Source organism: Aplidium turbinatum, chromosome 3 (genome assembly GCF_918807975.1).
Source record: "Aplidium turbinatum chromosome 3, kaAplTurb1.1, whole genome shotgun sequence".
NCBI classification, from domain to species: domain Eukaryota; kingdom Metazoa; phylum Chordata; class Ascidiacea; order Aplousobranchia; family Polyclinidae; genus Aplidium; species Aplidium turbinatum.
The window spans coordinates 12027967-12296956 of record NC_137474.1 but is presented as its reverse complement, the minus strand read 5'-3'; the positions used below and the strand labels follow the sequence as shown (position 1 = coordinate 12296956).

Below are 268990 nucleotides of genomic sequence, written 5' to 3'. Positions count from 1 at the left end.
TTCATACCGTGTTCGCGTACCACCTACAGTCCTACAGTATATCCAAAAAATCCAAAAATACACAATGAAAAGACAAGAACGTTCAACGACTATCAGCACAGGACTCTAAGACAAAACAGTTGTTAAAATTAGACTAAATATAATTAAGCTGTCTAGCTGTCACATAAGTACAAGTCCAATAAATAGGTTGCACTACATAGGCCTACTGCTACCATAGGCGAAGCCAGGGGGAGGCGAAAGGGGCCATGGCCCCCCTCAAATTTTTAACTTTGGATTCCGAAGTTGAGGCCTTTGTTGAAAATATAATAAAAATTGTAGAAATTTATAACGTTTTCCAAGACATCTGGCTATTAACATCCCCAAGGACTTGTTTTAGACACACAGAAAGACACCAATAAATTTTGCAAATCGTAAATCGCGCAAAATTTACGCGATTTAGGTTTCTTTTAACTAATTTGTGGAAGCAATTTCAGAATGGCTTACTCTGTTGGGTTTTTGTGTAGTTAATGAGTTTTTGTGTAGCTGAGTTTTTGGTGTTCTCTAATTTTAGCTGCAGTTTTTGCCCGTTCGTGTGTAAAAGCTACCTTTAATAAGTTAATATAGCTGTTTATCTGCTAATAAACTTCATACAAATATTATCCTAAAAGTGTTTCCAGAAAGCGCTATAATCCATTATTTAAGTGTAATTTTGCAAAAATATTTCCCGGGGAGCATGCCCCCGGATCCCCTAGAATACGCGTGCCTTCGGCACGCTCTACCTCCACACCCACCACTTTCGTTGCTTCCCTTGCTCAACCCACCAGGATACGCCACTGCACATCAGATGGCGATGGCTTAAATCAAACACTTTCTCGTTCTCTTCAATTCATTAAATATTTGCCCCCCCCTTTTTTTTTCTGGCTACGCCACTGACTGCTACCATCAGTAGCAATATTAAAAGCTGAAAAGATTTGACGTTTCTGTTGGACAACCTAGGTGAGAGTTCTCAAACTGTGTGTCGCGATGTGCGATGTTTTAGTCTTTCAAAGGCGTCGCACAATGATTCTTTTTTAATCTAAAATCAATTGTGGTAATAAAACTCCTACAGATATCATTATTCTCTGGCATGTGCAATTGTGCATATTGCATAAGAACTCATTATCACGAAACTGTAGCAATTGATTGTGGTATCACATAGTGCAATTCTAATTCATTTCACCGAGAGACAAATGAAGGATCTCTCCGTCCGCCCCGATAGCTCAGTGGTTACGCGTCCGGCTCAAGATCACATGGCGCTGGTTCGACTCTCGGGGTGTGCGTTTGAGCAACGCATTATAAGGACTGCTCTTCATTCAGCGGCACCCAGTGAATGGAATAATTCCCGGCAACAACACTTCAACAATCGGAAAACTTCACTCTGCCAATCTCGATAACCGGCCCTGCGTCAAGAGCCTCTACCTACATGTCTACAAGTATGCGAAACTACCAGGAATAACCTATCTAGGCTTTGTCAGTCCGAGGATAAAGATTCAAAACCAACCAACCAAGGATGAAAACACAAACAAATAAAAATGACTGAAATTCCTATATCTCGGTGCGTCGCAAATCCAACAAACTTTTTCAAAACCGTCGCAACGAAAAAGCTTTGAGAATCACTGACCTTTGTGATGCGTCATATGCTCTTCAATTCCTTCAAGAATAAAATTAATTATGACACAATAATGCACATTGTGCAGGCTAATCTGAAAGTTCGCGCTAATTCTATTATTTTACTTTAACAATTGCCAACTGACATGAGTTTCTGGCTAACACCGAGAAGATTTTCGAGTACCACTAGTGGTACATGCACCACAGTTTGGGAACCACTGATGTAGACGGCTTGTGCAAGATACATTTATGCATCGTGATACAAGAAGGTTTAAACTAAAGCATGGATATCTCAGAACAGCGGCTTTGTCACAAAACCATGCATGCATGCATGCATAACTGCACATACGGTACCTGAATCAAGTTATCAGTTGAATTAATCTATCAAGGTCAAAATAAAGATATCAGGTGAAGGGTGTTTATTGGGGAAAGGAGTAAATTTTAATTTCAACTTCAGCTCTGATTTCAGGATACAATAGTACATTCTAAGCCGTCTAAAAAATGCGGAAAATTCCGTCTAAAACCGTCTACCTTAAATTGAAAATTAGTTTTTGCGTAAAATTTCCTTGTATTGTATTGATGTTACTTTTTGTTTAAGGCATTCAAAGTTCAACTGGCGTTAAACTGTGGATCAAGCAAAATCTGTGTTTTACAAACTGACTGCCTGCCATTTGGATTAAAAGAAGATGGTGCCTAATGAGCATAACAAGCCACTGTGGAAATTGAAAACTCAAACCGTACATCGTGTAATTGAAGCCAGAAGAAGAAGAAATGAGGAACGCGCAAAATGATGTCGTGAGCTGTATGCCGCAGCAAAGTCCACATTTTGACAAAGCTGAGGTATTTCATTCTCCAGTTGTGTGAATCATCAAGTCAAACAAATTGGCTGCAAACTTCTTTGCAGGCATTATATTAATCAAGAACACGGAATATTGCTGATTACATTTCACGAGATGACAGCTTTGCATGTTTATTAATCATATTTTGCAAACTGTTCATATCAACATCTTATCGATAAAAGATGAGAAACGTTGAAGTAATCATTGTTTCGTCAGCACTCCATCCTTCACCAATGGCGCTACCTTCGTGGACCAATCCAGCAAAATCTCCACAATATACATTTGATTCTGTTTGTCCAGCTGATCCAAGGCATGACTGTGATGGAGAGTTGAAAGTAGGCTTGTTTCTTATCCCAGGACAGAGCGCGAAGGCGTCTTTGTGTACGCTAATTGCACGGAACTAAAAATATCACATTACAATTAAAGATTTAGCATCGACTAATGCTTTTGAACAATATCGCAATTTCGCTTCGAAGCACAGTTTTTGTCTTCTTTGTTTCCTTTTGACTTAAGTTTTTTATAGGAAAAATTTTGTTAGTTTTTTATTTTGAATCATCTTACTTACGATATAAATTTGTTTTGTTTCAATCAAAAAAATAGCTTCAAGCAAAACCTCGTTTTGATCACATGACACCTTTCAAAAACTTTCGCTCCCACTATTTTTCTCAAACTTTGCCATATTATAGCAGCAGTTTTTATGGTTGTGAAACGTGATGGGCAAAAGTAATAATTGCATTTTTGTTTACTATTTTAATATTAATGATTTGCATCACAGTAAAAAAACAAATCTCAATTAATGCAATAAGAGCTGTGCGTTGGCGTTGTGATTTGCATTCAAAGTATCTCTGAATGACATTATGAATTTTTTTTTGTTTGTCGTATCCAGGCTTACACCCGGTGGTTGAAGATTTAGATTAAGTGGACAGGAAGGCAAGGAAGCCAATCTTCGTGTCCACCTTCAGGCATGCCTTTAAGTGTCCTGCAGTTATGAATTTAATTTAAATATATAAGACTAGACTAAAACTAAGACTAGACTACATTTGTAACCAACACAAATGATCAAACGTTGGGTCAGAGTGACTTTTCCCATAAATCAAAACTTTTCGAATATTTCCCAGCCCGATACTACACTTGTGTATAAAGTAGATTTTGCTCAATCGAGTACTTTCTTAACAAATACCTCTTTAGTTTAATGAATGTTGGACTGCTGGCTCAATTATCGCAAAAAAAAACAACTTTGCATTGCTGGCAACACGCTAAGACAAATTATGATGAGACGATGTGCAAGCAATATGTCTTGAAACTTTCCAGTAGCATACTATAGATCATGCATGTCACAATCAATATGCGAAGCCTTACGACAGGCTACATTATGTCTTGACCGAGCGTACTGTTTTAATTGTAACATTCTTATACGATGTGTTACTGTATTATCGGTTACTGTCCTATAATGACCTCTGATTGCGAAATCCTCACATGTGACGTATTTCTAGAAGTTTTTGCGTGTGTGCAAGTCTGGAAGCTTCTCCAGTTTGCTTCTCACAATTTGCCAGATGTAGGTTGTTGTGACGTCACAAAGATGTTTACGTGTAGTAAAACTTGGCCAAAACAATGAGTTCTTATGATGTAACTTTCCACCTTCTCGAAGTTACTAGACCAAACAAACCTGCTATAAATAGTGGCGTAATTTGCATAAATTATTGTAGTTGGTAATTGATGTGAAGAAGTGAGATGATTGTTGAGAGTTGAATTGAGGTTGCAGTTATTAAATACGTGTAGATGAGATTTGGTGCTTATAAATTGTGATCGAGATTAGAGTTATATGAGAAGCTGTGAGTGAATTACGTTAAAGTCGATTATAAAAGTTACAAGCGTTGGAATCTATTGCTGTTCACTGTTACTTTGATTATTTATTAGAAGTGTTGAGCCATTCGTTAAAGTCCTTCAAGAATTTTTATTTATCATCTCAATAGTAGAACTATTCGACCATTTAATTGTCTGCTTTTCCTTGATATCCCATTAAACTACGTCATTAATCTTTTCCAAGTCTCTTTCCAGGTAAAAGATAGAAAGAATCGTGACAATGCTTTTCAGCTGGGACATTGCAAAAAAGGTATTCAAAGATAAGATGGTCGGTAGTTAGTTCTCTGGTCTTTACTTATATGTTTTTCACTCTTCGCTCTTGAGGTTTTTATTTACCCTGTAGGCTACTGTTTACCCTGTAGGCTACTGGCAAAGTAGAGGACGCTAAAAACGTCAACTTTATCGTAAACTTAATGATCTCAAGTAAATTATTACATGCATGCAACACGCGATTAAAGCTAATTGGTTTTGACTTTAAACAAACACTGTTTTTAAAACATCGCATACCTGAATGTATCCAGGTTCGATTTGTGGTTTGGCATTAGGAGGGAAATGCTGGAGAAGTGTTCCACTGTCTCCTCGATCAAACACAACAGGGATAGCGGGACCATTATCATCAGGGAAGTTGTAAACGTTAGATTTTATTGGATAATGATCATTATAAAGATGAAACAAATTTCCTCCGTATTGGGGGAGGAATCCATTGGTCGTACGATATTTCAGATATGAAGATGTATTGAAATGTCGAAGTGGCGTGTCGTTTGGAACTTGCCAGATCATGACATCTCTTGCTTCCATTTCGAAATAAGCAGGATTTTTGTAATCATCACTTGTGGCGGCTGTGACAATTCCAAAAATGTTTAGGTTTTGCCAATTTCCATCTCCGTTCAACCTTGCTGCAATGTTACCTTGCTCACTTGACCATTTATCTCCAGTTGTGCATTTTCCTTGGCTTCCTTGTCCAATGTTATTTTCATGGATAGATGCGACCAAAGTCCATCCTCCTGCATCTGTTGTCATGTCACAATAAGCGTTGTAATCGTTCCCATTCAGATCTCGAATCTTGTACAAACCATCACCACTGTTTGGAGAATCTTGTTTGATTTGTGAACAGCTTTGGCTTGCTTTGTTTGCATTGATAGAATCTGTAAAAAAACGGGACCAAAATTTTATACAATAAACTGTGTTCGAAACCTACTTAAAATCACCACAATACTTGTCAAAACAAATCGATTTTTTTTCAGCATTACATTTTATTAACAAATTGCTTGATACAGAGCAGGGCGGGATCGGGGGGCACCCGTACAAAAAAATATTTCACGCCGCCGACCTTTACATCTACCCAGCACTGCACAGCATTTTGCAGAAACTTCAAAGGATGAAAAAAAAACACAAAATCAATTTTTTTCCACGTTGGGGGCCCTTTAAAAGGGAGACCGGGGCACCTGCACCCTCTGCCCCTCCCCCTTAAATCTGGATCTGATACAAAGATAACTAAATAAAATGTGATCACATGCATATTAGTTACAGATTAGTGCATATACCAGAATAACTCAAATTTTAATTGTTTATTAATTGAATTTATTCAGTTTCAATGCAGTACACGAGTTACCTATTTGGGCTTGTAGTTGACAAATCTTGTCGCAAACTGATCCACTAGAAACGCTGCAATCACAATGATGAGGTGAGCATGGCTCACCCTTAGCCCCTCGCTTCCCAGGAGGACCTGGATTCCCTTTAAGGGGGTTAGATACAGAAGGTAGTTCCCTTCCACAAAACTTGTTGCATGGGTCTAACTGCGAAGCACAATGTTCCACAGCAGCGCAAACCAAGAGACATACCAAAGCGAAATTCAGCATTACTTTTGCTAGACTTTTCTATTGGCCTGGCACAAGTCACAACACTTTGATTAGTACTAGTGTGCTTTTGCCTAAGTAAAGCCTACTGGGTGAAATATATTTCTGCTTTTCTAAGATTTGAAAAGAACCAATTACCAACAGATCATCAACTAATGCAATCTGACTCTTCATTTTAAAATAACTTGCGTAGGAGTTGAGTTCTCACTTAACGCTAACAAGGTCTTAGTTTTAACACTTTTAACGTTATTTAATATCACACTAACATCAAAAATGATAGATCTAACAGCACTGTCTTGAATGATTGTAGAACTATCCTGTGTTATTGCGAGTTTCCAGTGATGAAAACAAGTAAAAGAAGCAACCCCACACTTCCGTATTATAGTTACGCATTACCACCAGGAAGCCTAGCAAATAGATATTGCAATATACGGTAATTGGCAAAAGTTTAGTCGTTTTTCAAACGTTAGTTTTTATATAAAATATAACGACTTTTATAACTGAATGTTTAGCAGTTAAACTAAGAGTGGGCAACCTGCGGCCCAAGATAACAGTCAAAACTGCTTCTTATATCCTACCCGTGACCGCATTAAAAATTTGTGTTTTTTTCTAATCTGCCAGATGCAATTCATGCTATAGATAGAGATGGGCATGATGGGCACTTAAAAATTGAAGTTTACTTTCTAGACAGAAACATAGTAATAAGAGGTAATTACTAAGATAAAGTTACTGTTAACATGATACGTGTCCAAGAAAAGTCGATTTGAAGTTTCAATCTTGGTCGCCATGTTTCAATCTAATTCGGTCAGTGTTGCCATTTCAAAATTGAAAAAGTTTACTGTGTTAGTCATAATGACTAATTTATAATAAATAAGTCAACTTCCGTATATACTGTATGTTGACGCAGTCCTATGATAAAAAATGATTCAACTTTGTTCACAATTCTGTTTTGTGAATTTTAAAAACACATTTGCATTTTTATGCAATTTTGGATGTTAAAAAAGTTTAGACTGGCGGTGCTAAAAAACTGGACTCTATAACCGACTTTGGTCATGTAAAGTAGTTTATTGCAGCAAATCAACCAGCAAGCAGTGCACAACATGCAGCCGTTATTTAAAAAATGTGCGGCCTTCCACAAGTCGTTTGAAATATAGGATTTGGCGGCCATGCTAGCCTAAATTGAAGCAAAATGAGAGGAACGCAAAAGACAAGAGTCACAATGCTTAACAATCTGAATAAAAGTCTGCAAGAAAAAGTTACAACAGTTTGACTCATGTACAAAACAGTACTGGATTTTCGTGCAGTACTGATCTCCAGCAGCGTATTTTTTTTCCATTTTGAACAACTGACGGCTCTAATTGGCAGCAATGAAATTCAAGCTGACACTATTTCTATTGAACTCTTAAGTTTTTGATGCGGTGTTGCAAGATTTTATCAATCCCTTTCAAGACTTTGAAAAGATTTCAAAAACATTAACACCCGTTGCTTTTCAACATTTGGTGGAAATCGAGAGTTGTCAATTTCATCTCCAGATGGAGCTGTTGGAGTTAAAAAATAACGAGCAGTTATTGAAGCGGGTTCAAATACGAAGAAGATTTGCTTGGCACATGGAAATATCCCATGCTAAGAGAACTGGCAAGAAAAACTCTCGTTCCTTTTGGAAGCAGTTACGTCTGCGAAGCAGCGTTTTCAAAAGGAGTCTCAAATAAGATTAATGGTATTAGCGGAGATATTTGACTTTGCAGTTTTTTCTGCCCACATGCAAGACCAAGGGAGTCATTAGTTGAATAACTCCTTTTCCTATACTATCGAAAACTTATAAAAATACGTAAAACTCACTGGCCGACGTATTTTAAAAAAACACACACTACGGCCGACAATACCTAAAAGGTTGTATTCACCTGAACCAGACCAAGAATTGTTTACTGTCTGTGTATAAACAAACATATTAAATGTAAAAATATATGCTGCCTCTTTTTTGTATAGCTTTGTATTTTCGCTTGGAGCTGTTTATCTGAACCGCTAACTTCTAAACGTTTTTGATAGCAGACAACATTATCAAGGTTGCCAGATGGGTAAATGGTGCAATCAACATTGATATAACTCAAAGAAAGTTTATAATACTTAGTTACACAAATAAAAGCGTTCCATATCAGACAAAAATTTGGTGAAAAATAATGCAGTTCAAAGGTGTTATTTTTTTTTCAAATAAAAAGCATAAAACTAATTGCACATTTTGTGATTTTATCAGAACTGTAATTATCCTCGGCTTTGAGTGTGACGTTGCGATTCTAAGCAAACTGCGACAACGATTGATAGGCCTATTAGCAACAGTCACTAACTTATTGTAGTCGGCTGCATAGCCGAGTGGTGAGAGCTCTGGAAAGGCAATTTTTTTGCGACATCATTGATCAAAAACTTCATTTTCAAGTGTAGAAAAAATGATCATGAAGTGATCTTGATGAGTAATTTTTTGCTGGTCGGATGTCCGCTAATTTTTTGCTGGTCGGATGTCCGCTTTTTTGCTGGATGTCCGCCGCAAGAGACCTCTCCCTCTCCCAACTGTTGGAGCCGACCAGCCGCTTTACTGGAAACAGAGGAACTGCTAGCTCTCTCGCCTTGCGGGGGGATCAGACCCCGCTTTCTATTAGTCGTGTTCACCGTTTTGCACCGTTTCAACTCAGTACTGTCGTATCGTTGTACTGTAATTAGTAATAGTACGCACATCTCATCAACAGTCAAACGGCTCGCACCGTTTTCCTTCTTACGGGGTGTCTGTAGCTCCTGCAAGCTCTGCTCACGTCATTTTTTACTTTCACATTTGTCGCTTCTCATGCTCATTGCTGTTGTGAAGCCTGCACAGTGCACAGCCTCTAAGTTTGCTGCAAGTCATTTTCGTTTCCTTACAACGTTCTTGTTGTTTCCTATCACTGTTAGAATTTGAAATCCTGGCGCACAATAATTAATCGTATTCTTGCAATCAGAATCTCGATACACATATGTACGTAATTTTGCGTTCTTTTTGTGTAATGAGATGGCGCAGCGCTCGCTTTCCAATCATGCAATCCTTATTCGACTCCGACTTATGATGGTTGTTGACAAACACCGCTCACCTCTAGAGGCGCCCGAGAGAAACGAACTGACCAACCAATTCTCGTTAGTGCGAAGGCTTAGTACAATGAGAACCTTATCTTTTCATCTCCCAGATGCTTGGATCAAGCATGGGACTTGCCTTAACCTACCGCTTTGTAATCTGTGTATCTTGATTAGAAATGCTTTGAGCGATCCACCTATGATTAAAACAGGGTTCTTAAGCAGGTGCAACCACTTGTGCATTAATTAGTATTGCTAGCTTCTGGCTTTAGTATTGTTAGTTTTAGTCCTGGTGTTGTTAGTTAGTGGTTTCATTTTGTGGCCGGTTGAAAACGATCATGGCTTAACTTCGATGTTGGATCGGTCGACCTTTGCTTATTTCTGTTTTGTATTCCTTTCACTGAGTTCAGTTCTGCTTGCTAACATTGTGGATATGGCGATGCATTTCGTCTTCGCACCTGGAATTCGAAATAAACTATAGAACGTGGAGCATTGAAGACTGTGTATCCTGATCACTCCTTGCCATCATTGTACCCAGGGGTCAAGGGGTGTTGTCGTCGCACGTCTGCCAATACTAATACCTGTAGGGCTTGTAGGCGGCAGTAGTTGACGCAACTCATTGATGTAAACCAGCGATTTCAAAACTTTTTCTATGCACGTACCATTAAGCAGTTTCATACCGTGTTCGCGTACCACCTACAGTCCTACAGTATATCCAGAAAATCCAAAAATACACAATGAAAAGACAAGAACGTTCAACGACTATCAGCACAGGACTCTAAGACAAAACAGTTGTTAAAATTAGACTAAATATGTAATTAAGCTGTCTAGCTGTCACATAAGTACAAGTCCAATAAATAGGTTGCACTACATAGGCCTACTGCTACCATAGGCGAAGCCAGGGGGAGGCGAAAGGGGCCATGGCCCCCCCCTCAAATTTTTAACTTTGGATTTCGAAGTTGAGCCCTTTGTTGAAAATATAATAAAAATTGTAGAAATTTATAACGTTTTCCAAGACATCTGGCTATTAACATCCCCAAGGACTTGTTTTAGACACACAGAAAGACACCAATAAATTTTGCAAATTGTAAATCGCGCAAAATTTACGCGATTTACGTTTCTTTTAACTAATTCAGATAATATGAAGCAATTTGTGGAAGCAATTTCAGAATGGCTTACTCTGTTGGGTTTTTGTGTAGTTAATGAGTTTTTGTGTAGCTGAGTTTTTGGTGTTCTCTAATTTTAGCTGCAGTTTTTGCCCGTTCGTGTGTAAAAGCTACCTTTAATAAGTTAATATAGCTGTTTATCTGCTAATAAATTTCATAGAAATATTACCCTAAAAGTGTTTCCAGAAAGCGCTATAATCCATTATTTAAATGTAATTTTGCAAAAATATTTCCGGGGGAGCATGCCCCCGGACCTCCCTAGAATACGCGTGCCTTCGGCACGCTCTACCTCCACACCCACCACTTTCGTTGCTTCCTTGCTCAACCCACCAGGATACGCCACTGCACATCAGATGGCGATGGCTTAAATCAAACACTTTCTCGTTCTCTTCAATTCATTAAATATTTGTCCCCCCCCCTTTTTTTTTTCTGGCTACGCCACTGACTGCTACCATCAGTAGCAATATTAAAGGGGTATTAAAGGAAAAACCTGACTTGGCGATTTTCCACGTTCTTTGTGTTTAACATGCTACCATAAAACGATTTTCAATAAAATTTTGCCCCATTGCGGTCTGACCACCATTGTGCGCGTGCTTTTGTCAGAGCTTTCAAAACGAGATTGGCCTGAGCAACGAAGCGTGCGACTGTAAAGAACGTCATAAAGTCTACGTCATAAAGTCTAGCAATCAACCGATCACGCAATAATTGTTACTGCGGGCGATTTGACTGTAGGCTATGTATGTATGTACATCAAAACAGCACATTTCAACATCAAAACAGCAGACAGTTTGCTCAAAACATCAGATGTGGTAACGTGGCTTTTGTTATTGCTGGACTTTATGACGTATTCTTGAGCTGTGTTTGCACGTTTTGGTCATTTTGAAAAAAATGAAAATAAATGAAACACTGGACTTTGGGCCTTGCCAGCGCCATTGAAAACAAATTTTTTTGGGTAATTGTTTTTGAAATGTATTCTTGAATGTTCAGTTTACTCATTTTAATGCTTAATTCCGGTTTGAAATTTTCCTTTAGTATGCCTTTAAAAGCTGAAAAGATTTGACGTTTCTGTTAGACAACCTAGGTCAGAAGTTCTCAAACTGTGTGTCGCGATGTGCGATGTTTTAGTCTTTCAAAGGCGTCGCACAATGATTCTTTTTTAATCTAAAATCAATTGTGGTAATAAAACTCCTACAGATATCATTATTCTCTGGCATGTGCAATTGTGCATATTGCATACGAACTCATTATCACGAAACTGTAGCAATTGATTGTGGTATCACATAGTGCAATTCTAATTCATTTCACCGAGAGACAAATGAAGGATCTCTCCGTCCGCCCCGTTAGCTCAGTGGTTACGCGTCCGGCTCAAGATCATATGGCGCTGGTTCGACTCTCGGGGTGTGCGTTCGAGCAACGCATTCTAAGGACTGCTCTTCATTCAGCGGCACCCAGTGAATGGAATAATTCCCGGCAACAACACTTCAACAATCGGAAAACTTCACTCTGCCAATCTCGATAACCGGCCCTGCGTCAAGAGCCTCTACCTACATGTCTACAAGTATGCGAAACTACCAGGAATAACCTATCTAGGCTTTGTCAGTCCGAGGATAAAGATTCAAAACCAACCAACCAAGGATGAAAACACAAACAAATAAAAATGACTGAAATTCCTATATCTCGGTGCGTCGCAAATCCAACAAACTTTTTCGAAACCGTCGCAACGAAAAAGCTTTGAGAATCACTAACCTTTGTGATGCGTCATATGCTCTTCAATTCCTTCAAGAATAAAATTAATTATGACACAATAATGCACATTGTGCAGGCTAATTTGAAAATTTGTGCTAATTCTATTATTTTACTTTAAATATTGCCAACTGACATGAGTTTCTGGCTAACACTGAGAAGACTTTCGAGTACCACTAGTGGCACATGCACCACAGTTTGGGAACCACTGATGTAGACGGTTTGTGCAAGATACATTTATGCATCGTGATACAAGAAGGTTTAAACTAAAGCATGGATATCTCAGAACAGCCGCTTTGTCACAAAACCATGCATGCATGCATATCTGCACATACGGTACCTGAATCAAGTTATCAGTTGAATTAATCTATCAAGGTCAAAATAAAGATATCAGGTGAAAAGTGCTTATTGGGGAAAGGAGTAAATTTTAATTTCAACTTCAGCTTTGATTTCAGGATACAATAGTACATTCTAAGCCGTCTAAAAAATGCGGAAAATTCCGTCTAAAACCGTCTACCTTACCTTGAAAATTAGTTTTTGCGTAAAATTTCCTTGTATTGTATTGATGTTACTTTTTGTTTAAGGCATTCAAAGTTCATCTGGCGTTAAATTGTGAATCAAGCAAAATCTGTGTTTTACAAACTGACTGCCTGCCATTTGGATTAAAAGAAGATGGTGCCTAATGAGCATAACAAGCCACTGTGGAAATTGAAAATTCATACCGTACATTGTGCAATTGAAGCCAGAAGAAGAAGAAATGAGGAACGTGAAAAATGATGTCGTGAGCTTTATGCCGTAGCAAAGAAAGTCCACATTTTGACAAAGCTGAGGTATTTCATTCTCCAGTTGTGTGAATCATCAAGTCAAACAAATTGGCTGCAAACTTCTTTGCAGGCATTATATTAATCAAGAACACGGAATATTGCTGATTACATTTCACGAGATGACAGCTTTGCATGTTTATTAATCATATTTTGCAAACTGTTCATATCAACATCTTATCGATAAAAGATGAGAAACGTTGAAGTAATCATTGTTTCGTCAGCACTCCATCCTTCACCAATGGCATAACCGTTGTGAACGAATCCAGCAAAATCTCCACAATATACATTTGATTCTGTTTGTCCAGCAGAACCAAGGCATGACTGTGATGGATGTTTGAAAGTAGGCTTGTTTCTTATTCCAGGACAGAGCGCGAAGGCATCTTTGTATTGGTTTATTGCACGGAACTAAAAATAGCGCATTAAAATTAAAGATTTAGCATCAACTAATGATTTTGAACAATAATGCAACTTCGTTTCGAAGCACAGTTTTTCTTGCTTTAATTTGTTTCCTTTCGACTTAAGTTTTTTTATTGGAAAAATTTTGTTAGTTTTCCGTTTTGGATCATCTTACTTACGATATAAATTTGTTTTGTTTCAATCAAAAAAATAGTTTCAAACAAAACTTCGTTTTGATCACATGTCACCTTTCGAAAATTTTCGCTCCCACTATTTTTCTTAAACTCTGCTATATTAATTATTATAGCAGCAGTATTTATGGTTGTGAAACGTGATGGGCAAAAGTAATGATTGCATTTTTGTTTACTATTTTGAATGACATTATGAATTTAATTTAAATTTATAAGACTAAACTACATTTGTAACCAACACAAATGATCAAACGTTGACTCAGAGTGACTTTTCCCATAAATCAAAACTTTTCGAAAATTTCCCAGCCCGATGCCACACTTGTGTACTATAGAGTAGATTTTGCTCAATCGAGTACTTTCTTAACAAATACCTCTTTAGTTTAATAAATATTGGACTGCTGGCTCAATTATCGGAAAAATTTTTTTTGCATTGCTGGCAACACGCTAAGACAAATTATGATGAGACGATGTGCTAGCAATATGTCTTGAAACTTTCCAGTAGCATACTAGATCATGCATGTCACAATCAGTGCCGGTCTTTGGGGTGTGCAAACCGTGCGATTGCACAGGGCTCGCAAATTAGGGGGCCCGCAATTTACTCAGAAAATGCAGTAATTTTGTCATTTCCAATGGAAAAATTTAACAAGTGAATTCAACAAAGAAATTAGCAACAAGAAAACATAGAGACTCAACGGATGCAACCTATTTCGTCCCCTGAACATTTCGTACCCTAAAAAGATCGAGAAAAAAAACAACAGAGCCGAAGTCGCTGATCGGAATTGTCGCAAACATTTCAAAATTCTCTCGATCTTTTCAGGGGACGAAATAGGTCGAAATTTGATTTTGTTACTCCGATTTCAGGGTATGAAATGCGTTGCATTAAAATTCAACATAAAGACATAGCCTTATTTCTGAAAAATACCAAAGAAAGCATGATCTTATCCTTTTGCTATAGCCTACCACCGGACAGCACCATTTTACAGTAATATTCATACCCAAATTTTTGTTGAACATGTTCTCAAAATGCCCCAAATTCAAAGTAATTTTTAAAAAAATTTTTGGGGAGCCCCACAAACCCCCCGCCTTTGGGTGTCGCCTTCGGCGATTACGCCGTCAGGCTTTGCCCGCCGACCGTCAAACCACCTCACTCCCCTTTCAAAATACCTAGCTACGCTACTGAATTGGATCATTGTCATTGGGGCCCGCAAAGCATATTCCGCACAAGGCCCGAAATACCCTAAGACCGGCACTGGTCACAATCAATATGCGAAGCCTTACGACAGGCTACATTATGTCTTGACCGAGCGTACTGTGTATTATCGGTTACTGTTCTATAGTGACCTTTGATTGCGAAATCCTCATATGTGACGTGTTTCTAGAAGTTTCTGCGTGTGTGCAAGTCTGGAAGCTTTTCCAGTTTGCTTCTCACAATTTGCCAGATGTAGGTTGTTGTGACGTCACAAAAATGTTTACGTGTAGTAAAACTTGGCCAAAACAATGAGTTCTTGATGTAACATTGTACCTTCTCGAAGTTACTAGACCAAACAAACCTGCTATAAATAGTGGCGTAATTTGCATAAATTATTGTAGTTGGTAATTGATGTAAAGATTATCGTGAGATCATTGTTGAGAGTTGAATTGAAGTTGCAGTTATTAAATACGTGTAGATGAGACTTGGTGCTTATTAATTGTGATCGAGATTAGAGTTATATGAGAAGCTGTGAGTGAATTAAGTTGAAGTCGATTATAAGAGTTACAAGCATTGGAATCTATTGCTGTTCATTGTTACTTTGATTACTTGTTGGAAGTGTTGAGCCATTCGTTAAAGTCCTTCAAGAATTTTTATTTATCATCTCAATAGTAGAACTATTCGACCATTTAATTGACTGTTTTTCCTTGATATTCCATTAAACTACGTCATTAATCCTTTCCAAGTCTCTTTCCAGGTAAAAGATATAAAGTATCGTGACAATGCTTTTCAGCTGGGACATTGCAAAAAAGGTATTCAAACATAAGATGGTCTGTAGTTAGTTCTCTGGTCTTTACTTATAAGTTTTTCACTCTTCGCTCTTGAGGTTTTTATTTTCCCTATAGGCTATACTGGCAAAGTAGAGGACGCTAAAAACGTCAATTTTTATCGTAAACTTAATGATCTCAAGTAAAATTACTACATGCATGCAACACGCGATTAAAGCTAATTGGTTTTGACTTTAAACAAATAAGGTTCTCTTCCCAAATAAGGCCCGTGCCTAAATAAGGCCCACCCTTTCATTTCTGGAAAACCAAAGCAAGCGAGGAACAGCTGTAGTAATCTAATTGGCTGCGATAATCATGTGAATAAACAGAAAAGTAATTTGGTTTCTTAGAAGAAACCACATGCCAGCAGAGTTAGTTGTAAATTTCTGAAAGCTATCTTGCAGGAGTAAAATTTTGTTCAGTACTTAATCTATCGGCGTGTTTCCGCAAGTGTTGTTTGTTTTCTACCTTTGTTAGAGTTTCAGGATATGCTAAAGGGTCTAAAGTTTCAACATGTATTGACATATTGACCTTTCTTGGATAGTGTATTTAGGTAGTTTACGTTAAACTGATTGTGAAGCAGTAGCGTAGCCAGGAATTTTGAAAGGGGGGGGGTTTTGAGCACCCAACGGCGGGGGGTCTGGGGGGCCTCCCCCAGAAATTTTGAAAAATTACTTTGAATTTGGTGCATTCTGAGAGCATTTTCAACAAAAATGTGGGTACGAATATTCCTGTAAAATGGTGCTGTCCGGTAGCATAGCAAAAGGATAAGATCATGTTTTCTTCGGCATTTTTCGGAAAAAAAAGCTAAGTCTCTGTGTTTTCTTGTTGCTAATTCCTGGCTGAGATGTTTGAATGTTTGGTATTGGCAAAACTCGCTCTTTTAATGCAATTTTGTTTAAAATTAGGCATTTTTTTTAGACTGAAAGCATCATTCTCAATATCGTGACGTCACACGCGTGCCAAAGGGGGGGGGTTGTAACCCCCAAAACCCCCCCCTTGGCTACGCCACTGTTGTGAAGAGTTGCCCTAACAAGGCCCATCAAAATCAGCCATGGGCCTTATTAGGGCAGGTATCCTTGGCATTCAATTGTAGGCTTGTAAGGGCTGTTAGGAGAAAGACAGTGCAGTTGATACTCCCTAACTGGCAGCTAACAAGCACAACCTCAGATCAAAACACCACCACCATGTGGTTAGGGCACAAAATAACTTACCTGTTTCGCAAAAATTGGGTTTCGCTTTCATTAGGATTTGGAATTTTTCCATTTGATAACAAGACTACTGCTGACCATGTCTTTGCTCCAAGTGACGTCACCAACATAGACCATACAGTCGGTGACCAATCTCAGCTGCCATCACCGAGTCATGACATGTTTTCACAGCACCCAACAAGTTGTGGGATGTCTCCACAACCGTCAACAAGTCATGATTGTCTCCACAAATATCAACAAGTTATAAGATGTCTCAATAACCGTTAACAAGTCATGAGATGTCTCTACAAATATAAACAAGTCATGGGATCTCTCCTCAACCATCAACAAGTTATGGGATTTCAACGCAGCCTCCCATATCAACACCATGTCATAGCAATATGGCTACACCGTCAGCAAATAGCCTAAGCAAGAAGCGGGGGCAAAGAAAAAGGAGCATTAATTATCGAGCAACAACTGTATCGATGTCTCTGTTTGACACGTATGGAAAAGGGAGAGAAAAGGCAAAACGAAAGGGGAAAACAGTAAATATGTAAAAACGTCCAAGTGTAGGAGATTGGTGTTGCTCGGTATGTTTAGAAAATACAGTCTCCGACATGAGGCAACGTGAAAGTTGTAAAATATGGTAGGCAACCATCAAGACTGTGTTGGTTTAACAAAAGATGATGAGGAATTTATATGCCCTGATTGTGATATGTAAATGTTTTACTTTTGAAAAAGAATTTCTTTGAAGAAATTTATTTGAACTTGTGATTGAAAAAAAACCTTGTTTGCACGAACTTACGATTGATTGGAAAAGAACTTACATGAACTCACTACGTGAAGTCTAACATTTCTTTCTGTGATAAACTATGGTAACTAAATTGTTTTTGGGATTTTTCACTGTTTTGATGTTGTGTATTGTTTTCCCCCCCGCAATTTATGGTTCAAAAATTGAGTTTAGAAGGCTGGCCTTATTAAGGCAATGGTGCCCTTTTAGGCCCACTCAGAAGTAATTAGCAAATCAACTATAATTTTAAAACTGTGGTCAATATGTTATTAAAATCATTCTAAAGAAGTGCTTTAATGATGCTAAAACACAATAAAACACACATTGGTACCCGATTTTTTCATGATCAATTTGCGACAAAATCAAAAAGGCGGGCCTTATTAGGGAAGGGTACCTTACTGTTTTTGAAACATCGCATACCTGAATGTATCCAGGTTCGATTTCTGGTTTGGCATTAGGAGGGAAGTGCTGGAGAAGTATTCCACTGTCTCCTCGATCAAACACAACAGGGATAGCGGGACCATTATCATCAGGGAAGTTGTAAACGTTAGATTTTATTGGATAATAATCATTATAAAGATGAAACAAATTTCCTCCGTATTGAGGGAGGAATCCATTGGTCGTACGATATTTCAGATATGAAGATGTATTGAAATGTCGAAGTGGCGTGTTGTTTGGAACTTGCCAGATCATGACATCTCTTGCTTCCATTTCGAATTAAGCAGGATTTTTGTAATCATCACTTGTGGCGGCTGTGACAATTCCAAAAATGTTTAGGTTTTGCCAATTTCCATCTCCGTTCAACCTTGCTGCACTGTTACCCTGCTCACTGGACCATCTATCTCCAGTAGTGCATTTTCCTTGGCTTCCTTGTCCAATGTTATTTTCATGGATAGATGCGACCAAAGTCCATCCTCCTGCATCTGTTGTCATGTCACAGTAAGCATTGTAGTCGTTTTCATCCAGATCTCGAATCTTGTACAAACCATCACCACTGTTTGGGTAATCTTGCTTGATTTGTGAACAGCTTTGGCTGGAACCTAGGAAAAACACATTGTTTTCTTAATGAAAAAACATGCCTCCTCAAATCCGTGGTAAACAGTAGAGGCCTGTTAATGTTGATAGACATTTTAGCTTTTTAAGAACATGTTTGAGTTGATTTATGGAGAAAATAACTATTAGGCCTACAGTATTTTTTTAAAGTAAAATATCGCTTTTCTGCGGTTAGACCACGTTTTGAGTAAACTTAGGTTTCTTATTTCTTTCTGAGTGTGACGCTGAGAAAAAAACACACCATAACTGAGAAAAAAACATACAATGACTGATCATCCGACGTCCAACAAATAAACCAGAAGATTTGTGGGTTGTTTAAAACGAGACTAAAGACTATAAATATTCTACAGTGACTTGTCAGTAAAGTCAAGAAATAAAAAATCGCCAACATTGGGGAGTAAAAGAATAAGTTAGATCCTTTGTCCTATAGACTCATAAAACGATGTCAAGCTCTCCCAAGAATACGCGTTGCTTTTTTCAAGTTCTTTTGCCGTTGAAAGATTTTGAGACACAACTAAATTAAGCTGATTTTCATAAATAAGTATCAATAAATTTATGAAAGTCTTTTCTTTCAAATCTCTTCCTTATCAATAGCAGATTCAGGGGGACACTTGGTCACATGCCTCTGACACCCCTCAAAAAAAAAACATTTAAATTTTATCGGATTTTGCAAAACTTTCTCGCTTGCACGCTGTATTAACGCATTGGATTAACATATGAAGCAATGCGTTTTTAACTGCGCTTTTGTTTGTTAAATTTGTAAAGGTGACAATGTTTCAATCAATCAATCTAAAGTCATCTCCAGAGACAGATCTAAATATCAGACAAAATCATGGAAACCTTGAGTGTAAAACATAATAATCGGTAGGCACTTTAACATTACCCACTAGTCGAAAAGGTACGCAATCATGCGTGACATGTTCATTCGCGATTCAGCTGATTTCAGTCATGTGACTCGACACGTGATATTCTGATATGAAGTAAATTGAGTCAACGTTTCGTTCCACACTCAAAAATGAAAAAAAAAACATATTTTAAACCATAATTAATCAGATTACAAATTACATACGGCATTTGGCATCTCGCATTTACTTAAAAGTCTACTTTTTTCGTCCCCAAAGTTAACAAGGTTTGGTAAATTGTTGACCAGTGTTATGGTTGAGTTTCGTTTATCAAGGATCTACAATTCTACATGATATAACATCAACAAATGCTTCATCACATAATTAAACACCCTACTTTAACCTAAGTTTTACAGGCTTTGTACACAGCGTTTGCGACTGCACAGACTTACGTCAAACGCAATAGGTGTGTTCGATAGAGAAGTATAAAATCAGACATTATAATATTGTCAAAAGTTTGAACATTTCTGCTTTGAATTTTTATTTCTTTTGCATATGCCTACATTTTTCAAAAATAACCAGCCATCAGTTGAATTATTATTTCTTTTTATCTATCCTATACCCACGGACAAGCCAACATGTCGACTGTGCACCGAGCAACGCAAGATCAATCAACCGCAAACAACCAGAAGAGAGTATCAAAAGTTTTACAACACCCATTGGTTTTTTGTGACATAAACTGCAAACTTAGCCTTAGGTTGATTATAGCCTACTGTAGCTGGGTACGCACGTTTGTGTACGGGAGCCGGTTCCAAGCAGACTGAAGCCAAATTTTAGCCTCCTTCAAACAGAATAATCTATTGTAGGCCTACAATAAAACTATAAAGTTTAATTTCAATATTAATTTACCAAGTTGACTTTGCAACTGACGAATTCTGTTGCAAACTGCCCCATCAATGACGCTGCAGTCGACACCTGGCTCACCCTTAGCCCCACGTTTCCCGGGGGGTCCGGAGTGTCCTTTAAGGGTGTTCGGCACAGAAACTGCTGCTCTTCCGCAAAACGTATTGCACGGATCTGACTGTGAAACAATATGTTCCACCAAACAACAAATCAGAACAAAAACTAAAATAATTTTGAACATTGCAAGGCTTTCGTGCAATGCAGACGAAGTCACTACTGTAGCCTATAGCCCAGGGGCGGGCAACATACGGCCCGCGGGCCGGACCCGGCCCGCGACGGGATTTTGAGCGGCCCGCAGACAGTTTCCGGTCTTTACATTATAATATGGCCCGCGGCCACACTCTGCCGCAATCCCCCACTACTTGCTTACTATGTCAAATAATAGGGACTGTTAGTTATTCTTTAGTTCTTTGTTTTCGGTTTTTGGCCAAGTGACAAGCATGTTATGTTCCGACCTGAAAACGGAAATATTACGGTTTTTGGAGATAAAGAAAAGAATACAGCAGAACATCCTCAACTCAGAAATTCCGAATTGCTATCAAATCTGGCGTTTTTAGTTGTTCTGTTTGAAAATAAGAATGAATTGAACACCAGACTTCAAGGGAAGGGCGCTATTGCTCACAAAATGTACTCAACAGTGAAGGCATTCAGGGGGAAGCTAAAACTGTGTTCTTGCCAGCTCAATCTGAATATCACAACACACTTTCCAACACTCGAAAATATAGCACCCCAGATGATGACAATTGAGAAGTAGCCTACACCAATATGATATCTGCACTAGACTAGACAATGAATTTGATCGTCGTTTTGCGGTCTTCCGGAAACTTTCTGCTGAGTTTGATATCTTGTCATCACCCATTACAACTGACATTGAAAAGATGCCGGATGCTCTGCAGCTGAAATTGATTGATTTGTAGTGTGACTCTACCCTGAAAGAGATAGGCTATTCCAATCTAAAAACATTGACAAATTTCATGCGTCACTGAATGAATCCAAGGTTGCCAACCTGAGAAAGATGGCCATGAAACTACTTGTTCTGTTCGGTTCTACATACAATTTCAAGCAAACATATTCGACCATGAACATTAACAAGATAAAGCTGCGATCCAATCTCACCAGTGGCGTATATTCAGGGTGTTCAAGGTGTGCACTGCACACCCCAAGAAATCCAGAAAAAAAGAAAATTTCCATCGGTTGTCGATGTTCGTTACTTTCATGATATTCTAACATCTTGCTGCATGCTGATTGCTTTCTTTTCAATTGCAAAACTTGTCCCCTTCTAATTTTAATACTCCAACGTTTGAGGTCATTGCCTTTAATTTTTTTCGGTCATTATCTTTAAGCTGGGTGTGCACTGACAGCTTGGCGAGTGCTATTTAAAATAAACAATTAAGAAAAATGACGTCACAAGGCAGCGAAAACAGCAATGGTTTTAGGTCAGCCAGGCTGTGCACTCGCTGATCTGCACACCTTGGCGCGTCATTGGGGGAATCCCAGGCAATAGCAAGTTTTAGCTTGTTGGATTAGAGTTTGAGGTGATCAGCGTTGGAAACAACTTTTGCTAGAACTGAAGCAAAAGCAAGCTTTCTACGACAATGTAATTCAAAAATTTATTAAGAAGAATCGAATTATCATTATGCTATAGATGAATTTTCCTTCTGTAGTCGAGGTGTTAAACATTTTCGTTTTTACTAAGTAGTACGGCGGATAAAAGTACAGCCGACCAACATAGCAATCGACTATCTTTTCTTGTTTATTATCGAGTTGCTTTGCTATTGTTTTTTGTTTTAACTTTCACCTGTTTGTTTTTAATTCGCTTGTACATTTCTCAAGGTGTTGCGACCGTGCCTAATCCTTGCATGAAGTAAATCATTTCCATCTCGAGCACGCTTTAACTTTCGCGTTTTTTCAGACTCCTGCTGTGTTATGGCAAGTAATATTGTTCGTTTTGATGGTCGGAAATAAAAAGTGAACTGAAGTATGTGACTTTAGAAATGCAACTTAATGTTTGATATTATTAAGTCTTTCATTCAATGCGCTGTCAAATAAATATCTATTTTGTATTCTTCTCCATTCCGACAACATTGTTTTTGTTAGTTCTGTTCATGTTCAGAATTTGTGCTGAAAATGCTCTCAGAACGCACCAAATTTAATGGTAATTTTAAAAATTTTCTGGGGGAGGCCCCCCAGACCCCCCCGCTGTTGCTTTGACGTCACTGAACACCCTGTCAAAGTGGTCACGGTACGCCACTGAATCTCACTGATGTTGACGTGCAGTCTTTACTGAGGGTTTCTACATCGACATGCAGCCAGAGTTCAAAGAACTTGTTGACAACTTTAATCCACCACAGATGTCTCATTGACTTCAGCAGCTATTGAAGTACATTACGTTAATTGTTGATAAACTTATTAAATACTGTTTTTGGTCTCTATGCTTTAAACTTAAAGCTTACATTACATTAAATACGATTTATTCCTTGTCTAGGTAGACAATTTTCTCAATTAATGTAGCGATTCATGAATCCGGCCCGCCAAGTAGGTTACTTCATTTTCCCATATCAGGTCCGCCGACTGGAGAAGTTGCCCGCCCCTGCGTATAGCCTATTAATTGAAGTTAAACGTGCAGTGCCTTAAACGTCGGTTGGATTGGATTGTTTGTACTCATTCGATAAATCAAACTTTCGAATTAATGGCATCGTGCAGCACATTTAAAACTGGTCTTTTCTGATTGCAAATATAAATTTACTGCATTGGCAACGTTGTCATACATTGAAATATACGTGAAGAGAAGGAATTGCAGGATAACGAACTTTGAATAGCCTATACACTGTTAGTGATGTTTTGGAAAGCGCTGTGGGAAATGATTAGCCTAAGTGCTTCCGCTGAAAATCGGTCAAGTAAACTATTGGATAAAATACAATTCATGAGCTGAATCAATGTCTAGCATAGGCATTAGGCCTAGCTTACATGATCCTGATTGCAAAATGGGTTTGAAACCCCAAGAAACTGCATTTTTGAATCCCACGATTGCAATCAGTTGTTCTAATCTCGATAAAATAATATCTGTTATGTAATTTTTGGATAACAATGGTGACAGTTTCAAAAACATTGTTTGAGGCATTAAAAATTATTGCAAAAAACCTGTTTTCAGAGGTTTTAGATGTCAATTTCAGGCTGCAGGAAATATACACGCTTTATTTAATTCACATGTATCCTACATTTTTCTTGTTTATTCCAGATAGGCTACGTCCGAAATTGTATGCCACAACAATAATCCAATGCGCAGCTGAACAATTAATTATTCCCTTAAAGGCCTACTAAATGAATTTTTTCAAACGGGAATTAAGCATTAAAATGCGTAAACTGAACATTCAAGAATAGCCTACATTTCAAAAAAAATTACCGAATAAAATTTGTTTTCAATGGCACCGGCAAGGCCCAAAGTCCAATATTTCATTTATTTTTCATTTTTTTCAAAATGACCAAAAAGTAGAAAACTGCTCGAGAATACGTCACTATCGACAGCAATAATAAAAGCCACGTTACCACATCTGATGTTTTAACATCAGATCTGATGTTTTGAGCAAAGTGTATGATGTTTTGATGTTGAAATCTGATGTTTTGATGTACATACATACATTGCCTACAGTTAAATCGCCCGCAGTAACAATTATTGCTGGATCAGCTGATTGCTAGTCTATAGTGACGTAAACTGTACAGTCGCACGCTTCGCTGCTCACGCCCATTCCCGTTTTGAAAGCTCTGTCAAAAGCACGCGCGGAATGCTGATCAGACCGCAATGGGGCAAAATTTTATTCAAAATCGTTTTATGGTAGCATGTTAAACACAAAGAACATGGAAAATCGCCAAGTCAGGTTTTTCCTTTAGTAGGCCTATCCTTTTAATGGGTGTTTTTAAATGTTGTTTTCTTCGAAAGTCAATTTTTGATTGATGTTTTTCAACACTCAATTTAGGCTACAAGCCTACAACTACTATTTATTTCTTGTCAGATTGGCATAAAATTTTGTAGGCATAATTAATATACTGGAGAAGTGATCTACGAGAGGATTTTTGCTATTTGTGGGTAGTTTCACTTAAAAAAAACACATTGCAATTTATATCAAGTTTTTCTAGTAGGGTACATAGGCTAAATTCAAAATGCATTTATTTTTTAAATATAAGTAACACCTGTGGAAGAAAATCTCTCATCATTAGGCTATATGGGTAAAGGGATGGCGACAATGTCAGCAAAGAGTTAGGAATGATATAAGTTCTCTCTTGAGACATTAATTTTTTACCGGTAGTAAAATTTAAAAAAAAATGAAAAAACTTTTGCATTTCTTTGACATTTTTTTTTTCACAGAAACGTTTTTCATCTATTTAAGTGCCATATCTTGATTGAAATTTTCTTACTGTTTTCAAAGATATGTAATATGTAGGATTGTAGGGTTTTCTACAAGTTAAGCACATTTTTCGACTAATTATTAAGGGCGGTGCTGAAATCGATATTCCATCAAGAGTATCCCCTTAAAATTAAATGCACTACATTAAAGAACCTCGCTCTTGAATGCTTCTATTTCTGTGAACACTTGAACAATTAATCAAAGAGTGAAAAACAACGACATTATGAGGCAGCATGCATAGCGCTTTGCACATTAAAACGCAAACTGTGATACGGTAATGTAAATAAATCAATTAATCATGTTATTTCAGTAGGCTATAGCTCCACATACCGGTGTGGTACATGGTAGAAAATTAACACATCAAACACATAACTTTTATCCATACGGAAGCTACACCGTAGAGTCACCGACATAAAGCATAAGATTAAAGTCAAAGTTTCCCCCCAACTTTAAATAAAACTTAAGCGGCAGAAGAGTGAGTAGAGCTAGCCCGGGAGCTAGCTAGCATAACACCCACCGAACAGTAATCACCGCGAAAAGACAAAAAAGCAGCCACTTCTACGCTACCTCAACCCGTAAAAACTTGTTGACGACACACCTGCAAGCATAGAAAAAAACAAACAATTCTTTACGTGATACCTTTTCCCTGGTGTTTCACATAATTTGACAGAGCACGAATAACAGCCACTCCAACGCATTCCACCTCGCTATGCTCCCCACACAACAAGTGTTGAAGTTGCGTCGAAACAAGACCATACATTCTTCCAAAGATGTGCAGTCGGATTCGTAAAGTCGGCGGTATTTTGGCGTGTCCAGAGTCGGCCAGCTATAAACCGAGAAATCGGAGTCGTATATTTTTTGCCCGACTCCACAACCCTGAATTTTTCTTGTTGCAGTTGCAAACTAACTTCTAACTGTAAACGGAACGTAATCCTCAGAAAAATATTGTAAAATTTTTAGCTGAAATTTAGCTACAAAATTGGCAGATGAAATGGAAGATGGAAGAAATTTTTGAGATGGAGTGGAAAATAGAATGAAACATTTCTATGATGAAATGAAGATGGAATAAAAGAAAATCTCAGGATGGAAGATGGAAAAAAACGTCTTCCATTCCATACCCTGGATCAGTGGTGCCGAAGTAGGGGGGGATGAGGAGGATATATCCCCCCAATATTTTGGCAGCATCCCCCCCAATAATTAAGAAAAAATATTTGCTATGAAGTTGTACTTCGATTTAGTTGTTTGCAAGCATCTTGCATTGCTGTTGTTTTTCTTTTATTGATGTTTGATCACAGTTCTAAATTGTCTTGGATTTGACGCTAGACAATGAAGGACCTTCATTGAAGGGATTAAGGACAAGTTGGACCAGGCCACCGGCCACGGCACTGTAGTAATGCTTATGAGGGGAATCATTGTTTTAATCTCCTGTGCAGGCCTTGTGTCTCTGGTATGCAATGGATTAATCTCCTGCGTTTAATCGCAGCTCCTAACTATAGTGTCTGCTGTTCTAATCTAAAAGAGCTTACCAGGCATTGTCCGAGTTGGTAAAACCTCTCTATTCTCAACTACTTCAGCTGACTAAAATCCTCTTAGTTTGCCCGATAAGCTCTGCTGCTTGTAAGAGGTCATTTTCCAATCTTCGTAGATTGAAAACCTTTCTAAGAACTACTTTGGGACAGGAGAGGTTGAATGCTAGTATTATTTGCAACATTCACTAAAATATTCTTAATGACATCAGCATAAATGACATTGCTAATGAGTTTTCAATGTGCACTACCGTAAGACGCAATATGTTCGGTTGTAACAAGTTCTTGCGTTTGAAAGTTATTATTTTTGTCATAAATTTGCAGATGTTCTTCTGTAGCTTCGATTGTTTTCAGTATCCTGATTAGTGACTTTGTCCTATTGTGTACTAAGTGTAGTGATTCCAGTGAAGGAGAGGACAAGAAGAAATGTATAACTTCTGTTTGTTTTTTTTGAAAAACTAAGTATTCATTGGAAGGTCATAAGTTCGAATCCTGCTGGAGGTACCAATTTTTCTTTGACTGCTGCAAGAATAAGAAACAAGCATTCACAAGCGCACTGGTAGCACTTTTATTATCTCCATGATTTCTTATCTGTATATTATGCTTTTAGCAGCTAATTTACCGAGGTCCGGTGATTGTTTAATAAACTTAATACGGGTACCACTAAAATTGTGTACAAAAATTTACATGCCCTCCAATGTTCAAAAATCGTCTAAAATTTAATAAATTGTTGAATTATCCCCCCCCAATCCTCAACTAACTTCGGCACCACTGCCCTGGATGTCGGTCGCTCAGACAGTCCAAGTGCAACCATATTGAGCAGCCGAAGGTATCATTATCTCAAAGTCTATCTCCTGCACTGAGTGCAAACACCGCACGCGGCTTAGTGATGTTTACAAAGAGTCTGCTACTATTCGGTGAGTCTGATTCGGTGAGTTCTTAACCTCTAACCCCTAACCCTAACTCCTAACCCCTAACCCTAAAACGGCAATGATAATTAGGCCACGGTACCCGATAATTAAAAAAAAAAATTGAAAAAATCCCCCGTTAAGGGATCGGACTCACCGAATCGGACTCACTGAAACGGGCCATTCCGGTTTACAAAGGTCTTTAGTGTGACTCGAAAACTAGCGAATAGACTGACGTTCTAACTATATCAGTAACCAACCTAGCATATGCGTCTCAACGTCACCAGAACCACTACTAAGCAGCCCTGAGAACATGTGTGTACAGTAACATACTGCTGTACACTACAGTGTACAAATGATGTCGAATGCAATTGAAATAATGTGTAGGCTATTGCATATTGCAGTTGAATTAAACTGAATACTAGTATGTACTGTACATTGTACAACTGTACGTGTACAACTGTACATGCTAGTACCTACAGTATTTGGACCGTGGCTATAAAAAAATCATTAACATAATGGGATACGATTCTTCAACAATTCTTTTATTGAAATATCAAGCGACACAAAACACTACTTGCTGTGACGTACATGTTTCTTTAAACAGGGGTGTGTAACATCCAAGCCACGGGCCACCTGGAGAGATCATTGTGGTATAGTAGTCAAGATAGATGCAAAAACGCTTTTATATCAGAAAGTTTACTTGAAATTTATATCTGCTGGTCAAGAAATACAGCTACACACTCCTGTTATTATATTTAAAAAGCCTAATCCAAAAACAACTTCTTCGTTGAAATGTCAAAGTTTTTTAAAGAAACCTAAGAAGCAGCAATGTTGTTGGAAAATTGCGTTGATTTTCGTTACTTGGAGGTTCAACAACGAGAAATCTAGGTATTTTTCCAAGAAAAGCTAGCTTCAGTATAAAGTCTAATCGGTGTACTCGAATGGCTCTGGAGGCTCAGGTTCATCCGCCTCCTCTGTATCTTCCTTCTTCGGTCCTCCAGCTGAAGATGAGAAAACAGTTGAATCCAATTAACAAAAATTATAAAAGTCAAATTTTTAAAGTAATTACGATGTAAATATCAACATTTAAGGCAAATGTGTCGTGACATTTTTAGTTCTGCCTTATAACAGCAAAAAGAACGATTTGTATCTACGGGAGGAGCATACTATAGCCGCAACTTTGAACAGTTGCAACACTAATTTTTGATCTTACCTAACACTGGCTCCAGGAGATCCTCTGGCTCGCTGGCCTTTTTATCTTTAAGGAGAATGATTCCTCCTCTGGATAACTGCACAGCAAAAAGCAACACGTGTTAAGGATCAAGAAAAAATAAAATCTATTAACTAAAGCTCTGATCAAGCGCGTTTTTAATAAATCATTTTTCATCGATTCAACGTCTGTCAAAATCAGTGTAAAAAACCCTTTTTAAAAACACCAGATTTGAACTAATCAACTTAACGGCACACTGCAGCAATTTCGACGCGGTTTTCAAATTACTCTCCATGAACTAAATACCTACGGAAAGAAGTCATTTTACATGATTTTAATCATCCTATAATCACTTGATGCTAGCAGCAACAAAATCTGTGTTTAAAGCTACCCCAACCAGCAAATCATTTCTTTTTTAGATTGACTGATTTGGTGGATGGGAAGTTAATAATTTAATGCTAAACTCCCGTATTGTGTCAAAAATGCTCTTCTTACCGGTTTCAGAGGCTCATATCTGCTCTCTTCTGGCATGGAAACCGCCTTCAACTGAGGAGGTATGGCCCTGCATGGATTGTTAATCATCTCAAAGGATGGTTCTTCTTTTTCCTTTGCCTCTTTCTTATCTTTTGCATCCTTTGAATCCTTTGCATCTGCGGTATCTTTGACATCTTTTAAGTCACCAGACTTTTCTTTCGTAGCGGTGGGCTGTGATTTCAAGACAAGATTGAATGTACAAAAAAAAAAAAAAATCCAACAAAATCGCTGATCAAACAAGATGGCAAATGACTCGGTACTAGTGGAATCTGCATTGAATCTCGCACAAAATCGCTTTGCCACAAAGCTTTTCATTCTTCAGAAAGTTAATTAATTACTGTAAACACCAATTTTACGTGATTGAATAACATTCAAACAATACAATAAACTAACATACATGATATAGGTACATATTTTAATAAACTGAAACGTTTTCGGCAACACTGTACGGCTCATTAGCAAACTAACGTAAAAAATCTCAATAAAGATAACTATGAAATAACTATATATGAGAGATATCATATTTAAACACGAACAAGCTGGGTACAACAAGTTCAAACAAGATCTGGAGAAATCTTTGGAAACAAATCTTTTGAAAACTGGATGCATAGCATTAGAATTTGGATTATTGAATATTGATGTATGTTAGTTTATTGTATTGTTTGAATAATGTTATTCAATTTCATTAATTAATTGTTTATCTGTTCATGGTATTGTAAAACACTTCTCGCCCAAAATTAATCTCTTCATTTTTACAACATAAAAAAAAACTTTCGATGATCAAAATATCGTAACAAATTCGACATCACATTATCAGAACTACAGGAGTTGTTCATCGCATAAGATGTTTTTTTTAAATTATCACGTGTTGTCTTTCGTAAACATAACTTTCGGAATTTACAACATCCCAACCTGATTGGTTTCCATAGCTTCCGGTTGACTTGTTTTCTTTTCCGCTTTCTTATCCGCATCCTCCTGAATTTTGGAACAATAGTTGTTGGTTAAACATAAAAAGTGAATTGTATTTTGGACAGATCAAACTTATGAGTTTCTACTTCTCTTACCGGGATTGTTGGAATCACGGTGTTTTGAAGAAAAAATAATATGGAAAGATTCGAACCAGATCCTTAACAAAGGAGACCTGAGCCCTAACTGCAGAGCCGAGTGGTGAGAGCCTTGGTACGGCACTCGAAGAGCGCCGGATCGACACCGCTCAAGAGCATACGGCTGTCTTTGGTAAGACACAAAGCATGCGTAAATGTTGGCACGAAGATTGGCTTCCTGGCCCTCCCGTCCTCTTAATATAACTCTATCGGATGTAAGCCTTGGCACCACAAAACAACTACCAGGACGGTATCAAAACTTACCACTTCCATCTTCTCCTCCCCTGTGCTCCCACGTGACGCCGAAGTGGAGGCTTTTCTTTTCTCTTTTTTTATTTCTTTCGCTTTTGCCTTGGCTGTTGTGGAAAGCACAGCAGTTTCCACCTTCTCGGTTTCTCTCCCTTTCTTCTCCTCGAGAGGAGCAGGGTAGGCGTAGGTGCTCGGCTTCGCATTGGAGCGAAACTTCATCTTTGGCAACTGTAACAGAAACGTCATCGGAAGACGTTAAAAAACATAACAAGTTGACGTAGTAACAATAACACAAATTTTACAATCAATAAAACAACTCGTGTAGCACATACAGAAAAGAGCATTAAAAACGCTTTTTTCACACGACCAATCTACTAAATTGGATGTCTTGATTCTAAACTCTTCGTCGTTTGAGCTCATGAAGAGGGCATCAACCCTTTTACCACTCAAGATTGACGATGCTTCCTGTGCTACACTGGAAGACTACTACAGTACTACAGAGCACCTAACTTTCGGTCTCAACATCAAGACAAATAAACCTTCTGCTCCAATTGGTGTAAGTGGCACAACCGTTGATGGCATAGTCTGCAGTCTGTTTCTCAGAACCACATACGTAAAAAAAACAATGTCATTCCCATTGGTGGATGGGCCCATGCGAAGACGGTTGAAACGCATCCGCAATTGTCATGGTAGGGTCAAACCGATCTGACGGATGTCATTGCCGGTGTCGACAGAACGGAGCCTTGTTGAACTCCACTTCGATTTCTATTTATGGTCCTACCAACTAGCAGCTGATAAGTTGAACGGCGGGCACAGATGGGAGTCGTCTGTCTCTAGTGATGCACCGGAGGCAGAATGTTCCGGCCAGAGAATGTCAACTCCAGTCGGAGGATGGAGCTTCCGGCATTTGTTAATATCTACCTCATATAATCAATGTTTTAAACAACCGGTTGTTGGCAGTAGCGTTGACAGAGTGGTCTAGAAGGTATTTTTGGACCTGGGATGATTTTAGGAGCTGTAATCATTCCAAGGAGGCCGAGAACTTGAAGAAACATCCTCGTATTTGTTGGATATTGTTTTTCTTAGAAGTGTCTGAACTTGGGGCCTGAGAGTCTCATTGATACTGGGCCCAATTATCCTTTCAACTGCCCTGGTTGTTAGTACACCACTCTTATCAAGCAGTGAAGCGATAACTAGGTACTCTAAAAGAAATTGCTTTATGGCGATGCTTACGGTCCTTTAAACGGGTTCATTTAAGAGTAAAGATTTAAGTAGATTATAAATTTGGCTGTGTTTTCTGTCCACCTGATGTAGTATTGTTTTTAAGATGTTGAAGATGTTTACTGACTTCCTTAAACCCATTTTCAAACTGACATGTACATTTAAGAGCAATGTTACAGCCAACGTGTGTAATTGTGTATTCTTGCATTACTACAATATCACAATGAAACATAAAACTACATTTATCCAAGGTCATAAACTTGACCACAGCCATACACACAGTTGGCACACACATTTTCGGCTCCGGGCCCTCGGCCGGAGGTGAAAAAAGTGGCCGGAGATTGGCCGGAGCCGGAGGTTATTCCATTACTACCTGTCTCGTAATTGAACATCATATAAAATTATACCACGAGATGGCGTAAAAGAGTAAATGTTTAGAAATCAACAGTAAATAATGTCTTCATATGCCGCTGCTTAAAGTCCTATTTCTAACCGCGTCTGAATTCCACCTAAAACCCACATAAAGCAAATATTTAAATCGTAGTTTTTAATTAGGTTTGCGAGTTAGCAAAACGGTGAAATGCTAAAACTTGAATATCAAATCTTTCCACCGGGTCTTGTGTTACCTTGAGATCCGCGTTGAGGCCAATGATAGCAGACGGGGTAAAGGTGAGGGACAGGAAATGGGACATCGGGAACCAAAACCAAAACTGGCAAAATACCAACATGCCAACAACTGACGCCATGTTCACGTGACCTGTGCGTGACTGAAGAGACAACGTAACGTTCCGGCCGCCTGCAACGTCAAAACAACGTAATATGGCGTTTTTGAATTTTCATGTGTCCCAGCAGGCAATAATCTTCATTTTTACATTGATTCAACGCAAAATGGCGAATTTTGCTAGCTGGGAAACTCAAGTTTTTTGGCGTCAAAAGCAATTAAAACAAAAACTGCAGTTTTGCATCCTAAACAAATTGACATGACAGCGAAGTGGATAACAGATTCTCAGCAACACTTTTGCTTTGTTTGTTGAAAAGATTAAATCTTTACAGGAGAAAAAGATCGTGTGATTAACTGTTGCCGCTTTTTTCGCAATGAATATTTAATTCGAAAACAAGCAAAGCAGTAAAGTTGCATTAGCGGCAAAGGCAATAAATAAAAAAGAAAAACGCCGCTGCCGTTCGACGCAAAACACACAAAACCATGATCGAGCGGAAAACAAAGAACATTCCAAGCGAGATTCGAACCTGAGATGGAATCGAGAACTGTTTGACTATTGCTCGGGTTCGACGATGAGATAACCTAATCTACAAATTAGGCCTGTTATACGCTGATTCAACGTTCAACGAATTCAATCAATGTAAAAAAAGACTGATTTGCTGGCTAAGAATTTATGTCAATGCAAAAGACACATGACCGACCTGCGTCAATGATTCCTTGGGCTAGAATGGCTCCAAACTTGGCCATGACGTCCTCGTGCTTATCATTAATTACCTTTCGGTACAGCTCTTTGAAGGTTTTGACCTGTTACAAATAGATGCTGGAATAGAAGTGGTTGTAGTAGCGTTTAACAACGAAAAACGGACGTTAGTTAAAACATTATTATCATTGCTTGCATTATTCATAAAAAAAAAATATTTTCATTCAAGGAGTAATTGGAAATTTATTTTTGTTCGTTTCAGGCAAAGTGACTTTTAAATGTTGAGTAGAATTGTGTAAATATCAAACGGTATCTTGGTTTAAGTTGCAGAAGGGTTATTAATGTCTTATGATCAAAATGCATTGATGGTAGACTGGAATAGACTTGTTCTACTGAATAAAAAGCGAAAAAAAAAGTTTACGGCGCTGTGGTTCAGCTGCAAATCAAGTGCGGCTCACACAAGAAATGGGACTCGACACGCAGATTGGTGGTTTTAAAAATACAGCACAGCAAAGGGTCGCAGGAGCATCACAATGACAAAGACATTGTGATGATGAACTGAACGAAGTTAAAAAACCAGACAAAAAGTAAAAAAACGCCATCGGAATGGACTTGAACGTGGCTGTGATGGCACAAGGCCAGCGCGATAAGTCAAGCAGCCACATTCATTCATTATGAATGAACGACTCAAACTTGAACCACGCTCATTAAACCAAGGACATGGTCAAGCCTGCAGTGAATAGAATTGCTTGTTTATACAAGATCTGCTCAAATTTTGTTGACGTTTGACGCTATCTCTTTATTTTTTTCTTAAAGGAGCCTTGTCATCTCGAAATAATAGGGTCGACCACTGACGACCATTTATCTGCAGCAACTCTTCGATTTCTATTCATCTGTCAGTGTCGCTTTTAAAGTTTTCTTCAATCTTCCTTTTGTCACTTTTACCACTCTCACTATATTCCAGTGAAAAATGCATCATATGCATAGGCCGTAGCAACAAGTTGGTGGTATGGAATGTAAGCTGGCCAAATGAGCATGGAACTTAAAGTGACGGAATGTGTTGTCACCAAAAAGTACACCTCCACCTTGTCTTAGACGATCCTTACTGATACTGATCATTGAAATGACTAGAAGGTGGTAAATGCGTCCTAGTCCCGTTGATATAATACTGGTGTTCTTCGTTCAACGTCCAAAAAATCTAGTGCCTGAAGAGATGCTCGATTTACGAATATTTTAGATTCGTAGTGACTCAGCAAATATCACTTCTCATACGACTACGTCAAAAGTCTATTTTTGAGATGGCAAGTCCTAAAAAAAGTGTAAATTTATCTTTTGAAAAATTCAGCGCAAGTGTTTCGTGAATGCACTCTCAACCACACTGTTTTCAAAACACAGAAACAATCGTTTAAAAACGACGTTTATATCTTCGCACGCTGTAAGGTTTCGCTGAAAAAATGCAGAGAAATCGTCATACTGCATTAACATTGGTTGTTTAGACGTATAGTCCATGCAAGAAGTATTTGACACAAAATTCACAGCAAAAGTTTCGTCAATGCTGAAAGTGGTCCTCTATCATACCGGCAATCAAAGTATCACAAGACTAAAAAATGACACACTAGCCCACTGTACATTGATTTCAACATCTCACGTCTGCAGACGTTAAATCAATGTAAAAAGACAGATTTTGCTTGCTGATGACTGAGTAGAAGCTTTCGTCCTTTGTTATTTCTTGTTTTCCAATTGCAAACAGCAACAAGAGTCACCTGTTTGCTTCCAGAACTTGTTTGCGACCGATCTCGCGCTGTGAAGGATGCAATAACCTTTTTGCGTTGATTTCTACGCCGGATGACATTCTCTAAGCAAATTTGCCAGCTGTGTTGCAACTTACTTCATGTTTCGTCATCAGTCACGTGTGGAAAACCCGACACGTGTCGAGTGCACGCAGACCAAGTGTGGGTTGCCTCGCCGGTGCACGGGGGTGCATTAGTTTGACGTGGCTTGTTGTTTTTAATGAAACACCACTCCGACGTTTTGCTGACGTCCAATGTACTGAGATCAAAGAATACTTTCCATATTGACGGAAAATCGTGTTTTCGGTGTCCCTCGCAAACTTTTTTTAAAGTCTGTCATACAATTTTACTTTGATCTTTTACCACAAGGCAAAATGTCTCACAAACGAACCCTATCTTGGAAGTTTATGTGTTTCTTTTTCTTAATCTTCATAACCCATCCACTGTTTGTGTTACTTCCCTCCATTGGACGATGCAACATTCTGTGACCTGGACGTGATGAGGCTGATGACGTTTCAATAAGAAAAAAATTCAAACTTCAGTTCAACCGCGACAAATCCTCTTGCAGGTATGCAAACTCAAATAATGGAAGGTTTAAGTTGAAAACAAAAAACAATCTGTAAACTTTGTTTGAAAAAAATTTGCAACTGTCCGTTGATATTTGATCAACGCTACATTTTCAACGCGAGGGCTATCAGAATATTCAACTATGACGCCATATATTTTGAAGTGACGTAGGCAGAATTGTAGCAGTGTCAGGCAAACGACGTAGGTTGCATGCTTTTATAATATTTACAAAAGTCAGAAAGTATACGGTGTGAAGCTGTTTTTTTTCACAGCATTTCATCGTCTTTAAACGTTTAGCCAGCCAATACAAATACTGCAATGTATGTGCAAAGGTGGGTTTCACAAAAAAACGAGTAACAATGCCCAGTGTGTTTGCTTGATGAATGACGCACCGAAAACACGTCACAACTGAAAAATTAATGAATTAAGCGGCTAGCAATGTTTCCAAGCTCAAAGTGAGTTGTTTGAGTACAACATTTTTAAGTTAGCAATGATAAAATGTAGCATTCACGAATAAAGCGAAACGCCATTTTCAAAGAACTGGAACAAAATAAATAAAGTTTCAAGAAAACGTTTAAAAAATGAAAAGGAACGTCAGATACATTGCATAGTTGTTGCAAAACAAACTGTGAGCTGCAATCTAAAATGGGCTTGGCATCAAAAAGAATTGAAGAAAGCATTTTATTGTGAGTGAAAGTATATAAATCTGCTTCAAACCCTTTGATCTGAACAGACACGGGTTGCAGTAAAGACATGCAATGGGAAACGATCCCAGTGTGAAGAAATGGGACCTTTTGTTATTCAGAGCAAGTTGTCACAACAACTTTTGGTGCCGTGAGATGAGATCTGATAGTTCCACTTTACAAGATATCTTCAGATACTGATTGTGGTTGGATTGCTATTTTGTTCTTATCGAATCAAATCTTTGATGGATGAAAGACAAAGATTTAAAAAACGTAAAATGGTTTCAAAGAGTGCAGTTTAAGTTAGCTGATTCATCGTGGTCAAAAGCGGCTTTGCAAAAGTGAAATTCAGCATCATAGGAAAAAATTCACTTTTTTGTAAAAAAACATACCCAGTAAACCACACAAAGCCACAAAGCAAAACAATGTTACACTTACATCCGTTGCAATAAAACGTCGTTACTTTAACAGCAAACAGTAAATTTTGCGCGAATTGTTTTTACTGGTAAATTTGTTTATCTTACCTTGGGGCAAGTAGCCTTGTTGTGTTGAATGCTGATCATGGCCGACGCTATGAGAGCCCCCTGTCTCACATAGTTTACTGAGTCGCTAGCAAGGGGTTCCAAAAGACTGAGTGCGTCCTATTTTAAATTAAACGTTTAAAAATCAAATGCATCACTACAAACAACCTAATGTTGAATTCTTTTGCGTTTCACTTTTTCCTCAATAATTTTAAGGATTACTTTCACGTTACAACCACAACGGTTTATAATACAGTTAAATACATGGATAAACGAAAAGAACTATGCATAAACGCCTAAGCCTGCAACAGGCATGGTACACCAAGAAGATGAACGTTGAATTAACATTGCTTAGACGCTAATGTAGAAACGTAAGGATAAAGATGTTTTTTGTTTAGAACACGAGTGTATTTTTGAAAAGTTATCTAAAAATTTTCCATTAGTGTTTGGCAACACGTCTAGTAAACAACACAATTGGCAATTGAATACTTCCTTTGGTTATCCAACATCTCATGGTACCTTGTTATGTTGCATAGAAAAGCATAATCGAACCCCAAAGGGAAACATAGACATAAAATCAATTTGAGCAAAATAAAACCGTATTAAATACGTCAAAACTGACACCGATTGCAACGGTGGCGTGGGCTTTATAGTGCGTATGGAATGTTTACTTTTACGCAATAGGTCTGAAAACATAAACAGTCTTCATAATAACGTAATGGTTGAAACAAAAATCTTTTACGTGCACCTGTGAAATTCAGTATGACGTTGAGGAACAATCGCCTACGACTCTTCAACATAAAGAAAACTTTCTATGGTGTAACACAAAAACAACTCAACTTGTGTGGAGATTAACATCAATTAGACACTTTATTACGTTAACACAACATAAAATTATGATCAGTGAAAACGTCACCTTGTTTCCTGTCCCAGCGCAAGATATTCCAAGTGCCATGGCGGAGCCATACCTGACGTGAGGATTGTAGCTTTCAGATAGGAGAGAAACGACACTCGGACATTGTTCTGGAGTTCTAAGAAAACAAATTTGAGTTTTGTAGAGTTTAAAAATAAAATAGTTGGAGCGCCAAGTCAACTTCAAGAGAATGGTGACCCAAATGCAGAAACTCTAGGTGCAAGTTAGCAGACGTTTTGAAAACTCATATACATCGACCTTCACTGCGAAAACCTGACTGTGACAAAGAATAAAAAATTGCAAGATAGTAACAGCTGGGTTTGAACTTCAGCATTATTTAGACATTGGTTTCTGGGCATTAGAGTAGGTCCGTATAGTAAGAATTAATTGCGCAGACACTAATATTATTTCTTTACAAGATATATAAATATTTGCAAATGTAGGCTATATAAATGCCGAGGGTTTGAAAATGGAAAGCAAGTTTTCGAGATAAAGAAGAGTAACCTAAAGCTTGGTAAATCTATAGCAAACCTCGTATTAAACTTTAAACGGCATTGCAGCCGTTGGCACAACAAAATATATCATTCTTCGAAGAAACTTTGACACCGGAAGATAATAATTTGTCCATTAAACTACACAACTTCAATATTAACTAAAAACATTAACATTGTGAAATAGGTTGGTCCATGGCCATCTAAAGATATGGCCTGATTTGTCACATTTTGCAGAAATTTCCAGGTTTATCTAACTTTGGACAAACGTTTAAATAAATTTTTCTGAAAATTAGATTTTTACGCTTTCTTTATTCTTTTCCCCAGATGACACAATAGGTTTTAACATTCTCACATGTTGATAAACAAAGAAAATTTGATTTCGAAGATTTTAGTCAGACTGTTAATTTTCAATAACAGTCTGATTTTGCGTTTTTTAACTTACTTTTTCTCATTTGCTACTGCTTCCCCAAGGCAACAAAAAAGTTTTATGTCATTAGGAAACCACAAAAAATAAAAACATCTCAAAAAATGTCAGTCAAGCACTAGCAGTAGCTGTAATCAAAATCTGCAAAATGTGACAAATCAGGCCGCATCTCCAGGTGGCCATGGTTGGTCTTAAAACACAAGTCTTCCTTTTTGCACTGTAGTAGAAAGCCGAGCCCCTTAGGTAAAGTGCATTAAACAAGACCAAGTTGAAACGCCCACTTTACTTCAGCAAAAATCGATATTCGTGCGAGGGCAAAGAAATTAGCAATTAACAAACTATATTTTTTGGTAGGAACTCAGACCAACAATGTTTCCAGGAATAGCAAAAAAATTGTGTGAATCAGAATGCAGACCGCTACCCAAACTGCTGGTGTGTCCCTGTGCAGCAAATTGGGTTAATCTGTCTATTTAATATAGATATCCGCTTTTTGATCTTACCGTTTGCTCAGGTAAAGAAACAAAATTGCTCTCGTTTCGAAATTAAACCAAGCATGTTGCATTGATATCAAATACTTTTGTTTTTAACTGTCTTGCAACAATTGCGCAGGCATAACTATGGTTTAGTTTTTGCTATTGCACGCCCACTAACACGTACGGTAAGAGGCAATTCGTTGCTTTAGGATTCACGTAAAAAAATGCAAAACTATCTCATAATAACGTAAATTGAAGGTGTTCGAATATATGATAAAGTTTGTCGAAGTTTTAATAATAAAAATATGAAAAACAAACATATTAATCTGATTTTTAAGTTTTTTCCAAAACTTTTTGCCGGTACGGTACAGTTTTAGTTAACAAAAAATGCAAAACTATCTCAACAAGCCTGCAGCAAGATAAATTGAGTTGAAATGGACCAGTTTCTTTAAAAGTTTTCGCGCAAGGTTTAAAACACTTGATTGAGCGCATGTGCGACGGTTGACCCTGTGGCCTAATGGATAAGGCGTCAGCCTCCGGAGCTGAAGATTGTGGGTTCGAGTCCCGTCAGGGTCGTTTTCGATTTTTTATTTTCTTTTCTTTTTGTTCCCGAAAAGATTTGCTGATTCACACAAGCAGCTATTTAAAGATAATTACCACATTTGCTACAAAGCGATCCCAGAAAGACAACGTCTTTGTGTCAGTAACAATTAAAAGCATATTGCGATAACATCGTGCAGGAATACAAGGCTGGCAGAAGAAAATTATTCTGTGGTCAACACAAAGCAAGCAGAAATCTAAAGGATAGTAAAATGAGCTGAAGATTAAATTAAGATTCTACCTCGTTATAAACAAGCTTCAAACTTCGGTAGTAAATTGATATTTATGTTGTTTTGTTTTTTTATTTCACCAGAACCAAATCTGGTTTGTGAGAAAACTGTTTCTGGCTTCATTTGCCCATTGCTTCAACAGAAAATCTATAATATCATTAAAGCAAAAAATAAAATCCCTCCAAGACTTGATTGGAAAACAACACAAAAAAACTATAGCATCCTTCAGCTAAACATTTTACTTCACATTTTTCAATTGCAGTCATTGTTCAAACTTTACTGAAATATGCTTCGTAATACATGGTTTTTGTTTTTGAGAAACAGTGACAATTGCAAAGAACTTGAAAATCGGGGTGTATTGGTTGGATTTGCAAATGAACTCCAGTAAAACGCTGCAGCACAGAAAACAGATCAATTCCATCGATTGAACTGAGAAACTGATTGAAAAGATAACAAGCCAAAACTTATCGCTCATAAAAAAAAAAACTAGAAATAACAGAACGACGAAAAACAGTCATACAACATCGTTTGCATTTCAGTGTTTGCTTCTAGTATAATATAAAATTATTGCATCATTTCTATGTTTTTTGTCAACTAATTTGGGTTACTACATGTCTAAATAAGCAATGTAGAAATCAAAAATAGACAATCAAGGCAAAACAATAATTAAGATCTTTCACCATAAAGATATCAAACTAAAAACGACTTGTCTTTCTAACTTTCAAGAGTATTTAAGCAAAAATTTAGAAAATTTTTTCTTCAATGCATAAACTTTTTTGAAAATCAGCGCATTCTAGCATCACTGGTCTACGGTTTCTGCGACGAGTGGAATCAGTGCGGTATTGAGCCTCAAAAACAGTCTCAGTGTGGACACAGTCTTTTTTAGAATGGCAGCAGCAAAAGATTTTTTTTTAAGTAAAAACAAAACGGTTTAACATTATACAAAAATTACACGAAATGATACACAGAATTATGAAGCATTTGAAGAATCTTCAGCAGTTTTGATTCATTCAAATCGTATCACGGTAGACACTGAAATTCTACACAGTGATTTGATCGCATAATGGTTACGTAACACTATCGTGTAATAAAGCCCACTTTATAGGTGAGATAAATAATCTATTGAACGAACATTCTTTTATTTCCAAAGTATGGGTTCTTTTGCCTCCTGTCATTTTTTCCACAGCTGACTGCTCTTGTACAATTTTTTTATTTGTTATGTGTAGCCAATATAATTTTGATGGGAAGTCTGTAATTTTTGGAGTATTATTGTTCACACAAGTTTAGGTAGGAACGTCAAACAGGAGAAGAAAATAGATCTTTTCGAAAAGTCAGAAAAGCAACGGGCAACAAAATCAGTTCCATTTACATCGCTTCAACGTTTGCAAGGGTTGAACCAATATAAATTTAACAGGTTTTGTTTGATTGAGAACCGTTTTAGGCGAATTGCTTTTTTCCTTTAACCTACTGAGGATATATATATATAAAAAAAGACGGCACTGACGAGAAGTCAGACAATGACGAGCTTCCTACGAGATAGGTCAGGACATAAGCAGTTGAACTTTACAAATAACACAGATTTTTATTTGCAGAACGACATTGCTGCTGGTGTTGTTTAACGTTTATTACAAATGGTGAGACTTTAAGGCAGACACAATCTGTATTGGTGCACACCAGCCCAGGATAGAGATTGACAACAAACAACATATATACAGTATATACGTCGTCAGTACCAACACACCAAACCGTTCTGATGTCAAGAATGGACTTTGGAGAAGCAAATGTAGCGACTGGAAAAAACATTTTGGACAATAATTTCACAACTGTTGATCCAAAAGTAGCAAATGTAACCTTGGTACTAGGCACGCCAGGTAAGAGGTTTGGTTCAAATACGGCTAGATGAAAGAGAATACCCGGGTACGTATAGGTGCTTTAGTGGCATTTACGATAAATGAAAAAGAAGCTTGCTCAAAAATTTTTCGATAGAGTGTACTTGTAGCAAATTAACATTTTCGAAAGACAGATAACACTACACTTTACTTTGAGTAAAGCTGAGACATGCACAATTGCACAATGCCATGGATACGTTTATCTTTCAAACGTTCACCTTGTCGATAAAAGTTTTAAATCTAACAAAAACATTGAGATGGCGTCTGCCATGTCGTTGGATGTGTTTCTAACGAAGACAATGTTTGCTTTCACAGGGAACTCTACACTAAACTACGCCGCCTTGGGTACCATTCCTATCATAATATTTGTTGCTATGGGAAACATACTGGTCATAATAGCGGTCTGGTTGGACACAAAACTACGTAGTGCCACAAACTGCTTCCTAAGTTCTTTGGCTGTAGCTGATCTACTCGTGGCTTTGACAGTCATGATACCAAGCCTGGCGATGATTGTTAACAGTAAGTAATCGTAAAGATTTTTTTGCAACGGTACTTAATATTAGTGAGACGTGGTAAAAGTTAAGAACTAAGAACTTTTTATCTTTCTCCTAATTTGTAGATGGATCGACCAGAGAGGTTGATATAAGATAAAGATAAGTGTTATATTAGAACGATTAGAGTATGCCCTAGATTTTTTATCAATGATTCACTATGAACGTGATTCACTTTGGCGCAATAGACCAAGTATCATTTCTAAGTTGGTAGACATGCGGTAATCGCGGGCTTACATTGGACTTGGAGACCAAGTTTTCAGACAGTAACAAATCCGAATAATTCCCGACAGTACCTTGACATTTTCCTTGACCTTTCCATCAAAATTTTTTATCCCTTTGTAACCAGCATGGTAGTCAGTAAGGCGTACACATTTCGGTAAACGTATTTCTTGTAACGCAATGTCATATTTCTACTTATAAACTATCAAACTTAAATTTATTCAAAATACAATGCAAGTATAATGATAAAAAAAAAATTAAACTAATGTGAAAAGGTCTCTTGCAAGAAGGTATTCTTGTGTAAGCAAAATAAATTATCGCGCGATTAGCTTGGCTTAATGCAATTCGGAAATCAAGTTTACACAGCAGTTACTGAAAATCATCGTAAATCACATTAAACCCCTACGCAAGTCAACTACCTACATACATAGGGACTCAGTCCATGTTACGATGAACATTAGTTTTACATAACAAGCCAAGTTCTACCACTAAAAACCCTTCAAAGTGACACATACCCAAGCCACAAAAACTAGTAATTTAATATGAAAAACAAACATATTATGTATCTCCTTCACAAAGTTCGTTTCATCTGTTTCCAGCTGCCCAGTGAAATTGGCAGAAGCAGAGACCACTCTTTCGCCTTTAAGTTGTAAAGTTGGGAAAATAGTGAGAAATGTTTTTCTTTTGACGTTGTTTACTTGTTAATGCGGCGGCTCGTGCAAAGTCAGTGAAAGGCATCTGACAAGTGTTCCGCAAAGTTATCCATTGTGCAAGAAGCATCTGTCAAATTGTTATGTAAAGCAGTGTTTCCGCGTTTCATAGAAAAGCAACATTCTTTTAAAAAGCACACACTGACAGTTTATATAGTAACAAGTGCAACAACTGTATACAAGTGAAGACGTAAAAACTTGTCGTGTGTTGTGCATCACAACAGAAGAAATGCCAACTAGGTGAAACTAATAACCCAAAAGCGAGCTATAAACGGAACTTCCGAGCATCGATAAGTTTGGTCGACAGAAATCTTTGTGTACATATTAAACAAAGGCATTAATATCATATAATGAGAGCAAGCTTATCATGACACGCATGCGTGACACGCATGAAACTCAGTGGCTGGGGGAGGGTAGTTCTTGTCTGATCGCAAAAAAGAGATAGACTTACGTGAACAATGAAAACGTTCTACTTTAGTTCTGTACAGTGTACACTGTACACGATGTGAGGCGCTATGTTATGCTTCATGTACAAGTTTGAGGTTCAACCAAAATAATTGTGACTCATCGTTTATTATCAATACACTTTGATCTCGATGAGGATTCTGAGGAATGGATGATAATTATTATCGCAGAACAGAATTTTTGCTGAAACATCTTGAGAACATTACAGGCACAAATTTGCACGACAGAATGAAAGACACTCAATCGGTAGGCTATATGAAAAAAAAATTTGTCACCTCAACACGAACAGAAAGAGATATATGCTGTAATCCTAAATAGAAGCACCAAATAGACTTCTTATGCATAAAGCGCTCAATTTCGGCTGCCAATCTTGGTGTCGAGTAGGGGCCCTTAAAAGCTAAAATAACGTTTGTTGCATGAACCGTTCTTGTTTTTTGTCTCCAGTTCCTCACAGACAAATTCTTTTAGATTACGAATGGCCGTTCAGCGACGTGATGTGTGGAATATGGGTGATGCTGGACGTTTTCTTCAGCACTTCTTCAATTTTTCATTTATGCATGGTCTCTTTCGACCGCTACGTGGCGCTCGCACGGCCGTTCCACTACAGAAATACATCTGGAGGCGGTAATGCTCGCATGGGGAAGTTGCAATATTTAGTACAAAGAAAGGCGAGGACGTTAAGACGTGTCGCAGTACGAATCCTTCTTGTCTGGGCCGTAGCCCTTAGTAAGTACTGTCTGATCATACTTTAAAATAAACAAACAAGAAAACAGTTTTGATGTTGTTAGCAATGATAGAAATAAGTGTTGTTGCTTGGTAGTGGTCTTCTGAATACATTTCAATGGCTTTATGATGTAACATTAAAGTAAACTCTTTTTATTGTTTAGGTGTTGCTATTCCGATACCAATCTTGGGCATGATAAATCGAGAAAACTTGTTCAATGGAAAGATGTGCTCCATCAACATACCAAACTTTCAAATCTTTGGCTCCTTGGTGGCTTTCTTCTTGCCTCTAGTTATTATGTTTGTAATGTACACTCTCACAATACGAACACTGCGTCAGCAAGCAAAACTGGTGTCGGGCATGCTGGTGCATAACTGTAAAAAGTCGTCACTCTACCTAAGCCACAAGTCGTCACACAGGCGACATGCGCATCAGCCCGCCAGCACGGACAATCTTGGCTGTCGCAAGTGCGCATCGACGTCGAGTCAGTACCAGCAACGCGACCAGGGTCAGTCGAGTCAACAAGAAGAGGAATCTCCCACCGATAGCCGAGAGTCAGAGGTGGTATGCCGACAATTGCCAAATGGTCAATACATGTGTAAAAGCTGCGATTCAAGTCAAGAGAATGGTGCTAATACGTCTTCCTTATCGACTGGATTGAAACGAGTGACAAAGGCGCTTCGGCAAATACAATCAATTCTAAGAAGCGGGAGCTTTCGGACTCGCCAAGCGGAAATTTCATCACAGCATGTAAAAGATGCAGATGCTCAACAGTGAGTAACAACTAACAACATAGTTGGTCGGATACAATCTGAGATGTATAAACGAAGGTAAAACCAAATCAAACTGAAGAGGAAGTAAAATAACATAAAATAAAAAAGTTGTTGGATTCTTTTTTGTGTGACTTTTAGTTTAAAACGAAGTTAATACTATATACACACAAGAAATGTAATCATTTTATCAAATCATGTGGACAAATTTACTTAAAACATTCCAAAATGAAATTGTGGCTTTTGTCTCAGATCCTTATCTCCGGAACAAAATACCTCAGATCGCGAACGGACTCTTCTTGCTCGGAAGCAAAGATCGTCAGTGAGACAGGTTTCAAGTTCGTTTAAAAAGAAAGCAATGGCAAGCATTACCAATGAACAAAGAGCTTCGAAGGTAAAATGCTGCAATCATTTCAAAACAGAAACCTAGCATGGGATTCTGTGCTTGCTATCATGTACTACTACAATACTACATTGATACTATATTTCCGCACGCACTGTATTATATAAACGATATTTTTGGTGCTGGTTTGATTGCAAGCCATTAATTGATCATTTGTATGCTTTTCAGGTTCTTGGATTGATTTTCGTTTTGTTTTGTTTGTTCTGGTGTCCTTTCTTCGTAACCAATGTCTTAAGCCGGCTTTGCTCCACTTGCAATCAAGAACTAATGGGCCAACTTATGAACTGGTAAGCCATCAGAAATTCAAGATTTCGAAAAGTTTTAAAAACTGTGAAGTTGATTCAAAACTAATGTTTAATCACCGTGAAAGATAGCACTTTTTGCTGCTGCAAAAACATGAAGATTTCTAACTAGTCTAGAAACTTTTACATTACTGACCTTCATTTGTCAAGGGGTGTTCCTACCAACCTAGCTTACAACAGGTGCTGATCATAATACTGCAACACCATCAAACGTTGAAACAATAAAACGGGAAATTTTGTTGACTGGAAAGTGCTTAATTCTGTAGACATGTTAGCCAGTCCACTCAAGTGTGAAGCGGAAATAAACCATATTGAGAAATTTTGAAGGAAAAAGGCAAAATCAAATCATTGGTGCTAATGTTTGGTACGCCATAGGTATACGTCCCATGACAAGCTTTTTTTTTTCAACTTCACCCGACAGGTCAATGCCAGTTGGGTTAAGGTATAAATTAAGTCAACGGGAAGACAGGAGGCCAGGAGGCCAATCTTCTTATTCAAGGATGCCATTGAGTATCTTGCCAAACCACACTCACGAGGTGTCGACAGATGACAGGCAGTTAAATGAAGACAAACACTTACTTGCCAATCTTTTGTGTTGCAGGTTTGTTTGGGTGGGATATGTCTCTTCCGGGGTTAACCCGATCGTGTATACCATGTTCAGTCGACGATTTCGCGACACCTTCCACCTGCTACTCAGATGCAGAATCAGGGAGATATACCAAAATAAGTTCGCTCGAAATGTCTCAAGCCAGGAAAACTCGGGATCCTCCGTGCGTAGCGCACGAACGACGGCAGGCTCAGGCCAGAGACGATCTTCGAGAACTTCTTTGCGGTTGACAGCGTCACATTGGGGGAAAAAACCATCCTCACGACATAACAGTGGAGAAGATGTGCGGCTGAATAATACTAGAATCCCTATAAGTGAGAAGATAGCTTCTTGGAAAGAACAAATTCAACAAAACAAAAAAGACCGAAGTGAATCGGAAAACACAAGTTTGTGGCGCTCGTCAATGAGCGCTCGTGACGACATCGAGCGTCACACAACGACCACGGCCAATGGGGAAGGATTAAACGGAACCAGTTCGTATTCCATACACTCAGCTTCAAAGAAAGCCGACAAAGAACTCAGAAGACTGTCTTCCGAAAACGATGCTGTCTCTTCAGTAAGCAGAAAAGATAGCCACCCTCAATTCGAGCTACAAACCATAACAGCAGGTACAACATTTCGTAAAGTTGTGTAGCTTCCATAAAATTTGATGAAATGGTTGATTGTTAACACGCAAAAAAAATTTTGCTTGCATTTCCAATACCTCAAATGGTGTTTGAAGTTTTTCAGAATGATTTTAAAACAACTCAACATTTAGACTAAAGTATCTTCATCAGGATATGATTTTTTCGATGCCCAACATATAATACAGCTAAATGTGCTTCAGAAAAAATCGTACGGTTGGCAAGTCTACCTCGCGACAAGACGTGGTTGAATGACAAGGACAACTATTCGTCAAGTGATGATGCCTGTTCATCATTGGACAGCGTGTGGTCAAATAACTTCGGTGGTACGTCACCGTCACGTGACCTCCAGAGGAAAGGTGCGTTCCAGGCAAGCAGGAAAAACAACAACACAAACTTCGTGTGCAAAAGAACAAGTTCAACTTTAGAGAAAGACGAAGAGGATGCTTCGGTCGCGAATAAAAAATGTGTGCTGCCAGAATGCGGTGTCTGCTTCAAAAGTAGTCAAGAACTTAAAATGCACAAATTGGGTGGCGGAACACAAAGTGAAAGCGAAAGCTTCTTTTCAAATAGAAAAACTAAATTCATTAAGTCCGGCAAGGAGAAAGCGTTGCCACGAAACGATATTTTTACGTTTGTCACGTGATTCTTGGGACGATTAGCTATAACTTATGCGAGAAAAGTCGATAGGCATACGCAGAATTTGTGAAGCATTGTCGATGAGTTCAGAAAAGTAAATCCCTTTTAGTGCAATTTATTTGCCAAATGGCGTCACAGTGCATTTTTACGTAAACACTAATTGACAACTTTTTTGCAGCATTTTATTTACGCATTGATTTTCGATAATCGAGCCTTTGTTGGCGCGTTTTGTGCACAAGGTGTGTGTATCTCACAATATGAACAACTGCATATTTTGCTATGTCGAAACATGGTTTTTGTTTTCTTCCATTAAGTTGCTTACAATGAGTAGGATAAGGTTATTATGGAAACCTGACAGAGCAGTCAGCCCATCCTAAAAATTTGAGTGAGAATTTAGATGTATGTATGTACAATTCATATTAATGCATTTTCCTACTTTAACCTCAGCTTGTAATATTTTGCGAAAGTTCCGCATCGAAAAGCAGAACTAAGAGTATGAAGCATCTGGAGAGTGCAACATATTTTTTCATGTGAAAAGCTATTTCATTTACTGTTCACTGTACTTCCGAGAGTTCGTTACGTTTTTGTTGAAAACGATAAAATAAAGTGACATAGGTGAAAAACATGCTTCCTAATTGCTTTGTCGTGTGCTGCAAAGACACTGCGTTATTTTCACAGTATTGTCACAAAATTGCTAAAAGCCATATCCAAATTAACACCAGTCGGTCGACAGCGTTTCAATGCTCACCAGTCATGCTACTTGACTACTGGCTTTGGCATAACAGAATTTTGTCATCCATTCGCGGTTTGTTTCCACTAGTGATTTTTTCCATCAATTGTCTTCATCCCTTTTCTCTATGACATCACATCCTGTCCATCACATCCTCCTACTCCAACCAGACCTTGCAACCTCAACCATTCTTATCATTTCCGCGTTCTGCGTTTAAGTCCCTCTTTCCTCTTCCTATTCCTCTTTGTCGCATGTTCATCTCCCATACAAGTCGGTCTATCTATGTTCTTCTTCTCTAGGCATGACCAAAAATAACTAGTAGTCGGACAACGCGGCATGCGACAACTCGGCAAGTGCTCGGCAATTACATTTCAGCTCCTGCCAAGTCAGCAAATGAAATTTACATGCTTACGTCAGACTTGCTTGCTCAATTGTTACTTGCTCTGTTTCATGATTTACCAACTTCAGCCACTTGTTGAAATGTTGCTAGCTCAGTTGTCACTTGCTCAGTTCACAACTGCTGACTTGTAGAGACTCGAAATAACCAAGCATGCTCTTGGTTTTAGAATACAACGTTTTTGGATACAACTTTTGACAGACTCAGATAATTGCGATGTGAGAAAGTCTTAAGTTGAAAGATGGAAAAGCTTACAAGAGCAGAAAGCGACCCCTGACAACAAGAAAACCACTACCGTATGCAACGTTTCTTGCAATCACATTAGTTAAACATAAAATAAGCATCTTACCCAAGCCTGTATTGTAAAAGTGGCTAGTTCGCTTAATACTAAACCTAGAAGACGCTCACTTACTGTAATCGACCGCAATCTCTGACCACCGCTGCCGTATGCCTGATCACAACATGGGGACAAGCAATTATTAACAACAATCTAACTAAGCCACTAAAATAACAAAGAGACACGAAGTGTAAAACGAAAAAGGTTTGCACACCACAAACATACGTGTGCGTGGAAAAACGTGTACTACTGCCCTACACAAAATAGTATATACTGACATAAACAGTACATTAGGCGAAAGAAACGATCTTTTGTTTCCACTAATAGTAACAACAGCCGCTATCGGAATGCTGCTGTCAGCAACAGTTGGAAAAAGAAAAACATGAAGTGCGTCACCATAAAAAAAAGCTGTGACATTATAAAGTCAAGTTGACATAATGCACAAGCAGACTTTAGAACCAAAACCTGAATGGAAGAAATTTTCACAAATGCCAGGTTGCTGTATTGAACGTAGTTAAGTCTACTTACAGCAATCAAGTCGCATGAAGTTTTTATTAAAACTACTATAGAGAGATTGCCAATTGTGAACGAAATCTACGCGAAACGACAGCGAGTCAGCTAATGACACCTATTGTGCATCGCCCCCGGAAGCAACCAAATCGGTTCCACGGTTTAGTCAATTCAAAAAAGAAATTGAGTAATACGGCGTGTGAATATTTTTCGTCTGGTTGGGAATGATGCATCTTACAATTTATTTCGATCACTTTCATTACAATAAAATTGGGCTTCTTGGTTTTCGTGATGTCTATTCTGTGTGCGAAAAGCTAAAACTATACCAGCATACCATTGCATTTTGATTCCGACATAACCTGATTTTGTATGCAAACAAAGAAAAATCATATATGAGTTCAGATTGTCAGGGTTCAAAAAAACTGAAGCAAGCGTTTACTTCTTTACTTCACAAAACAAACATCATTTCTTTTTGCATTAACTTTGGGGCCCTGATTTACACAAGGGCCATAAAAAAGCAACAGTCCTTAACATAGAACAAAAAGAAAGAACAAGCCGGGAAGCATAGAAGTGCACGAAAGAGCAGACAATGCATTAGTTTGAAGAAAAGTAAGCTACGAACGCAGTGCAAGCGATGTGGGAGTGCCATGTTTGCGAACGGCATTAAAGAAGTTGGCATAATGCGAAGAACACAGGTAAACATTATCTCGATGACATAAAGCGTACACACAATGAATGACGTTACAAACAGACAAGAAAGCATAAAGGTAAAGATGAAAAGATCGCCGTAGTTATCGCAAAGTACAATCTTCCGCTTGAAAAAAAACGGAATTGAACTAGGTCCAATACTTTATGTAAGTGAGAATGAATGGAAGAAACAGCATGACGGCGTCAAGAAAATTTTGGTCAGGGATTAGGTTTTCCAGTGTCGAAACCGTCAGCTTACCACATTCTTAACCCTGACAAGAAAAGCATTGATTTCAACACTTGCATGTCGAAAAACGCGATGGACACAGACAACACAGAAATAAATACAAATCGCTGTTGTGGCTAAATCTGGTTGACAGTTCAGGTGATTTACAAGGCGGTTTTATTATAGCAATACCTTGCTCTAACAATTGACTAGAAGTTTTCTGTTGAAATTCCTGCCTGTACACTCGCAATATCAAAAGTTTAAAGCAAAACTTGCGGCTCCTAAAAAATCAACCAAGTGCACTGTTGTAAATAAGTAGTTAATTGTAAAAATCGAACTTCTACAGTTGACCAATAGTGCACTTTTAACACTGGGCGACTTAACATAGTTAACACACTTATAATACCAAACAAAAATTAGTGCTCAATCATACATTTAGTCCAACGTTTAGATAGCTTCGTTTAAACAATGTAATGTCTACTGTCATTTCACTTCAGGGAACAGCTAAATTTGTACTTCTCTTCACAAATTACGTATAATACGCACGCGTGTACTGTATACAGTCGGAATGGCCCGTTTCGGTGAGTCCGATTCGGTGAGTCCGATCCCTATTCGGTGATTTTTTCATTTTTTTTTTAATTATCGGGTACCGTAGCCTAATTATCATTGCCGTTTTAGGGTTAGGGTTAGGGGTTAGAGGTTAGGAACTCACCGAATCGGACTCACCGAATAGTGGCAGACCCTGATTTCTCTTAACTTAAAGTTTTTTACATATTCGTTTTGTTTATAAATATGAAAAACCTATAAAAGCATTAGCATTTACGTAAGTACCTGCTGAAGTCCGTTTGATGGTGTTTTCTAAAGGCAATGTACTTTGCATGCATAAGTATGCCTTTAGAAAACACCATCAAACAGACTTCAGCAGGTACTTACGTAAATGCTAATGATTTTATAGGTTTTTCATATTTATAAACAAAACAAATATGTAAAAAACTTCAAGTTAAGAGAAATCAATTGTCCTCGTTGTAACCTTGTAATAGTAGAGTATTATGACCAAAATAGAACCCATTAAAAGTGAAGCATTTGACAAAGTACCATCTAAATAAGGTGACTGATCTCATCACCCCAACTTGGACAAAAACAACGTTGCGAAGGAAAATAAGCTTGGCAACACACAACCAAAAAGATCAAGTAAAAAATGATCAAAATACCTGATAACTTTGCCGCGACAACCAGCCCAATATTCCGGCTAAAAAAAGCTGCCATTTTTGTATGGTTACCAGACGTAGGAACGATGTAAAAATGGTAACTTTTCTGTTGGGTATATGACCTTATTGAAGAAGTGGAGAAAAAAACTATGTTGATCACGTCCGCAAGCTCAGTTTCAACGCAGAGTATTAAATTCTAAGATAACAATAACCGATTCTTCAATGCATGTTGTCATACGACACTGAAACGCTATTAAAGGAGATTTTTTCTAAAAAGGCAAAATTTACGTCAACAAACTAGTATAGAAAGTCCTTGCATTTCGCTTCAACGTTCATATATATTTAAAAAAAAATCGGGGTTTTTTAAAACCCGATAGACTGTGAAAAACAAAATTCCGCCCAGGTTACGTTGGTTCAAATTTGTACTTTGACAGCAAACAACAAAGCTCGTATCGCTGCATGCCGGTGACGCCATGGCTGGTACAGAAGGAATGGCAGCGATGTAAACGCTTTTTTTTCACACACTGCTTCGAGCTGTGTGCGATCAAAACACACTCTCGCTGTAAAAGTGATTTCAGCGCTTAAGAGATACAAGAATGTGATGATATAATTTTTTTGTGTTTTTTAAGGATAAAAGAACCAAACAAATACTATCTGTATCAACAAGAACGCGAAAGTCCATTGCTGAATGCAGCATTAAACCTCTACTTCAAAGCATGCATGATAATTTATATTATTCTATTAAGCGACGCTCAAGTGTCTCAAAAACCACAAGTGGTGCGGCTCACTTGTTGTAATTTGATGAAGCGAGCATGACCTTGTCAAAACCAATGCAGTAATGTGATTCGTCAAAGGGACGGGCACATTCAAAAATAATGATTCTATTTATAGGAACTGATGTGTGAGGCTGTTAAAAATAAAGTGAGACTAGTTGTTAGAAATTTGATTAGGGTCAACGGCCAATCAGATCACGATCGATTAAATTCACTTCACATGGCATCTTTAAAGCAAAAAGATTGTAAGTAGGCTGAGACTGTAAAAATATATTTTTTTTTAAAACACCCAATAACAGCCACTTATCAGGCAAATATCATAGACCTTTCCCGGCTATAGCCAAGTTTCACACAAAGTTACGACTCGACAAAAGCAATTGATAATATTGACACTTTGCAACAGGAAAGATCTTCAAAATTGACGACCCTCAAAAAAAAAACTCGATTAGTTTGCCTTGCACCAAGTGACGAACTTTTCGTTTGACACTCGAAGTACTCAAAAGTGCTGTATCATGGAATGCAACTACAAAAACTCGGCTTGTTGTGACAGAGGTTAAAACAGATCACCAATTACCATTCTGTATTACAGCAATTGTTACACTGCACTATTTTAATTCACATTGTCACCTACCTGAACAGTATGAAGCCGAGAGATTCAACAGCAGCGCGGCGCACATCATTGTTGACATCTGACACCTAACGGGAAAAAAATATTTTGAATATAGTCACAAAGCGGATAATTTATTTTCCCTGCGATTATGCTATAAATTCACAGTTATTATAATTAATCAAGTTAACTGATTTAAGACTCAGTAAAATCTCAAAAGTTTCTCCACATCTGTTATAATACTTTGTAAAAGATGTGAAACCGCGTATTAACTGAGTTATAAAAATCATTACAAATAACAAGAGGCGATATTGTTCACGGCAGCCAATTATAGCAAGAATTGACAGCAATAGACACCGTGTTTCGCCCATGAGGCTGGACTCGTCAGTATCGCACCAGTAATCACGCCACAATAGGCGAAACACGGTGTATATCGCTGTCAATTCTAGCTACAATCGGCTGCCGAGAAACATATAATTTATATATTTTAAAACAAAAACGTCGGCTGCGTAGCCGAGTGGTGAGAACGTCTGCGCAACGTTCGAAAGGACGTGGGTTCGACACCGCTCCAGAGCAAGCAGCTGTGTCTCGGCGAAAGACACTTAAAGGCATGCCAAAATAAGGGGAGCAGCTGACTCGAAGACTATATGTCACTTCGCTGCTTCCTGTCGTCTGTTGTATCGCATCTGTGATCGCAGTGTACTGTATGTTATCGCAATGGGCGCAAATAAAAGCATGATTATTGACTATTATTTATTACATAGTTGATTGGATGGTCTAAATGGCTAGCGTGAAAGCTACACCGTTATTATTGGTGCATCGCAATTGCTCGCTGTACTAGTGAGTGCTCAGCCTTGTGCTGATAGCCAGAAAGAACGTTCCCTTTTTCACAAGAGTATGCAACGTTGAAATGATGCAGCTCACGTCAAATATAAAATAAATAGAAATCCCGTTGCTATTCAAAAATGTTGAAGAAAAACTTAATGGACTTACTGCGACATGCAATAACTTTCTATTAGCCTTGTTGCTACCCGAGCCAACATAGGCCATAGCAATGGTGTACATGGCGCATCTGCGCAGGATGGGATCCTTGTCTCGCATCAGGTTGTCAATCAGTGCGTCTGCTTCTTCCATGCGGGCATACATGACCTGATAAAAAGAAACCAGTTGTAACCAGTGCTAACCAGGATCTTCCCACTTGCGAGGCAACCAAGACAGCTGGAAACACGTGGTGTGACACCGTTTAGTTACCCCCAGCCGGTATCTCAGTGCTGGGGTAAGATTTACATCCTAGTGATTCCAAGGGAGAAAGATGGTGATAATATGCTCCTTCAGATTCACCACAGGAGAAGACTTGTGAACAGTGACCTAGTTGTTTAAAACATAACAAATCGTAAATGAAATTATTTCCAAACACATACGTTATAAAAAAGGAACAATTTTGGCACACTTCCACAATACATGCACTTAAATAACCACAGCGTACTGACCAGTGCGATGCCAACAGCCAGACCACGAATAATTTTCTCGTGCTGTGTGTCTTGGGCGTAGGACAGCATGTCATCCAGGGCTTGTTCAGAATTGGAACCTGGGAAAAAATGTATTCTTGGGACTTTTTCGCTCAAAACCAAAACCAAACTATGCATTTTCAACACAAGCGCTTTATCGAAATGAACACTTCAACTTTAGGTGAACTGCAACGACTTGTGCCGTAAGACTTGGTCATAATTCAATATGGCTACAATGAGATTAACTACACTTCTTTTTACACTGATTAATTACACTGATATCATAATATAACACAGCGATCTACTACACAGCCAAGCCAACATACAAGCTTCAAATTTGACAAGGTTGATCTGCTACGCTTGATAGCACTCAGAATCGCTGGTATAAGTTGATAGTCAGAATAGTTAGTCAATACATTCTTTATTAGGGTGGGTCGCGAAATGGACTTTTTCACCAATTCGAAAACCTCAAATGGATATGTGAAAATAGGCCCGAAAAAACACTCCATGCCAAATCTGAGCTGATTTGGACCAGAAATAGCTTGCGAAAATGCATTTGAAATTTCCAAAAATATAGACTTTTGGGCGAAAATGGCATTTATTATTTTTTTATCCAAAACTTAAAAACGATTATTCTGTGATCCAATATTGGTGAAATGCATCTCCTTATATATTTTAGATACCACTATACCCTTTTCAGGGTCACAATTCACCTCATGATTATGTTAAAAACTACTTTAAAATGTGAAAAAATTGCCAAATTATGCAATATTGCATCATTCACAAAATTATACTGTAAGAGAGAGGTAGTGTTAATGTAGACTGATTACAATGCTGTCAAATTTGAAAATAACCAGAAAAAATGCATGCCCGATCGTTGGTCCTTCTAGAGAGCTACCTAGGGATTGTAGATCATAGGGATGCGAAACTTCATCCGCTTTTGGCTTATCCGCAACACTAGAAGGGTTACGTTTTTTTGTAATTTACAAAATATTTTACTTTTTATGGGTCTTCTTCTTCTTTCGTTTGAGACTAGATCAAATTTCAGGGCAGGTGGTGGAGAGCCAGGTGAGTGTAGCTTCGTCCAGCGTTGCTATACCATGCGTTCCATTTGGTGCCTTGTAGATGGGACATTCGAGAACGACATGGCCAGCAGTTTGTTCCTCCGCGCCGCATTCGCAGGCCGATGAGGGAGCCAGACCCCACTTGTGCATGTTGGAATGGAAGCGACCGACTCCGGTTCGGATTCTGTTGAGCTTGACCCAAGTCGGCCGAGGAAGGTCCATACCAGGGAGGCGCGCCACCGGGTGGGGCATAAAACCATGTAGTTTGGTGTCGGTGGCGCACCATGCTGCATTCCAAGTGTCTTCCATGAAGTGTGCTGCGCTGATGGCACGATCGCTGAATGGTTGTAGTAATTCAACAGCAGCTGGCACAAAGGGGTGTCTTGACTTTAGTTGCCGGGGAGATTCCTGAGGTGGGATGTTGAGTTTTGCATGGAGCAAGTGGTCAGGATCCCCCGCCCGGCGAGCCAGGTGTATAATGGCTCCCTTTCGGCGAAGCTCAGCAGGTTGGATGCCTGCAAGGATTGGTAAATACTCTGTTGGAGTTGGGCGCAGGCATCCAGTCACAATTCGCAATGCGTCGTTGATTGGGCTGTCGATGAGGCGGGTGTGGGCACTGCGGCACCAGGCAGGGGCGCAGTATTCAGCAGTGGAGTGAACCAAAGCCAGGGTTGCAGTGCGCAAGGTGTCAGCACCTGCGCCCCAAGTTGTGCCTGCCAAACGTCTCAGCAGGGCGACGCGAGATGTCAGCTTTTTGCGTAGTGACTGTAAATGGTGACGGTATGTGAGTGACCTGTCAAGTGTAACCCCAAGGTATGTTGGTTCTGGGCAGGGCGGCAGAATTTTGTCGTTAACGGTCACTTTCAGATCACGTTTTGCCTCCCTGTTGTTGAGATGGAAGGCTGCCGTCACAGTTTTACTTTCGCTGAGCTTCAGTTTCCATTGATGGAGGTATCCAGATATGGTCGTCATGTCTTGGCTCAACGTCGTTTGAAATGATTGCCAGTCTTTCGCAGCGTTGGGACTCATGTTGTCAACCTCCTCGCGGTGAGTCCTGGTAACTGCACAAAACAGGCTAATGACAACAAACAGAGACACATCAGGGCGTCTCTGGGGGTGGTAAAAGGATAAACCCTCAGCCCCAGAGAACGAAGAAAGAAGCCAGAAAAAGTCCCAACTTTTTATGGGTTATATAAGAAGAGTGAAGTTGGTTTTAAAGTAATTTAAGGTTTTTAGTTGAAAACAAGCCAGCAGTAAAGCGTAAAAAAATGTCAAATTGGCAATTGACCCTTCTAATGTTGAAGGAACAACGGAGTTGCGCGTCCCGTAATGTACCGTCCCTAGAGCTTCCCTAGGCACAACTTCCAATATCTAAGGATATTTTGAAGAAAGTGAATCTCCTCAGGGAAAGATGCCTGGGGGATAGGAACGAAGAAGCTGTCTTTTCACAAATAATGTCAGATGTGAAATCAATTAACCTCAAAATCTGTACCAATATTCCACTAATTCCAGACAAGACTATGAAAACCAAATTGGTTAGGCTCCTTAAAGAATATGAAGATCTCAAAAGAAACCATCTCACCAAGAAAAAACGGACTAACTTTACTTCAAAAGGACACAATTGTGGATGTGATATGAAAGCTCATATCAAACACCATTGATTGATCTGCATTTTGTGTGGGATCAGCGGTTAAGGGATAGTGATCGCTCAAGTTCTCAAATTCAAAGTGTCGATCCAACTGGAACTGCAGCACTAAGAGAGCAAGTACGGAAACAAGCAAAGAAAGGATCTAGATCCGCAGCTGCACATTGCAGCACATTTGCCAGTGACATTCAGGGAGACTCTACTAATACTGATGATACCGATGACTCGTCGTCAATTGTTTCCTCTGTTACGTCTTCATTTAGGGATGTTGTTGCTGATACGCCAGAACTGTCAATGTCGAAAACGTATCAAGTTCTCGATTGGCTTCACTAAAGAAGATTTTTGAAAATACTGTATGCGAAAGTGAAAGATAATGGTGTGTCCATTCGAGCAACAGCAGTGATATGTAGGCTACCGCTCTCTTAGTTGATATTGGCATCGTTACGGAAGATGATACTTCACAAATAATTGATAAGAGTAAATTCCAAAGAGATAAGGAATATCTTAGAAATGAAAATGTGGATTGCAATTCCATTGCAGTGTGCCCGGCTTTGGTCCAGGATGTGTATTTTGATGGCCGTAAAGATCAAACACTTGTTCCACGACCAGGAAGCAGCGGCAAGCACGTGGCCAAAGAAGAACATTATTCTGTAGTGAAACAGCCTGGAGGCAGGTACCTAACTCACTTCACTCCTCAAAGCGGACAGAGTAAGGACATTCAGCAATTCTTATCGGCTGCCCTAAAAGAAAAAAATTGGCTGACCAGTTTGAAGTTCATCGGGTGTGACTCAACAAATGTTAACGTTGGAATGCATGGCAGGGTTATGGCATTATAAGAAAAGCATTTGGACCATCGGCTTGTCTGGCTGATATGTATGCTGCACATGAATGAGTTGCCATTCCGGCATCTTTTTATCAACCTTGATGGAGAAACTACCGGTGATAGGTCAATAGGTCATTCAAAGGATCTATTGGGCAGCTTTGTAAGTCTGCTGAATACCTTCCTATCGATATCAATTTCCAACCGATCGAGAATGCCCCACCTATCCGAGAACTACCCCAAGAGATTGTCTATGATTTATCGGATGATTAACGGTATCTGTATGATGTTTGTGCAGCTATTCGAAATTGATCTGTACCAGCCCGACTAGAGAGCATCAATATCTGCCCCTTAAACCATGCTCGATGGTTGACTTTGGCCTCCAGAGTTTGCCGGTTGTACGTTAGTGAACATGGTCGTGTTGGTAATGTGAAGGCCAACCTTGAGGCACTAGGGAAAGACAAATTCTGTCGAAGCTTAATTCAAGAGCCATTCATCCAATATCTGATTCGAAGAAGGATTTCATTTCATTTTATGTGTTCACCAAAGTGGCAGTTATGATGGAGCAACCATTGATGAATGAATTGACTGACTGCAGCCGAACTGCTTTCATAGATGCTTTTGCATAATATGTTTCTATGTAATTCAGCTTGAATGGTACAAAACTTCGAACAATTGAGAAAATGCTTTAAATGTGTGCTGCAATAAAGCATTTAATTAATTACTTTTTGATTACATTTAATCAAATTTCAATTGTATTCGTCATTATGTATATTTGGCGTTTTTTTTGACATTTTCAAACAAGTAGTTTTGAGACATAATCCTAGCTGAATTGGCCTTTAAAGGAATACAATGACATCTAAATTGTATAAGGGCATGCATTTTATCAATATAGTGTGACAGAATTTTTTTTTCAAGTTCTGGAGAAAAAATGGTAAATGGCATTTTTCCCAAAAAATCAGGATTTTGGGGAAATTTCAAATGCATTTTCGCAAGCCATTTCTTGACCAAATGAGCTCAGATTTGGCATGGAGTGTTTTTTTGGGCCTATTTTCAAATAACCATTTGAGGTTTTCGATTTGGTGAAAAAGTCCATTTCGCGATCCACCCTATTCTTTATGTATGTTTTTTTAGTGATTTGTGATGTGGTGATTTTTGGCTACTCTTGTTCTTGTGTTATCATGCAAATATAAACTAGTTTTGGCACTTGTGATGGAAATTCAAATACCATCTGGCAGTACTGTTAACAAAGACAGAATTGCTTTTTTGTTTTTTAAAGAATACCAGGGGTTTTGCATAAATTTGACTTCCAATACTTTGGCAATTTCAAAGAGACATAAAGTACATTTGGCCTATAACATGAAATCGAAGTTACACTGGCCTTCAGTCACTACCATTCGCACGTTTGTAAGACCAGAGCACATAAGTCACCATGATAATACACTAACAAGTTATCTATCACAACTGGACAAGCTATGAAGTTACCAAGCATAACCAATCCCATCGCCAAGCCGGCAGCTTCTCCAGTGATGGCGTCGTCTTGGTATAGATTACTCTTCAGTAATTCATAAACATCTGCAAATGCACAAAAATGATAAAGGATTTTTAGTAGGCTCTTAAAAGCGAATCTTGGTTTCGAAAATTTCGGGGATTTAGCGACAGCGATTCATTTTTTACAGCGTGTGCTCTTTTTATGGTTACATGTAAATGTTTTCTCAAACACGTTCTATCTTGCGTGGATGGCTAGTGTTTTTACTTAAACTAAATATCTGCAAAGGTAATTTGCCTCGTTAGGGTAGAAAATTCACAAGATTGCTTAACTCGACATTTCGCCTAACTCGACGGTTTTTCAAATTCCCCGTCGCGTGTCGAGTTGAGCAGATTCTACTGTATTTTCAAATAGTACTTCAGACAGATTAGATTCCACACACAATCAATGCAACACATTATCATATGACAATAGACTCGAAAAATAATTAAGACATGAGATTGCTAGAAGCGTTTCACAACATCACTTGATGCAGAAAAATGACAAATCTGTGATGCTTTGAGTTTTCTACACAGTCACTACATGAAAAATGAATACGTGAGCTTAGAGTAGGTACTAGGTAGTGTGCTTACAGTAAGTAGGTTATGCTCGAGCACTCTCTTTTGATACTGCGATACTGGTTAAGTGTGATTAGATATATTTTTGCTTTGTTATTTTTACCTTTATCAACTCTATATCAGATTTTGTCAGTTTTCCTGGTTTTATAAAAATTCGAAAAATCGAAAACACGACTTTTTATTATAATTAACGTGTGTGAAAAATGGGTGTTGTACCGAAGAAGATGCAAGACTTATCACCAAGTGTGACGTGCGTTGGATACTCACTTTGATCAGCTGTTCCCATTGCGGCGAGTCCCAAGCCCAAGCAACCACCATGTCTGATGATCTGCAGAAACGAAACATATTAAATCGTGGCTCCATGTCTGAGGTCTTTCAATGTTACATCTGGTGCCATACTTAATGCTTTGACTACATTTAAACCTTAAACAATTTTTCGGTATTGCTTAAAGTTTTAATGAATAGACGTTGGCTCAATTCAATAACATGATACGCTCTTCGGGTGTAAACTAAGTTAAACCATCACAAGATATTTCAATAATCAAAAGTCTGGTAAACAATCTGATTCAATTTTAATTTCTGTTAAATATTGCAGAAAAGGTAGCAAACAAACTTTGGTTTATGTTTGATGAAGATAATGAATGAAAATTTTAGCTGACTTCACCGGCCACTACATATGGTTTGTGCTTTTATGAACTAAATCCTAAATTCGGAACTCCGACCAGAGCTCTGGTTGTCACGCAGTAGTGTGGGTTGTTTCATCTCTTTATCTCGGAAGATTTTATTGGCCAATTGGGAATGGATGGGGTGAGCACTTTGAGGTTTTGAAAATGTAATTAAAACGGAAATAAATTTCTTCTTTTTACATGGAAAAACTTTAGGCTACCTCATTCGTGGCATTGCTGAGCTGGTCGCGGAGGTACTCCAAGATCTTCCCTCTTCCGTGGTTGGCGTGAATCAAGCCAAGAGCATACAGGCCTCCTCCTTCCTGGTAGGCACTTCCGCCGGAGGAGTCCTTTGGAAGATATGTGGACATCAGATTGAGGGAGTCCTGAAAAAAGTTATTTGAAAATTAGCGACGTTTATTTTCGATCAACTTAACGTCGAAAACAAGAAATGTTCCGTTGACTTACGTTTTCGTGGCCTTTGTGAATGACTCCCAGACTTGCGGTGGCGGAAAATTTCGCCCAGTTGGTGGCACGAGAGAGCCAATCCAAATTATCTCTGTTAAAAAAAACATATCCAGAGACGAGACACAAAACATAAAAGAAATCTACGATAAGACATGCTAAATGTAAAAAGTATCGAAAATTCTTGGTCATATCAAACGTTTTCTGATTGTTTCGAATATCAAAGCCTGTTGTTGCAAACCGCGCAGTTTAACACCTCAAAAACACCAAATATCATCGAAGTTGGAATTTAATGATTGAAAATTATCACCTGAGAAACTGGTCAATAGTGGTCCCACAATGCATGAAGCTATTTGCAATAACGCAGGCGTTGTGACATACAGAGTTTCTGACCTACACAGAAAAAAGAACACATATGTTAAAATGGGGGAGCAAGCAAATTTTTAGAAAATGTTTTGTTTTAGGTTTTATACCTGGTCTTTAGTGTTTTTAAGAGTAAGCAGGTCCGAATGGTTGTTGCGGATCAAGAATTGCAGATAGAACTCGATGGTCTTCTCTCCGTCCAAGATCGTACTTAGGCAGGAAATCCTCTGCTTTGTCTCTTTGTCGGCATCCGATTCCACCTAGTTGCGGAAACGTTTTTGTTTAAAAGTGATTGCGTAAAACGAAATTTTTGTATTTCTGAACTGAAGTTACTGCACAATTCGTTGGGACGCTATATAAACGTCGGTATTATCATAAACTTCACCGAGCTAGTTACCAAAGTTTTCAGCAAGCGATTAATCATCTAACAATAACTAGAGGCATTGGCTTGGTCTCCTCTAGCTTGACACAAGAGCTTGAGAATGTCGAACTCAGGCAGTGCGTTGGAAGGAATTAGCAACAATGACAACACTAAAGTTGTTGTTTTACAACAAACAGTCAATACAAACCTCTTTCTTCAGTGGTTCATAACAAAGCGATTTGTCGGTGTATTTCAACGTTTTTTCACTTGTAATTCAATTTTCAATGTATTTCAATTTCATTTCACAGTATTTTTCAATGTTTTAAAAGTTGCATTTTAAGATAACATTAAAAACAAGAACAAATCGTCCTTGGTACCGATGAGCCGGATGCGACTTGTCAGCAAAATGAAATTTTACAAAAAATAAATAAACAGGGGTCTTTATAAATGTGCAAGATTTGTGTGCTTCCTAAATAAAGCTCTGCTTAAAAAGGGGTTACCCTTTATTAGGAACATCAGAAGGTTCTTACTCAAATAAAATGAATATGAAATATTGAATGTAATGTGAAAAATAAACATGACATAGAATAAATGGTTGTATCTTTTTCCCATTCGACCTCTTTATCGTTTTTCTTCTCTTCTTCACCATCTTCCTCCTTCTGCTCTGAAGAGCCTGTAGCAACAGGAGCAGAACCGGCTTGGAGGGCTTGAACCACGTTGGACAAAAAATTTTGAGAGGCGCTGTCGTAGAGGTCAAAAGCTATTTGATACGCCAAGGATATCTGATCCTGAAAGACAAGATTGGCAGCAATAATATATTAAATATTTTCAGGATATATTGTAATTTTAAACAAGTGTTCTTTTAATAAGAATGATTTCGCCAACGCTCACTTCACTAATCCATTCGGGTCTGCTACTATTCGGCGAGTCCGATTCGGCGAGTCCGATTCGGCGAGTCCGATTCGACTAGTCCGATTCGGCGAGTTCCCTATTCGGCGAGAGCCCTTTTCGGCGAGTGCCCTTTTCGGCGAGTGCCCTTTTCGGCGAGTGCCCTATTCGGCGAAGTTTTGAAATTTTTGAAAGGAAATTATCGGGTACCGTAGCCTAATTATAATTGCCGTTTTTACATCGTTTTAACGTCGCTAAACGTTGAAATCGTGCAGAAAGGAATAAAAATAAAATGTTTGAACTATTAAATTAAAATTCGTCATGTCAGTTCAGTTTTTTTATTTCTGACCATCATATGAAAAACAATACACGTCAACATAGCAAAGGTAGAAGCGACAAAACGCGAACGTTAAAACGTGCTTGAATTCGTCATGTCAGTTCAGTTGTTTTTCTTTCTGATCATGATATCAAAAACAATACGTCAACATAGCAAAGGTGTAGAAAAAGGTAGAAGCGACAAAACGCGAACGTTAAAACGTGCTTGTAACCGAAGTAAGTTATTGAGTTGAAAGAAATTTGGCACGGTCGCAACACTTTCAGAAAAATTTAAGATATGAAGGAAAAATAAAACAAAGAAAATGTTACAAAAAAAAAATAAAATAGATCATGTTTATGTCTATAAGTTAGTACTTTTGAATAGTTAAAATGATTAGTTTGGACCAACAAATGTGTGGCCTACAGCTTGGATTGAAAGGAAATTATCGGGTACCGTAGCCTAGTTATCCCGACCAGCAAAAAATTGTTCCAAGAACACAGTTCATTTTTACATTGTAGTAACAGAATGAAAAGGCTAAACAAATGTGTGGCCTATCGTGTTAACGTCGCTAAACGTTGAAATCGTGTAGAAAAGGGAGCTTTTGCTGACTAGGATACTTTGAAACTGAGAAACATTCACAGAAGCCCTACGATTTGTTCCAAGAACCCATTTAGCATAACATTTCATTTGTACATTGATTCAACGTCTGAATACATTATATTAAAAATGCAACGTATCGTAGGGCTTCTGTAAATGACTGATTTTGCTGCCTGTGACATAGCAAAAATCTACCATTTTGCGTCGATTCAATGTCATCAGATGTTGAATGCACCCAAAAACAACATAATTTGCTACGTTGACGCAGCGTGCGTTTAACTTAATGCGCTTGCAAACAGACTCGATGTCGCTTTCGAAAGTCGAAACCTCTGCAGAGAATTGTCGCGGCAGTGAATCGGTTGCTGTGAAAATGAACTTGAAGTCTCGGCCCGAGGTTACTACTAACCAACGTAACAAGGGCTGGTACAAACCGCACTGCCCACAGTCGCACAAGCGGCATAATCAACACAACAACGGACTCGCGCAAACTGCATGGCGCACACACGTCCGTTGCCATGGAAACCCCATCAAAGGCGGGGAATATGCGCATCTTTTGTTTCATCTGCAACACGAAAACGGGCGTATCACAGCGAATTGGAACTTGAAAGCTGGTCAGCCATAAGTTGCGATATTGTAGTGAAAAGGGAGCAATGTCAAGTCGAAAACTTAATCAAACGTCTCTCTGTAACTATTTTTCAAGGGCTGTTTACGGATGTCAGCAACTTTTAAATTTATTAAAGGTGACGTGCTGTTGAATTGATATAAACATGAATGATTTTGCTTTCAACAGGTATATTTTCAAGCATATGATCAAGTTAGTATTTTCATTCCATTTACTGTATACCTTTTAGTAAACCTCTTCGTCTCTTGTTTCATGCTAATAAATCTAGTTCGTTGCTAAACTTTATGTTGCGCTTAGCTTAAAGAGTCGCAGTCCATCAACCGCTAGCCAACGCAGACGCATAGCATGTGTTTTGGTCGAGCTTTGTTTATAATAATTAACGGTAGGTCGAACGTAGCGATAACTCCGAGTGTGGCAATAAAAGCAATCCTAGTGTGACGACATAATTACGTCATCCATCTGCGTGACATTTCGCTGAATTTACGTTGCTGCTGATGAAACACGCTTTCGCCCCCACGGCCAAAAAAATAGTTAGGCGCCTATGATTTTAACTATTCAAAAGTACTAACTTATAGACATAAACATTATTTTTTTTGTAACATTTTCTTTGTTTTATTTTTCCTTCATATCTTAAATTTTTTTGAAGGTGATGCAACCTTGCCAAATTTCTTTCAACTCAATAACTTACTTCGGTCACAAGCACGTTTTAACGTTCGCGTTTTGTCGCTTCTATTTTTTTCTACACCTTTGCTATGTTGACGTGTATTGTTTTTCATATGATGGTCAGAAATAAAAACAACTGAACTGACATGACGAATTTTAATTTAATAGTTCAAACATTTTATTTTTATTCCTTTCTGCACGATTTCAACGTTTAGCGACGTTAAAACGATGTAAAAACGGCATTTGCAATAGGCTACGGTACCCGATAATTTCCTTTTAAAAATTTCAAAAACTCGCCGAATAGGGCACTCGCCGAAAAGGGCTCTCGCCGAATAGGGAACTCGCCGAATCGGACTAGTCGAATCGGACTCGCCGAATCGGACTCGCCGAAACGGGCCATTCCGAATCCATTCAGCCTTACACTAAAACTAAACTAATCTTTTTACAAAGAATTTTTCTCACGAGTTTAAAAATTTTTGCGGCAGCAAACCAAAGTTCACTCACTTTATCTCCGCTAATCAGCTTTCTTAGTATTTCTGATACAGAGGTGGCATCATTCAAATAAATGAGGCACTGACAAATGTTGATGTAATCAGGCTGGGAGACGACCATGGAAGTATCAGGGTCAAGATGAGAATGAAGGCGTACAAGAAGGCGAAGAATGTCCTCTCTCAAACCTTTGTGTTGCAGCAAGCGAGTGCATATGTTGGTGCAATAGGACAATATCTCGCTAAGGTTTGGCTGTGAAGGACAAGAAAACAATGAAACTTTACGTTGAACAAAAACATATACAATATCTCTGAAAACGTTTCCATATTTCTGCTGCAAGTTAATACTGCTGTCGGCAAAGATAGACGGATTCACCCATCTTTAAAATTAATAAAGCATCTCTTAAGAAAACAATACCTCTAACTACAAACATCACAGAATCTTATATGATTGATTGATTGATTGAATCTTTATCCTCGGACTGGGAAAGCTTCTTGGAGAGCTTAATCCTGGCAGTTTCGCATACTTGTAGAGGCTTTGAATCACTGACGCAGGCCCGGTCACCGAGATTGACAGAGTGAAGTTTCCGATTGTTGAAGGCTTGTTGTCGGGGAATTATTCCATCCATTAGATGCCGCTGAATGGAGAGCAGCCCTTAACGTGCGTTGCTCAAGCGCACACCCCGAGAGTCGAACCAGCGCCGCTATTGATCTTGAAGTTTCTTCGTTCCAGAAGTGACGTGCTAACCAATTGAGCTATCGGGGCGGACTCAGTCAAGGCACGTTACTTTTCCTAGCACGATAGCTGCAAAACAACTTGAGGGGAGGCAGGTAAAGGAATGGCTGACGAGTTACAACCGAACAGTGGGCATCATAACATAGCTACAAGCCTTTTTGTGGTACATGTAATGTACCGTATCATATATTTCGAGAGATTAGTAAGTTAATTGCACACGCAGATTCTTCATGTAAAGTTATGTTTGAGCAAAACATCTGCAACAACGCACCAACACTTACAAGTACGTCACAATCACAAGACATCAAAATCTGTAATAGCCATCTAACACATAAACTTACAGTCAGCCTTATTGCTTTTTCCAGCACATCCATTCTTCTGGTTTCTATCGCAATTCCAATAGCTTGTTTGTATTGGCCATTCTCGAGGCAGTTATCAAACATTCGATTAACGATGGCTTCTAGTCGACCATCAATTTCAGGTTTCATTTCACCATTCGTCTTCGCATCATGTTCTTCTTGTCTCATCTTGGTGTAGTAATCAATACACTTGCCTGGATAAAATATCTTCTTCATGCCAAGCACTTTCACAGCATAAGATCCATATTTTTGCTAGGCTTATTCAATGATGTGAAAAAACTTTTGACAAAAAAATAAAGTCATCGTCATATGTATCATAGCCACCATAGCCTTTGATAATTTGGATGCTGAGCTCTTAAATTTTGTCAGTATTTTTTCATGCAGTGTCCCAAAGTACTCTTGATTAGCTGATTTATTTTGTTGGAAGTTTGATAAATATGTTATTTGCTGTCTGATACAGACAAACCTCCCAAGGGCTGTTCTAGTGTAAAATTATAAAAACGAAAATAGCAATTTTATGAATCTATAACATTAATACATCAAATAGATACGTATTACAAAAAATATTACCACTGAGTCTGCCAAATGCTGTTTGTTTTCAAATCAATTTTCTATAAATACTAACATATTGTTGTCACAACATATTCCGAGCTCTCCTTGACATTGAACGCTGTGCCGGCACACAGCGCATAATTGAGTGAGTCTTCATACGAGCCTAGGTAGTAGTAAAGCTTTGATGCAAGTAAAGCTGACATCTCCCGATGAACGAACGCTTCATTTTCATACAGAACTTCTCTACAAAGAAAAGCTTAGACTTTACATTTTAGTACTAGATTACCGGTATAAACATATCCCAGCACAGTCTAATATTCCGATAACTAGCAACTTTACATACATAGCTACAAGCTACATCTATTAAGCAATAAAACAATAGTTGCTTTCTTTATGCATTTAAAGCTGATAGTAATGAATTTCACAGATTGTAATGAAAATCTGAATTTCTTACATTTTTTCAACATGGTCAGAAATCTCTGGCCAAAACTCTGGCACGATGTCATTGAGTCTGTTCAGTGCATAAACCTTGAGTTCATCTTCCGGTTCATCGAGCAAGGATATAACACCAGCTGGATATAAAGACAAAGTATATACAAGACAACAAAGTGGATCCATAGTATTGAACAATTACCACAAAAATGTTTCAGGAAAGACCATGCAAAAAATAACATAGCTATGTTCTAAAATGAGGTATTTTTATATGTAAGGTTTAACTCAAGTCTTCCGATTTATTGCCAATCATCTTAACAGCCCATAAAGCTACTGAAATAGGTAGCGTATGACTTAGCCAGTTTAGATTTTCTATAATAATAACATAATGTATCACAATCTTATATTATAACAATTTCAACCTTGCATTAAAAATTACAAGGATTTACATCAAGTTTTAAATACCAAACTAAATTAACAAAGAAATTGTAGTGTTAACAAACAAAACATTATATATCATAACATGATGAAAACCAACCGATTAATGTTTGCAAGAGAATTATATATTATCTATATATATAAGCACTGCATGACAACAAGCATTTGCAATGATAAAGGTCCAATAAAGTATATATTATTCATTCACTGTGCATAGAGTTATAAAATCAAATTAAGCTTTAAATTCTGACCTGCTGAGGTAATGTGCATTTCAACTATGGATCAACACAACCTACAATATGCTTAGAATCTAATCAATATAATTTGAAAATTACTATGGAGCCCTGTTATAAAGTTTTAATACAAGGTAAAACCTAATGTAACAAAAATTACAGGCAAATAGCCTACAAATTCAAAAGCTACCGGTAATAGGCTACACAATGGGTTTTCACTATCACATGTGTTTTTAATGACATTAAAAACACTACTGGTATTCTTATCACACTGTGAATCATACCACAAGTTTTTGTACCACATACCACGGGTTTCCGCAAACATTCTAAAAGGGTTAGGGTTGATCGGAGTTTCCCCAAACATGTTAAAATTTTACATGATCCTACGAGTTTTTGTTTGTTTGCGGAAAATTTTAAAATGCTTGCGGAAACTGCAATCAGCAACTTTGGCTTTTTTAATTTTTTCTCTTGATCTTTTCAAGGTGCGAACTGACAGTACGAATTGTTCATTATACGAATTAGGTTGCATCCAAACAAACCTACTTTTAAAGTTACAGTCAAAATTCAGAAGAAAAATAGCCTGGCAGCTGGAATAAGTGGAACCTAACAAAAAAACAAAATTAGGTGCTTTTAGGTTTTAGCCACTCACGCCCGATGGTCAGCAATGTCTCTTGTGTATTTCTCTCTCAACTAATCGCGGGCAGCTTAAAACCTACAAGCACACAAAATTGCAAGAAAAACTTTAATTTTTTGTCAAACATTGTGTAAAAAACTGCCAAAAAATACTTTAAGATGCTTCACAAAACAAAGGATATACCTAATACCTTTTAAAATAGACTACTTAATCTGTCCACAAATACAGCTTTAAGCTAACAAACTTAGACGCATTGTCTGCAGTTTCTATAAAAACAAAGAAAACCATTAACAAAAACTGTCAAAATATGTCAAGTCATTTTATTTGTTTTAATAGTGTCATATCATAAAAAAGCAAAGTGAATGAAATCTTCAAAACAACGCATTGTAATCTGCATTATAGCACAATCAAGATAGTATTAAAAGACCATAAGTGGTCATCTGGGCTATGAATAAGGGCTCACTTATGATCAATTCAAAAAGACTATTACCGGTATTGTAAAAGTGTTTTCATTCATTCAATTTATTGCTTTTGAAATATAGTCTCAAACCTACAAACACCTTTCAATTGAATTTTTAGAAACTACCCGTCAACCGAGGTAAATACAACCAGATTTCTCGAAATGAAAGAATAAACAAATTCCAAACCAACAACATTGATTTGAAAACTACTGTAGTCGACTCTCGACTAGTCGGTAGTCGGTACGGTACTCGCCACTCGGTAGCCTACGCTCAAAATCTCAAATGATTGAGTGGATATTTTCACAGCAATTCATGTAATCTCCGAAAATGACAAGTCATGTTTTGGTTTTCCTTTTTCTGACAAAAAAAGGCTACGGAGCGTTCACTGTTATTTTGCATTAATCAAATGCTGACATTTGCACATTGGCATACGGAGTGTTCAATTTAATAGTTGTCGTATGAGCATCTAGGGCCGAGGGTGTATCCTTTTACCACTTTAGATTCTCAATGTTTCCGGACTACACTGGAAGGCTGCTAGAGAGCAGCCAGTCTTTTATTTCATCATCCAAGATAGCCTACACAAAACTTTCACTCCATTAGGCAGGCTGAAGATGTTGAAGTCGTTGATGGTGTGGTCTGCGGTTTGTTCCTTAGCACCACACTCACAAGAGGAAAATGAGGCCATATTCTATTGGTGCATGGTTTAGCGGAAAAAATCGACGCCTGTAGGTACGAGAAGACGGCCGGTGGGATGGGTGTCGGCGTCGGGTATAATCGGGTACTGGTGCTTGATTTCCATTCAGAATTTTATATATTGTTTTTTCAATTAGCCGCAGATATATCTTGTTCGTCAGCTTTGTTAAGCAGAAGTTGAGAGGCTGGCACGAATGGTTGTCTTGATTTTCGTCGACGGAGGTGCTTGTCATAGGCGTAGGAGCCAGGGGTGCAGAAGTTGCAACCGCAGTCCAGAGATGTAGCCTAAGTGTAGGTAGACTTTTTGTTTACGCTAACGCTTGCGGCCACATTTTTTTGGATGGTTCAATTCAGTTTATTTTTTGTTTTGTTGGCGAAAAAGAAAGACACAAAAAGCAAAAACATAATAAACACAAATAATTCGCACAACAAGGATGGCAGCGAAAGACCAAAAGGCAGTGTTGTACGCGTCATTAAAATAATTTGACGGCGTCAGCGTCAGCGCGAATTGCCTAAAAACTTTACGGCGTAAAGTACTGCGTAAGCTCTTAAAGAAATTGACGGCGTCAGCGTCAGAGCTAATTTCTAGCGCTATTTTTTGCCAGCGTCTCATAAAAAGGAAATATTTCAACCAAGTTTAGGCTAACAATAGCTATAAATAAAGAGCAGGTAGCCTATTATGTTTTGAGACTGTATTAGCTGCTTAGCCTATTAGTTATTTCCTTGCAGAAAAACAAGCATTTCAAAACGTTTGTCTGACAATCTGCTGCGTTTGGGACACATATTGTATTTTCCAAGTGAAAACATGCGTTCCACAGCAGCGCTGGTTGGTATTGGAGTGTTGTATTTCAAAAACAAGTTGAAAACCTTTACTCGGAAAGGTATCACTGTTCCAAGCGTGCTGTGATAGTTTAGCATGTAGCCTAACTTATAAATCTTTTAACGAGGTCCACTGCACCAACATCGCTCTTTTCAGAGGCATAGAGCTCTTGAAATAAAGTATCTTCAACGTCCGCGTTGCCATTGATGGATTTTTCGCTTTCTGTCTTTGATCCGTGGTTCTCAATACGTGGGTGATCACCATTTGGCGAACTTCTTCCGCTTGTATTCCAGGGAACCATTCCAACCAACGCAAAAGCCGGTAATTCGGATGAGTCGCGCTGGCCAGAATACATTGTGAAACTTTTATTGTGAAACGAGATTTTCCATGAAAATAAAAAATGACGCAAAGCGCTTGACGCTTAAATCGGCAAAATAGTTGACGGCGCCATCACTTCCGTCAACTGAAAAATAAATTGACGGCACTAGCCTCAGCGTCAACAAAAATTGACGCCGTCAAATGACGCCGTCAAATTGACGGCGTCAACGTACAACACTGCCAAAAGGTCACCAAAGTCAGCTGCCACCCAAACATTTAAACAAAAGACCCAAAATAAAAACATTAACACATATATAATATATAGCACAATACCAGCACTCAATGGAATAACACAGAGCAACATAAAAAACTGTGTAGAGAAATAAGCGGATGATACGTTTCAGGAGTAATCATTGTACAAATTCTTTAATAAATATTTATATTTAAATTTAAAAACATTACGGTATAAGACTTTTCTTTTATTTTTTTTGGTACTTGATTCCATAGTTTTACTCCATTAAAACATAGCATCTTCTTACCAGAGTTTGACGTTGTAGAGGGCAAATATAAATCATTTTTTTGGTTCTGACGGGTTTTATGATGGTGAATTTCGTTTACAAAAATAAAGCAGCCAGCAAAGGCCCGGGGCAGCATTTTGTGCACATATTTGTACATAGTTTGGATAGTTTGCGCTTGAAGCTACGCCGTAAAGTTTTCGCGGTTTTTAGCGCATAGCGTCAACGCATACTTTTTAATGTATTTTTTTCTCTACAACAACCCAATACCTTCCAGCGCTGCAGCTGAAAGAATGTTTTCAATGGGCAAAGACAAATTGGAACCAAAACACAGCAAAATGTCAGATGAACACTTTCAGATGCTTGTGTTTTTCGTGGAAATTTAAAATAAAACTTGTTTGTTTCGATTGGTTTATACCGTGTGAATGTTTGGCACCTAGCAAACACAATTAGTTAATGCTAGTGTATGCGCTGACGCCGCCAACTTTTTTTACAAGTTACGTTGACGCATACGGCGTATGGTTTTTCGAACGTTTGCGTTTACGCTGACGGCGTCAATATTTTTTGTATGCGCGTACATCACTGCGGCGCAGTCCCACATTTTTCACTTAGCCTAGTCGAAAATTTGGGCAGAAATGTCATTAATGTTGAATTTTTGTTTTGTTTGTTGTTTTTCATATATTTTAAATATTTGGTACCTCTTTTCCAATTTTGATGTTGATAATTCATGTTATGGTAGAATAAATATTAGTTGTGTATTATTTATCATTTTGGAAAATCTGACAGTATACCCTGTGCTTTTTTTTACAAATACAGCGCTGCTAATACAGTATTTGAAATCTCATTATCACTTGGCTATAGAGCAACGTGAAATGTTTGCCCACTGTTCAGCCAAAAGTCCTAGTTAAAAAGAACAGGTGCCTTCAGGTAGACCCAAATATTACGTTGTTCGACGTAGAGTAAATCGAAAAAGCAAAAAAACTTATCTCTTCAATTGTTACGGGCTCTTTAAAGACCCCAAGCCTTAAAAAATACAAACTATATGAAATCATAATAACTGTAATTTTTGTTTGCCAAAATGCATTGGTCTTACTTTTTTAGAAAGTACACTATTGATCACTATTGATCTACACTATTGATCACCAAATTTTCTTAAACAAGCTTTTTACGGTATCAGGGGTGCAGCCCATGACTGGTTCAGCAGTTACCTACTAAACCGATTTCAAGTAGTAGAAATATCTCAATCAATGTCTACTAAACGCAAAGTTTGTTTCGGAGTCCCGCAGAGTTCAATACTAGGACCTTAACTGTTTTTAATATATATAAATGATTTCTGTAGCAGCTTACAACACTCTGAATCTGTAATGTTTGCTGATGACTCCAATTTGTTTTTATGTGGTAACAATATTAGCAAGCTTTATAGACTTGCCAATATGGAAATGTTAAAGGTAACCAACTGGCTAGCAGCAAATAGGCTGTCGTTAAATGTAAATAAAACTAAGCACATTTTATTTAGCAATAATAATAATATAAAGTGTTTTAACTTCACCCATACATTATCTGTTTATAATCAACCCATTGAACGTCTTAACACTGTTAGTTTTCTAGGCATTTTACTGAATGAAAATTTGTCATGAAAATCTCATATGATTCACTTGCTACAAAAAGTGCGACGAAATTTCGGAATAATCTGCAAGATTAAACCTTACTTAAACACTACGAACTTCATTTCTCTCTATCATTCACTCATTGAAAGCAATCTAAGATATTGCATTAGTGCTTGGAAGCATGGTATTGGTCATGTTACCATTGTAAATAAACTGCAAAAAATTTGAAACAAATTCATAAAAAAGATCACTAAGCATGAACCACAATACAATGTTAACAGTTTTTGCACAATTGATAACCTTTACACTATCGAAACTGGCAAATTCATGTTTAAACTGAAACATCATCAACTGCCAAAAAACTTTAACTCACTATTTCAACTTAACAGCAACTTGCATCACATATCAACCAGAAACAGCAATCGATTTTTTCTTCCCTGTACTGTACTCCAAAAAGTTAACCCAACAATCCATCCAATTCAGTGCAGTTAAAGTCTGGAAAGATCTCCCAAAAACATTACTGAAATCGAAACCTTTTCATTATTCTGCAGAAAACTGAAAACCCATCTGCGAACTGAAATTCAAGCTGATTAGCATATACGTCCAACTTTTGTATATTTAATCTTTGAAGCACTGCTGTTTGACACCAAGTATCTGCTTAGCTTATTTCGGCAGTCACTGGCGTTCGTCTGCCACCACCACCTAAAATTATTCTATTTCAATGGGCTGCTATTCGATGCTAATATGTTACAAACGCAATACACCTTTAATTAGCTGAACTACGTATATTGTACTTGTTCAAAGAACCTTTTGACTCTCTGTTACTTTGTTGTGTAGATTTGTTTGTCAAGAGCACGGTAGGCTACTACAACAATGAAGCTGCATCACTCTCCAGCAGTTTGATTGGAAATTCATTTGAAAAACGCCAAGAAACTCCATCCCTCTCCGATACCGAAGTCACCCGCTTGCCATCAAGACCATTTCCATATCTTCTTCACTACATTTTTCATTGATCATCACCAGAGGTGGGCAATAGTGCGCTACTTTTGTAGCGGCGCTACTTTTTTGGTAAAAGTAGCGGTAGCGGCGCTACTTTTTAGTTGGAGTAGCGGCTGCAGTAGCGGCGCTATTTTTTTCCAAAGTAGCAGTAGCGGGAGAGGCGCTACTTTTTTTCAGTCGCACTCCCGCTACCCGCTACTTTTTAATTTAAATTGAAAAAAATACTTGTTTTTTTGCGATACTGGCGTGGTCAAGCAGCTATATAATCGGTTTGGTTGCAAAGTTTCGGTCTTTTCTAGCTGACGTCAACTTCTTCGGCGAATATCTCCGTGTGATGAAGCCTATCTGTCAGGCTTTAGACATTCTCCAGGGCAAGTCCAAGGCGTATTACGGAGTCTTGCTTCCAACCATCACAATTTGCGGAAAGAAGTTGACCGAGATCAGTGATCTTGTGACCTGTGAGGAGGTGAAATCCTTGAAGGGATGAAAAAACGATTCAACAAGTGCTTCATCGACATGAAATGCGTAATGGCATCATGTCTTCATCCCTCCTTCAAGACGTCGTGGCTTCAATTTCTGCACTACGTTTCCACGGATGATGCTGACGCACTGCGAGAAAAAGTCAAGACAGGTGTAATTCGACTGTTGCGGGACACATCAAGCCAGGTTGATACCGAGAAGAGTGACACCAACACCAGTCATGACTCCGAGGATGTATTTTTGGAGTGTTTGCGCCATCCCGTGAAACGTCGATGCAGAAGGAAGCAGAAATTGTGGACGCCTTTTTTTCGGACAAGAGCAAGTCCTTGAGCTTTTCGAATACCGAGTTAAAACATCTGTTCATTAAATACAACACCCAGTGGCGCCGCCAGACCTTCAACAATGGGGGGGGCAAAATATTAACAGTGCAAGACAGTAGCGTAGTCAGGAATTTTGAAAGGGGGGTGTTGACGGCCAACGGGCGAAGCCCGAAGGCGACACTTAGCGGCGGGGGGTCTGGGGGGCTTCTCCCAGAAAATTTTGAAAAATTGTTTCCAGTTTGGTGCATTCTGAAAGCATTTTCAACAAAATTGTGGGTATGAATATTCCTGTAAAATGGTGGTGTCCGGTGGCATAGCAAAAGGATAAGATCATGTTTTTTTCGGCATTTTTCGGAAATAAAGCTAAGTCTCTATGTTTTCTTGTTGCTATTTCCAGGCTGAGATATTTGAACGTTTGGTATTGGCAAAACTCGCTCTTTTAATGCAGTTTCGTTTAAAATTAGGCAAACTTTGTTTTAGAGACATAGGTTGATTGCTTTTTTTTGCGAGATTATTACAGTTTTATTATTTATCAGTTTTTTCCTTGGTTGATCCAAAAAGCGATCTTATTCCGGTAAGTCACTAACTTGTATGCTTTAAAATCAACCCAAAGTTTAGAAAATGTAACGTCATAGACGTCATACATCTTGATGAGTATCAAACAAAAAGCTTTTTGAGACAATGAAGTTGCTTTATTTCTGATATATTCAAGTTTTGTATAACGAATAGCTGTTTAGACGTTAATCTAGATCAGTGGTTCTCAACCAGTGGGCCATGGCTCACTGGTGGGCCATAGAAGCATTTTGAGGTGGGCCACAGACATATTTGAAAAATGGAAACATTTCGTTTCATTTTTGCCACGATATAATCAATTTTACACTTGTGTAGTTGTGTGTTTGTTTAGTTACAATGAATGATGCTGCTGTTTTTAGCTACAAAGTGGCAATCATCGTTCTAATTATCGCAACATGCAGTTTTACATCAACTCAGTTTTTACAACACTTATGATGTAATAGACTAGTTTGTGGTTACAATTAAGCCATCTTTACAGGCTAAGCGGTAGCTTTGTTGAACTTCTGCAGATCCGCTTTTTAGCACGTGCAGCATTTTATTTTGTGGATTATTTGGGGAGGAATTGACGTTTAGTTTGATGAAGATTACATTCAGTATGTATGTACCGTACATCAATTGTTGATAACAGAGAAGAAAAGGGACAATGTGTATTATGTTGTAAAGTTCTTAGTCATCATTCATTGGGGCCATCAAAACTCAAACTTCACCTGGAAAAAGTTCATCCTCATTACAAGGATGAAGATATTATTTTTTTTAACAAAAAGAGGGTAGTGTGAAGCGTCAGCGCCTGGATTCAACAGGGGGATTCCAGCAACATTCCAAAGGCAATGTTCTGCTGCTTTTTGTTTATGAACCGTTTTGTAATTTTTTTCTTACAGAAAAACTGAATGGGCCACAGAACTTTCATGCAAACAAAAATGAGCCACGATAGAAAAAAGGTTGAGAACCACTGATCTAGATCGAACAAGCGATCTCAGCAGTTACAGATGGCTTGCATCCTTGTACAGTTTGACGTGAAATTACATCATAGACTAAAGCTTTTCTTGCAAACAATGTATTAAAATCCGTAAATTCAATTTGAAAGGTTGAAACCCCCAAACCCCTCTCACTTGGCTACGCCACTGGTGCAAGACAGTGATATATTATTTAATTTCTCTTGTTTTCTACTGCTATTGTCTACTGCAATACAGCTTACCAAAAGTCCCACATTTCTGACATGTCTGATCTGTTGAAAACTGAAACGCTGTGAAAACGTTTTTCCATGCTTGGAAAATACAGATGTCAAAACATAGTAGATGTATCAAACGTAGAGGCGGTCACATGCGTATTGCGTAGCCTATGACATTGTAAGAATTGAGGCTAATAAAAGTTAATGGAATAAATCTACTGTGACGGCCACCGGGCGTAGTTCAACTGCAATAAATACTCAGCCGGTGTTAAGTGATTTTTTATTCTGAATATTTCTTCTTCCTATCCAAGAAGATTTCATCAGGAAAATGCACAATATCAAATGATAAGTTTAAAACACAACATTAGAGAACAATTTTTATATTTCTTATTAAGATGCCAATAATGCAGTGTGACGGAACAATACAGTTAAAGTCAACATGTTTCTCCGTTTATCAGACGTAAAAACAAACTTCACTGAAAGTAGGAATAATCAATTAAAACGCTAACTCCAGCCAGCTAAATCTGCTGATTTTACATCGGTTTAACGTTTTAGGGCTTTCATTGCACGTGGGGACGCAAGTCGTCCAATTTAAAGGCAATAAGCAACGCAATATTCTCAGAAATAAAAGAATGAGAAAAGAATTTTACTACAAGAGAAACGTATTTTAACGTCTAATAAACGTAGGAACATGTTGACTTTAGTTGCATTATTTCGTCATACTGCATTTTTTGCATCTTAATACGTATATAATATAATTGTTCGCTCATTTTGTGTTTTAAACTTTATCGTCATTATATTGCGCATGAAATCTTCGTGGATAGGAAGAAGAAACATTAAGAATAAAAAATCAGTTAACACCGGTGGAGCATAATTGCAGTTTAACAGAATAAACTTTAACTAATATTAACAGGACTATAACATACCAAGCTGTTGAAAACTCGACAGGGAAAGCAAAATGTGGCATCCTTAGCTTGTGAATACTACAGCCAGAGATAGTCATCAAACCACTGGTTACTTACTGTATTACTTTAGTAGACTTCGTTGAGTTAAAATTAAATCTACATTATATCCTTGAAACATTGAATGACCCACTGCTGTATGCACTGCTACCACTCAAGAGCCAATCTGCTGAACAGCCGGTAACAATTGTTCCGTGACAGGCAGCAGTCGAAGTACGTAAATAGAATTACAAAATCGCAATAATCACAGCAGCAAGAAGAGCAAGTTTAAAATAAAAAAGAAAGCTTTTTAAGCGAAAGCGGGCAGGACTTAGTGACTCTCATTTTGAAATGCTCGTGTTTTTGAAAGATGCGTAACAATAAATTTCCCTTAGAATCAGTGGCGTATTTAGAAAGTTTGTTAGGGGGAGGCCAAGACATTGTGTCAGTCAGCCGCTACGCGGCTGGAGGCCAATGGGGGTCTGGGGGTAGTACACACGGGGTAGTCTCAACGGTAGCACACAGAAAGCTCAAACTTGGTAAAAATGTTAAAATTAGACTTGTTTGACCCTTTAAATAAGGGGGTAGGGGGTATACCAAAATGTCATATGACGCGTCAGAACGGGGGGAGGGGACTAGCTTAATCCGTCAGAATACCGTCAGATAGAGAGGAAAAGGTCCAGAATCAAGAGCAAATCCGCAGAAGTAAATTACTGTTCCAATCAATGAACCAACAAAAGATATCAAACACTTCATAACATAAACAATAAGTTAGTCCTTCCGACCTCGAATACCTTTTGAACATTCTCGGCGATTCGCAATGACAATTTACAGTTTAATGCGATGGCTGCGCCTGGCAAATATATCAATGACTGCATCATACTCAAGTACAATATCCTTGTTTAAATACATCTGAGCTAGACCATCCTAACGTGGCTCAGTCATGGTCGTGCGGTAATAATTTTTCAGATACTTTAGTGAACTGAAAACTTGCTCATTGGAGGCAGTTGTAACTGGAAGCGTAGCAAAGATTCGAAGTAAGTTATGGATAATCGGATAAGTGCCGAGCAGCTTGACGCGCATCCACAAGAGTCGCAGGTCGTTTATCAACAGAAACTGCAAGCCAATTCGCTCTCCATCTTTGCAATTCAATAGTAGCTGCAAAGCAATTGCTTGGCTCAACATCCAGCATTTCATGGTAGAAGTCGAAAATCTCGTCGATCGGGCAGTCCTCATCTTCATGAATCAATGAAGGCAGAAATGTGCTGACTTTAAAAGCTAGCGAGCAGTGCTCATTGAATCTCTCGTGAATTTGTGCCATGCAATTATCAAGAGAAGGAAGAAAAAGTGTTCGTTTGAAATAGATCTCCGCAGTTTCAGCTGGAATGTTAGGTCGATGTTGTTGGCTAGGTGGAAACTCAGAATATAATTGACAAATTACATTGCAAAAAGTATACCTCCCCCCTGCGCTAGGATGAATCATCCAAGCAATTATGTCTTGTGCTACAACATGGCCACCTAAAGATACGGCCTGATTTGTCACATTTTGCAGAAATTTCCAAGTTTTTCTAACTTTGGGCAAACGTTTAAATAAATTTTTCTAAAAATTAGATTTTTACGCTTTCTTTTTTCTTTTCCCCAGATGACACAATAGGTTTTAACATTCTCACATGTTGAAAAACAAAGAAAATTTGATTTCGAAGATTTTAGTCAGACTGTTAATTTTCAATAACAGTCTGATTTTGCGTTTTTCAACTTACTTTTTCTCATTTGCTTCTGCTTCCCCAAGGCAACAAAAAAGTTTTATGTCATTAGGAAACCGCAAAAAGTAAAAGCATCTCAAAAAATGTCAGTCAAGCACTAGCAGTAGCTGTAACCAAAATCTGCAAAATGTGACAAATCAGGCCGCATCTCCAGGTGGCCATGGCTACAATTTTATTTTTTTTTGCAAAATTTATATTTTTTTACCTGATCATTAGGGGGGGGGCCATCGCCCTTTATCCTCCCCCCTAAATACGTTACTGCTTAGAATGTGTTTTCTATAACGACGTTAAAATGACAGCGTAAACAAATGATAACATTCGTTTTCAAGGTCATTTTTGCGTCACTAGGGACTTGAGTGTTTCCTAGTGTCATTTTAGACAAAAGTAGCGAAAGAAGTAGCGGTACTTTGGTCAGAGTAGCGGTAGCGAGTAGCACGCTACTTTTGTAAATTGGTAGCGGGTAGCAGTAGCGCGCGCTACTTTGGCCCAAGTAGCGGTAGCGGGTAGCGCGCTACTTTAAATGTAGCGGGTGCCCACCTCTGATCATCACTATAATATCATGTTCAAATAATAATTAGTGTATATTCCTGAACCGATCAGTTATCGATTGCTGTTTTAAAACTGCACCACTGTCGTTGCTGCGAGCACTTCACTTTATTTAAAAACGAAACAGTGTACATAGTTTTTTTGTGTAATAAGCTCATCGTACGTTTATTCTTAGTGCTCGTGTTTTTTTCTTTTTCTTTTTTTGTATTGGTTGTAGCCTAAGGTTCAGTTGTCCCCGCATGGCTTCATCAACTGTCAGACCTCCAGTTGCTTTGGGTATGTGGAGCCAACTGATTCTTTCAACTAATTCATCTATTTTAAACTGTTAGGTTTGGTGGCTGTGCTTAAATTTACTTTCATCGACGTATCCTTTAAATTTACATCGCATGCACGTTTTAAACTTCTTTGGTTTTGCCGCCGTTTCCTTTTGTTGGTTTTGTTCCTGTGAATTGGTAACTTTATCATTGCTGTTGTTTTCCGACAAAGAAAAATAAATTGAATTGAATTGAAATTAAATTGAATTGAATTGAAATAGAAGACTTCTATTTTCTAAAAATTGAAGAATATTACTAGGTTTATAGGCAAACATTTTCTACAATTGTCAATCTTTGCGGAGATTACGTTTTTTTGCAAAGTAAAGTTTATTCGGTTCTTTCTTACCACAACAAAGCCAATAACACCACTGTCACAGCGTTTGTGTGGAAAGCCTGACACTTGCTTGACATGTAGCGGTCAAGTTTAAAGTAGTTTGAAGGTTTTTTTTAGATGTACAAGTGTAAACAAAAAAGATAAAATAGATGTCAAACTTTTGTAGTTTGTCAGAAGTTTTAGTTGTTTAAAGCGTTTACAAGGAAAATACACCAACTTTGAAATATATTCGAAAAGACCATTAAAAATACACAGCTTTCATGTTTTGATTTTTGTCTGACAGTTACCGTTCTCAAAGTACAGCGGCTCAAAATCAAAGCCTTGCTCAAGCAAAATTTTGAAAAATTCATCAAAAAAAGTGTGGCACTAATAGGGTTTTAGTTTGAACAAAACATCATTGCAAACCTTTTTGCTTGATAATGCGAAAAAACTGAAGCAGTGTAATTAAGATAAATGAGAATAAATACCGTAGCAATGCCATCGTTGTCGAGCTATAAAACTATGGCTACATAACAATGCTACGCAACTGGAGCAAGTAATTTTCCTAGAGTAAAAAGGCCATAAAATGAAACTTTTTTTTAAGGCAAATTAAAGAAACTTAAGAGGAAAAGTGGATTCTTTTATTATGACGTCAAGCTTTTCCAGCTTGCTGCGAGTGAAGGCCTTTGGGATTTGGGAAACAGAATGAATATAGAACCACGAAATGTAGATAGGCTTCCTGTATTTCTGAGCACTAAAATTACATCTAAGTAGTTGTAGACTTGGCTGCAGTCATTTCTTCCTGTATCATGCAATGGATTCTTTATATGATTTAGTTAGACACTGATCGTCAGTCTCAGTATATGCATTGTCATTTCATGCTCAAACGCTACAACAAAATGAATTTCAGCACAGTTGAGTTTGTGTTCATTCATGAGTCTGTAACTGTCACTTTCAGGAGACACAAACCAGCACTCACAAACTCGAGCGGCAGACGGCAGTGCAGTGAAAAAGCAAGGCCTCTGTTCATTTGCTTGAAAGAATTGGACATGAATAATTAACTAAAGAACACCATTGGATAGAAACCTTATAAATTATTTAGTTACGTGAGATGCATTCGATTTTTTTGTCTATTATTTCCAAGGCAATGATGCACATTGCCCACTTTGCTGTTGGGCTGGGATACCCCAGGACGGTAGACGCCTAAAAATGCTACGAGTAGCCTAGTCTAGATAAAGGCAAGAGCTAAAAGAAATTTCACTTTGATGAAAGAAATTACAGTAGGCCTATCATTGTGAATTCTAATATTTTTTTCATAGTTCAGAATAAATAGAAGAACTCTCCTATTTACATTCAAGATGAAGTTGCTGTATCTAAAATAGGAGTTATAATCACATTCGAACTTTGCTCGCAGATTCAAGCAATAAGAAAGTGATCCTAAAGTACAGTAAGTTAAACTGTTTTGAAAATATTGCCATGGGAAGCTTTATGGGCCACATTCTGCCGGGAATGCTTTTCTTGATTGCTGGATTTTGGTTTGCGTTTAAGTATCCATACAGGTAGGGGAGACTGGGGTAAAGTGTGCAATGGGGTAAGATGATCAACCCCTGTTTTTGGAAAAACGAGTCGGCGGAATTTATTTTTTTTTATTCTGGATATATCACTCATAATACCACTTCATTCAATGTATTTGTTATGTCCACTGCGAGTTGCATTTTACAATGGCATGCAATTATATTGTTTATGTCGAAAAATCGAAATTTTTATTTTTTTGCCAAAAACTGAATAACTTTATTGTTACACTATGTAAATCAAATCTGTTTTTTTGTATTAGTAAGTATAAAGTGTGAGGATATTCAATAAAACGTTTAGGTTGGTTAGTCTTGTAGTCTTTTAAATATTTGTAATTTTGTCAGAAAAATCCGGGTGGGGTAAAATGTGCAATGCTAGTTGACGTATCTTGGAGCAGTTGCTCAACTTACCCCAAAAGAAATAGCCTTAGCTTATTTAATGTTTGAACTGCTGAATTTGTGTCTTTTTAGGTTCGTATTGGATAAAAAAAACAGTGTTGTTGTGAAGCATAATGCCTCGCAATTATACAAACAAACTGGCAGGGGAATGCTTCAACTTAATCGAATTGCTCAACTTACCCCAGGTCATTGCTCAATTTACCCCATACAATTTATGCCGGGGTAAGTTGAGCAACACGCAAATAAGTATCAATATAAAAAAATTTAAAAATCGCAAGGTGATAAAACTCAATCTAAAATGTAGCTGATTCATTAGTGCTTTAAGTTCACCTTATTAAAATTTTCCAAAACAAACCGCTCTTTTGAAAAAGCGACTTAAGCAAAAAGCTGCTCATCTTACCCCACCCTCCCCTAATACCTTATGCATAACTTACCCCAAGTTAAGTTTCACAGTTTACTCCATCTTCAGTTTTATGATGGACCTTAAAATATTTAGAAAACACTAAAACTAACCAATTTTAAACTTGAACATCCTCAGCTCATACCAACCAAAATCAAAAACAGATTTTCTTTAGCTACGTTACCGCAACTAAAAAACTATTCAAATTTTTATGACAAAAAAGGTCAATCTTACGACAAAAACACAATATTGGCACGCCCAGTAGCGTTGACAAGAGGGTCCAGAAGGTATTTTTAGATCCTAGCCCGGGATGATTTTATGGAGCCTGTAACATTTCCAAAGGTTTGAGAATGAGAAGAGACTAACAGATTTAGAAAAAAAATTGGCGAAGCATTGGAGTATAAACGAAGTAAAATCTGTAAAAGAAAATGGACAATTTAAAAGTTGAGCTCTAAAGAAGCAAACAGCTTTGCAGGCGGTCTGGAGAAAATCTTGACAAATCTTTCCTTGCTTTTGTCACTTTTTATTCATTTTAAGGCTTAAGCCCAATAATGGCCTTTTGTCCGCAGGACGTTTATTTGGTGCACGGTCGTTTGGTCGACAGACATTTGGTCGACAGGACGTTTGGTCGACAGGACGTTTGGTCGACAGGACGTTAGGTCGACAGAACGATTCATTTTCGGGTTAGGGTTAGAGTCAGGGTTAGATTAGGGTTAGGGTTAGTTAACTAACCCTAACCCTAAAATAAATCGTTCTGTCGACCTAACGTCCTGTCGACCAAACGTCCTGTCGACCAAATGTCTGTCGACCAAACGTCCTGTCGACCAAATGACCGGGTACCGTTTATTTTGTGTTTGACGAAACTCATCAAATTAACATTGGATTACTGTAAAGTTTGAATTTGGTATAAAATAGAAGTCAAGGTTTGGTTTGAAATTAAATGTAAGTATCATTTGTCATGACCACAAAAGAGCTTCAATAATTTACTCATTGAAAAAAGTTTGTGTAACCTTTTAATGGCATTTCTAAAGTCCATCTGAGGTGTCCCCATTTTCCATTAAAGTAAGACTAGCTTATACAAGGCACATTTTACTTCGTATGCTACCTCCATTAACAGTGGAGTAAGTTAATTTAATTGTTAACCAGTTGCGTCATTTTATCTCACTTTTTTCTCGATTTCTTTTGGTAAAAAAATTATTTGTAGAGGTGGGCAGTGAGGTAGAAAGGTTCAGAAGTACTAACTAAAAATTCTTGACAACACAATCATTTCCTGGAATTCCTGCATTAAACAAAAATGTTTTGTTTTATAGTTATTTCATCAAAACAAAGAAAAGGAAGAAACTGTGTGGCTGTAGGTGCAACCTCGACGTCATTGAAGGATGCGCCAAGATAATTCTGTCTTCCATCGGTTAGCAAGAAATAAAATATGAAAAAAATTGTCTGAAACTATGTAGATAGATTATAACCACAACATTGTGGAAAGTTTTAATGCACACGAAATGGTCTAACTTAAGTGCACCTCATAACGTGATTATGCGGAGACATGTGCGGAGAAGATCGGAAAAAATTATCTTTATTGTTAAACTAAAAAGTAAATGGAAACACAAATGAAGGAATAATGCGCCGAAAAAAAAATATATATATATTGATCACCCTTACCCAAGAGTACAAGAATTATTGATAGGCCTAAAGGTGAGACTGAGAGTCTACTCCAAAGACTAGTTTACAACAAACATTTATTCGTATTAAGACACCGGTATGTTTAACAAACGGTGTAAAAATTATAATCAATAGAATAATTATTATTAATGTGCCTTTAGGTATTCTTGCCGAGCAATTTGCGAATGATGGTCCAGAATTTCGTCTGACAGATCCAAGTAACAAATATCAGGATGGCAATGTTTGGTCACACTGCACTATGTATCTATTTTTCCTATTAGCCGGATGCGTGGACTGTCTGACTCTGAAGTTTCTGCGTTGGATACCAAGAGGTAAAGTAAGCATATTGGACTTGGACGCTTTTGCTTCTTGCTAGAATGCATTATGGACATTTCTTCCATTACTTTATAGCACAATTTCCTGGTGTTGGTTTAGTTTTGGATCTTTAACATCGGACTGACAAAGCCTCTGGTAGGCTATTCCTGGCACTTGGCAGCTTAGCATAGCCGTAGTGGCTTTGAATCACTGACGCAGAGCCGGTTACCGATATCAATAAAGTGAAGTTTCCAATTTCTATTGAACTGTTATTGCAAGGAAATAATTCCATCCACTAGGTGCCGCTGAATGGAGAGCAGTCTTGAAATGCGTTGCTCAAGCGCACACCCCGAAAGCCAAACCAGCGCCGCTTGATCTAAAGTCGAGCGCTTAACCCAAGGGTTTCAAACTCAAATTGCTCGGAGGGCCAAATGAATATCTGTAAATTAATCCGAGGGCTGCAATACACACAATCAATTTAATAAACAGATTAGCACCTTGAGAACGCAATAAAAGAGGTTGTAAGAACGTGTCTAAACAGTGACATCGCAATAAAAGAAGCAGTATTAATTAAGTACAAAGAGATGGGAAAACACTGTACGAACGCAAAAAAAGCAAACATTAAGAAAAACAAAAAAGAACGCAAACGAAACAACTTGGACCTGGAAAACAAAAATCTTGCAACAGACATTCAAAAAGCGTTGAAATTAAAACTAAATTCTTGAAGATCTGACTGCCAGCAATGCCAAGGTGACTATTGTGATAACGTCACAAGAAATGAGTAGACAATGTGATTGTGATGTAACAATAAGAGTTTCTTGTTCCTTGCAAGCAATAAAATGGCGCCGCAGTAGCGATAAAAAAGGCTTGTGAAGTTTGAAGGGCATTTTTTTAATTTTTGAGTGAATTTTACCTTTTCAAACCTATAGAAATATGTGTAGCTTACTATAATTATCAACTATTTAAAAGTTCAAAAATTGCACCGCGGGCCTCACCAAAACGCCTCGCGGGCCGCGTGTTTGAGACCCTTGGCTTAACCACGGAGGTAGACTAATGGGGCGTGACAGAAGGATACGGTTTTGCACATTGCACAACTCCGGCTGCTGGGATAGTCTACAATCAAAATATAACTAGGTCCACATAGCAGCCTACAACAACTAATTACTTGTTGCATCCAAATGTGTTGTGACCAAATTTTTCCTTTGAATTAGGCAAGGTAAAATCCAGATTATTGTATTCACTCACTTTAGCGGGTTAAACCCGCTAAAGTTACTGTGTTTTATTTCTTTATGGTTCAACAAAGCAAACTCTCTACCAAAGCTTTATCACTCATTTTTTTGAAAAACAAGTGACTAAACCCTCTTTTCTCTTCTAAGGTCATCATCTCACAAGACAGGCCTCCTTAAAACAGTCGGAATAGATTAAATTGAATAAACCAATTTTTGTTTTAATTAAATAAATTACACTTTTTTCTTGATTTAACAAAATCCGTGAAGGTCTATAGGCCTACCCCTTAATCTTCTTTCTTGGTTGCCTTGCCGGTAGGTAGCCTATCTAAGCTAATTTATATCTCTATTCCATGGCGACCTAGGTCGCCATGCTCCATGTAGGTAAATAATATATATAATTTATTGTAATCAGAGATTTTATAATAAGGACCAGCTCCCCTACGCACATGTTCTTACAATACAACTCTGCGTAGGCTATGTGAGCTATAGTTTAGAAAAAGTTTAAAAATCTCTAAGGCTTGAAATATTTTGTCACTCAAATTGCAGGAGCTCATTATTTGGCAATGGGGCTTGCTGGTTTCATAGAAGGTTATCTGTTTTACTTTCACACCCACGGAAGAGAAGAACTAGATGTGAGAATCCATGTTTTGCTTTTGTTGGCCATCTGGGGAGGCACAATTGCATCAATGATGCTTGGCATTTTACAAGCAATCTATGCAGAAGGCAAGTGAATTTTGATTACAATAACGGGTAGCCTAGTCAACAAGCTTGACATTGTAGCCTGCTGCGGAGATGATTCCAAAGCACAGATTCAGCTGTTGGCTGCAAGAATACGAATTCGCTTACCCTTACCTGTTAGTTTTAGTTGCTATCAGTAGCGTATTTAGGGGGGAGGATAAAGGGCGATGCCCCCCTAATGATCAGGTAAAAAATACAAATTTCGCAAAAAAATAAAATTGTAGCGCAAGACATAATTGCTTGGATGATTCATCCTAGCGCGGGGGGAGGGGTACACTTTTTGCAATGTAATTTGTCAATAATATTCTGAGTTTCCACCTAGACAACAACATCGACCTAACATTCCAGCTGAACCTGCAGACAGTGCCGGATTAACCATTAGGCAAAGTAGGCACGTGCTTACAGGCCAGTCAAAAATCCAGGCCACTTTAAAATCAGTAGAAATTTAGTCATGTTTTCAAAATAATTATTTTCTAAACTAATAAGCATTTATCTTAATAGCTCTGTTTTTCCAGATGAATTAAAGGTTGCAAAAATCGTTAAACTGATGTTTATAATGCATTTCCGAACACTGAAGTAGCACTTAGAATGTACTTGTCTCTAATGGCTACGAAATGCTCAGGGGAACGCTCGTTTTCACAACTGAAACGAATTAAAGACGTTAAACGATCAACAATGTGTCAACAACGTCTTGGTACACTGGCACTTTTGTGTATTGAAAGCGATCTACTCCGTAAGATTGACCTCCAAAAACCAAGATATCACCTTTCAAAGTGAATTCCTTATTCCGAAGTTTTCAGTAGAAACACTATAGTTCCATAGGTCCCACATAGCCATGATGTTTAGATAACTGGTTGTAAGTTTGAAATGATGCACTTCACTGTGCTGCATTCTTGTCTATATACTGTTTAAATAAATGGTTTCATCGGAGATTCTGCGCTAAGAGTCCTGCTTGCCCTAAACTCCTGAAGAATTCTTACAAAGTTAGACCTCAAAGGTACATTTTCAAGCTCAAAAACATAAACAAGCGTTTGCGTCTTTCAAAACAGCCTTTTCCAGAATTTTTGAAGTTGATTTCTGCTTACATGTCAAAACGGTGTTTCCAAATATAAATATTTTTTAAAATCTACTTTTGGTTTGGGAGCAAATCTGGTGTTCCATAGGTCCCGGCGTTCCATAGGTCCCACACTTCCCCTACATCCCTGGTAAATATACTCAATAAGACAAATTCATGCTTATTTTTTAGCTAGATGTTCTGAATAGCACTGCTCATGAATTGAAGTAATAATGGTTTCTAGTTTATCTGCTACTACAGTAATTTTTCATTAATCAAATTATGCAAACGAACCGGTCGTTATGCTCTGACAGTGCTAAATTATTATCTGTCATATTTGATCGTAAAATGGCATTTTCAAAAAATTATTTCAATTAAGTTGTTAGCGTTTATTTAGCCTTAGAAGTAAATAAAAAATTTGGCCTTTTTTATAATGGATTTGGCCTTACTATAGCTTGAGTATCTGGCAACCCTGGTCATTGATATCTTTGCCAAGCGCAGCCATCGCCTTAAATTGTAAATTGTCATTGCGAATCGCTGAGAATGTTCAAAAGGTATTCGTGTTTATGTTCTAAAGTGTTTGATATCTTTTTTTGGTTCATTGATTGGAACAGTTACAACTTACTTCTGCAGATTCGATCTTGATTTTGGACCCCTCCTCCCCTACCTGACGGTATTCTGACGGTTTCAGCTAACCCCCCCTATTCTGACGCGTCACATGACATTTTTGTATACCTCCCTCCCTATTTAAACGGTCAAACAAGTCTAATTTTAACCCAAGTAGAGAAATTTGAACCAACTAAAACAGCCAGTTTCACCAAGTTTGAGCTTTCTGTGTACCCCGTGTGTACTAGGCCTACTTCCATTGGCCTCCAGCCGCCGAGTCAGCCGCTACGCGGCTGACTGACACAATGTCTTGGCCTCCCCTTAATAAACTTTGTAAATACGCCACTGGTTGTTATGTAAGTTGATTTGTTTGAATATTGATTTAGATTGTTGTTAAGTTCGTTCATGCAAGTTCATTAAGTTCGTTCATGCAAGTTCAAGTTCAAAATTAAAACTACTTCTATCTCAAAATGATACCTACCCTAATAATCGTTTTTTTATTTGCGCCCATCGCGATAACATACAGTAACACTGTGATCACAGATGCGATACAACAGACGACAGGAAGCAGCGAAGTGACATGTAGTCTTCGAGTCAGCTGCTCCCCTTAGTTTGGCAGTCAACGGACAGCTGCTGCTCTTCGCAATGTTTTTGCTCGCATAAACATGTCAATAAATTTAAAAATAGCCTCCTTGTAATAGGCCGAGGTTATCTTTCATTTTATGGTCTATGTATCTCCAAAAACAAAAACAAAATATAAATCAAACTTTGCACTGTTTTGGTTCAACAGGCGTAAAAGAAAGAGTAAATCTGAACGACGCTAGGACTGAATATGTGGAGCTTTTAAGCAATGACGTGGACGTCGAAACAACGACATTAGATGAAAACAACCTACCTGACAATGATGCTCAGCACAAAGATAAAAGCGATTCTAACAATGTTCTGACACCAGAACTGCAGGTGTTATTTGAAAGTCTACAAACGAACATTGTTCGGTCTAGCTTTTTTGACGGATCACAGTTGAGAATAATCTTGCAGCTGGTTTTTACAGCTACAATACTTCTGCAAGGAACATGGTTTTGCCAGGTAAGCGGTCTATTGAAGTAGGTTATTTGAAGTGGCGTCTGCTACACTTTTGGGTGTGACTCAAAATAAAGTTACGCAACACATATACGAGGTTTTTCGTAGCCTATAGCACTTTTCAATACACACAGTAGCCCGTATAAGCTACAACTAACAACTCATCCTGTGTTTTCTACTGTAGCCCACAATCTCTTTCACATATGTAATTAGGGATGGTTAAAAACGTTTTAGTCGTTGTTCTTTTAATTAAATCGCCTTTTTTATACTATTTCCAATCGTTTTCATACATTTTTTCACGTAACAACTGCTTTCATTTATCATAATTCATAACAAAGAACTGCAAAAGAAAGTTTTAAATTATAGTTGCTGAATAACAAAGAATATAATGTAAAATCTTGACTAATTAGTTTTATTCAAAAAATGTTTCATTGTTTTTAGATTGCAACAATACTGTATCCTCCAGGAAAGTCAGGCTGGGACAGGTCCGCACACGAAAACATCCAATTTGCTACGATATTTTTCGCCTGGCATCTCGCTTTTGTTGTAGTAATCGTATCTGTCATCTATTTTTTTGTTGGCTTTATTACTGTGAGACAAAGAGAAATGCAAAAAACATAATCAACAAAATGTCCGTTTGTCTTTCGATACACTGTAAAAATTAAATGCTCCATAGGCTGTTCCAAGCAAGACGATTTTATTTCGATCCAAATTGCATACCATCAGATTCTCTCACAATTGGTAAACTTACTGTGTATTGTGAGGATTTATCAAATGCCGTGTGATACCGAAAATTGGTTCGTGTTCCGGCTTCTCACAAATTTTATTTGTTCGCATTGGTCTACTAAGCATTATTTCTTACCTGCATTCTAGGATCTGCATATTGCGGATAGTCTTTATAACTGAACCTGATGGTTGCGGAAAAACCAGGGTTATGGGAAAACCTTGACACTCTTTTTGAAGTGCGTTTTCTTTCAACTATAGTTACATTTGAACTTGTATTTTTTCTATCTTTCAACCTCTTTTTTACGACAAATACAGTATCTTTTGACTGTACAGTTAGTTTATTGGGACTCCATTACGCAACAGAAAACCTTTTTATCTAGCGCACTAATCCGCTCGTTGAAATCCAATGGAGTCATTTCAATTAGGAGGAAAATACACTTGAAAAGATTTTGCGACGAAAGTCTCTGCATTATCAGGGTTGCCAGGTGGCCTAAAATTTGGACAAAAAAAACACACAATAAATTGGCTTCACTTGATATACTGTGTCCAACAGCTAGCAATTTGTTCGAATATTTATTTGTGTTAACGTTGAATTTCCTGCGACATCAGTGAAGTGCTGTACCATAAATAAAACAATTTTTACTATTTGTCCTAAAATTTCCGAAATCCTTCAAGAATAGCTGGTAATCCTGTGTATTATGTAGTCAGAAGAACTTCGTCTTTCTACTCTTTCACATTTCTATTACGCTTCGAAGCAAACATCGAAACTTTGGAAAACCGAGATGCGACTTTATAGGTTCAAGACAGGGATGGCGTAAGAAACGGTGTTTAGAGACGAGACACGCTTCGTAACGTTGTAAATGAATAATTCATTTGTCAGTTATTGTGATTTTATTATTGTCAATATTACGTCAATTGTTCTCACACTGGGCTGACTTTTAAGGAAAGCAAATGTAGCATCTGGTTTCGAAAATCGTCTTTTGCTGTGTCATCCAGCGCAGGAACACAGCGGTTCGTTCTGTTCGTAGATGTATTTTAACAATAAAAACGATGACGAAAATAAAAAGTATGTTTGTAAAACATTGTCTTTCTTATGTGAAACAAACAATGCAAAAGCAACAATTTCACATTAGTTTCTGGCCTCTCAGAGACACAGTTTCCACGTTGTGCACCCCTGTACCGTGGAATCGTTTCCCTTATCACAAACTGGGTTACACTGCTATGATACTACCCTCCATTTCAGACAGATTTCCATGGAAATAAAATCAACCAGAAAAAAAAAACACGAAAGGGTACTATTAACTGTTCTCAGTGAATTCTCAATATTTAGTCAGAATAAAAATCACTCTGAGACAGTGGCGGCTCGTGGTCTCAAAATATGGGGGGGGGGGGGCTGCATCAACCAGTAGGCTAACCTAATATAAATAATTATAAACCTGTACCGGACTGAGTTATAAATGCACTGAGTTAGGGTTAGTAACACAGTAACATGTTCTTTTAATTGACTGTCGTTTAATGTTTTTATCATTTAAAGTACGGTAAACTTTTGATAATGGCTTGAATTTGGTCAAGTTTAGGTGGTCACCAGATGGAGCTAGTACTATTTTGGGACTTGGTATTAACTTAGTTGGTTAGATCTATGCTTGTGCTTTCCAACGATAGCAAATTTGTTAAAATTGAACAACAAATGAATAAATGGGAGACAATTTCCTTCAGGTGTTTTCAGTGCATTTCCACCCCGTACTTCCTCCTTTATAATGGTCCATTCCAACCTGTGTGACGTATCAGGACGTCATCATCCCAAAAGGACGAATTGTGAAAGAGCACCAATAATTACAGTAATTGGCTTTACTTCACATCAAAACTAGTCTGTCTCAGTGACTTCTCAAAACACAGATCAAGTAAAGTAACCTACGATCCCTTCACCTAATCACCGATAGCTTCCACACGCTTACCCTAAAGATTTACGAGAACCAAAGTTGGAATCCCTGACCAGGGTCTGTTCTATTTGCAGTCCCAACAGCGCTTGTTCAGTGACGCTAGAAAACTTTTTTCTGAAAAACCTACGTCATAATAAAAAGAACAAGAAACACCGGACCTGCAGAATTTGCAGACCCAGAGTTGCCAATTAATTTTTGTAACACAATTTTTTTTTTAATACAAAAAAAAATTAATATTAAGAGTTTTTTTTAATTCTTGAAGCGAAATAAATTAAAAAACATGGTAAACTATCTATATGTAATATAATTCACATATGCACAAAAATGTTGGGGGGGGCTGCAGTCCCGCAGTCCCTTATGACGAGCCGCCACTGCTCTGAGATATCATTGTGATACAATCATAGTAGCCGAAGTAAAAATAAAAGACCAAAATATCCCAACAATCAAAACTTAAAAGTGCACAATTCAAGAAGTAGACTTCTATTGCAGAAAATGAACATGCATTATGAGTTCCCAACGATCCAAATTCGAGCAGCGCAATTTTACACAAGATTAGTTAATTGCATTCAAAACAATCCTTTTCGTTGCCGGCTGTCTGGTGAGCGTTTGCACAAGCTCGAAAGAACGTCTGTTCGGTTTTACGAGGATGCGTCCTAGCAAGACGCAATCAAGTGCTTGAACGTACTCACGAAATTGGCTTCCTTGCCCTACTGTCAACTTCATCTAAAATCTTCAATCACCGGGTGTATGCCTGGATACGAAAAAAAAAAGTTTATATGAAAGATATCATAAGGCCGCTTATGTCATGGTGAAAACTTAATTTCTTCTCAGAAATACTCTTTCTCCGTGTACGCCAACCACGTCACGAAGAAGCGTTTCACTGATCGTCTCATTTTGCTTCAGTGATTGGAATCTGCAACATGAACAACGTCCAATAACATCAGAGGAACGTTCCCGACGTCTCGCCGTGAGAAAACCTCGAAGCTAATCCTTCGGATTTTTTAAGCATTCTTTTCTTCGCAGCTTCATCAAACCGACCAGCCTGCCAATAAAGAGACACATGTTATTTAGGATAGTTTAATTAATATTATTTATCGTATTATGATGCTTGAAAATCCGACGTTGCAAACCCAAAAAATAAAATAAAACGGTATGAAATACTGATATCTGGTATTTGGATAAAAAAACATTTGAAAAACTTTGAAGTTGAATTCCCAGTATATACGAACCTTGTCAAAATGACATCCCTTTCTTTTTGTTGGAATCAATTTTTGCAGCATGAAAAAAGTGTAACAAATATTTTATACACTTCACCAAGCTTAAAACGATTCATCAGCGAAAGTGAAAAACTTTGGACTGTGTAGGTATAATAGTTTTTCCTTCATTATTTTGCCTTAAATCAATTTGTGTGAGCTTTTCTAACCTGAAGATCAAGCTCTCTGTCAAACGGTCGTCGGATGTTAGCGGCTCCGCTTTCTTCGTCTTCTTTAAATTTTCTTTTCCTCTTTTTTTCATGCATGGACATAAGAGACTCTTGTTTCGTGGATTCCTGGATAGAAAACATAAACAAGTGTTTACAAAAACCTGGTGCCTTACACAGGCAAAATTTATTTTAATAGTAGATTCGCATTTCCAGCTCAGCAAGTCGTTCAGCTAAGGATTTGATCTCGCAAATGCAATTTACATAGCAAGCGACTCTTTACTCATTAGAAAATGTATATTAGACTGGAATGGCATAGCCAAACCAACCATTAAAGGACGACAAAAACGAAATATTTTGGCAACAAGCAAAATTAAAGAACTGAAAAGCATGCAGTGCAGGAATTATCACTGAAAATAAAACACAGATCGAAATGAAGGGAGGTCACAGCTGATCAATCTGTTGAAGAAGGATCAAAGAGTCAGAATATGTCTTTCTCTTCTCCCCAATCACAATCAGTGCTTCCACTTTTACAAAGCTAGATTACCACTTGTATTACCACATTTGTCCTCAGATTACCACATTTTTTACTGTGAATTTCTTCCCGATTTTAACTGTATTTCGACTTACTTTTACATTAACAAAGTGGCTTTTTTTACCCACTTGTTGCCATGGTTACAATCAGGTGTTGCCATAGTTAGGATTAAAGTTAGGAAGGGTTAAGGTAAGGGTTTAACTTAGGAATAAGGTTAGGGTTTTGATCTTTACCAAGAACTAAAAAAAATTCCAAAATGAAAGTTTTTATTTTCAACAGCTTTAAACTTTTCTCAAATAAGGACAGAATTTTTTGTCTGGCAACACTATTATTTGGCTATATTTACACTATATAGACGGATAGTGTAAAATAAGGTCTAAAACAACTACTAAGTTTATTAACAGTACCGGTTATTAACAGTTATTAAAACGTCCAAAATTAGTAAGCGAAGTACTGTACTTGACACCGCAGTTGAAATCTGAAAGACATCTTGACTATGAATATGATCACATGGTCACCCTACGTTCACAGTCAAAAGTCAGGATGCATTCCAAAATCAAACCGAAAACAGCGGAACATGCTAGTCGCATGCTATTATAAGTAATTTTTTGCATATATGTTCAATTTCGGAAGGTTCAGTTTAAATGCTCTTATTTATTGATAGTATTTTAGGTCAAATTTTAAAAATGTATAATTTCCACACAAAATTTCCATATTACCACTAAATTACCACAAATTTTTCATTACCACATTTTTACCACAAGCATGATGAAAATTCCACAATTGTGGTAATTACCACCAAAGTGGAAGCGCTGATCACAATCAGTGCTTCCACTTTTGACAATTGATAAATCCTCTTCAATTTCCTTTTTTATCCTGAAAAATCCCTTTTTTTCTCAGTCGGAAATCCTTCAAAATTTCCTTCATAGGCGAGGTTATTTTTCACGTTATTTAAGTTTAAAAAAGAGCCAATATAACTTTAAAGTTATTTTAATCTCACCTAAGTTACGTTTTAACCTGAAAGAACAGAAAATCAGTGATTTGAAGAAGTGGTACAGTAGCCTATTCAAATCGCTACAAAAAACAAAACCTTGCAGGCAGTAGCATGGCTGATTTAGTTGACAAACCCAATCTGATACCATAAAGTTGCTGAATAAATTACAAAGGTTAGCTTGATTTTTTTCAGTAGCAACGGTATGTCGAAGCAACGTTGTTTTATTAGAACAGTAGGCTACACAAAAGCAGCACATATTTTACAATAACATGGTTTACTTCCTTTGTTCACTGTCCAGCCAAAAAACCGCTTGTCAGTTGGTTGGTTCTGGGATATTCCGGTTTACCACCTGGAGTCCTGGACATCATTTACCAATTACCACTCTCATCTTTCCCACACGGACTCTTTAACCTATCCCTAACACCGAAAATATACAGGTGGTAAATGTGCAGTAACGAATTATCCATCGATTAACAAATTTGTTTTTGTGTTTAGTTCGATTTTCCTTGATGCGCTACCGTAACTTGTTCAACTCTATAAGGCGAGGCTACTCTGTTTTCTCCTTGTCAGTAACGTCTTCACAATCATCTGAGACTGATGAAAAACTTTAGGATACTAGGCCTATTCATGATACTGACTCAGTCTGACTGTGTACAGTATACGGTATATACAATTATACATGTCGTATACACAGCATAGCTAGCTCTATTATAGGTGCAACCTAATTCGTACCCTGAACACTTGGTACCCTCATTTCGTACCCTGAAAACTAACTCACTCACTGCACTCACGTCCAATTCCCAAAATGGCGAGAATAGAAATCAAGTGACGGAAAGGCGAGAATGGGAAAGAGAGTGAGAGGGGGTTTCGGATGGCGAGTGGCGACGGAAACCAGCTGATCATCGTTATTCCAGTCGTTTTTAGAACTTTTGAATGAAAATATTAATAAAATTTTCTTTAATATTGCTAAAAACAACAATTCCCTTTTTAAGACAAAATTTCCTTGTAAAATTGTTAAAAATCCCTAAAAAATCCTTCCGATCTTCATTTCCCTTTTTTATCCTTGGAAGCGTTGAAAAATCCCTTTTTCGGGATAAAATCCTTTAAAGTGGAAGCACTGATCACAATACGATGTATATTCTGACCTGATAATCTTTCATTTGCATGGCGAGTTTGGCGTCACGTTCTACAACATACGTATCAATCTTCTTCACTTTCCGTTCTTCTGGTTTGTCGTCACCCTTGAAGAAAGAATTGAAATCACGTGACTAATGCAATAATTGCCAACGTGATCAGTTGTTAAATAAAAGGTTTCAAAATTTGTAAATAAAATGTAATGCATCATCTTGAAGCATCTTTTCTTGATCAGCACAAAATGAAACAATTACCATTTCTCTCATTTTTTAACATTGATTCTTGCGACACAGCAGGGAACTGAATTATGAAACCTAGCAAAAGTAAGCAGATTATAAGCGAATTGCAAAAACTTTTGATTTCTTGTGACAAACGCATTTTACATTAGAACCTGAACCTTCTGAAAAGTTGTTCAACTTTTAGAATGACCAGTAATGAATTTGTCCGATGCACACGAGCAGCTCTCCGTTAAACGGCACTTGGTGGGTGGGATAACTTACAGAGACCAATACGTGTCATTCTTCACTGACAACCTCAGTAAAACCGGGCCTGTGTCAGCACTTCAAATCTTCTGCAAGTACGTGAAACTGGCAGGATTAGGCTTCCAAAGAAGTTTTTTAGTCCGTCACCCAGGGCTTAAGATTTCTATAAGAAAACAACCTAAAAATACAGTATAATCATAGAAAACCATTGGCTTTACCTGGGCCTTCTTGAGCTTATCAGCTGGCGTGTCCGTCCAACCAGACCTGTCCCCAACTTCGACAGCTCGGGCCCTAAACTGTCTTGGGCCCATTCCAAAGTTTCCCTGATAACGAGACATGAAGCGTACAAACCAAATGAAAAAGTTCTTTTAATACAGACACAACTTCTTGATAAGTTGCTTGAGTTCTTGTAGTTTTAAAATTGCAGTGTTGATTTTTTATTATGTAATACAAAACTTTTTTCGGCACTACTCAACACATATATAATCATGGAATGATAAGTTTTTATCAGATATCAATCGTATGACACAAACAACTTCCATACAAACTACCAACCGATAATCATTGATCACCTACCTGCAATACAGGAGGTAGCTCCGTCATCCATTCTTCTCTCTCCAACTTTTCCGGTTCATCCTTGCCTTCTAACTTATTTTTCATTTTCCGGGCCCTGGATAGTCGGTTAGCGGCGTCAGAAACAAAATAAAGATGTGCGCCAGCGTATCTAACAACCGCATCGAAGTCGTAACCGATTAGCACAAAATGCAGTTAAAGGTTTTTGTAGTGAGATTGAACATTAGAACAATGAGAAAGCATGAAAAAAGAACTGATAGCGCTCATGTTTGTCGATTTCACGACTGATGATGTTTCTCAAGAGTTAAAATTCCAAAGCAGCATGTGCGTTTTATCAAACACTTTGTTAAAGTTTTAACTGCTCGATTTCGAATATTTGCATTCACTTTTCGAAGCCATGAAATTGCATCCAACTTAGTCAGCTGCAGGCTGCAGCCATCCATGCCTGTATTCAAATATCGAATCACTACCGTAAATTAGACTTTCGATACAGCAGATTTGTTTAGTTTGATGTGAACTGAACCAAATTTTCATTTGGGTAAGTTATACAAAACAAATTACAAGAGCAAGAGACGTTTGTTTAAAATGATTGTTTCGTGAGACAGCTTATTCGTGTGATCTATCAATTCTCACCTCATCTCAAACTCTCTTGCAATACTCCTCTTATTTTCCTCTTCAGTGTCATGAGAAGGAGGAAGAGGACCAATCACTGAATCTTCATCATTATCATCATCTTCCTCATCTAAATCCTGGCTGAAAGTAAGCACTAAGCAGCATTGACAAAAGCAATGAAAAAATATATCGCCAACCAGTAGAAGCGAGATTAAGTCCTACACTGAGATAAATGACAAACAGATCATATAGGTTGCTAAATTACAGCTGCGCAACTATGCCAGGGCTTCGATTCGCAATCTTTCAGGTATTGTAGCCATGCAAGCTACAGACACGTTTTACTCCCCAACTTACGTTACCAACAACTGCTCATGCTCGTTAAAAACCTTTCAAGACGTTGTTGGCCCTTTTCAAGATTTAGCCGTGTTAACTACTGACGCTGTTGCAAATGGTATTGTGTTTTTCGTGTTAGGCAAGTGAAGGGAAAAAAGCGCTGCAATACACGCTTTAGAAGCGAATCAAGCCAATTTTATTCTGTTTCCAACTTTGATGGCAACAACCAATGGAAATGGATGTACGGCAGTGGGACGACGAGATAATGAAATTAACAATACAGCATGCAGGAATGCGAATTGCAGCAAGTTGTACGACAAATGCTGTCAAGTTATGCAAAATTGTAGAGTAGACACAAAGCTCATAAACAGAACTGTGCTAAAATTACTATTTGAAGATAAGTAATGCTGCAATTCAACAATTATAAGCAACGAAACTAACCGTTTAAACCCGGGAGGTAACTGTGGGCCCAAGACCCTGTCGTCCAATTCAGAAGATTGTTTCCTTTGTGGAGGCAAAGCTGGACCAAAAATTGCATCATCATCATCTTTTGTGTTCTGGACTTCTATCAGGTGAGGTGGGAGTCTGGGACCGATATCAACTTCTTCTGGTTTAGAAAGGGAACCAGAGGGTGGTATTCTTGGCAAACTTGGGCCCATAAAACCTTCACTTTCCTTGTGAGCAGCATCCGGTAATTTTGGACCAAAGGCAGTTTCTTCTTTGTTCACATTTTTGTGCTTATTGTTAAGTAGACTTGGACCAATAATGTCATCCATCACTTAACTGTTAACAAAAAAGCTAAAATCACAAATACACAATTATATGCACTTCAATGATATTCATAAATATAATCACACAACTGTAATGAATAAAATACATATGTGAGAAAAAAAAATCCTAATGCAAGGCATTGAACTGGAATTTATAAATTGGCGACCTTTATCGTGTGAAATGCATCCACTTCATGTATTCGCAGGTTGGTTAATTGTAACAAATAAGATTTGGTGGTTAGCACTACAGGTTCTCACACAGGTTAAAAAAGGAACATTTTGTTAAATCTTAATGCAGAAAAGTTGCAGCCGAACGATCATGCAAAAGAGGCCATATGAAGTATTCCGCATCAGTGTTCCAGTGTACGATGCCAATACAATGATACAGCATGACTCCTGATTGGGGTACTGATTCATAATGGAGAATTAAAACATAAACATACCACTATACAGAGAATAGTTCGACAACATCACATTGCACAAATCAATAGAAACATCGGCAATAGGTACACTTTCAATAGACTACACAATACACAGACTACTGTAAAGTCTAAAACATATTCTGTTAGCAGGGAAGTTACTCGTCAGTAGCCTACCGCATGTTCTGCAAGGAAATACAAACGACTGAACCGACGGTAAATGACTAATTTCTTAATAAGTGTATCAACATGTATCTAACCAAGTTTGCAAAGGGAAATAAAAGTCATCGTATGAATACACTGCCAGGCTACTAAACATGTTTTTGTAACACAAATTCAAAAATTAGTTTCAAACATTTAATATTACAAATAAAGATGGAACCAGTGTGGTATATGACTTTTTAGAACCTTTGAAGAACATGCAATTAGTTTTGCATTTCGGGACAGGTGCTTTGTATTGAGACGTTTTGCAATCGAAACGACAAAAATTAACAAATATAGAAACGCAACTTCCAAAAAACCAAGCGCATTCTTTAACGAAGATATTAAAAGCTTTAAACTTTGACCGATCGACTAAGCTCCGTTGCTCAAAACAGTGTTGATAATAATGAACATAGTGTCTTCATGATATGAAGTTCTTGTGCAATTCAGCAGCCAGTGATCTAAGTCCCCTTGCTGTGATAACAAACTACAACGGTTTTACTGCGGTCGCCATGAATCAAGGCAAGATACATCATATAATTATATAGCTGATCCTGTTTTTTCTGTTGATTCTATTGCTGTTATAACGTGTGCATCAAATAGTTCAGTTCTTATTGGCATTTCAAGGGAATAAAATGGGTTTTTTAGCGCAAAGTCTGAATAAATCGTGTATAGTCTCAGCAACAAGGAATCTATTCCACCCTGAACAAGAAAAACATGCATGTTAATCAGAATAATAGAAAATCAAATAAATCTAAGACGCTATTTTACAAGAAAATTTCATAAAGTGTATGCTGCACAGCACACAGCTTTTGTTTTTGAGCTAATGGGTGCTGGTTCGGCACTCAGCAAAGGAAATGGATTCCACGTAACAACGAATTCAGAGAAGCATGGCGAAAAGGCTGCAGAAACTGGCGGATCCCTGCTAGCGGGGATAAATGCCAGGTCTCATCTACTCAAGGTGGGACAAACCGATGATGACGAACGAACTCAGCTGCGTTTCCCACGGCTGTACTGACACTGTTTGCTTTGTAAAGCATTATAAGCAACGTATCTCTACGATGTATGTAGCGCTATACAAAAACACATTAGCATTAATGTATAATGTATAAGTATAACTTGACACTTCATTTCACCTGTTTTGGGTCAGAGATGACTATGAACTTGACACCTGTCACAGTTTGGTGACAATGCAAAGTAAACGTATCAGCTTCAAGTTTCTGAATACCGGAACTCCCAGATTCAGGTGATAGCTGCACACTGATTGCATATAGCGAGTGGAACATACTCGCCATCATAATTTTTTGGTTTGACGTCAATTTAGGCTTTCCAAACTTGATGTTGATTGGGTAATTCTTCTTTTGTTCAATCAACTGCAACATTAAAAACGATTGCCTTGGTTGTATGCAGTTTTACAATCATCAAAAAACCATAATAAAAATTTTAACGCTTAAATTGTACTTGGCAATCACACACTGTCAAACATACTTTGGTACGCCCTTTTTTGTTTAAGAAAGCAAAAAATGTATCAGCTGTTACAAATTACCACATGATACCGTCACTGGTATAATTTATAAAGCAACTCACTTTTTAACCTTTTTTAGTCCTTTTTAACAATAAAAAATATAATGCCAAAAATTATAAATACACGCAGAATTTGTTTAGTTTTAAGATGGCACTACATTGTGTTCTAGCTAAGCACTTAGTAATTACAGTATAGGCCTACTGCATATCTAAGAATCAACACAGCCAAATGTCTACTATTTAAAACAATGAAAGTAAAGTATATCTGCAATAACACAAAGACTACTGTCACTGGTGCTATCACTGCTACCTCCATCGCATCTGTTCCATCTTGAAACTTTCTTCCATTGACCGGCCTTCCATTCACAGATAACACAACATGGCCAACTCGGATACGATCCCTTTGTCCGAACACAACACAGATTTGGTCGGACTGAGCTTCCAGTTTCAAGTCCAGTGGATAACTGCCAACAAAAAATAATTCAACAAAAAAATAAATGAAATATTATGTCTGTAATGCACAACATCACAAGTTTTTAAAACTACCAATAACTATTTTAATAATTTATAAATTGTTTAAATATGTGAATTTGACGTATAGTGGAGCTATTTTTTCGCAGTACCGGTAGATTTTGAGCTTTTTCAAAACTTTAAGCTGATATCTTTCATGTACAGCATATGCACTCTGATTGCACTATTATAATCTAGCTAATTGTTGGTAAATGTATTGTTATTAAAATTTTAGGCACTCTCTTTGCTTATTGTCTGTTTGGGAAATGGCTCCTAACCTTGAGTCAACAGAAAAGTCAGTAAAACTATTAATCTTAGGAAAGTACTAAACTTTAAAATTAATAAGCTATATATCTGATGGTAATTTTTTGAAATTTTCACCAAGGATCACTCATGAAGTTTTGAGTTCAGCAAGCACAGTATATAATTATTTAAATAGATAATGTATGCTTACAACTTCAAGTACCGAAGTCGTAGATATTTACCAAATGAAAAAGGTGTACCTGCTGTTGCCACAAATAAAACAGTGACTCTATCTGATTAAGTATTAAGAGAGACGGTTGATAACAGTATCAGCTGAAACTTTGCACGGTCGCTTACCTAAATGTTTCTTCCATTTCAATGCTTGGTTTTTGGTGATCATATTGAAAGATTAAACCGCCAGCTTTGTTTACAATATATACAGAAAATACAGTCATTTTGTTTACTTTCGCATTCATAAGCAAAAATCCTTGGGAAGGAAGAAGAGTTTACTTGAGTTCATTATGACAATATCAAGTAGAAGAACTACACGTAACACAATTGCAGTCCAACCATCAAATTAAGCAATGTTTGGCAGATATGACAGGCCTCAAAATTCACGGCGGACATGTCCGCCGTCACAGCATGTGATGTCCGCGGGAAGTACCATCCAGATCGGTCATATTTGTCCGCCGAGTAACACAGGAACTAGCGATACAAATCGTCGTTGCATAGCACAAGCAATTGTTGCAAGAATATAATTTTCCGCGCACTCTAGCGCGCATCTAGAAAATGTGAATACGGTATCCCTTAGATTTAATTCAAGCAGAAAAACTTTTGATTTTTATGTTGCTTTAACGATTGATGACATTGAATCAGCGTAACAAAGGTGAATTCTTCGCTAAGAATCGATGGGAGCATGCGCAACTTAGTTCAAGTTTTACGTCACAATGTCTGGCTTTGATCTGCGAGTAATATTGATACGGCAAGGTTGGTTACAAAATTAGATCATAATACGAGTAGGCTATTACAGCAAAATGAAACAAAATTTGTTAAGTTTTGGTGTTACAGTAAGAAAGAAAAGGCCCATGGAAAATTTACTTTCGCTCACATAACACGCAAAAATATACCTAAAGAAAAATGCCTGGTGAAACTTTGCATGGCAGAAAATAGTAGCGGTAGTGTAGAAGTTTTCCGACTGGTGCCCAGAGCATTGTGACGCAAAAATCTACACGACCTCGTTCGGTGGAAGTTAATCAGTTATGCGGCGTATTGCAGCTACACGGCGCTTAGACTCTCCAAGCGCAGGTCGTTGGTCTGATGAAAGCCTTTCAGAGTGACTTTGCGGAAATTTTAAAAAGCCTTCTAAACCAAAGATACAGTTCTTAAATGGCAAAGAATTATCAAGATAAAGTGATTAAGCATGACGATCGACGCTAAAACTGGTGTGTCCGCCGTGAAACTTAATTTGTCCGCCGAGATAGCTGCTCAGACCGGACACGTTTGTCCGATATCAACAAAACGAATTTCGAGGCCTGTATGAAAATTTGTTATCATGGCATGGTGGCTGATGAGATGGCTGCTTATAGGCTTTTGCTGCCATCCAGATTGTGCCTACTACTATTGATCACATTGCCTAGCCTAGAGAGGTACTACTCACTCTTTTTATTCATTGGGTAAATTAAAGCAAATAAATTAGCTTGACTTAATACAAACAGTATGATATGAAAATGCAATGTCAAATGGAAAGATTCTATGGTATTCATGAGTGATCACATTTTTGCCGAAAATAGTTTTATAAGCCTAACATCAGAATTACTCTGACAAAGCCAGTTTTGTAGGGACATCAAAATTTGGTAGCCATACTTCACCCAAAATTGTTAAAACAATTGAATACAAGCCCAACTCTTGTGGCATGTCATATGGGGTCCATGTCTTTTAGGCGCAGACAGTTAGGCGCCGGTCAAATAGGCGCGCACACTGTGGCGTCAGGGTATTTAGGTGCGGAGAACTGTGGCGCCCGTTCATTTAGGTGCTATTCCTAGTAAAATCTGCAGATTGTATGAGCTCAGCTTTGGCAAAACCTAGTCGGGGTTTTGACGGAAAACTAAGTTACTCTTCACTCAAGCCAAGTACTGTACTACCCGCTTGAATATAGGCTACGGTATATTTTTTACTGATGTTTAGTGTAGTTATTATTTGACTTATATAACTGAAAGTGAACTCAGTTATGTTCAGAAACTTGAATATAATTTATTAATAAAGCTTTCGCCGACGCAAACCTGGACTAACAACAAATAAATGCCGAACACGCCTATTAAAAAAACAATATATTTTTCTGTTCAACATAACAGTTTGTGTGAAAAGCATTGCCGGTTTAAGCAGCTTCACTCACCGAAGCTATGATATATTTTTCTGTTAAATACAACATTTTGTGTGAAAAGCATTGTCGGATAAAGCAGCTTCGCTTACTGAAGCCATGACTAACAACAAATAAATGCACGCGCATTAACAAAACAACATCTTTTTCTGTTCAATATAACATTTTGTGTGATAAGCATTGCCCTACCTGCCAAGCTGATACAATCTGCAGACTTTGCTAGGAATAGCACCTAAATGAACAGGCGCCACAGTACTCCGCACCTAAATATCCAGACGCCACAGTGTGCGTGCCTATCTGACCGGCGCCTGTCTGCGCCTAAAAGACTTGCTCCCGTCATATGGGACTGAAATCTATAGTATAAGCCAGTGGTTCTCAACAGGGGCGGTAGCGCCCCCTGGGGGGGCGGTATGATTACCTCGGCTTAAGGGGGTGTTTTGATTATTAGGGAGCATTTTGATTCAACCCATCTACCGCCCAGGGTAACGATATCGTCAAAGAGCTCGTATCTTTGTGGTAGCATTTCTTACCTCATACCTTGTGGAAAAGGAATTCAGCTGTGTTGTTAACTTGTTATTCTACATACCAAACAGTGAAACCCACTTGACATATCCATAAAAGGTGATCTTCGAATGTTTCTCACTGGCTTTACACTGGATGCAAAGAAGCTGGCACTTTCTCACCAAGCCCAAGGTTCACACTGACTACCAGTAGGCCTATACTGTTTTCATGCATCAAATATAGTTACTAGTCTCTAAAACCCTTACAGCCTGTTTCACCTAAAAGGGGGATCATCAAAAGGTCTTAATTCTAATAGAAATATAATTTTATTTGAATAAAGACTTTCGGATAATCCCCCTTTTAGGATAAAACAGGCTGTAAGGGTTTTAGAGACGGGTAACTAACCTATATTTGATGTAATTCACTCTGCTTGGCTTTTTGCTTGGCATTGAGCACTTTTTGTAGTAGGCTATTAATGGTACGGTATTTATTGTTTTATATTCGCTTTTCGTAATTTATCGTTTTTGTTAGGGGGCGGTAACATTTTGCCAGTTCATAAAGGGGGCGTTCGCCAAAAAAGGTTGAGAAACACTGATATAAGCTGATCTCTGACCACTCCTTTGACTTAATTCCCTGCAGAATATCTCATCATCATATCATAATCCATCGTCGGTTTGTTCCCCACTAGTGGGGGTGGCCGATTGTTTCCGCGCAGCAATTGTTTTAATCCCTTTTCTCCATTTCCCCCTGTCCCTTGCATCTTCCTCCTTCAGTCCAACTTTTTTAAATTCATCCTTCACTTGTTGTTTCCACGTTCTACTTGGACGACCGCGTTTCCTCTTCCCATCCACCTTTAGATCTAGTGCCTTTCTAAGAAAACTTTCTTCCTCCCTCCTTATCACATGTCCATACCATCTTACTCCATTTGCCCTTGCCATTTGGTATATGGTCTCTCTGATCTCTAGCATATCCAACAATTCTTCAGTCCTTTTTTCCCTTCTCGTTTTCACCCCACACATTGCTCTCACCATTGACCTTTCCGTTCTTCTCAGGATTGCCAGTTCACTTTCTGGTCTATCTGGTCTTGATAAAAAAATGGCTTAAAAACATACCACTATACAGCACAGCTCACACATTGCAACTTTTCCATAAACTACAGCTGTTAAATATACAAGAAATTTACAAACTAGAGATAGCAAAATACATGCACAGAGTCCATTTAAATTTATTACCAGAAACAGAATGTGATATCTTCCGCAGACTATCGGAATGCCACTCACACACACAATACTCGCCAATTATCCAGTAGTAACTATTTTGTATCAAGGGTGCGTACTGAATTGGGTAAAAAGCAGATGTTAATCAGGGGTCCTAAAATATGGCATGAGGTTCCAGGTGATCTCAAAGGTCTTTCTCCAACTTCTTTTAAAAGAAAATTTAAACGCTACCTTCTTGATTTAAACGACACTGTATAAATAATAACTGTTTTGTCTATATATAATTACATTATTCTATTTGCTCAATGCTCACCTCTTTGGTATACGTTACTTTTGATTTTTTACTGATTAAAATTGTCAATTGATATCTCTTAAACTCCACAATTAATTCATGCAGTAGCCTAGCACGGTTTAGTAAACCTGCTTAGGTTTTTAGTTTTCTTTTTTTTTTTGCCTAATAAAAACATGTGTATCTATATCAGCAAATGCTTGATTTTTGTATGATTGTTTGTGTATATATGTTATTTAGACCTACATCCCCTAGCTTGAGATGGCTGCTGACTAGATGACCGCTTGGTCTTTTCGCAGTCTCCTCGTCATATGACACACAACAGATTATTGCATATTTTGTATTCTTTTCATGTTTGTGTTTGTGACAAATAAATAAACTGACTGACTGCCCTGTGAGGTTTTGCACTTCTGCTGAGATAAAATATTTCTGTCTTATTGCAATGGCAATGACTAGACTACGCTGTTGACTCAAGCAAAAGATATAAGCCAGTGAATAAAACTACAACAATGGAACATGCTTGGGATCATTTCAATTTAGTTTCTTTGTTGGAATACCAAAGAAAAAACAATGCTGTTAAACTTAAATATCTACAAGAATAAAACCAACAAAAGGTAAATGTGGCAAAACCACACCAGGCTAATGTGTACTACTGTACTCGTGTAGGCAATGTGTAAATTAAAACAAATTTAATATGGCAGGTAACCAAATAGAGAATTAGGTACCTAAATCTATTAGTTCAAAATGAACTTGGGGAGATGATGTAAAACAGTGGGCGGACTTGTCAAGCATCAGAGAAACAAAAAGAGTAGCGGAAGAACGTGACGTGTCAAAGCAATTAACAGCCGACCTTTGGCTCGAAGATGATGATGAAATGTTCAAGAAAATACATGAATTAGTTGAGACATGTCCACGTCTATAAAATAACCAAGGAAGTATGCCAATTGTTAAAGTAATGCGAAAATGACTGAGCCTAACCACCATCACAAAACAAACTACAACTCTTGCATTTGATATTTAGCTGTAGCCTGTATGGGCATCCTATCAATTACCAGTAGATGAACCAGGAACGGTATTTGCAGATTATGCAATGACGGCCTGTAGGATGACATGAGAGGATAAATACATAACATTGCACTTGATTACTAAGAGTAAACAATTTTAAAACTAATTGTGTTACAGTACTGTATGCTTGGCTGTCTAAACATATAGGAAATGCAAAAATAACCAATATAAAATCAATTCATTAACACTTCCAATCTTGGATTCTTGCTTGCTTATTGCTTACACTCAGTGATGAACTGTTTTATTTACCCATCTTCAAAGGTGATTCCAGGAAAACTTGTTGCAATTACAGGCCAATATAGCTCAATTACTTACAGGCCCATATAGTCCGCCCCGATAGCTCAATTGGTTAGCGCGTGACTTCTGGAACGAAGAAGCTTCAAGATCAAGCGGCGCTGGTTCGACTCTCGGGGTGTACGCTTGAGCAACGCACGTTAAGGACTGCTCTCCATTCAGCGGCACCTAATGGATGGAATAGTTCCCCGGCAACAAGACTTCAACAATCGGAAACTTCACTCTGTCAATCTCGGTGACCGGGCCTGCGTCAGTGATTCAAAGCCTCTACAAGTATGCGAAACTGCCAGGATTAAGCTCTGCAAGAAGCTTTCCCAGTCCAAGGATAAAGATTCAATCAATATCACTTTTTTTATAGGCCCCAAAGTCAGGCCTTCAAATAATGCATGAAGCAAATTGAAACCTTTTTCGTCATATCAAGCAGTTCTCTGACAACTTTTTGATTTGCATTTGTGAATTCCTTGGGTCTTAAACTGTCTGTCTAGCAATTTTCAGCTATTTTGTATGATCATTGACTAAGAAATTGGAATTATGAATTTATGATAAGGAATTGAGCATAATCGCTGAAGCGAAAAATTCAAAAATAGCAATTTTTCAAATAACCATAACTTCACTAAAATTAAAAAAACTTAAAGTTTTTCTTTGCATTCTTCACATCGCTATGGCATCTACAAGTATGCCTACAAGTACACATGGTCGTGGTGTAGGCTTAGGCTAACTCATTTCATTTGGTAGAGAATGACCCAGACCCACCCATGTATTTAACCCAGTGACAACTAACAATGCTGCCAAATTCTCAAACCATGAATACTAAACTTGTAGAAGAAAATTTTTTCAAGAAGCCAAATTATTTGTAAGCTTTTGAAATGTGACTGGCCACCAGCTGGTTTTCGCTACAAGAATGACTTTCTTTCATTAAACAAATCTCAAAACAAAACTACTTCAAACAACGCTTCAATGAATCGAGACACAACTCATCAAAAACATGGAAATCTATCAATGAACTTCTTCAAAAAAAGAAAGCTAAAACGAATACTCTTCCCAATGAACTTATTGCAGAAAACATTTCATACAAAAAACAAGAACAAATATGCAACCAACTTAACTACCACTTTACACATATTGGCGAAAAATTAACCTCACACTTAAAGCAAAAGTCAAACTTTGATTCATTCATGGGGCCTGCTTTAAAACAAACATGTGCGGTATATGAAACTGATGAAAATGAAGTCGAATGCCTAATAAACAAACTAGATGTTAAAAAATCGGATGGACCAGATGACATCTCTTCTCGAATGTTAAAGTTATCAAAAAGTATTATTGCACCTCATTTAACTAAACTTTTTAATGCATGCTTGAAACAAGGAATATTTCCTGACGCTCTAAAAATTGCAAAAGTTATTCCTATTTTCAAGAAAAAGGCAAAAGCAGATCCAACTAATTACCGTCCTATTTCCTTGCTTTCAAATATCAGCAAACTTTTAGAAAAAATTATTTACAAACGCTTGATGAGCTTTCTTGACAAATTCAACGTGATTAATGATCAACAATTTGGATTTAGGGAAGGTCATTCTACAACGTTAGCATTAAGTAATCTTCATGAAAGACTAATTGAACTCAAAGAAAAAAATCATTACGTTTACCTGTTATTTCTTGATTTAGCAAAAGCGTTTGACACCGTTAACCACCAAATACTTCTAAAAAAGCTGGAGTTTTATGGCCTGAGAGGTTTAATGGGAGGCCTTATAAAATCTTACTTACACAACCGCCAACAATATGTTTCTGCTGATGGCTTCAAATCAAAGCATGAAAATATCACATGTGGTGTTCCTCAAGGATCTATACTTGGACCATTGCTTTTTCTGCTTTACATAAATGATTTGCCTCTTATAACAACTTTCGATTCTCAGCTATTTGCTGATGACACTGTTTTTTTTACTTCAGCAACATCTATTTTGCAATTGCAGCAAAACACTGAAATTGAGATGCAGCGTATCACTGATTGGTTCAATGCAAACAAATTATGTATCAACTACTCCAAGACATTTTACATGTTACTTGAACGAAAAGGAGGGTCAACTTCAAAACTAAATGTAGTCTTAAACAACACAAAAATTCAAAAAACAAACAACATCAAATATCTTGGCATATTTCTTGATGACAAACTGAGTTGGAATTATCACATTGAAGATCTATCTGGGAGATTGGCAAAAATATCTGGAATATTTTATAAAATTAGAAACTACACAAACAAACAAAGCATGTTAACACTGTACTATGCTCTTGCACGATCAATAATACAATATGGCATTTTATGTTGGGGTTCAAGCACACAAAAACTGCTCAAGAAAATTTCGACAATGCAAAATCGAATCATTCGCACAATAACCTTTAGCAACAGAAGAGCAAAACTTTCACTACTTTACCAAGATCTCGACATACTTCCCATCACTAACTTGCATCAATTAGAAATTTCTAAATTTGTCTTTAAATTTAAAAATATGCTATTGCCAAGCTATTTTGAACCTTACTTTAAGGAAATTACTGAAGTACATTGCCATGGCACTAGAGCTTCTCAAAAAAATAACTTTCACTTACGTAGTGTCAGCTCAAGAAAAGGCCAAGGCAGTTTGAAATTCTTAGGCCCAAAAATATGGAATGATTTACCTTCTGAAGTAGTAGGGGCTACGAGTGTAAAAACTTTCACAAAAAAATGTAAAATTTATTATATGAAAAAACTTTGTCTGTGACTGTTTTTATTGCCACAACATTGACGAGTGTTATCGCAAATTTTTCGGATTGAACATTGTTGATACTACGTAGACCTAGGTCTACTACTCACGAACTAGTGCTAAGTACTATTTATTAATGGCTGTCATCTTATGAACTGTATTCAAGTCGGCCTATAAACTGACTGATTTTGTTAAGGTTTAAAGTTATATACTATGATTAGGCCTACTTTTAGTGTTTCTGTTTCGTCTTTTATGCTAGCAGTTAGAAGTTGTTGTTTATGCATAGTTTTTTGTTTGTTTTTTTTCTCATAACTTACTACTTTTGTAGGGCATGATATTTTTTGATATTTGAATAAAATCACAGCAATTCACTTGACTGTCGCAGCAGTAAACAACTTTTTGTTTTCATTTTTTACGGAACTTAAGCTTATCCTATTTTAACGCATATCTTGGTTTCAACGTAATGCCGATGTTTGACATTTGTCACATTAAAAACACGGGAAGCAGCTGACTCGATGACTAATATAGTCTTTCGCTGCTTCCTGTCTGTTGTAGATTCTAGTTATGGTGCTATTTTATTTGCATTGTCTATATTTTGTACCGTATACTTTTCTCGCAACAGACAAAATAAAAGGTTTCTCTCTCTCTCTCTCTCTCTCTCTTTCTTCAACCATGTTTAGATACGTGGAGAAGATGTAAGTGCAGAGATAAGCACAATTCCCAAGTTTTCGTCGAGCCCAATTTCAATCGGTTGCACTTTCACAAATAGATATGATTTCAATCAAAAAGTTAATTAATCAACAAAAACGCAGTTTAAAATCTGTGACGAATGAAGACATCATTTTTGATTGACTAACACTTTCAACAGACAAAAAAGTGTTTTTTTCTCTCTCACTGATCGTGAAATTGCAACACCTTATTTACAATGCAATGGATTGATGATGATGATGGCGTATGAAATGTTTTGTGGCCAGATACTCGATGATGCTGAGCTTGCTGGCCGTAAGGGAACGTTCAAATATTACGTAACGCCTTCGAGGGGGAGGGGGAGGTTTATGCAAAGCGTTACGTTAGCGTCACATCGGGGGGAGGGGGTTCAAGCAAAACGTTACGTAACGCTTTCGAGTACGGAATGGTAGTTTTTTGTGCTGAATTCGTAGTGAAAAAGCGTTACATGGGGGAGGGGGGGATTGAAAAAAGCGTTACGTTGGCGTTACATGGGGGAGGGGGGGTCAAAAATTCGGAAAAAAAGCGTTACGTAATATTTGAACGTTCCCTAATGCCCTCGGTGTTCAGCTGCAGTACGGTGGGTCGCCGGTACTTTTCGACAGAGGAGCTGTCGCGCCCTGAGAAGGGCGTTTCCCTATCCACCCTGCGCTGAACCTGGGCCTGGTTTGCTCGAGTGTGACAAGCTTCGCTTCGCATATCTTTTTTCCTTGAAGATATGGTACTGACGGGAGGGACCACGAGAAAGTGCTTGTTCTTGATGATACAAGCGTTTGGCAACTTTGATATCAAAGATCAAGAAAACGCGAAATTCGAAGTTGCCAGTTCTTCAATTTTTTTTCTCGAAATTTGGCTTGTTTTGTTATGTAGGTGAGTGTTGTTTTAAAAGTTGTTAGGTAACAAAGTAGTTTATTTTATAAAAAATGTTTAGACCAAATCAAGGTAAGGAAAAAAAGCCGTTTTAAACTTCAACAATATGCATATTATTCTTAAAGTTTAGTATTCTAACATTGGTGTGTAAAATTAACAACGCCCTCAAGTGTAAAAGCGCCTTTGTGTAATTAAAACAAAGGCCAGTTTGAAAATACTGCTCTTGTTATATGCAATTCACAATTAAGATAATTGTATGATTGCATCATGTATCATCCTTCAAATTAAGCAAACTGTCAGTTCATTGATATCACGTTTTTCAACTAATTTGTGGACTTTTTCTTACCAATCTATCACCTTGTGTTTTCTTAAATCTGCGTTATTTGACTTTAAATGAAAACAAAAACTTATTGCTTAAACAAACTTTGTTTAGAGTAAAATAGAGTAAAAATACCACATGCAATATATTTGTGCCATTATCTTTGCTTTACTGTGACTGTTTTGCAATTTGATTAACTTAGATCTACTTTGGTTAAACTTTATAATTTTTGACAAGATTGGGTTTAAATTTTTTTAAGAAACTGGCAACATAAGAGTGTGTGCTACTGCGAAATCAGTTATCAGCAAGACTGAAAAAAGTTGTCACAGAATTTTTGTTCCAGTAGCCTATGTACGGTACTATGCCTACTTCATTTTCACTGTATTCTATCTCATGAAGCATTTTTACTCAATTTAGCGCATCAGATGTTTTTTAACTAATGCCAGCTTGAGTTTCAACATTGCAATTTTGTTAAAAGTTTAAAAGAGTCCCTTTACAATTGCTTGCTTAGCCTAGGTCTACATCATTGTTCCAAAGGCTACTTCAGTGATTAAGGCTAATTGATTCTATTGACTTAATTAGAAAAACAAGTAGAATCAAAGTTTATAAAAAATGTCTACAGAAGATAATAATGAAGAAATGACTGATGAACTTACAGCAAAGTTGATTCATTTTCATGTAAGTTTTATTTGCTTTTGTTTGAATTTTCTGGTTATGATCTATTTTATCACATCTGCATAGGCTAGGCTATCAACATAAGCCCCTGTGAATTAATATTTAAACGATCAATCTTCAAATGTTGGCATTAAAATATAGGCAGTGGCTATTTGACCGGCGCCAGTCTTTGAATCGGAAACACTATTTGAGCAGTCATGACGTTACTATATAGGCATTTTTTTCTTTTTCTCTTTCAACGAAAAAGACGAGAAGAGTGCCTATATAAGTTCTAAATTCAACACCTAAGTTTAGGGGTGTTCAATTTTGATTTTCGATTTGATTTCGATTAGCCTAACGTGATATTCGAAATTCGTTTTCGTATCGGACATATTCGAAATTATAGCCGCCCTTTCGGCTGAACGCGGTTGAAAGTAACGCGAGTGACGCGAAATCTGTCTTGTCGCATTTTGCAAGCAAAAAAAGACTTCGACGCATGCGCATCGTCGATCACGTGACTATCACACGTTCTCGCGGATCCAACGGCCAGTCCTGCACACGTGCGTTGAGGAAAGTTGTGCGCAACGTCGTTGTCTTCCACGCGTGTGCAGCCAACGGGAGGTGTCAGTTCTTCCGATTCCGATAGCCCCGACGTTGAGCCAACACAGGCGACGCCATCAGGCGATGAGCGAAGACGCCAGACCACTCTGACGGAACTCTTCTCCATGGGCAGGGTCCAGACGGAAGACTCCAACAACAGTGATGATGATGAAATCAGCTCAATCTCAAACAAGATTTCCTATTTTATGAAGCAGAAGCTTGCTTCTGGGCAAGCTGATCCGCTTTCCTCGTGGAAAGCAAACGAAGGCGAGCTACCGCTGCCAGTGGCGTAGCTAACGGGAGAGGGGCGGACCGCCCCGGGCGGCACTTCTGGGGGATTATAATCTGATAAAAAACGCATTTCATTTTCACACAGGGCCGGATTTAGCTAATGGGGGGCCCGGGGCACTTTTAGATCGGGGGGTCCCGTGCAAAAAATTTTTTTGCGCCTTTTATGACGCGCCACGGTCACATCCTCTTATGACGAACGGAAAATTACCGTACTCAGAGAAAATCTCAAATTCCAGCAAATTAAAAAAACTCTAACTTTATTACTCACATTTGAAAAGACATAAAAAATAGGGCTGTAGGCAACTCAAATTAAAAATTGACTAAAAAAATGCACTTCGGGTCAAAATTTAGTTAAAAAAAAGGAGCGCTTCTGGGTAGTATCGAACTCATTCCCTCTGGAATAGCAAATGGAGAAATATCATACGCGCCACAGATCGAGTTGAATAAAGTTGTCGAATTTATAACTTATATAGGCGCTTCTCGTCTTTTGCTTTGAAAGAGAAAAAGAAAAAAATGCCTATATAGTGACGTCATGACCGCTTAAATAGTGTTTCAGATTCAAAAACCGGCGCCGGTCAAATAGCCACTGCCTATTTCTAACTCTAACCCTTAATAAGCATTCAACTTATTTTGTCTCCTGAACACTTCGTCCCCCGATTTTGGGAGACAAAGTGTTCAGGGGACGAAATACGTTGCATCCAGGCTACCCACTATAGGCTACACAAGAAATTAACCTTGTAATTTATGCTGTAAGTGAATATGGAACAAATAGAAGTGTGAGACTAATGACAAACCAAAACCAACCTTACTGCCATTGCTCTCAAATGGTAGATGTAGAAAAACATTTTTCAAAATATGTGTGCATACGGTAGTCTTTAATATTATTGCATCAAAAATTAACATACTTGCAAGAAATAAACAGTGATTCATTTTTAACATTACACCGGTAGTGATCACGAAAGTGTACGGTATGTTGGCATATTTGAAATCGAGTTGCCTTTTCAGTCAAAATATTAAACCATTTCAGGATGTGACACAAATCGAGGATTTAGAAAGATGCAAAACTATTTTGCGACAACATGAATGGAATATGGAACGGGCAGTGCAATCAACATTCAGTGATCCTTCTATAAATACCAGGGAACCTCTCCCGACGCGCCAATTACCAGATACCTCTGTAAGTTGTGATACCGGTAGTTAAAAAGCTCACAACATTTTCCATTTGCTTTGATATAAAGCTTTTAATACAGCAACAGATTTATGGGTTGATATTATTTTGACGGAACTCCATTTGGCAACTCTGGACGAGCTAGTTCAAAACCTTGACTTATGGAAACTGATAACCCATGTTGATATGTAATCTGCTACAAATAAACATGGCGACTGAAAAATAATTATTTTAGATTGTAAAATTATTAAATGGACGGATGGACCACTAATAATAATAACAACATTTACATAGCGCCACATCACAGGAAATGACTTCTCAAGTATAGTAATATTACTGATACAGATGAAATCGGTTGAGCACATACTGCTTAAATGTATATATAAATCGTTTTATTGTATCACAATCTGAAATCCCAAACCAAATTTCTTGAGCAAATCGGTGAAACGTATCAATCTTAATTGAAATTGTAAGATAATTGTATCAAAACGTCTGGCAAATGGCTGATATGATTAACCGATTCAGTCTGTTCTGTATACTTTACTTTGTGTGTTTCTATGATTACGGTACGTTTAAAAGAATGCAATATTGTATGCAAACTCAGTAACCCACTGTTTTGTAAACAGCAAAGAGTGTATATATTTATTGTGTTTAAAACCTCAATAGAACAGTGAAGATCATTCTAATGTTGATATTACTTTTACGATTTTATATTAACAATGCAATCTAACAATCAGGTATTCTTGTTTGTTATTGAACATTCCAAATTTAATTTCAGTAAACTCTGTGTGAATTATAAGTACATGATTTACTTTTTTAGGCAATAAAATAGAAATGTACCGATATATCGGTATCGGTGATATCGGCCATTTTTTGAGTATCGGTATCGGCAAAATTTGGCCGATACTAAACACGTAAAAAAGGCGTTTGCTGCGGATTTTCTACAGAAGCAAAGATATAATTTTTTTAAAGTAGTAACTTCTTCTCTCGTATTGTCGCTATATGTCAGGGCATCTGTTGGTTAGCCACTGCCTGGTGTCATCATCGATGGAAATTAGGCCTTCCATACCATGGGGTGGTCTATATAGCCGGCAATCCTTGATATGTGGGCTGCCGTCTGCATTTTGCCACACTCACAAGCAGCACTCTCTGCCAAGCCCCAGCGCAACATGTCTGCACCATAGCGTCCAACACCAGTGAGCAAACGGTTACGCCTTGATGAGGCAAGTCTAGAGAGGCCATGTCCCAGCTGGTTTTCGAACGGGGATCTGAATACTTGGCGAAGTGGGGACGTGCTGCTTAACCATTGTTCACACCACGCCGCGTGGCACCACTGTTTGCTAGGGCTTCCACCAGAGGCTGCCAGAAGGTCTTGTGCAGCGCGTACAAATGGCTTTCTTGATTTTAGCCGCTGCTTTGGTGGATATCTCAGCGTGGTTGTGTGTAGCGGATGGCCTAAGTGTAGCGGATGTGTGTAGCGGAGTAGTAACTAACGTCACATTGATGTAGAAAAATAACAACCTGTTCAAATTTTTGATACGTCACACTCCCATGACTTCTTGCGGGCAAGTTTTAACATTGGTTGCTTAGAGCAGGGCTTCCCAAAGTTTTTTGCTCGCGACCCCTTTTAATCTCCTAAAATTTTCCGCGGCCCTTTATGGTTAAAAGGACAAACAATGCGAAACACTGGCGTAGAGTAAGGGGGTGCAGGGGTGCGGCGCACCCCTTGCTCTTATCGGTATTGACATACGTTGAGGAAATTTCAAAGTAGAGCGTAGAGTAACTTAATCCAAACGCGCTATTTTCAACGAGGTCTTCCCGCTGTGAGATCAAGTATAATTTAACAGAACGCATTGTTTTGTTATCAGAAACACAAGAATCGAAATCTTCTCATTAACACATGAACATTCAACACTGGCAGACATTAAATCAATGTAAAAATAAGCTAATGTCCGCCAGCGCCAGCAATTATTTATCTCAGGCGAAAAAGATTCACTAGTCAAACTAGTGCAAAGGAAAAACTGTTACTTCTGACTTGAGTGGTTGCCCAGACAGCAAAATCCACCATTTTTACATTGATTCAACGTCTGCAGACGGATTTTGCTGTCAGGGTGAACTCAAACAAAACTAGGCCAGCAAAATGTGCTATTATGACTCCCCACGATGTTCTTGAAGCAAAGATAGTTCGCAATGTGTGAGAATTAAATCGAAAACCGATAAAAGAAAAGGTGTTTAATGGTCTTGGTCGCAGATATTGCTTGCATTAACGACGTCTCTTACCGCCATTATCACCTAGCCGACCTAACGCCATTGTTTTATGCAGCCGCTAAGCTTTGACATCGACTTCAATGATCATGGAATGTTACGTAATAAGAACGATTATATCCTGCACGCAAAGATAAAAAATTGATCGGTTAACAAGTGTATAAAGTGTAACAGGTGTATAAAATTTAGAATTGACAAGAAATCATTAAGTTTGAATCAATGCAAATAAACGTATTCAAAACTTTTACTTCGGCCGACGCCATTTCACAATCCGTAATCTACGTCGGCAAGGATTTTGCCGCAGCAAAAATGCGTTAATTTTGAAAACTGCCGAGCTGGAGACAACAGATTGTCTCGTGTATAAGTCGAACCTGTTTTTTTAAGGTGAAAATCACTTGTGAAAATCTCGACCTATACTCGAGTATATATATACCGTATTTGATGTTTATGCATGTGATATTCTGACATAACTGCACCCCCGGTAGTTTCTAATACACCTATGATGCGAAATATACGTTTGTGATATTTATGGAGACTTTATTTAAACTAAAACTAAAAACAAGCTATCTGTAATCGAAGTCTACTACTGTACTACTTGTAGCCTGCTGGAAACAAAACCAAAAAGTAAACACATTTATTCAGTGTGATGGGTGCGACTGCTCTCTGCTACAGTGCAAGTCTAGCCGTCGCTCGATGCTTGTCAATGCTGGTCTCAAGGCGGTTTCAATGTTACTTTCGCTGGAACGGCATTTTATCAACATTGAAAACACTGACAGACATGCACATATACGTGGAGACAAACGGCAGGAGTGCGGTTACTGTTAAAGCTATATGTAATGGTGAATATTCCGCTCTAACGTTAGGCTAAGCCAAAAAGTGTGAAACTTTTTTCCAGAAAATTCAAGCCACTGGCCTAATTAGAGTCAAAAGATAGATCTGCAAATTTTTCCTGAGATTTGCAAGAGAGGTGCTCGGTACTTTATTTTTGCATTGCAACTGGGTTTTGGATCCGATCTAAATTGGTATTGTCCAATTCTAGATAAAAATACTTTTTAAACTCTTTCAACAGCCTTGACAAGTGTCGATAAACAGAGGCTTAATAACGTTTAAATCGACGCTATTGTTAGCCAAAAACTTCTCAGTAAATGAGAATATTTCAAATAAATCTTTTTCAATCTTTTGTTTCTAGATGTTCAATTTTTTGATGAACGCTCCAAATTTTGATTTCAATGTAAAAACATAGATGTTTTCTCCTTGTATTTGTAAGGACAAATTAAATTCGTATCTTTTTTCAAGCAAACCTGACAAATAACATGATTTGAAAAGGCTTTCCAAAAACGTCTTTACAAAAACGGCAAACCAAGACTAAACTTTTTTCGATGGAAAAAATCACGACTTAATTTTTTAACACTAATAACTTTTTAAAGCATTGGCTTTAGTTATGAAATCCACGTTTACAATGCAGCAAAGAGGGTTTTAAACTCCTATTTCATATTTTAGCCTACTATATAAATTTACAAAATACGGGTAGCCTATTGAGTGCACGACTCTTAACAAAATTAAGAACTTTCACAGCATCTTGCACATAAGTGTTAATATGCAGTGCTTTGTGTAAAAGTTGTATACTTTCTGCGACCCCCGAAGTTCGTTACGCGACCCCTCAAGGGGTCGCGACCCCCAGTTTGGGAAGCCCTGGCTTAGAGTGATTCTTTCACTTAAACAAAACATTTTGTTTTAGCGGTTTTGCGTTGTTCGATTCTTAAGTTGTGTAAGGAGACTCAATTTCTCCAATATTTATCATTTGTATTTCTTTTTTTTCTCAGCAGAGTATAAAACTTGTATAAGTTTTTCATCCATACAACGTCATGAATTAAATTCATACGCGCCGACTTCCGGGGGGCGGCGCCCCTCGTAAACTTATGGTTGAGGGGCAACAAAAATGGTTATTACAAGTGGTGTTTCAAAGATAAAACACTTCGCGAAAGAGATTTAGATCATTTAAACGGACGTAAAGAATGCCGAAAGCGAAAAATAGCCTACTTTGCTCTTGCCCGCTAAACAGCAGTTGATCACATGGCTTTCTCATATGGTATGAAAATTTCAAAGTAGATGGTAGAGTAACTTACGCTGCTGGAATAGTCACGTAACTATTCACTGCAATATTAAGAAAACCAGCTAAATTAGACGCGCTATTTTCAACGATGTCTTCCCGCTGTGAGATCAATATGATTTAACAGAACATGAACAGAACGCATTGTTTTGTTCGCAATGAGTGAGGATTAAATCGAAAACCGATAAAAGAAAAGGTGTTTACTGGTCTTGGTATATTGCCTGCATTAACGACGTCTTTTACCGCTATTATCACCTAGCCAACCTGACATCATTGTTTTATGCGGCCGCTAAGGTTTGACATCGACTTCAACGATCATGGAATGTAACGTACCGGTAATAACAACGATTATATCCTACACGCAAAAATAAAAAAAATGATCTCTTAAAACAGCTCTTTCTGCTGTTTTGTCTCGTGAGCTTTAAATATTGCTCAAGAAGTGTGTAAAGTTTAGAACTGACAAGAAATCATTAAATTTGAAAATTAAGTTTAAATCACTGCAAATGAACGTATGTAAAACTTTTACTTCGGCCGACGCCATTTCACACTCCGTAATCTACGTCGGCAATGATTTTGCCGCAGCAAAAATGCGTTCATTTTGAAAACTTCCGAGCTGGAGACAACAGCTTGTCCCATGTATAAGTTGAACCTGTCTTTTTGAGGTGAAAATCACTTGCGAACATCTCCACCTATACTCGAGTATTTATACGGTATTCGATAAAAGACAGAAGAGAAAACACTTGGCCGTTGTTAACGCTTTGAAGGTAATTAATTAGCAAAACCAGCGAAACGAGGTTAATAAAACTGATAGCCGGTTTTCACTCTGCTTGAGATCATGATTTTTTGCGTTTTATTTAGATAACTTCACTGTCTTGATCGTTGTTATTCACTCGCACGAAAAGGAAATTAATCGGCTTGTTTTCCAACTGTTCCAATTATAAGCTAACAATGTCAAAATTTTTACGACTAATAAATACGGTTTGCGACCTAGGTGTCAATATAAACATGACAGTAAGCTTAATCAAAGACTATTTTAATTGAGTAGAATAGCGTGATGGTTATGACGTCATCACCTTTCTCGCCCCCCAAGGTTTTTTGAAAAGTCGGCGCCTATGATTAAATTATTATATCTCAAATCGGCATAATAACGTGACATCATCTAAACGTAACAAAAATAGCGAAGAGCAAGTATCACTATAAAAAAAAAAAAAAAAAATGCAACGCAAATAGGCAACATCAAAAGACATAGATGTTCTTTGACTTGTCAGCAGCAAGTGGTGATAACTGTGGTCTGTGGCTGTGGGAGTTTGTTGCGCAGCCTACTTAACCTACTCTGACATTGTTTAAGCTTGATGAGTTTAACAGTTTATTACAACGAAAGGTGGAAATTAAATCACAAACTGATAAAACCAGCTTACTAAAAACAACCAAGTTACATGTTTTTTTTTTAAACGTTTAGCAACGTAAAAACGATTCAAAATTATACATTTTTGGTACCTGGGTAGTCTTGGCCTGGCAAAAGCTTCTCAACCAAACGACAAGCGCCCTTAGGGGTAGAACCGTTGACATACTGATATCCAATTGAACGAACCCGAACCATCAGATGTTAGGTTGTCCGTCCAATTGTGGCCATTTCAGCATTCAGCCAGAGAGTTGATTATTACTTTAAACTTTTTTTGATAATTACACAACAAACAAGAGCAATAGCAGTGGTGGGAAGTTGCATTTTTCCTTTGTTCCGAGAAACGCAACCTTGATGACGTCATAAACAGCGTAGCTTCTGATTGGTTGATGGTTCGTGGTTCAATGGGATATCAGTATGTTAAAGTGCCTATCGCCCTTAGGTTGCACATTACTTGTCGAATAGTTTTTGTACGACTACACAAATGACTTGGTTTACATTTTACATCTTATTATCAATTATGATTGCCTATTTGGAGAGTTTGCGCAAACCCTTTATTAATTTTTCAGAAACCCCAATTATGATATAATGTTTCTTCCCTTATACCCCAGTTCTCAATCACGGTGGCCTTTCATTACTAAAACCTACTATTATGACACAACATTGAGTTGGGATTGGATTCTTGAATCTTCAAGTGCCAAGGACTTCCAAATCCGTCCATTGTCACTCATAATGACGTAATAATGCCCCCTTTGGCACCTAATGTTGCCCATTTGAAGTTCCCCTTGCTGCTCTATAAATTTCTAAATTTGGTTGGTTTTGTGGCATATTTTGGAATTTATTTATTGTAAGCGCCAAACTTGAACACAACTAATTTTGAATTTAGGGGATTTTTTGGTTTTAGACTAATTTGTCACTGTGTCAGTCACGGTGGTGCCACGGCTTGTGTTTTAGCACAAGATCTTGTGGTTTTACTTTTGATCTTGTGCTTTAAGTTTTACCTTATTTGCATAAAACTATTAAAAAAAGCTTTGAATTGGCATATTATATTGGCATAGAATTGCTTTGATATTGGCATAGAATTGCTTTTTTTAATAGTTTTATGCAAATAAGGTAAAACTTAGCATTTGATATAATTACTTGCAAATACCAAAATTGCTTCTTTTTGTAACACTAAAGTATCGGCCTAAAAAAGTGATATCGGTATCGGCCAAAATATTGGTATCGGTACATCTCTACAATAAAATAAATGTAAAAAAGTGTCATATTTAATTGCTATTTTGTATAAATACAGTCACCCACTGCTGGTGTAAGGCGTCGGACTCCATCACCACCTCACTCTCTTTTGTACCATCAAAATGCTGTTCCTCGCCAAATGGTTTACTTTGGTGGGAGGCCGGGTAGTCCACCATCAGGATTCTTTGGATGGGGTTACTTCTTTTTCGTTTTACCAATTCGATACGCTTTTGGTCAAGTTTATGGCATTTTGAAGTAAGTTTTCTTACAATGATGCAGATTGCAGATGCTTGATATTCACTATTTTTGATATGCCATAGCACTTCAAATATTGTTGCTTTTTTCTGCAGTTATTTTATGCTCCAAGCCTGGTAAAAGACTACTTTCTTCAGTCACTCAATGTAGAATAACTAACAACTACCGGATTCATGAAGTCTTTTGCTTGCAACTAAATGTTTGAATTGCTGCTCGTTACAACATTTCATTTGTCGCAGGTTTGTTTTCCGATTGTTTTTTCCTGACCCAAGAGAGCGAATTACTGACCCATATGGTGACGTCACAAGCTTTGTAACACAATTTCAAGCTAAATATCCGAATCATCCTGAGTTTTTTCTGGTGAGCTTCTGTTATTTCTCTTGAGGTCTTTAAGTTTGTTCGATGTAAAATATTTTGTATTGCAGTTAAAGATGTCATGGTAGCCAATGTAGCCATGAACTTTTAGGCTAAATCTTGTTTTCCAAGAATAAGTTCAAGCCTCTATTGAAGTATGTCTTCGGCACTTGTGAATTAGCAGCTCTGATCTACTCTGTTAACGTGCCCACTGCCCACCCTGCGTAAAGTCTTTAAAACTGGCATAGTTTGTGTGAGTACAGTATCTCGACAGTGAACTTTAAAACCTATAAAAAATATGGCCACTTTAACAACTTTTTTATCCCTTTTTTTTTTTAATCTATTTCAGGGAAGCTACGGAAAAGCTCAAGAAGAAGCTAAAAAGGAAATCCGATTTTTATTGGTATATTTACATGATCCCACCAATGAAGATACGGAGCCGTTTTGCCATGGCACTCTTTGTCATCAAGACGTCATTGATTTTATCAATACAAAAACAATTTTGTGGGGCTGCTCAATAAACAAACCTGAGGGATATAAAGGTAGGCTATGCAGTCACTTACTTATTACTCATGAATGATTGTGTTGGCAGTCAGAATTGCCCAAAGGAAAGGCACATATCAATATTAGTACATCAAACAGCTATCGGTTAAGTTATTCTTTTTTAATTGTTGATAATAGGAAGGAGGTAATTTTTAAATCAACCGTAGCTTTCATTTTCGGATACAACAGGCTATGCTAAGATCTATGGTATAATTTTTTTGCAATTTCCGTCCAAAAACTTCCCTACCCTGAAATTTTCTTTTCAGAAAGGGTTGTTTTTACAAAAGTAAACCCATCCGGCTTCGTTCAAAATTGACATCACGCTTTTTCGTGTAGTGTAGTTATGCGCACAAATTGCAACAACAGCTTTTGCCCAGAAAAACTGTTTGTGGCTGTCTTGCAACACGTCGAGTTTTACTGAAGTAGCAAATAAGATTTGACCTTGAAGTAACCATAAAACCTCCCCCCTTCTCATTAATAAGCATCCATTCTATCCTTGAGTGAAGAAATTGCCTGCAATGTACAGATTATATTAAGCGAAGGTTTACATTTACAAATAAGAGAGTTTTTGTATTTAGTTTTAATTGATTATGTCAACGAATATTTTTAAGATTAACATTTTAGTTTGCCCTTCTATTCTGACCTGTTTTATCCTTAATAATCATCTGATCCATATTTAATGGTATCTTTTCACAATTTTTCTTCGTTTTGCATTTTAGTAACACTTTAGTTTAAGACTTATTCTTGACCGTTGCTATTTTTTAGTGTCTAAAACATTTCGAAGTCCATCCTACCCTTTGCTGGCCGCTGTATGCTTGTATCAGAACCGCATGACAGTGGTTGGCCGCATAGAAGGTCGCCTCACACCTGAGGTTAGTCATGCTTTTGAAGTTTAACTATTGAATTTGTGTCTGTTTTCGCTACTTCCACTATGGCTACCTGGAGATGTGGTCTGATTTGTCACATTTTGCAGATTTCTATTACTGCTACTGTTTGACTGAAATTTTCCAATTTTTTTTTGCTTTTTGCTGACTCGTGATGATATAAAAGCTCATTGTGGTATTTTAGTAATGCATATGTGCACATGTTTCCTGCAACATTTGTCATAAATCATGTGCATGTAAGATTTAAAATGGGGTCAAGGAAGTCAAATCAAAAATCTTCAACATCTTAAAACTTTCACAGGAACTGATCGGCCGATTGAGTCAAATAGTCGACGCATATGAACCGATCCTCATCAGTGCAAGAGCCGACAAAGATGCAAGAAATCAGAACATTCTCATCCGGCAAGAGCAGGATGAAGCTTTATTATTGTCGATCAAAAGAGACCAAGAAAAAGTAAGAGCTACTCTTATAGTAACACCAGTACCAAAGAAATCCCTTGTAAACAAATGTTTTTAAGGGAATGGATTGTTGTGATTCGTATTCGTACATATGACGTCATCATTATTGAATGCCCTGTACTCTAGAACAGGGGTTCCCAACCGGGGGTACTCGTACCCCTTGGGGGTACGAGATTGAACATCAAGGGGTACGAAGATTCTTGTGCCATTGAGCAGCGTTTCAAACAAATTTCAAAGTACAGTTTTATTTTGGAATTGTAGATAATATTATGCCATTACTGTCTTTGCTTAAAAAAAAAATATATATATCTACAAATCATTGTTAGTAGGCTAGAAGCCTCATTGTCTCATAACAATGTGTTTTTTTACTTGCTGCTGCTGAAAATGGAAACCTTGCTAATTTTTCTTGTCTTGATGAAATTGCAAATAACTCTTTGCTGCAAAATGTCAAAAATGAAATTATTTCCTATTTAAAGATGCTCGTTGATTCTTTCGATGGTTACTTTTTTGCTGGTGAATTGAATTATTTCCAGCATTGGATGATAAATCCATTTCTTTTTGATTGTCGGATGGAGATAATTTGAAGGAGAACATCATCGAAATGAAAAGCTGCCAAAAATTGAAACTGCTAGATGAAAAATCAAAGTTAAAAGATTTTTGATGTTTTGCTATGAATCTTTCCCAAGTCTTGCTATGGAAGCCATGACAGTGTTAATTCTCTTCTCAACAACTTATTACTGTGAAAGTGGCTTTTTAACCATGATGTTATTGTATATCAAGAATAAGTACATAAATCGTCTGCAACTGAATGAAGATGTTGCCTTGAGTAAAATGGAACCATCGTTTGAGCGGATTTTATCAATGAAGCAGCAACAAGTATCTCACTGAGAAGTGACAAACAAAATAACTGACATTTAATTTCTTTTGATTATTGCATTTTTGTGTGAAATATCGGTTTAACGTTTAATTGAGCTATAAAAGCAATTTAATTTAGCAATATATGCCTGAAAAATTCAATCAGAATTTTTTGGGGGTACGAAGAATGCTCTGACCTGACAAAGGGGTACGAACAGCAAAAAAGGTTGGGAACCCCTGCTCTAGAAGATACAGCGATTCATGTCAAGCATTGTTGTGGGTTTGACACCTGTCACTGCTGTCAGAACATATTTCTTCAATTCTGTAGAAACATTAGTAGATTCCAATAGACGATAACAGGAGTCTGGTTAACAACATCAACCTCAGAAAATTAAGATATTTCGGACACATAGCAAGAAGCCACTCGTTGGAAAATTTAATGGGATGGGTGACTGGGATGGTGCAAGGCAAACGAAGAATAAAACGACAAACAATGAAATGTTTTGACAATATCAAGCGAATTTCGAGATTGAAAAGCACGCCGGAAATACTAATATAGTAAAGACAAAACAAAATAGAGGGAGTTTGCATGGAAGATCACAGCTGATGAACATGAAGGAGAAGAGATTCCATTCGTATTTTTAAGGCTTTCATACATACCAGACCAGAAAAGCCCTGATATAGAAAGTCCATTTTTGAAAGTTTTTGTTATCTTTGCCCCCAACGCTTATATGTGATTTCTTTCGTTGGCTAACTCTGTGTCGATCCTGGAAGCTATCTAAAGTTTGTCAAAGCATCCCTCAGTGTTGGAAAATCATAAGCTGTTCTATTTTTCTGAAACACGGTGTTTATTGTTGTTTTTGTTTAAATGCAAAAAGTAGATATGTGCCTCGACTAAAAATTATCTACAAACCGAATGTATGCTTGGTGTGTGCAAATGGTTAAAATTGTCATTGAGTAAATGTTTTTTCAAATACTCTGCTCAATTAAGGCCCCGATCCAACGAAAATCGAAGAGGCTATGTTCGAGATTCATCCTTGTTTGGGGTCATCAGTGGTGCATCATATCCACGAAGGGCGAACATCATCATATCCACGATTCTTATTCGGAATAAGAGTACAGTTAGCAACAGCTTTATTGTTTTGAGATGTGGCCTAGTGGTTAAGAACGACATACTGAGCACCGTAGCACAATCTTGACGAAAGTTCGATTCCCAATCAAGTTGGAGATGTTCATCCTTCCCATCTAAGTTGGAAGTTTGATTCCCGCTCAAGGCACATAGATATGCACCACGGATGATCCCAAACAAGGGTAAAGCTCTGGTATGGCGTCTTCCATTTTTGTTCGATCGAGGCCTTAATGACTTTACAAATTCCTTCATCCTCTTCTGCTATACTCAATGTTCAGGTTGAGGTAGATGCCATCACGCCCTTTCTCAAGAGTGCTGATAGCTGTAATGTTCTTCTTCTTTCTCGTAAATTAAAACATCTACTGAAATAATGAAAAAACTGAAGAGATGGAAATAGTGGTTTTCAGTTCTCCTAACTTTATGTTCGAATTTCATTTATGCAGATTGATAAAAAGAAAAGGGAAGAAGAAGAGGCGCAGAAGATTCAAGGAGCAAAGGATCAACTTCAGAAAGAGAAGGAACTTAAAGAAGAACAGTGCCGGCAACGGAAATTGCGTTGTAAAGAAGGTAAGATAGTGTACAGAAATTTCCACTTTCTACTACCTCGCGAAGACCATCGTTGTTTATTGATCACAAGACTGATTGTATTGCCATGGCATCATGGCTTAAACCTATTTGCCACATTCTTGCAACTATCTTTTGGCGCTCCTTCTTCTGTCGTATGAAAAGTTGTTATTTTTTTAATTACTTTTCATCGGGGTCAAATGTCCGGGCACTCTTTGAACAGCCACTTGATGGTAGACTCCTCCAGCGTTGACAGACCAACCGCCCTTGGTGGAGTAAAAATCGGGCGGTGGTAGGCAGGGCTGCGATTTTTTCTTTCTTGTCGAACGACCAAAAATTCTGCGTTTGTTTGTCGAATAGTGGTATGACGTAACAAGAGTCAGATTATAAGCGTTTGGTCGCGAATTCAAAATTGAGAATGCTTTGCGACGTTAGGCTACTAAACGCTATTAGCCGGAAGTTTACCTGAATGATAAGTTCCAAAGTGACGTGGCAATGCTTCTCTCGATAGCTCCTTCGAACAGATCCCATACTTCACTCGCTGTTTGCTGAACCTTAACCGCTTCTCGGTAAGACCGACCGAAGCTTTTGCAATCCGTGTTGTCGGAGGATTTTTTCGTTTTTAGTCATTATAGGATACTGACTAACTGAAGACTATCCTATCTGTAGTTGGGCAAAGCTATGCTGTTCTTACAACTTGCCTATTACCTTGCCTTGTCCACTCCCAGTGACTACCTACTCAGTGCTTCCACTTTTACAAAGCTGGATTACCACTTGTATTACCACATTTGTCTTCAGATTACCACATTTTTTACTGTGATTTTTTACCCGATCTTAACCGTATTTCGACTTACTTTTACATTAACACAGTGGTTATTTTTACCCACTTGTTGCCATAGTTACTATCAAGTGTTGTCAGAGTTAGGATTAAAGTTAGTAAGGGTTAAGGTAAGACTTAGGAATAAGGTTAGGGTTTTGATCTTTACCCAGAACTAAAAATGTTTCTAAAATGCAAGTTTTTGTTTTCAACAGCTTTAAACTTTTCTCAAATTACGACAGAATTCCTTATCCTGCAACGCTATTATTTGGTTATATTTACACTATATAGTGTAAAATAAGGCCTAAAACAACTACTCAGTTTATTAACAGAACGTCCGAAATAAGAAAGCAAAGTACCAGTAGCTAAGCCAGGAATTTTAAAAGGGGGGGTTTTGACGGCCGCCGGGCTTCGCCCGGCCAGCGGCGGGGGATCTGGGGAGCCTTCCCAGAAAATTTTGAAAAATTACTTTAAATTTGGTGCATTCTGAGAGCATTTTCAACAAAAATGTGGGTATAAATATTCCTGTAAAATGGTGCTGTCTGGTGGCATAGCAAAAGAATAAGATCATGTTTTCTTGGGCATTTTTCAGTAATAAAGCTAAGTCTCTATGTTTTCTTGTTATTAATTACTGGCTGAGATATTTGAATGTTTAGTATTCGAAAAACTCGCTCTTTTAATGCAGTTTCGTTTAAAATTAGGCAAACTTTGTTTTAGAGACATAGAGACTGAAAGCATCATTCTCAATATCGTGACGTCACACGTGTGCCAAAGAGGGGTTGTAACCTCCCCCCCTGGCTACGCCACTGCAAAGTACTGTACTTGACACCGCAGCTAGAATCTGAAAGACATATTGACTATGAATATGATCACATGGTCACCCTACCTTCAAAGTCAAAAGTCAGGACGCATTCCAAAATCAAACCGAAAACAGCGGAACATGCTAGTCACATGCTATTATAAGTAGTTTTTTGCATATCTGTTCGATTTTGGAGGACAACAGTTTTAATGCTCTTATTTATTGATAGTATTTTATATCAAATTTTCAAAATTTATAATTTCCACATTTTGGCAACATTTCCACACAAAATTTCCATATTACCACATTTTTACCACAAATTTTTCATTACCACATTTTTACCACAAGCATGATGAAAATTCCACAATTGTGGTAATTACCACAAAAGTGGAAGCGCTGTACCTACTATTCTTGTAGAAGCGAACTCTTATATATAGCGACCTTTCTTATCTGTGTTTCTGATTCTGAACATCTGGTCGGAAACTAGGCTATTTTCTGGATGTAAAAAACTTGCGTAATAAGTAGGCTTTATTGTGTTCTTTTATTGTGTGCTTCTGCGATTATTTTCTCCTGTATCAATCACCTGCTTTAAGTTATATAACGGAAAGGAAATCTTAAATTTGTTTTCGCCATTATGCACTGGCTACATAAATCCATCATTTTTAAATCTTTCAAAGGATGGCATATCGCCTGGTGCCAGACAAATTTCCTGCAGATGTCCAGACTTCCCAGCCAGCAAACTTGTTTTCATGTCATGCATTGTGATTCAACGTCTGTAGACGTTGCATCAATGTAAAAACGACGGGTTTTGCTAGCTGGGTTGTGTGCTTTTGTAAATGTGCAAAATCGCCCATTACGTAATCACAGAAACTCTTTTAGTGGATGGAAGTCGAGTTGCAACCGTGTTTATCTGTCTACTATTCTTTATTCACATTGCAAAACATTTCTGCAATCTTGGAACAACAAGTGCATAAGTCAGACATAAATACAAACTTGCAAACACGTTGACAACTAAAAGTAGCCTACTTCGGTTATTTTATCTATAAAAGAAACCCGTTGTGTCGAATAGCACGAAACGTGTGTGGCGAAATGTTTGATGGCAGGCGTTAGAACTTCGATCAAAGCATTTTCCCCCGCAGTGTTCAAAATGTTCTGGAAGAGGTCTCCTTTCCATAAAAATAGCGGCTTTTTTCATCTGTATTTCTGAACATCTGGTCGGAAACTAGGCTGTTTTGTACATGTGAAAAACTTTCATAGCAAGTATCCAACAGTCATTTTACCAGAGCAATATTGTTAATTGGCTCAAACGGCGAAATACAAACTGGCATAGACGTTGACAACTCAACGTAGCCTAGGTTATTTCATCTATAAAAGAAACCCGTTGTGTCGAATAGCATGAAACGTGTGTTGCGAAATGTTTGATACCAGGCGTTGGAACTTCGATCAAAGCATTCTCCCGCAGTGTTCAAAATGGCGGCGCTGACGCCTTGGGAGTTTCTCGTGTGAAGCGTCGCTTTTAGACCTTGCTTTGAAGTACCTGGCGCAAGAAAGTTTACGTAAGTCAGCACTTTTATGAGTCAGCACTCGCGACCCAAATTTGGGTTACGATCCACTATTTGCAGATCCCTGGTTTAGAACCTCGCATATCGTAGACAATTTAGGCTAAAACGAATAACAGAAATAGTTATATTGCAAAATGTACCGTAGCCTATTTATTTATTTCGTTTTTGTAATGTTGACAATTTGAAGTTTGTTTATTTGTTGGTCTGTACCCAGAGAGCAAAACCCGTTATATTTACATTGATTCAACGTCTGCAGGCGTTGAATCAATGTTAAAATGACGAATCTTGCTGTCTGGGTATAATTATTATGTAGCCTACTGCCACTTCCCATGTTTTGATTGCTTACTAGTGGACACGCCAAGAAGAAAGTGTTATCAAAAGGTCCATATTTTTGGATTTGGGAACCCCCCCTTGAAAATGTCTGGCTAAGGGCCTGCCTGGTGGTAGGGTATATGGTCTACTGTCTGTTCCTTTGCACCGCAGTTGCATGCCGCATATGCTAACTAACTCAAAAGAAAACGAAACCATTACCTTTACTGAAAGTTTTCAAAGTTGTATTGCTTCGGCAGATTAATGCAACTTGCAAAAAATTCACATCCCCCCCTTTTTGATTCTAATTTTTTCGTTGTTTCATTATTATCTAAATTTAATTTTGTTTCCGCTAGTGGTGGTGGCCGATTCTTTCCCCCTAGCAAATGTACTTCCACCATTATTCTATAGAGCAGTATACCTTTTTCACGTGATACGGTACTATTTATTATCCAAAATCGCATTGAAATGTTATCACGGCAATAAACGGCGATTATTGTTGGTGATTTTCCAACACTTTTGGATTCAAAGCAAAATGACTTCAAAACAAAGCCCATGCTCTTAGCAGCCCTCCCGTGTTCAAAAAAATAGTTTCAACACTTTTTGAAAATACTTTTTCAGGTGGAAGAGGTTGTCCAAACTTTTATCAGAACATACTGATGTCACTGGCAACCCTTGTGACAAAGGGAAGAGTGAAAGTTGATGGTTTTTGTTCCATTTTCAGAAATGTCCCCCGAGCCCGATGAGACGTGTGAGAACATTATAGATTTAATCGTCAAGCTACCAGATGGGACACGGCTGAAAAGGAAATTTAAAGGCTCCGACACTGTTAAGGTGCTGCTATCAGCCAGCAAAGCTGGTCTCTTTTTTTAACGTGTGCAGATGTTAAATCAATGTAAAAAGGACTGGTTTTGCTAGTTGGATCTTTTTAGTCTTTATCACATTTTGTCCAGAAAATTTGCTTTTTTATTTACTTCAATTCATCGTCTGCAAATCAATGTAAAAGAGGCCACTTTTGTTCGCAGGGGTATTTTATATTTTCAGTATATTTTTGCGATCAGTTTGACTTTCTATTGCTGGTCAATTTTTGACTTCAAGCTGGAAAACAACCACCCAGGCATAAGTAAAATATACCGGTATTGAAATATGAAAATATGTTTGAAATATAAATGATATGGATGAAAATAATGAAATATGAAATACATCCCTCAAGCCGGGCATTGAAGTAGGGCCCTTTGGTGGCGGAAAAACTTAAGAGGTATGGCGGAAAAGTAGCAGAATTAGAAAAACTGAAATGGACCTTGTAAAAAAGAAAACATGAATTCATTAACTTGATTTGTAAAAGCTACTAATCTAAGTAAAAAGTTTTGCATCATACTTTTAGACGCTGCATGATTACATCTACGCCCAAGACGACGCACCGAAATCTTTTCAAGTCTTTAGCAGCTTTCCCCGACGTCTTATTTCCGGATGTTGCACGGACATTATTGATGAGGATGCAAGCGTTCCTCCTTGTCTCCAGGACGTTGGGCTCGGAAAGAGCGATACGCTCTTTGTTCAAGCTCTTGATAACAGTGATGATGAGAGTGGTGAGGAATCTTAGCAAGCATCGAGTCGATGTTGTCTGAAAACTAGGAAAATATATTTGTCCGCCCTTTACTGGAGTATGCCGAGAAACATACAAGAAACATTTGAATACAATGCGACGAGTTTTTGCTTTTGTGACAAGTTTTCATTGTTGATAGCTGAATATACGGTTTGTGTGAGCTGAAACCAACTAGAACACACATAACGTTGAATTGCATTAACTATTTTTGTGAAGGAAAATTTTACTGTTTACGCCTTTTCAGCTTTGAACCAAACGCCGAGCCGTTTTAGGTTGTTTTCTTTTTAAAACTCAGTGGTAGTTTTACCGCTGTGGTTTTGACTATCTTCAATCATCCAACGTAAAACTAGATGGCAACACTGTCCAAAACTTGCTTCAGTTTTTGCTTGAAGTGATTTCGACTACTATTTTAAAATCGAGTACAGCGAAAACTTCGGTCACTGTCTGTTACTTACTCAGCAGCAAAATTCCCACTTTTTATATTAATACGTCTGGTCTGCAGACGTCTTAAGCACGCAATGAGCTTTTCTTGTGCAGATGAATCCAGTTGGTTTGCTTGCAAGTCAAGAACTTTTACCAATTTGTTAGAAACTGTACGACTGGTTGTGTTTCAAGATTAATGCTAGCTCTAAAGAAAGCCGCTAATATGTAGCGTTGCCTGTTGAAAATAAAAACTGCTTTAGCTTTGAGTTTTATTGAGCTGTGGCAATATTAGAGTGAGTTCTCGTTGTTATTATGACACTGGCGGCCTATATCGCCACTAGCTCTATTCTTTGGCTTATTTACGTAGCTCAACAATCATTAATTTTCACGAACGTAAAAGCACCTCTTTCAGTGACACGAAAATATAATTAACATTGGGATATTGAAACCAAAGCATGTCACCTTTATAAATATTTCAACAACTGTGTCAGAAATACTACGGAGCTACACGTGTACAACTGTACATTTGCGTTTTGTGCTACCTTTTCCTAGACCTTTGCTATGTTTTCATGTATTGTTATTGTTGTGATATTCAGAAATAAAGCCAATTAACTGTTCAGTGTTCAAGCATCATATGTCGTTTAGAAGCTGGTTTCATTGCCAAATCTGACATTTTGCTTTGTTCCGAGTAGGTTGACGAAACACTTTACATGCGAGGAGGACCTGAAGAAAAGCAACAAAATAGCGTCATATGATGTTTGAACAGTTCTCACAGTAAACCTGGGACAAAGAACCTTTCAGCTTAAGCTGTAAATGGCCCACGCTAGGGTATATTTGCAGCTTCATGTACTTAACACGGTGTCCTTCTGGTTGAAACGTGTATGTCATGCTGTTGTCTTTTAAAGAAGAATTATACTCTTCTTTTTGTGTGATTCTTGTTTTTCAAAAATAACTAAACAAAACTTAAAAAATCTTTTTTTTTTGCCTTTGGGCTCGATCATTTTCTTGGTGAAGGTGATAAGGTTGATCCAACGCAAGTTAGGTCAGGATGAGAAAGCCTGTTGTGCATTTTGTCCAAAGATTTACTTGAGTGGATTCTTGTACGCAAGTATTTCAGACAGTCAATATACCGTTTTTTACATTGATTTTACGTTTGCATACGTTGAATCAGTGTAAAAAACGACAGGCTTGCTGTTTGAATAAAACCATTTTGTGTTAATTTCGTGTGAACAAGAATCTTTTCGGTGTTGGCAATTCATCATTGTGTATGAAACTGTTACGCATCTTATCGTTAATGTAATGTGATTATACTGTAGTAATAAATAAGCTAGATAAAAATTTTCTGCTAACTTACGTGCATTCTCGTATTTAATTGTTATTAAAAACTTTTCTTCACACGTGCTGTTTCAATCGACAAACGCAAACTAAGACAGTAAAACCTGTCGTTTTTACATTGGTTCAACGTCTGCAAACGTTGAATAAATAAAAAAATAACGGATTTTGCTATCTGGGAAAAATTTTTACAGATAAAAGAATCAGAACCTAGAAAATTGTATTTCTGCGAGGAATGGTATAGAAAGTAGGCTAGTCAGTAGGCTGCTACTGCACAGACAGTTGCAATTTCTTTGCTTTTGGCTTTATTAACAGTCAGTAGGCTACTGTCATCTGAGGGTGAAGAAGTTGTGAGGGTGACTCCAAGTAAACCATCCGTATGATGATGTTTTTTGGCTATGTTCCATAAACTGTAGGAATTTTAGCAACATTGCGATCGCTTTTTTCCCACTGTGCGAAATTCTGAAGAAATTCTACCTTCGTTGTTGTTAATGTTATCCAAACTTTGAAACATGGCGGAAATTATGATTATAAATTAAGTAACAATGGCTCAGTTATGGTCCGCCCATAAATGGAATTTAATCACTCGAAGTGCAGACGTGATGTCTGATTATTGTGCTTTTCAAGAAAAAGCATGCAACGCTTATTCAATTTTGAGTTGTGTAGTCCACTACGGAACGACGACATGTTGGTTGGTTTTGAATCTTTATCCTCGGACTGACAAAACCTTGATAGGTTATTCCTGGTAGTTTCGCTTACATGTAGTGGCTCTTTACACAGGGCCGGTTACGGGATTGGCAGAGTGAAGTTTTCCGATTGTTGCCGGGGAATTATTTCATCCACTAGGTGCCACTGAATAGAGAGCAGTCCAGAAATGCGTTGCTCAAGCGCACACCTCGAGAGTCGAACTTGAGCCGGGCGCATAACTACTGAGCTAACGGGGCGGACAACCTACATGTGTCCACCAAGAACTGTGTCTACAAGATCATATGCAGAGAAAGCTGCATAGGCAGCACGATTCTCCCCTCCGGCCTGAAAGAACACCTTAGGGGAGGGTGGGGTAAGATGAGCACCTTTTTGCTTAAGTCGCTTTTACAAAAGAACGGTTTGTTTTAGAAAATTTTAATAGGGTAAATTTAAAGCACTAGTGAATCAGCTACATTTTAAGCTGAGTTTTATCACCTTGCGATTTTTATATTGATACTTATTTGCGTGTTGCTCCACTTACCCCGGCATAAATGGTATGGGGTAAATTGAGCAATGACCTGGGGTAAGTTAAGCAATTCGATTAAGTTGAAGCATCCCCCTGTCAGTTTGTTTGTATAATTGCGAGGCATTATGCTTTACAACACAACACTGTTTTTATTCATTAATTCAACAGTTCAAACATTAAGTAAGCTAAGGCTATTTCTTTTGGGGTAAGTTGAGCAACTGCTCCAAGATACTTCAACTAGCATTGTACATTTTATCCCATTCTGATTTTTGTGACAAAATTACAAATATTTAAAAACCTACAAGACTAACCAACCTGAACGTTTTATTAAACATCCTCACACTTTATACTTACCAATACAAAAAAAAAACAGATTTGATTTATACAGTGTACCTAACCAGTGGCGTACGCAGGGGGGGGGGGCCATTGGGCCATGCCCCCCCCCTTAAAAATGTTTTAGTAGTTAACGACGTAGATTAAGGCATTTAATATGTTTTGCATTGCTCTGTCACTGTAACAATGTTGTTTTATAGACTAAGCCAATACGAAATACATGGCCCAATCCACCTACCCCACCCCAGGTATGCCAACGTAGCATAGTGTTCTGTAAGCCTATTATAGTGATTAGTGAGAGAGAAATGGATAAAATCTAAACTAAAACCATACAGGGATATCATGAAGACGTCTGGGATATCAATGGCCAGTGGCATAGCCAAGGGGGGGGGGGTTTGGGCCTTGGGGGTTACAACCTCACTTTGGCACGCGTGTGACGTCACGATATTGAGAATGATGCTTTCAGTTTCTTTATGCTTGGGAATGATGGTTTCAGTCTAAAAAAAACTTGCCTAATTTTAAACAAAACTGCATTAAAAAAGCGAGTTTTGCCAATACCAAACATTCAAACATCTCAGCCAGGAATTAACAACAAGAAAACATAGAGACTTAGCTTTATTTCTGAAAAATGCCGAAGAAAACATGATCTTATCCTTTTGCTATGCCACCTGACAGCACCATTTTACAGGAATATTCATACCCACATTTTTGTTGAAAATGCTCTCAGAATGCACCAAATTCAAAGTAATTTTTCAAAATTTTCTGGGGGAGGTCCCCCAGACCCCCCGTCGCTGGGTGTCGACTTAAGCGAAAACGCCGTCGGGCTTCGCCCGCTGGTCGTCAAACCCTCCCCTTTCAAAATTCCTGGCTACGTTACTCTCAATGCCCCCCCCCCCCCTTGAGGAAATCCTGCGTACGCCACTGTACGTAACAATAAAGTTATTCAGTTTTTGGCAAAAAAGAAAATTCGGAATTTTTGACATAAACAATATAATTGCATGCCATTGTAAAATGCAATTCTCAGTGGACATAACAAATACATTGAATGAAGTGGCATTAGTGATACAGCCAGAATAAAAAATCCGCCGACTCGTTTTTCCAAAAACAGGGGTTGCTCATCTTACCCCATTGCACATTTTACCCCAGTCTCTATAGCTCAGATAAAAGTTCAGTCTTTGATCATCAACAACAGTGCCTCGCCGACTTTGAATTTACAATCATTACCAGAAAAAACGACGCGTACAATTACGCTTCAAAAATGCCATTTTCATAAGTAAACAGAATCCAAAAATCAACAACCGTGCCGAAAAGGAAGAACTATACGACACCTGCATCAAAATTTCACAGCAATAACGCCTAACAACACCGAAACTCAACAGCCAGCAGTCTCAAGCCAAACAAAAGAGCCGCATTAAGAACGACTCACTGACAGAGTTGCCAGATACTCAAGCTATAGTAAGGCCAAATCCATTATAAAATAAGGCCAAAAAAAGGCCAAATTTTTTATTTACTTCCAAGGCTAAATAAACGCTAACAACTTAGTTGAAATAATTTTTTGAAAAATGCCATTTTACGATCAAATATGACAGATAATAATTTAGCACTGTCAGAGCATAATGACCGGTTTGTTTGCATAATTTGATTAATGAAAAATTACTGTAGTAGCAGATAAACTAGAAACCATTATTACTTCAATTCATGAACAGTGTTATTCGGAACATCTAACTAAGCAATCAGCATGAATTTGTCTTATTGAGTATATTTACTAGGGATGTCTACAACTACAGGATTGGAAACTCTTTTCAGTGCTATACATGACAAAAGAAGAATTATTAAAATAAAACACTGTTTGTATCAACTAAAGAATGTATAAAATTCAATTTCGCAATAACAATATAAAATATAGCCTACACTCACATGAAAACTTATTTGATGTATAGAAGTTTAAAACCACGAATCTAAAAAATCAAAAATAAACAAATGCAAAGATTCCCTGTCGTTTTGTAGCATTTTGCGTATTGCAAACCGGATCAGAAGTAAACGTGGAGTGTTCAACAATCAGTGAAATGTGTTGTCGTTATAATAAACTTATTCACAGACCAACCCAGTACGAAATCATTACGTTTAAGATGTCATAAGAACTAAAACTAATACTCGGTTTTGAAATTATTTAGCAGCAAAAGATTGCACAAATGGAATACAAACATATCACATTAACAAACAAGGCAAGTGTATACTTTTACGGTTTACGGCAGGTGCAACTTAATAGAACCGCCCTGTCCACCGCTAACACATTCTCTACTCTCTACCTATGTCTCTACTCACTAATTAAAATTAAAACGAATATAGGTCAGGCTCCAAGTGATGATAAGTGATACTTTTATATTACAATTGAAATTGAATTTCCTTAAAATAATACTTTCTAAACCGGTCAAAATTTGCAGCCATAAAAAGGGCCAAATAAGGCCAGATTTTCTGGCCTTATTTGCATCAATTTTTTTAGGCCAACTGCAATTTAAAAAGGCCAGTTTTCTGGAATTTGGCCTAAAAAAAGGCCATCTGGCAACCCTTCTCACTGACTTCAACACCATTCGTCCTAGCACATGACCAGGAAACTATGTTCTGAAAGCTAGTGCAATTCGCTATTATCACAGCGAACTGGCAGCATCAGGCTAAAACAGGTCGTTAAAATCTACATTGTGAAATATGTAGGCCTATTTCACCAACGAAAATAAAAAAAACTTAAAAACATTTATGAGCAAATGAATTACGTTTATTAATTTTTTTCTGTGCTAAGCACCTTTTTCAAAAATACAGTGTTCGATTTTATCTTTTCATAAAATTCACCCCCCGAATTCACCACATGTCAAATTAACATTAGGCTAATTTTGCAAGTGAGGAGAGCTTGAAATTCTGTTCTAGCATTTGGCCTCTGTCATCAGTCCACATATTTTTCATAATTGAAAAAAATTGCTCAACTGGTGCTGATCTCCCAGGCAAACAAAACACAAACAACAAATTTTTGAAAGTTTGGAATGGCTATGTTTTGTTGATACAAGTTTGGAACAATTGGATTCACTTTTATTCAAGAGATGTCGTTGCATTTCATCATGATTTTTTCCTCTCACTCTCGGACATGTATTTCTTTACCAAAACGTGCTCATCGAAAAGGAAGTCGATGTTGATCATTTGCTTCTGAAACATTTTGTTGGTGTTTTCCGCAGATCACTTGAGAAAGAACAGGTAAAATGGCTAACTCAAGAACTTCTTTTTTTTTAATCTCAAATTGAAAATTCCGAGACAAACTGGTTAACCGGGCTGAACAACGGGACAAGGCCTTAAAATCGGGACTGTCCCGGCTAAACCGGTGTAACGGTCCAGGAGTGACCGCAGTCCAAGAGTTACCAGGGTTGCCAAATATAATTAATTATTATTTTTATGAAAATAATTGTAACTTCTACTGCACAAAAAGTTACATTGACAATTTTAGGCATTAAATAATCTTAAATGAAAATGTATGCATTAGTTTGAGAATAACTACTTAATTAAACTTAGTTGTAAAATTTTTGTTTTTGTATCACTTTCTGAAGCGCCGGGCAGCTCTGGTTATTTGTGATCTGACGTCATTTCTAGAGTGCTAAGCTGCAGCGGCACGGTAACTCTTGGACCGCAGTAACTCCTGGACCGTTACACCGGGACGTATGGCAAGCCTAAGTGTAGACCTATAACCAGGGGCTCCGGACACTTCCTGAGAGTGGGGGGTAATTTAAGCAGGGGCGAGAACGATGTTTTGACATCGATAGGGGCTTATTGGATTATCGCATCACATATACTTTTGGAAGGTTGCTCCCCAGACCCCGTTCGCATTACTGAAAGCTTCAGTTTCTTATGCAGCGTCTTAGGCTGCATGTTTTGCGCCGAAGGCGCAAAATTTTTGCCTTTCAGCACGATTTAAAATTGAAAAATTCTTTCAACGAATCTGAAATTACGAGCAAAAGCTCTTTAACATTTGCCACATTTTTTTAAGGTTTTCAGACAATTTTGACTGGAAGAGGGGATGTACGCAAAATCCCTCTCTGTATTCTTCCTTGGCTCAAGTCCTCCAAATTTTGCACTTCAAACGCTAAAAGGTTAGATTTAAAAGGCCAATTGCGTTAAGGTCAAAGCTATAATCTATAAAACTTAATTTACAATTACATGAATACAGCACGACAACTTGTGCCATAACATCCACAGTGAAATGAAACGTTTCAGCATCTAGGGTTAGGCCTACATTCAACTCAGAAAAAAAAGAAGCTAAAATGCATTAACTTTTTCAAGAACTGACAATAAGGAGATATCTTGATCGATGCTACAGGAAGGCCTACCATCTGCGCCGTATAAGAAATAACACAAAACAAAAAGTACCATAACACCCAGGTAATACCTTGTGCCAAAATCTCACAAAAACTACAAAGAAAGAACATTGTAAACGAACACCTCAACTCAAACAAAACACTGTATGCATTCTGCTTCTTTTCTAAGCAGAACAGTCAGAAGTCGCCAAAAACTTTAAATTTTTGTGCATTGTTGAAAAAAAATTCTTTGCAGATTTCATCTACACTTAGTTCATCCAAATACACTTAATGGGCATGGCCAGTAGCGCACCCAGAAAAAAATTTAGGGGGGGGCTAATTCAGAAATGTCGGCCGAGTGATTTGCGATAACAGTGACAGTAACAATTATTATAGGCCAATGCCAGTGGCCTAGCCAGGAATTTTGAAAGGGGGAGGGGAGGTTTAACGGTCGGCGGGCAACGCCAGACGGCGTGTTCTCCTAAAACAGGGGTCACCAAACTTTTTTCTCTGAGGGCCGGATTGCTGCGAGATTAACAGCTGCGGGCCGGATGCAAATTGCGAAAAGATATACAACTATTTAGAATCTCCATTGACTTGAATTGAGCACAATAAATAACAAAGTCAGCGGTGGAATAGCAAAGTTGTGATGAAAATCGAAAGGTTGCTGGAAAATTTATTCCCTGCTGTGATACACCACAAGGCATCGTGCTCTTGAAAAAACATTACATCTTTCCAAATTTGGCCTAGGCTGTCCTCATTTGTGGTGACATTTTTTCCTTAACAGTTGTGACGAATTTTTTCCTTGCAACAGTTGTAGTGCAGCTGTTATTTCCACAGCACGTGGCGGGCCGGATGAAATCAGTTCGCGGGCCGTAGTTTGGTGACCCCTGGCCTAAAACGACACCCAACGACGGGGGGTCTGGGGGGCCTCTTCCAACAATTTTTGAAAAATTACTTTAAATTTGGTGCATTCTGAGAGCATTTTCCACTAAAATGTGGGTATGAATCATTCCTGTAAAATGGTACTGTACGGTGGCATAGCAAAAGGATAAGATCATGTTTTCTTCGGCATTTTTCGGAAATAAAGCTTAGTCTCTATGTTTTCTTGTTGCTAATTCCTGGCTGAGATATTTGAATGTTTGGTATTGGCAAAACTCGCTCTTTTAATGCAGTTTCGTTTAAAATTAGGCAAACTTTGTTTTAGGGAAGTAAAGCGACTGAAAGCATCATTCTCAATATCGTGACGTCACACGCGTGCCAAAAGGGGGGGTTTAAAACTCCCAACCCCCCCTTGGCTACGCCACCGGCCAATGCCCATTCCTTTGATTAATATTTAAAGGCACTCACATGCATGCTACTATAGCACCATCAGCATCCTCATCCCTACGTCTACTCTCGCAATCGTCTATAGATCTCGATTTTTTTTTTTATGTATGACAAAATAGAATTAGCTTTTTGTTTGCCAACACAAGTAAGTGCAAAAACAACAACCAGCACGAAAACAGCTTGAAACAAAACACTAATTTTGTAAACAGTAAATTTGATCTGGACGTTTTTCCTACTTACAAAACATTCAAAATTAGTTCGTATTTTCAACTAAAGTCCCAGGCGCCTTCGTCTCTCTGCTCAAGTGTCGTACACAGTTTTACATGTCCGTGTGATTCGGCATTGACGTATGGTACATTGGTATGTCCACCAGACATTTGACCACGTGAGTACGGGAGCATCTGAACTTTAGGGAGTTAAAGAAAAGTACCATCAAAGACCATATCATGGAGTGTTCTCTTTGCACAGATCGAAAATTCTCTGCTGACTCATTTAAAATTTACACAAAGGCAAATCCCAATTTGATGCCAAATTTCAGGAAGCACTGTTAATCAAACGCTACAACTCAAATTTAAACAAACAATTATTTGCTGGAGCTGCGTCCATTCTCCTCAACATTTACTTGATGTATCACGTTCCCTGTGGTGCAAATTTTTTTGTAGTTATTTACGTAGTTGCCTTTTCCTAATGTAATTTTACTTTCAAGAAGTTGAAACTCATTGCATTTTTATAAATATTTTCAGGTTCCTGATGAGGGCTTAAGTTAAGTCGAAAACGTTGTACTGTCAACACTATTTGTAAATATATAAAATATATTGTTATAATGCTCAGCCCTGTTGTAATGTTGTGTCTTATTCATATCTAACCTGTGAGCAAAAGGTATAAACGGAGAACACACAAAAACTTTATTTTTGGTGGCGGGTTTGGGGGGGGCTTGAGCCCCCTTAGCCCCATGCTGGGTGCGCTACTGGGCATGGCACATGGCAACGAAATTGAGTCTTGAAGCAGTCTTTGTGCTTTGGAGCCATGTTTTAAACTAAAGCGTCGTAGCGAGCTAAGCGATCTTTCAGCTTCTGCAGAAAAAGGGCCATTGACCAATAGCAATTTTACAAGTTTTTCCACACTGGCATAAAACTCTTTGACAATAATAGGCCTAAATCCCATTAACTTGTTTCGAACATCGCACACATACTTGATCGGCCCAAATTTCTGATGGAAGTGGCTTAAATCTTGCCCCAAAATTTTCACGTCGAAGCCATATCGTTCCAACGCTGTAACAGCACTGTTGTTGACTGTGCCAGATATTAAAACTTTTTCAAGCATTTGGTGAGTTTTAATTTCTTTGCCATTGAAGCGGTGGGTGAGGCCTTGCACTATGCTGTCAATAAATGCATAGAACTGCCTTCTGTAATGAGAAGCGAGGTCATGGGAAGCACTTTGCTCACAACGCTTTCTTGAAATTTGGACTTTAGCTAAGCCTAAGCTATCTACTTGCTGCTGAAATTCCATGTATAACTGCATAAATTGTTCTTCATTTCTAAGACTCTGGTAATTAACTTTTGAGTTTTCAACCAGCTCCATCATGTCGCTGATGGTATAGGCTAAGACTTGATCTGCAACAGGCCAGTTATCTTTTCAAGTGGTTTGAATAAAACTTGGTAAAACTGCAATGCAAAGTATGTGTTGCCTTGCAATAATTAGGAATAAAGGCCTAATGATTTCGCATCGTTGAAATTTTGAAGTGTGTTTAGCAAGGCTTCGTAGTTTGACAACACTGAAGTAATGGCCGGTAGCCTACACGTGACAGCCATCTTGTTTGGCATAAAGTGTGCAAGCCATGGTGGGATTCCTCCTGCAGGGCGATTTTGAACTTGCCAGACTGATTTTGCAAACTACTGAGCTCCTGAACAATTCCCATAGCATTATGCAAGTCTCTATTGCATATTTGCGTTGTCTTGCGAGTCGGAGTTTCCAAGCAAACAACCAAAAAGGTGTGCAACAAAATAAAAAAATGAAAATAAAACACATAAGTAGAAAAAATATAAAAATTAAACTTTATCTCTACATTAGTGGGGGGGGGGGGTAATTTTGCATTAGTTACCCCCCACTCCAATTGGTGGGGGGTTAATCACCCCCGCGGCCCTCCTCTAACGGAGCCCATGCCTATAACATTTGTAGAGACCTCGTGCACGCTGAAGTTTGACTGGAAGGGGATAATACTTCTGATTTTTTGTTGCTTACTCATGCGGCTTACTCTTTCCCATTATAAACTCTACGAAAATTGAAAAAGTTTTCGGATGATGTTAAACAAAATTTTTCCTTGTTTATCGTGTCTTCGTCGCCATATCGTATGTCGATTATGCAGGCTTCCATTCAACAACACCTAGTGAATGGAAGAAGCCATACACTTTAGCGACACTTAGTGAATAGAATAATTCACAAACTACCACATTTCATCAACCGAAAACTTAATTCCGTCAATCTTGATTTGACGGCCCAGAGATCACATTGGCAGCAAAACAATTTTTTTATTTCAACTGCCTACAATACTCAAATGGAAACTTCGCTCTGTAAAACTTGGTAACCGAGCCTGCGTCAGGGGTTTAAAGCCCTTTCAAGTAGGCCTATGCGAAACTGCCAGAATTAAGCTTTCAAAAAAGCTTTCTCAGTCCGAGGATAAAAATTCTTATCAATGAACGTAAAATTGATTAAGCCGTACAATTGTCTTGAGTAAGGTAAAGAATAAAGATGAGTCCCATACTTGATCTAAGCATCGGGGGATGAGAAGATAAGGTCTCATTATACTAAGCCTTCGGCACTAATGTGAGTAGGGTGGCCAATTCCTTTCTCTCGGCCGCCTTTCCTTCAGCAACTACGCCCATCCAAATTCATTACACTGTAATACACTCTGGGTAGAGGTGAGCGGTGTTCTTCAACAACCAGCTTTAGCCGGAAGTCGAACCAGGATTGCATGATTGGAAAGCGAGCGCCTTATCCGCTGCGCCATCCCTCTATTGCAGGGGTTCTTAAACTTTTTTTTAACGCGGACCCCTTAAAAACAATTTTGGTTTGTGTGGACCCCCTTTGTGGCCTAGTCCGAGAAACTTTTTTTGATCAGCATGAATTGGACATAACGCAATAAAATTAAAATGAATTATTAACAAAATTTATCTTATGTTTTATTAAATTTAAGAAATAGCGAGTGCAGATTGTTTTTCAATATCTTTGATCAAATTTTATTGATGTGAAAAATGCTGCTGTTTGTCTTCAACAAGAACATGAATTGTGGCTTCGAGTTTGATAGGGCTGATAGGATAGTTGAAAGCTGGTATACAAGTCCCGCCCTGGTAACTCATGACAAAGACAGGACTCGACCAAATAAAAAGGGTGAAACTACTTTACCCTTGCTTTACTGTTCACACACTTCAATCTACATGTTTTGGTCAATTTCTCTTTGTCATCTACCAAGGGGGGTAGGAGGACTTGTAATTTGTATACCAGCTCCGATAGTTGTTTGAACTTAATCTTTTTCATTTTGAAACATTTATTCCATTTTTGAAATTACAGCCTACACTAAGATTTCCATTGGGCCTTCATGGACCCCCTAAAACTAGTCCGCGTACCCCTTGGGGGTCCATGGACCCCAGTTTAAGAACCCCTGCTCTATTGAGTAGTTAACTTAAAACAAAACATCTCATACGATGAAAACCGATTAAAAAAGACTTTCTACTATCCTAAGCAGCGGTAGAGCTGTCGTAGTCTATTGCATCGCTTGATCTGCTTATTTAAAGACACATTTTGAATTGAGCTTCGCCGAATCATCTGACAGTTCCATACGTCATCCGTGGTCTTTCTCTCTATTTATAAAAGTTTGTTTTCCAGTGTAGGCTACTTCCCAGTTGATCCAATCCAGCCTTAACTATGTGGTAAATATATTTCAATCACGTAGGCCGTCTGGCCATCTCTTCAAAAAGTTGATATTTTGTACATTGCTGATAAGCCAGTAACCGCAAATGAGACCAATTGGCAATTGCCAAAAAATTTCCATCGTTCAGCAATGTTAAATCACAAATACATGATTATATAGGATATTCAAAGTATAAATACTCTTAGCTGTTGCAAAACTAGGCTAAATCTATTTGAGTCTTGGTGATACTTTGTACCTAATAACCTCAATTGTACAATATACTGGTGATAAAACCGTATAGGGTTCAGGCTTCGGTCATTTTTTCCCTTCCTAGCCAGAGGTGAATTCGAGTGATCGATTTGGGTAGTACCAAATTTAAGTCATAAGTAGAGTAGACAACCGGAAACAGACATTGCCGTCGGCTGCAGCGTGGGTCAGGTGTATGTCGGAAGGCGTACACCGATGCATAGCGCTCAAGTCCGCTTTCCCGCAATGCAGGATAAAGATGAACAAACAAACAAAAGTCTAAACATCGGGGAGATGAGAATTAAGGTTCTCATTGTACTAAGCCTTCGGCACTAACGAGAGTAGTGTGGCTATAGTTCCTTTCTCTCGGCCGCCTTTTCCTCAGCAACTACGTCCACCCAATTTATTACACCCTTTTCGAGAAACAGCTTGAGCGGGATTCGAACCTAAATTGATTGATTAGAAAGCGAGCGCCTTATCCGCTGCGCCAACCAACCGCAAATGTTTTTGTTTTTTACGTATTCGATTCTTTAACAAGTAATATTATCTTCAGTGCAATGCAAGTAAGTCTTCGAAAACTTGACGAAAGCTAGATGATGTGTCGCAGACAATGCTCGCATTCTTTTCCTTTTGTAACATGATATGCAAATGTCGCGTTATCATTTTATTTGCTCCGTGTTGATGCGGTGTTTCGTTTGCTTATAGTTCAGCAAAGCAGCCTCTTTACCAAAGTAGAATAAAAAAGCCATATTTGAAAGATTTACGGTTGAAATTATAAGTGTATATAACTTCGTTTTCCGGTAGATTTGGCTATCGTTTTTACACAAAACGTTTGTGCTACGACCTAGTCGCTGACTAATAAAAGGAAAGGTAGTAGCCAGCACTCAGTAGTCACTCACTGCAAATGTAAGTGACTACAGCAGATTATAAATTGTGTTTTTCCATAAGCTTGCTACTGAACGACACATAGGCTACTAATAATCGCATTGGTACCCTGGTTTCCAGCTGGCAACATGTGTCAATCATTTTTACATCAACATAACGACTGTAGATGTTAAATCAATGCATAAAGGCCGGATTTATCTGGTTGTGTTTTATGGCAAGGCGAATTACGCCATGGTGATGAGCATCAGTGGATATAACCAAGATATAACCCTTTGGTTTTATGCAAATTAACTTTCCTCACAATTAAGTTTGTTATTTGTTTATGATAATTCATTTGCGGATACGCTCAATTTGATTAAATTTTACTGCAATTAACTTGTTCTGTTTCACACGGTATCCGGTTTAACGCGTCATTTCAGCTCTAAACCGGTTAGAACCAGTTATAACGTTTTGTAATTGTTGTTTGTCCAAACGTGATGTTTTTTCAAATTTTCTTTAATTGAACTTTGAATTACCTTAAAACCAAATTTTGGTATTTTTATTACACTTTTTAAATTGTATGTTTTTGTAATTGCTCTAAGTCTAGCACTAACACAGAAAGAATTTCTTTTTACTCTAAAGATGTTGTTCCGTGCCACATTGTATCATGGGTTTAGCTTGAAGTTACGAATTGTTGGCTAATCAGACATCTAATATTTAATATATGAAGTAAGCAAATTACTTGTCACAAGAAGCCCGTGCTGCAGATTCTCAATTAGACTCTGGTCACATGGGTTGCCAAATCAAACTTCCCATTTAAATTGAAACACACTTTTTTGAATATTTTGATCAGTTTTTGTAAAGTCCTGTGTCCACGGTGTTATGGAATGAATTGCTGTGAGCACTTTACAAAGCAGACAGTTTCAGTGCAGCCGTAAAGAGTTGCAGCTCTGCCGGACAGAGTTGACTTCAATATTTCCCAGGTATGAATCCAATTCCTCGATACTGCTAAGTGCAAAGGAACAATGAAAGTTAATACAATTTTTAAAAAGTCTTTGATGTGCCCAGGTAGGGCATCGAAAAAGTCAACCAAACAATACAGTAGGCTAATAAAATAGTTCAGAAAAAAGCTCATTTTTGCAGTGATTTAATTTTGATGCCTTTTGTGCTTAAAATATCTAAAACGATACAAAATTACTGCTTTTCTCCAAAAACACTTGTCTACATCAGCATGCAATCAATTGTGGCATGCTAGTTATTTCAGCTCCAGACTACAGGAAAATATGTTCTTTCCCACACCTTCATGACGTCAAACTGGTTTAAAAATAAACTTGCTTCTGGCATATTCCAAGATTACTTACTACAATCCAATTACTCCGAAGTTGTTTTGTATTCTAGAACTGTTTCTTGTTTGTCAACAATCGTAAGCTACGCATTCCACGTCATGCGTTATCAATAGTAGCGAGGCTTGAGCTTTGTCTTTAGCTGGGGGCGGGAGAGCTAGCAATAAAAATGAGTTCACCAGCCTCGTCTTCATCTAAAAGGCTACATTACAAACAGATAAAAATAGATAAGGAATTGACGGTATTTAACAATAAAAAAGAAACGCTAACAAATATATAAAAAAATAAAACAAATAGCCTATATTGTATTATTTAAATAATGCTGTTTAATCCCATTAATTTGTTGTCTTATTATCTGTCTGCGATACCACATTGTAAAGTCCTTTATATCCCAAAGTTATACCAAATATAATATTTATGACAAAAGTGTGGGCTGCAATAACCAATCTTGCTTTGAACACTTGTAAGGTTAAGTAAGTTGAAGAACATGCAGCAAGGCTTCTTGGCAGTAGGGTTGGCAGGGGGGTCCAGGGAGTATTTTTGAACCCTGGCTCGGGGTGATTTTAGGGACCCGTAACCTTCCCAAGGGGCCTGGAAACTTGAAGAAACCACCGCATATTCTTTGGATATAGTCCTTATTTTTTAGAAGTGCCTTAATTTGGGTTCCGAGGATCTCATTCGTACTGGGCCCAAATTATCATCTCAACGGCCCTGCTTCCCGGGTTCTGGAATCCTTCGGCCTGGGTGTGTTTCTCTCTAAAAAAATATTTTAAATAAATCAAAAACAAAGAATTTGAAGTTTGCTGTAACTGTCTTAACAACCAATCACACACCTAAACAAATATAAACGCGACTATTGAATATTTGTCACAATTTGCAGTGTTGTAAGGGGATGCATAAATTTTGCTCTTGCATAGCACTTCTTTAAAATAATGTGTCACAATCAGTAACGTTGACAGGGGTCCAGGGAGTAATTTTGAATCAGGGATGATTTTAGAGGCCCACAACCACAACCAAGGGGCCGGAAAACTTAAAAAAAAAGTGCCGCGTAGGCTATCCTTAGGATATAACGCGTTTTTTTAGAATTGTCCTGATTTGGGCCCCAAGGATCGCATTGGTACAGGCTCAAATAATTCTCTCAGCAATTTTGGTCACAATCACTTGTTAAAAATACTTTAAAGTTTGCAAGCTATTGACTTTGCTCCACTGTTAACTGACTTGTTTGCACTTGAAAAGTGAAGGTTAATAAATCATTTTGAACATTCTATTTAGGGACTTTTTAATTACATCAGACATAGCAATCTGTCGTCTATTTGACTTTGTGTCATTTTGTTTGGCAGGCCATGGCTGGTCAATGAGGGCGATTGAGTCCAAAGAAATGGCTACATACACTTAGATTAAAATGTAAACAACAATAGTCATACAGGGGCATTCTACTTTTCTTCATGTAACCTTTAAAACGAGTTCATTCTTATTGCCGTCACTGAAGGATTAATATTCTGTCACGTCGCCGTATGAGAGGGAAGGTTTCTTAATTGATGTAATATTTGCCTTCAACAGTGATACGAAAACAACGGCCATTCATTTCACGAATTAGATGTTTTAGACCACTCAATGAATTCGGTCACACTCAAGCCTCAGCATATCAAAAATTGAAACTCTAAAATATTCTAAAAACTAATGTTTTTCTTCGGAAATGTAGATGCTAAAGTTTGTCAATCGATTTTCAAACGCTGAAGTGATTAGGTTCTGTGTCCTGGAAATGTAGATCCGAATAGCAATGCTGCAAATACCACTGTTAAGATAAACATCTTTTGGTGTTATTTCACATCAGCATTTTTTACATTGAATTAACGTCTGCATACATTGAATCAGTGCAAAGAGGGGTTGATTTGCAACTGGGTTGCTAGTTACTGAATCGTTTTATTGTGATATTTTTCATTTCTATGAAACGTTTATCATGATAGCCTACGTTTTTTTATTTGAATAACACTCTCCCACTTTACAGCTGAACAGCTCAGAAAAACAAACTAATCAACATATAAATGGCTGATATATTTTCATTAGAATCAGAAGAATGATTAAAGGTTTGACGTTTTTAAATTAAAACCATTTTCTGGTCATTAAAGACTTAAAGCATCCTATTTTCTTCTCATTACGTGTAATTTACTTCTATGACCTCAATTGACAACAGAATTCACGTTGTGTTGTTATTCAAATCGAATTCTTTGTTTTTGACAGAACACTGCTTCCTTTCTTTGACATCAACAATATTCCCTTTTTACTTTTGTTTTTTTAATGGTTTAGCCAAGAAAAACTTCATGAAAAATCAGTTTTAAATGCTTATTAAAAGTTAATGAAATTCAATCCTTGTTCTTTTTCAAAGCTGACAAGAAGCAGGTAACTCAGTGTTTGTGACAGATGTCCAGGCTACTTTTCTGGCAACGTTGACTGTTGCTCAGATTTTAGATTTTATTTGATTCCAACACGAGTTTAGCAAAGTTCAAAAAGTAGGCTAGCTCAAAAATTAAAACTACTGTAAACTGCAAGTTGCTTGCAGTAGTGAGAGCATGCTGTGAAATAGGAGATATTATGGAAGATAATTTTCATAAGAAATTGAAATTGCTTTGCTATAGAAAAGAAAAGATTTTATAAATAAAATGGTGTGAAATAGGCTATTCTTACTGCTATTGATCTTTGATACTTGCTTGTTATAATAGGCTATAGTTGTCGTTAAGACTCTTTGAAACATAATACGGTAGACCTATGTCAAATTTTGAAAAAGTTTGTTTCTTTTCTACGTAAATCTTGAACTTCATTTTGAACGAAAACAACTCCTCTCTTTGTAAATTCGAAACAAAATAAAACGAGTTTCCAGTTCTTTATAATTTCCAGTGTTCAACACAGAAAAATTAAAAAAAAGCATCAAACTAGGTACTGGGGCCGAATTATTCTTTTAATCTCCACGTGAGGCACACTACCTTAGAAAAGGTAACCTACTGTAAAACCTAAATACACCCAATCCTTCATTGGTGTCAGATGAATTGAATTGTTTAAGACCTCATACGGTTTTCTTTTACAAACTTTTAAATTGTCTCAATGAGAAAATATTTCAAGTCATGAACTAATACATCATTTCAAAAGCCACATTTTGATAAAATGTTTAGTAAATTTCATTTACTTAATTGATACTTTTCTGCAAGCTAATCTTCAGTGAACAAAAGTTTTTTTTCCAAAAATCGGTTGTTTTTGGTTTCATTAATGGCACGTTTGCACAACCATAACAAATTTTGAGCTATAAACCACAATTTTATTCATTTACTTACTGACAACTTTAATAAATTTTAGAAAGTAATCATTAAAATCAATTAGACTCGTCAATCGACTTGTTCAACGTCAAATAAATGTCTCAGAACAAATCACTTGTCATTAAAATATCTGGCTGAATAAATACAAACCATAAGTCGTGCAACAATGACGGAAGTTTATCAAAATTTACTTGGAAAAAAATTATGCGTTCTTGTAATGTTTTCTACCAAAAGTACTGTACAAACTCTTCCAGTCTTAAAGAAATGTGTTTGTGCTACAGCATAAATATATTAGCACTAGTTCAAAAACATCTTGATTCTTAGTCAAACATATTTTTATTAACAAGTCAAGCATAAGACTTGTTACTCTTATCATTAAGCTTATCAAGATGCTTTGCACCTTTAGTACGAACAAACAATTCAAGTTTGCCTACCTTCACTGAAAACATTGAAAAGGCAGGTATTAATTGCGCTAGATGTCGCAAAAGAGTACTGTTAAAAAATCTCGCAGCATCAGACCATTTTATTTTTGTGACCCGCCCGCATAAATGAACCAACATGCAAGTTCCATCAAGTATTCAAAACTACACACAGCAGAAAAATCATAGCACAAACAGTAGTGAAGGTTAGTTTTATTTTATCATTACCAGCAAAAATAAAATTTCGTATGTTGTTTGGTAAAATGAAACAATGCTTGATGTGGACCTGGCCGATGTGGTACAGGACCAAAACAACCTATATTCATATTCTAGCCAGTGATCGCGGCATACCACCTTGAGAGTTGTCGAAATTGTAGTAGGCTATGGTCTCTCTGTTGGCATACGTAGCCCTTCAGCAAAAACGTTTGAAGGTCCCCTGCTTTAGAATGACGATGACGAACCGTGCTTGAGTAAACCACAGTCTGGGCTGTGTTGTAAACAACTCCGACTTCGTGTCTTCGCCTTTCTTTATTTCTCTCTTTCAGGCAACGATTTACGACGAGGTCTGTTGTGGATGCATGAGTCGTGCGAATGTGTCAGACAAGAGGCTGGCGTAAGTTGCTGTGAAGTGCCGACGAGTGGGTTTTGTCATTATGAGCAATAACGAGTCAGAAATCGGATTTTTTAGACTCATTTAAACAGCTAGGTAGGTCTTTGAAAACAATAAGTTCAATTTTAATTCCCAGATTTATTTTGTCTCAGTTCGGTTCGCATCGTAAAGATTTAAACTTCTGAAGGGTTAGGCTAGCTATGGTAAGTAAACTTTAATAATTGGGTATAAAGAACTATAATTATTGAAGATAGCAAATTCAAGCACATTTTATTGACCGCGCACAATTTGCTTTTTAAATTTTTTGTTGACATTAGTTTAGTTTCAGTTAATGGTGACGATTAGCCAGCTGCATGACTGCAACTTTATTTGACTTGGTCAAGCCTAAGCTTATCAGTCCAAGACATTTTAAAGCTGCCGGGCTTATGTATCCACCAGCATGAGAGGTGCTTTATTTTTAAAAATTATCAAGAAAAAGCCTCCTATATGATGTTGATATGTTCTTAGTTTTTGTACAAGAACTAAATTCAAAGTAAGACCTTTCATACTAGCTTAGTTGGAACAGCTCAGTACGTTTGGTCATAGCATAAAACAGCCAGCTGGAATGCAATTCATTTATGCTTAAAGCAGGCAGCAGGAATAACATTTAAAACTTTGAAGGCTAAAATTGAATATGAAGATGCTTAATTGCTTTAGCATGCATATTTCTCAATTCTAATGTATATAATGGTAATTTCGAAATGTATATATATACGGTAGCCTACTGATATATTTATAACAAATTTCTATACTTTTGGCTGATGTACTTTATATTTTAATTCTAGAAGATAACAATTTTGTTTTTCGTTTTCTTCATGACAAAAGATGCTAAATTGTAATCTCAATTGTTGAACTTTTTGTTAGCCTTTAATGAATTCCTGTCTTGTTCGAGCTAACTATTCATGCTGCTGAACTGAAGAATGCAGCGCACTGTATTTCTTCCAGCAGCTATTATTGCACTTAAAAACTCTTATTAACAGTAACATTTCCTACCCAAAACTTTTCACCATGTTTTGTTCTCAAAACAATAAATCATAATCACTCAATGCATAATGTCTGATGCAAATAAATAATAATAAACATCTCATGCTACAAGCAGCTCTTAGTAATCCTGGCTCTGGCAAATGCAAGTGAACAATGCACTTGGACAATGGACAGATCTCTTTTCTAGCACTTACTACACTGGGATATTTTCAGGCAACATCTTTTCAACAACAGTTAAAAACTTTACATTGTTAAATTTGGTGAGGTGGTGAAATGTCCCATGTTAGTGGTTCAAATCATCAACGGGTGTGAAATGTGGCAAGCATGAATCATCCCAATAGGCTGTTCTCAATTTAGTGACTTCCCAATTTTGACATTGTTTGCGGTGTATGGCATTTAAAACTGTTACATTCATAAATCACTTACTTTTTTTTTAATGGCACAAACATATATTGAATGTCATGCAATATATGCTTGTGCATTGTGTATAATGTGTACCGGTACTGTTTCCATCTTTAGTGGTATTGATTGAATACCACTAAAGATGGAAACAGTCTAGTTTTCATAATGTTTCTGAACTGTTTAGTATGCGAACTTTGGGATGTCTTTTTTTATTAGATTAATCAGGCATTCCAACCAACCATTTTGCTTTTGAGCATGTATATTTTTTAGGTTTATGTAAATTAATACAAACTTTTATGTGACGAACGAAAACTAGCTCAATGCCGCCTGACCTTGATTACACTACTATGTCTTCTGATATAATCATTAAAGGCAACTTAAAAAAAGCTAAAAACTGGAAGAAACGTTACTTTGTTTTGCGTGATGGCTCACCTGCAAAATTGGAATATTATGAAAGTGAAAAGAAGTGGAAAAATGGCAACAGCAAACCAAAGAGACGTATTGCTTTGGAAAATCCATGGAACATTAGCAAAAAGAAAGACAACAGACATGAATTTTTAATTGTTATTTTTACTGAAGATGAATATTTTTCCATGGCTGCAGATAATGCTGAAACCCAGGAACAGTGGATAATAGCTCTCCAACAAGCTGTCAAACCAGGTAGGTTTAAGGTTGGTTTTTTTAATTTTTTAGTCTTGTGTGAAAATTTGCACACGGTCAACTGTTCTAAGTTAGAAATATTACATATAAAATGCTTTTTGAATAGCATATAAAATAACAGGATTTACAGGAGAGCATACGCAATGAATGAAAGGAAACTGTTTGGACAGTTAACTTGTAATTATGAGACATGTTAAAGTTTAAAAAGGCACCTAATGTTGTACATAGGTCAGCCCATAACATGTACAGCAGTTGATTAGTGTATCCACATTTCACCAATTTAAATTATTTGGAAAATCATCAGCTTAATTATGCCTTTGAGGAAGTACCTTAGTTAACTTAAATTTTTTTTGGTTCTCTGGAAAAACATTTTCTCTTCACTGTGGTATGCTATATGATACATATTTGTACACATATACTTAAGTTGTAAGCACTAAACATTCGGTCTCTTAAGTAATTTTGGCTCTTCTTCTCTTTAAGTAATTTTGCCTGATAAAAATTTATTGTTTTTGTTGATATGGGGTAGAAACATTGTTTGTAAAAAAAAAATTATTCCTGTTGATCAACTAACTTAAATTGCATATGGTGATGGACCGCTGATTGACCCCACTTAATTGGTGTGGAAGAAAGCAAGGGGATGTCATCGATTTACTTCCTTTCTCTGACACGAGGCTGTATCCAAGAAAAACAACCCATGTTTTTACAATATCACTTTCTCTTGGCACCTACAGTTCTACACCATTGGTTGAATATTTGTTGTTGTGTTGTGACCCAGCCCCAATCTCTCAATCTGCTTTGGATTGATAAGAATTGCATTCATCATTTATTCAAAACACAGCACATTAAAGTTGATATGAGAACATTTCATTGATAGCTTGAATGAATACAAATGCAGAGCATTATCAACAGTTAATGCAGTGGCGTGGTTAGAGTGTTAGTGAATGTTTTTGTTTAGACCGTGTTAACGCGGCCAAATATGTACTGTAACTAGGAAATGAAATGGGTGCTAAGCAAAGCATTAGGCAACTTCTTGTTGCAATGCTTCTGCTTAGCCTACTTTGTGGTCCAGTATGCGAAAATCATTTGATCGCGTTCGAGGTCTTGCTGCCTGCGACATTATCGTTTAGTGCACGCAAAACAAAGCGTCGCAATTCAACTATATAACCTTCTTTATTGGTTTAAATATTATGTCAATGTCGTGGTTTGGTAATTGCCTGGCCTAAGAGAAATATGGCTATAGTTCTTTAGTGCGTAATGAAGGGAGCTGAACTTGCAGTGGAAATTTCGTTGTGAAACGACAATGCGCTTAGATGTGACATAGTATATATAGTCGCATATCACAGATCGCTTTATGAGAAGTAAAAGGAAAAGTTGCTTTAGGTTTTGCAGCTCCTGTTGCTCAAAATAATTTTATGCGCGCAACCAGTATAATGTTGTGCACTCAATTCTGCAATCAGCTGTCATTCGACCTTCCTATGCGAATGAGTCAAACAGTTGTACGTTCCAGGTACTGTCGTGTGATTTTCCTGCTCCATTGTTATGGTATTAGTTTTGTAGCGTCTAAAGCACAGCGTGTAAGCGGGTAGTTAAGTAAAAATATCACCTTTACATGCCTTAGAAATTTGGCGATAACTATCCAGAAAATAGTAGATCAAGTTCCTTCACTTATGTAGTGATATTACCGCATTTTGTCTTTTCATTGGCACCTTTTTTTAACTATATGTTTGCAAAGTCCTGCTTAAGTGCTCGCCATTGTTTGTTCGCGAGCACTTTCCCATGTCAGTTACGGAAGCAATGTTCAATACCAGGACTTTTATAGGAAGACTTGTACTCACCTGATGTGTTATGCTGATTTTGTTATTATTTACAATCACAAACCTCGATGCGTTCACGAGTATAAGTTCACTTGTCTTCGACTATTCCTTGTGACAAAAGCACTTTTTGTGGCTACAAATAGCCTCGCACTAGTTTTCGAAGCGCTGCGTGGGATCTGGTCAAATAATGTCGCAATGACGGGTAATACTAAACAAAGCTTGCAGCTGGTTAAAGTGGTTATGGAACAATAACACATTGTTTATGTGCTTCGGTCTATCTGCTGTGTAGGTGGGGTGGTTGTTTGTGTCATAAGGTGGTTGTGTCTTTTTCATTTTGTGTTTACATGAGTACTTGATGAACTTGAATAACTTCAAATATGCCAGAGCGAACGTGGTACGAAAGAGCTAGTTTCAAAATTTGACCTTGTATTTGATAGTTCTTCAACTGCCCAATGTCTACATATTTTTGCGTCCATGTGAGATGTGACTTTTGATGGTCATGATAATGCAAGTTTGGTTGTTCAAATATATGAACATGGAAATGTTTTTGCTCATTGTTTCTACTGTTATCTGCGACTTGGTTATAACTTCGTTCAAACTTGGCCTTCGCTTGCACTTACTTTGCTGCGTGCTTGGTCGATTTTGCTTTTTAACATTGTTTTGACGTAAAACCTTGATGCGTGGCGGATTTTGCTCTTGGTAGTGGTTAGGTAAGCATTTTTCGTTTGTTTGTTTTTTCTTCGTGTTATGCTGTACCTTAGAGTTAGACCACTTATCTAGATCAAGGAATTTTTAAAATAACTTGCCCTTAAAATATACCATTACACCGTTTTTCTTGCCTTACCATCCTGTAAAATGGTTTGAACAATTTTAAAATTCCGGGGTCATCCACTTCCACACACATGCCTATCCGATGACGAAAGAAATTTTGCTAAATGTCGAAACTTTGTTTTCTTCATAAATTAGGACACCAACAAACCTGTCACTTTAACTCGAAAACCAATCATCATAACAACAGCTGATTATTGTAGACTCAGTGGGTCGTCCATGTTTTAAACATTTTTCGCAGCTGGGTCATGTATATGAAAGTGTTTATAATTTGACACTACATTACTCAACTTAGTTTATTTGATTTTGCATTAAAATTAAAAAAAGAAGAGACCTTTCTTCAAAAACAACCTCACCACTCTGTTTTTACAAATAATATCTCTACTAAAAGAGAACGCTGTTGAAAAGGAGCGATCTTCCTGGCGTCAGCACTACCGTTGAAACAATGTAAAAATATAGCAACTTAAGGTAGTGGGGTGAAATCATCGCTTCACACGTGCCTGTTGATCCAAAACCAAGGCAGTTTGCAGTTTATCCTTAAATCGAATGAGTGTGCTGTTTCAGTGAAACGACGCGTCTTTTCATAGTTGCACAGTTGCAAAGCAAGCTTGATAGCATTTCATACCACTGTTAGGCAATCATGATATTAAGCAAATACTTGACATCAATACGCGACTTACAACCAAGAAAGATGAGACGAAACTGCTGATAAACCAGATTCATGCTGGCACAAGCAGGGTCAACGAAATCAAATTGTTTGCATGGCTTGTCACGATGAAACGTGTGGAATGTTAAATGGTTTGCTTTGGTGAAAGAACGCTCTCGATTTGAAGCTTACAGCATTTGAAAACTCTTGTGCTTATTGTGCTTATTCGGCATTTTATAGCGGTGAGCCGTCGTAGGTTGGCACTTATAAATTTCAATCCAACCTGTTATAGACTATAATATAGTCGAAAGTCTTTGGGAGATTTTCTTCCCTTCGCAAATGAAAATCGATCAATTGTTAAGTTTCATTTGGAACCAGTGACTGCGATATAACACCTAAAACAGTAATGGGTAAAAATCCTTCGGAAAAATCCATCCTGGCAATGTTAATTCGAACAAATATTTTCCGGGTTGGATGTTTTCGGTTGGGATTTTTGCCTGAGGGATGTTACCTAACAGTCCTACGACCTACATTTACCCACAAGTCCAAACTCTCTCGCTATTGTCATTATTGTTATTCAACGTATTTAAATCATAAACAGACATAACTATTAACTAAGCAACAACACTACATTTAACATTATAAAAACAAAAAACAACAAGCGAACGTTTTCGGCTAGTCATATAGCCCTTTTCAAGCCTATAAGAAAAAATAGTTTTTTGTTTTTATAATGTTAAATGTAGTGTTGTTGCTTAGTTATGTCTGTTTATGGTTTAAAAGAGTTACCTCTCTACCCAAATTGTATCAACGTATTTGGAACAAAACCTAATGAGAAAAAAAAGTATAAACTTGTTCTGAAAAACATATCTATATCACAACTTTCAGGATTTTTACTTGTCTTGTAGTCTACATGTTGCTTGTTTTGGTTAAAGCGAATGTTTGGTCAAAATGAAATTCAGTACAAAGAATATGTCACGTAGGTTAAATGTTACTTTTAATTGAAGCATAATCATCACTTTTGTGGTAATGGTCGAACAGTCGCTTTTAGCAAAAATTGAATGTATTGTACTTTTTACTACGTTTATGACATTTTCAACAGTTGTAGTGTTTGTAACTCCTCAAAGAAAATGAACGTGATGAGTTTACACATTTTGTTTTTGAAAGAAACCGCTTTCTATAGTCTATAAAGCATTGGGTGTGTTATATTACCGCCAATTTCTTCATTCAGTGACTTCATTACTTATCTGAGATGTCATTATAGTGAATTTGAGTTTTACTCTTGTCTCTCACTTATCGATTGCTCTTTTGTTTCTTTATTCTCTTAGTTCTCGGGAGATAATGCCAGACGAAAACAACCATGGCCGACATGTTCGGGTAGTATTAGTAAAATATCGAGTTCGGACCAACCAGACTGAGAAACTAAATTGTGGCCTTATTTCGGGTTTATTTGTGCATTTTCATAATCCCTTCATGCTTTACCCTCAAATTGCGTCAAGGCAATCAGTTAAATGACTAGATGACAGTGAAAATCGAAAACAATTGTGTCTGCCATTTCCCAATCTCTAGTACTAAATTGTGTGAATTGACGTGCTATTCACGGTGATTGTAGGCTACTATGCTTTCATCACAGATCAGAAAACAACATCATTATTGGATAAATTGTTGCATGACATAAAATCGCCACATGAAACGAAGTACCCAAATAACCCGTTTTCAATTTTTGTGGGAATATCAGTTTAATTGTTGCGACAACGATCAGCACTAGTGCAAACACACATTGTGATATCAACATCACTGCGATTCTCCACTAACATGTGCCTAAGTTCTGTACAAAACTAGCATATAATTTTAATGCTTAATTTTAACAACATGTTGTTGTGTGAGATCGGCCTTTTTGCAGACAACGCCTCGCACATTGATTCGTGCTCATGCATCATTGCATTTTGAATCTGTTGCGATGATCTTGTAAAATCAGCGTAAAACTTTCAGCCAAGATGACGACTTCTGTAGAATGCAAATTCATTTTGGATTTTTACATGTCAACTTTGACGGCTTGCATGCTGCATCAATAATTCAAAATCTCCTTATGAAATTGCTGGTAGTCAGATTTGAATGAGGCTTTTTCTATGCTGAGAAAGAATCTATTGAATGGGCCTACTCGCTTGGACAACCCAGCCAGCAAATCAGTTCTTTTTCACATTGACTCGATGCAAAACCAGATTGATTTTTCTGGCTGAGAAAAGCGTGCAAAGGGACTGATTTAACCAGCGAGTCTGCCGCTACTCCAGATCGACACATAGCCAATTTAACAAGTTTAAATTAAAACTTTTCCCACGTGAATAACATGAAGTTACCACAGCACATAAGCTTACTGTTAACCAGGCCAGGTAATTAATGCGATCGCTGCCTTAGTGTTGTTGTGTGCGGTGCATTCCAACTCAGTTAAAGTTGCTAAAGCTGCCCCCTCACACTCTGATTCATTTCCAATTGAGATGATCAATATTGAGAGAGCTATTTTGCCGCTTTGGTGCATTTCTCCGGTGATGATTTCGCTTTTTGAAATTTGCTTTTACCCCGCATTTTCATCTTTCTCAAAGTAAACTTAAACACTTAGTTCGCAAACAAGCTTCTTTCAACGGAACTAATATCTAAGCATTTTTTCATCGTCAAAGGAAGTTTCTTGTTTACTTTAGGAAAGTAACATACTTTTTCCATTCCTTCCGCTGGATTTCGTTATTAAGTAAAGTTAATACTGTATTCGCTTGGTATTCTGTGTGGTTGTCTGAGTGTTTCATAATTGCTACACACCCGAGTCGGCCTCAACACTAACTGGACATAATCAGCACATAAGTGGCCACATGCATAAGATTTTCTTATCAAAAACATTGAGTTTCTCGGAACGCAAATGCTTCATGCTTTCCACGCCCAAATTCCTGGTCTAGAATTAATTCACAAGTTTTGCGGTTTTTGGTTTCTATGATCAAATAACATTCAGTGTCTTTTATTCAACTTTTAATATTTTTGAGATTCAAATTGTATGATATATAAATGACAAACAGGCTACAACGTATTAGAAAGCCTTTAAAATGCCACTTATTTAAAATTATTTTACTTTTGATATTAACATGCCCGGGTTCAAAAAATAGTACCAGCTGCAATAAACGATATAGGCCTACAAGCGTGTTAATGCCTTGAAAAGGTGGCAAAACTTTGAAATAAATATTTGTTTGAGCAGTAAGGCGCATGTCTGCAGCTGGCACGGCCATACCAATCAGTTTAGCGTTTACCCACACAAAGCACCGGACTTCGAACACAAATAATGATCGACTATGCTATTGATAAAAAAATTTGATCAAGTTCAACATAAACACATCCTAATATGCTTTAAGCGTCACATTATCAAGCCATTAGACACATTAAGTTGCTATCTACTTTAATTGACTGCTTTTTGGCAATTTACCACATACCAGTGAATTGAAGCGGACCGAGCACAACTTTTCAAAACAACAATCTCATTTGGTTATGTGGTGAGATCGGTTTCGCGGAATTTTTTGCAATTACAGTGTGATTTGAAGTAGTTTCAATCTCAATAGCAAGGGTTCACTGGACGGACTTGTTTCTTTTTAATACTTTGCCTCATTACGGAACCAGTAAAACTTGTTTTTTTCATTCCATTCTTGAATTCTACGTTCAAATAAATCTGACGTGGTAAATGCAAAACCATTCGTAATTTTTTGTTGTTGATAAGTTGGGCGGTATCTTATTCAAACAAGTTCTGTTGGGCTTTACTTGAGTGAACGCAGTGTCTTGAAAGGGAGAAATGTTGCTTCAACTATTGTGAAAGTTTTAAAAATTGTTTTTCTCCCTTTTGTGGTTTCTTTTAAGTTGTTTACTTGGTCTGCTGGCGGGCAAAAGCAGACCTGCATTCCACACCATGTAAAAACCTTTGCAGAATACTTGAGTGATAAGAACCAAAGCTGGCCAGGTTTGGTTGAGATGTAATAAACAACAAAGCCGTTTCATTTTCAATCATGTTGTTTTTCAATCTTGCGAAATTATTTCTATCTGTTTTCCACGCAAAATTGTCGATTAAAATTTATTTCAATTCGAAAAAGAAAGCAACTTTACGTCGAATCTTTATCTGGAAATATTGTTCTCACGTAAAACACAATTATCTTTCATACCATGCTGCCTCCTGTTTTCTTTTCCGATTTGTTGTTGTCCATTGAAAGCCTGACTCATTGGCTGAGTTATCGGCACGAACGAAGTGGTCTCAGTAAGTGCTATGCTGGTTAACGTGTTACCCACAAATAAAAAAAGAGTATTCTTGATTAATTCCGGTTTTGCTGAGATGCGATTGACTTTTCCGTGATTACACGTCAATTCGACGTAATTTGATCGTTTTGGCAACAGTTTAGCTACGCTCCACTGCTGGAAATCGTGAATTATTTATAACGTCTTGTTTTTTTTTTACATTCTTGCGGACTTACTTGGATTTTTCTTGTAAACAAAAAACAAATTCATGCAGGCGATGTTTTTTTTAACACCCGGCTAAATAGTAGATACATCACATCTTTCATGTCCCTTTCTTGGAAGCGTTTATTAATGGCGAACACGATGATTTTGGCTTCACCACGAGATATGTCGGGAGTATCTCACAGCATTGTCCTGTTCAAAACAACTAAGGTCCACTAAGTCTTTTTTGGAAATCAGTCACTTTTTACGTTCTTCCCACGTCTACAGCAAGACGCATACATGTTGTTAGTGCAATGTGTTGATGAATTTATCAACAAAATTTGCCACAACGTCGCTCAACGATAAAACGAAGTGAAAGTGACCCATTTTTCTCACTGGAAAAGACCTAACGTTTCAAAGTTGTTATTGTCACCAACTTGTTTTTCCTCAGTTTGGAGCGCGCTTTCCAGGATTCACTTATCTCCTTTTCTTGGCTTTGTGTAATTCAATCTTGTTGCTTCCCGTCTTGGCCGGAGTTCTTTTACCTCGAAACAAACCTGCGGTCCCTTGATAATTTGTGAACAAAGCACTGACTTCAATCGAACATTGATTAAATGTCCACCAACATTATCTTCAATCTTTCTAAAAATGGCCACGATTTTCAATCACAACTTGCGATCAAAACACATTTGGAACCGGAAAACGACATATTCGTTGGTCATTTTATACAAAAAGGAGTTTTAGCGATAAGATAAACAGATGAAAGACCTGCAATATATATTTTGTTCCGTTAACTGATGTTTTATTGCTTGCTGTTAGAAAGATAGTATTATTTTCTCGATATCTCAGATAGTTCACAGAGCGTACTCGCTATTTTCCGTGTCGGTGTGTGCCGAAAATAATCATGATCTCGGGGAGAAACATTAAAAAAAAATTCCGTTGATTATCTTCACTGACCGAGTGACCGTTCTAGCAAGGACAGTGCAGTTGTCGAATATCAGCGACATCTATTTTTTTGTTTCAAGATTTGATTTTACACATTTTTATAAGATTCATTTTTACACAAAAATATCAAATAAAATGGATAAAGAATGTTAGGAAATTTAATGCAGCTCCTGCCCACATTCTCACATTACGTTCGTGTGGCTATCAAATATCTTACTTTGCAAACTTCAGCCTTAAAAAAAAAAGTAAACCATTTAAAAGGCATATTTTTCTTTGCAGAACCTGGTTCAGTTCTGTTCGATCATATGTGGCATGTGGTACTGGACAACAAGGAGTTAGAAGGCTGCAAGAACAACCTGTTGGTCAGTCTGCAAGGTCCTCATCGTGTCTGCCTCACCCACGATCAGATGGTGTTTGTTCGGGCAAGTAGCAGTGGCGGCGGTGACAGAGCAAACAGAGATCCCGTCGAAATCCGCATCACAAGCATTAGAGTATTTGGACACAAAGAAGGGATGTTTTTTATCGTTCCGGGAAGAGCGTCCGGTATTGGAAGTGGAAAGCTCTGGATGGATCTAAATGACACTGCCATGGCTGGAAACATGCATCAAACTATCCTTCAGATTATGTACGCTCTCAACCAAGAGGAGGCAAACGGCTACCGTGGGCGTTCGAACAGCTCCGGTTCAAATTCAAGCCGTACTCGTCGTTCAGTTGTCTCTGTTCGCTCTCATTACAACAACCCGCCTCCCAGTCAGATTGGAATGGGTAAGATGGCAAGTAGCATTTCAGGGTCAAGCGATCGCATCCGATGCGACAGCTTGCCTGCTCCTCAAGTAGGCACGTCAAACGACTCGCGACTTCGAACTGGCAGTGAGGGCGAAAATACTATGCGTCGCCCCTCGCGGGTCAACAGCATGCGTTACTCAAGCGGTTCGTCAAGCCCTGGCCTTCGAAACCGCTTTTGGGTCTCTCACAACCGCCGCGGAACCTCACATTGTCCTCATCACCACGGCAGCATCTCCCATTCTCACACGACATCGCTCTCTAGCAGCTGTAATGGTTCCAGCGCCACTTCCAGCTGTGAACACCTGAATGTCGGGCTCAGTGCAAACGCTGATTTGTTATCAACTGGCAATGGTCTGGTAACTCACTTGCCCCCTTCAATGTCCTCGCCGGCTGTCATTGAAAGAATTTCGACTGATGAGTCCACTGACCGACATAGCCCAACTCAAAGCTATTTACAAATCACGGGCCGGAAGGGGAGTGTGAGTCGTAATTACAAGACCAACGGAGAGAGCCACCGCAGAAGTCCAACTTCGGAGTTGCTTCACCAGTCATTCATACCACCTCTTATCCGTGAAAACTACGAAGCGAACCGACACTACTGTACCGCTTGTCTTGCCCATATTCCTTACTCCCAAAAGCGCAGTGACGTCACCACTAGGTCACTGAATCCGTGTGATCTCGCTCCTCCACCTCCGGACATTGCTCCTCCACCTCCTCCTCCTAACTCTCATCACAATAATTCCACCTCTAGTCATGAATACACGAATGTCTCCACTTATTGTCGGACACAATCCATGGAAGATGGATGTTTGAGTTGTGGAACAGCTGCATCCTTCATGTCTGCATCTCCACTGCAACAAAATGGTTTTCTCCCAAACGCTGGCCACAAGGCACGCCCTGCTGTTAATGCGTCCTCACATGACCAACAAATGAAATCCGCTTCTCACGATGATTACACTCCAATGGCATATGATGGAAGGACTGGATATTCCCTTCAAGAGACATCACAAAAATCTTACCACAAGCTGCCGCATTGCAATGGTTCCATCATCGACAAGCTTGTCTCCTCCTCCAGTGCTTCTTTTTCTTCTCCCGCATCAGACTACACTCCGATGTCCGTCAACTTGCCAGTGACTTCCTCATCTCCAATGGAGAGCAAAGCACAAACAAAATGTCAATCCGGCATGTTTTGTGGCTACGTAGCAATGCGATCACTCTCTGAAAAATCATCGGCGCAAGACATCGAAAATCGACGCCGCTCTGTGCCGGACCCAACGCCTCACAACTCCGCGAGCAGCCATTCTCGATCGTCGGCCCCATCTAGTTACTCGAATGACAAGTCCGCCGAGCTCATGCTTACAGCTCGCAATTTCTGTCAAGAATGCTGTGGACCTTTTTCACTGCCGAAAAACTCCGAGTTAACGTCTCGCAGCAAAACATCACCGACCTTCGGTAGGGCAAATCCATGCTCAACTGACGACAGTCGATCCGAAACGAATGAGGACGACACAAAATCCGGCTCAGCTCCTGAGTATCTTGCTTCTGCTGTTCCGGACGCTTCGATTTCACCAGCAAGCCCAACAACAAAACCAGACGTTGAATATCTGTGCATGCAGCCACTTCAGCAAGAATTCAGAGACTTGAAATTAAAGAAACCTGAAGCTACAGATGTACTTCAGAGGAGCACATCTTTTTCTGTAGAAAGCAACGCGAATGGAAAAGCTTCCGAAACCAACGGTTATCTACTGATGAATCCAGCTTGCGCTGGGGCTTTGAACGGTTATCCTGTTCGTAAAAGCCTCGTGAGTTCGATATTGTCGGTCGCAGAACCTCGCAGTCAATCACCGAGTGTTGTCAATCAATATCCTCATCAAAGAAAGCAGGATTCTTCAACCAACTCGCTCGATCGACCTCGAAAAAGTTCATTTCGGACGAAGAAAGCTTTATCTCTCGGCTTTCGTCACACTATATCTTCCGCTCGAAGGTCCCAGTCTTTGAGGCAGAGCAAGAAAAACTTGAACAACCGTTCTCCTGGCTCCAATACTCCTCCAGATCCTCCAGCATCTCGCTCTTCTGTGTCACCAGAAGACGAATACGTAAACATAGATTTTTCAAAGGCCCAGGGCCAATCGAGGTCCCCGTACGTTTTGAAAGTCACAAAATCAAAAGACGAACTTTCCAGCACCCGGTTGCCAGCAATGCGGACAGCTCTGTCTGAAACCGACTACACAGAGATGAACTTTAAACCGATTGCAAAGTGCAGCATCCAAGCGAATACTTAAAGCTGTTGACAATCATCCTGGATTTGTTGCTACTGTAAGTCGATTAATGTCAATTGTTCATTTTTGCTGCGTAGTGATGCGCTGTTTTCTTAAAAATACTGCGAACCCAGGCAGCAAATCAACCGTTTTTAACGTTACCCAATTCTCATCACTATTTTTGCTTTACCTTTTTTTCAACGTTGTTATACGCTAAACGTGGAATACATTAACGTAAAAACGTATATTTTGCCATAGTCACTTCAAACATTTTTTTCACATGTGTTGTGTGTTTTTCTTTTGTTTATACCCACAGACCTTGTCGATTGTTTGAATGTTTATTTTACGTTGATGTGACATCGCTAGATGTTTTATTTATGAAAAATGGCGATAACATTGCTTTCAGCGATACACCATGTGCGGTGGCAACTTTGTTTTTCATGTCATAGGGCAGTATCTTTGTTTCTGACCTAGCCTAGGTGCCTAGTCAGCAAAAGGTGTTTTTTTTACATCGTTTCAACGTCTTTAACGTCAGGAAATGTAATAAAAACGGCAACTTTTTCTGATTGGGTGGATTACTGCTACTTTGGCTGCGAAACAACCCAGATAGTAAAATTAATCGCAGACGTTGAATCAATGTAAAAATGACAGGTTTCGTTGTCTGAAAACTGGCCTTCACGTGACTGCGCGAAGAGCTAGCTGCTTACAAATCAATGATTTGGAATCCATTTTGTGTACCGATGCCTTGGGCATCACATTTCTTCTGCTGCTTTTGCCTTGAGCATTGGCCCAACATGCTGAGTGTTAGTGTTGGCAATTTATCTTACAGCGCGCTTGCTTACGCTTATTATTTGTTGAAGTTGGGTTTTTATTCTGTACTGTGTAAAATTTTCTTTTAACTTATATTTTGCATTCAGAAATGAACAATTGCCGGTGGAAAAAACGTATTTTATTTATATGAAGCAATGTGCCGTGTGCAATGGGTATCTATAAAAACAGCTGGTTAGAATTCACAGACTGAAAGTTTGTTATTGAAGAAAACTATACTTGAAATATTTGGTGTTATGAGTTAATAATTACCGCTGTCGATTTAGAAGTCACACTTTATTCGAATATTTCTCATAATTTCTCGTATTTCTCTGATACATGTCAAGCACAAATTTTGTAGAGCCATTTCAGTATGGTACAATGGTCCTCACTGTTGTCAAAATCGTTCATAACCATCACAAAACTAAACCTTTCCCTTCTTTCAGCAATTTTTTCACTTTTGGCTTGGAATGAGATAATCGCTGCACTGTGTGGCTTTGTCATAAGGGGCCGATCACTTTGTTGTTATCAATGTCACTGGTGAATTTTATAGCGATAAGTTTTCACCAAATACACCGTGGATTTTACATTCAATATTGATTTCACACGAATAGCAGTACATGTATTTCAACATCACATTTTCGTTGTTATTTTGCGTCTATTACACTTAACTTATTTATAAACCGGTTGGAATTGCAAATGCATTTGCTTTCATTTAACCAGAGTCAAGTTTCAGCCAACCCCAGGCAGCTAGTCAGTACTTTTCATTAATTTGGTTTTATCTGCAGACGTTAAAAAACAAAAAAATGAATTCATTTACTGTCTGGCACTGGTAAAATGACCGAAACCAGGCAGTTCTTCATCTCGGATGCAGCGTAAAGACAGCGTTGCTCAAACAGAGCTAACTTATAATGAACTTTTTTCAACTAATAACAGTTAGCGAAGCTATGCTGAAAGATCGAACAAAAAGTCGTAGCATTTCCTCTTATCTATAAATCAATAGTGTAAAAACAAAACTATTTATTATAACAAACTAGCTACTCTTGAGATGACGTCTTTAGTGAAAAATTCTATCCAACGAACGTGACTTATTCAAACGCAGCCAAGTCTGCGTTGGGTTTCGTATTTCATCGAATCTGTGGTCCAAAGGCCGCCTTCGATTGCTCGGAAACAGCCGGCCTCGCCGGAGTCGATAAATTTATGAATGAGATCCGTACGTGACTTGTCAACTGGCAAAATCCGTCGTTTTGAGGTGATTAAACGCCTGCACACTTCTAATCAAAATAAACGCAGGTTATCGTGAGATGAGTAGATCACCCAAAATTATCAAGGTACCATATTTTCAAAATGCATAAAAATGTGTTGTGACGTTAATAGTTGCACATCGGCACTTGGCAATGATCACCAAGTGGTTGTTCAAGGGTTCAAGCGTTGGGGACCAGTCTAATGTTTCTCTTCTGTCGGTCTTGCTACCAAGTTCCAGCGTTGCCAGGTTATTTTGTAAAAACAAGCAAGTAAATCTGAAAAAACATGCCCAAAATTCGCAAGTCAACAGAAAATTGTAGTATTCTGCTCAGTCACACGTGAAAAATTTCCACCCATCACCAGCGTGATTTTTATGCATATGAACTGCTGTTAGGTATTCTACACAAACGAAAGAACTGCCTGTCTTCCCCATCAGGGTAGGATTCCTCTACGCTCTACCTTGTCATTACAATTTTTCGTCCCCAAAAAGTTGTAAAAAAACAAGCAATCTATATATTTTAAAGTATACGCAAACTGAACAAAAATATAAGCCTAAACTTGCGGAAAATCGCAAGGTTGGCAACACAGCCAAGCCCTCTCCCGACTAGAATCGTTTTCATGCGAGCTTTCCCTTCTATTTATGTATCAACCTTTTTTCACTGCTTTCCAAAGCCTTGAATCAACAGTGTGAATAGTTTTCAGGATGCAAGGAAAGGATCTTTCGGATCGTTAAACATATGTTGAAAGATGTATAGAGTTGGCCAAGTCTCCAGCATCGTGTTTATTAAAAGTCAGGCAATGAAAATGAATAGAATATTCTATCGGCTTGCCAAAACCCATCCAATACTCACAAAACTTTATCATAATAGAGCTTCGAGACGTCAAAAGCCATATAAAAATGGCAACTTTTGTTGGCTGGGATGTCACCTCGGGAGGTTTCTGCCTCCCTGTTTTTGTGTTTCTGCCGTGCTTGCACGTAGATACAACACAGGCGTTTATGCCGGCTGTTATTTCCGGTATGAGCTTGTTTTTTCCCGTCATCCTCACCAGCCGCTTCTGTCTCCTGCTGTAGTCTGAGAAAAGGTTTTTACGCGCTTTTGTTTTTCCCCATCAAAAATAAAGGCTTGCTAAACAAAACCTTTGCGGGCTTTTTCATGTTTCATGCTTATCCTCCATGAACAAGTTCCCGATGTACATTTGTTTCTGTTGTTTACGTAGTTTCACCAATTCTAAAAATCGCTTCGGTTATAAGATGAAAATTGTTTTGATAATATCTGAATCAAAAAGAGCTCAGACATTGTTTTATTTGTGCATGTTTTCCTTTAAGTTTTACAGAACGCAACCTGTTACAGTGTTTCTCTTTTCTTACTAGCCTATGTGTAAAAAAAATCCTGCTTATCGTTTCATGAGGTTTTTCAAAAAAGGTTTGGACGGACCAGATTTTATTCAAAATTTGTTTTTTACTTTTATGAAGTTGGCGTCAGATCCTTTGTACTCAGCGAAAAAACCTCATTTTTTCTGCATTGAGCTTGTTTTTGGATTCTTGGCTGCATGTTCGCAACGACATTTCAGAACCAGGAGAATGTGAGGTCAGAACACACGTCGTAATTTCAAATCGAAAGCTTTAGCTTGTGAAAAAAATGTCGTTATTCACTAAAGGGTCGACCATTTGTGCGCTATTGTGTTTTAACCCAAAACTTGGCCACGTTTGCTAAGAGCTGCAAGACGCTGGAAAAAAAAACTGTTGACATCTGTGGAAAGCATTCAGCTGTGTCTTGGCAGGTCATTTAAGCAATTACTTGAACGTGGACACCAAGATTACTTTCCTTGCCTTCCATTTAGTATATTTGTATTTTTTTTTTGTATATTTAGTTTTTGTATGTTCAAGTGATGGCCGGTATATTTATTTTTTGTATATGTATATTTAGTATATTTGTAGGCTAAAGGCTTGAATATTCAACCACAGAATACGGGCATAAGACTACAGTACATACGACAAAAACGTAAGGACTTTTGAGGTGGCTTAAAATGAAATTCAACAATGTCGTCTTTCAAAAGTTTTTATGCATGCCCCAGTGCCCCGCTATTACAAGTTCAATGTCTAGTACAGTGGTTCCCAACCTTTTTGACCTTGCGGCACCCTATCAAAGAGATAAATAGTTTGCGGCACCCTGGCAAAACTGGATCAATTTTATGAGATTTCTGTATTTCAAATAACTGTATGAAATAACACAGAATGATTTATAGCCTACAGTAGCTTATCTTCTTCTTCTATTGTCGCACTTGATTCCAAGCATTGACTGCCTCTTGCATGCAAAGTTTCCAAGATTCTCTGTTGTTTACAGTAGCCTATAGCGCGCGTAAATAAATGTATTTATTCAAAAGTTACTGTAAAATTTGGGCTTGATTTCTTTCACAAAGTCCCTTAATATCTGGAGGCACATTTGATAAAGCCACCTGCATTTCTTCCTCGACTGTAAGCAGTCGTTCTTGTTTTTTAGTTTTTATGTTCGTTAATAATCCACTCTCACATAGGTATAGGCAATGAAGTGGAAAGCTGCAGAAAAAGCACAATAGCTTTTTTTCAAACGCAAGGATATTCATTTTGAATTTTTATGCAGAACTCGTCGAGAGGCATCGGCTTGTGCATAAGCTTAAAATTTCCATCGTTACGAATGTCAATTAATTTTTCTTCTTTAAGATTCATAACAATATGAGAGTCCAGTAAAAATTGATTTCTTACCCATGCTTAATTTTCCGTAGACAAGCTGGGAAAATACTTTTCGATTTTTTTCTTCCAATGATTATAGTTGCTGAGTTACTTATTAATGAGACAACTTCTTTGTTCTTCATTTCAGAAAAATGTGAAAGCATGTCAAAGTTTCCGTTCTCACTTTTAAGGACCACATTTGCAGTTTATCTCTCAGTGCTATCATTTTATCGGTTGAAGTTCAGAGAGTTTCATTTTTACCCTACATTTTGGCATTTACGTTATTTAAATGGTTGAAGATATCTACTAAATAGCCTACACTAATTTAGAGACCCAATTGTAATCGCAAAGCAATTCACAAAATATATTCATAAGTATAAAGAACAAATTAAGTATAACTTAGGCTTTTCTCGATTAGCTATGTATCGTGCTTGTATGCGCAGGTATCCCCCATGCAACAGTTTCCTATTTTATAATGGTTTGCAAACAATCGTGCAATTTTAGAATCGTGCTGGTTCACACAATCCGATAAAATCCATCACTGCAATTTGACTTTGTGCGCCGTGAAACGCAAAATAAAATCATGAAACCTGGCGATAATGATGCGTTTCAAACTTTTTATGGAAAGAACAGCAACGAGTCAAAATCTCTTTCACGCTGTTTTTCCTGGGCAAGAAAACAAAGGCTTAGGCTACCGCAGATTAGAGTTAAAATAAATAAATAAATTCCACTCTTAACGGGTTAAAGTTAAAATAAAGAATGGGCCGGAGTATTGCAATATCTCGCGGCACCCTTGAGCATTGCAATTGGCACCCCAGGGTGCCGCGGCACCCCGGTTGGGAACCACTGGTCTAGTAGTTGCCAGCTAGATAAAATATAATGTGATGAGCCAGCATACAATAAACAGTATAATTGTTGGCCTACAGAGCAACATTACGGCTCGAAATTGTCAACAATCTATTGCCTTTTAATTCTTTATCTTCCTTCAGTTTGTGTGTCCTTTCCGTTTCCAAATACACCTTTCACGTTTAATCGTTATTTTAGAGCTGACCTGAGATACCTGATTGGTTATTTTTCACTTGGTTAACTGACGATTGGGTTGTATCATTTTTCTAGTACCAGCAATTTGATGTTGCTGACGTAAACTAACTAATTCATGTTATTTCACAGCAGTACTTTTCTCATTAGGCTAAGATTCTCTTGCCTAAAGGTAATAGACAGTTTGAACACGAAGCTGCGATAGACAAAATAACTTTTTCGGGACCAGAGTCTGTAAAAATAGTGTGATTTGTAATGTCGATTTCACATACAAGAACGATCAAAGAACGCTATAAATCCCGTTCAGTTTACAAGCTTGGAAAACCGGCTGTTTGTAACTTGTTTCTTGGTATTATTTGCCTATCGACGCCCATCAATTTTCGCTTGGACGAGTTTGCCATTGAACTTGTTCCTCAACAAACAATTGATGGAAATGTCACTTTCACAATTTTTTTTTCATTTCAGTGTTGCTGAATCGAATTTTGTATTGTACGTTGGTCAACTGTTAAGTGATGTAGGACTTGCATAAATAGCACAGTTGTTGTGATTGCATTCTCAGGATGGCTGTTTGACAGAAAAACTTGAAAATTACGTCATTTAAATTGATAAAAATGACCATTGCCAGGCGTCAATTTGTTAAAGGAAAAGTTAAAAGGTAAAATTTAACTAGAGTTGAAATAGAAAATGTCTCATTCTGTACTGCGTCTTAGGTCGGCTAAAGAAACTTTAATCCTATTATCCCACCCAATAAACTCGGTCCGTTTTACGTTGATATTACGTTTCAGACGTTCAATCAATGTAAAAATGGCGGATTTTGTCTGCTATGAACCTTCTTTTGAAAGGTTTTGTTTTTGTTGTTCCGACAGTTGTTCGGCGACGGTTTGGAAACAACAAACATCTCACAACCGGCGTCCAGTTACTAGCCACCAACACTAGACTAGAGTCACCCATAATATACACGAAATAATGATTCAGTCACTTGAAAGCGGTTAAACTTTGTCTAACAGCGTTTTTTTTCTCCAGCACATGGTACTTGATGTAAAGCCGATGAAGAGAATGGCCGATTCGAAAGACTCTAATCGCCTTTGGGACAGAAATAACTAGTCCAAGCACACATTCGTCATGTAGTGTGAAAGAAAATCGACTTTATCTCCTCGTTGATCTTGACGCATCAAAATTTTTAATAACAATGTTTCGACGTCTTGAAGCGCTGAAGCGATGAAACTGCCACGCGATTGTGTGTCAGCAGTAGTTGAAGCTTTTTTGTGTTGATGTGTATCACCGTCGTTTTACTGACGAACGAATGTCGCTTACTCACAGTCATGATGCTTGAAACGTCATAAACCCTTACGGCTTCGACCGTTTTACACTCATTGTTTGTGACGTCTCAACTGCCCAATCAGTGACGTCAGATTGTGAAAAAACACGTGGAACGGATTTTCTTCATAGTTTTCAAAAATCCTCGTTCTGAATTTGTGTAATGACCACATCTTCGGAACAGTGCGTCACATGATAAAAGCTTACAATGTTTTTTTCTTTGATTTCCCATGAAAATATGTTGATCACTTAACCCTAATTGTTGATCAAGCAAACTTTGATCTCGCGGCTGTCGAGCGTATTTGTCGGCACCCACTGGCACAGCGAGTTGTAGTCTACAAATTCGCATGAGACCAGGCCTGTGTTCTTCATCGCACATCTGTCGACAAGACAAGCAAGATGCAATTGTTGTAAACAGCCTCATTTAGATTGCGTCACCGTGAGAAGGCTTGACACTAGTCTCTCTCCGCTCTTCAATAAATTAAGAAAAACAGTCCGTATAAATTGTATCAACTTTTCTAAGTGTGACAACACTATGGATCGGGCGAAACACGGTGTCTATCGCTGTCAATTCTTGCTACAACCGGCTACCGAGAAATAAATACCTACAGTAGTAGACTTGTTTAGTATTTTAAAAACGTGAATGTCAAAAGTCATAGTTTTGCAGAGGAAACAACACACAGTCACGCAGACTACAGGTTCAATTGTTCATGAATGGTTTTTTCTGTGAGGTTCAATGTTTATGATATGAAATAACGTTTGCGTATTCAAATTTACCATGGTAGGTTGAAACTATTAGCTCATCAAGCAGCTTATTCAAGCCCAGCCAACTAAGTAGGCTATTGAATATTTCACAGTCGTTAGTGTGTTGGAAACAGATCTTTTTGGAGCTTTATGCAAAATTGAAACGTTGATTGCAGTACGGTAGCCTAATCGTTATCCGTGGACCGAGACAACCTCTTTGTAAACTTAATTCTGGCAGTTTTGCAATACTTGTAGAAGCTTTGAACCACTGGCGCAAGCCCAGTCGCCGAAGTTGATAGAGTGAGGTTTCCGTGTTTTTCTTCTTTTTTATAATATAATTGCCTGTGAATTATTTCATCCACAACGTGCCGGTGGATGCAAAGCTGGTGTATGCTTGAAATGCATCGGTCAAGCACACAACTTGAGAAATGAGACAGTGTCGCTTGATCTGACCGCTTCTTCGTTCACAACGTTAAGCTATCGGGACGGTCCAGGGTTCTATCTTTTTGCATAAACAAGTTTACTAATTTTTTGTGTGGATTGTTTTGCTTCATGTTTAACTGAACAGATATAGTTTTGGCCTTGGTGAGTAATTTCTTCTCAAGGACTTACTTAAAATAACTATTTACTAAGATATGTTGTAGCAAAATTTTTGAAAAATAGATACTCAATCAATTTTATTTTAATTACATTGAATTCTTGTTCAATATTTTATAAAAAAAAAAAGAAAAAAGATTCAGCTACAGATAGCTTTGACGCGACAATTTTACATTCGAAAACATGTTATTCCTACTTCAATCAATCAATCAATGGTTTATTTACCAGAAACAGTACATGATGGAAATATGCAAGTTGTATAGCCTATGTATACACTGCAAAAGTGGCACAAGATCCCATACTGACAGGGAGACAAAGAAACGATCATACGGTCCACTAGTCGATTGTCATCCCACAGAAATGATAATTATGTCCCTTCAGACACAAAAAATGTGACAGAAAAATACAAAAAGTACAATGTTCCCGCGCTTTAAAATACACACGAAAAGAAAAACAAACATTTATTTTAGATAAAGTTTACACAAAAGTACAAGAAATAAGCAAAGATTAGGTTTTCATACCATACAATTTACGATTCTTCATAGCTTTGTAAGATTAGGGCTTTCATCTCTTTTTTAAAACAATGAAATGATAAGATTTTCAAACTGCTTGGAACCTCTGACCAGGTCATTGGTCCCAGTACCTGCATTGATTTTTTTCAGATTCTGTGTTTGATCTATTTTGGAAACAGTTACAGCTAGTCTGGAATTTGGAGCTGTGCTGATGATGTTGAAGCATTTGTAAATAAATCACAATATGTATCTAGGGATACTGACTTGTATAAACTTTGTACATATGTTTTTTTTTATTATTTCAATGTTGTATGTGTCCTTTAGTTTCTTTACTTCCTATTCACAGTTGCTATACCAACTTGTCACAAAATAAAAACGAAACAAAAACTGTTTAACGGTTTGACATAATTTGTACTCAGCCAAGGTGTTGCAGGTTTCTCAATCGTTTTATTATTTCTGGGTCAAGCGAGTTAATTAATTTTGTTTTTGTGTTGCATTGTCCAGAGTTCAGGTGCGGTCATAGCAATATCACAACACGAGAAAACAATAGTCATAAAATTCATCACAATTTCTATTCCCGTGTTTGAAAAACTTCAACTTTGACGAAAACATTTGATGGAAATGTGCGCCTTCGTTTCCTCAAACGACCTCAAGTGAAGGCAAAGTTATTCATAACATGAGTCAGTTGTTGCGAAATAATAAAATATCAGAAAAGCGTTGAGCAAAAGCCTTTGTATTATTATGATCAGTAGAAAGTTTAGTAACTGCGTAGATAGACTTGTCCAATGCCAACTTACACTTTAAAAAATAAATTTACTTAAAAGAAACACAATTTTAAACTTCACTTTTGATATAACTTGAACTTTAGCTTGTATGTTTTGCATAAACTAAAACTTTCAGTTGCTCGCTCTCATATCAAAAAGCGTACAACAAATAAATTCATACATTGCTAATCAAAGCCATGTTTATCAAAAACATTACTCCATTCTATTTGTGTCGTAATTAATCCGGCTTCTTAGAGATAAATGCCACCAGACCTATGAGATCATGACAACGAAAACAAGTTTTTGAACACAAGGTAAACAGCCTTGGCTTTCACTCAAGTGGATTTAAAGAGGAAGAAAGAAATTAAACTCAAGTGGACAAAAATCTTGTCGAAAATATTCAAAACTTTTAAATTAACGCAAAGGAATTTAAATAGCTCGCCTTTTCTGAATAATAATAAGCATTAATTTTTTGTTTTTGAAATTGCTGTATCCTTTTGTTTGACGTCCGAAGAATAGAATTTTTCTAATAGGCTTAGCCTACATTACTTGCACAGAAACATTAAACCGGAAATACATATTTTAACTTGTTAAAACGATGGAAAATGATTAGGTTGTTTATTACTACAAACAGCTGCAAAATTACAATGAGATTTATGAAGTGGTATGTTAAACGGCACTGACAATATCCCAAAGTGGATATTATCACAGATATTGTCACGTGCAATAGCTTACCACTTGTCGAACATTGCACTTTGACTCTTTCCACTGAGTTCAAAACAACATCTGTTAGAATGCAAATTTTAACCAGACAGTTCATTCAACTTTTTTTTTCAAATTAGTCTTTAAAGCAAGTTTTTAAAATGCTTTTCCTGAGGTCACCACGCCTTGAGTCAATGTGTGCCTAATGGCATATTGCCTTTTAATTTAATTAGACTTAAATTACCTAATTTTTTTACCACGCAAGCAAACAAATTTTAGCTCATACAAAAATGAATAATGTCCACTCTGATATAGTCATTGTATAAACTTATTACACCTACTGAAGAGGAAATATTTTGACGCAAAAAATAAAGATTTTAGCGAAACTATTGCTCATCGGCCAAGTCGCAGACAGAGTTTCTGAGCAATGTCGAATGATGGGCACTGGATGGGATAACTTGGTAACTCGTGTTTTTGTTTCAGAATCAGCACAAACCCAAAAAATTCTATGAACACTGGCTTACGAAAAAGCTACTCTTTCTGGAAAGCTGATAGGCAAACTACAATGTTTGGGGGATTCATAAAATCTGTTGAAGAAAAAACAATATGGAAAAAAAAAATTTTTTTGAGATGCATGTGTCTTTTATCAATATAAGTTTTGTCCTGAAACGACGAATCTTTAAAAACGAAGCGATTTCATAGTTGGGTTGAGACAACATGCTTTTGCTTTGAAGGTAAACAATGTCTGCTGTAGATTTTGGCGGTTATCATATTTCTCAAAAGCTAAAACGAAAATAATTTCGAAGCTCTGTTTGTATTTGCTATTGAAAGAATGAGTAAACACTCAACGACAGTCTGCACCACATAAGCAACGATAATATTCTGTTAATCTTGAAGTAATTTTTGTAAACCGGTTTACGGTCGGCAATGAATCAAGGTGACGAGCGATCTTCAAAGAAAAAAAAAATGTAAACATTTAAAGTGCTTCAATGCAATGGCTTAGTTAAATTCCGGCAATATAGGTCGAAAAAATTTATTTGCCCTTATTTCAAAATTATTTTAATAAATGAAGGGGCGCAACAGGTAAGCTTGTTCAATCACTCAAGCAGATTATACGAAATATGAATTAACAATGATTTTTCGTTAAAAAAAGACAAAAAAAATTAACTGTTAAATTTTTGGCTTCACAAAATGCTATTTCACAATCAAGTTTCGCAATTGCATCAAAGATTCTAATACTGTAAATTCATTTGCGTTACAACACAGGCTGCCTGGCCCAACTGTTTATTATTACATTCAAATAAGGTTGCGGGTTTGACACATGTCACACGATATTTCTTTTTTCTGGGTGAAGTGTGTCATGGAATATCATCGTAAACAACAATGTTGTATTGAGGACTTTTGACATGATAGCATGGAAACCAGGGTTTTAGTTGAAACTAAGCAACAGTAGGCCTCAAACATTACACTGGACAATTTTTTATCATAATTTTGGAGTGTTTTGGTACCGTATGTTTTTTGGGTCGCCAATTTCAAAAATGGCATTAAAATTTTGCTTTAGGTTCATCACACTTTTGATGGCAACATTTTTCTTATTTGGGGCCCAACAAATATCCCACCCTTGTAGTTTAGCTTCAGAAAGGTTTGGAAGCATTGAGCGAATGTGTTCAAAGGCACAGACTTTCTGGACCCAATGCCTTTACAACTGTTTAGCAAGCCCAAGTTTTATATGTGAAGGTGGAAGGAATACTTCACTCCATTCAAAGAGAGGTACGTCTTTGGCATTGTGGAAGCCTGGGGTGAGGTATGCAGACTGACCAGTCTTTTATCAAGTAGTGATGATGTGATGCTAATCTACTCTTTTATTCCACAATTAAAGTAAACAAGAATGTTTGGTATAGCCGCCTTGCAAACCCAACAAGAAAGCAATCATATAAAAACTTCACATAGGCTACGTCCTAATTATGGTTCTTGTATTTTGTCAAGTTCAGCGATATTTTCACAGATTCGCGATCTTTCATTTAAACAGAAAGTGAAATTTAGTAGTATCATTTAGTATGTAGTAAATTTAGTAGTATAAATTTAGTATCCAGCTTGGGTCACTGGGGCGCTTCATTTGCTTTTCTATTCTTTTTGTTACCAAATTAAACTATCTAAAAACATGCTAACTCTATAACTGCAAACTGCAAACTCCACTAGTCACTAACGTCATTATCTTCAACGGCCGACTATGATTTAAGCAAGTTGTGCGATATCGAACTTAAAGAAAATTATAATCTCAATTAATGCACAATATTTTGACTAATTTTTAAATATCAGTGAAAACGTTTTTTGCAAAGATCTTCCAAACCATTGACACTAGACAAAAACTAGAATCAAATTCGGCATCAATGACCCCAAAAGCATATAGAAACACTGAATAGAACAGACAAGCAAAAAATTGTTGTCCTATGTTATTTGCGGGTCATCAGCAATTCCATAAAGTCAAGACTTCTGGGTGGAACTTTTGATGTAGTGGAGAGTGACTTAGAAATTAAAAAAAAAAAAAAAAATTAGAAAGCTTACAAAAAGGTGCTTGAAAATTTCAAACCGATTTTTTGTCCAATTTCGGGCCATTTACCCTAATAATTCTTTTTCTGGCTTGCGGTCGTAAAAACGCCACTTTCCAATGCAACAAAGATTGGACAATTATCTTAAAATACAATAAATGCAAAAACAAATGTGTGGTGGAATGCAGCTGGACTGCTGGTTGTTGACCACTCCTTTTGCTCCAAACCTTTGGCCAGGCGTGAAGCAGAATAACAAAAAATATCAAAGCCACTTGTTGAGGATGAGTAATTTCTCGGCCTGTTTCTTTTATTTACTTGTTATCATGACTTGAAAACTGAGTCAGATACACAGACTGGCATTGCAGAAGGAACAGCAGCTTTGAATCTCTTTCACGCAATGGGAATAAAAAATTAATGAATGACTCGCTCAGTGGAAGCTCGCAAACAAATACAAGAAGGCGTAATTTGACAAATCATATGACGGGAAATGAACCTGTCAAAGTGACTGGCCTAGCGGACCCGTCATCGTCAATTGTTTTTTTCTTAATCGTCTTCAGGATGTCACGTGATTTACAACTTCTTCCCGAGAAAAACATTCAACACTTGAGTTAAAGTTACCAGCTTATCATCGAGGAACATTTTATTGACTTGCTAAAGTAAAGGGATGTAGGCCCACGCCAGTGTCATTGTGCAAACAAAAAATAACATACTTTAGTAAAGTTCACAGGAACAGATAAGATGTCAAAAACTTGTGTTCTTGTTGCGACCGTGGTGAGGATAATTTAGGACCAGTACCAACAAAGCAATAGTAACCCGGTGCCTCTCAAAGACGACACCTCTATGAAAAACATTACAGGCCTATGTAAGTTAGTAGGCTACAATAGGCCTCCAAAAACATGCGCCGTGATTTCTTTCATTTTCGAGCATTTAAAAGTATCTGAGCCCCTAAAATTATCCAGGGTTAGGATCCGAAGGCATCCTCTGAACACCCCTGTCAGCGCTACTGGATGCAGTTTTGATTCTGCTGTAATTTTTAATTTTAACCCTTTGTTCAACTACGCTTTCTTTGTGCATCGAAACAACGGTTTGAGGCAAAATGCATGTCCTTATTTGAACGTAGCCTATCTGATCAAATCCTGATAAACAAGAAGAAACCACCAAAAGCTGCATAAAACTAATATTTAAATTTCAGCAACACACACATGCTATTCAAGTCAAATGCGCAAGTAGTATGTAAAATCTTCGGGGTGCATATGCAAATTACCTTCATTTTGGATGTAACGGAAATTGATTTGCGTGTAATTTTAATTTTGTTTTTAGCATGTGCAAATGTCGGTATTCTAAACACATTGGATAGATCTGAGTTATTGTAATTTCATCTTACTCCAAAAATGATAAAACCCTTTTTGTGGGTTATCAGTATTCCGAGTCTGAATGAAACTGTCCACCTGAATATTAGAGCCGTATGTTCGTCAAACATCCCTTTGTACTAGTTGACATTGAAGTATTACAATCATTCAGTGATCATACCACCAGTGCAGCACATTATATGGAAGACACTTGGAACACAGCATGGTGTTCCACCGATACCAAACTCCATGGTTTTATACCTCACCAGGTAGCGCGCCCCCCTGGTATAGACCTGCCATGGCCGATTTGGGTCAAGCTCAATAGAATTCGAATATGAGTCGGCCGCTTTCATTCCAATATGTACAAGTGGGGTCTAGCTCCCTCGTCGGCCTGCGAGTGCGGCGCGGAGGAACAAACTGCTGACCATGTCATTCTTGAATGTCCCAGTTACAAGGCGCCAAATAGAATGCATGGCATAGCACAATTGGACAAAGCTACACTCACCTGGCTTTCCATCACCTGCCGTGAAATCTGAACAATCCTGTCTCACACAAAAGAAGAAAATTGTATCTAATAATGTATTAAGATTGAAGTATTTAGACATTGAGCTCAACTTCAAAAAGAGGCCTATTTTTTTTAAATTAATTCATAAACTAGCATTTTATTATAAATTTGAATAAAACTACAGTTGAATACTGAAAAGTTTGGGTGTTCATCAGGACAATTATCGTTTCTAGCACTAGTGGCTACGTTCATTGCTACTTTCGTTGCTACTTTTCTAGCACTTGTTTGTTGTTAATTTTACTTTCAATTTCATCAGATGAACGTAGCAACTAGTGCTAGAAACGAAAACTACAGTTGGTGTTTGTCAAAAATACAGGTTCCTTTTTTCGATTTTTTTTTAATAATGTCATAGCGCCATCTGGCGGTATTGATTTGTGTTTTTAACAAATACCAAACCGGCAATTAAAGCGCCGTATTTGAAATTATTCAGTCAATGAGCTTTTGGCTCTGTGAATTAAATTGTTATTAAAACAAACTTTATTCTTGCAGATTATTGCTGAGACGTTGTTGTTACATTAAATGACGTTATTTGCTTGCTTTTTACTATCACATGACTGTTGTTGTCAAACCATGTAGCCCAATGGTTTAGCACTCCGTCCAAAGGGCGTTAAATTGCATTTGAATAGTTTCTCACCTCAGGTTTTGCAGCAATCAGACAGGACTCAAATACGACTTTTACATTGCGTCTACTTTTCTATTTCAAAACTGTGTTATTCTTGGTTGATAAAGTGACAATAGGCTAAACCAGGGGTGGGAAACCTGCGGCCCGCGGGCCGAATGCGGCCGCGTGACTGTTCCATGTGGCCCGCGTCAAATTTTTTTAATGTGTCAACAAAGAAATAATTTAATAATATAAATAATTGAATAATAATTTAATGCATCAATTTCATCAAAAGCAGAGGTTTTGAACAGCCGCTTGTTTTAAGCAATTACTGAAATTATCTGAATACTGATTACCACGACCTTGTCTATCACTGTGCAGTTCGTTGGCTGAGTCGTAACGACATGCTTACACGCTTTTACTTGTTGCGAAACGAAGTCGATCAGTTCATGAATAATCAGGGAAACCATGTCGTTGAACTCACTGATAGCCAATGGTTGTGTGACCTAGCGTTTATGGTTGACATTAGCAAGCACCTCTCCGAGCTCAACGTCAAGTTGCAGGGACCGAGTCAGCTTTTGAAATCCTTGTTTGCAAAAGTGAAATCATTTGAAGCTAAACTAAATCTGTGGAAAGTACAACTTGAAAACAATAACACCGCACATTTCCCTACCTTGCAAGAGCAAAAGCCTTCTACAACAGCCAAATATGCCCATATATGTGTCAATCTTATGGAGACATTTAATGCAAGATTTTTGGACATAAAGAGTAAAGAAATGGAGTTAGATATTTTTGCCTCTCCTTTCAATGTGATTGCAACTGGTGTTCCTAGTAACTTGCAACATGAAATAGTAGAGCTCCAGACTGACGGTACGTTGAAAGCGATGTACCAAAACATTCCACTGCTGAACCTTTATCAACGCTACATAAATGCTGATGATTTTCCAGTCATGCGGAAACATGCTTTATAATATGTGTCTCTGTTTGGAAGCACCTACCGTTGCGAGCAGTTTTTTTCCAAATTGAATCTAACAAAAAGTCGGCTTTGCTCCAGACTGACTGATAAAAATGTGATGCAGTTAAGAGTTGCAACATCTTCCGTGTCAGCAGACATCACACGACTCACCAAAAATAAAAACTTTCAGCCATCCCACTAGCTGTGAAAGTGAAATAAATCATCGTCTACTTCGCTGCATTTTTTATCTGTAAATAAAACTTCGAAATTTTTAGTGGCCCGCCTGTGTTATTTCTCATTTTATGTGGCCCGCAATACTAAAACGGTTCCCCACCCCTGGGCTAAACGAAGAACAAAATATATTTTGTCTTAACATGTTAGGCTATATAGGCTAATGATTGTCGGAGATAAGTATTTGCTACTTAGAACGAAGCGCGCTATCGCTACATTATGCCAGAAGAGCGGTGCTCCCGCTACCAGTCGATGAAAAATAGCGCGCCACCGCTACTAAGATCAAGAAGAACGCGCGTTCAAGAACAAGGAGATGACTGATTCTTTTAACTAATTTATTTAGGCTACTTGTTGAAAGTACCAGGTTTTGTGGCCGCACCTAAGTATATTCATCGATGCATATACCCTAGAATGAGATCTTTTCATGGACGTTTTAAACCATTAAGATTGTGCCACCCGGCCCTTTCTTTTGTTGTTTTTTTTGCTGTATTTCATTTCTACAATATGTTTTCTTCTGCTCTCTGATAAAGATAAATGAATTAGATTGAGTGCTTTTGTCTTGAGCTGACACTGGAAAGCTCAATTTAAGTAGGTTATTTTGTGAAGTTAAACTAACTTTGAAATAAATATTACCGACTTTATATCTGGTATGCATCATAATTAGAAACAAGATTCCTAAAACTTTGAAACGAATAGCTTGTTTGACCACGCCGATGTTTTGATCAAAATCTCTAAAAACGATGAATTTTTCCCACTTCAAATTGGAAGATAGCGAGTAGGGGAAGTATGACTGAAGCAAATGTAGTTCCTACTCAGTGCATTGTGAAAAACGTAGTGTCGCTGCTGCAGAAACCACTCTTTAAAAAATGTAGCGCCGCTCTCGCTATCAAAAAGGTAGTAATATGCGCTACTGTCAACCTCTGATGACTGGATTACACACAATGTAACGTGGCAATGCGTGTAGGTACTTTCGATAGGAAAGAGTGTTAGTTTTCTGCAGGCTGTAGCAGCTCTTGAATAACTTTTTCGATTGCTTAAATGAAGCTTTGTCGTATAATATACTGTTTTGCGGTCCTTTAAAGACACTATCTTAGGGGTACCATATGTCCTCTTTTAGGAGGATTTGTCCTCTTTTTTCATAAAAAATGAATTGTCCTCCGAGGACACATGAAAATGCTCAAATGTCCTCTTTTTGCATTGCTATCATTTTCAACAAGGTTTTATTTTTATGTGACTTTGGCGAAAGCTAAATAAGGTCAAGCAACGATAACCAAAAGGAAAAGTGTGTTTTCTGTGAGCTGTGGCAGAAGTAGGCTCTCCTTGTTTAAGAAAAGTGTTTATTGACTAACTTTGAAGTTGACAATACATTGCTTGCTGTGGATATGGTGGATACATTTATTTCTGTGGCAAACGAAGGCAGTGTTACTCGATGACAATGTCAGATGTATTTTCATTGTTCGACTCTTGTTTTGCCTGTTTGGATGTATAGACCACTAATTTCATTTTTCGAGTTCACATCCTTTGATTGGATGCTTATGCTGACTTACACCAAAGAATAGGATAACGCTTTTCAGTGGTGTGTGGAAGTATCTGTCAGAGAAAAATCTTGGCATTGATGATGTTAAACTGTTCGATCTATACCAAAGCTAGTGCAAAGGCGTCTTAAACTTGATATCTAGCTTGCATTAGCTTTGTTTAAATGATGGCACATTAGAAAATGGACAGAAAAGTTCAAATATTGCAGAACTATAGATTTTTTTAATAAATTGTTAAAAGTCGAGCAATTCTTCATCTGCAATAAGCTATGGCTCAAAATGCAAATGTAAAACGCATGTTTTCTGTTGAGAAAATCAAATGAACAGCAAAATGTTCATTGACTGAATCTGACAAATAAATAAGTTATGTTTTTTATTTGTCACTTTGCTACATAGCCCTATAATCATCTAAGACAGTGGTTCTTAACCTTTTTGTTTTGGCGTACCCCTTTTGGTGCCCTCGAAGCGGTCGTGGACCCCTAAAAAATTTATAGCATATTGCGTCTCCTTTTTTGTAAGTTTTGAAACGACACACTTAGAAGAATCTGCTGAACTCGCGACGCAGTTATGACGATTGATGACATTGACGAAGTTATGTTATGAGCTATATCTTGGCACACAGGATCAAAAATCTGTATTCTATATGCTGATTTAATGCTTTTCTGCAAATTTTATCGCAAATGAATAGAGTTTTAGTGACCTTTACAAAAAATTTTTCTCTTTTCATTTGTAACCAATAATTCGTTGTAATCACAGCCATGGAAAAACCATAAGTACTAATAGGCTACATAGTAACGTTTCCATTTCTAAATTAAGCGTTGATCAACAATCTGCTGTATCAAAAGAATTAAGTTAAACATACACAGGCTTATGAAAAGATTGTAGTCGTTTGGATGAAATTTTTTCCAGTTAGGAAGCCGAACCTTTGTGCGACGCTCTTTGAAATTTCAAACGACGCACCACGGCGTTGCGTGGCACAGTTTGAAAATCATTGTAAATACACAAATAAAGCAGAACTAACTTTTTAATGTCGTAATTTATCATTATCAATCATGCTGCAAATTCGGAAACTTTCGCAGACCCCTTGAAAACGCCTCGCGGACCCCTTAGAGGTTCATGGACCTCAGGTTAATAACCCCAGATCTAAGAAGATGTAAAATTTGTTTAAACGTAAAAATCCACTGGCATTTCGCTTGCTTGCTAAACATGTCCTCTTTTTGGGTAATGAAAATATGGTAGGCCCATAGGCGTAGCCAGGGGGGGGCGAAAGGGGCCATGGCCCCCCCCAAATTTTCGAAGTTTGGATTCCGAAGTTGAGCCCTTTGTTGAAAATATAATAAAATTTGCAGAAATTTATAACGTTTTCCAAGACATCTGGCTATTAACACCCCAAGGACTTGTTTTAGACACACAGAAAGACACCAATAAACTTTGCAAATCGTAAATCACGCAAAATTTTCTGGATTTAAGTTTCTTTTAACTAATTTGTGGAAGCAATTTCAGAATGGCTTACTCTGTTGGGTTTTTCTGTAGCTGAGTTTTTGGTGTTCTCTAGTTTTAGCCGCAGATTTTGACCGTTCGTGTGTAAGAGCTACCTTTAATAAGTTAATAGCTGTTTATCTGCTAATAAATTTCATACAAATATTACCCTAAAAGTGTTTCCAGAAAGCGCTATAATCCATTTATTTAAGTGTACTTTTGCAAAAATTTTCCGGGGGAGCATGCCCCCGGACCCCCCTAGAATACGCGTGCCTTCGGCACGCTCTAACCCCCACCAGTTTCATTGTTTCCCCTTGCTCAAGCCACCAGGATACGCCACTGCACATCAGGTGGCGATGTCCTAAATCAAACACTTTGTCGTTCTCTTCAATTTATCAAATATTTGGCCCCCCCCAAATTTTTTTCCTGGCTACGCCACTGGGTAGGCCTACACTATCTGGCGCATCTTGAGCTTAAATTCGATGTTTATAATATAGCTTTTTTTCTGCCAGCTGATTCGTCACACTAACAATCGCCATTCTGATTGTCGGTAGCAACCGGACAACAGTATAATAAACAAGGAAACTGGAAGTGGCCGCCCTACTCTCGTAAGTGCCGACCGATCTTCTCATTCCTCAAAGCGCAGTAACTAAGGGAGCGTTCAAATATTACGTAACGCTATCGAGGGGGAGGGGGGGGTTTATGAAAAGCGTTACGTTAGCGTCACATCGGGGGGGAGGGGGTTCAAGCAAAACGTTACGTAACGCTTACGAGTACGGTAGTTTATTTGTGCTGGCTGGTATCGTCGTTTGGATACTAAATTAAGCTGAAATCATATCCAACAGCACCTATTCAGCACCAACAAAATCTCTATCAAGACATCAAGTATCAACTACGGTACTGTAATTCCATACAGGTTCTAAGTGCTCAAAAGCTCGCATTGCGAAATTGCAAGGCAGCATTCTTACATCACAAAGCTTGCTTTGATGTGAGTGAACAACATTAGGGTTGCCAGATGGCCTTTTTTTAGGCCAAATTCCGAAAATCTGGCCTTTTTAAATTGCAGTTGGCTTAAAAAAATTGATGCAAATAAGGCCAGAAAATCTGGCCTTATTTGGCCCTTTTTATGGCTGCAAATTTTGACCGGTTTAGAAAGTATTATTTTAAGTAAATTGCAAATAAAAGTATCACTTATCATCACTTTAAAAAGCAGTGGTTTTCAACCTTTTTGGTGGAACGGAACCCAATGAAACATTCCAAAAGCTCGAAGAACCCCTGTTCAATAATTTAATTACCTTATGCAAAAAACATCATTTGATTAATAAAATTAAATTAAAATACTCATGTTCAGATTTATTTATGTATAATAAAAACTGTAAAAAGCCTAATAGCCTACTGGCAAAACAAAATGATCTCTAACACGTTCACGGCGATTTGACCCACCGGTGTACAAACGAACTGTCTGAAAGAACTCCTTGAAGCGAAGAAAACATGTCGACAAAATTTGGCGGGAAAGCAAAAAGTTAAAGGTTATCGCAACACAAGAAAACAACAAAAATTCGGGATCGCAGCGAACGTGTTAAATTGTAGAAAATTTATTAATAGTGGCAAACCTAATCAATATTTGATTATATTTAAACAATATGCATATAATAATATAATAGACTCTCGGATTTGAATGTAAACTTGCGGAACCCCTAGACCTACTGGCGGAACCTTACGGTTCCGCGCAGTGGCGTAGCCAAGGGGGGTTTTGGGGGTTACAAACCCCCCTTTGGCACGCGTGTGACGTCACGATATTGAGAATGATGCTTTCAGTCTAAAAAAAAAAATTGCCTAATTTTAAACAAAATTGCATTAAAAGAGCAAGTTTTGCCAATACCAAACATTCAAACATCTCAGCCAGGAATTAGCAACAAGAAAACACGGAGATTTAGCTTTATTTCCGAAAAATGCCGAAGAAAACATGATCTTATCCTTTTGCTATGCTACCGGACAGCACCATTTTACAGGAATATTCCTACCCACATTTTTGTTGAAAATCCTCTCACCCCCCGCCGCTGGGTGGTCAAAACCCCCCCTTTCAAAATTCCTGGCTACGCTACTGGTTCCGCGGAACCCTGGTTGAAAACCACTGACTTAAAGCCTGAACTATATCCGTTTTAATTACTAAGTAGAGACATAGAGAGTAGAAAATGTGTTAGCTGTGGACAGGGTGGTTCTATTGAGTTGAACCGGGTGGGCTACTAAACGTTTTCAGTAGGTAGGCTACATAACGTTTTAATTCCAAAAAAATAACATAGCTAAAATTTCATGTCTCAAACGTAAGCTTTAGGTGCATACAAACCAAGATATTTTATCAGCACGTGTTTCCACGTCATAATTTTGACATAAACTGGCAAAACGGGCTTTGTAATGGAAAAGCGTCACATGGGGGAGGGGGGGGGGGGGGTTGACAAAAACGTTACGTTGGCGTCACATGGGGGAGGGGGGGTCAAAAATTCGGAAAAACAGCGTTACGTAATATTTGAACGCTCCCTAAATGTGATTTTACTATTACCCTCAATAACATCGAAAAGGTGGACCAAAGACATCAGCGTCTACTTCTTCACTCGCATTGAAAGGAAGGCTATGAGGGCATCTTTCAACTAGGAACGTCCCCACATTTTATGTTTCCCAAGAATGAGTTTTTAATGCTATTGCAACCTCTCAATGACGTTGTATTACTTGTTGAATGACGCTTCATAAATGTTTGGCTGCATTCAGAGGTCGTCGGATCACTCGGCATGCGACAACTAAGCAAGTACATTTCAGCTATTGTCCAAGTCAGCAATTGAGATTTACGTGCTCACGTCGGACGTGCTGGGTCATGGCTTGTCAAACCGTTTTGCTGACTTGTGACATTGCAAGTTTCGGCTTACTCAGTTTCATCATTTATCAACTTCAGCCACTTGCTCAAATGTTGCTAGCTCAGTTGTCACTTGCTCAGTTCACAACTGCTGGCTTGCAGGAACCTCGCATTAAGAAGGTACCGTATATTTTTAAACAAACTTTTTATTGCAATAAATATTAAATTGCTTGCCCCACAACAGTTGCTTTTGCCCCTCTAATTTTTCTTCTAGCTGTGTCACTGCTCTCAACATCCACCGCACCACACCTTGCGCTGACAGCTTTTCGGCTTTTCATGAATACGCGATGTTGTGTGTGGTATTGCTGCTGTATTGCGAAGTAGCGTTTGCGATGACACTCGCCATTTTCTTCAATGCAACATCGCTAGACATTGGTCGAACGTAAAATAACAACTGGTGGACATAAAGCACGCAAAACACAAAGGTACCCCAGGCAGTAAAATCAGTCATTTTTGCGTTGATTCAACGTTTCGACAAGGACGGATTTTGCTGCCTGGGCTATGACGTCATTGGCTGAGAAACTCACTTGATTCAGGACCTTGAACGCAACAAACGACAGTTGTAAAGTTGTCATTTTACGTAGAAACAACGTTACAAGTGACGATGAAAGAAAATTAGTCCATATAGCAAGAGTTACCATTTTTATATCGTTTTAATGTCTTGAAACGTTGAAGCGATTCAAAAACAATAACTTTTACTGGCTGTGGGTCCAGACAGAAGAATCCGTCAAAAATGGCGGATTTTACTGTTTGGGGGTTGACTTCAACATTTCTGCAGAACAAATGGGACAAGAATGTGCCAGAAAATCTACAAAATTCATGCGCGCTACGCTTGATTTTATTAATTCATAAAGAAATTTCAGAGCATTTGCCACACGTTAAAAACAGTGATTGTGAAATGTAAGAAGGATTTTTCGGATCAAGGTTGGATTGTAGTGTTACCATGGATATGCTGGAATTAAGGTTAGTTCTGTGCTGTGTGTAATATACAGTTTAACGATTTCTCAAAATCACTTCTTATATTTCAAAATAACGGCTAAATACTTGATGTAGAAACAAGAGAAAATGGATTTTGATTTTCAGTATTAAGTTTTTTCAAAGGTAAAAAGACATGCATTGATTTTTTAGATGCAGATAGATTTCAAAATGATCAAAAGTAAAAAAAAAAATAATTTCATGATAAGAAAAACGAAGACATCTCCTGTGATTTGATAAAATACTGCTTCAGGTGAGGGATAAAAATGCTGAGTAATTCACAAAATTCAAACCGGTGTCAGAAGCTCAGAAACATCACGCTGCCAGGCAAAAAAGTTACCACTACCTAGTCTGCATGGTGAAGTACTGAAGCATCCTCATCAGAAAGAACTCGGCTATTTCATGGGGCTAAAAAATTCATTTTGACGTTACAAAAACATTAGAAATGCAAAAAGATTTGTACAAAATGAGAATACTGATCGTAATGCTATTTACAATGCAACGGTAAAAACTCGACAAGAAGATTTGAGAAAATTTTCCAAATTGTGTCAGCACTTCTTGAAAAAATATTTGAACACGGGGTTTGTACAAACGAGTCTACACGTTGCTGTGAGTCGTAACACGGCTTCTTTTACGTCAATTCAACGTTATTTAACTAAAAAAGAGGTAATTTACTTGAAATTGTGTTCGCAGACAGGAAATCAGTCGTTTTTTTTACAATGACAATGTAAAAATACAAAATAAAAAACGACTGATTTGCTGTCTGGATTGTGTGTATTAAGTTTGACCAGGCTACTAGCAAGTGCGGAGATATTCCTCCGAGGTGGTTATATTCGCATACAATTCGTTGGCTTGCAAGAGTAACTCGCCCAATTCTCGGTTTTTGTCATTTAACTGCCGCTCGTAGTTCTCGAATCTCGCTTCCACACCTGGAAATTGATAGAACAAATTAGAGATGACTTTAAAAATGCGGACAAAACTGGTCTAAACTGGTTCTGAACTCAATTCATACAATGTGGTTGAAAGGTAGGAATAGGTTTGAAAAAAAAAACTTGACTTAGATTTAATAATAATACGGCAACATTTTTAAGACAGTCAGGGAAAGAAAATTAGCCTTTTTACATTAACTTGATGTTTGTTGACATTGAGTTAACAAAATAAATAACTTCACCAACCAAAGTGGAGTATTAGAAACATCAACGTTGTTGAGCTTATTCTTATTGTATGGGCAACTTAATAGCATCACATTGTACTGAAAGTAGCCTACCAACTGCTTTACAAACCAACTACTGAACTAAAAGCTTGCCAGAAGACACGCAAAACAGCCAGAAAATCAGTCCCTTTTCACATTGATTCAACGTCAGCAGATCCTACATCAATGTGAAAGAGAAGTGATTTTCTGGCTTGGATGTTGAAATTCATGCCAGGGTAGCAACGCACCGTCAAGATCGGCTTGATTGTCGGCAACCTCCGATTCTAACGCTTGCACGTTCCGACGTAAAGCTTCAAGTCGGTCAGTCTTGTCTTTCTTATCGTTGATCGCATCGGTAACATCGGTAATGAGATCTTCTTGGTCGGCAAGAGCCTGTAATGAAGGAGTGACTTTAAGTGGGGAATTGGGCAAGTATTGCAAAGAAACACATTATGATTTATTTTGTCATATCCAGGCTTACGCCCGGTTGTTGAAGATTTAGATTACACAGACGGAAAAGCAAGGAAGCCAATCTTCATGCTTACCTTCAGGCATGCCCTTAAGTGTATAAGCCAAAGACACAGCACATATGCCCTTGAGTGGTGTCGAACCAGGGCTCTCTCACCACTCGGCTATGCTGCCGACAGATCATAGCTGAATTACGAGTGTGACCAATGTAAGAATGGATGAATAACATGATATACGTTCTTCTGGCACAAACTAAGCTGAACAATCACAAAATGTATGAAGTGATAATTGCTTTTATTCCGACGTTTCGTCAATCAAACACGACTGACTTCTTCAGGGGGCTCGATCAGGTAGTGACTACCTGTCTAGCATGGCAAAACACAGGACGATGAACGTATATCATGTTATTCAACTAGATGCCTGGTGAACAGCCTCATTCAATTTTTAGTAAGAATGGATGTTGATATTATCTGCAGACGTTGAATCAATGTAAAGTGAAGGATTTTGGTGGGAAAGGAAAGTCGTTTTCTCATCAGCTTCTATATGCCGACTCGTGATGATCGAGATTTGTAAAATAGAAATGATGAACCAAGTAGCCTTTAATACACTTTCTCATCACCAAATGTATTGCGAAAACTAAAACACGTGGAAGACTGAATACGTCTAAAACCATTAAATCTATTGTTCTTACGTCCATGGCCATTTGCGCATCGCGTTTCGCTTCGTTAGCTAAGTCCATAGCGCCCACAAGGTCGAGTGAATTTCCGTTCATTTTGCTCTCCACTGCCTTCAACCGCTGGTCATAGTCAGCCAGAGTCCCGGATATTGACGTCATCGTGTCTTCAATGTCGCCTGTCGCACTTTTGATCTGAGAATTTAAATCACGTGATACGAAGCGTAATTGGGTGTTGTCACTGAAGGACAAAGTATGCATTTTGGCAAAAGTTTATCTTCTTTACATTGTTGCCGTTTTTACATCGCAATAAAGAACAAATCTACAGATAGTGGCATCTTTGTTCTCATTTGCATTTCTGCTTGTTGTGAAGATTTTGATTGAAATAGATCAAGCTGAAAGGATTGAATAATCCAGTAGACCTTTCTTTTCTTACATCAGATGATGGTTGGTTGCAGACGAGAAGGCGATCTTCGTGTTCGCTTCCAAGCATGTCATAAGTGAATGCTCTCGACGGGCGTCAAACCCAAGTCCTTTCGAATGTCAGACCAAAACACCAACAACTTCAACTTATGGGCTGAGCAAACAAAGTTAAATTCTTACCTCGTTGATCTTTTGCTCGGCAAGTCTGATGTCGTTCATGGCCTGGTTCTTCGCGTTCTCCGCCATCACTGAGGCGTTGTGGGCGGCATCTAGGGCGTTCACAACTGTGTCCACATCGTTCGAGATGGCAGAAGCTTCGGCCCTGTGTGAAAAGGACCGGCGTGAACACAACGTGATTTCATGTAATCACGTGACAAACAAACATAGTCATATGATTTTAATCCTCAACAAGAATTTTTTTTTAAAATATTTTTTTTTTCATTATTATGTGTTGAAATAGAAAGAACAAGAAAGTTGGAAAAAAGCTCTTGTTTTGGTGAGTTAGTGGATCGATTGACCGCCCCGGAGTCGGTAGACGTGAGTACGATACCCGCCAAATCATAACAAAATCTTTTTAAAAGTAGAACTGAATTTTGTTTCTGTTTAGCTTGAGGTCTCATATTTCACAATGTTTTATAAAGTAGGTAATTTCAGCGTAGTCGTGTGAAAGTGTCACCGAGTGCATTATCAATCAATCATTTTATTTTTCGTCATTAACGCGTCCGGGACGAAAGATACTACTAACTACAAAAATCGTTATAGACCTACCAGCACGTTAATGAACGGAAAAAGGTGACAAAACCTTGAAAGGTTTAAAACGTGTCTGAATAGAAAATCATGTAGTAGGTTATATGTCTGTAGTTATCATTCATCTAAATTCTAAACATTAATTTTGAGTGTGCACTCGGCGGCGCTTTCACACGGCTGCGATGAAGTTATCTGCTTTGTAACGCAACGACAATGAGATGGACACAGCACTGTGTAAAAATAAACAAAAAAGCATTAAAAAAGAAATCACTTCAAATCTCAAATTTAATAACACTTTTAAGAAACCAAGATATGTCCAAATGTAACAGCTCTTCTGATAACGAATAAAAGCAAGAAGATGAAATCCATGCAAGCTCTTGTACTTCGCTTTGTTGGCATCCGCGAGCAGTTTCTCAGCGCGTGTCATGTTGCTGCTGGTCTTTTCGAGAATGTCATCAACATCCGGGAGACCGTTGACAAGGTCCCGGATGGTTTTGGCCAAGGCGTCGATCTCCGCCCTCGAAATCGGAAGAGCAAGATCCATGACCTGGTTCGCAATCACTTCAATATCTTTTGGATCTCCTCTGTCCTCTGTGGAGTAAAGAAGCTTTAAACATCTTTCCTTCTAAGTTATGATCCCAGCTAATGAATCAGTATTCTTTTCACGTTGATTCAACGTCTGCAAACGTCTAATCAACGTAAACAAAGGACTGATTGAACTAATTTTCTGGCTAGCATGGGCAAGAGAAAGAGGTTCACTGAAATAAATCACCGAACTCACCGTTCAAGAAAGCTCGAATATCCTGAATAAGCTTTCGAACTTCGGAGTTCTGTGATCGAATCTTTCCCTCAACGTCCTGCGCGCGATCTTTGGCGGCTTGAGCGGCAATCTTGGCTTCTTGAGCGTTATCTTTAGCCGCCTACGAAAACAGAACGTCATTACACACACGAATAAAACGAAAAACGTACCTTAACGATACCGTAAACGTAACGCTGCCGTAAACCTTATGATGCCGTAAACGTAACACTAGCGGTTCGGCGTAAACAACAAATCCTCACCTTGACTCGAGTTTTCAAATCTCCTGTTTCCTCTGCAACACGAGTCAGTATTTCCTGCGTCTTCTGAGCCCGATCTTTGGCATCCTCAGCAAACTGAACAGCTCCGTTGCATCCAATTCCTCCACATGTATCACAGCCTCCGCCTCCACACGTCTCATCGCATCCCTCAGTAGGTTTGCCACAGACCTGGATGAAAAATCCGGGATGTGACAAAAAAAATTCTCATTGAATTAAAGAATATTGGGAAGAATAACTTTCTTCGGAAGCATAAGCTTGGGTTGATCTTCGACACTGTATGTGCTGGTAAAAAAGATCACAACATAGTCATAAGAAATTAACAAGGAAAGTAAGATTAGCTGCTCGCTTTTCGTTTTAACAGCACAATATTACAAAAAGCGATATTGTTTTCATCGCCGTTTAAGAAACTACCACACAATAAAGAATGAACTGTGGCATTTCACAAGTGCCACTGCAAGGCTATTGTAATGTATATTAACGTTCTGTTTAAATTCTAAGTAGCTTTCCAATGGGTACAAAACACAACTGAAAACTGAATGATGGCCGAATTAGCGGATGTTTTTTAGCAACTTGATAAAGTACTAGTTAGTAAAACCATAAATTATGTTGATGGTAACACTGCATTAAACGAAGTCGATGTCCGACTAAAACCCAAATGAAGCAAAGCGCATCCGACTTACATTGGCGTTGAGATCAGATACGGAAAGTTCGTCGACTTCTGCCTTCCTCAATGCAAGATCAGCCTCAACCTAAACAACCGCTTGATTTAAGATACAGTCAGGGTTTCATTGTAGCTGTTTTCATAATTTACAAAGTAAGCAACGTTCAGTGAAAACGATTTCTGGGACGTTGGAAACGTGAGCAGTAGAGATGCAGCGAACCCAAAATTTTTATCCGCACACCGCACCGCAACTGAATCACCTATCCGCACACCGCAATTTATCTGGAACTTTGACACTGCACCGCACCGCACACCGCAAATTACAAAATTTTCAAAAAATGTTTTACGCGTTATTTTTTAGAAAGTCAATTGTGGCAAAAAGCACCCATGGCATATAACTGGTACCGGTAACCTACCGGTACAGTTGTGCACTATAATAACTAGGCTAACCAGATCATATTCTCTTAGCAGCAATGCATCTAAGTTCTAAGACATCATGCTTTTTCAAACAGAATGTTCCTGGATCCAGTATCAGGACTTTTGAACAGTTTTTGTAAGCAATAATGCAATTTTAATGTCAGTGGCTGTATGAACTACACACAACACAGACAGACAAGATGTCAAGAGTAAAACTTATAGCCTGAACTCACTAGGCTAACTGTTACAGTAACTAATGCGGTAGTTGCGCTAGGCCTATAGCCTGGTAACTGAGCTTATCAGCTAGGCTATTAACCAAAAACACTCGTACAGCTTCCTCACAAGCCAGCCCCAAAAACCCTGTCAACTGCAAGCCATTTGCATAGCTTTGAGCTTTCCAGCTTAGGGTTTCCGAAAAAAAAAACTGATTAGTGTTTCCAATTTAAATTTGAAGTTTCATAACTGATTTTCTTGAAAAGTTGAAAGTTTACGTTTACAAAAGTTTAATTTCTTGAAAGTTTACGCGGCAAGCGGCGCGGCTTTTTCATTTCAACTTTCCACGCGGCGCAGCACGCGGCGAAAAAGTCATAAGCGGCCGCGCACGCGGCGCGGCTTGCATCACTAGTGAGCAGTATCGAAACAGCTGTGGGTCAAGATATTCTGTGTAACAATTACCAAAATTCCTTACATTTGTCGTCAGGATGAAGTTAATGACATTTGAAATGGCAGTGGCTATTTTTCCCGTTGTTGTATTGAAAAATAAGGAATTCTGCCCATGTTAAGAAAAGTGAAAAGCCGTTAAAGACAAAAACAGGTAGAGAAAAAGTCCGAGGCAGAGAAAAAAGTCCTAGGCAAAGAAAAAAAATCCTATCTCCAATCCTAACCTTAATCCAAACTCTGGCAACACCTACCACAAAACAACGCTTTTTGATCGCGACCATGACAACCAGTGTGGAAAAATAGCCACTCAAGTCAGTGTCCGATTCACTGAAGTGACGCACCTGAACCAACTTGTCGTCAAACTCGGCTTTCTTGTCGACGATCTCGCGTTCTACGTCGGCGCGCACCTGCTGGGATTGCTCGACCAAGCTGCCTGGGTCGGTGGTTGCGGCTTGCGCGCTTCGCTCAGCTTCGGCTGACGCCGCGGCCGAGTTCTGGATTTGCTTGAAGGAAGCTGAAAGAAAAATTCAATTTGATTTTGACTTCAATTCTGTGATATAGCAGAATTGCTGCTCAAGGCATGTCGTTCACAAAAAATCTTAAAAGCTCTATCAAAAACAGATATCGCTTTGAGACATTACTAAAACATAAAGCAACGACGTAGTCGTGTTAATACAGAGTTGATCGATTGTAATGCGCATTATGACTTTCAGCAATCCAGCCACACACCATCAGACAAAAAATAAAAACGTTTTCAAATAGATTGATTCTAAATCATCTTTGTAATTTTTTATGACGGATCAAGGCTTACACCAGTGAGTTAAGAACAGTGATGGGCCTGTGTTAGTTGTTCAAAAACTCTGTAAGCATGTAAAACTTTCAAATTAAGTTTCAAAAAAGGCCTCTCAGTGTGGGGATAAATATTTCCACAATTTTCAATCAATCGTTCTAAATAAACCGTCGATTTCTAAACTTTTTTGAGTCGCAAACCACTATTTGTGAATCTGTTTCTTAGTAGACCCAAATCTTATTTCGCATAAACTTTTCCGCCCAACCAGTGTGGTAGTTAGGATAGCAGCAGTAATATCCAAACATGAAATGCAACTTTGCTTAGTATACTGGTACTTGTTGGTCACTTGAATGCAATAGTTAGTTACCGTCATTGAAAAAGTAATTTCCTAGAATCAATAAAATACATGAAAACTTTGAGGAACACCAAGCCATTTTCAATACTACAAGGAGATACAAATTTGAAAAGAGCATTACAAGGACAAATATTGGCCTTCACACTGAATTTCCTTAAACTTATTGTTGGGAAACATATTTTTTGCATTGGTTTCTGTGGAAACGAAACATCAAAACAAACTTGGGGCTGACAATAATACGAGATATTGCTCTATCGTCTATTTTGCTTTAGAATCTTCTCAGGGGTGAGGGTGACAACGTAGAAGAGGTTAAGAACCAGTGGTTTACACGTTAGTTTTTTTTTAATTGTTTTTTTTAGGGGAAATGCCGTAGTGACTTTGTGCTCTCCTCACCGACTGGGGATCCTTTGCTGATGTTGCGCTTTTGATTTCTCATGTCTTCCAGCTTCTGTTCGAGACGTTGCTCTTTCGCATCCAGATCGATCATCTCTGTATTTACCATATCGTCTGATGCTCGGATGCGAGCCATGTCCTCCTCCAGTTGAGCTAACCGCTTTTCTTGCTCGGCAAGTTTTTTCCTAAAGAAAATTGCACAATGTCAAGTTCGTGGCACCACAGCCCAAATACTTAGCGGGTGACAAATTTCTTCTTTTTGTGACCCAAGAAAGGCTTTCAGAAGTGTCACCAGGAATTATACTTTTACAAGCTCAGCATCTTGCCATCAAAAGCGGCATCGATTATAACGCACACTTTGACAAATCATGGTTTAATTTGGCTTACTCGATGGCATCAACCATTGCTTGAACTTCGTCAGTTCCGGTGTCATCCCTCAACGGACCATCCACTTCATCCAACATTTGCTCAATGTCCCGAAATTCCTGGTCAAAGGCGCCAGTGATGCCAGTCTCGCCGATCTGCCGGGCTCGGTCGATTGCCCGTGTTGTTCGCTCTGTGCATAAAAGGTTAAGTTAGAATTGAATGCTGCCCAGTGAGCAAACAAATCCCTTTTTACAATCAATGTATAAAAGGGACTGGTTTTCTCGTTGGGTAATTTCACGGTAAAACGCGCTTTACATTGGTGCTTGACGAATAATAAACTTTGTTTTAAAACTTTAAACATTTAGAGATCGTTGAAAACTCGCCTTTTAGTTCAGTGATGATGACATCCCAGTTGTCGAAGCATTCACCACACGGTTTGCAGTTGGGGACCTCTCCTGTGTGGCCACGAAGACATCGGTCGCATCTACGTCCTCCGACTCCCTCCCTGCAGTCGCATGATCCGTTCCTGGTGTTGCATTGGGAAGACACGGAACCGGCAGGATCGCAATCACAAGCTGCAGGAGGAGGAGAAAGAAGATGGGTGTTAACATTTTCAATTTCAATAAAATGTAAAAATATCGGTTTGTAGTAGAAGAGGCCTAAATACAAATCCTTGGGTTGTATCCCAGACGGCAAAATCCGCCATATTTACATTACAATTTTACAGTCAGCAGACGTTGAATCAATGTAAAATCGACGGATTTTGCTGTCTGGGGTAGGCTTTGTTCAACTTAATTAAGGGACATAGTCCAACGAGAACTAGGCTTCGTACTTAAATATCTTTATTAGTGTCTTGCTCTAGACTAGAGGAAAGTAAAGTATTACAAAATTATAAACAACGTCTTAGGTTATTGTTGATAAACAGCTTACAAAGTGTGTGTAGTTATTTCAGAAATAAAGATGCAGTGCATTTGTGGGCAGCACGGAAAAAACTATCCATAATTCGTTTTGTAACACACAAAGACAAAACAGTGCAACTCTCCACAATGAAGAGTGATACCGTTGCGATATCGTATCCTGTCCAGAACTTAACTAAACGCTCAATAATTTTGGCAAAGTGTTGTTTTCAACCGCAAAGAGTCCTTTGAAAAAGTCGCTGTGCTGCATCGCACTGACGTGTAAGTCGTCTTTGACCTCACTTTAAACTTGCATCACTTCCATGTGGCATGCGACACGAGCACGATTACGTTTCAAAAGACGTTTGATATGAAAATCTCTATTACAAACTTGACAATTATTCTTTTTTTCAAACTACAGCACACTCAAAGACAAAGCTTAACGCATCTTGCATGCGATTAAGTCTACCGGTCAAAGGAAAGTGACTTAATTAATCCTGGAATTGCCTTGGGAAAATTATCTTTTTGAATTACGAGAGACGATTTCAACATGCAAAGATGATCAGGATATCAAAACCTTAAATTGCACCACATGATGAATTACTTCAAATGATTTTTCATCGTAAGGCAGCAAATTATTGTGGGCAATCCGACTACTCCTTTTTACCACGGCATGGGAAGGTTATTGCGCATAAGGTGGATGGGGTGATGGGATCAAAGCGGGCGCTAGATGGTGCACTTGTCATCTGTTCGCGTTCGGAAGATTTCAGCGGCGTATTTGGGCTCGTGCTCTTGCTTGCAGGTGTTTCGGTGGAACTCAAAGACTTCGAGGTCGTCGGCTGATCTTGCTGGGAATCGCAGCCCGCATCCCCGCGGGCGTTACATTCAGTCGTCGATCTCGTTGTTTGTGCGGTCGTGGCAGATGTGGTCGACGGTGAAGATGCGATTGTAGTTTGCGTGGTAGCAGGGTTTGATTTCGTGCTTGTCGCTTTCGTTGCTAAATCTTGAGCGCGGAAAGTGATAACAAAAATGAAGATAACATCACTTTCTTGACGCGTTGTTGAAGGAGGAGACGTCAAAAGCAAGCAGGCATTTGTGAATTGTACAGACATGAAGAGGCACTACATCAAAAGCACAACCGCAGTTTTGATTTCGGAAACAACTCAGGAGGTTAATACAGAGTAAATCATCGGGTTGAAAATCCATTCGTGACATGTCAATAAAGATTGCCACACACTTGCTCACATTTCGCGTTAAAAAAGCCTTTTTGTTACAAACGTGGAAATCGGCCGTTCAGCTATGGTTGCTTTCTAGGGGTAGAAATATCCAGGCATGCTAACTGTTAGGAACCAACGGGTGTGCCAGTCGGACGTCAGCGGCATCAGGGTAGTGAGCAATGCACGCAATGAGCAAAACAGACCCAGATGGTCACAAATCGGTCCTTTTTACGTTGATTCAACGTCTACAGATGTTGAGTCAATGTAAAAAGGCCGAATTTGACTAGATAAGGGTGGTAACGACATAAACAGAACACGAACTAATTATTTCTACAAGTTCCTTTCAACATACCAAAGCATTGTTCATTGGGATTGCCATAATGACCTTCAGCGCAGTCATCGCAAGTGCGTCCTCCGAACCCTTCTACGCATTGGCATTGACCGGTGAACTGCAAGTGCAAAGTACGATGACTTTTGCTATCCCAAGATATGACTACCGTAGAATACATTTACAATAAAAGAGTCCACGTTTAGATTTAGAATATCTGCTAAGCTCTAATTTTTCTTCCATTTAGTGAGGTTATATAAGGGGTTCAGAAAATACTGGGGGTCGAGGTAATTCTCTAGGGATAGGATAGTCAAGAAAATTGCTTTAATTTGTAGCAATGGAATCATCGCTTTATTGTAGAAAATCAAAACTTCCACAACATCAGCTTTATCCACGACATTGAAACAACTACGCGACACTTACCTCGTTGCAAGTCGGCCCGTTTGAGTTGTCAAGGTTGCAGTCGCAGCGTTCGCAGCCTACCCCACCGGCCAGCCTCCAGTGGTTGGGTTCGCATTGGCCGCAATTGCGTCCGGCCACGTTGGGAAGGCAAGGACACTGCCCGGTTGTGACGTCACATTGGCACTGACCACCGACGCAGTATGACCTCTCGGTGCCCATAAGATTGCAAGCGCAAGCTAAGAATGAAAATAAAGATGGAGTACTAGAGACAAACAGCTTTTTTGAAATGTTCCGAAAATAGGTGATTGCACACTGCACAGTCATGGCAAGAACAATCTTCTAGGTCTCTAGGAGATAGAAGTATGTGTTTTATGTGGCGTTTAGCCATCAAAGATAAAAATCCTTGCTTTCAGCTTTTGCAAGCAAACAGTGCCAGCGCAGCCGAACTCCTTTCCTCAATCTTAAGCGCCGTGTAAGTGAGAATTTAGTGCAACTTTTTATAAGATCTTTGGTGTGACCAAACGGGGCGTGGAATCCATGTTTTCAAACCTAGAGGCAATCGCTTTATTCCCGAAGCCACCTATCCGAGATATAAATGGTTTTAAGCAACAGTTTAAAACTTTTATTTTTAAAGCCAAAAATCAACGTATGGTAAAAATTTAACAACACCACAACAATGTTCAACTATCTTCAAACATCGACCATGATCAAATATCTTACCGACACAAGTATTGTCAAAGGCACTTCCATAGTAGTAGTCTCTGCACCTCTCGCAGTGGGGGCCGGCCGTGTCATAGAGACACCCGGTGCAAACCCCTGTTGCGGCGTCGCACGCGTTCGGGTCGAGTGGGTCCACATTCCCGTTGCACTCGCACTCCCTGCACACCCCGTTTGCCGCTTGGGGATTTCCCCAGTACGCGGGGGCGCACTGATCACATCTAGGGCCTGGGAAATTTGATTGCAAAATTTCGCTATCGTTGTTTTACGACTTATCGGAACTTATATTCTACAAATTCTTTGTTTTACTTTACAATTTGCCGAACAATTTCGTATTTTATACTTCTAGTTCACAAACACATGTAGTACCATAGAGGTAAGGCATTTAACTGCAACATCTTTAGACTTCTCGATAATGTTGAAAACGTCTCCATTCATAGTTTAAACTTCTACTCAAAACATCGTTGGCATGTTGTATGAATATTAAGAAAAATCAGTCAAGCAAAAGCGTCAATTTGGAAGTGTAGGGAATTTTTAAGAAGAGATATAGATTTGCAATTAAAACTGAGACTACTATTACCTTGTTATATCAAACCAGTTAAGTCATACGGAAGTAAAAGTTGGACCTACAGCAAAGAAATTCATAACAAAAAAAATCAACGCATTACAACTTTGGTGCTACAGAAGAATACTACAACTTATCATATAAAAAAACACATTACAAACCACGCAATTAGAAAAAGATTTGAAGTGCAAGATAGATGAGCAAGCGATTTAGCAAAACAAAAGATGAAATTCGCGGGATACATTCTGAGAGGATGGGCAGCATAGCTACATCAATTGGTTACAGAAGGTATGGTGGAAGGAAAGAGATGTAGGGGAAGAAGGAGACGAGCTTGGGGAAATGATGTAAAACAAAGAAGCAAAAAGAGTAACGGAAGAACGTGACGTGTGGAAGCAATTGGCAGCCAACCTTTGGCTCGGAGACGGCACATAATGAATGCAAAACCATTTCCGCACTGACAACCTGGGCAAACAAATAAATCTAATTGGATCTTTAGTGCCGAAACATTAATTTGCCGTTCGATGAGTCTTCTTTACCTGAATAGCCAGTCAAGCAGTAGCAGGTGACCTGTCTGGACACGGGCTCGTATCTACAGCCGCTTGCGAACTGTCGTCCGCTGTTGGGGCCGTTTGGACACATGCACGGCTTGCATTGGTCAACACTGCCCAGAACTGGGTTGCCATAGTAACCGGGGGTGCACCTGAAAAAGAAATCGGTGTTTGACGTTTTTGTACGCGAAATAAAGGTCACGTTTTACCGAAGAAACGAGCGAGTGAGCGAAAAGCTTTATTCAACCAGTCCAAACCGGTTTAAACCGCAGAAGAGTGGTCGGAGTCGCCTAAATCAAATAAAATAATACACCAAGAAAAATTATATTACTCTTAACTACGCGTAACGTTGCTTTAGTACTGCAAACGTATCTAATTGTTTGCAAAAGTGACGTTTACACGATTCAAACAACAACATCCACAGTATTCGCATTCACAAGCCAGCAAGGCATCACTTACATGTCGCATTGCTCTCCCATTGTGTTGTCTCTGCATTGGATGCAGACCCCAGTCTGCTGGTCACAAGCGTCTGCATGGCCATTGCACGTGCATCGAAGACACTCAGGGTAGCGGTAGTGTCCCACCATGCATTGGTCGCACCTGCGGCCCGACACACCAGCCAGGCAGGAGCACTGTCCACGGGCGACGTCACAGAATTTGTCACGTGACCCGCGAAGGTCGCAGTCACAAGCTGTGGAAATGGAGATCGAATCAATGGCTGTATTGACAAAGCGTGCAATTACGTTGAAACAACATAAAAAATAGGCAGAGGAAATTTTTTTGTTTAAACGTTGAATGTAAAAAACGTCATCTTCACGGACAAAGGTTTGAGGTTTTGAAGACTACTTTCATCATCATCTTCATTCATTCGGGCCTTCCCGGATATATGAAGATGATGAAGGAATTTTCCATAGTTGCTTGCTGGATACTATTAAACTACTTCTTCTTAAAGGGGTATTAAAGGAAAAACCTGACTTGGCGATTTTCCACGTTTTTTGTGTTTAACATGCTACCATAAAACGATTTTCAATAAAATTTTGCCCCATTGCGGTCTGACCACCATTGTGCGCGTGCTTTTGTCAGAGCTTTCAAAACGAGATTGGCCTGAGCAACGAAGCGTGCGACTGTAAAAAACGTCATAAAGTCTACGTCATAAAGTCTAGCAATCAACCGATCACGCAATAATTGTTACTGCGGGCGATTTGACTGTAGGCTATGTATGTATTTACATCAAAACAGCACATTTTAACATCAAAACAGCAGACAGTTTGCTCAAAACATCAGATTGGTAACGTGGCTTTTGTTATTGCTGGACTTTATGACGTATTCTTGAGCTGTGTTTGCACGTTTTGGTCATTTTGAAAAAAATGAAAATAAATGAAACACTGGACTTTGGGCCTTGCCAGCGCCATTGAAAACAAATTTTTTTGGGTAATTGTTTTTGAAATGTATTCTTGAATGTTCAGTTTACTCATTTTAATGCTTAATTCCGGTTTGAAATTTTCCTTTAGTATGCCTTTAACATCCGTGTTTCTCATCAAATTCAACAGTTCGTGTTTCTGCACTCTAATTCTCTGTTCTAATAGGTAGAGAAAGTTTTTTGTTTGCTACACCCAGGGATATCTTCTTTAGATATCCCTGGCTACACCTTTTCTAATGCCATAATTTTCTTGCCATAGAAGAAGGTTAGAAATTTCTTGTTGATTTCTAAAAAACTGTTTTAAGAACCCACGTCTACATCCGCTGGGTCCGAATCCGTATGTTCCTGGAGCACATCGATCACATCTTCTTCCTATCACGTTCGGCTTGCATCTGCACTGTCCAGCCCATTCCGTACAAATGGAACTTTCACTTCCTTGCAAGTCGCAGTCGCATGCTGAAAAACGATGTCAAAAGACATAAACAAAACGCAAATGAGTGAGGAACAGTTACGAGATTTCCGCAAACAACACTGAGCCATCTTCCGTATGTGGCACTGAAATGATTTCTTGTTACGAGCTCGACCGCTGTTTTCTTGTTTGTCGTGTCACATTTCAATTTCGGCTCATACTTACGCGTTGCTCCGTCGTGAAGAATGGCGGACATTGAGAACATGAGCCCGGCGCATTCTTCACTCGGCTGCCGGTTCGGAACGCGCATTTCCTCGCTCTCGCAATTTAGATCCTCGAACTGTCGAGAGCGTTCCCGGCCGTCGACTGTGCCTTGGAACATGTCCATGTTCTGATGGACAGGGACAACCACAAGCTGAAAACGAAAAAAACTAGACTCAAAATTGATATCTAATTACGTCAAACTGACCAAAAACGAATCATTTCTGCTGATCAAATTGTTTTCTTAGTTAATTCTGAATCCCAGAAAACAAATCAGTCGGTTTTTATATTGTATAAAAACGACTGGTTTGTTGTCTGAATACATACGGAGTCGATGAGGATATCGGGTTTGGGAGCATCTGGAGGATTTGGTTCCCGTTGGTATCGCCTGAGATCAACGATCACTCTGTAGGTGTAGTCATCTTCAAGGCAGATGATCCCTACAGGGAGATAGGAGGATCTTTTAAATTAGAATCAGTGTGCGACTATCTCAGGTACACTGTAACAGTGTAACGTGCTTGAACTAAAGATGAATATTTAATGATTTAATCTCTACTCTTTAACTTTGTTTAAGTATCTATGTTAAACCTTTACAAAAGTGAAGATTGGCGAATCTAGATTATTTAAAATCATCATCATAATCGATTATGAACGACCGTTCAAAGACCAATTCGGATTATGCAGTGTCATTGTGAAAGCCATCACCCGGATGTGAGTATTCCAAGAAAACGTCAGCAGCGACACTTACCGAGACTGTGATGCGTCGTCGGCGCGCCAGGAAGTGACGTCATCCAATTGTCGTCTTCCGGTCTGGTGTTCCCGCAAGGGCTACTGGTGGGGATGTTGCCCCGGTTGGGACGGTCGATTGTGATGCCCACGTACTTCCAGTCATTTGGCATCTGCGCGCAAGCCGAGTTAATTTTTCCTGCAACCACTGTATTTTTGTAACTGACTAAAAATAAGAGAGAACAAGTCTTTTTGGCTAAACATGAATAAGGAGATAGTCTTCCAGTTACGAAACGTTTTTTCATATTCAACGCTCTGCAGATGTTTAACCAATGTAAAAGGACACTGATTTGCTGCGTATGGAAATATTTAAAACTTATTTATTCTTTTTGCAAAGAGTAAGATCAGTCTTACTCTTACATCATCAGTTTACATAAAATCAACGTCAGCTTACGTTGGATTGATATCTCAGAACGAGATTGTAATCCATGGATGCAGGAAGTCCCTTGACAATGAAGACAATGACCCCTTCCTCTTGCACAAGCATGTATCCATCGCCAGTCCACGTAACCGGAGGACGATCTCGTGATCTTTTGTCCTCATAAGCTCCCTGGAAACAATTCGAAGTTAAAATGTGTAAAGAAGACTTTAGCGTATAAGCTCCTTGAAAAACTTTCCATTAATTTTTTTCATTTTTAAATTCATGCAGCGTTAGATCCAATGATGTTGCTTGGTTTGAGACGCTATTGATCTTTACCAGTTTTTGCCTTCTAATTCTCCAGGACCTATTCTGAAGAACACCATGTGTTTTAACGTCATATCCTTAGATAAACATGCACTTTGCAACCAAAATAAAAACAACAAATCTTACGCAGCAAAGTTGCAATTTTTACAACATTTCAACGTCTAGCGAGGTTGAAACGATGTAAAAAAAGGCAACTGGCTTTAGCTAGAAACTAACATTTTGGACTTCCGCGTCTTCAGCCTCGAAAATGTAGTGATCCAAACCAGGAAGATAGTTTCCGGAAATGACGACATCACAGCGCCGGTTGTTGATGTTCGGTCGGCATGGGCATTGGCCGCTCCGTTCGTTACAGTTGTTGTTGTAGGCGCCACCGACATCGCAATCACACTCTGTGCAGCCGTGTGGGATCGAACTCATGCCCCACGTTTGCGCCTGTTTCAGAAATGAAATTGTCAACCGCTCCGAAACAGCAAGTATACTGTAATAAGCAGACGGGGATTGCGCTAAAGCATTGGTCACAAGGAGCCGAGAAAGTAAGATCAATCTATTCGTGACAAGGACCACTGTAACTGAAACCAGGAAAACCATAAATACAATGGAAACTGCGTTGTGTGACAAGGTAGTGCTGCCAATTTGCATTTATCGAATGCTGGCATTTATACAACAATCTAATCTCTTGTCATAATATATTGAAGATTAAAATTAATTTCAATTTAATAATTAACAAGAAATAGTTAAAGCTTATTTATAGCATACTGTATATCGCAACCGTAACCAGAGACTGAAAACCAAATTGTCAACATTTCCGTTTTATTGCGTACATTTTTTACGACAAAGTTCAAAACACATTCAAAATCTTGCACTTCTGAAATCGACAAAAATACAAGCTAGTCGATTTAAAACGAAACCCAAATAAATTAACTTACCACACACATATCGCATCGCCGACCGGTGGTGTAACGCTTGCAATTGCATTGACCGGTTTCAGCGTTACAAGCATCAGCCCCAGATAAAGTACCCAAAGAATCACAGTCGCACGCTGCAATGGGGTGAAAATTAGACGTTATAAAGCGTGGGATCAACGAAAACGATCATTTTTGTCAGGGCATGCATTTCAAATATCCGACCAAAACTTTACGTTGAAAAATCGGTAATTCTGGGACATTCCACCATGAAACTCGTTCGCCCAGTTAGCTCAGCTTCAATTTCTACCTCGTTTCAATGTCTGGCAACGTTGAAGCGATGTAACAATTGCAACTTTGCTACACCAGGTATAGCACCACCTTGCAAAAGCATTCAAACATTCGAAAATAAAGTGCTTGATGTCAGAATAACCAAACAGCAAAATCAGCCCTTTTTACAACGCTTACACAGGTTGAATCAATGCAAAAAGGGTGGATTTTGTTAGCTGGAATAACCACTTACCAGTACAGCCATCTGGGTTGTTGCCATCCAGACCATAATACCCTGACTTGCAGCGGTCACATCTGGGACCTTCCACATTCCTCTTGCACCTGCACTGGCCGGCAATCATACCAAGGTCAGAGTTGGTGAGCGCGTCGCATATTCCTCCGTCCAACGACCCAGCAACCTCACAGTCGCATGCTGATTTCCCAACAAGATTAATCACATCTTTGTTTGGTAGATTTAACGTCTTAGAAACGTTCACCAGCAAAACAATGTATATACTTTTGAATCAGGTTACAACGCATTCCAAAAAAGCACACAAATAGATTTTGGTTTTGCGCTTCAGATTGATCAAATACATCTTTCGTGTTAAAAGTGCTTTAATAGCACTAGATATTTCCATGGCTGATACTTCATACTGCGTACAGTACACTCGGAGTGTTCAACGAATATGTGTTGTCCAGTTTAAAGATTCACGAAAAATGAAAATCACTCAATGACAACAAGCTTAAAAAACAATACAAGTTTCTTCTTGGAATCAAATTTTTAGAAGAAAGATAGGTTTGAGCAACATCTTTAAGATGCTAAACTCTCTGAAAATCTCAAGCTACAGGTCAATTTCATGATTTAAAAATCATATTTTGCACCGAAAAACACCACCACACACATTCCGATAGGCGATAGCCAATCAAGCTTGCAAATCACTCTGCGTTTACGTTGAATTAATGCAAAAAGGAGTGATTTAACTAGCTTTAACAACTCACCGGCGCACACAGTGGGATCCCGAATGTCCTTTTGAGGATCTTGGTAAAAGAAGGGAGCACATTGCTCGCAATTTCGTCCGACAGTGTTGTGCTGGCAACCCTCGCACACGCCACCGGAAACTCGTCCAGTAGCCTCATACACGGCCGGGTCAAAGTGACAGGCGGTGGCATGGTTGTTGCAATTGCAAGCTGTAAAAATTGACAAACATATGCTTTTGAATGTTGTTTTTAGGAAAATTATAATCACCTAACTGGGATAATCGTAGAATGGACATCGCAAACAGCAATACTATGATTGCTATAAACCATCAAAAACCCATTGAAAACAGTGCTATGACTGTCTTGCTTGCAATTTTTTACTTGGCCATGATAAAGTCTGTTATAGTCAATTATAATTTATGCTTGACTTTAAACAGTCAACTGTGAACAAATCAGTCGTTTTGTCGCCAGCAAGATATTCGAACAACTGCATGACACTGCAGGCAATTAGCGGGATTGTGAGATTCGTCATTTATTAGCAACCTTTCATTTTAGCGAGTACTTGCTGCTGCAAGGTCAGCTTTAGTAAAAAGTTGTTGAAGGAAATGCCCAATGCTTTTGCGACTTGAGTGAACGCCTGCCGACCTTCCATCTATAGTCGAAACAAGATTTCGAATTGAGTTTAAAGTTTTTAACATACCTGGACTTGGTATTTGTTTATATTTCTTTGAACACAAAAATTTAGGAAACCTAAAGTCATGTGTGATTTTTAAACCTGTCTCAACATTAGTTAATGAGAAAGTTCGCCAATTACCACAGTTGAAGAAATAGCCCAGGAAGCAATACAGACGTAACTTTCAAAACGCACACCTTGAAGTTTCAACGTAGATATCATCGCCTTTATGCTGTCGCCGAAACGTGATGCGACGCGTAATAAACGTAATACGACAACCAAAAAAAAAAGATCAAGACGTCTTGGTTGAATAGTTGTCTCGTTTGCGAGCTAGACGGAAACCAAATTGCAGCGACAGAAGGTCTGACAAAAGTTGTGTTTTTGCATCGCTTAAATGTCCGTCGACGTTTAAAGCGAATATTAAGAACAACCTATGAATGTCGGCAGAGCCATTGCCTTAAGCAGTCTTGCTCAAAATAATCGTCAGCTGACGCCCAAAGAGGAAACGAAATTCACCAAGTGGCAGTCAGAGGAAAATAGTCTGAAGTTAATTGCTTCCTCTACAAAATCACAAGTCTGTATTGCCAGAAACAAAGGATAGAAAACCAGAAACATGCTTTCACACAAAAACGAAATTGATATAAAAAGAAGTAACAAAAACACTTCTTTGCGGTGTACAAATTGATGCATATCATATTGTAGTTTGCTACATATTTAGATAGTTAGATCTTTTGCATAGTTCAAACAGCTTTTACGTATAAAAAAAAAATTGAAGAACTTCAATATGAAACTTTTATTACAAAGTCTTGCTATGACTCACGTTGACATTCATGTGGCATTCCAATTTCAGCAGGCCTCCAGGGTTGGTCTTGGTAAAATGGCAAGCAAAGTTCACAGTTCAGTCCCATGGTGTTATGCTGGCATTGGCAGCGACCGTGGACCTGGAGTTTTGCACACGTAGGTTAATTGCATAATCCTATCCAGCTAAGAAAATTGATCTTTTTTACGTTAATTCAACGTCTAGACGTTGAATCAATGTTAAAAAACGCCAAATTTGTTGGCTCTATCAGTAGCAAAAAACAAAAATTATGTCGCGAAACGTAGTGCTTTCATTTAAAACTAACACACTTGACTTACTCAAACTTGCTATAGAGCAGTAAGAATTGATACGAAATCAACTGCGTTACATTATTGTAGATTTTAGAATCTCAAACCTTTTGACAAGCATATGCAAATGTCAGCTAGCAAACAAGAACAGTTAAATTTCCAAGCAATGAATTCAATCCAATTAGAAGTCTTCAAAGAACAACTTCAAAAGAAGCTCACAAATCAGATCATGCATATTACTATATATCAAAGCAACTAGCCGACAGCGAAGTTTTTCTGCATGTTGCATCTCTAACTAGGTTTTTTAAAACTTTTTTGCAAAGTAAAATTAAGAAGCAAAAAGAAAAATTTGCCATCTGGAGCAAGTGAGAATTGAAAATCGAGGCCGATCAACAAGTGCTTTCTGACTTCGCTAACAGGTACTTTTGAACCAATAAGAAATTATAATCAACGAAATCAATCACCGTTCCCAAATGCCCATGCATGATTCAAGTTTTGATAAGCAATCACGTTGACAAAACTTGGACTGATTTTCATTTATGGGACGTCTCCAGACGTCTAATTAATAAAAGAGTCGCAAGTTTTGTAAGCTAGTTGATTTAATAATCATCGCTAGTGGAGTTTCAGGCTCAGCAAAGAAAGATTGCCCTTATCGCATCACTTCAACGCATCTTGACAAAATATAGATGTGAAAAGGGCAATTTTTCCAAACTGAAGGGTAGTAATCATTGCGTAAAAGTCGATTATGATTTCTGAAAATAAAAGGTAGTAATAGATTCTCCAGGCTGCTGAAAGGGTTACAAAGACTTGATAATTTCATGAAAAAAACTTTCGTTTTTATCTTTACAATAGTATTGTTTTAATTACTCATTTACTGTTTGTATTCTTTGGCCGTTATTGTACTGATGTTGAAACCAAGCGAAGAAAGTCTGGTCTCTACAATGGATATTAATAATGCTTGTTTTCATATAGAGCTGTATTCATCGCAAAATGCGTTGCTCTTCCTCAGCATAGTGGCGCTACAGCATCTTTTAGCTCCTACTGTTGTCAAAGCACAAGTGCCACGTTTTACCATCGTTTTACTAACACTCACGATCTAGCCATGCTTCTACCACTTCAGCAAATCAAACACTCCGCAATTGACTGATGGCGACAGAGAATAAACCAAAACAACATTTTTCATCACAAGAAACTCAACGGCAAAAACAATTATTATCAAACACCGTGATTTAAACCGCTGCCAAAGTTATTACATAATTTTAAAGACGAGTTTCTGAGAACTTTAAGTTTTAAGAAGTTGCAATTTTTTTAATTAAATTGATAATTAGTACAATTGAATACATTGCACTTGCTGATGATGGAAACTGTGCACTCTTCAGCACTAGTGTGATCTCATGCTTTAGAGATGAAAGTGAAGCCCTTGCTGTGAAAAGGCGATGACATTTTTGCAAAAATTGAAATTTCACATTTCTCAGTGAGATTTCCTAATCTTTGGCACTTTCATTAGATTAGAACAGCGACTTTTCTGTATTAGTGACAATAAAAGAAGGTTTGGAGAAGTCAAAAGGAGATATGCCATAATATTTTCTATAGTATTTGACGGAGTTTCTGTAGACAACTTTTCTGATAGGTAATCGGAAAACAATTAACCCTGGAAAAAATCCACTCAAAAATCTACCCAAGCAAACAAATGATACCTCACTAAATACTTTCGCCTTTTTTCCAAGGGAAATATTTACCAGTGGAACTTTATTTAGAAGGTTTTATCAATGTGGAATTCTTCTGGGGAATACATTCCTACATTTAGTCTTGACACATTGGCATTTTTGCAACAAGGGCTTCAATTAAATTCTACGTTTTTCAAGCTAACAGTAAGTCTAACTGTGAAATTTAGAAAAAAAACTCTCAGCAAATCTTCATCTTATTATAAAAGATTTTTTTTTTAATTCAAAGACATTTGATGAATGCAAAATAATGTAATTTTTCTAAAATGTAACACATTTTACATTTCAACCAACACCAAAGACATTGGATGAATGTAAAAGATCAGAAGTTAGCCGAATTCGGTAACAAAATGCTTATGGTGGTGATTGTGCTGTGTGACATGCACAACTGGCATGGCAAGTGCTCTTTGATGTCAGTCCACAAAGAACGCAAATTGCAATAATTGAACGCCAAAAGACGTTGAATCAACGTAATTAACTAGTAGGTTGTTGATCGACGGAAGCCCAGTCATCATACTTACTCTCATCTGTCCCAAGTCTTCGTTACTGTTCTAATGTTCGAGAAAAGTGAAGTATAGCAGTTAGATAGTCAGAATAGCGCAAAAGCCATACAATACTAAGACTAAAAGAGTTGTTGAAAGATAGTGTTATTTGAAGTTCAAAGAAATCTCTACCACAATACACAAAGCATTTTTCAAAAGGTTAAAGCAAAAACGATTTGCAGATGCTTCACAGTTGCAAGAAAATCACCTACAAAAAGCAATTTTTACCTCGGTTTTACCCTGGCTTGCCTGAATAGCACAGAAATAAGATTAAGCCACCACACTCCGTGACCAAGTATAAGTTTGTCGAGATTTAACGACATGTAACATTCGATCTATGTAAGATTTAAGCACTTTAGAATTATAGATGAGCCCAGCAAATATTAACAGTTTCAAGTTAATTCAACATTGTACGAGTTGAAATCAACATAGAAATAAGTCAGCCTGCTGCTCATACCGTTTAGCCGAGAAAATAATAAAATTGATCAACAATTTTATTAAGAAAGTTATCAGGTTGCTTTAGCTTCAACTATACAACCGCAGAAAGAGGTATAAAAACACTATGAAAGTGTTATACCCAGCCTGTAGTTACAGCTTTAGGCACTTCAGTGATAACAGTCAACAACTCACCATGACTTCATGAACACTACTATCAGTTGGGCCCACATTGATCGGGGTACATTCGTCCGCGTGCCCGTAACAAAAACAGTTTCCACGAACGATGAGTTCGTAGAGAGCGTAATAGTATTTGCTCTTAATGTCACTTCGCGAATCAAGTAAGTCATCTCCCAAGGTGTGAAGCTCGGTGAAGTTGAATCTGGAGAATGAAGTGGGCGCCAAATGGTGAATGGCATGTTAATGAATTTGCGACTGTTTTGACAATAGGCTGCTAGCCTACTCAGCAAGCATTTTTTTACATTGATTTGCTGACTGGGTACCACACAAAAATATTGGTTTGGAAAAGATTATGATGGTGCTTCAGACAACACAAGGTTAAGCCAAAGCAATATCAAAATTAAAAGCAGTGAACAAATTTTATGTTAAATTAAGTTCAAACCAGTTGCAAAATCAAGTCACCAAAGGTTGTCTCAGGCAATGTAAATAAAAAAAAATCATAAAGACTGATAATATGGATATTGGATATAATATTTGTCTTAGACCAAGGGCCTCAAACACGAGCACGCGATGCATTTTTAAACTTTGAAGTAATTAACAAATACAGTACACATTTTTTCTGTAGATTTAGAAAAATAAAATGCCCATCAAACTTCACACGACTTTTTAGCACTACTATCACGCTTTTTTTTCCTTGCCGAGAAGCTTATATTGTTACATCACCATCACATTGCCTATTCACTGATGGTGTGGTTATCGCAATACTATACTACTATAGCAACCTTGGTATTTGCTGAAGTCAGTTATTCAAGAGTTTAGTTTTCCAAACAAAGTTTTAAAGCATTTCTTCAGCCAAGAAACAGAAACACTTAATACTACCGTACCTTAAGTTTGTGATTTTCAATAAATTTTGTATTCTTGGTGCGTATGGATCTTCAATTCGAATGAAAGGCTCCAATACTCTGTAAATCACTTCACCTTGGTTGGAGGGTTCTATCAGAGAATAACGACTGTCGCAAATGACATCATCGATCTCTATTGGCGGCCACTGCAAGAACAACAATAGTAATACTATGGTTTAAACTTTTCACTTTTCAGCTTAGCTTTTATCACAAGACTATGTTTAGCTAAAACATCACATGATTAGTTTTATTCATATGAACCTTTTTGCAAGTGTAAAAGTCAAGAGACCCCGTCTTTTACCACCACCGCACAGCGGCAGCGATAACTTTTGTAATGCCGGTAGTTTTTTTGCAATAAAAGATAATCTTTTGGATCACACATCACATAAAAAGCTTAACAAAAATGCACAACAACTATCGGAAATTTCTGCAGATTGCTTTACCTTTAAGAAATATGGAAGGTTCTTGTTGCTAGTTCAATGTCTATGAAAGTATAATGTACGTTTGTTGTTTGCTGACACAGACTAAACAGTCCCACTGAAACTTCAAATCATACCTCCGGTACACCAGGAAATGACTTGTCACAATCATATGCAAAGTAACGATACGTGAACCACGTTTTTCCAAAATCCATTGATCGTTCAATGACCATGGCAGCTGGTCGAAAAGTCTTGAATGTCATGATCATGTGAGTGAACTGGAATTCTGCTTCCAAGTCAAGCTGAATTGACACCTTCAGAGAAAATACGACTGATTAATATACTGCATAGGAGAAAAAAAAAAGTTTGCAAGTTGCAAGCAACTGTTCCACAACAACAAATAATAACCACACCTCTCAAAAACAAAAACATGTCAAATGTTTGCATAACGCTGGGGCTCGGCGTGAATTTCCGTCAATTTTCGCTGGCACATATTAAATCTTTCAAAATGTCATCTGGTGGTGTATTACATGACAATTACAGTTGTCTAATCACTCAGGCAAAGTTATTTATCCATCACCAGACCAGAGTAGATAAATTGTTTTGCATGAGCTCTATCGTAAAAGCAGACAAAATATTAATTAAAAAGCAAAAACTTTTGCAGTTTTGCTGAAATATTTTTATCAATTTGAAAACGTGAAGTTTGTTTTGTTTGTGACATAAGACTCACTAGTTAAGCAGAAGATTAAGATTTAGACTTTCAATTACTTTGGTTTTAAAGTAAATTTAAAATACAGCATAGTACAGTAGGCCTACTGTTTTATGTAATACAGTATTACTTAGCAAAACAAGCATAAAGGTATCTTTGCCATAATAACACATAATCCAGCCAAAACCTTACTCTCCAGAAATAAAACACACTTCAAAAGCAAAATAACATAATTTAGAGTAATTAGATCTTTTTAAACCAGGGGTGTTCAACCTGCAGCCGGTGAGCCAAATGCAGCCAGCAAAGAAAAATTGTGCGACTAGCGGATAAGTAACATTTTAGAATGGTGTGCGATCCACGAAACGAGTTTTTTATTTACTTCAGTCTGGTACGTGCAAGCAATTTTTAATTTATCTCCTTTACCAATACATGAGTCCAATTTATAACAAATATAAGATAATTAATTAATTATCTATGCCTACAATGTAGCAATGCTTAAACAGCTAGCTTGTGCAAAGTGAAGAATGTTGCAAATTGGGCTTATTTTTTTCTAGTTTGCAGGTTGCTTGTTTTTTTTTTGCCAGTCTAACTTTTTCTAACTTGTTTGGTCACATAAAATGTTTCATGAACAAATTACGGCTTTGGAAAGATTACATGCAAAATATCATATTATACATGAAATCTTTTCCACTTTCCTACTGTAAGAGTCTGTGAAAGAGAAAAAAAACTGAATTCTTCTGATTTTATTTCCACTTCAATGGGGTGGCCGGTGCAGATTGCAGTCCTATTTTAATAAAATTCTAACCTCTTGTTTTCCATTTTCAGATTGCCACCATGTTTCAAGGCGATCGTTGAATGTTGTAATGACATTTTGTACTTCATGTGATTTTTCAGGGTCATTGGCATCACATTCAAAGCATTTTTGAACATGTTTTAAATGACTGAAAACAATAAACAGAACTATTATAAACAAAAACAACTAAAAATCAAACTATTAAGAAATTATACTCTTTCATACATGCTGCTTTCATCACAATAAAAAAATGATCAAATTTTTAAAATTCTTTTTAAATGCAAGCATATTGTTTTTTTTTTTCATTTTCTACTCCATAACATAGCAATACATTTGACACCATTATTTTACGAAACAAGGCATAAAACTGACATAACACAAGTGTGTTAATTAGGGGTTGTTGTTTTTGTCAAATCTCTTAAACAATACATATATAACGTTCATCTGATGAAAGTGAAAGTACTTTTAATTTCACTTTCATGAAAGTGAAATTAAAAGTACTTTCACTTTTATCAGATGAACGTTGCAACTAGTGCTAGAAATGATAATTGTCCTAATAAAGACCCAAACTTTTCAGGTCTGCTACTATTCGGTGAGTCCGATTCGGTGAGTCCGATTCGGTGAGTTCCTAACCTCTAATCCCTAACCCTAAAACGACAATGATAATTAGGCTACGGTACCCAATAATTTAAAAAAAAATTGAAAAAATTCCCCATTAAGAGATCGGACTCACCGAATCGGACTCACCGAAACGGGCCATTCCGAACTTTTCAGTATTTAATACATATATACATAATTAGTGCTCCAAATGCTTTTTTATATTCACTCAAAGTTAAAGGGCAACATTAAAAGGCGGAAATATTGTTCAAGTATTTGAGAAGACCTTTTGTAGAAAAAGGGCAGAAATAGGGGCTCCACTAAAAGGCAAAAATGCGGAAAATTCCCTGGCATAAAATGGCACATTGTCCGAAGAAATAATGGTGAAGCGGAAATATGATCTTTGTATAATTGTACCAGTATGAAGTCATGTTGAAAAAAATTAAACATTGTTTTAAAGCTTCATAGATTAGGCTACCGTACCATACTTTTCTGGGATAGTTGAGAATTACGGCAGAACCAGTTTTTTTTTTTTTCAAGACAAAACCATAACTTTTTTCTTTGTATTTCCTGATAGATTTTTTTAGCCTTGATAAATCATCTTGAATTATCTGTTGTTACTTAACCTAGCTTCATTGCTATATGTTGTACAATATAGATGTCAAGATCAGATTTCTGTCTTTTCTACATCATAATTAATTCTTCACTTCTGCAGACAACGTATCAATTTACGTTTCGAAAATTTCCGCATTTTTGCGTTTTAGTGGTGCTCCGGAAATAGCTGTTTTAAGCACAACTCTCAACTAATCTTTTTCTCATGTAAAAGCATTATCATAAATACTCTGCATAATGAATTGTAGGGTCAGTATTTAGATTAATTCAATTCAGGTTTTTCCAATTTTAAATAAAGTTGAATCCCAGTAACTGTGCTTTAAAATTACCCTTTCAATCACTTTTTTTGTTTTTCATGTAGAAAACAAATCATTTCAAAATGTTCGTCTCTTGTATAATACTGACAAAAAAACAAACATGACTGATAGACAAACAAGATTTATTTGTTGTTGCAAAAAAAAAAGAAATGTATGATAAATCAAAACACAGTGTACAGTAAAACTGCTGAAAAGATCACAATAAAAAAAGCAAATAATATTAGCATTACAGCAACGGGAGGCTGCAAAGTGACCATTCAAGGCCTTCAAGTCAAGCAGCTACCCTCAAACTGAGACCAAATTTTTGTCTTTTCTAAGTGGAAATAATTCATTACTTCTGGGGACAATGCACCATATTATTCATGTTTCTGCCATTCTGCTTTTTAGTGTTTCCCATAGTTAAACAATACGTTGAATTTTTAAAGTATAGGCTTTTATTCTATATTTAGTCAAAGCTAAAAATTGCTGTTAAAGATTCAAAATTGAAACAGTAGTAATTTCAGCTCACCTGACAATGCAGTAAGTTGAAGGACTTTCTTCACCGCATGTCGACGATGCTGAGAGCATGTGCCCACGTCCCACCAGCAAGTCACCAGTGTTGGGAAAGCAGCTACTTCCACTGCAACTTCCCTGCCCATATGCAAGCTCGATTGCTGCAACATTAAATTTGGTTGTTAAATATGTTTTTTAATGTCAATAATGTAACCAAAATAACTTTCTGTGTCTTGTATGCTTCACACCAAGTAAGCATGAAAATAAAACATGGCTTATTGGTGGCTTAAAATTGAGATCTAAAATTTAAATCAATATATATAATTATATAGCCAAAATATCATAGTTTGAAACAGTACCTACACTATCAATATGGCCTAGTTATTGTGGTACTGGTACCACATTTCCATTATTATAATAAATTATTGTGATACTAAAAAGCATAATCACTAGGGCAACCAAAAGTCAATAAAGTCAAAATTTTTCTGATTTGTTCAAAGTTTATAAAACGTCTACAAACTAAATTTCAGGCTGACACGAAGAGAGGTTTCAAAGTTATTAAGTAAAAAAAAGTCAAAATTTATGGTTAGGTCAAAATTTTCTTTTAACGTAGTTTTTCTTCTCTCTATTGATATATTTTATTAAAGCTACACAGATACTGATTTTTTGTTGCAATTTCTGTTGCTATTCTGACGTAATAATCGATTTGTTGCAATTTCTGAGGTAATAATCTTGTTGCGCCCACTACTGACGATTGAATATTAGCCAACTACCTTGCTGTTAATGAGTTGGTTGCCAGGGTTAAAGCAGTCACCATTAAAAACAGGTCAAGAAGAGCTAGTTTTACTTCCATTGGCCAACCTCCACAGCCAAATGTAACTAGATGGGCCCTTGGTTGAAAGCTGCTTTCTACTATTCAAGAAGTCTACCAAAAGTAAGAAATATTGTGGAAGGCTTCCATGATGGTGGTGTCTTGCTACGGCATGCTCAAGATGCTGTAAAAGCTCCCAATTTAGCTACTCACCTTGTAGAAATAAAGGAACAGTACAGTGCACTGTTTGATTTAATTCAGAAGATGGAAAACAGCCCTTACACCATTCAAGAAGCTTACCAGAAAATGAGGTCCCTTAACTTTGGTGTTGATGGCTGCCAAATTTGAAAATATATTCAAGCAAGAACCTTAAGGAATGACATCAAGTGCATTGCGAAAATGGGACGAGATGATATTTCACCACATTTTTATAGCCTGTTGAGGAACTCCCAAGCAACTTTTGTATCAGTAGAGAGAAGCTTCTCTATTTCAGAAAAATTTTTGGCAAGAGAGAGAAACTTCAAAGGCGATAATGTGAAACATTACTTGATGTTGAAGTATAATAGTGCAGAACCCTTTCAGTAATTTCGGAATATTTAAAGACACTCCATATTTATCTTTTGCAGTTTTTCGAGTGACTTTCATTACCTGTTCGTTAGTTGTGGTGTCGTTGAGTCTTCCACATTTTTCTAATATTTCATTAGAAAAAGAAGATATCCTTACCTAACGGTTTGATTTCTAATGTGCTTTGTATTTCACGTTTAAGTTGCAAACGCAGAAAGTTATTGGTCAAATTTAGGTCAAAATTTGTAAATTATAAAGTCAAAATTTCAAGTTTTTAGGTCAAAAAATTGGTTGCCCTAATAATCACTAAGCGAAGAAGTAGCATACATAAGCATAGTAAACTAACATAAAATATAGCAAAATAAATAAATTAAGCACTAGTATAACAAAACAATTTCTTACCTATTGTAAACACTGCTACTTTCAGCAGCAAACACATGATGACTGCTGCTTGTGTTAAATGTAGCTAGTATTCTGCAGAATTTGCCAGTACAATAAATTATCACTAACACTACTTTTCACACACAACTGCGCAGAACAAAAAAGTTTAGTTTCAAAACAAGTAATTTGTGTAACTAGCCAATGTCACATACAACATTTAGGTTAACTTTATCATAAAATCTTGTTAACCTTAATAATTTGCAATCTAATTAATGTCACATTTTACACTTTCTTGGTTCAACTGTCATTTAGCTTCGTAATGCAATTGCAATTCCACAGTGCCACATGCGTGCAACGGTGATGAACTGTATTATTTTGATCAACAACGCGCGAGTACAAAATAATTGACACGGCGAGAAGAATACAATAAACATAGCCAGGTCACACACTTTAAAAAACCGGCCGCCTTGCTTCAGAAAATCTTAGCTCATTCAATTCAAATGACATCTTCTAAACTAGTGATTCTCAACCTTTTTTGGCCCATGGACCATATTTAAAAAAAAAATATCTGATGTACCACTTTGCTATGTTGACGCCACTGGTCCAATCTATATTGCACATAGGTCAGAAAACTCAAGGGCATGTTCACTGTTCAATCTTAGTCCTTAATAAAATAATAGGTAATTAACTAACTAAGCAAAACCTCTTAATTTGCACACTCAACCTTTACTTGAATACACATAATTTTAATTTCAAATTTTATTCTAACAAAACATCATGCACATATTGTTTCCATAGAATGGTACCGGTAATGTCTCAGTTTTGCCTTCTTAGCAACATGAGCTGCTAACATTTTGTTAATTTGAAAGCACTGCAGAATGCAGTAGCCTACTTATTTAGCGTCAAAAAAATATAACATGTGACATTCATAAAATAATTTAATTAAAATTGAGTGAAACAGCGAATAGCTCTACTCTCTCTAAAGAAACTTTGTACTATGAGGAAGCGCAATCTTCGTGCACCGACAACACCACAACAATTACAGCAACATATGATTTATTGATGAGGCCTGCCAGCACTCCACTTATGCCTTGACAGCTCAATAGCCTACTCGTCAACTACGTTAGTAGGCCTATTTAAATGACAGGGTTGTCAGACAGCTTTTGAGAAAAAGAGCCAAACACTGTCGAAAAAAGATCCAAACTGGGTAAGATAGAGCCAAATTGTTCAATAATGGTTAGTAACGTTGCTAATAAAACATAATAACGTTAACAACGTCAATAACGTTACAACATTACAACAACATAGCCTACATTCTACAAGAACAATTCCAAATCTTCATCTTCTACAGTGTTTCCACTCGAATCTTTGGCATTGGCATAAACATTGTCAGCTAAACACTGTCTAAAAAATCGTAATAACACTTTTCAGTCTCAATTTCCGAAAGACATTTATTTAAATAACTAATTTGATAGTATGTGCCAACTGCTTCCAAAAAGAGCCAAATATTGAAAACAAAGGGCCAAGGGGCCAAACAATTTTTTTGAGGGCCAACTACCTCTAAAAAGGGCCAATCTGGCAAGCCTGTAAAATGAGTTCCAAAAACTGCTGAGCTTACGCTTATCTAGCACTTCCAGAAAAATCGATCAAAAATCACGAAGTAAACATGATTATTATGTCACGCTGACATATGCAATCTTACAATTCCATGCTACATATATTTACATATAACTGCTACAATAATTTTCTTACACCTGTATGCAGTCTTTACATAATTTACTGTAGTAAATGATACAATTTTGAACAACGTTTGAAGAAGGATTTATAGAACTCTCTGTGGACCAACAGAAATTCCAGGTGGACCTGGACCACTTTGAGAATCACTGTTCTAAACTACAGCACCACAGGGTTGCCAGATTCTGCAGAGCAATATATACCAAATAGTAAAAAAAAATATACCAAATATATACCAAACTTAAAAAATTATACCAAGTTTATACCAAAAAGATCTGAAAAACAAAAGTTTACACAAAAATTACGTTTTGCACACCTCAACTAGCTGAACAATGTTTAATTTTTAACTTGGGCAAAGAACGTTTTAGTTTGGGCTAATTTTAATATATATGAGCCAAACATGAATTGATCACCACAGCGATTTCGCATGATATTTAGTCAAGTTTCAGAAAACAAAAAAATAAACGTTGCTGGAGCGTTAGTTCCTGTGATGCAGACGAGACTACGCCCACTTGGCTAATGCATAAAACCCACCATGCAACCATCAAGAACCCAACAAAATAGACTTTATTCCGAATAGCACCAAAATGACCGCGTGCCACACCTAAATGTCCCGACGTCACAGTGTGCGCACCTATCTGGCAGGCACCTAATTGTCTGCGCCCAGTGGCATAGCCAGGAATTTTGAAAGGGGGGGTTTGACGGTCGGCGGGCGACCCAGCGACAGGGGGTATGGACCTCCCCCTGAAAATTTTGAAAAATTACTTTGAATTTGGTGCACTCTGAGAGCATTTTCAACAAAAATGTGGGTATAAATATTCCTGTAAAATGGTGCTGTCAGGTGGCATAGCAAAAGTATAAGATCATGTTTTCTTCGGCATTTTTTGGTAATAAAGCAAAGTCTCTATGTTTTCTTGTTGCTAATTCCTGGCTAAGATATTTAAATGTTTGGTATTGGCAAAACTTGCTCTTTTTAATGCAGTTTCGTTTAAAATTAGGCAAACTTTGTTTTAGAGACATAGAGATTGAAAGCATCATTTTCAATATCGTGGCGTCACACGCGTGTTAAAGGGGGGGTTGTAACCCCCCTTTGGCTACGCCACTGTCTGCGCCTAATAGACGTGCTCCAAAAATTTAGCAAATTTTTCACTTTGCCAAAGTATCAACGTCAGGGTAATAAAGAATTAAGTAATTATGATTCAATAATTACATACAATATAGCCTAACACAATAAGGGTATTAGTAAGCATAAAAAAAGTTTTAGTCACACATTAACAACACTGTTCAACATTTTGAAACCAAAATTTACATTCCATCAACAGCACAGTAAAAATCATAAGTCAACAACACTTGCAATGTTGCTCACTGAGGAAGCTTTAACATTCTTTAACACCTTGAAATAACAATACGTTGTAAAATATTACAGTTAAGCAACTCCAATGACACTCATGCTTTAGAAAACCTTTAGGTTTTTATGGTCATTGGGCTAAATCTCAAATGGTACATCTATTTTAGTGTTTCAACTTAACTTTTTTAAAGAAGAAACAAGTTTTTATTGGTTAACACACTCCAAATTTGTACATTGAAAAAAATACTAGTCAATTGACACAATATTATAAAATATACCAAACTCATAAAATCACCTACCAAATGCTACAAAATATACCAAATATATACCAACATACCAAACGAAAATTTCAACTACCAAACATAAAAAAAATATACCAGATTTGTGAAATTTGGTATATAAATATACCAGATGGCAAACTTGAGCACCAGCCACTAGCCCAGTGCTTCCACTTCTGACAATTGATAAATCCTCTTCAATTTCCTTTTTTGTCCTGAAAAATCCCTTTTTTCTCAGTCGGAAATCCTTCAAAATTTCCTTGATAGGCGATGTTATTTTTGACGTTATTTAAGTTAAAAAAGGTGCCAATACAACTTTAAAGTTTTTAATCTCACCTAAGTTACGTTTTAACCTGAAAGAACAGAAAATCAGTGAATTGAAGAAGTGGTACGGTAGGCTATTCAAATTGCTACAAAAAACAACACCTTGCAGGCAGTAGCATGGCTGATTTAGTTGACAAACCCAATCTAATACCATAAATTTGAGTTGACATATTAATGTCCAGTGGCATTATGGCAGGAAATATAAATAATACACCACACAAGAAGTATCTCAACACATTCACACCTGCTGTAGTATAAACACCACATGATTACATCATAGGAGCACAGTAACACTCAGTTAATACTCTTAACACTCAGACTCAGTTATTAAAAACATTAGCCTACTAATTGTGAACAGTGAACACTGGCACTGCATATGTAGCCTAAGTGGTGAAAAAAAAGGCAAAATGAGCCAAATTACACTCATTCAGGCTACAGAGGAACAATAGTCATTGGAACAGACTGAATAGGTGATAATCTTGATACAAAATTAAATTTCTAAGACTGACTCTGCATCAGCGTTGCCCTTGCTGTTCATTAAATTTATTACCGACTGGTACTTCAAAAGTATGACCTGAATAAAGGTTGTCATTTTAGTTATTACAAGAAATTACACATATTTCATAACTTTATGAATCAGAACATACTGTTGAGTAGGCCTGCTATAGGATGGAATCTGAGCATCATTTTATTTCAATGTCATTACATTTAGTGTCATTATTTCTTTCGAACATTGCCGAGACCCCTACAGTGTTTCTTGCCGAATTAAAGTTAGCTTGATGCTTTTCTGTAGCAGCGTAGGCTACCGAATTAACCCTGTTTTGGTACAGTACACAAAAGTGCCACATACTTTGCAATATGGTTTGCTCAGTGTTTCTTGCCGAATTAAAGTTAGCTTGATGCTTTTCTGTAGCAGCGTACCGAATTAACCCTGTTTTGGTACAGTACACAAAAGTGCCACATACTTTGCAATATGGTTTGCTGTCTTTATTCAATATCCAGCCTGAAAACCGCTTGTCAGTTTGCCATCCTTTAACAAATTTATTTTTGTATGCAGTTTTGGTTTTATTTGATGCACTAACTTTATCAACTCTACATCTTTTTTCTCTGTCTTCATCAGTAACATATTCACAAGCATCTGAAGCTGATGAAAATTCAGGCCTGGGCCTATTCATGCCTATTGTTTATAGCTCAATATGTCGAAGCAACGTTGTTTTACTAGAATAGGCTACACATATTTTACAATAACATGGTTTACTTCCTTTGTTCACTGTCCAGCCAAAAAACTGCTTGTCAGTTAGTCGGTTCTGGGACATTTACCACCTGGAGTCCTGGACATCATTTACCAATTACGGTGCCGGTACCACTCTAATCTTTCCCACCCAGACTCCTAACTTCTCCCTAACACTGAAAATGTACAGGTGGTAAATGTCCAGTAACGAATTACCGTATCCAATATCCATCCATTAATAAATTTATTTTTTGTGTCTAGTTTGGTTTTCCTTGATGTGCTAACTTGTTCAACTCTATAGGCTAGGCTATCTCTTTTTTCTCCTTGTCAGTAACATCTTCACAATCATCTGAGACTGATGAAAAACTTTAAGATACTAGGCCTATTCATGATACTGACTCGGTCTGACTTTGTACACTATGTATACATATCCTACACACAGCCTAGCTAGCTCTAGTATTATCACGCCATAATAGATTAGCATAGGCTATAACTAACTTTTCTAAACCGGAAGGATACCACTAGCCTAAGCTTATCATGCCACTGTACGTCGAAGCTCACTAAACTTTGTCATTGCTATTCAAATTCAACCGTAAATCAACAGACTACCAAATTTTAACTAAAAGAATTATACCTAACTCACTCACTCAACTTACGTCTAAACTCCAATTCCCAAAATGCCGAGAATAGAAATCAACCAAGCGAGAAGCGACGGAAAGGCGAGAATGGGTGAAAGAAGAGAGAATGAGAGGGTTTCCGGATGGCGAGTGGCGACGGAAACCAGCTGATCATCGTTATTCCAGTCGTTTTTAGAACTTTTAAAAGGGAATATGAATAAAATTTTCTTTAAAATTGCTAAAAAGAACAAATCCCTTTTTAAGACAAAATTTCCTTGTAAAATTGTTAAAAATCCCTAAAAAATCCTTCTTTTCTTCAAATCCCTTTTTTATCCTTCGAAGCGTTGAAAAATCCCGATTTCGGGATAAAATCCTTCAAAGTGGAAGCACTGCACTAGCCACTACCTAGCAGCCATCAGATGAGAAAGGAGCATACAATTTTTCCTTTTTTTTGCCTTTTTCGAAGCAGGTGTCGTTTTTTGGTTTGCAGCGGTAGTAGTGTTGCCAGTGGCCAACCACTGAATTTTCTCAATTGAGGTGAACATTTGGTCAACACGGTCGTCGGACCACTGGACAAGTCGGCATGCCACAACTCAGCAAGTACATTTCACCTACTTTAAAGTCAGAAAATGAGATTTATGTGCTTGTCATGTTTGATTTGCTTGGTCATCGCTTGCTAAACTGAATTTGCTGACTTGCGACATAAGTTTCGACTTGTCCAGTAATTACTTTCTCAATTCAGCTTTATTTTTAGGAGCAAAATGGTTGGAACGCCTGGTTAATCTAATCAAAAAATAAAGAGCCCAAAATGTAGATACTAAACTTATGTTCAGCAAACAAACGTTTCGAAAACTATACTGTCTTCATCTTCAGTGTTATAAATGTCACTTATAACACTGAAGATGAAGACGGTATAGTTTTCGAAACGTTTGTTTGCTGAACATGAGTTCAGTTCAGTTCAGTTCATTTATTTATTTGTCACAAACACAAACATGAAAAGAATACAAAGTATACAATAATAATCGGTTGTGTGTCATATGACGAGGAGACTGCGAAAAGACCAAACGGTCATCTAGTCAGCAGCCACCTCAAGCTTGGTGATGTAGGCCTAAATAACATATATACAGTAAATACACAAACACACATACAAAAAAAGAAAATCAAGCATTTGGTGATACAGATACACATGTTTTCATTATGCAAAAGAGAAAAAAAAAAAAAGCAAACAAACAACAAACTAAGCAGGTTTACCGCGCTACTGAATGAATTAATTGTGAGTGGAGTTTAAGAGATATCAATCGACAATTTTAATTAGTAAAAAAGATAAAAAGCAACGTATACCAAAGAGATGAGCAAATAGAATAATGTAATTATATAGACAAAACAGTTATTATTCAACAGTGGCGTTTAAATCAAGAAGGTAGTGTTTAAAGTTTCTTTTAAAAGAAGTTGGGGAAAGACCTTTGAGATCACCTGGGACCTCATGCCACACTTTAGGACCCCTTATTAACATCTGCCTTTTACCTAATTCAGTACGCACCCTTGAAACAAAATAGTTACTGCTGGATGATTGGCGCGTATTGTGTGAGTGGCATTCAGATAGTCTGTGGAAGATATTACATTCCGTTTCTGGTAATAGATTTAAATGGACTCTGTGCATGTATTTTGCTATCTCTAGTTTTTTTTTTTGGGCTCTTTATTTTTTGATTAGCGTTATTTTTATTTATGACTATCACAACGAAAAACAATATACTAACCACAGCAGAGGTCTAGAAAAAAGTAGAAGCGACAAAACGCACACGTTATAACGTGCATGGTACCAAAGCAGAATAATCAGTTTAAAATATGGCACAGCTACAAATTTACTAATTTTTACGTTTTACTTAATACGGAAAAGCTTGGGTCTTCATTAGGATCCATGATTAGGGACAGTACGGGACGCGCAACTCCGTTGTTCCGCCAACATTAGAAGGGTCAATTCCCAATTTGACATTTTTTACGCTTTGCTGCTGGCTTGCTTCGAACTAAAATTTCGTTCCGAAGTTCTGTTGGTCTCAATGCTTCAAATTTATTTTTAATGTTGAAAGCTTTTACGTAATTTAACGTGGAAGGTAACCGATCATACATTTTTGGCCAACCTTTAAAATAATGTGTATTTCATTTTTTCTTGCCTTCAACCGCACTGCAGTATATCACTTTGTAAAATTTTACCTTGCATGTTATTCACTCTACGAATGCCATACGCATTGTCATTTGTCATGCTGCGCAAAACGTCAGTGAAACAATCAATCAACCTGTTTGTTGTTGCTTTTATTTTCACTTTCATAAGATCATTTCAGATGAATGTTACAACTTGTGCTAGAAACTTTTACTTACATAATTAGTTTTTTTAACTAACAAAATTACCACTTGCAAGCCCAGCCCAGTTGTCACTTGCTCAGTTCACAACTGCTGACTTGTAGGAGACTCGATTAACACACACTGCAGTACAACCAATTGTAACGTCTGCACTGTCGATCGATACAGCATGCGGTAGCACCTGATTGCAGTACATCCGCCCCGATAAATCAGTTGGTTAGCGCGTGACTTCGTGAACGAAGAAGCTACAAGATCAAGCAGCGCTGGTTCGACTCTTGGGATGTGCGCTTGAGCAACGCATTCTAAGGGCTGCTCTCTATTCAGCGCCACCTAATGGATGGAATAATTTCACTCTGTCAATTTTGGTAACCGGCTCTGCGTCAAAAGCCTCTACAAGTATGCGAAACTACCTGAAATAAGCTATCAAGGCTTTGTCAGTCCGAGGATAAAGATTCAAAAACAACCAACCAGTTTGAGAGGGTAGCCACTTTTACAGAACAACTTTTGTAAGCGCCTGTACAGCATGAACCAATCAGAAGCTGCGTTGTCCGTGACGTCACTACGTAAATAGATGTCAGAAGCAGAACAAAAAAAACTCGCAAACAGATCTGATAGAAAGCAAATTAAACGAACGTTCCGCCGTAGCCAGCTTGTCCGAGTGGGTTAGGGGTAAGGAGTAGGCCTACATTTAGATGTCGTGGGTTCGTTTCTCACCCCCTGTAATCACTCTCTTGTCTTCTGTAATTACTAATTAGGCCTACCAAACATTCTTCAAAGGATTAATCAACTCTCTGGCTGAATGCTAGAAGCTAGGGTCACTAATGGATGGTATCCACCTAAATATAGCTTCGGATTGTTTCATAACTTACTTTGCATCCTCTTACAAAAGTGGCTATGTTAAAGTGACCACCGTTTGAGAGTGAGAGCTTTCCCATTCGATTGCGGCACCTAGTAGACAGAGTAATTCCACGACAACAACCAGTGATTACGTAAAGCTATTTCTATCCGATAGCTCAGTATGTCCGCCTCGATAGCTCAGTTGGTTAGAGCGTGACTTCGTGAACGAATAAGCTTCAAGATCAAGGGGTACTGGTTTGACTCTCGGGGTATGCGCTTGAACAACGCAAGTTAAGGACTGGTCTCCATTCAGCGGCATCTAATGGATGAAATAGTTCTCTGGCAACAACACTTCAACAGTCGGAAACTTCACTCTGTCAATCTCGGTGACCGGGCCTGCGTCAGTGATTCAAAGCCTCTACAAGTATGCGAAACTGCCAGGATTAAGCTCTGCAAGAAGCTTTCCCAATCCGAGGATAAATTTAAAGATTCAATCAAAGCAACCAACAACAGTGAGTGTGTTTGTTTTGAAAATTCTGTCAAGTTATTGTTTCTGATTATTGATTGATTGATTGATTGATTGAATTTTTTTTTATCCTCGGACTGGGAAAGCTTCTTGCAGAGCTTAATCCTGGCAGTTTCGCATACTTGTAGAGGCTTTGAATCACTGACGCAGGCCCGGTCACCGAGATTGACAGAGTGAAGTTTCCGATTGTTGAAGTCTTGTTGCTGGGAACTATTCCATCCATTAGATGCCGCTGAATGGAGAGCAGTCCTTAACGTGCGTTGCTCAAGCGCACACCCCGAGAGTCGAACCAGCGCCGCTTGATCTTGAAGCTTCTTCGTTCCAGAAGTGACGCGCTAACCAATTGAGCTATCGGGCTTACAACATCATCGGCCAAATAGGATCAACTGCCAATTTAGAAAAACGAATGGCTAAACAACTGGGAACGACAACGAAACAGACAGAATATGGCGAATGGTTGGTCCTCTCATGCTTTGCTATTTTTGTTGGCAGAACCGTTGGAATGTAAAATTTTAGCCATTTACAATTAAGATCTTTGACCTCCAAACCCGCATAACAAGGTATGCTTACTTCTAAAAACAAAAACAAGACATTTCTCAAAATAAGAGGAAAAATACTCATTGTGAAAATGTTTTGAAGTTTTTTTTTATCAATTTTGAAATCTTTAAGAGGAAACTCTGTTTCATTGTATAAACTTCTGAAGTCAATTGTAAGAAAAGGGCGTTTGTTTATTCTGCCTTGGTAACAAATGTTTACGTTTTTTTGTTTGCTGTATCAATCTTATGATCTGTTTAGTGTTTTTTAAGTAACAGAGAAGAAAATGTGGTAAAATGTAGCGTTTCATGATTTTTGTGTGAACCTTTTCTTCTTCGCCACCTTAATGTTTGAGGGGCTGTGCCTTTTAACTACCTTGAGCAATGGCAATGACTCTGCCTCGATGTTTGGGCATGTTTCATGATTCTGAACTTAATTTGGAAAAAGAAAAACGTTGCTTGACCTAAACCACCATTGCCTTCACCCTTAATATTTCTGTCACTTTGTAATGCTAGGCTGCTAGCCTTGAGAAGTCGTGTAGAACAAAGTACAAAAAAAGAATTTTGCTGGTGGACAAGTTCAGCCTTCGAATTCGACATCAGCAGTTAAAGGAAAATCCTAAAGTACCGTAATCCAACAAAATATGAATTGCATCAGCAAAAAAGTGCTGATGCAAATTTCAAGTAACGTACGGTAGGTGTTGATTACAGAAACCCAGTCAGCAAATCAACCTTTTTTACTCTGATTTAACGTCTACAGACGTTTCATTAACGTAGAAAAGGGCTGATGTGGCCAGCGATTATTTAACTGAGGCAAAAAATGTGTCCAGCGGTGCGAAGTAAAACCATTCAGCGGCACCTAATGGATGGAATAATTCCCTGGCAATAACACTTCAACAATCAGAAACTTCACTCCAGATGTCAATCTGAGGTAACCGGCCCTGCGTCGAAGCCTCTACAAGTATGCGAAACTAGCATGAATAACCTATCTAGGCTTTGTCAGTCCGAGGATAAAGATTCAAAACCAACCAAACCAACTAATGGTAAGAATAGCCACTGCAGTTAATTGTCTTGGTTTGGATTTGTTTTTTGTTTTTTCGGTCATTTATTGGTCATTGACCGATTTTTTAGCAAAATGTCCGAAAAAAATATAGTAAATTCGGTCAAACTGTCCAAAAAAATATATAGTCAATTCGGCCAAAGTGTTCCTTTCGAGATAAAACACGACAACGTTTCTCAGCAAAACTTAATGTTGTAGTTAGCTAAAAAGTGCAAATTTTGGTTTGTATCAGCGGATGCAACCTAATTCGTACCATGAACAATTCGTACCATCAGTTCGTACCTTGAAAAGATCGAGAGAAAAAATTAAAAAAAGCAGAAGTTGCTGATTGTAGTTTCCGCAAACAAACAAAAACTCTTAGGATCATTACCAGAAATTTTAAAATTTTTGCGGAAACTCCGATCAACCCTAATCCTAACCATTTTAAAACTGCGATCAGCGGCTTCGTCAAACTCTTAGGATCATTACTAGAAATTTTAAAATGTTTGCAGAAACTGCGATCAGCAATGTTCTATTTTTTTTCTCTTGATTTTTTCAGTTTGTTTGTTTGCGGAAACACCCTAACCCTTTTAAAATGTTTGCGGAAACTCCGATCAACCCTAACCCTTTTAATATGTTTGCAGAAACTGCGACCAGCGACTTCGGCAAACTCTTAGGATAATTAACGGAAATTTTTAAATGTTTGTGGAAAAACGGAAACTGCGATCAGCAATGTTCTATTTTTTTCTCTCGATCTTTTCAGTTTGTTTGTTTGCGAATACCGATACTTAGTGGCGGCTCATCATAAGGGACTGCGGGACTGCAGCCCCCCCAACATTTTTGTGCGTATGGGAATTATATTACATATAGATAGTTTTGCCATGTTTTTTTTAAGTTTATTGCGCTTGAAGAATTAAAAAACTCTTACTATTAATTTTTTTTGAAATAAAAAAAAAATTTGTATTACAAAAATTAATTGGCAACTCTGGGTCTGCAAATTTTGCAGGTCCGGTGTTGCTTGTTCTTTTTTTTATGACGTAGGTTTTTCAGAAAAAAGTTTTCTAGCATCACCGAACAAGCGCTGCAGGGACTGCAAATAGAACAGACCCTGGTCAGGGATTCCAACTTTGGTTCTCGTAAATCTTTAGGGTAAGCGTGTGGAAGCTATCGGTGATTAGGTGAAGGGATCGTAGGTTACTTTACTTGATCTGTGTTTTGAGAAATCACTGAGACAGACTAGTTTTGATGTGAAGTAAAGCCAATTACTGTAATTTTTGGTGCTCTTTCACAATTTGCCCTCTGGATGATGACATCATGATACGTCACACAGGTTGGAATGGACTTTATAAAGGAGAAAGTACGGGGTGGAAATGCACTGAAAAACACCTGAAGGAAATTGTCTCCCATTTATTCATTTGTTGTTCAGTTTCAACAAATTTACTATCGTTGGAAAGCACAAGCATAGATCTAACCAACTAAGTTAATACCAAGTCCCATAATAGTACTAGCTAGGGATGGGCAACATAGAATTTCGAATAGTTGCAATCCGAATATCTAATTATTCGAATTGAAATGACATTTCGAATCGAATTTTCCAAAACCGAAATTAATATTCTTCTATTTTGCCCATCCCTAGTACTAGCTTCATCTGGTGGCCACCTATACTTGACCAAATTCAAGACATTATCAAAAGTTTACTTTAGATGATACAACCATTAAACAACAGCTAATTAAAAGAACATGTTACTATGTTACAAACCCTAACCCTAACTCAGTGCATTTATAACTCAGTCTGGTACAGGTTTATAATTATTTATATTAGGTTAGCCTACTGGTTGATGCAGCTCCCCAATGTTTTGAGACCACGAGCCGCCACTGCCGATACCTAACCGATACTCTGATACCCTAACCCTTTAAAATGTTTGCGGAAACTGCGATCAGCGACTTCGGCTTTTATTAATTTTTTCTCTCGATTCTTTCAAGGTACGAACTGATGGTACGAATTGTTCATGGTACAAATTAGGTTGCACCCTGTATCAGCTACTTGAAACGAAATACTTTCATCAGAAAAAATGACCAAATTAAATAAAAAAAGACTGAATTTTTTCAAGTCATTTCGGACAAATGACCGAAAAGTCTCAGCGAAAAAAAAAACCCAGGTCTTGGTCGAAAATATACATACCGTAAAACCTTACAACTTTGCCCAGATATCATGAGTTAGCTGAAAATTATTTGTTGTAAAGGAGGTAATTCTTGTTGCAATGGCTTATCTGGGTTGCAAAGACATGTGCTAAAGCACGCAACAACTTAAATTATCAGAAGTAATATTTTTCACTATTTTTTTTTTGTTTTATTTTGTTGGGCAAAGTTGTCCCAAAAGTGGCAACTTTGCCCACAGCTAGTTTTTTGGCAATATTTTACACATTTAGTTGTGGCTCAAACAATTTTAACATGGTATCATACAACTTTGCCCACAAGCAGTGTTTTTAAAAATAACTTACAGTAGAAAAATAATTTCTGCCTAATTGGTAGGGATTTTATATAATTGGTTACCTTCATGCTCGCGATTAGCCACTCCAGGCTTAATGATCGTATATTGAAATCAACTTGTTTATTGAATAGACATTGCTAACGTAAACAGCAAAGAAATATGAACAACTACTGAACGACAGTATCATCAATCATGCACCTTTTTGTAACACAGCTGCAGCAGTGGATGTTACAAAAATGAATTTTTGGATACCAACTCCCAACAGCAGAACGATTATAATACATGTTTTAGAGTTTGTGACCAATTACACAGAAAAGAAAATATTGTTTCGTTGATCAAACATTGGTTCTGGAAGAACGCGAGATATGGCATCAAAGTCCACAAATGTCTGATCCTCATTCAAGGGCCATGAGAACTTGTCACAAGACAAATTGTAGGAGGGCCTTAAGAATTTGACCTCATAAACTGAATTGGAAACCTTTCTTGTGATTTGGCCGGCGTACAATTTTCTATTGTCACCCGTTGTGTTTCGGGAGGTTGAACCAATGTTAAATTCCTTTAATTCATCTTTGTTTGGTTTTGGGCTCTCATTCAATTTACTGCACAACTTCGTCAGATGTCATATAGTGCCAAAATGTGGTGATTTAGAACGTGAACCTGGTAGACAGCACAAGTGATAGAGCAAACTGCAGCCCTGGAGCCAGAGCTGTGTGCAAGTTTATCTTAAAAATTATAACTAAACTACAAAGAAAAAGTCATAGCCATCAATCCAGCTTGTTTCTGCTGAATTTAAAACTGCTAGCAGTTAGAGATTTAGCTGAATGAGGTATCACCTCATATTCATGATTCTATTTTAACCAATCACAGCTCAATGTGTCTCTTAGTGACCTGTAATCAAGTTCATGACCTTAGGTACAAACTTTATAAAAGTTATATGCAAGAAATAGGCAGTTGGTGTTCACTGGAGTGATCATGAGGAGTAGGCAAAGTTGTACCCAAAGCACAAAATAAGGGGTCACAACGACCAAAATGCCCAAAAAAATATCAAACTTCTTTGAATTTAATAAAAACTCATTTGCACATACTCATGAATAAATATTGAAGCCTTGCATATGGCAAACACTCTGCATGGGTAAATGACCTTTCACCCTCATGTGAAATTTCCGACACATAGTTTTTGCATTTTTTTCCCTTGCATTTTCATTTGGAATTAACTAAATGAAAATAATCTTAAAAAGTTATTCTTTTCTGCTGAAACAATTGATAAAATATTTATATTTAGCAATATCACCCATTAAACAAAACCAATAAAACATGAAAACCGTATTGTGGTCAGATATACAAGTCACAAATTTCGGGCAAAGTTGTCCACCCGGGCAAAGTTGTAAGGTTTTACGGTAATTGCTGTTTTGATGATCTCTACATTTGCTTCTTCGGTTTTGATTCTGAAAATGTCATGCAATGTAAAAAGAGTAATATGCACGACTGCACGTTACAGTTAAACAATAAAGATTAAATGTTGGTGATAGGGATAACGCTTCCTACTTTTTGACAATTTTTACTTTCTTTCTTGGGTTTTTATTATGTTAGTATTATTTTTTATATGATCAGTTAACTGCATAACTGTGTCTATTTCCTCTATTATTACGACGTAGCCAACCTTACATCGTGAGAACGATTGTTAAACCAAAATGAAAGAAAAATTGATCACTTAAAAAACAATTTTTTGCTTACTGAACAGTAAATACTATCTTCTGAAAAGCAGTTGTATTGTCTTGTGAGCATTGCATGTTGCTAAACAAGCCCATAAAGTTGAGAATCGACAAGAAATCATTATATATATTTAAAAATGTGGTTTCAATCACGGCACATAAACGACAAACGTGTTTGAATTTTTTTACTTAAACTTTTCACAATTTGTAGTTTTAAGTCAGCAATGATTTTGCTGCACTAATAATATGTTAATTTCAAAGGCTGCAACTTGTTTTGCAAACAAATAATCTAGGTTTATCCCAATATTCCATCATGGTTACAAGTTAGCCTATGAATTAGATAAAATGTTTGGTTGTGTTTTAGCCTAGTGCACAACTCCTCAAACTAGACCAACTTAGTTGAGAAGTTTCATATTTAAGTACATAAAATTAAAAATTGAAAATGATTTTTTATTAGATTGGAGTAGTGTTAGTGTGTTACTTTTTATTGACTGGTACCAATTAGCGGAGTGCTGCTCTTTTGTCATAGTGTGGTGATAGCATGCTACTTTCAAAATAAGAGATGCCCACCTCTGGACATTGCAAGCACCCAATAAAATACATTTTACTCGGGATATCATTTAAATCGCCCGGCGCCACAGCTACCTGGCATACACTCACTCGTTCTATGTGGAATCTATCCTTCTTCATCACTCCCATTTGGTTCTGAGCTTCAGAGACGAGTTGGGTACCGTAACACTGAAATGCTTTAAGAACAAGAATCAGCTCTTTTAATGTTCGTTTGACATGTGAGGGCGTGAGAGCTTCTGTCGTGTATTGTGCGATATTGCAAACAGCCAACCACATCATCTTTGGGTTTCCCGTCTACTCCTCAACAGAATAACATGCCTCCACACACTCGATGATTTGACTAGCAGTTGACTTCAGGTCTTTCGGTTGTGCTTATAAACAAATCTATGTGTCTGCACTGGTACCATGCATGTTAGACTGTTTGCCAAAAAACAGTCTCAAACACACTAGTTATTTTATTTTTGTTCATGCAGACTTGGCGAGTGCACAATTGAGCATGCTACTGAAAAGTTGAGATGAACAAAGTAGTAAGTCATAAAAAAGTTTCAACTCGAAACCATAAATAGGTATTATATAATATATGTAGTACTTGCTGAAAACCATATGTTAAATGTAATCTGGTAATTTTTACATGTTTGCAATCAAAGTTGTGTTTGTTTTCTTCTGGAAAAAAGCTATATATATGTTAACCAAGATTTGCTGTTGCACCTAACTAGTAGCTACCCTACACCCAAAATTTTTTAATTATATAGTAGGTTTCGGTTGAAAAGTTACACAAAGTAAGACAAACAATTTCAGTTAAAAGCAATGGTTATGCGTTACTTTATTACAAAATTTCATGTTTGAGTAATTCAGTAACCATTGCTTCTAGGTTACCTTCGGTGTATTTAAGAAGTGACCAACCTTTTGAGTTGTTGAATTTTGAAACCAGAATACTTCAAATAAAAATACATTTATTAAGCGCAAAATTCATTTTCATTTTGTGTCTTTTTGGGCTTGATCATAATGTGTTGGGGTTTTCAAAGTTGTATTTATGGGGAAAGATAGATTGTGATAATGGTAGCTATGATAACTCGGGCAAGTTTTTGTTTAGTTAAAAATTCAAAAAAATTGACTTCATTGACCTAACAAAAATTTGACTGAGTGAACCATTGTATCTTACATTTTGCATTTGAAAGAAGGCTGCTGAAAAAAAATATATATCAGTAAAATAACATATTGGGCTAGTCTGAAGGCTATATAAGCAGACAACTAACCCCACAATAAATATTACGTTCATCAAGAACAAGAGTTCAAAGGTAACATAATACAATGTTTCACATTTTCGACATTAAATTTTCTTTTCTTGGCCAGAAGTTTGCAAAGCATCGAAAAACGTTTTAATACAAGGGATCAAGAAGTTGCTGAAGTATCAGTTTTTCTCAGCATTTAAAAGAAAACATTTGAAGTGAACGTGGCAATTAGGCCTACATAAAATTGACTTTTTTGACCGAAAATTGAAAATTTGACTTCTTTCAAATCATTAATTTGAAATTTACTCTGTGTCCAGAACACTTGCGTAAAATCCTCTTGCATTAATTTACTAAAAAAAATTGTTTTGTCTTTACTTGCACAATGATAAATGCCCTAATCTGCTCAGTATTTTGGCAGATACTGTGACCATTTTGGTGCAGGCACATGTTTTGTAACTGATTGTTTTCAGTTTGCTATCACCACGCGGCCACGCCACACAATTAATTGTCTGGATTGGTACATATCATAGTTGAATTTGATAAACAAATTTATGTTTTTGAAAGCGGCCTCTTGCACATATGGAAAAACTACACCACATTATGATTTATGAGCGTTACGAGTATCCATCAAGACATAGATAGGCATCGAATGAAACATTCAAGAGTAGATTGTGTCATATGATACTAACTTACTGGCAGGAATACTTTGGAAAGAAATAGCAGCTGCTACGTGGCATAACAGTAGGTCTAAATTGGAAAAGCTGCTAAATACCATTTTACTTATGAGGTTAGTTTGGAAATATGCAATATCATATAGTCAAGTGGGGTAAAAAAAAATTTTTTCATAAAAGTTGTCCCAGATTTTTTAGCTTATCAAGTATGACCACTAAAGTTGGTCACAATATACAGACCATGTATGTCTACCCTCCCCCAATGAAATTTTTTAAATCCATTAACTGGTTTGAAAATTATGCACAAAATACCTGAATTTTTTTACCCCGGCTTTGGGATAAAAAAAATTTCATGGGGTAAAAAAAAACACCTGTTAGTATAGCAGCTTCTTCTTTATTATTATAATATTGATTTCATATGTTTTGCTATGGATTTCATATGTAGTGTAAATGATTCTCCACCAGTGGAAAGAAGCTTTGTGTAACTCATCTATCAAGGACTGTTATGCACTTTTTATTAAAATACACATTGTAAAATCACAAAGTCTCATTTCTGTAATAAAAACAGCAGCAAGACAAAAATTGTGTCTAGTATACTTATGCACGCCATCCTGAATTTTATCTGCAGCTCTAGTTTGAACATGCGATTAAATTTCGTGGATCGTGAATCCTAAAACATTAACCAGCAATTTGTGAATAAACATACAACTAAAAAACAACAGACATGAAATTAAACAACAGTTTGTGTATGTATGATTGTATGTGTTGTGCACTATCGATCGATCACTCTGTACTCTCAATCTGCGCTATTGATCGACTAACTCGCAACACTAACCTTAATCTCGGACCCCTAATTCCAACAAACATCAATTGATTGTGCAAAACACATGCATACATTGGCACTGATGCATCCAAAAGTTTGTTTTTGTATTTTTTGGTGATATACTGCTTGGCAGTTGACATAACACCAGTACAAAGCCAAAACATTCTGTAAAATGCACTGTTTTTTCATACCCCAAATCAGCGAATTTTATTGGGGTAAAAAAACACCTCAATAATAACTTACACAAACATTTGGAGGCCCCAGTCTTTGTTGCATCTAGTAGCCTCACAACATAGTACTCACAATATAATATTAAAACATTCATACTACCTATCGCTAAAATTTAGCAAAAACCTTTAATAAACTCTTCCGAACCTTTTTTTGCACCTTTTGCTGGCCATATTTACTCTACTTAACATACCTCTTCTTTGTCAAATCCAATCTTTTTCCTCTAACCCTCAAAGTAATCACCAGAGACCACTTCAACAGACACTACAAAACCCCACTATTTTTTTTACCCCACTTGACTATATTCTTTGTTAATTACCATATATAATTAACAGTTTACACCTAAGTAGTTATAAAGTGTTTTTTTCAAGTGGTGTGTAATACTAATGTAATTTTTGTGTAAAAAAATTAATCTTTGATAATGTCAAAAACAAATGGAAAAGAATCGCACTCTTTTACGAATGGATGCCATATTGGGAATGGAAAGAATGTGAATGAAACCGAGAAATCACCAAGAAAATTTCAAGAGTCATTTGAACCTACTCCTATTATTCCAGCTATTATCACTTACATAAATTATGGGATTGTAACCATTTTTGGGTTCTTGCGAGATTTTCTTCGAAGGCATGGATTTGAGAAGCTATGTTCAGCAGTTGAAGATCCAGACATGAAAGAGTTTGTGCCGCTGTATGCCAGCTTTGAAAGCTTTTACACTAGAAACATCTACAATCGCATTCAAGATGTTTTCAACAGACCGATATGCAGCGTTCCTGGTCCTCTTATCGACATTGTTGAAAGGGAATTTTCGCAATCTGGTTGGACTTACAAATATACTGGTAATGTTATAAAAAATGTGGTCAACTTAGGATCGTACAACTATCTTGGTTTTGCAGAAAACTCAGGTCCTTGTGCAGAAGCAGCAATCGAGTCCATCAAAAAGTATGGTATCGGAGTTTGCAGCTCACGCCAAGAAGTTGGAACCTTGGACATCCACAAAAAACTTGAAGACACAATGGCCGAGTATTTGGATGTGGAAGCTTGCATCACCTTCGGAATGGGCTATGCTACTAACTCTATGAATATCCCATGCCTTGTCAATAAAGGCTGCCTGATACTCAGCGATGAACTGAATCATGCTTCACTGGTGTTGGGTTGTCGCTTGTCTGGGGCAACTATTCGAGTATTTAAACACAATGACATGAAAGATTTGGAAAGCAAGTTGGCTGATGCTGTTGTGTATGGTCAACCTAGAACCCATCGCCCATGGAAGAAAATTCTCATGATTGTGGAAGGTGTCTACAGCATGGAAGGTTCCATCGTCAATCTTCCAGGAATCATTGCTTTAAAGAAGAAATACAAGGCGTATATTTTCTTGGATGAAGCCCACAGTATTGGTGCAATAGGAACTCGAGGACGAGGAGTGACAGAATACTTTGGCATTCATCCAAGAGAAGTTGATGTCATGATGGGTACTTTTACAAAAAGTTTTGGTGCTGCAGGTGGATACATAGCTGGAACACGGGCACTGGTGGAACACTTAAAAGCACACTCCCATTCAGCATGCTATGCAGCCTCCATGTCTCCCCCTGTATGCCAACAAATCCTTACAAGTTTGAACATCATTGCTCACACTGATGATGGCAAGAGAAGGATCGAACAATTGGCTAAAAACTGCAGGATGTTCAGAAAAGGTCTTCAAAAGATTGGGAACATTGTGTATGGAAATGATGACTCCCCAGTTGTTCCAGCAATGATTTACTCCCCCTGCAAGATTGGTGCTTTTAGTCGAGAGATGCTCAGTCGAGGTTTTGCTATTGTGGTTGTCGGCTTTCCAGCGACTCCAATTGTTGAATCAAGGGTTCGTTATTGCATGTCTGCAGCATTGACAGAGAAGCAAATTCAAGATGCTTTGGAAGCTATAAAAGAGCTTAGTGATCTTCTGCGACTGAATTACTCCAAGAAGTGGAAGGAAATTAAATAAGAACTTCTGCTACTTGACAATTGCTTTCAAACAGTGAATGAAGTCATACATTGGATTCGTTTGACAGATAGCTTCCGATTTTTGAGGTTACTTTTATTCATAAGCTAAGCTTCAAGATTGGTTTACACAACCATATTTAAAAACTTCAGTACTTACAAAGATGTCGATAAGTTACAGATCACATAATCAGTGTCTTAGCTTGTCATTTTTTTGGCAAATGAACTGTAAGTATCATCAGTTTATTGAGTTCGTGTAATCAGATGTTTTTGTTAAAGTATGAAATGAAGTTTTGATTTATTGTTCCTCTTTAACATTTTTGTTGGTTGTAACACTTGTAAATTAATTGTACTTTTTGTGTTCATCCGTAAAATTATGTTTTGATCCATCCATGTTTTTGATTTGCTTTCATTGTATTTTTGAATGCTTTTCAATAATTCTCAAGGAATGATTCTGTGTGTTTTCTTTTCAGTCGACCCTTTACAATAGCACTACACACACTCAAGCTAAAATTAGGTGATGGAATCCCTATTGCTGTTGACTTAGTAAACGTTAACCCAGAAAAATAGCATAGGTTGTTGAGTTTTTAATTTTAAAATTCATTTCGATTTTGGTTCCAAGTGTCATCTGTTAATCCTGGAAACAATATTACATTTTTGCATTCTTATTGTATTAGATGTAATTAAATGTCCAATTAATAATTTGTAGAGGTAGACACACTGCAATGCAGGGTATTAGCTAAAAAACTACCATGAGCATGACACTGTTAGCGCACATGATGCAGTGCAACACTTCCTGCCTTGCAGTGTGTGTACGCTTGTTTACGATATAAAATTTTAACCTTGTGTAATTTGTTTGATGCCTTGCCTGTTGCAGTGCCTGGGTTGATTTGTGACCGCAATTATTTGACATTAAATTTTTAAAGTTGTGGTTTGTTCAGTCGTATTTTTTTTCAATTATATATCCTCGTAGTACATTAATCTTATATGAAGATAATGGCATATGATTATTGTTGTTTGTGTCTCAGTTATGCATGATTTCAGATACCCATTATTGAATCTCAGGTTTTACCATTTTGTGGCGATGCATTCACAACATCTCAGCACTATTGCGGATAGCCAGAAACATAGGTTAACTTCTAGCCTATGATACATATTATATAATGTAATTAGCAAAATCTACTTTCAAAAATACCACACTTTTTTCCAAACTGTTTTGTATTAAGGTGTACATTAGCTTTAGAACCATTTTATAAAAGTTTTGGAGGTGATATGCTCGTCAATGAAGGAAGTAATTTATTATGGCAAGACGAATGTAACAAGTTATATATATTATATATATAGTTTAAGTTGAAAAAATATGATGGCATTGAAATTATTTTATTAAAGAAAGCTAGAAATTGGAAGAGAGCGGTTGCGCAGACTTTGTACTTAATAAATTATATATATTTTTAACTCAAATATTGACAATCGCTGTTTGTTGTATTTCCTTTGAAATTATGTTAACAATGTGTTGAATTGCCAATTATTGTGATTTTTTCTTCTCGCCATCTCAGCTTTGCAAGTTAGTCATTCTTTCTTGTATTTTGGGGTTTCTGTCAACTTAACAGTAAAAGCTGTTATGCAAATTTAAGTTTAATGTTATTATCATCAATTACCACTAACGCTCCTTCGCTACAAAACAGAAAAGTCTTATCATAAGCAAAACGTTGCTTTACCGCTTATGTGCTATACTAAAAACATTTTCCAATGTTATTCTTTGTTATCTTTGATTTCACCTATTCTATTCTCCTCTGCAAAGGTCTAACCATTATATATCATGTTACATTATTATTTTAAAATTTAAAACGTTTAATTTACCAACTTGCTTATTACAAAACTTTAAATGTATATCAATCACGTATCATCGCTCCTTTTTGACATCCTATTCAAAACTTATTCTTGAAGGTATTCTCCATGAGCCTGCCTTATAGTACATGTGGTACTTTTCACTTTCTGTTGTTTTTATCTGTTAAAACAACATCAGAAAAAAAACATTTTTCTAGCGTGGTTAATCTTTAGAACGTTGCATGTTTATTCGTTTGGTAGCATGTTCTGATTGCTTATAGTGATTGGTGTGTTATTTTTATATTATTATTATTCCATCTTATGCATTGATTGATGTGACTGAGTGCTTGTAGTATCATTACGGATTTCTTGTTTGCTTAGCCGGGAAAGTAGCGACCAGACAACAAATCAACCGTTTTTTTACATTCATCAACGTCTGCAGACGTTGGATCAATGTGAAAATCAATCGGTTGATTTGCTGTCTGAGAATGGCCAATTGCGATGTGGCTTTATACATTTTTTTTGCGCAGAGTGTTTGTTTATTTCAAAACCACGGCAACGTTTTACAAGCCAATCAAACTGGCTGAGGTAAAACTGTCTGCTTTCAGTTGCAAACCCGCTCATGTGATTGTCTTTGCATTATTTTAACGTCTGTGAACGTCAAAAACGCTCAATAATCCCAATTTTAGTCAAACAGTTTTTGATTTGTTTTTCACAGATTTGTTGTGAATTATTCATTGCAGCGTTGTGGTGAACAAAAAATTGAACTTTACTTTTATAAAACGTTTTTGTACAACTTGTTATTGTTGAACATAATACCACTTTTTCGGGTCTGCTACTATTCGGTGAGTCCGATTCGGTGAGTTCCTAACCTCTAACCCCTAACCCTACACCCCCTAACCCTAAAACGGCAATGATAATTAGGCTACGGTACCCAATAATTTAAAAAAAAAATTGAAAAAATTCCCCATTGAGGGATCGGACTCACCGAAACGGGCCATTCCGCAGTTTTTCTGATTTGCGATAATTTTTAAAAACGAGGTAGGTGTGTGGTTCAGTTGCAGAAACCAGTGCTTTTTAGACTGATGCGATCAAAGGTCTACTGTGTGCTTATGTTTTGGTAGTTATTGTGTATGTTTCAGTGTGCCCGAGATTGGTTTTATGCGCTATTCACATTGATCTAATCTAAAGTTTCAACATGTCGTTTATCTATTAGTGTAGTAGCAACTTTCTATGATTGAGTGGCTTAATCGATAAACACTCATAAGAGTTGATTTAAAAGTTGTTTTTTTTCAATCTTTGAATCGTCTTACCTTATAGTGCTTCAACTAATGTTCTTTTTGTAAACGTAGCAATGCAACCCCACCCAATCTTGGCGGAAAATTTATCTTACCGCTGTAAACATCAATGTCATGTATTGGATTGACGCAAAAAATGGTTATTAGCCGTTTGCGATTTATTTCAACAATCTATGGTTGTATATATTTTGGTTTTCTGTATGTTTGCTTTTCATTTTTATACCCTGTTCAATGTTCATAAAACATAACCTTCCAGTTAAATTTCTTGTGTCATGGCATGAAGTCATGATGCAATCTTCTGCCTAAAGGCAAAAGGAAGTTTGTGATCTTTATACATGTGCTTTGGATTAGGCGTGGTCATTTTCTGTATTACAATGAGACATCACCTATTGGATCATTTAAACTTACCAAAGGTGAGATTCGAACCCACGCTTCCACTTGAAGATCTATTGATTCATCAAGATTTCACACAACACTGACAATGAAAATTTAACAGCTCATTACTGGTGGCCAGCGTCATCGATTTGCAATGGTCAAGGTTTCGTATTGTGTGTCATGTTGGATTACTCACAAACTTGTTCAACAGCGCTGAATAAATTGCATTAACAATACTTTGTTTGCTCACGAAGCGAGCAGTTCAACAAGTGGCCGGCTTGCTGAAGCTTGAATACAGTTGTCAAATTAGAAAAGAAATCACGCTTTGTGAACCTCGTCTGCAGTTGCCGCACGTCTGCAACTCTCAGATCGGAAGTCACGTATGATGAGTATATTTTTTATTACAATGTGTAGAAATTGTGAAAAATGTAATATCTTCTGACAGGTGTCAAACCCACAACTGCTGAGCTGAATCATGGGAAAATAAGTTTGTTTGTAGGGGCCTATTACAATTTTTTATCATCACAAACTCATATAAGCCGAACGCATGCATATTGACATAAGCTTTCTCCAACGAACATTGCTATCATCATGCCATAACGGAACAGCGAGAATCTGCAAACTGCTTTGAGTTCTCTGTGCGGTTAGCTTCATTTGCAACACTGAATCTTATCTCATCAGACTGTCAATAACAACACGAACCTCGTCTGAGCAAAACACCACTCAGTGTTATTGATGCGTTAATTTGATGTCTGCAGACGTCTAACTGCAAAAAAATAATTTGACAAAGCGTTCTGTTGGCAGCGCGAGCGAGCCGTAAACACTGCTCGCCCAGACTGCAAATCAACCGTTTTTACATTCATTCATAGTGTGCACGTTGAATCAATGTAAAAAGCGATTGATTTGTTGTAGGAACTTTCATGCTACAGTGAGCTGGTAATTTTTTTTCCCAGTTAATAATCTCTGACCATCAACAGTCGTAGCCAGGGACATAGCCAGTGGAGAGGAGGCAATCGCCCCCGCCACAAATAAATATGTTTTAATACGGTATCTTTGTATTTCATGTTGAATGATGTTTGCCCCCCCCCAACAATTGCTTTCGCCCCCTAATTTTTTCTTTCAAGCTAGCCTACGTCATTGTAGTAGGCAACATAAATTCATCTCGAGATAATCTCATTGCTAAACTGGTTGGATCTCATCATACTTTCCCAACTTGTAAACCTGACCGCTTCTGTTCGTGGTTATCGCTTCTACCTTTTTCTATCCCTCTGCAATGTTCGCCATAGGCTGTTTTTCGAAGTGACGGTGAAGAAAAAAAACACCAAACAAATTTGCCTCGATTGTGCAAAGTTGGCGTTTGCCGACGTTGCATCATCGATCGTCACAAAACTTTCCATGAAATTGTCAATGATCCAGATGTATGCGCTGTGTAATAAACAACGATTAAAGAAATAAAGAGTAAATACTAAATTTAAATTTGTTGTAAAGCTTTCGCTACACAAGTGCAACTTTGTCAATAGGTTATACATATTCTTATTCGAAAGAAAAAGATAAAATTTTGTTACCATAATTTAATAACTTCTATTTGAATCAGAATAATATTTTCTGACGAAGTCACGCTTGTGTGGTGACTGGTGAAAGCTTTGCAATAAATTCATCAATTTAGTGTGGTACTCGCTATTTCTTTAATTGTCGTTTATCACACTGTCACTGTGCATTAATTTGGATCATTGATAAATGAACTGGAAAGCATTGGCTAATTTTTGAGGTAAGTGATTAAAAATAGCTTCTTTTTTTCCGGAAAGGAACGAAATCTGTCAACTCTTTTACATAGCGCACCCTGCTCTCAGAACTAAAATGGCGTAATTTACGCTTCCCAGCATTTCCCTGATTATGCCACTGGAAAAAATCTCGACGCTTAAGGTGCGTCTACACGACGACTGTTTTCTTGCTTAAGCTAGCCAAACTTCTTTGTTCTTTAAGTTAATCGCAGTTTGTGCCGCTTACTTTTAAGAAAATGGGCGAGTAAGCGAGCCGTCGAGAAAAAATACGCTCCAGAGCGAAAAACTGGGCGCTTAAGTGAGTTCTCTTGCTTAGAAATGTTTTTCCCGCCAAAATCTCAGGTCTCCTCTCAGCTCAGTATCCAGACAGGGCAGGGCGGTATCGTTAAAGGATTTCGTTAAGTTTTGATCCCAACCCGTTCTTATTAATGTTGCGGGCTGAACTGGCGGCGACCGTACTCGAAATAGCCCATAGATAGCACAATATTTTCCAATTTCAAATCCAAAACAGGATCTCAGCAGAAAACAATTGCCATTGTACACTGGGTAATAAAAATAGCGGAGGAATGATCTTGCTGGTTGTTACCAGTCACCCACGCTGACACGAAATTCTGTTTCCAACATTTCAACCTTACTGAGGTGTCTGAATGCTTCAATAAGCAGTAAATTGCGGGTTTGCATCCTTCGTTTTTTGCAGTATTTTTTACACAACTTCTGGGAAGCCATGACTGAAAGAGTGCAACAACTTCAAATGGTTAAAGAACAGTCAGTTGCTTAGTCTACTCTGCTAGTCTGCTGTACTTTAGCGCGAACTGCTATGCTTTGGCGCAAACTTTTTAAAACGTGACGTCATTGGGGATTAGATACTCACGTGACCGCGATTCAAGCGAGCAAAATCTTCGTCGAGGTTGCCAGTGTAGACGAAACGAGCTTAATCACTAGCTTAAGCAAGAATTTCTAAGCAAGAACACTTTCTCGTGTTCGTGTTAAGACGTGTTAAGACGCACCTTAAAGGTGCGTAGGCTTACCATCAAAGGTGGGCTGGGCAGTAACTAGTTACAAAAGTAACGGTAACTTCGTTACTATTTTCCAAAAGTAACGAAACGCGGTAACTAGTTCCCATTTTAGCACTTTTTCAACAGTTACGGTTACTTTTGCATTGAAATTTCAGTTTCTAATTGGCGTCCATTTCCCTGCACGTGTTTGTGTCTTGCTTTGTGCGTGTTTGCTGCGCCTTGCGCAATAAGCCTAATGCATTTTTATCGGCGCAGCACAGTCAGCACTGCGCTACTTTTGTTTTGTGGAGAAGGGTTGCCATATTGGCGAATTTATCGCCAAAATCCAGAAATCTGGCGATTTTTTAAGACGTTTGGCTTCATATTTATGGTTTGGCGATTTTTGATAACTGATTTGGCTAAATTAATTGTTTTTGGCGATTAATTAATATGTACCAAAGACAGACAAGACACAACAATACAACAGGGTTGAGCATTATTTACACATAGTTTTACAGTCAAACGTTTTCGGTTTAACTTAAGCCCTCATCAGGAATCCGAAAATATTTATAAAAATGCAATAAATTTCAACTTCTTAAATGTAACTAACTAACTGACTATAAGCATCAAGAAACACGCAGCGATTAAAAGCAATTTCTTGATGCTTATAGTCAGCTAGTTAGTTAACTTCAAGAAGTTGAAATTTATTGCATTTATTGTAACAATGCCTCTAAAAAGATTGTCTGACATCAAAACCAGGAACAGCATTGCTGTTTGCTTGCCGTTGGTGAACGTTCTTGTGGAAGCAATACAAACTAGATTTGGTCATTGGTTCGAGGACAGCGACTTTCAGCTTGCGACTGCATTCCACCCACAATTTAGACTTACCTGTGTAGTGTGTTTCATGGCTGACAATTAAGCGACACTGCTGAATTGAACACCAAAATAAAACAGAACATGCTTCAAGCAACTGAAGAAGCAAACTGCTCTGCTGAAGAGAGAAGTAGCAGCGATACTGAAGTGGATGGTGGTAGAGCCACAGAGGACTTTTTTGCACCACTTTATGCAAAAACCAAGGAAAGAAAGCAATGCGCGTTGAATCTGTTACAGGAGTATTTGGAAGCAGACCCTGAACCCAAGTTAAACCGATCCAGATTCACAAGCGGACCGATGAAAAAAATGTTTTTAAAACATAACACTCCCATTCCGTCGAGTGCTGAAGTGGAAATATTGTTTTCATCATTCACTTGTTCATCACCAGACTTTACTCGTTCATCCCCGACGCCGACACATGCCCCATCGGCCTGACACTACCAAGACAGACATAGGTGCCCCTCAACCGTCTCCGTACGGGCGTCGGGCTTTTCCGCTCAACCATGCAGCAATGGGGAATGACCAGGCCCGGATTAAGGTCAAATGGGGCCCCTGTGCTAATGAATTTTATGGTGGCCCTTACCAGCTTACGTAGAGCGTAATGGAAGTAAGCTGGTTCCGCTTGCAGAATGCAGAGGAAACCGAGCCTTGCTTAGGTAAGTTAAATAACTTTGAAATAGCACGTGATCGATGATTAAATAAGCATGTGCAAATTAAGTCAACAATGTTTACGTTATAATGGATGCAAAATCACACACATTAAATCAAGTGCAAGGGAAAACATATTGTAGCAAGGGACCACTGTTAGTACGTCACGCAAATTGCAATGAAAGGTTATTCTGAATTTCTATTCTAAACTGCTCTTTCCTTCACTACTAACTACCAATAGGATTTAGAAAACTAACATGAAATTCAGTCGAACGACTTTTTCTGGCTATTGATAAATGTGTTACTTTTTTTAGACAGAAGGGCCCCACTTTTCTTAATTTTTTTTCTTGAAAAATTTTTTCAGGAAAAATTTGTTATTTTATTTTATTTATTTCATTTTTAGGAAAAGTGGGGCCCTCTGTCTGTGGGGCCCCTGTGCTTTAGCACACCCTAGCACAATGGTTAATCCAGGCCTGGGAATGACCTCTTCCTTCTCCTGTGAATGTGGTTCCGAGGAACAGACTGCAGACCACACCATCAATGACTGTACCATCTTCAAGTCACATAACGGAGTGGAAGGTCTGCGTGTCATGGATGATGAAACCAAAGACTGGCTGCTCTCTAGTAGCCTTCCAGTGTAGTCCGGGAACATCGTGAATCTGGGGTGGTAAAAGGATAGACCCTCGGCCTCAGATGCTCACACGACAACGACGATTAGGCAAGGACATTTCAAAGCCCGAAAGGGCCTTGAAATGGGCTAAAAGGGCTAAGTGACGAGCACTTTGAAATACTCGTATTTCTCAAAGAAAATAAACATATAGACTACTGAGTAGCCTAACTATAAGGTTAAGTTTTTTTAAAGGAAACATTATTGGTTTTGTACTTGCGCTGTTGTGTTAGCATGGAAAGCTCTAACAGTAGATATATCAAACATTGCGGTTAAACTGGACTTGCATGCAGAGCTGGCCAGATGCAGAATTTTATGTTCAGTTTTGTGAGTAACTGAAAGTAACTAGTAACGGTAACTAGTAACTGTACCTACTTACTTTTTAAAATCGGTAACTGTAACGGTAACTTAGTTACTATTTTGGCCAAGTAGGTGTAACTGTAACTCAGTTACTTTTGAAAGTAACTTTGCCCACCTTTGCTTGCCATACGCCCCGTTTTAGCCGAGACAGTCCCGCTTCCCTTTGAAGGTTGGTGGGGGGCTGTCAATTCAACTTTTTTGTATCAACAGTTGTATCTCTAAACCACTGAGACTGCAACTACGAGATTTCTTGACTTTTCCTAACTTTTATTCACCCCTATTGAGCTGAAATTTTGAGCGAATAAAGGTTATAAATTGAGAGATATAAGGCATTTCTCAGCACATCCTCTGAAATATTTCATATTCTATTGTTCAAAATTTTCCCACCAGCTGGATGAAAGCAATTAATTTGGCCCATGTCTCGTTAATCAAATGATTTAAATTGAGATTATGTAAAAAAAAATTTAATCACAACATTGCAATGCATGTTTTTCATTACTCTATCAAAAAATACCAAATAATTCAAACGTCATAAGTCACATCAACATTTCAACGTATATAAGCAGTTCTAAAATTTACATAGTTTTAATTTTCGGATATGCTCTGCGTGAATAGTTTTACAAAGTGAATCCCAAATTTTGAAACCATGCCTTAAAACATAACAGAGATATCACTCCTAAAGCATGAGAAGAATCGACAGCCCCCCCCCCAAACTGAGCAAGACTCCACAGGAGCCCAACCGCCTAAGGGTTAACGTCTTGTCTCGAGCGGTCAGTCAAACGTCCCATTTTGCAAATACTAGTAGGAGTAAGCCATGTAATATGAACCTCCTGATATTTTAGATAAACGGCGAAAAAATTGTTAGTCTTCCAACAGCTTCAATTAAGTAAGTTAGCCAGTCATTTAACCATAGATTTGTTTGGTGAAAGTTTGTGTTGTTTGAGAGTTATGAAGCTGGTTTGATGTTATTTTGCAAATGAAAAAGTTGTTGAAAACGGCAGGTTATTTTATTAGTTTTTCTTTTTCTGTAAGCCTACAGAAAAAAATCTAAAGTCGAATTATTTTGTATCGTTAACATCAAATCCTTTCTATTTTTCGAACTGAAACTGATATTTTGATACAGAGAATATGTGCATGAACTCTCGATGACAATACGGTCAATGAAGACATCCAGTAGGCCTATGGCTTTCAATGTAGGCCTATGTAATAGTAGCCTATCGGAAAATGCAAAGAATAAATCACAGCTAAGGGGTTTTGGTCTTTGGAGGCGTCCCGCTTTGAAGTCCCAGAAACATGATAGGCCTAAGCCTATTTATACCACTACTTGAGGTTTTTAGGTAGAGTAGATTAGTCATGCTATTTCCTGGGATGCCACAGCTTAAATTTGATATAAACAGTGAAACATTTGTTCAGTATTTATACAATGCTGTATGAATAAGTCTCAAAATATCCATTTTTATCTCAAACTTCTTCTGGGAATCAAGCTGCTGTAGATCCGGAAGGATGCTCGCAAAAAAGAGAGAATCGGGGTCGTATTCTGAAAACAAACACATGGTTACAGAAGCAACAAAGATTTCAAGATTATAATTCTTATATACTTTCTAACGTAAAATATAGGTTATTAACAATTTTGAATTTACACATCATGTTACACCTTTTTCACCACAGCCTAATGCCCAATCCCAGCCAGCAAGCCCATATGGGCCCCATGTACTATTTTAATGGGCTTGTGGGCATGTGGGTTCTATGTGGGTTTTTGTGTTTTTGCCATATGTGCCCAATATGGGCTTTCTTGCAGAATGTGTTGCTAAATGACAAGGTGGAATATAAAACTTCCAATCTTCAAATGCGTGATCATATAAATGCATTTTAATAAATTTAGCCACATAAAGTTATTGATCATGGGCTAAGCATGAAATATTGATGGGCTTCCCACTTTGTTTATGGGCAGACCATGAGCTGCCCACTTTGTTTATGGGCAGAACATGGGCTGCCCACATTTTTTATGGGCAGAACATGGGCTGCCTACATTTTTCATGGGCAGACCATGGGCTGCCCACATTTTTCATGGGCAGACCATGAACTGCCCACATTTTTCATGGGCAGGCCATGGGCTGCCCACATTTTTTATGGGCAGACCATGGGCTACCCACATTTTTCATGGGCAGACCATGGGCTGCCCACATTTTTTATGGGCAGACCATGGACTGCCCACATTTTTTATGGGCAGACCATGGGCTGCCCACATTTTTTATGGGCAGACCATGGGCTACCCAAACAGTGATTCAAAGGTTTGTGGGCAACCCATACTAATATGATATACAATTATACATCTCGATCAGCATTTGTTTAGACCAGTGGTTCTTAACCTGGGCGCTACCGCCCCCTAGTGGGCGCTGTTAAATTTTAGAGGGGCGGAAATATTCAGGGGGCGTTATAGGGGGCGCTACATTCAGAAGGTGTAACGATATTTTCCTCACTGCAAATTTGCTTTAGTAGTTCTGCTGGGGGTACGAGAATCCACCGAGGATGAGGAGCTATATACAGTATAGAGATTGTGTTTAACAAGGGAAGTAGTGATTCTCTCTCAGAGCATTCTATGTTGGCCTATACAGCACAATGCACAACACCATCCGACAAGCGTGGACGTCGGATGGTGTTGTGCATGGCCTTTGTTGTTGATAATGGGCATTGTTTCCCTTTCCTTGTAGTAAGTAAATCGCATTTTGTGGTCAGCTTTTGGCAGGGACAGCGGGCAGGCAGTGCAAGCAAACCATAAGGACTGGTCATAATAATAGTCAGTCAATAATGGTTATTAGTGTAACTCTTACTAACTACTAAAAAATCAGCAGAGATGTGCCTTAAGACTTTTAAGTTAAGAGCCTTAAGGCACATCTGTGCTGATATTTTAGTATTAAAACTAACATCGGCTTAAACTAGTTTTTTCTTACTAACTAATTAAGTTACTACTGGCTGTAGGCTAGCCTTATAGTCTTGGAAGAAAATGTCATTAGTAGGCTACAGCCCTTATATTATGGTGGGCGCCAGACTATGGAAATCTCTGAAAAGGGGCGCTGGGGAAAAAAAGGTTAAGAACCACTGGTCTAGACTATGAGATTTTTTAGTTGTCTCAAACGACTTTTAAACAAACACAAAATGAAATTGAACAACCAAAATTACTGGGGGCACCTTGCTATGCATTGCGCAAAGCTCACTGCTTGCAGTTGAAGCACTTTGGCAAGGTTGGCAGTAGTACTATTTTTGCTGCTTACGTACCACAAATAGGAAAATGTCACATGGAGCTATATACCGTCATGGCCATTCCAGTGTATAAATAAAACAATGTGCACTGTCTAAATGACGCTCTTGGCTTACGCCGATTGAGCACTTTACTGGGGGCACCTTGCTATGCATTGCGCAAAGTTCGCTGCTTGCACTGACTTTGGCATCTGTCTGCAGTTATACATATACCTGATATACATATGGGCAGCCTGTATTAGATTTATGGGTTACATATGGGCAGCCCATATTAGATTTGTGGGTTGAGTGTGAGCAACCCACATGAAACCCATAAATGAATATGGGCAGCCTATATGGGGGCAATGTGATGCCCGCGGACACAATGTGTATGGGCCCCATATGGGCAGCTCACATGGGGCCCGTACATCAGCCCATATGGGTCCCCATGTGGGGCCCATATGGGCTTGCTGGCTGGGAGCGTTGTCAAGGGGTAGCCTACTTATTTTAACCAGGGCCCTCGATGATTTTAAGACCCAACAGCGTTTCTAGCGAGCCCGAAAACTTAAGGAAAACACTGAGAATTAGCCTATTTTGTGATAAGCGTTTGCATTCAATTTATTTTGTTTATTGGAAAGTCTCATGATTTTTGATGGAAAATTGACCCATTTATGATCAACTTTGGCTCTTAGTTTTTCCGTTGCTTCAAGACACATTTTCCTTTTTGAGAGGTGTCTTGTTTATGGTGCTATACGGCCCTGGACATCTCATTGGTAGCCTCCTGGGCCAAAAACATTTTCTTCACGGCTCTGATGATGTCAATACCGTATGTCGCTATTCGTTTGTAGTTGACCGATGCACTATAAAAATTTAGATGACTCCCAGGGATGTCATGTAATATTAAAACAACACCGATGGCATGGCTAGGAGCAAATCCACACTGGAGTAGCATTAGGTCATGCTGGTCATAAATTTATAAAACATTAAATTTTTGTCACAGAAACGATGCAAATTAGTCAAACATGTCTGTTGGCACCCATAGAGACCAATACTAAAACATTTATTATTTGCGGCTGCTTTTCTATTTATTTTTTAATGATTATCGTTGCTATGCCAATGTCATTGCATCTCAACATTCTTAGAATTTAGTTCTGTTTAAATTAGCGGTTCAGTTTGTTTGCATCTCAACATTCTTTGAATTTAGTTCTGTTTGAATTAGCGGTTCAGTTTGTTTTTATTCCTTGCTATCACGATAATAAATAGTGTAGGCTATGTCATCGTTAGAAGTCAGACAAATGATAGAAGCTATAATACGTAGAAACTAGTTTTATAGTTAAAAGTTCTCTTCAATTACAATTTTAATAGATTTGAATTTTTACATGTTGATTATCGCCTTATTATCTAGTTTACTGACCTAAAGTCTTATAGTTATGTATAATATTTGATCTTTTCTATTTTTTTACTATATTATCTACTTTTTTAACACTTTCATTAAATTTTATACCGGTAATCATCTTAATAGTATATCATTCTTTATTATTGTTGCAGTTTATACTGACGAAGCCACACTTGTGTGGCGAAAGCTCTGTATTTAAATAAACCGATTCTTCTGATTTGGTGTGATATTGTTTACTTTATTTAAAATGTTTTGTCACACCGTGCATCCCAGTGGATCATCAGTTGAATTATAGGAAAATTTGATGAAAAGTTTAGGAACGAAGTTTTGTTTTGGAATTTAGTTTTTGTTGTTTGTGATTACAAAAGTATGCTAGTAACACAAGATTAAGATATATAAAGTGGTATTGGCCTAAAAGTTTATATGCCTCTATTTTTTAAAATGCTTAGCAGCTTACTGTGTTTGAAGTTTTTTTTTTACATATTAAACCAGCTGGATTTATTTTGATTCGCATGGTCTATCCAGTAGCGTTGACAAGGGGGCCAGGGGGTACTTTTTGGATCCAAGCCCGAGGTGATTTTAGTGTCCCGGAACCTTTTTAAGGGGCCAGAAAACTTGAGAAACCACTGCGAATTCTTTGAGTATACTGCGTTTTCTTGCTTGTGTCATGATTTGGAGCCCGAGAATCTCATTGGTACCGAGCACAAGATATTTTCTCAATGGCCTTGGGTCTAGGCAACCATTCCAATATCTGTTACATAAAAAAGACTTTCGCTGTTGTAAGAAACTTACCTTCTGGTTCGCCATGTGAAGGTTTGGACATATATACCACTCTTGTTACCGGAGGCAACTCAGGCACTTCTGCAATATTGGTTTTACATAATGTGATGTTAACTCAACGCAAAAAAATACAAAAGAGATTAAAACTGGTAAAAACGACTCGACAGCAAATGTTTCAAAGCAGATGAAATATTTTCTCTTGGGTTGATTTAATCATGTGCAACATTACGTAACTGTTCATCTAACTAATCTGAAAGATCATCTTCAACGAACCGTTTTCAGTTTAATTCAAAAAAATGTTTGATTAATTGCATTTGGATAAATTTGATCAAAAATAAAATTTTTGAATAAAATTCATATCTAAGCCTAATGTTACTTATGCCACAAGATTGAACAGATTCTTTACGAGAATAGCAAAGTAAAAAAGAGTTTTAATTGGTAACCAGCAGAAAGGTAGCCTAAGCACTTAGCCTACGTGTACTATAGCGTGTATTTATTTTGTATGGTAGCCTACATTGTATTTTGTATTACGGCTGTTTTTGAAAAACATTGTAGTTCTACCATTGCCACTGTTGTCATGATTTGCAGTGGACGAATCATCTGTTTTTACATTGAAACAGATCGGTTTGTTGTTATTTTAATTCTTATTCCTTTAGACAAATGTAAAATTAATTTTTATTTTCAATACAGCGAAATTGTAATGTTATTGAAAATGTAAAGAATTAGCTCCAATAGTATAATTGGCTTAAAATAGCTCAATTGATCTATGTCTGACCCATTCTAAAATGCTACACTGATATGTTACCATAACCCACCTATGATCTCTGGAGGCTCAGAAGTTGTTGAAGACGAATCAGAATCAAAGAAATCTCTGATTGAAAATAAACATTTTGTTGAAAAGAAAACTTATTTCTAAGAGACAACTATTGTTGGTCTACTCTACTGCTGCTTACAACGGCGAGTACGGATTGATCTCAATCATTAGAAAATGTAAATATTTCTTTAGTTCAGTAAAAATATGGGCGTAGGAAAGAAATTCCTTTCTTTTTTTTCACAACGCTGCCTCGATTTTTGAAAGTTCTATTCCTGCCAACCCAAGCAATAACAAGGCGTATTTTAACAATCATCCTTACTGGGTGCTGTAGAATCGGTACTGAAAATCAAACCCTTACGAAACACCACATCCTTTCATGGCACAAATAGTTAATGGAGTGGGATGAACAATGAACATTGAACGTAGTTTATTAAGCTACATGGAAGAGCAGGTATAGTCAAAATCGATAAATTATTCGTAAAATAAGTTACAAAAATGAGACCTACCTGTAGTCCCCGTGCTCCCTTGCATGTTTCGTTATTTCACTGACGATCTAAGGGTAACAAAAAGTAGTTTGTCAACTGACAATTATCGATAGGCTTAGATTGCCCTAGCTTAAAGTCACCCAGAGCAAACACATGATGGTCGTTTCATCCGCATACCTGTTTGTAACTATCATGTTTTTTGTCCACGTCACTAGGCATGAAAGGTTGCTTCAAATCTGGATTGAAAACCTCACCTCCAGTTGGCATTTCTGTAGAAAAGGAAGATGCCATGGCTGTCAGCCGACCAGGGTTGAACTTTCTATAACAAATATAATTCGCTTAGCTGCATGAAAAAATTCATGCCGTCAAACCGTTCACTAGATTCGGTTCTTAGTACCGTATGTTATAAAAATAGCTCCAATCGACAAAGTTTTATATAGTCTCACGATGTTAATTGCACCTAATTCAGGAAAGCAGATACCCTAAGCATAGACCTTAATACGCTAGGGTTAGGCCTACTAAAAAGATTCATGCGTATCAACTTTTAAAGCTCTTTATTTCGATTGTTGAGAAAAGTACCGGTATGAGATTTTTTGATAGTGCGGCAGATTGCGCATTGGTTGCAACAGCCTACCTCACGTCATCTGTTATGAACTCCAGTTTTTCTTGAAAGTTATGCTTGACAGTGTCTTGGAGAGATCTACAGTGAGGATTGTCTTTACCAAGAACATCTTCGGTGATTTTTTCGATGTTCTCTATGTTTGCTAGAGCTTGCTGACAACTTTGCTTCGCTTTGTTATCCTGTCCACGGCTATAAAAAGAAGACGATATAGGCTAGAGTAGACCATAGGTAATTTCATAGGAATTGTTATTTTACTTGTGTATTTGGTAGCCCTGCACTTTCAGACATAACCTCGAAGCAGGGTGGATCCGGCAAGTAGTCTTGTGTGGAGGGGGGGCGATTTCAACCAAACACAATGATATGTAGGTCTACATTGATCTGACCTTGCAAATACATCATTAATAAAGTTGCTTTTCTATTTTTAAAGAAGAGCGATTGCCCGCCCTCCTCCTCTGGATCCGCCTTTGCTTATTAGATAAGCAATATTGTTTGAAACTTTGTTTTCCGCCATGAAGATATTGTAGCCTACGTTACTTTGAGTTTTAAATTTTTATGTTATTGATTAATATCGTAGAATTACTGCTATAACACAAGCTAATTATTCACCAGCACCTTTGTAAAATTAAAAAAAAATCTTACTCTACAAGTTCTGCAGATGTTTCTATTGCTGAGATTGTTTCAAGTCTGCACCGTTGGCCGAGCACATTGACCATAGATTCTTGAGCATCTTCCCATGACACTCTGGTCTGATTTCTGCTAGCAGAGTATGAAGAAGTATTCTGAAGATAGTTCAACGCATCTGGGCCAACATTCATTGTTTGGATCTGATCCGAATCTTCAAGTCCGTTTTCTAATCAATCATACAATTCATTTGCTTTTCTTTTTAATAACGCATTATTTTTGATTTTATGGCCGAGCTAGTCTATCTTAATTTCCCCAAATAACTATCTGCATGCACATTTTAAACTTTTTAAAAATTTTTTCATTTTCTTTCAATCAGTGGCGTGCTGGTAGTTGGTAGCTAGCTGTCTTTTATTCTAGACACGTTAATGACGAAAAATATAATATAGTCTCCGAAACTTGTCGAACATGCCCTGAAAAATGAGCAACTGCTTGTTTACAGGATTAGTCGGTCGACTTTTGATTGGTTTTCATTCGCTCTAAATCCATGTTTCTAAGTTTTATACTTATTTTTCACATTAAATAAGACTATTGCTTGCTTAAACCAACGCTTAAACTAACCGGGCAATCCCGGCAAGGTTTGAAACGAGTGAAGGCCTACTTGAAACTTGATGTCTATCGTAGGTGCTATTTTAAGTTGTTGGTCTAACTCTAAGGAGTGATTGATCTGAATCTTTAGTCTTTGTCTACATTTTGCCAATTCTTTGCTACTTTCGTGCAATTTCAGCATGTAGCCTAACGATTAGGGTCGTTGTGACAGTTCTGGTCTGGTTGTCACTACGGCTTAACTTGTTTTGTATTTTTTCTTCAAAAATACAAGAGTTGTGCAAAGCACTGGTTGTGATGTGTATTTTACGAAGAATGTAGGCGTATTGTAAAATTTGAATGCAAAGTCATCGTGTAGCCTATTGTAAATAATCCAATTAATATAGAAAAGTGCTGCTATCTGCACAGTGGGCAAAACTCATTAAAAATTATTTTATTCCATTTTTAATAAGTAATGCTTTATATAAATATTCCACTAAACATTGAAAAGATAATTGAAATCAAAAACGAATTATTCATGGTAATGTAGTGAAAACACCGGCCTTCAGTCACGTCTTAGGATTGCACGTCGGAAAGGTCTGTGCACGTGCTGTGCATAATGCATATAGATCGCGATGGTTTTGACTTTTATTCTCCTAATAGTCAACGTGTTCTAACTCAAGCGTTTCGTAAATAAAATAAAACCATTTTCCATCTTACTAGATTTGTTGAAAGTGTCCAAGAAAAGTTGCTTCATTGATGTTAACCTCAGCTCTAAATAATCAGTTGATTTGTGTTCTTTCAAATTATTGTCCAGAAAGCTTTTCCACACTTCAAGGATAATCTCACCGTCCAACTGTGAAGAGACATGTTTTAGAGAAAAACTGTGATTTGCAGTAAGCGAAAACCTCTGTGTTGTCAGATTTGTCATCTAGCCTACTTGCCTAGTTGTTTAAGAAAATAAAACACTATGCACAGAGGAATTTAAGTGATTATGAATGGAAAGATCTAACGTTAAAATGAAAAGCACAAAGTTTAAAGAAATCGTTGAATAGGTCTGCCACTACGGCATTGTATTTGATGAACTCCGAAAATTCTCTTTTGCAGTTTGATGAGATTTTCTCAAAACTACTTTTGAAAATTTTTGAAAGTTTTTCATTCGTTTTATAACAACTATCAGCTGGCTTCATTGCGATACGATTCTACAATCTAAAAATAATTAAGTTTGTATCAAAATCTTTTCTCGATTGGCATCAAATTCATTGACCTAAAGTGAGAAATTACGTAAAAAAACACATATGCCTATAATATAGATCCAATGTACAAGTTACGTAACTTTTTACATTTTTGAGTTGAAGGTTTCTGATGTTCATTTAGTCTATTCCGGTGACGTAGCTATAAAATGTTTTGCTGGGTAAAAGTAACTGTTGGGGTTATTTTCAAATATTTTTATATATTTTCAATAATGAGTTTGCTTAAAAACATAGCTACCGAATGCTGTAAACATTTATGAAATGTCATTCAACATGTAATACAATGTCATAAAACGTTGTAATAGTAACAAAAATTATTTTGGAGGAAAGGAGCAAGAAAATTTTTTTTTGAGGGCAATCACTCTCTTACCCTCCCCCGTGGCTACATTTCTGTTTCATTTTCAGTCTGTAGTTGAGTCTACCTGTTTGTGAGCTGTTCCGATGTCGAGTGATAAGTAAATGTTTCTCTCCATCCCGGAAGGTATAAAGTGGATCATGTAGGTTCTTGATTTGTCGTTTAACCTTGACTAGAATGCATTAGAATCCGTATCAGATGTTTTCACAATGACAGAACTAAATTTGTTCTAGCACTAGTTGCAAGGTTTATCTGATGAAAGTGAAAGTAAAGACAATAACAAACATGTTGATTAATTGCTTCACTGACGTTTCGCGCACCATGACAATGCGTATCCTCAGAGCGAATAACATACAAAGTAACATTTACAAAGTTGAGCTGTGAGAACTGTCAAAATATGGAAGATGAAAAGCTACCTCTTTGTTCACACATGCTAAAAGAAGATCACAGAACTAACTGGTCAGAAACAAAATATTTGAAAAATGAAACAAATGTTATCAACGCACCACGGCAGAAAGTTGCTTCATCAACATTACGTCAAAACAATGCAATGTACTCAACCGGAACGATGAAAATCTATTGCAGACACGCAGGCTTCATGCCCATTTGAACCCAGTTGGAAACGTTATTGTGATGTAATTTCGTCTCGAATTTTTGTTGGTCTGCACTGCTTCGAATTTATGTTTAACGTTGAAAGTTTTTACGTAATTTAACGTGGAAAGTAACCGCTCACACATCTTTGGCCAATCTTTAAAATGATATGTGTTTCATTTTTTCTTGTCTTCAACCGCATTGCAGTATATAACTTTGTAAATTTTATTTTGTATATTATTCGCTCTGAGGATGCGCATTGTAATGGTGCGCGAAACGTCAGTGAAGCAATAAATCAGCCTGTTTGTTGTTGCTTTTACTTTCACTTTCATCAGATGAACGTTGCAACTAGTGCTAGAAACGAAAATTACTTTTTTTGTTGAAACACTGGACTTAATAATTTCCATATTAGCCTTTCCTCATTTTTATTTCAGTGAGTGTTGGCAAAATACTTACAAGTTTAAGTGTTTATTGGTAATTTTTTACCTTTAATAGTTTTGATTCCAAATTTTTATTTTCAATTTTTTGAAAGCTTAAATTTGATAACAAGCGCTTGACAAAACGTGGCATTAATATTCGAATAGCCTAAATGTGAAGTTTGAAAAACGTTCAGTAAACGTTTGAAAAAGTTTTAGTAATGGTTTAAAATGTCACACTTTCTTCGCCCTCATAACTTCGTTGGTTGAGTGCCGACTTTGTGTAGGCTGCAAAAAACGGCGAGATCAATTAACGCTAGTTCGGCGCTTGGGGTGGATAGCCTACTTGAGCAACGCATTTCAATAATTAAAATTTGCATGCAAAATAGTGCTCGACCTGTAAAGTGGGCTGACCCACTGCGTCTTCGAAAAAAGTGACTTCATTTTGGCAAGCCATTTCCATTGTCACATCGCTTATGCTTGGACTTTCGCTGCAACAACATACAATAACATGTTAAAACTATTCGAAAATAGTTTATTGGTCAAAATTTGTCATGAATGTTGTCCGTTGAATGTCAGGCCATCGATCGCATGCTATGATCGCAAGCTTCTTACCGACCACCAACTCTACTGGTGGTCTGCTGGTGGTAAGTCTGGTTACGATTTCAAGTCAGGTCATACCAAAGCCTTTAAAAAAATAAACCACTTTCGTTTGTTAAATACATTAAAAACAATTTATTTCGAAACGAATCGAAAACAAGAATTTTGCGTCAACAAAATATTTCGAAGTTCTAAATATTTTTGTGCTAAACATTGTAGTAAGTCTGAACGGTCTGAATAATATTAAACAATCGTTTTGAATTCACAACAAATGCAAACAAAAATATTCCTGAATCGACCATGCCTGAATTGACCATGCCCTATAAAATTCTTGTGATAAACTTATCCAAAACAGTCATCAATCGCAATAGGCCTATTTCTTCATAAAGATTGCTACAAGGTAGTTTTACCGCAAAAGCATTGGAAGCAGCATGTCAGCTTCAAAGTTTCCAGTCTCATTCAACCAGTAGAAAGAATCGCTGCCAAGCCCAGTTGCAACCTAGGTAGATACCATATGTGATATTGGCTACACAATACAATGAATTCAAAGTCTAGTAGATATAACGTAAGGCATAGTCGTACGAGCCAGGGGGGCAGCTGCCCTCCCCCCTGTTGTTTCAAAACATCGCAAATTCGGCAAAATCTTGCAATTATTAAGGCAAAAATTGCTCTATAAAAAGCTACAAAATTGCATGAATTAAGAAAAACTATAAATTAATATCTTTTACCTTTCAAACTAAGTACAGCCTCTTATTTGCGTAAGAATTGTGCCTCAAAATTTTCATTTGGCACACCCGAAATGATGTATTGTATTGCATGGTGATCAAACTGTAATACGAAATGCATTTAACTAACTGCATCATGCCAATTTGGGCAGCCACCAAAATATGTCTCTAATACTTTTGTGGAACTGCCCAAATCAAAACGCAAAATTTGCTATATAGCTAATTTTATTAATTTTCACAAATGCATCGTGTTGATTTGGGCAGCTGACAACATGAAATTATCTGATGAAACTGATTAGTCTGTTTATACAACTGCCCAAATTAACGTGAGGCAGTTTCCCCAAAATGAACAAATTTATTAATTTTTCCCAGTTACATGACTGTATCGTTTAGATTTGGGCAACAAAAAATATGAAGTTATCTGATCATAGTCTATTTATAAAACTGCCCAAATTGGCATGATGCAGTTGCTTCGGCATCAAAATTTACAAAGTCTTTAATTTTTTTCATAATATCCATAAATGCATCATCGTAATTTGGGCAACTACTAAATATGAATTTATATAAATCTGGTGAATACTTTTATAAAACAATTCGGGTGGAGAGGTTACAGTACTTTTTCAACCATAAATGGACATAGCTGTAAGCAACACCACAACATTTAACAAAAAAATGTTATACCTGTTAAATGTAATGTTAATGTTATGGTGTTGCTTAGCTTTGTTTGGTTACTTTTATAAAACTACCCAAATTAAAATGATGCAGTTGCGCCCCAAAATAAAAATAAGAATGTTTAGTTTGTTTATGCAACTGTGTCATGTTAATTTCACCAATATTTAAAATGCTACTGTTGAAATATATAATCTCAAACCAATCATAATATATTCATTTATTTCAAAGCTTTCCAACCTCAAAACCTGCCATGCAAGCTGGCAAAATATTTGCTTTGCAAGATCTTGTGTGAAACATAGCAGCTCCACTTTTTTTCATTAATATCTTGACTTCTGTTTTGTGGAGACAGATCCAGTTGTTTGCATTAACTTTACTTGCTTTTTCTGGTTGCAAAAAAATGTTGGCAAGCTGCATGTGTATCTTCAAAGATGAATTCAGTTGTTCTATCTTGATTAGCCTACTTTGGTAAGAAATTCTAGCTAGCTGGTGATCTTGCTATGTTAGTTTTTCACTGTTATCATGCACCGCATACATTATATTTGGGCAATTTCTATAAAAGCGTGCAGATTTGGGCAAATTTACATTCTGCTCCCCCCCAAATCGTTTGGTCTCGTACGGCTATGATGTAAGGTAAGATGCATTATGCTGTTTAAGTTTCCATTGGTGATACATGGGGTGATAGCATAAAAAATATTTTATGTCTTCTTTTAAAGAGGAAATCTCTCTAGCCTATTAAAACATCTTTTTAGCATTGAAATAAAATAGGAATGCAGTGTGTTTTTGCAATGTACATGATTTTTACTGTCTTAATTTCACCTACATTTCAACATTAGATTCTTAAAGGTTATGGTTCTACGTTTGTGTAACTATGTAATGCCACCTATGCCATCATTATGTAACAAGAGCACCTGAGTAATGTCAAGATGTTTAATATTTCGATGCCCCTGATGTACTATACCTGCCTGTATTAAAAGGCTGTATTATTCTTCAACTTGTATCGGAGTATTGTCATTTAGGCTAAAGTAAAAGCTCATGCTTTTGGTAGTAGTGGGTCTAAAATACACTTTGTGGCACCGCACAACTTGGATGCTAATTAATCGTTGCAAGAAAAGATACAAAAGGCAAAGAGCAAAGATAAAAAGAACTAAATATTGGAAAAAGAGCCTTGACGTGCACCACTGAAAAAATTGTCAAATCAGTTCTTCTCAATTTGGAGAGCAAGTGACTGCTTCTGATTGTTGGAGTGATCCTATGTCTCAACGGGATGATTCTTTAGGAACTGTTTGCAATCCAGAATTTCAATAAAGCAATTTGACAACTTGATGTTGTTTTTGTCGCAAAGCAACATTCCAGCTAGTAAAAGTTACGTTGAATCAATGTAAAAAATGTTGTAACTGCACTTGCCTGGTTGAGGAAAAATGGCTGGTTGTCTCCTATAGTTATCGCTGAGACGGGGATTCCATTGCTTCGTTGAAGCTTTTGAGCTCTTAACTTAAATTCGGAAACAAGGCTGGGCGCATCTAAGATTCCTTCATTTGCCTGACCATCAGAAAACAAGATGATGCAATCTCTGGTCAATTCTCCAGATCCAGAACTGAAACAAATAAAAGAAAAATAATTTTGGGATTGCAAATGTTTGTTGAACACTAGCAAACACTTTTTTGAACATGTGATGAGAAAAGAGAAGTTAGAACACCCTGCTTTTTGTGGTAAGATTAAAAGAAAACGAGCTGATGGAAACCAGCGTCTCACTTTTCTCAACAACCTCAAGTATCACCTTTACTTTACAACCACAACAGTTTTTAATGCAGTCAAATAGACTACCGGAATAAATGAAAAAAACTAAGCTTATGCATGGACAATTGAACAGCCTGGAACAGGCATGGTGCACGAAGAAGACTAACTCAAACGAAAGTTAATAGCCTATTATTGAAAAATTCTTTGTGGTTCATGAAAACATACTTTTGATGTGACATGATTTTACAAGTTTATTTTGAAAAAAAGTTTTTTATGAATTGCTTTCATTTCTATTTTTTTCACTAGTAACTTGCTTTCCTGTTTCAAATTTGATTTCGCGTGCTAAGCGATTTAGTCTACATTTTTTTTTTTATTAAATCACACTTGAAAAACGAAGTAGGCGATCTACTCAAATGCGGAAAGCCTAACCAGTGGTCGTCTCCACAATACGAGATGTTGTTGAAAATGACATTGAGGCAAGTTAGCATATCTAAATAAGTCTACAACAGCAAAGCTTGCACCTCTCAATCGCCTTTAAAGACTCAAACAATCCATCGCTGATATTCGTCATTCCAATAGTTTTTACATTTTCGATTGCTTGTTTAGCCAATCTCTATAAAACAACAAAGCTTTAAAATTAGAAAAGAAAGTGCACATAAGAAACTAAAATGCAAAATTTTAAACAACACTGATATAAAAGTGCTATTTTTCAATCACAAATCTTTGCTCTTACTTTTCACATTAGCAATGAGACTTGTTGGAAAGATAAAAACCTGTAGCAATCCTCCAGTAACATCTCTTCATTCAAGAGCAATATTGTTGTTCATAAAAGCTATCAACCAAAATTTTGTGCCATGAGAAATACCTACCCAGATAACCACTTTATCTGGTCCAGATCTGATCAGATCCGCACCCGATCTGGCAAAGATCTGGACCAGATAAAGTGTTTGCATGAGTAAACTGTCGAAGGAGGTATGATGATTTTTATGGTGTGAGATTTTTATCGTAAGTATGTATACTTGTAGCCGACGTGTTTGGCTGGGGGATTTTAATTTTCATTTTGGAAAAGCTAGCATTTTGAACGAAACTGACAGCTATCGGGAACCCATTACTCGCCAGCCATATATGGCTCTATTAATGACGGCATGTGGCTCGCAGATAAATCTAATCTTAAGTTCAAAACACGAAAGTTTTATTTTGACTTTCAATGCAATTTTGAGCAAAAAATATGCTCAGAATGCACTAAATTAAATATAATTTTTCAAAACTTTCTAGGATAGCCTCCCAAACCCCTCGCTGTTTTTCTCGTCTTCAACAAAAACGCGGCGTCACCAGCTCCACTACATACTAGTTGCATTAAGTGTTAAAACATTATATGGCTCTCACAGAAATACATTTCGAAAAATGTAGCTTTCATGGCTCTCTTATCTAAAAAGGTTCCCGACCTCTAGCTTAGGGTGTTTTCAGTACAAGTAGGCTACTTTGCAAGTTGCAACCACATCATTAACTTACAGCTTAGTTATATTTTAATTTAAGATGTTTCTGTAAGTCATGTAGGCTAACGTCGAAATACTAAAATATGCTATCAAGCTGCGACAAGCACTCACTCTCCCTCCTTTGTCCATCTTGGTCATTGGCAAAACAATTTCACCTTTGTTCGAAAACGTCACAATGGAGAGCCACGTTCCTTCAGTTACGTTGTTTACAAACAAATAGCCAAAAATCTGGAATTGAACAACAGAGATCTTTCTATGAGCTAAAATTTAGATCTAAAAGCATTTGCTTATCCTGTAGTTCTTTAAACTTTTATGCACATTGCTATTAAGTTATTTCTTGGGGTATTAATATGAATATTTATGAGATTGACTATATTGCTTCTTTTTGTTATAATCGAAATGAAATAGTCATATTCGAAAGAGATTAATTTTTTATTTAAAACCTATTTCTTCGATCTGAAATAAAACGGTCTAGTTGCTAACCTCTCTTGAAATGCGCGTGACTTCTGTAACGAAGAAGCTTCAAGATCAAGCAACGCTGGTTCGACTCTCGGGGTGTGCGCTTGAGCAACGTACGTTAAGGATTGCTCTCCATTCAGTGGCATCTAATGGATGGAATAGTTCCCCGGCAACAAGACTTCAACAATCGGAAACTCCACTCTGGCAATCTCGGTGACCGAGCCTGCGTTAGTGATTCAAAGCCTCTACAACTATGCGAAACTGCCAGGATTAAGCTCTGCAAGAAGCTTTCCCAGTCCGAGGATAAAGATTCAATCAATCAATCAATCAAATGACGATTCCTATATTATTTTTATTTTATATTTAGTCTACCTCATTAACTTTCCAGATAGCAAATCCGTCATTTTTGCATTGATTGAAAGTATGCAGACGTAAAAATGTAAAAATGACAAATTTTTCTGTCTGGGTTGCCATCTTACATCTGATCTGCATCATAAAGATGTGAAAACAATGTTGTAGGGAAACTGAAAAGAAATTGAACAATGTTCCCAAAAATAATCCCGAACCTTAATTCTTTCCAACAAACTTCGATTGTCTCCTTTAACTTCTTCATTCATGCTCCCACTCACATCCATCAGGATCACATACCGCTGTGGGATGTTGCTGGTGGTGATATTGGTGCTTGCTTTCAGCTTTATGACCACATTTAGCTTCTAAATCCAATCGTGAAAGGATTATGAAAAGAAAAATAACAATAAAACTATAGCCTATGTACTATGAAAAGGCAGCCCGTAAACTTGATAAATTCAAGTTTGAATAAGGAGCCTACCTTTTTTAAGCCAACAAATGGCTTTGCTCACAAACTACCTTACAAATTACTCACAAACTACCGCACAGCGACCACCCTCACAAACTACATACAGACATGTACGTATACGCCGCAAATTCTACGCCGCATACTTGCGGCGTAGACTTTTTGTTTACGCCAACACTTGCGGCCACATTTTTTTGGATTGTTTGCGCTTGAGGCTACGCCGTACAGTTTTCGCGTTTTTTTAGCGCATAGCGTCAACGCGTACTTTTTAATGTATTTGTTCGCTACAACACGCCAATACCTTCCAGCGCTGAAGTTGAAAGAATGCTTTCAATGGGCAAAGGCATATTGGAACCAAAACACAGCAAAATGTCAGATGAACACTTTCAGATGTTTGTGTATCTTCGTGGAAATTCAAAATAAAACTTGTTTGTTTCGAGTGGTTTATACCGTGTGAATGTATGGCACCTAGCAAACAAAATTAGTTTTCGCGAGTGTATGCGCTGACGCTGACGCCGCCAACTTTTTTTACAACATACGGCGTATGGTTTTTCGAACGCTTGCGTTTACGCTGACGGCGTCAATATTTTTTGTATGCGCGTACATCACTGACTACATACAACACTGCGCTGCAAGCACGTGTTTCGAATGAAATCAATAAAAAAAATTAAATTATAAATTTAAATGTTACATCCACAGCTTTCTCTGTAGGCTACAAGTGTGATTTCCTGTACCGGTATAAAGCTTTTTCAAAGAGAAATTTAGGACGAAATTAGCAATTAAAACACATAACAATCATGTCTTGCCTCGTTGTTATCAACTGTGCAGTAGTATCTTGCATCCAACAGTTCTCCACCTGGTTCGTTCAGTCTCACCACCTTCACTGCTCCATCCAATCCGCTCATAACTATATTTGTTTTGATCGTGTTTTCGAGTCAGTTTGGAAGTTTTAAGCTTGTTTTGAGGGCAAACTTGATTGAAAAAACTACAGTAACTTTTCAACACAATTTTTGTCTCATTTCGCTAGTTTTTGTAGTGGGCCTACACAAGCGCTTCTGACGTTTTATCGAACTTACAATGAAAGGTGCAAATATCACAGTATTTTAACGTAACATAGTCTACATTCCTACAAAAATTGATATCGTGATACTTTCGTAATCTTATCTAAGCTAGCGGTCAAATCTATAATTATTGTGGCAAGATTTCTAAATATCTCTTGTGACTTTGTGACCTCACTTTTTGTAATCTTAGCTGAGAAATGTATTGAATACTTTTCTGACGTACTTTACATGTTGTATCATAACTTCTTTCAATATGCCAAATAACAATAGCAATTGAACTAACAAAAGAAAAATTAAGAAAAGGTCTTTTGTTTCCACGTTCTGCCGTACCTAATGTTTGCATCGCGGTACTCGCTCCCTATTTCAAAGTGTGCCCATTGTTCTTTTTTGTATCAGACTTCAAAGACTGCAGAATGACATTGGTTTACTGTCTAAAGAATGGTTATTAACACAGCTATGAATTTCGCTTTCTCGCAAGGCATTTACTCAAACCCCAAGAAAAAAACCGCAAGTTGAAGCGAATTAAAATCAACGTTTTAAGTTACATTTCCAATGTGACAAGCTCGCCTGACTTTGACTTTTTGAAAAATCTTCTTTAGGTTTGTCATTTTGAATAATATGATGTGAGTTTACTATAATATATCAAATACAGTTACCATTCACTTATTCGGTAAATATAATAGTGGTGTAGCCTACATCGTAGTTATACAATTTATAGGCTATATATATCTTATCTGAGTAGGTATATTTAGCTGATATAGCTTATTATTTTTATTAAAACCACACGAAAAAGTGAACAAAACGCATTTGGGGAGATGTGGGGCCTATGAATCAAAAAGCACATTTTGGTCTGTCAACCGACCAATTTCCAAGTAAGCTACGTACACCAAATTTGCACAGAACATCCTATACCAGGGCTACTCAACTGGCGGACCGCGGTCCGAATCCGGACCTTCTGGGTGTTGATGGTGGACCTTGAGATTTTGGAAGAAAAACCTCATTGCCACGTTTCAGGGCTTCTTTGAACAGATTTCTACAGGGAGAAAGCAAGTTTTACTGTGATTATCCTAGTTGCTGGGGGACTTCGACTCCCAGACTTCCCAACACTTTCTCAGAAATCAAATTCGAGTTAGATTTTAACTAAAAAATTGGTTTGGTACAGATCTTTCGTGATTGCGTGTGAAATAACTTATTCACTGGACCGCAAAAAATATTCAATTTGTCAAACTGGACCTTTGTCAAAGTTATAGTTGAGTAACCCTGTCCTATACAGTAACTATATAAGTAATTGTCGTTTAAACTTTTACAAGGTAGGTTATGAATGATTATGATTTTAAAATTAAAAAAAGTGCTTTATTGGTACCACAGGGGTGGCATAACGCAT

At 37.7% G+C, this 268990-nt stretch overlaps 11 protein-coding genes, 1 non-coding gene and 1 pseudogene across 15 annotated transcripts; 6 read left to right on the top strand and 7 right to left on the bottom strand.

Moving 5' to 3' along the window:
• Positions 1–2364: 2364 nt before the first annotated feature.
• On the bottom strand, positions 2365–6320 carry LOC145767253 (intelectin-1a-like). Its single transcript, XM_082579042.1, has 3 exons — positions 5941–6320; positions 4836–5473; positions 2365–2865 (listed from the first exon to the last, which is right to left on the bottom strand). The coding sequence occupies exons 1-3, from the start codon at positions 6185–6187 to the stop codon at positions 2635–2637; spliced, it is 1116 nt and encodes a 371-aa protein (XP_082435168.1). The 5' UTR covers positions 6188–6320; the 3' UTR covers positions 2365–2634.
• A 6603-nt stretch (positions 6321–12923) lies between these two features.
• On the bottom strand, positions 12924–21310 carry LOC145766551 (intelectin-1a-like; annotated as a pseudogene).
• A 6502-nt stretch (positions 21311–27812) lies between these two features.
• LOC145766200 (26S proteasome non-ATPase regulatory subunit 1-like) lies at positions 27813–68538 on the bottom strand. The gene is made up of 24 exons (XM_082577863.1): positions 68444–68538; positions 67777–67894; positions 67396–67565; positions 66753–66964; positions 65692–65928; positions 62719–62889; positions 61851–62000; positions 61688–61770; positions 61381–61471; positions 61134–61298; positions 60515–60575; positions 59627–59716; positions 54595–54692; positions 54098–54253; positions 53129–53193; positions 37507–37621; positions 36594–36710; positions 33031–33133; positions 32235–32404; positions 30403–30615; positions 29948–30010; positions 28997–29206; positions 28505–28580; positions 27813–28292 (listed from the first exon to the last, which is right to left on the bottom strand). The coding sequence occupies exons 1-24, from the start codon at positions 68460–68462 to the stop codon at positions 28216–28218; spliced, it is 3030 nt and encodes a 1009-aa protein (XP_082433989.1). The 5' UTR covers positions 68463–68538; the 3' UTR covers positions 27813–28215.
• On the top strand, positions 39398–39470 carry Trnar-ccg (transfer RNA arginine (anticodon CCG)). Its single transcript has one exon. It is a non-coding gene; the product is annotated as a tRNA-Arg (tRNA).
• On the top strand, positions 41325–48246 carry LOC145766340 (uncharacterized). The gene is made up of 8 exons (XM_082578032.1): positions 41325–41595; positions 41929–42132; positions 44030–44287; positions 44449–45058; positions 45308–45449; positions 45627–45745; positions 46362–46975; positions 47194–48246. Exons 1-8 carry the CDS (start codon positions 41478–41480, stop codon positions 47634–47636), a joined length of 2508 nt encoding a protein of 835 aa, XP_082434158.1. The 5' UTR covers positions 41325–41477; the 3' UTR covers positions 47637–48246.
• Positions 68539–82366: 13828 nt separating the features above from the next.
• On the top strand, positions 82367–91075 carry LOC145766219 (transmembrane protein 45B-like). Its single transcript, XM_082577886.1, has 6 exons — positions 82367–82449; positions 84571–84668; positions 85081–85251; positions 87010–87154; positions 89863–89947; positions 90383–91075. The coding sequence occupies exons 1-6, from the start codon at positions 82367–82369 to the stop codon at positions 90560–90562; spliced, it is 762 nt and encodes a 253-aa protein (XP_082434012.1). The 3' UTR covers positions 90563–91075.
• A 405-nt stretch (positions 91076–91480) lies between these two features.
• Positions 91481–99488, bottom strand: LOC145766218 (GPALPP motifs-containing protein 1-like). The gene is made up of 7 exons (XM_082577885.1): positions 99132–99488; positions 98379–98498; positions 97749–97842; positions 97391–97495; positions 96702–96797; positions 94031–94156; positions 91481–93649 (listed from the first exon to the last, which is right to left on the bottom strand). The coding sequence occupies exons 1-7, from the start codon at positions 99464–99466 to the stop codon at positions 93548–93550; spliced, it is 978 nt and encodes a 325-aa protein (XP_082434011.1). The 5' UTR covers positions 99467–99488; the 3' UTR covers positions 91481–93547.
• LOC145766220 (trafficking protein particle complex subunit 4-like) lies at positions 99489–102840 on the bottom strand. The gene is made up of 4 exons (XM_082577887.1): positions 102715–102840; positions 101915–102068; positions 101217–101453; positions 99489–100782 (listed from the first exon to the last, which is right to left on the bottom strand). The coding sequence occupies exons 1-4, from the start codon at positions 102831–102833 to the stop codon at positions 100621–100623; spliced, it is 672 nt and encodes a 223-aa protein (XP_082434013.1). The 5' UTR covers positions 102834–102840; the 3' UTR covers positions 99489–100620.
• Positions 102841–113327: 10487 nt separating this feature from the next.
• On the top strand, positions 113328–134429 carry LOC145766359 (FAS-associated factor 2-like). 2 transcript variants are annotated; one of them, XM_082578055.1, is made up of 11 exons: positions 113328–113425; positions 115320–115469; positions 122532–122728; positions 122968–123088; positions 123432–123624; positions 124391–124497; positions 124811–124963; positions 127396–127519; positions 131728–131837; positions 132388–132592; positions 133725–134429. In XM_082578055.1, exons 1-11 carry the CDS (start codon positions 113360–113362, stop codon positions 133727–133729), a joined length of 1431 nt encoding a protein of 476 aa, XP_082434181.1. In that variant the 5' UTR covers positions 113328–113359; the 3' UTR covers positions 133730–134429. The 2 variants fall into 2 exon arrangements, with proteins under 2 accessions (XP_082434181.1, XP_082434180.1); XM_082578054.1 differs by having other exon boundaries at positions 132388–134429.
• A 19541-nt stretch (positions 134430–153970) lies between these two features.
• On the top strand, positions 153971–167588 carry LOC145767248 (uncharacterized). Its single transcript, XM_082579037.1, has 2 exons — positions 153971–154355; positions 163323–167588. Exons 1-2 carry the CDS (start codon positions 154016–154018, stop codon positions 166109–166111), a joined length of 3129 nt encoding a protein of 1042 aa, XP_082435163.1. The 5' UTR covers positions 153971–154015; the 3' UTR covers positions 166112–167588.
• Positions 167589–188823: 21235 nt separating this feature from the next.
• LOC145767287 (laminin subunit beta-1-like) lies at positions 188824–223070 on the bottom strand. 3 transcript variants are annotated; one of them, XM_082579077.1, is made up of 34 exons: positions 219556–223070; positions 217795–217939; positions 215773–215908; positions 214396–214572; positions 213822–213985; positions 212953–213139; positions 212551–212571; positions 209770–209890; positions 208298–208486; positions 207552–207731; positions 207053–207165; positions 206343–206558; positions 205836–205991; positions 205404–205554; positions 204983–205095; positions 204620–204809; positions 204298–204441; positions 203025–203256; positions 202554–202717; positions 201456–201680; positions 200757–200971; positions 200358–200454; positions 198276–198467; positions 197914–198082; positions 197527–197711; positions 196330–196502; positions 194931–194999; positions 194233–194418; positions 193955–194093; positions 193557–193764; positions 192607–192748; positions 192022–192198; positions 191111–191255; positions 188824–190599 (listed from the first exon to the last, which is right to left on the bottom strand). In XM_082579077.1, the coding sequence occupies exons 1-34, from the start codon at positions 219590–219592 to the stop codon at positions 190466–190468; spliced, it is 5292 nt and encodes a 1763-aa protein (XP_082435203.1). In that variant the 5' UTR covers positions 219593–223070; the 3' UTR covers positions 188824–190465. The 3 variants fall into 3 exon arrangements, with proteins under 3 accessions (XP_082435203.1, XP_082435202.1, XP_082435204.1); XM_082579076.1 differs by lacking the exon at positions 212551–212571 and adding an exon at positions 212302–212331; XM_082579078.1 differs by lacking the exon at positions 212551–212571.
• Positions 223071–238484: 15414 nt separating this feature from the next.
• LOC145766486 (serine palmitoyltransferase 2-like) lies at positions 238485–243793 on the top strand. Its single transcript, XM_082578212.1, has one exon. The coding sequence runs from the start codon at positions 238508–238510 to the stop codon at positions 240065–240067; it is 1560 nt and encodes a 519-aa protein (XP_082434338.1). The 5' UTR covers positions 238485–238507; the 3' UTR covers positions 240068–243793.
• Positions 243794–248362: 4569 nt separating this feature from the next.
• On the bottom strand, positions 248363–267559 carry LOC145767064 (uncharacterized). The gene is made up of 16 exons (XM_082578808.1): positions 267352–267559; positions 266298–266444; positions 265384–265500; positions 264298–264389; positions 263444–263633; positions 261053–261141; positions 260440–260533; positions 259103–259207; positions 258148–258283; positions 256861–257071; positions 256234–256410; positions 255777–255918; positions 255621–255667; positions 255116–255171; positions 254313–254381; positions 248363–250424 (listed from the first exon to the last, which is right to left on the bottom strand). The coding sequence occupies exons 1-16, from the start codon at positions 267448–267450 to the stop codon at positions 250297–250299; spliced, it is 1899 nt and encodes a 632-aa protein (XP_082434934.1). The 5' UTR covers positions 267451–267559; the 3' UTR covers positions 248363–250296.
• Positions 267560–268990: the final 1431 nt, after the last annotated feature.

What these genes read in the sequence shown, in the direction of transcription:
- LOC145767253 (XM_082579042.1), bottom strand. Translation starts at nt 6,187, where the DNA reads ATGCTGAATTTCGCTTTGGTATGTCTCTTGGTTTGCGCTGCTGTGGAA. An exon ending in TCAACTACAAGCCCAAATAG is followed by an intron (nt 5,474 to 5,940) that starts GTAACTCGTGTA and finishes GTTTTTTTACAG; the next exon opens with ATTCTATCAATGCAAACAAA. An exon ending in TCGAACCTGGATACATTCAG is followed by an intron (nt 2,866 to 4,835) that starts GTATGCGATGTT and finishes TGATATTTTTAG; the next exon opens with TTCCGTGCAATTAGCGTACA.
- LOC145766340 (XM_082578032.1), top strand. Translation starts at nt 41,478, where the DNA reads ATGTCAAGAATGGACTTTGGAGAAGCAAATGTAGCGACTGGAAAAAAC. An exon ending in CCTGGCGATGATTGTTAACA is followed by an intron (nt 42,133 to 44,029) that starts GTAAGTAATCGT and finishes AAATTCTTTTAG; the next exon opens with ATTACGAATGGCCGTTCAGC. An exon ending in ATGGGCCAACTTATGAACTG is followed by an intron (nt 45,746 to 46,361) that starts GTAAGCCATCAG and finishes TTTGTGTTGCAG; the next exon opens with GTTTGTTTGGGTGGGATATG.
- LOC145766200 (XM_082577863.1), bottom strand. An exon ending in TCAGCAATGCCACGAATGAG is followed by an intron (nt 60,576 to 61,133) that starts GTAGCCTAAAGT and finishes TCGTTTCTGCAG; the next exon opens with ATCATCAGACATGGTGGTTG. An exon ending in CCAAGGAATCATTGACGCAG is followed by an intron (nt 32,405 to 33,030) that starts GTCGGTCATGTG and finishes TTGACGTTGCAG; the next exon opens with GCGGCCGGAACGTTACGTTG.
- LOC145766219 (XM_082577886.1), top strand. Translation starts at nt 82,367, where the DNA reads ATGGGAAGCTTTATGGGCCACATTCTGCCGGGAATGCTTTTCTTGATT. An exon ending in TCTGCGTTGGATACCAAGAG is followed by an intron (nt 85,252 to 87,009) that starts GTAAAGTAAGCA and finishes CTCAAATTGCAG; the next exon opens with GAGCTCATTATTTGGCAATG. An exon ending in AAGGAACATGGTTTTGCCAG is followed by an intron (nt 89,948 to 90,382) that starts GTAAGCGGTCTA and finishes CATTGTTTTTAG; the next exon opens with ATTGCAACAATACTGTATCC.
- LOC145766218 (XM_082577885.1), bottom strand. Translation starts at nt 99,466, where the DNA reads ATGGATGACATTATTGGTCCAAGTCTACTTAACAATAAGCACAAAAAT. An exon ending in TTACCTCCCGGGTTTAAACG is followed by an intron (nt 98,499 to 99,131) that starts GTTAGTTTCGTT and finishes GCTTACTTTCAG; the next exon opens with CCAGGATTTAGATGAGGAAG. An exon ending in ATAAGCTCAAGAAGGCCCAG is followed by an intron (nt 96,798 to 97,390) that starts GTAAAGCCAATG and finishes TCTTTCTTCAAG; the next exon opens with GGTGACGACAAACCAGAAGA.
- LOC145766220 (XM_082577887.1), bottom strand. Translation starts at nt 102,833, where the DNA reads ATGAATGCGAAAGTAAACAAAATGACTGTATTTTCTGTATATATTGTA. An exon ending in ATGGAACAGATGCGATGGAG is followed by an intron (nt 101,454 to 101,914) that starts GTAGCAGTGATA and finishes TTAATGTTGCAG; the next exon opens with TTGATTGAACAAAAGAAGAA. An exon ending in TCATCTCTGACCCAAAACAG is followed by an intron (nt 100,783 to 101,216) that starts GTGAAATGAAGT and finishes TTTCTTGTTCAG; the next exon opens with GGTGGAATAGATTCCTTGTT.
- LOC145766359 (XM_082578054.1), top strand. Translation starts at nt 113,360, where the DNA reads ATGTCTACAGAAGATAATAATGAAGAAATGACTGATGAACTTACAGCA. An exon ending in CAAAGTTGATTCATTTTCAT is followed by an intron (nt 113,426 to 115,319) that starts GTAAGTTTTATT and finishes AAACCATTTCAG; the next exon opens with GATGTGACACAAATCGAGGA. An exon ending in ATCATCCTGAGTTTTTTCTG is followed by an intron (nt 123,089 to 123,431) that starts GTGAGCTTCTGT and finishes AATCTATTTCAG; the next exon opens with GGAAGCTACGGAAAAGCTCA.
- LOC145767248 (XM_082579037.1), top strand. Translation starts at nt 154,016, where the DNA reads ATGCCGCCTGACCTTGATTACACTACTATGTCTTCTGATATAATCATT. An exon ending in CCAACAAGCTGTCAAACCAG is followed by an intron (nt 154,356 to 163,322) that starts GTAGGTTTAAGG and finishes TTTTCTTTGCAG; the next exon opens with AACCTGGTTCAGTTCTGTTC.
- LOC145767287 (XM_082579076.1), bottom strand. Translation starts at nt 219,592, where the DNA reads ATGTGTTTGCTGCTGAAAGTAGCAGTGTTTACAATAG. An exon ending in CATTTCCTGGTGTACCGGAG is followed by an intron (nt 213,986 to 214,395) that starts GTATGATTTGAA and finishes TTGTTCTTGCAG; the next exon opens with TGGCCGCCAATAGAGATCGA. An exon ending in TATCTGATCTCAACGCCAAT is followed by an intron (nt 194,419 to 194,930) that starts GTAAGTCGGATG and finishes TTTTTCATCCAG; the next exon opens with GTCTGTGGCAAACCTACTGA.
- LOC145766486 (XM_082578212.1), top strand. Translation starts at nt 238,508, where the DNA reads ATGTCAAAAACAAATGGAAAAGAATCGCACTCTTTTACGAATGGATGC.
- LOC145767064 (XM_082578808.1), bottom strand. Translation starts at nt 267,450, where the DNA reads ATGAGCGGATTGGATGGAGCAGTGAAGGTGGTGAGACTGAACGAACCA. An exon ending in GCACAGTTGATAACAACGAG is followed by an intron (nt 266,445 to 267,351) that starts GCAAGACATGAT and finishes GATTGGATTTAG; the next exon opens with AAGCTAAATGTGGTCATAAA. An exon ending in CTGCTTCCAATGCTTTTGCG is followed by an intron (nt 260,534 to 261,052) that starts GTAAAACTACCT and finishes ATGTTGTTGCAG; the next exon opens with CGAAAGTCCAAGCATAAGCG.